We start from the raw sequence: 288,358 nt of genomic DNA, 5'->3' as shown, positions 1-288,358 counted from the left end.
CTTGGATGACATCACTTAAAGGACCGGTCATTCAGTCGTCGGCCGTCGGATGAAGAGGATGCTCCACATCGGATGTCTTGAAGATGGACCCGCTCCGCTCCGGAAGGATGAAGATAGAAGATGCCGCCTGGATGAAGACTTCTGCTGGTCTGGAGGTCCTCTTCTGGCCAGATAGGATGAAGACTTCGGACTCTCTGGAGGACCACTTGTGCCCGGCTGGGTGAAGACATCTCAAGGTAGGGTGATCTTCAAGGGGATAGTGTTTTTTTAAGGGGGGATTGGGTGGGTTTTAGAGTAGGATTGGGTATGTAGGTGGTGGGTTTTAATGTTGGGGGGGGTATTGTATTTTTTTTACAGGTGAAAGAGCTGATTACTTTGGGGCAATGCCCCGCAAAAGGCCCTTTTAAGGGCTATTTGTAATTTAGTATAGGGTAGGGAATTTAATTATATATTTTTTTTTTATTCTTTATTAGTGGGATTAGATTAGGTGTAATTAGTTTAAAATTCTTGTAATTCTTTTTTAATTTTCTGTAATTTGGTGTGTTTTTTTCTCGTAATTTAGTTTATTTAATATAATTGTAATTAATTGTAGGTAGTTTAGGTAATTAGTTTAATTATAGTGTAGTGTTAGGCGTTATTGTAACTTAGGTTAGGGTTTATTTTACAGGTAAATTTGTATTTATTTTAACTAGGAAGTTATTAAATAGTTAATAACTATTTAGTAACTATTGTACCTAGTTAAAATAAATACAAAGTTGCCTGTAAAAGAAATATAAATCCTAAGCTAGCTGCAATTAACTATTAGTTATATTGTAGCTAGTTTAGGGTTTATTTTATAGGTAAGTATTTAGTTTTAAATAGGAATTATTTATTTAATTGTAGTAAATGTATTTAGATGTATTTAAATTATATTTAAGTTAGGGGGGTGTTAGGGTTAGGGTTAGACTTAGGTTTAGGGGTTAATAAATGTATTATAGTGGCGGCGACGTTGGCGGCGGCAGATTAGGGGTTAATAAATTTAATATAGTTGCTGCGACGTTGGGGGGGGGCGGATTAGGGATTAATAACTATAATGTAGGTGTCGGCGATGTTGGGGGCAGTAGATTAGGGGTTCATAAGTATAATGTAGGTGGAGGCGGTGTCCGGAGCGGAAGATTAGGGGTTAATAATATAATGTAGGTGTCATCGATAGCGGGGTTGGCAGATTAATGGTTAATAAGTGTAAGATTAGGGGTGTTTAGACTCGGGGTTCATGTTAGGGTGTTAGGTGCAGACATAAAATAAATTTCCCCATAGGAAACAATGGTGCTGCGTTAGGAGCTGAACGCTGCTTTTTTGCAGGTGTTAGGTTTTTTTTCAGCCAGCTCAGCCCCATTGTTGCCTATGGGGAAATCGTGCACGAGCACGTTTTGCCAGCTTACTGCTACCGTAAGCAACGCTGGTATTACAGTGAGATGTGGAGCTAAATTTTGCTCAACGCTCACTTTTCTGAGGCTAACGCCGGCTTGAAGAAAACTCGTAATACCAGTGTTGGCTTAAGTGAGCGGTAAGAAAAAAAGGCTTGTTAGCACCGCACAGCCTTACCGACAAAAACTCGTAATCTAGCCGTTAATGTTTATTATTATTGTTCCTTAGTTTATTTGTGAACACATAGTGACACCTATAATAGATATGTTGAAGCTGCATGTTGGAGGTCATCATAACATTAGTTAGTCACTCCAGTTCTGGTCTGGGCAATCTCTATAATGATGCTCTATTTTACAGCAAACTCATCTATTACACTTTGGGTTATTACGGTTATTATATTACACATAATGTTTTGTACTTGCACGAGTGGAACAGTGATATTAGAACTGCCCAATAGGGATATTTTCATGGGTTTAGTTTTTCATGGGTTTACCGGAAGTTGTCATAATACATCACTTCCGGCTTCTCTTCACACTGGAACACACCATATGCGTTCCAGCAAAATGGCCCACAGTGAAACCTTAGTAGTTGATAAAGGCCAAACATATTACAAGGATAGTAGGGTGAATTCCCTTTAATATGTGATTTGAAGGGGAAGATGGGCACTTTTAACTCAGGTAAAACTGCGATAATAATCGAAAATTAATATTAGATGTGAGACATGTGTTAGGCACTTATTTAACATGACAGGTAACTGCATTGATATTATGTTTCAAATGACCTAATATTTCCCTTTTATGAACCCTTGACAAGTATTTTTTAGGTAATGTTAACATTGTTTAAACCGGAAGTGACACGGATGGGATTCACTTCCAGTTGAGATTGCACTGGAAAAAAAAGTCCTGAGTGTGCAATTATTTTGTGGCTATATATATATATATATATATATATATATATATATATATATATATCATATACCTGTAAAACCTTATAAATATTTTTTTATGAATATGTCTAATGCATATGCTATGCATTATTGTTTTTGTATACAATTATTATTAAGACAAAAACTGCTACTTTTGTATATTTTATAGGAATAAACATAAAGGGATCTTAATCAAATATGTAAGCTGCATAATAATGTGCCTTCATATCTGGGAGGAATTTTTAAATGAAAAATGCATTTTTATGTATAAAATTAGTGTTCCCAGAACAAAAAACCCATGCTAACCAATCACAAACTAATACACACATATAGGATTTGAGCCATGTGCAGTTAAAGAGATTGGGGTAGCCATGCCCTGTTCTCTTCCCTTAAGGTGGATTAGTACGGTTCCATTCTAGTTAATAAATAATATTAATTTATTAAACAGGTATTTAAAAAACTACCATATTTCCCATTCTAGTCCTCATCTAATAGATATATATAAATATATATTTAATGATAGTTTTGATTGTTTTAATTTGTCCACAACAGAATGTGAAGTGCATACAGAACAAATTACAAATATGACCCTACAATGTTGCACACAATGTTTACTTGGTTATTGTAGTCACATGTTCATACTGTATCTGTCCCTAAATGGATGCAGCACAGTAGCTATAATGAGATCCCTTTTAAAGGGTTTGTCAATCTTGTTAAAAATAAAACTTTTGATGTTATAAAATGTTTATATTGTATTTTACATTGTAGTGCTTACTCACTGATATACCCCACAAATACAAAACATTTTTATATCCCCCTAACATGTAATAAAAAATAACAATGAAAATATTTAAAAAATATTTTAATTATTTTAAAAAAACTTTAAAAAGTTTTTCTTTTTTATAAGCCTCATGGTCTTAAATATTTGGCATTGAAGCATAAATTTCCACTTCCCTATCTATCTTCTAATGTTTATAGAGTGTAGTAACTATTGTACATTAGCTTTGAGCTGCAGTAAATATATATATATTGGGTGTCTAGAGCTTAGCAACATTACAACAATAATATAGGATTGAGATGCTGTTGCTTATGGTATTGTAACTCTTGTGTAGAAAATATTAGCTAATATTAAGCTGATGCTGCTATCTTTAGTAATTTATTACCTCCCTATAACTCACAGCTTTTTGTGATGTGGTTGCTGGTATTAACATTTCCTGTTACATGTCCTGTTACATAATAGTGAAAAACAACAAGGAAAAGGGGAAAGATAGGACAAGAACGGGATTAGTTAGCACTCATTCCTATTTACCAAAGTAACTAAGCTGAATAAATCAGCTAACAACTCGTAAAATTTAAGTAATAATAAACTTTAATATTAAAATGTGACAACAGGTTTACTACCTTAGAAGGTCACATACACCACTACCCATTACCTCTAAAAACATAACAGTTCTAGACTAGAACTGCTTCTCACTATCCCCCTGTATTCCTGTCCGATAACTGGTCATGTCGGCTTCAGGTGCCAGGGATAGTAAAGTGAGCGGTCTGACTAGATGTAAGCACAAATGCGTTTCGGCCCCTGCTTAGGCCTTTTTCAATGTGTATTTAATAGTAAAGATAGACAAACCGATTACCAAAGGCTTGAGACTTATATGTTGTGTCTTGCCGAAATTGAACCAATCACAAGTTGCGATTCAATTATGCCCCAAAATTGACCAATCAGACAGCTTTTGTCCACCCACGTCAGAGGTATACTCGGGATGCGGTGGGTTGTGTCCGATACAGCGTATCAGATTGTTGGCCATTCGATGCAGGCAAAGAGAACACGCCTACATGCTCCTTGCTTTGTATTGAAGGCAAAATATGTGAGTAGTTATTGGTCCAACGAATAATTAATTCACTGTCAATGTCACTAGTGCTGTATACAACATACATCATGAGTCCTTCATACAATTGGTAAAGAAATTACATGCACCTTGAATTATATACCACTTGCTTAGTATATATTCAGTTAGTACTAAGTAACCGTCATATTCTCCTTACATAAAGTAGTGAATATTAAGACCAGTTACATAATTAAAAAATACCTGATTCATGCCAGTGAATTAAGTATTCGTTGGACCAATAACTACTCACATATTTTGCCTTCAATACAAAGCGAGCATACAGGCGTGTTCTCTTTGTCTGCATCGATTGGCCAACAATCTGATACGCTGTATCGGAAACAACCCACCGCATCCCGAGTATACCTCTGACATGGGTGGACAAAAGCTGCCTGATTGGTCAATTTTGGGGTGCAATTGAATCGCGACTTGTGATTAGTTCAATTTCAGCAAGACAAAACATATAAGTCTCAAGCCTTTGGTAATCGGTTTGTCTATCTTTACTATTAAATACACATTGAAAAAGGCCTAAGCAAGGGCCGAAACGCATTTGTGCTTACATCTAGTCAGACCTCTCACTTCACTATCCCTGGCACCTGAAGCCGACATGACCAGTTATCTGACTGGAATACAGGGGGATAGTGAGAAGCGGTTCTAGTCTAGAACTGTTATGTTTTTAGAGGTAATGGGTAGTGGTGTATGTGACCTTCTAAGGTAGTAAACCTGTTGTCACATTTTAATATTAAAGTTTATTATTACTTTATTATTACTTTACAAGTTGTTAGCAGATTTATTCAGCTTAGTTACTTTGGTAAATAGGAATGAGTGCTAACTAACCCCTTTCTTGTCCTATCTTTCCCCTTTTCCTTGTTGTTTTTCATAGTTATTTAAAGGGCAGCACCGAGATCATTGATCTTTATTTCCTATATATACTATTCACAGTGCCAATATATTTTCTTTGTAATACTGTTACATAATAGTGCCATTAGAGATCTATTCCTGCTGAATTAGTACTGGAAGAAGATGTTACCCATAGTGATGCATGTGCAGACACATTAACTGAATTGAAATATGCTAATATTGTTTACTGTTTAATCAAGTGAGTTAATTATGGATCAACACCTAACTCTAGAAGTCCTGCTCTTTTAAAACATATAATTACCCAATTATTTTAGCAAAAACAATGATTGTGTAATTAAACTTTCAGACATTGATGATCTGAAAAGGAATCTATCTATCTGTCTGCCTGTCTGCCTGTCTGTCTGTCTTTCTGCAATGTTTTATTCTGCAGTGTTGATGATCAATAAGTTCAAAAAACTAGGGTTTTTTTTAATTATTGAGTATAATTTTGTCTCCTTTAGGGCCCCATGTATTAAAAGACGGTGGACACCTTCTCAACTTGCCAATCTGTCTGCCCGCCTTCACTGCATATGGGCAGCAGGTCTGATGATCCACTGGCCCGTATGTATCATTACACACTCCGATGAGTGTGTAATGCCCGCCCCTTCATTCGCGTGAGTTAAGGGACTGTCAATCACCACTGCTTTTCACATTGCGTGAAATGGGCTCACATTTGCGAACCTGCCCCACAAGGGCTCCGGAGCAGCTTTTGCTGCTTCGTACATGGAGCCCTAATTGTTTTATTTTAGCTTTGTAAAACTACAATATACTGATTTTAATAAAGCATATTCTTTCTTAGGATAATTAACATCGGACGACAGTTACAAAACTTTCAAGCAAAGATATAAAGATACATTTTCGTTACGAAGTATAGATACTGATATTCTCAATTCTAGGTTATGCATTTGTGGCTATTTAATGAAAAAGGAAAGATACCTGCAATAGGAAAGGTCTTCATAATAATAGTTAACATCATCATCTTTATTGTACATAAAAAAGGCATCTACTATAAATTCTATGTTATCAATAAATAGATCTTAAACAACAAATATCTAAGGTAAGAGGGAAAACCCTACCTGGTGTTTTCTGATGAAAAAGTGTGTGGAATTAAGGCATGCAATGCTAATAGATATTAAAATGCATAAAGTCAAAATGTATGCTAAAAACTGCAATTATTAAACCACATTCAGCATTCTCAAATCAGTACGGCCATTCAATATAATCAATTGTATTAAAACATCAAGGTTCAAAAGCATATTGGCCTACTCAGATAATACATGGAATTGTATTACTGTCTCTAGGTCATTTATATTATTTTGAACACACAGACACTCTGCTACAACATTGAGGAAAGAAGGGGAAAAATAATAATTACAAGTTGAAAGTAAAAAAGTCTTTGCACGAGCGCTAACCCGTCATGCACAATAAGACAAATTCCGAATATCCCAACCACATTAACGTATTCCCCCATAGACTTCAATGGAGCCCAAAAAGTGGGGGGAAAAACTATTAGCTTTAGACTTGCACAAAGTCAATAGCATTTTCTTAAGTGTGAAAACCCAACATAAAATATTAATATTTCACATAAAAAATATATTCTATGTATTCATAGATACATATTTATATATATATATATATATATATATATATATATATATATATATATATATATATATATATATATATATATATTGTTATTTTGTATTGTCTGACAAAGGGGGTAACACCCCGAAACATTACGATAAAAGGTAACTTTGGAAATCCTGGTGAGTGCATCCCAATTCTTTACTATATACATATATCTGAGGGTGTTTAGATAAAATATATATCTATACCTATATATAGCTATATACAGAAATATATAGAAATATCTATTTATAAATACTTAGAACATATTCTTTTATGTTAAAGGGACAGTCTAGTATAAATTAAACTTTCATTATTCAGATAGGACTTGTAATTTTAATCAACTTTCCAGTTTACTTTTATCATCAAATTTGCTTTTTTCTCTTGGTATTTTTAGTTTAAACTAAACATAGGTAGGCTCATATGCTATTTTCTAAGCCTTTGAGGGCTGCCTCTTATCACATGCTTTTTAAATCTCTTTTCAACACAAAGAGACAAAAAGTACACATGGGCCATATATATAACACTGTGTTCAGGCACAGGGGGTTATTTAAGATTTAGCACAAAACAATGCTAAATTTAAGACAATAGATAATAAACAGTCACATTCATGTGATCAGGGGGCTGGAAGAATGTTCCTAGATACAAGGTAATCACAGAGGTAAAAAGTATATTAATATAACTGTTGGTTATGCAAAACTGGGGAATGGGTAATAAAGGGATTATCTATCTTTTAAAACAATAACAATTCTGAGGGGGAGGAGCTAACCGTCGACAGGAGCAGTCGCATGGGGAAAGAGCTCCAGGCTATTTAGTCCATAAAGGCTCTTTTTGCCTGCTATTTACCTAATGATTTCAACAAAAATGAATATAACAGTAAGGAGCAATATCTCAGTAAAGCTGGCTCTCAATAAAGATTGACTATACTGACAGTTTGACGGAACATGTTTGAGGCCTACGCGACCAGTTAGAGGCAAGCCACCTTTGCTCATGAGGCATCGACACATAATATAGTGTTCTGACTTTGCCAGAAATCTACCTGCGACTACAAGGATTGTTGGATGTGTTACATGAGGCCTTAAAGAGAGGATACCTGCTCATATCTCTGGATAACCAAGATTTAAGATCACATTGAGGAAATTACCATATATCTTTCTCCCTTACACTGCTATTGCCAACAACTGCAATGGAAACAATATCACAAGCGCTTCACGCAGCGCTTCACGCCCTTCTACTAAATTTCGAGGCAACTATCCTCCAAACCCTCAAATCTGAGTGTCAATCACAACTACCTGAGGGGGAATCTCTTCCGTACTCCAGCAAACTAGCTCCAGTGGAACCGACACGAATGATTAGACAGGGACGGATTGGTTGGAGCAACAAGTCAGCATGGTTGGATTGGGAAGAGGCCGGTTCCCAGAGACAACTCACCAACCATTTAGCCCAAACAACTGAAGAGGCGGAGGTCTTGGAGAATGACATAAAGGACGGTACAATAACTCGACAGAATAGGATGAGACCTGCAGAGATGGGCCCTAGCTGCGTGGCCACTCATCATCATTCGCTCGCACATATTGTCCTTAAAGTGGAGGATGTTAAGCTTTCCTCTGCAATAATAAGGTCGGTTGCCTTGGCCCTCTTACAAAATTTATATTCCCATGAGGCTAAAGGATTTTGCCTGGAAACTTTACTAACACCATATGAGGCCTCTGAGAATCAGGGATTTTGGAGTACTGGTGTGGGGTAAGATAACCTAAATGATTGCAAAGGAATTCCACACTTCTATCAGTGTTGCTACGTTCCTGTAACTTCCCTCTATGGTCAAAGGTTTCCTAATCTTTAGTACTATTCATGACGACGGAAATGTCTGAAGTTTTAGACTTTTTCATGAATACCGGACATTTACCCTATCTGCAGTTAACCTCTGAACACGAGTCAATTCCGATACCTAATTCAGTTGGTTCTGACATTAGCTCATTGAACTCTCATAATATCAAACTGGGGAAAAAAAAAAGTTATTTTACCTAGCATTATTTATATTGCATGTGTACTGGTTGCACTTATATATATATATATATATATATATATATATATATATATATATATATATATATATATATATATAGTTGTGTTTACTGTTTTCTAGTCATATGTTTAATAGAGTTTATAACCCTGAAGTGCAGTATACTTGACCAAGTTCCTGAGTTCACATATTTATTACCCTGTCACTAATTAGATCTCAGGGGTCTGTTATATTTGCATAGCCATCAGCCATGTAGTTAACTGTATATAGCAACACAGCATGTGATACTTTCATTAGAGGTGCATAAGCCCGTTAGATACGCTTATATAGAATTTACTGCTCACTTAACGTTCGGAATCTGATGATGTGGGATCTGTCTTAAGGGCTTTAAAAATGCTTATCTATCTAGCTGAATGCCCTTTTAAGGGCAATGCCCATACAAATGCCCCTTTAGAAGGCAAGGGTAGTTTAGGATTTTTTAATGTTAGTTTTTTTTGGGGGGGTTGGTGTGTGGGGGGTTTTACTGTTAGAGGAGGGACTTAGTATTTTTGAAGGTAAAAGAGATGTTTAATTTAGGGCAATGCCCTACAAAAGGCACTTTTAAGGGCTATAGGTAATTTAGTTTAGATTTTGGGGGGCTTTTTTTATTTTCGTAGGGATTAGGTTTAATTTTTTTTATCTTGGATAATTTGGCTAATTTTTTCTGTAATTTTAGCCTTTTTTATTTTTTGTAATTTTTTATTTAATTATTATAATTTAACATTAGGATTTTTTAAATTAATGTAATGGGGGTTTATTTAGGGGATGTTAGGTTAGGGGGCTAAGTAATTTAATTTGTTATTTGCATTGTGGGGGGGTTGGCGGTTTAGAAGTTAATAGCTTAATTAGGTTAATTGCATTGTGGGGGTTTGACAGTTTGGGTGTTAATAGATTCATTAGGGTAATAGCAATGTGGGTGTTTGGAGGTTTAGGGGTTAATAGATGTATTAGTTTAATTGCGATGTGGGTTAATGGCAGATTAGGGGTTAATAGTTTAATTAGGTTAATTGCATTGTGGGTGAATGGCAAATTAGGGGTTAATAGTTTAAATAGCTAGATTGCGTTGAGGGGGGATGGCGGTTTAGGGGTTAATAACTTTGATAGATACGTTTGCGTTATGGGGGTTGGCAGATTAGGGGTTAATACATTAGTTATTGTGGTGGGGGGTTGTGGTTGAGAGGTAGATATTGCGCATGCGTTAGGTGTTTGATTTTATTTTAACAGCGAGCAACGGGTAAAATATATGCGCCGTACTTGTATGCGGTGCTGTATTTGCGATCGAGTGTAGTGTAAGGTCGGGTTACCATAGTAACCTATTAATGTTTTAGAAATCTTGCATCGGGTGGAAATGTTAACACAACGCTAACTTACACCCAGATGAAAAGAGCAACTGCACGCAAAGCGGAAATTATTTCAATGGAAATCTGGTACTAAAATGGAGTCATAAATTTCTTTTAGCTGTTGGCTGATTTGGTAGCTTTCGGCTCCATTTTTAATGGCTCAACGGAAGCGAGCTATAAGGTGGTTAAAAAAGTAACCAAGAATAGTTTTGAATTGGATTTATATACCAGATCAACTGATAGAAATAATCTTTTACACTATAATAGTTTTCATCATGAGAGATTGTTAAAATCTTTACCAAGGAGCAAATTCCTAGAGAACAGTTTACTGCACATACAAATCATATTGATGCTGAATGCCTGGACTTTGTTTCTAAGTTTGGACATCAGAGTCATAAACTTAGAAAGATTTTTAATATGTACTGGTATATCCTTAGAGACTGTAATAGGGAATTACCATGTTTTACTAACTGTCCTGTGATGGTTTATAAAATAAACAAAAACTTTAGGGATTTATTAGTGAAAGCTAATATTGGCAGTAAGGTTAAATCTTAGATGCGGTACATAATTAGTAAACACTTACGCCTAGATTACAAGTTTTGTCAGTAAAAACTTGGGGTGCTAACAAGCCTTTTTTTTTCCAGCGCACACTTTAAACAACGCTGGTATTACAAGTTTTCTGAATGGCTGCGTCAGCCTCAGAAAAGTGAGCGTTAAGCAAATTTAGCGCCACTTCTACCTGTAATACCAGCGTTGCTTACGGTAGCAGTAAGCTGGCAAAACGTGCTCGTGCACGATTTCCCCATAGGAAACAATGGGGCTGAGCTGGCTTAAAAAAAACCTAACACCTACAAAAAAGCAGCGTTCAGCTCCTAACGCAGCCCCATTGTTTCCTATGGGAAAACGCTTTCTAAGTCTACACCTAACACCATAACATGAACCCCGAGTCTAAACACCCCTAACCTTACACTTATTAACCCCTAATCTGCCGCCCCCGACATTGCCGACACCTACATTATATTATTAACCCCTAATCTGCCGCTCCGTAAACCTCCGCAACCTACATTATACTTATGAACCCCTAATCTGCTGCCCCCAACATCGCCGACACCTACATTATAGTTATTAACCCCTAATCTGCCGCCCCCAATGTTGCCGCCCCCTAACTACAATTATTAACCCCTAATCTGCAGACTGGACATCGCCGCAACTTTAATAAATGTATTAAACCCTAAACCTAAGTCTAACCATAACCCTAACACCCCACTAACATAAATCTATTTTTAATAAATCTAAATAAAATTACTATAATTAAATAAATTATTCCTATTTAAAACTAAATACCTATAAAATAAACCCTTAGATAGCTACAATATAATTAATAGTTACATTGTAGCTATTTTAGGTTTAATCTAATTACACCTAATCTAATCTAATTCCCTATCCTAAACTAAATTACAAAGTAATCAGCTCTTTTACCAGCCCTTAAAAGGGCTTTTTGCGGGGCATTGCCTGTAAAAAAACCAAATGCAATACCCCCCCCAACATTACAACCCACCACCCACACACCCCTACTCTAAAACCCACCCGATCCCCCCTTAATAAAAACCTAACACTACCCCATTGAAGATCACCCTACCTTGAGCCGTCTTCAGCCAGCCGGGCACTGATGGGCAGAAGAGGACATCCAGACCGGCACAAGTCTTCATCCGATCGGGGCAGAAGAGGTCCTCCATCCAGCAGAAGTCTTCATACAAGCGGCATCCTCTATCTTCATCCATCCGGTGCGGAGCAGGTCCATCTTCAAGACATCCGACGCGGAGCATCCTCTTCTTTGCGAGGTCAATTCTATTGGCTGATCCAATCAGCCAATCGGATTGAACTTCAATCCGATTGGCTGATTAAATCAACCAATCAGATTTTTCCTACCTTAATTCCGATTGGCTGATAGAATCCTATCAGCCAATCGGAATTCGAGGGATGCTATCTTGGATGATGTCATTTAAAGGAACCTTCATTCGTCGTTAGTCGTCGGAAAGAAGAGGATGTTCCGCGTCGGATGTCTTGAAGATGGACCCGCTCCGTGCCGAATGGATGAAGATAGAAGATACTGCTTGGATGAAGACTTTTGCTGGATGGAGGACCTCTTCTGCCCCGATCGGATGAAGACTTGTGCCGGTCCGGATGTCCTCTTCTGCCCCATTGGTGCCCGGCTGGCTGAAGACGTCTCAAGGTAGGGTGATCTTCAATGGGGTAGTGTTAGGTTTTTTTAAGGGGGTGAGTTTTGGAGTAGGGGTGTGTGGGTGGTGGGTTGTAATGTTGGGGGTATGGTATTTGGTTTTTTATAGGTAAAAGAGCTGATTACTTTGGGGCAATGCCCCACAAAAAGCCCTTTTAAGGGCTGGTAATAGAGATTATTACTTTGTAATTTAGTTTAGGATAGGGAATTTTATTATTTTGGGGGGCTTTTTTATTTTATTAGGGGGCTTAGATTAGGTGTAATTAGATTAAACTTCTTGTAATATTTTTTTATTTTTTGTAATTTAGTGTTTGTTTTTTTTGTAATATAGTTTAGTTTATTTAATTGTATTTTATTTAAGATAATTGTAGTTAATTTATTTAATTAATTTATTGATAGTGTAGTGTTAGGTGTATTTGTAACTTAGGTTAGGATTTATTTTACAGGTAATTTTGTAATTATTTTAACTAGGTAGCTATTAAATAGTTATTAACTATTTAATAGCTATTGTACCTAGTTAAAGTAAATACAAAGTTGCCTGTAAAATAAATATAAATCCTAAAATAGCTACAATGTAACTATTAGTTATATTGTAGCTTTCTTAGGGTTTATTTTACAGGTAAGTATTTAGTTTTAAATAGGAATAATTTATTTAATTATAGTAATTTTATTTAGATTTATTAAAAATAAATTTGTTAGGGGGTGTTAGGGTTAGGGTTAGACTTAGGTTTAGGGGTTAATACATTTATTAAAGTTGCGGCGATGTCCGGTCGGCAGATTAGGGGTTAATCATTGTAGTTAGGGGGCGGCGACGTTGGGGGCGGCAGATTAGGGGTTAATAAATATAATGTAGGTGTCGGCGATGTTAGGGGCAGTAGATTAGGAGTTCATAGGTATAATGTAGGTGGCGGCGATGTCCCATCGGCAGATTAGGGGTTAAATAATTTTATTATAGTGTTTGCAATGTGGGGGGGCCTCGGTTTAGGGGTTAATAGTTAAGAGTGTTATGTTCCAGCATTAGCCCATAAAACTCTTAACTACTGACTTTAATACGCGGTAGGAGTCTTGCAGGTAAAGGCTGTACCGCTCACTTCTTCCAAGACTTGTAATACCAGCGTTAGGCAAATCCCATTAAAAAGATAGGATACGCAATTGACGTAAGGGGATTTGCGGTATGGAAAAGTTGCGGAAGAAAAGTGAGCGGTAGACCCTTTCCTGCCTGACTCGTAATACCAGCGGGCATTAAAAAGCAGCATTAGGACCCCTTAATGCTGCTTTTTAAAGCTAATGCAGAACTTGTAATCTAGCCGGTAGGTTGTTACCCTTGTTTGGAATGTTCTATGATCAAGGGTGATACGTTTTCACACCCCAGATCAGGTAAAATTTTCAGCATAAGTAATTTTTTTTTACCTGTTACACTAGTAATGTAGTCTACCTTTTTATATGCCCGTGTTCCAGAATTTACGATGGTGAGAGAACTAGAAAGGTACGCAATCGCATTAGGGAGCACAAATTTAACATAAGATGTGGTAATGGTAAAGCTCCAGTTTCCTCACATTTTCTGGAAGCAGGGCATTGAATAAGCCAATTATGGTAACAGGTGATAGATCAGGTTAGATCCCCTAGGAGAGGGGAAACAGGGAACTACTATCGAAAAGTAGGGAATTATATTGGATATGTATCTATTGATAAAAGGTGGCATTATATGTGAAATAAGAAATCCGTTTTTAACCACTAGGTGGTGATAGTAGGTCACTTAATTGCAGCCAGGTGTTGTTACACTGTAATTAGGCAGTTTGTGATGCTATATAAAGATTGAATGTGAACAGTTCTGTATTGCATGACTAAGGGTGCACTATCCGAAACATTGCAGTTTGTAACCTGGATATGTTTCCTTGAATACATTATTCATCAAGTAAATGCTGTGGACATATTGTTTTGTGAGTCTATAGGTGATCCCCCCAAGGTAATATTAGATCATGTAAAATGTTATTATATGCTGGGTGCATATCAAACAGAATACATCTCCTTAGGTGAACTGAAATGAGTAATTGCATATTTTACATCTTTCAGAGTACATGGATTGTTATGATTTCTAGGCTGAAAGGCAGTTTAGACCAGATGCCTGGCAAACAGGAAACTGTATGTGGAAGAATATTAACTCCCTTTTAAAACCTTAAGGGACATATTATGAGTAGAGCTCAAATGTTGCACACAAAAGCTAAATCAGGTTTTCGCGGTTGTTTGCTCGCAGGTTAAACTGCACTGGTATCCGCTAGAGTGCAATCGTGATTTAAGCTAGAATAATTTCCGCATCCTCAGAGCAACAAAAATAACAGAAATAACAATTTCATGAAACAAAAAAGTGTCACAAAACACACAAAAAATACACTACAAGTACATTTACACTCAAAATAACAACAACTAACAACAATTATTAAAAAAAATAATGTGCAAAACATTATAAGGGTTCAAAGATATGAGATCTTAGGTATTAGAAAAAAGGCAGGGTTTTAGCATCTGAATGTAGGGTTTTAGCATATATATATATATATATGTATATGTATGTATACAGAGTATTGTGCAAAAGTCTTAGGCCACCATTAGATTTGTTGTTTTAGCAACGTTTTAATGACCATCTATATTTATTTGTTGGTCTCTTTATTAAGATACAAACAGAAATACACAAAATATGTACTCAAAATATACCCCCCCCCCCCCACACACACACACAATTTTAAGAACAAAATGGCTTCTGCAGGCAAAAGGCAGTATTTAGTGTGACCTCTCTTGGCACTAAACACATCTTGAACTCTTTTGAGGAGACTGTCCTGAAGTTTTCTGAGGCTCCTTTAACATCTTCCCATAGTTCTTTAGATTTAGGTTTTCTTTTATTTCTTTCTCTGTCCAGGTGATACCATATTGTCTCAATAATATTCAGGTCTGGACTCTGTGGAGGCCAGTTCATGACTGTCAGTGTTTTATCAGCTGTTTTTCTCTCCAAATATGATTTCACTCAATTAGCAGTGTGCTTGGGATCATTATCAAGCTGAAAAATAAAACCATTCCTCATCAGGCGCTTTCCAGTAGTAATGGCATGATGAATTAAAACCTGTCTGTACTTTTCTGCATTGATCTCATCAATTTGGACAATATCACCAACACCACTGGCAGAAATGCAGCCCCAAACCAGGACAGACCCTCCATCTTGTTTAAAGGGACAGTATACACTGATTTTCATATAACTGCATTTAATAGACACTACTATAAAGAATAAGATGCACAGATACTGATATAAAAATCCAGTATAAAATGGTTTAAAAACTTACTTAGAAGCTTTCAGTTTAGCTCTGTTGAAAAGGCAGTTGGAAAGCCCACTGCAAGTGGGAAATAAGACCCCCCCCCCCCCTTCTTTTGCATATGCAAAGACCCTTTACACAAACAGGAGCAAGCTGGAGAAGGTAGCTGACGGTATTCAAATAAAACTTTGGGGCTTGGTTAGGAGTCTGAAAATCAGAGCAATGTTCATTAAAAATAAGCAAAATTATACATTTTTTTTAAAAAACAACCTTTATGGGCTTTATAAATAGATCATCTACAAAACATTTATGCAAAGAAAAAATGAGTGTATAATGGCCCTTTAACCCAATGTCGCAAGCACTGATTCTTCCTTGTCTCTCCAACTCTTCTTATCAAATATTGACTACAATTGGACTCAAAAATTTCAAACTTGGATTTGTCACTTCATAATAGTCTTTTCCATTGATCTTTAGTCAAATCTTTGTGAACTTTAGCTTATCTTAGCCTTTTTACCCTTTTACCCTTCCAAAAAAGTAGTTTCTTGGCTGCTACCCTTCCACAAAGACAATTTTTGGACTGTAGAAGGGTCAACTTGGCATCCCAATGAAGCTGCCAGATGCTGAGCCAGGTCATTGCTGGACTTTTTCCGGTCTCTCAAAGAAGAAACTCTAAGAAAATTCTCTTTAGGTTTTGAACGTTTTCTTGGCTTTCCAGTTTATCTTTGTCCTGGACCTCTCCTAATACTTCAAAATTCTTTATAATAGTTTGAATACATCTTGAGTATTCAGTTTGCTTGCTGATTTCACTTTGAGAGTGGCCTTGCTGATGCAAAACTATGATTATATGGGGGATCTTTATCAAATTCAGGAAGAAAAAATTGTAGTACCACACTCCGTAAAATAAAATTTCTTTATTGGAAAATCTTAAAATTCAATTACAAAATGATGTGACAGCCTGCCACTTGTTTGGAGAGAGAGCGCAGCACACGGGCTTACGCGTTTTGGCAGATTGCCGTAATCATAGCCTGGTGTGTGTCTGTCCTCCTTGGCATTAAGAACACCTTAAACAATTCTAATTGGATAAAAAATATATGCTAATCCCTCCTTCTAATGCTCAGCAATTGCTAAATACCTGCAGCTTAAAGTTAACTATCAGTACTCTGAAATTTCTTTTTGAGTACAATACTGATAGTGTTTGCCATATTGAAGGCATTGTAATACCAATTTGTACATGGTTCCTTCTTATTGGTTTTATAGAGTTGGAGACACTCAGTGTTTATATATACTCATGACTTGTATGTGCTTTATAAAACATGCTTCCTTCTTAAAGGTGTAGGAAAATTAGAGAAACACACGGCTAGATTTGGAGTTTTGTCGGTAACGACCCGAAAAACTAACGCCGGCTTTTTTATAAAAATAACTCTGGTATTGAGAGTCCACATAAAGGCTGCGTTAGGCTCAAAAAAAGGAGCGTAGAGCATTTTTAACGCAGCTTCAACTCTCAATACCAGAGTTGCTTACGCAAGCGGCCAGCATCAAAAACGTGCTTGTGCACGATTCCCCCATAGGAAACAATGGGGCTGTTTGAGCTGAAAAAAAAACCTAACACCTGCAAAAAAGCCGCGTTCAGCTCTTAACGCAGCCCCATTGTTTGCTATGTGGAAACACTTCCTACGTCTGCACCTAACACTCTAACATGTACCCCGAGTCTAAAAACCCCTAACCTTACACTTATTAACCCCTAATCTGCCACCCCCGCTATCGCTGACACCTGCATTTTATTTTTAACCCCTAATCTGCCGCTCCGTAAACCGCCGCTACTTACATTATCCCTATGTACCCCTAATCTGCTGCCCCTAACACCGCCGACCCCTATATTATATTTATTAACCCCTAATCTGCCCCCCTCAACGTCGCCTCCACCAGCCTACACTTATTAACCCCTAATCTGCCGAGCGGACCACACCGCTATTATAATAAAGTTATTAACCCCTAATCCGCCTCACTAACCCTATAATAAATAGTATTAACCCCTAATCTGCCCTCCCTAACATCGCCGACACCTAACTTCAATTATTAACCCCTAATCTGCCGACCGGAGCTCACCGCTATTCTAATAAATGGATTAACCCCTAAAGCTAAATCTAACCCTAACACTAACACCCCCCTAAATTAAATATAATTTTAATCTAACAAAATTAATTAACTCTTATTAAATAAATTATTCCTATTTAAAGAAAAATACTTACCTGTAAAATAAATCCTAATATAGCTACAATATAAATTATAATTATATTATAGCTATTTTAGGATTAATATTTATTTTACAGGTAACTTTGTATTTATTTTAACCAGGTACAATAGCTATTAAATAGTTAAGAACTATTTAATAGCTAAAATAGTTAAAATAATTACAAAATTACCTGTAAAATAAATACTAACCTAAGTTACAATTAAACCTAACACTACACTATCAAAAAATTAATTAAATAAACTACCTACAATTACCTACAATTAACCTAACACTACACTATCAATAAATTAATTAAATACAATTCCTACAAATAAATACAAATAAATAAACTAGCTAAAGTACAAAAAATAAAAAAGAACTAAGTTACAAAAAATAAAAAAATATTTACAAACATAAGAAAAATATTACAACTATTTTAAACTAATTACACCTACTCTAAGCCCACTAATAAAACAACAAAGCCCCCCAAAATAAAAAATGCCCTACCCTATTCTAAATTACTAAAGTTAAAAGCTCTTTTACCTTACCAGCCCTGAACAGGGCCCTTTGCGGGGCATGCCCCAAGAAGTTCAGCTCTTTTGCCTGTAAAAAAAAACATACAATACCCCCCCCAACATTACAACCCACCACCCACATACCCCTAATCTAACCCAAACCCCCCTTAAATAAACCTAACACTAAGCCCCTGAAGATATTCCTACCTTGTCTTCACCTCACCAGGTATCACCGATCCGTCCTGGCTCCAAAATCTTCATCCAACCCAAGCGGGGGTTGGTGATCCATCATCCAGTGGCTGAAGAGGTCCAGAAGAGGCTCCAAAGTCTTCATCCTATCCGGGAAGAAGAGGCGATCCGGACCGGCAACCATCTTGATCCAAGCGGCATCTTCTATCTTCATCTGATGACGACCGGCTCCATCCTGAAGACCTCCACCGCGGACCCATCTTCTTGCGGCGACGTTCAACTGAAGAATGACGGTTCCTTTAAGGGACGTCATCCAAGATGGCGTCCCTCGAATTCCGATTGGCTGATAGGATTCTATCAGCCAATCGGAATTAAGGTAGGAATATTCTGATTGGCTGATGGAATCAGCAAATCAGAATCAAGTTCAATCCGATTTGCTGATCCAATCAGCCAATCAGATTGAGCTTGCATTCTATTGGCTGATCGGAACATCTAAGAACTGGAAAAAATTATGGGTCAAAAGGTACCTGGTCACTTTCAGTACATAGTCCTGAAATTCTCTTGAAAAATCTAAGTGGTTTCTAAGAAAGAATTTTATGGCCCGTAGGCCTTCCTCATGAGGGATCGAGGAATATAGGGATACAGCATCCACTGTTGTCCACTGATAATCCTGATCCCATAATTGTGTTTCCATCATATTAAGAACATGCTTAGTATCCTTAATATATGAAGGAAGAGTTTTCACAAAAGGTTGCAGTATACTATCTAACCACTGGGAGAGGGGTTCTAAAAGGGACCCTATCCCACTTACTATGGGGCGACCTTTTATGTCATTAAGCGACTTATGGACTTTAGGTAAGTGATAGAACAAAGGTGTTCTAGGGTTGTCTACCAATAAAAACTCCATAGTTTTCAGATATATACACCCCTGTTCCATCCCTTCCTCCAATAGATGACATAATTCTCTTTTAAAGGTCTTAGTGGGGTCCCTTTGCAGAGTGATGTAATTTCTTTCATTGCCTAATTGCCTAAGTGCCTCTTTGACATAAACTTCCCTATCCAAAATTACCACTGTCCCTCCCTTGTCCGCATTTTTAATGACAAGTTCAGTGTCTTCCTGCAACTGTTTTAATGCTATTCTTTCTTCACCTTTCAAATTTTGTCTGGTGGGGACAGTACTATCTTTCAGGGCAATCAGATCTTTTTCCACTCTATTAAAAAATGTCTCTATGATGGTCCCTCTGTCATGTATGGGATAAAACACAGACTTAGGTTTAAAACACGTCCCTTTATTGATATGACCATGGTCAATGTGTGCATCAAACTGCAGACTCTGTAGTGTTACCTCATCACATGCTTCCTGGAAGCTCAATTTTATAGGTTCTGCTTCTTTTTTTTTTTTTTTTTTATTTATATTTTATTTTGATTTTCAATTCAAAGTAAGAAGTATACATACATTGGAGAGAAGTTTACACACAAATCTCAACATGCTTAACAATGACTGACCCATACCAGAGTGAGTAAGGTCCCTGAAGTGCAAATAAGTCCATGCTGTGGAGTTACCCCTTAGCCCAATGTCCATATTTTGATTCATCCAGAGCTAAGACTATAGAGTTCCATGGGATTGGAGATTCTTGGGGCAGCTATGCATAAAGGAACTCTGGTTGTTTCAAAAGTAGGGCACAAGGTGTCGTTACTCTTTATAATGGTATGTGCAAGTTCCACAAATTAAGATGTTCACTGGTAAAAGTCGATGAAAGGAAACTTATTTCAAGGGAAATAACTAACAAACATTAAAGAAAGATTGAGAAAAAGGTTAAAAGGGAAGGAAGAAGGAAGAAAGGAAAGGTACAAAAGAGTTGATGTTTTAAGTTTTCTGCGCCCGCCCCGGACCTGGGTAGTCCACTATCCTGATTTTAAGTTATACCATCTTGATAGCATCCGATCGACTTGATTTGATGTTATTAGATTATAATAGGACTAGGAGGATGGGCTTATTATTATGTTAATCTGGGATAAGAAGGTTTTCCTAGGATAGCCTGGCAATAAAAAAATTTGTGGAGTGTTACAAGAGAGCCAATTGTGGGGTTAAATCTATACCTTTGTGAGTGAAAAGGAATCCCAAAGAAAGTCCATATCATGATATAAGGAGAGTTGGTCTAGCTTAAGGTAATATAATCTTTCTAAGAGTAGATTCCTTTGGACTAGTATTTTCCATTCCTGTATGGAAGGTATCAATGCAGATTTCCATTTTCTAGGGATTAACTGGTTTGCTGCATTCAGCATTAATTGGTAGAGGTGTTTTTGAATTTTACAAGTAATAGCAGGGGGTTGGCATAATAGAACTAAATCCGGTTTGGGGTCTATGTTCGTGTTTAGTACCTTGTTGATGGCAACAAAAATTTTTGACCAAAAAGGTCTTATATGGTCGCATTCCCACCAGATGTGTGTGATATGCCCTTCTTGAGTGCACCCTCTCCAACATTGAGATGGGGAGTTCTTGTATATGGATTTTAACCTAGCTGGGGTCAGGTACCACCTCATCATTATTTTGATATTGGTCTCTTTGGCTTGAGATGAGTGAGCTGAGTGTGCTAGGGTGTCAAATCTACGTAACCAGAGTTTGGGCGGGGTGTTAGCCTTGAGTTCTAGGTCCCACCATTTTGTGTAAGAGGGGAGAAGTGGGAAGGTCTTGGAGAGAATTAATTTGTGCAGTTTGGAGATTGTACCGGGTGTATTTTCTCTTGATAGACATAATTGTTTGAAGGGGGTGAGAGACCGCGTCAGGTCTTTCATGAATTTGTGTGTGGCTACATAGTGTCTCACTTGATGGAGTCTAAACCAAGAAGTTAGAAATGGATGGTTCAAGGTGTCTAGTTGACTTTTAGTTTTAAAGCCGTGAGTGCTATTCGTCAGAAGATGCAAAGGGAGGGATCTAATAGGGTTTGGGAGGTGTGGAAAGGCTTGGTTTAAGCCTGGAAGGAATTCTGGATTGTTTAGAATTGTAGTGAGAGGGGAGTACCTAGAGGATATAATGTTTGGGGATTTGCAGATTTGTCTCCAGTCTGACTATGTTTCATTTGTTATTGACGAGGATGAAATGGTGTATTTATTGAAATACGCGGGGTTCCAACACATTTCATTTAACTTATTTGATATTGAAAGCGAATTTTCAATTTGGACCCATTTTTTGGGGTTTGGGTTTTCTAGTTTGTACCATTCAGCGATTCTCTGCAAGGAGGTTGCAAGTTTATAAGAACGAAGGTGAGGGACCCCCAAACCACCGTCTTTAGGGAGTTTATATAATGTGTTTTGGCTAATTCTAGGGGGCCTGCGCCTCCAAATATAATCATTAATGATTTTCTGCAAGATGTCTAGGTCTTTCTGAATACCCGGGATAGGGATTGTCTGAAGCACATATAAAACTTTTGGTAATAATGTCATTTTTGCGGCATTTATTCTGCCCAACCAAGATATATTTTTGGGAAGCCAAGCAGATGTAAGAGTCTTAAATTCTGTAATTAGGCTGCCATAGTTAAGCTTGCAGAGGTCTGCTAGGTTGGGAGTAATGCGAATACCCAAATATTTAAGATATTTTGTTTGATGTTTGAGGGGGCAAGTTAGTCTCAGTGCGTCCAGAGATTGACTAGTGAGGTTTAATGGCAGATATTCAGATTTTGTCACGTTGACCAGGAAATTAGAAACAGTCCCATAAAGATCTAATTCTGAGATCGTTGATCTGAGGGAGGAAAGAGGGTTCGTGAGGGTAAGGAGTATGTCATCTGCAAATATAGCTAACTTGTGGGTTTGCTCGCCAATGTCTATCCCGTGGATTTGAATGTTGTGTCTTATTTTAATAGCTAGGGGTTCTAGGGCTAAGATAAATAGGAGTGGGGATAGGGGGCATCCTTGCCTAGATCCGTTTCTGATTTCAAATGGATCGGAGAGCGTACCGTTAATTCTGATTTGAGCAGTCGGGTTGGTATATAAAGCGAATATTTTTTGAATGAAGGGGTCTGGGAAGTCAAATCGTCTCAGGGTTTCTTGGAGGAAAGTCCAGTCAAGTCTGTCAAAAGCCTGTTCGGCGTCAGTCGATAGGAAAACAGTCGGGGATTTGTTTTGTGAAATAAATTCTAGTAAATTAAGGACTTTAACTGTGTTGTCTTTGGCTTCTCTTTGAGGCACGAAGCCAACTTGATCTTGATGGATTATTGACGGTAGGAGTTTATTGAGTCGAGTGGCTAGGATTTTGGCGTATAATTTGAGGTCCACATTGAGCAAAGAAATAGGTCTATAATTAGCGGGGGAATCAGAGGGTCTGCCAGGCTTGGCAATAGCAGAGATGTTGGCCTGTAGCATGCTGTCAGGGAAGGGGTGTAGGATTGAAGTTGAGTTATATAATTCTGTTAAATGAGGGATTAAGAGGTTATCGAAAGTTTTATAGTAAAGACCTGTGAAGCCATCGGGGCCAGGGGCCTTATTTTGTTTTAGGTGGTGTATTGCATCTTTTATTTCCAATGGGGATATGGGTTGTTCCAGTAACTCTCCCTGCTCGGGGGTGATGCGGGGAATTGGGACATTATCAAGGTATTGATTGCATAATTGGCGGTGTCTTTGTGAGTCTCTGTTGGGGAATAGATTATAAAGTTTGTGGTAAAATGTTTTAAACTCAGATGCTATGGAGTTGGTATCTTCTATGTGTTTACCTTGAGCTATTTTTAAAGAGTGTATGTAAGTTTTCTGTTGTTGTTTTTTTTAGAGCTTTCGCGAGGAATTTCCCTGGTTTGTTACCTTCTCTATAAAAATTTTGTTGAAGGAAAAGGAGTTGTCTTTGTGATTTAATTTGAAGGATATCGTTTAGTTTGTCTCTTTTTGCACTGAGTTCTTCCAGAACCGCTTTATCTAGGGGATTGACTTTATGGGCGAAGTCTAAGTTAGCTATCTCCGTGGACAAGAGTTCTATCTCTACTTCGTTTTTTGATTTGCGCTTTAGCTTTAATGAATTCTCCTCTTATGGTGCATTTATGGGCTTCCCAAATGGTTGCAGCATTCACATCTGGTGTTGTGTTGTGCATAAAGTAGTCCTTTATGTAATTTGAAAAGAGTTTGGTTTGGGTTGGGTCTAGTAGGATAGAATCGTCCAGTCTCCATTGGAAGGCCCTAAGGGGGGTTGAAGGCCACCTAATATTACACGAAACTAGGGAGTGATCAGACCAAGAGGTATGTTTTATCAGTGATAGCCTGGAATGGGATAGAACTAGGTGATCAACAAAAATATAATCTAATCTAGAGTAATTACGTTTAGGATGTGAGAAAAAGGTGTAATCAAGTTTTTGGGGATTAAAATATCTCCACACATCGTGTAAACCTAAAGTTTTGAGTGTTCTCCATATCTTGGTAAGATTTGGAGTTTTGGTTCTAGTTTCCAGGTTCGAGCAGTCTACTGTGGGATCTAGAGGGAGATTGAAGTCTCCTGCCACAATAAGGGAGCCTTTCGCTTCTTTCATAATTAAGTCTGAAATTGAATTTATAAACTTATCTTGTCTGATGTTAGGGGCATATATATTTACAAGAGTTACCGGCTTGCCATATAGTAATCCTTTTAGGCAAACAAATCTGCCATCTTTGTCTGAAACACATCGTGTTTTGGTGAAAGGTAAGGATCTATGAATCAAAATACTGACTCCATTGATTTTCTTGTTAAGATTAGTGCTGTGATAGTGTTGCGTGTAATGTGAGGAGAAGTATTTGGGGATGTGTTTGGATTTAAAATGTGTTTCTTGGAGCATCAATATATGCCCACCTTTTTTCTGCAGATCATTAATGGCCATTCTCCTTTTATGGGGGCAGTTTAATCCGTTAACATTTTGGGTGAATATTACTAAATCCTGTGGTGTGTGGCTACCCATTGAAATGATGCGGGAGAGTCAGCTTCGTCTGGTTAGGTGGTAGGGGGCTTAAAATACAGACCGGGTTAAGCGCAACTTGTTTATGGTATGAGAGAGGGGAAGAATAGAAAACAGAGAGAGAAGAAAGTAGTAATAGCAGAATGAGGAGAAATAGCAAGTTAAATACATTCTTTACTAGAAATATGTAAAACATTTCTAACTTAAAGGAGATAATCTCCCAACTGAATGAGAACAATAAAACATTTGGAAGTTCTTAACAGTCAATTATTTGCTAACAACAATCATAGCAATGAATTGAGAATAAACAAGTAAACAATTTGTAACAGTACAAAAAGCAGTGGTACCTAAGTTAAACTGGGAAACACATTGTTAAGCCTAGGGATGTCTCCCCTAAGCCCATATTTAACTACTGTGACATGAAAAAACAAGAAGTAGATTTACCAAAGGGTACCAAAGTCAGCCTTTATCTCCTGCTGAAGGAGGTTGAGATGGTGAGAGTTTTTGTAGTCTCCTTTGGCGGGCTTGAACCCATTCTTTCCTCTGTGGAAGCTGTATGGGTTTTCTGGAGCTTTGGTCTTTATTATGAGGCGAGGCACTCCCATCTATTTGGGGAGGTTGTATGTCTAATTCTTTACAGATAGGCAGGATGCCATCTACAGAGGAGCACGTCAGGCGTCTGCCCTTCCATGGGATTATCAGGTGAAAGGGGAAGCCCCATCTATATGGGATATTTCTTTTCCTTAGAAGCAGTGTGAGTGGTTGGAGATCTCTACGTTTGGAGAGAGTTCTTTGGGATAAGTCGGCAAACACCTGTATCTCTACATTGTCATGTCTGATGCGTTGTTGGTCTCTTGCCAGTTTCATTAATTCTTCTTTGACTTGGTATTTTGTGATTCGGACAATGACGTCCCTTGGCGGTTGATCGCTTAGAGGTTTAGAGCGTAAAGCTCTATGAGCTCTATCTATATCATTTTTTGTTGGGACTTCTTCCCCCTTCAAGGTGCTGAAGAAGTTTTGTAGATATTGTTCTAGGTCTGATGTGGATACTGCTTCAGGGATACCCCTCAGTCTAATGTTGTGGCGCCTGCTGCGGTTTTCTGCATCATCTAGTTTGTCCTCCAGCTCCGATATGTTTACATCTTGCCGCTGAATGGTATTGTGTAGCTCCGAGATAGCTTCAGAGTGAGCGTCCTGTGTGTCCTCAAGAGATTCGACTCTGTGACCTATCTCTGAGATGTCTTTCTTGAGGTCAGATATTTCCTCTCTGATGCATTGTTTGACTTGGGTAATCAGGGAAGAAAAGTCCTTTTTTGAGGGAATTGAATTAAAAAGTGCTTTGGGTATAGTGATGTTTTCAGCGGGTTTTTCGCTTTCAGACTCTGAAGAACTTTGACCTGAGGTTTGATCAGGGGGGTCAGTTTCCTCAGCGATATTGGTTTTAGATTCTAAGGCCTTGAAAAATGTGTTTACAGCATGCGATGTAGTTTTCTGCTGTTTGTTGCCTTTATTAGGTTTACAGCCTTTCTTAGGCGACATTTTTTAATGTGGGTTATTGAAAGCTTGAGGCACCAGATTATGACAAGAAGGTGATAGTTAGGAGTTTTCTTAAGATTTGTAATGATTTGTAATGATTACAGTAAGATGGGAAAGTCCTCCTCTAGTAGTTTAGTTAGCAGGCCTGTGCTCTGGGCTGTTCCAAAAGATTAATAAGAGCTCCCCTAGGCCTATTTGCTTGTAGCCTCCCAGCTCAATACAAGTCAAAGAGTTAGCTTGCAAAGTATAACAAGGTGCATTAAAATTTCCCTGTGGCTTTCTCTTTAGGATGTGTGACAGGTGGGCGTGCAGGGGTTAATGCTCGTGCAGGTGATTTTACATTATGCCAGCAGCTTTATATTTATTAGAGCAGGTTTGCTAATAGTATATATCCCCTATAGTGACATTTCTCTTATGCATCTGAGTGCTGGGGAGAGAGTTTGTTACTGCAGCGTGTTTCAGTTCTGGCCCCTTCTGCACTTTATGTTGTGTGCGTAGCTGACTTTAATGCAAGCTGTGGCCTGCAACGGAACTCACCCCCGCCTCTGTGTACCGGACTTATCCGAACTATATCTCTGCCTCCCTTCAGACCGAGCCCGGTGGTGGAAAAACAACTGATGCGGGTAATCTGGCTGCTCCGTTGACTTACTACTTGTCACGGCAGTTGCGGGTAGCTAGTGAGGGGCCGTAGTTGCGCGCCTTGTGTCGGGTGCTATGACTGCTGCCGTAAACAGAATAGAGATATCCCCAGGGTGGTCACCTGAAGGACACTTCATAAGCCTATTGTGACTGCTAAAAGGAATGCAGGGCATGAGCCGTTAGCGCTCTCATTCAGATAGGGCTCAGGAGCTCTAACAAAAGGCAGCCATGTCCTAGGCTGGCTAGCTCTGCCCCCTTTATAGGTTCTGTTTCTATATCTGTACACCTATTTTCAGAGACATTAGTGTCCTCCCTTCCATCAAAGTGTTTTTTTAAAGTTATATTTCTCACCAGTTTGTTAACATCAATGATGGTCTGGAATACACTAAAGTCTGTGGTTGGGGAAAAGGACAGTCCATACTGCAAAACATTGAATTGTGCTTTCGTTAGATGTTTTTTAATGGAAATTTCAGATTTAGTGCAGATATATATGATCGTGTGATTTATAATCCATAACTAGCTAGCGTGAATATTCACTCCTAAATTGGAGTCCCACTTCTAGCGGGATTACACTTAGCTATTAGAGAACTTATGTCAAATATCCTGGTTATTAGACGTATCTGTAGTGCAGAGACTGATAGAGCCGCAGCGGCAACTTGTGAATATAACAGTTGTAGGGCTTGAATAATTGCAAACAGTAGCAAAAGGCAGAGTAAGTATCATTTCACTTACCCCCCATGTCTGTTGCGGCGTTCACGCCTCTGGCTCACACAACAGGTAAGTGCATCTGTTGTTGGCTGTCCTGTGCTCCGGAACTATTAGGGCTCCCCTGGACCTGTAACAAAACAGATTCAAATTCCAAACAGATTCACAGTTCCAGAGTAGAAAGGAGAGAGAGGAGAGATATAGGTATAATAAAACGTGTACTTTATTGGTAATTCATAAAACAGACCTGGCACAGCAAACAGAGAGATCCTTCTGCTGATGCCAGGTCTGTTTTATGAATTACCAATAAAGTACACATTTTATTATACCTATATCTCTCCTCTCTCTCCTTTCTACTCTGGAACTGTGAATCTGTTTGGAATGAGATGTTTTTTAGACAAATTAATCACGTTGCCTATTTGTACTTTGTTTGTGTCTTTTGCCCTCTCAGTTGGTATCTCTCCTGTGATGTGTTTGCATTGGGAACTGTTCTCACTGCTGTGTCCATTGAAAAAACCTGCTCAATTTCTATAGCTTCTAACCTCTCTGTTTCTCTATTCGTGGGTGTATATCTGGTTTCTCCTTGTTTGGGGGTAGATTTTTTTTCAGCTCCCTTGCTTTTGTTGTGTGTACAGTATTCACTCCTGTATTTTCTGTCGTGTTTTTTAAAATACCTATATGTACAACTTGTGTTTCATCATTATCAGATGATTTATCTTCTGAGGAATACCCTTTCTCACCCTCTGATGCGCTTTCTGAAAAGGAAACTACCTTTGGGCTACGCTTGCCTTTTTTACCTTTGTTTTTATTTTTTTCTGTTTATTTAGTTTCATGTCTGTTAAAAGTATGCTGTTTCCTATTCCAAATGTACACGGTTTTATTCTCGTAGTCAGATTTGTCTCTCAAATATTTTGTGTGTTTATTCTCCATGACTATTTTTTTGTTGTTAGCTACTGTGTTCCTCAGAATACTGTCAAATCTCAAAAAATCTATATCCTCCCTTCTCTTATTCATCTCAAGCTGAGTGTCATCTATCTGTTTTCTAATCTCAGTTAACTGTTTTTGTTTATATTCCACCAACATCAACATCAACCTTGATGAACACTCTGAGAGCACCTCATTCCAAGACTCAATAAACTCATGGTCATTAATGTCCACTTCAAAAGTGGGAAACTTAAATATTCTGAGACCTCTAGGTATCATTTTCAATCTCATATATCTGTCTAGTGTCCATAAGTCCCATTGAAGTCTGGTTTCCTTTAGCAACAATTTTTCCATAGTATCAAATAGACTGCTTAGAGTTAATATCCCCTTGTCATTTGAAAAGATCATGTCACAGCCAATAGTATTGGTGTTCCTAGCTGCTGCTGGCATTAACGCAAAAAACTGTTGCTGCTGGCTGCTGTCCATCTCTTATGCTTTAGTAAGACCTGCTCCCCATACACTTACTATAGCTGATCCCCAGTGCTTAGCCGTAAGCACTATAGTAAACTAATATAAAAAGTTCAATAGCGAATGGGATGAGCTAATGTTGGACTCCTCACGAATCAATATTCAATTAATTCCTTTGATTAGGCAATGTCCATTGGATGTAATCATACTTGTATAATAAAGACTTTAATTCGGCCAAATACTTTGCTTTGAGCTGAGTATGACAACCATAAATCTCCCTTTGTCACCTTTAAATCAAATAGTGTAACATAGTATATTGACAGTCAATGTGGATCGTCTGTTGGGACGTTCAAGCTAGAGTGGGATCAACTTGCGAAACTTGTATGGTCGCATTCATATACTTATTAGCTTGTGAACCGCTGCTGTATAATATCGAATATCAGTTCACTCACCCACTCTGCCGTGACTCCTCGTCTTCCTCTTGACTCTCGCTGTATGTCCGTTGCTGTGAAATGACGTCACCACTCTGGGCATGTGCGTCTACCGTCTTCCGTGATTGGCTGTTAAACCGGGTACTGCATCTTGGGTCTTTATCCACCTTCACTCTCTGGACTGAATTCGGATGCCTTGTCCTTTGGACTTCCGCTTGCGGTCTCGACTCCTACTTCTCCAGTCCTCCATAGGCTTGACACCTCAACACTAGCATCCGGTTAGGCCACTTAGGTTCCAGGTAACTTACACAAGACGTCTTTGGGAGATTTTGTTTGCTTAACATCCGATTGTGATGCAGGAGCAGGAAAGTAAGCGGAGTGTGGTATAACGGCTTATAGTAATTCAGGAAGAAAAAATTGTAGTACCACACTCCGTAAAATAAAATTTCTTTATTGGAAAATCTTAAAATTCAATTACAAAATGATGTGACAGCCTGCCACTTGTTTGGGGAGAGAGCGCAGCACACGGGCTTACGCATTTTGGCAGATTGCCGTAATCATAGACTGGTGTGTGTCTGTCCTCCTTGGCATTAAGAACACCTTAAACAATTCTAATTGGATTAAAAAATATACGCTAATCCCTCCTTCTAATGCTCAGCAATTGCTAAATACCTGCAGCTTAAAGTTAACTCTATCAGTACTCTGAAATGTCTTTTTGAGTACAATAATGATAGTGTTTGCCATATTGAAGGCATTGTAATACCAATTTGTACATGGTTCCTTCTTATTGGTTTTATAGAGTTAGAGACACTCAGTGTTTATATATACTCATGACTTGTATGTGCTTTATAAAACATGCCTCCTTCTTAAAGGTGTAGGAAAATTAAAGAAACATTGACCTAGATTTGGAGTTTGGCGTTAGCCGTGAAAACCAGCGTTAGAGGCTCCTAACGCTGGTTTTAGGCTACCGCCGGTATTTGGAGTCACTCAAAATAGGGTCTAACGCTCACTTTTCAGCCGCGACTTTTCCATACCGCAGATCCCCTTACGTAAATTGCGTATCCTATCTTTTCAATGGGATCTTTCTAACTCCGGTATTTCGAGTCGTTTCTGAAGTGAGCGTTAGACATCTAACGACAAAACTCCAGCTGCAGGAAAAAAGTCAGTAGTTAAGAGCTTTTTGGGCTAACGCCGGTTTATAAAGCTCTTAACTACTGTGCTCTAAAGTACACTAACACCCATAAACTACCTATGTACCCCTAAACCGAGGTCCCCCCCACATCGCCGACACTCAAATAATTTTTTTTAACCCCTAATCTGCCGACCGCCACCTATGTTATCCTTATGTACCCCTAATCTGCTCCCCCTAACACCGCCGACCCCTGTATTATATTTATTAACCCCTAATCTGCCCCCCTCAACGTCGCCTCCATCTGCCTACACTTATTAACCCCTAATCTGCCGACCGGACCTGAGCGCTACTATAATAAAGTTATTAACCCCTAATCCGCCTCACTAACCCTATAATAAATAGTATTAACCCCTAATCTGCCCTCCCTAACATCGCCGACACCTAACTTCAATTATTAACCCCTAATCTGCCGACCGGAGATCACCGCTATTCTAATAAATGTATTAACCCCTAAAGCTAAGTCTAACCCTAACACTAACACCCCCCTAAGTTAAATATAATTTTAATCTAACGAAATTAATTAACTCTTATTAAATAAATTATTCCTAATTAAAGCTAAATACTTACCTGTAAAATAAATCCTAATATAGCTACAATATAAATTATAATTATATTATAGCTATTTTAGGATTAATATTTATTTTACAGGTAACTTTGTATTTATTTTAACCAGGTACAATAGCTAAAATAGTTAAAACAATTACAAATTTACCTGTAAAATAAATCCTAACCTAAGTTACAATTAAACCGAACACTATACTATCGATAAATTAATTAAATAAACTAACTACAATTACCTACAATTAACCTAACACTACACTATCAATAAATTAATTAAATACAATTCCTACAAATAAATACAATTAAATAAACTTGCTAAAGTACAAAAAATAAAAAAGAACTAAGTTACAAAAAATAAAAAAATATTTACAAACATAAGAAAAATATTACAACAATTTTAAACTAATTACACCTACTCTAAGCCCCCTAATAAAATAACAAAGCCCCCCAAAATAACAAAATGCCCTACCCTATTCTAAATTACTACATTTCAAAGCTCTTTTACCTTACCAGCCCTGAACAGGGCCCTTTGCGGGGCATGCCCCAAGAAATTCCGCTCTTTTGCCTGTAAAAAAAAAACATACAATACCCCCCCAACATTACAACCCACCACCCACATACCCCTAATCTAACCCAAACCCCCCTTAAATAAACCTAACACTAAGCCCCTGAAGATCTTCCTACCTTGTCTTCACCCTACCAGGTTCACCGATCCGTCCTGAAGAGCTCCTCCGATGTCCTGATCCAAGCCCAAGCGGGGGGCTGAAGAGGTCCATGATCCGGCTGAAGTCTTCATCCAAGCGGGAGCTGAAGAGGTCCATGATCCGGATGAAGTCTTCTATCAACGGCATCTTCAATCTTCTTTCTTCTGAATCCATCTTGCAGACCTCCGACTCGGAACATCCTGCTGGCCCGACGGACTAACAACGAATGACGGTTCCTTTAAGGGACGTCATCCAAGATGGCGTCCTTCGAATTCCGATTGGCTGATAGGATTCTATCAGCCAATCGGAATTAAGGTAGGAATATTCTGATTGGCTGATGGAATCAGCCAATCAGAATCAAGTTCAATCTGATTGGCTGATCCAATTAGCCAATCAGATTGAGCTCGCATTCTATTGGCTGATCAGAAAGGGCCCTGTTCAGGGCTGGTAAGGTAAAAGAGCTTTGAAATGTAGTAATTTAGAATAGGGTAGGGCATTTTGTTATTTTGGGGGGCTTTGTTATTTTATTAGGGGGCTTAGAGTAGGTGTAATTAGTTTAAAATTGTTGTAATATTTTTCTTATGTTTGTAAATATTTTTTTATTTTTTGTAACTTAGTTCTTTTTTATTTTTTGTACTTTAGCAAGTTTATTTAATTGTATTTATTTGTAGGAATTGTATTTAATTAATTTATTGATAGTGTAGTGTTAGGTTAATTGTAGGTAATTGTAGTTAGTTTATTTAATTAATTTATTGATAGTATAGTGTTCGGTTTAATTGTAACTTAGGTTAGGATTTATTTTACAGGTAAATTTGTAATTATTTTAACTATTTAATAGCTATTGTACCTGGTTAAAATAATTACAAAGTTGCCTGTAAAATAAATATTAATCCGAAAAAAGCTACAATAAAATTATAATTTATATTGTAGCTATATTAGGATTTATTTTACAGGTAAGTATTTAGCTTTAATTAGGAATAATTTATTTAATAAGAGTTAATTAATTTCGTTAGATTAAAATTATATTTAATTTAGGGGGGTGTTAGTGTTAGGGTTAGACTTAGCTTTAGGGGTTAATACATTTATTAGAATAGCGGTGAGCTCCGGTCGGCAGATTAGGGGTTAATAATTGAAGTTAGGTGTCGGCGATGTTAGGGAGGGCAGATTAGGGGTTAATACTATTTATTATAGGGTTAGTGAGGCGGATTAGGGGTTAATAACTTTATTATAGTAGCGCTCAGGTCCGGTCGGCAGATTAGGGGTTAATAAGTGTAGGCAGGTGGAGGCGACGTTGAGGGGGGCAGATTAGGGGTTAATAAATATAATATAGGGGTCGGCGGTGTTAGGGGCAGCAGATTAGGGGTACATAAGGATAATGTAAGTAGCGGCGGTTTACGGAGCGGCAGATTAGGGGTTAAAAATAAAATGCAGGTGTCAGCGATAGCGGGGGCGGCAGAATAGGGGTTAATAAGTGTAAGATTAGGGGTGTTTAGACTCGGGGTACATGTTAGAGTGTTAGGTGCAGACGTAGGAAGTGTTTCCCCATAGCAAACAATGGGGCTGCGCTAAGAGCTGAAGGCGGCTTATTTGCGGGTGTTAGGTTTTTTTTCAGCTCAAACAGCCCCATTGTTTCCTATGGGAGAATCGTGCACGAGCACGTTTTTGAGGCTGGCCGCTTGCGTAAGCAACTCTGGTATCGAGAGTTGAAGCTGCGTTAAAAATGCTCTACGCTCCTTTTTTGGAGCCTAACGCAGCCTTTATGTGGACTCTCAATACCAGAGTTATTTTTATGGTGCGGCCAGAAAAAAGCCGGCGTTAGTTTTTCGGGTCGTTACTGACAAAACTCCAAATATAGCCGTTAGTGTTTATATTAGATATCACAAGTCCTTCATACATGTGATAGCATTAAATGGGGGCAAAAGATGTTATAAATATATATTCTTTTAACATGATGTTGTGCTTATGAGTAGATGTGTTAATGTTTGTCTATAAGGGGCCAACATTTTAAGTTCCCTATGCCTGCTGATGGCCCTGTTAGCTGATTAGATCAGTTACTATGATGGAAATTATGGAATTTTGCGGTTAACAAGAGAAACTAATTAAACTATTCTCATACATACAAACATTGTTACCCCTATGATACACACACACACCTGATAGGATATTTATCAAGGCTCAACTATGCTTCATTCACCTGCACCAATACGCTTGCCTAACATTGCAGCCGCGGACCTGAATATGATCTCCATATTTTTAAAAACAGCCGGCAAAAAGATGCGCACCAAATACGGGGCGATGAGCGGACTGGACCCCGCCGCAACCAAAATAAATGTATTAACCCCTAAACCTCTGGCCTCCCAAAACACTACCACTAACTAAACCTATTAACCCCTAAACCGTCAGCCCCCCACATCGCCATAAACTAAATTAAGCTATTAACCCCTAAACCTAACAAGCCGCTAACTTTAAATTAAAATTACAACATCCCTATCTTAAAATAAATTTAAACTTACATGTAGAATTAAAATAAACTATTTTTAAACTATTAATTAACCTACCCTAACTATTATACTACAATTAAATTAAACTACAATTAAATTAACTAAATTACATATTAAAAATCCCTAACCCTACTCAAATGATTTAAATCTACTATTAAACAGTATTAAAAATTACCAAAAAAAATAAACGCTAAGTTACAAAAAATAAAAAACACTAAATTATGAAAAACAAACCACATTATCAAAAATAAAAAAGAATTACAACAAATCTAGTAGCCCTATCAATTATAAAAATGCCCCCCCCCCCCAAAATAAAAAAAACCTAGCCTACAATAAATTACCAATGGCCCTTAAAAGGGCCTTTTGTGGGGCATTGTCCCAAAGAAAGCAGCTCTTTTACCTGTAAAAAAATACAAACACCCCCCAACAGTAAAACCCATCACCCAACCAACCCCCCAAAATAAAAAACCTATCTAAAATAACCTAAGCTCCCTATTGCCCTGAAAAGGGTATTGGTATGGGCATTGCCATTAAAAGGGCATTTAGCTATTTTACCTTCCCAGATCCTAATCTAAACATAAAACCCACCCAAAAAACCCTAAACCTAACACTAACCCCCGAAGATCCACTTACAGTTATTGAAGTCCCACTTGAAGGATCCATCCAGCCGGCAAGAAGTCTTCATGCAGATGGCATCTTCTATCTTCATCCATTAAGTGCGGTTGCCACCGTAAACTGGAACTTCAATACAAGTGATGTCATCCAAGATGGCATCCCTTGTATTCATATTGGCTCAAAGGTTAAAGGTTATAATCAGCCAATAGGATTAGAGCTGTTCCAATCAGCTAATAGGATTTGAGCAGCTCTCATCCTATTGGGTGTTCCAATCAGCCAATAGGATGAGAGCTCGTAATTTAGAGCTCGTAATTTAGTGTTTTTTATTTTTTGTAACTTAGCGTTTATTTTTTTTTTTTGGTAATTTACTAATTTTTAATAATGTTTAATAGTAGATTTAAATAATTTGAGTAGGGTTAGGGTTTTTTAATATGTAATTTAGTTAATTTAATTGTTAGTTTAATTTAATTGTAGTATAATAGTTAGGGTAGGTTAATTAATAGTTTAAAATAGTTTATTTTAATTCTACAGGTAAGTTTAAATTTATTTTAAGATAGGGATGTTGTAATTTTAATTTAAAGTTAGTGGCTTGTTATGTTTAGGGGTTAATAGCTTAATTTAGTTTAATGGCGATGTGGGAGGCTGGCAGTTTAGGGGTTAATAGGTTTAGTTAGTGGTAGTGATGTGAGAGGCCAGCGGTTTAGGGGTTAATACATTAATTTAGTGGTGGCAGTATCAGGGAGCGGTGGGATAGGGGTAATAACTTTATTTTGGTTGCGCCGGGGTCTGGGAGGATTTAATAACATTATGTAGGTGGCGGCGATGTCGGGGGCAGCAGATTAGGGGTGTTTAGACTTGGGGCTTATGTTAGGGTGTTAGGTGTAAACGTTACTTGTTTTCAACCATAGAAATCAATGGGATATCTGGCAGCATCGAACATAAGCTTTCGGTGCTTTTAGACACCCATTGATTCCTATGGCATCCGCGGCTTCTAGGGTGGCGGATTGAAAACCAGGTACGCTGGGCTGGAATAGCTGCAAGCGTACCTGTTAGAAATTTGATAAATGGGAAAAGGGGTCAAATAGAGCCGAATGTGTATTCGGAACATCTTTAATGACGTAAGCAGTAGGCTTTGATAACTAGGTCGGATCAAGCTCGCAACAATTACGCTGTGGAATTCCGGTGTATTTGCAGTTGACAGCTTGATAAATATCCCCCTATGTCTGTCAAATTCTGTGATCTTTGGCATTTTAAATGGAATGATGTGATTTAAAGTTGGTCTTATTAGCAAGCTTCCAATGAATTAAAATCATACCACATGTGTATGTAATGCTCAAGCACGTCTTGCACAAATAGTAATAGTCCTTTTTCACAGCAGTCATTTTGACATGAAATAGTAGGACAAAAACAGGTATTAGCAATGACAGTAATTAGGGTTTCATTCAATTTAGGTTTATAAGAGCCAGGTTCCTGCTATTGCTCAAGTGTAAGAGAAGGTCACAATAAATACTTGCCCCTTTAGCCTTTAGAAGCTTTTTTCCTGATTTTTTTTCTGTTTTTTAATACTACATACAAATATCCTGTATTTTCTCTTTGTATTCTAATAAAGAGACTGGGCAATATTTATATATGGTCATTATACCATTGCTAAAACAACAAATCAAATCTAAGACTTTTGCACAGTACTGTATATATGTGTCTGTGTGTGCGTGTATATATGTATTAATATATTTATATGTCTATATAGGTATTTACAGACATATATACAAATATAAACACATAAATACATATAGTAAATAAAAAAGGAAAAGTTTGTAGTTTATCTGCCTGTGTAAGTGAGGGAAATGTCAGCGTGCAAAAACTAACTCCACTATAGCATAACGGAAGTCCATATGTAAGAAACAGTCCTATTGCTTGTGTAGTATCTCTATACAAAGAGAGGGTAACTGAGGTAAATGCCTCTCTTGCCCTATTTACTCTATGGCAATCTTACCATCAGCATAGCATGGCAGTTGAAAATGCACAGGTACATATGCACTCCTCGCAGTGACTCACCATCACTTGTAGGCACCGTATGTATTTCCACAAGGATGTCTTATTGATAGAGACCGACTGAGGGAGAAGGAAAGGGGGTGAATATTTCACCAGACCAGGTCGGTTCCTGCCCCTACGATGTGTACTAACACTCACGGCTTCTCAGAGATCGCGTCCTCCTTCAGAAAAACACTTTACGGCGTGCTGTGGGAAATCAACGTCACAGGCTCCAAAACGAGGCTACGGCACTCAACCAATCACTGGCCCAGATTTGTAAGTGAACGGAACGGAGTCCCTGCAATCCGTATAAGGAATGAAGAAAAAGAAAATCCAATGCAGCAGTCCAGGTTTATTCGTGAAAAGTAAAAGTAAACTTTTATTGTAGATCATTTACAACGAAAACAGCAACAGGCTGTAAAAACAGGTAGACTAGGAACAAACAGTCTGACCGGTTTCCGTCGTTTAAACCATAATCATAGACATATAACACACACACATGTGTCAGCATTTAAATGAAATTAAAAGCAATCTCATTGATACATAGCAATGAATATCTTGTTTAACCCTTTGTTGGACATATGCGACTAACCGAATAATAGTTTCATATAATATACTGATATCTGGAACAGATATCCATCAGCTGACATACATACATATTATCTTATAATTTCTAGGGAGAAGTAGTAGCATTAAACACACTCTTGCATAAATACATGAGATAATACATGAGTTAATCATTTCTAGGGATAAGTAGTAGCCTTAAATACACATATGCATAAATACATGAGATAATACAAATACTATGTATAGCTAAATCTCTAATGTTGTTTTATTGCATTATACATTAGGGATTTAGCTATACATATTATTTGAGTATGGTTGCTGACCATGTCCATACCTTTATGACTACAGTGTACCCATCTTCTGATGGCTACTTCCTGCAGGATAATGAACCATGTCTCAAAGCTCAAATCATCTCAAACTGGTTTCTTGAACAGTCCCCAGATCTCAATCCAATAGAGCATCTTTGGGATGTGGTGGAATGGGATATTTGCATCATGGATGTGCAGCCGACAAATCTGCAGCAACTGTGTGATGCTATCATGTCAATATAGACCAAAATATCTGAGTAATGTTTCCAACACCTAGTTGAATCTATGCCACCAAGAATTATGGCAGTTATGAAGGCAAAAGTAGGCCCAACTCGGTACTAGCAAGGTGTACCTAATAAAGAGGCTGGTGAGTGTATGTATCTATACCTATACATAATAATGAATATATATAGGTATAAATATATATAGTTCCAAAATACCATCAGATATATGTAGAAATATGTGTTTATGAATAAATAGAACATATTCTGTTATGTGAAGAACACTGGAATGTGAAATATTGATATTTTTATGTCGGGTTAGCACTCATCAACACGTAATACCAGCGCAAACTGACACATGCAAAAAGTTTACTTCTAGCGCAATTAGCGCTCTAGTGAAAGAGCTAAACAGTGCTCCACTTGTAATCTAGCCCTAAATGTTTGCCACTGTCTGTGTATAAAACATGTATATATCTCAATGTATGGTATTCTTTCTATTACTTCTTGATGGTTTTTATTGTTTCATTAAATGTTTCTTTTTTCAACTCCAAAGTTTTTACCACATTCTACAAACACATGTCTTCCAAGATTTTAAAGTTTAGTGTTCCATTAATGCTTCCTATACCATCACTCATTTTTATTATTATTATTATTATTATTATTATTATTATCGGTTATTTGTAGAGCACCAACAGATTCCACAGCGCTATAAACAAATGCAGAGTACAACAAAACAATTATAGGGATTAAATGGGTAGAGGGCCCAGCCTAGAGAGGCATGTGTCTATTTACCATGCCTATTTTCCCCACTATTATCATTAAACACAAACAAAAAAACACTATCAAAAAGGGTGAAAATCAATTACTACATTTACAGTATAAAAATATATAAAATTATATAAAAATGGAATCTTAGCAGCAAATACTGTTTTCACAGCTTCCTAAATTTAAATGTAACAGATAATTTGCATGTTAGTTATAACAGTCTTGCAATTTTTGTCCTAATGTAATAGTTTTACCAGTTACCAGTTCATTACCAACGTTAATATGCTGCAGATGAATGTGCCTTAGCTTTATTAAGTGGTATTAATTTGATTCTTTCAACCTGTATAAAATGTTATATAGATGATCTTACATTGACAGTTTAAAAAAGCTGGCACAATCCATTAGAAGCTCAATGTCTTTATAATCACTAACATTTTAAACACAATAACTGAAGAAAATTAATAATGGATAAACTACCAAGGGAAAAAATCCATTTTGAAAACACTGAAATCAGTGTGTAAATGAATGTAAGTCCATAACATCTGGGCTTTTGTTTAATTAAATTAAATATGTGTAGCATTATAAATAAATCATTTTCACCAAGAGAGTCTAAAGTTGAATTTAGTTCTTAAAATATGTATTTTAAAAAAATCCACATGCTTTAATTTCATACTGAACAATTTACGCAGTAACACACATAAAAAAAAGCATTTTGTCTTCTTTCTTATTGGTTAATATGTGTTTTATAAGATTATACGATTCTATTGTTGTCCTTTTCCCTGACAGCAGATTTAACCTTCACAAAGTGAAAAGGACTGACATCAAATTAGAATGTAATACTGAAGCAAAAAACATAAATAGAATTTTTCACTCAGTTATATATTTTACCTTACAATGACCTAATTACATTGGAAATTATATATCTAGCCGATAGAGTGCTTCTGCCACCTAGTGTCTACCAATTACATTTGCTGTATTATAATTTAGAAACAGTTCACAAACATATACTGAAATGTATTCAACAGAATCTAAATATTTGTTTTTGCTATACATTATTCACCAAGACATTACTAATAGATACATTTTGTTTAGCAAATTATTAACCTATTAAGACATACCAAGATGAAAAAAGCATTTACAAAAACAAAACAAAAAAAAACAACAACATAAATTACATGTCATATACATTAAATATATTTTATACAGCAGCTTATTAACAAATTATAATAAATTAGGGCATAGTTTTATTTTTTTGTATTTAAAATATCATTCCCAAATAATATCAATATCAATATCATCACCAAATAACCTCTGTAAAAACAAATAATGTAACTATTGAGAACAAGGTCTCACACTTACAATTTATTAAACCATAAGGGGAGGTATGAGCACTGTAATAGCCCCCCCCCTCCATTAAAACAAATGGCCAGTGAGGAAGGTGAAGGTAATCGCTTTTTATCTGATCACTTTTTATCTGTGATCACCTGTATCAGAAGGACAAGTGACACCTCATTTGAATAAAAAAAAGCTTAGCTCATTTTAGTTGAGGGGGGTCACATGACCCTCTAGACAAATGAGATCTGGTCTTTAATGTTTAACAGAGACTTCCTGCCACTTTTATGTGATCATATATAACAAAAGAGAATAATCTTTTTCTAAAGATCGGTTGCTTGTCCTATTTGATGTGTGAGTTGTGCTGGAGGACGCCCCCTTCAGCACCTTAAGCATTAAGGAAGAACTTTTACTTTATAGTATGTTATATCATCAAACACTATGTAATAATGTTGAACATTTTGCCAGCAACCAGTACCTTATCTTTTATGACCTAGGTAATGAGCATGTGGGGGATAGGACACAGAAACATCCACCATATGAAGCAAATATAGTGGATAATGTGTTTAACAGTGTGTCTGATGCTAAATGTGTCCTTATACACTCAGTTGAAATTCATTGCTATGCAATGTGCATCCAAGTAGTTAAAGTTACTGAAAACCAGAATTTTATATATGTAAGCCATATAAAACAAAGAAGATGCTCTATAATCTGTTTTTGTCACACACATTTGAACCCTTTTCTGTCAAATACATTTAAATATGCAAAATAATTTTTTCTTCATTTTTAATGTTTTAATGCATTTTCAATAAAAAATCTTTAAATTCCAATGTTCTTCACATAGAAAAAAATGTTCTTTGTACATACAATTTTCTATCTGTGCGTGAATTTTGACGCAAAAAAAATCACAGACAGCTCATTGAAGGCTTAGTACATGAAACCCTTTATGTGGCCGAGTTAGTGTGTGTTATTATCAAAGAAAGGCTGGCCAATCATAAGTCTATAGAAAACTAGTACGCTAGTGACAGTGGGCGTCACCACAGTACTTGTAAGAGGCGTCTAGGAAATATATATATATATATATATACATATACTAGAAAATATGATTAATAAAACAATATGCTAATATATCTAAATATACAATAGAATATCAATAAACCAGGGTATAAGGGTATGCAGACTAATAGTCCAATGGATGATGTACAATGATGTAACAGTCCTGTTAATGCAGTTCCAGATGGTATCAAATGATGTGCATCCAAAGCAGCAGGCAGCTCCTCCAGGGTGTCGTGCCACGACACAGGTCAAGAGAATCTAAGAAAATCAAAATAGAGGGCTCCACATAGTGCAGATCATAAACAACTTCAAAACAAAAGCGAGAAGAGCTGAAGAATCCTACTCACAAGATGTAAAGCACTGATGTGCAATACCTGCAGTCCGGAACCACCCGTCGTCCGGTAGACCAATTGATGATGTCACAAAAGGGGATCCTCGTCTCACCAGGGAGAGTCCAGAGATACCACAGGGAGGAACCTGTACAGAAGTGGTCAGCCCAGCAGGTCCAGAGACCCTCCACTTGGAAGGGTAAAGAGTCTAAAGCTCCAATTGATGGAAAAAGTTTCAGGATCAATAAGTTTCAGGATCAAATAAATGATAAGTCGGCAGTAGATGGAGAGTTAAAAGGACTTAAAAAATGTATTATGAAGATAAAAACAACAGCAACGAGTTTCTCAGTGTAACACACTGTTTCATCAGGCTATACAAAACAAACTCTCAGCTGCCATATTAAAAACCATAAAGAACCAATCAGAATTCAGAAAAGTTGCACACCCCTAGAGGAACATACCAAAATACATATGGTGGGGGTGAAGGGTTAACAAAAATAAATGAATAATATGTTAATACAAAACATTAATATATAAACAATTAATAAGCACTGATCGAGTGTAATTTATATAAAGGATAAAAGTGATCAGACAACAGTCAAGTGCCATAAGAACAGATGATTGATCTTAAACAGATCATTTTAACAAAGGGGATAAGAAAACACTAAAAACAATCACAATATTGTGTGCGATAGAGCATAGTTGCTATGACAACGGGGATGTGGGGATCTGAGTTGACATGGAGTGATGTTAGTATTTAAAGTGATGTCCTTTATATAAATTACACTCGGCGTGACTGACCACGCCCCCCCCCATCTTACATCACATTAGGATATTTCTGCATTAAATATTTATGAGTTTAAACAACAGTTCAAATAACTCTTTAAACCTAATCGTTTTTATTTTTTTCCCTTAACCTGGTGCCAAAATGCCAATAGCCTAATAGTTACAATTAAATATATTTTAATGTAGTATGATTGATATGTTTTTAATATAAACGTTTTTTATATTTTCACTGAGTAATGGAATATACCATTACAAGTGAGTCACAAGTTTATTCAATCTGTTCTCCGATATTTAATTATATTTTTATATCTCATATTTTTACACACAAAATTAGTGATCTGTTGTCCTTGAAAAAAGATCAGTGCTTATTAATTGTTTATATATTAATGTTTTGTATTAACATATTATTCATTTATTTTTGTTAACCCTTCACCCCCGCCATATGTATCTTGCTATGTTCCGCTAGGGGTGTTCAACTTTTCTAAATTCTGATTGGTTCTTTATGGTTTTAAATATGGCAGCTGAGAGTTTGTTTTGTATAGCCTGATGAAACAGTGTGTTACACTGAGAAACGCGTTGCTGTTGTTTTTATCTTCATAATACATTTTTTAAGTCCTTTTAACTCTCCATCTGCTGCCGACTTATCATTTATTTGATCCTGAAACTTATTGATCCTGAAACTTTTTCCATCAATTGGAGCTTTAGACTCTTTACCCTTCCAAGTGGAGGGTCTCTGGACCTGTTGGGCCGACCACTGCTGTACAGGCTCCTCCCTGTGGTATCTCTGGACTCTCCCTGGTGAGACGAGGATCCCCTTTTGTGACATCATCAATTGGTCTACCGGACGACGGGTGGTTCCGGACTGCTGGTATTGCACATCAGTGCTTTACATCTTGTGAGTAGGATTCTTCAGCTCTTCTTGCTTTTGTTTTGAAGTTGTTTATGATCTGCACTATGTGGCGCTCTCTATTTTGATTTTATTAGATTCTCTTGACCTGTGTCATGGCACGACAGCCTGGAGGAGCGGCCTGCTGCTTTGGATGAACATCATTTGATACCATCTGGAACTGCATTAACAGGACTGTTAAATCATCGTACATCATCCATTGGACTATTAGTCTGTATACCCTTATACCCTGGTTTATTGATATTCTATTGTATATTTAGATATATTAGCATATTGTTTTATTAATCATATTTTCTAGTATTTTTTATTCGCTCCTAGGTGCCTCTTACAAGTACCATGGTGATGCCCACTGTCACTAGCGTACTAGTTTTCTATAGATTACTAATTTTGCCTATTCCATAAGAGAGCAGCCAGGATGTTGTCTATTAATGAGTGCAATAACAAAAGATTACTTTTAGTGTCTAATAGAACCCCTTTAGTTGACAATGATTCTATAAATGAGCACTCTACTGAAGTACCCATTCAGACTATGTTTTTTTAAATTGGAGGAGCAGCTTAAATGAGTGTAGACACTGGTGGGATCTGGATACTTTAAAGAAATATCTGAATATGAAACAAATACCCAGAGGTCTGCCCGTGTTTAAGACTTGCTCCTTCAAAGATAACTCTTCATTATTATCTGAGTGGGAAACAGCACTCAATGAATGCTCCTTTAAATTTATCAATATTTTAATATCTCATAGAGAGAAGCTAGTTAATGAGGCAAGTAAGGAAATCGAATTAATACAAAAACAGTTGCAAACTGTACAAAATAATGAAAAATATGAAGGCCTTAACCAATTGGTACTAGATAGGATTGACAAATATGAACAAGATATTATCAATCTTAAAAATAAGAAACTAGCTAGGGATATTGAGGACTACACACAAGGTGTGGTATATACATACATGAAAAAAACATCACAAGGGAACAATGCGACTAACCAAAGAGAAGAGATTGTAACAGACCAAACACCTAGGATTGTTCCACCACAAAATACACAAGAATGGATACTAGTAGACAAACCCCGTAACAGACATAGAAATAATTACTCTCGTAATTATCATAACAACTATTCAAATCGCCATTACAAATCAAGAGAATATTTTCAAAGGGATAATATAAATCATACCCCTAGGAATTATTCTAATCATCAAACTAGAAATGATAATCACCATAATAGGAACTACTCTAATAATGAACCTTACAGAGGGTCAACACATCATGTAGGTTCCAATAGAAATAAGGAATTTACTAGATATGAATCTAACAATAGATTTGAAACTTTGAGAGATATTTCTCCCGTTAGACCCGACACTCATTACAACTCCAGATTTGAACATTACCATGGTCCTAGGCATTCTTATAATTCCACATATCGACCTAATTCTAATACCCACACTAATTGTAATCATAAACAGAATGGTCATTATCATAACAATGTACATGATTTTCAATCACATACGAATAGACGCCAGAATCAGAATCACAATTCCTCCAATCACAACTATTATTCTAACCCACCCATTCACAGTTCCTCTTCAGACACACGACCCAGACCTAGAGTATAATAGAGTATCTGATTATAGTAGCACAGACCATATGTTTTTTAGCAGCATATTTCTTTAAGGTCAGCACATAAAGCAGGTATGCAGATAAAGTGCAGGCAGTAAAAAGGTATAAAAGGCTATGCGTGTCCCATAGACCTTAGAACCTTAAACAGTTCTTATACACAGGAGTTAGTCGACCTGCTCCTGAATACAACACTTCAGTGTTAAAAACACAAACCAACGATCGTTTCACCCCCATATCCAGTGTGTTTCACAGGGGTTCATCAGGGCTTGAATGAATCCTTACCGGATTTCCTCTTAAGATAAAGCTCACCTGACATTCCTCAGGTGTGCTTCCCCCACCTGGGGTAATTAATTAAATAAAGGTGTGTTCACATAAGAAAACATATTCCAGTTTAGAGATGCATATAATCAAAATACAAAAACCTTATGTGTAAAGTTGTGAAGATTCTAGTTATACACTAAAATCTTAGGGAAAGTAAAAGCCTAATTCCTCAGCTTTCTAACACTTATTGCCACAACAAAAAATGATGACACCTTACGAATATAGCACATGTCTTGTCTGAAAAGGGGAGAGTCCACTGACTATAAAAAACTAGCATACTCCAATTTATCATTAAGTCCTACTGGGTATCTAGTATTAAGTTTATAGATCCATTTTGTTTCTTTCTGCAATAGAACTTTGTCATTATTGCCACCTCTACCATTAGTTATCCCTTTGTCTATGATAGTAAATTTCAAAGATTCTACACTTCCATTATGGAACATGCCAAAGTGTCTTGCCACATTTGTGTCATTTTCATGAAGGATATCGTCCCGATGTTCCTGTACCCGGTCCTTTACTAACCTTTTGGTTTTTCCAACGTAAAAGACCGGGCACGAGCAGCGAAGAAGATAGATTACCCCTTCAGATTTGCAGTTGAAGAAGAATTTAATATCAAAAACCTTACCACAAGAAGTGAAGAACTGTTTGGTGCTATCCATGTGGGCACAGTACACACAGTGCCCACATGGATAGCTACCTTTTATTCCCTTGTCCCTTCTTAGCCAGTCTGCATTAGAGGGGCCTCTCACAAATTGACTCTGAACTAAGTGATCTCTCAAACTTAGTGCTTTTCTAGCTGTTAGAAGTGGTTTTTCACCAATCGAATCTCTAACCTTGTCATCCAAAGTAAGTATATGCCAGTTATTAGCTAGTGCTGATCTAATATTGGACCATTGGTTATTAAACTTAGTGATAAATCTAATTTGCGTCTCTTTGGGCTTTGATTTATTGTTATACAGCAGGTGGTCTCTAGGAGTCTTTCGTGCCTTCCACAAAGCTTTTTTAAGACATTTATTGGAATACCCTCTTTTGAGAAACCTTTCTTTCATTAGGGCAGCATGTGTATCAAATTTTGTTAGTGATGAACAGTTTCTCCTAAGCCGGAGGAACTGTCCATACGGAATACCCTTAATCAGATGGACAGGATGACCACTATCAGCATGTAAGATGCTGTTAGTGGCATTCTTTTTCCTGAAATTTTCTGTCACGATCTTCAAGCCTTCCTTCTTGATAGTAATATCAAGAAAGTTTAGTTCGGTCTTGTTTGTCTCTGATGTGAGGATGATGTTCCTGTCATTATGGTTAAGTTCATGAACAAAATCATGAAATTCTTCTACACTCCCATCCCATAGGACAAGAACATCATCCACATATCTAACCCACATTAACACCTTATTGTTAAAGGTGTCACTGTGTCGTTCAAAAATATCAGACTCCCAAGCCCCCAAATGGAGGCAGGCGTAGGTGGGAGCACACACTGCCCCCATAGCTGTTCCCCGTATCTGTTTATAGATCTGTCCGTCAAACGTAAATACATTATTCTGGAGGACAAATCTAAGTAAAGAAATAACAAACTCAGAATGTTCTGAGAACAGGGGACCCTTTGTTTCCAAAAATTTCCTTATTGCCTGGAGTCCAATATCATGAGGAATAGAGGAGTATAGCCCCTCTACATCTAGAGAAGCTAGCAGTGTATTATCATTTACTACCACTCCATCAAGTTTCCTCAAAAGATCCGCTGTGTCCTTAACATATGATGTTAAAGATAAAAGGAATGGACGTAGATATTTATCTACATATTCCCCAGCTTTCTCAGTGACACTGCCAATCCCTGACACGATAGGCCTTCCTGGGGGACACTTCAAGTTCTTGTGTAATTTCGGGAGAATATAGAAAACAGGCATTACAGGGAAATCAGAGACCAAGAACTTAAACTCTTTCTGATCTATGGTTCCCCTACATCTTGCTTCATTTAGAAGTTTAAAGAGGGAATTCTGTATCTGTGCCAGGGGGTTGTGATCCAACCTTACATATTGGTTCTTGTCGTTCAATTGGCGTTTTGCTTCATTTACATAAAGCTGTTCATCCAGAAGGACTAAGTTTCCGCCCTTATCGGCCGGTTTGATCACCAACCCCCTGGCCACAGACAGTTCCCTCAAAGCTTTCCTCTCTCTGGGTTTCAAATTGTCATCTGTCTTAAAAGGAATCATCGTGTCAATTTCCTTTTCCATTTTCTTCACAAAGAGATTGACAGATGGCACTAAGGAAAGAGAGGGCATATATGAGGATTTGGACCTAAAAATGGGTTTTTGGTAAATAGCAGGATTGTCCTGGGATTCATTAGTAGGACTCTCCTGATCATTATCATCTAAGAGAGATTCCAAATCTCTCAAAGCTAACTGATCATTAGCATCCAAAGTATTAAAGTTTCTATTTTTCATTACCACAGATAAAACAATTTTCCTGGCAAATAGATGTAAATCTTTCAGTACCTCAAATTTATCAATATTAGCTGTAGGGCAGAAAGAGAGACCCTTTTTAAGGAGATCAACATGTGCCAGATTCAGAGGGAAGGATGAGAGATTAACAATTTGTAACTCATCCATAGGTGGGCTTTCTAGTAAGCCCTGCATGCTCCCCTCCCTCTGTATCTCCCTCTGTTCTGAACATAATGATCCCCTCTCCCCCTGGTTTGTCTGGTCTGATATCTCTTCTCCTTTGAGGGGTTCCCAAATGGATCTTTTCCTTTTGCCTCTTCTAGTCCTTCTCTTCCTTCTCTTGAAGTTATACCCGGGGAGTTTTTTGAGGGCCCTGTCTCAGAGTCAGACGCATCTGTCCCTGAGTCATAGGTCCCCTTTTGGGACTTATATACATAGACCCTTCCATTTTTATAGTCCTCCTGATCCCTTCTAAGTTTTCTACATTTCCTCATTTTAATGTCCGATTTTAGTTTAATAATATTAGTACTTGTCTCAGCATTAAGTTTCTCAAAATTGAGATCACTTTCAAAGGTGTTAACTTTCAAAAGAGCCTTTTCAGCCTCATTTTTGACTTTTTCAAGTCGTCTAATATTTCTTTGTATCATCATTTCCATCAAATCAAGGGAGGTCGAGGATAATTTATCGTTCCAATCCTCTACAATCCTCCTAGCTTCTGAGAGAGACTTTTCTCAGCGGTTTATTTTATTTGTTCCATTATGTTATGTTTTGACACACTGCTTTAGACATGTTATAACTACTATTAGGATATGTGCATAATTGCTATATTTTAGGTCTATATACCAGAAGGACTAAGTTTCCGCCCTTATCGGCCGGTTTGATCACCAACCCCCTGGCCACAGACAGTTCCCTCAAAGCTTTCCTCTCTCTGGGTTTCAAATTGTCATCTGTCTTAAAAGGAATCATCGTGTCAATTTCCTTTTCCATTTTCTTCACAAAGAGATTGACAGATGGCACTAAGGAAAGAGAGGGCATATATGAGGATTTGGACCTAAAAATGGGTTTTTGGTAAATAGCAGGATTGTCCTGGGATTCATTAGTAGGACTCTCCTGATCATTATCATCTAAGAGAGATTCCAAATCTCTCAAAGCTAACTGATCATTAGCATCCAAAGTATTAAAGTTTCTATTTTTCATTACCACAGATAAAACAATTTTCCTGGCAAATAGATGTAAATCTTTCAGTACCTCAAATTTATCAATATTAGCTGTAGGGCAGAAAGAGAGACCCTTTTTAAGGAGATCAACATGTGCCAGATTCAGAGGGAAGGATGAGAGATTAACAATTTGTAACTCATCCATAGGTGGGCTTTCTAGTAACCCCTGCATGCTCCCCTCCCTCTGTATCTCCCTCTGTTCTGAACATAATGATCCCCTCTCCCCCTGGTTTGTCTGGTCTGATATCTCTTCTCCTTTGAGGGGTTCCCAAATGGATCTTTTCCTTTTGCCTCTTCTAGTCCTTCTCTTCCTTCTCTTGAAGTTATACCCGGGGAGTTTTTTGAGGGCCCTGTCTCAGAGTCAGACGCATCTGTCCCTGAGTCATAGGTCCCCTTTTGGGACTTATATACATAGACCCTTCCATTTTTATAGTCCTCCTGATCCCTTCTAAGTTTTCTACATTTCCTCATTTTAATGTCCGATTTTAGTTTAATAATATTAGTACTTGTCTCAGCATTAAGTTTCTCAAAATTGAGATCACTTTCAAAGGTGTTAACTTTCAAAAGAGCCTTTTCAGCCTCATTTTTGACTTTTTCAAGTCGTCTAATATTTCTTTGTATCATCATTTCCATCAAATCAAGGGAGGTCGAGGATAATTTATCGTTCCAATCCTCTACAATCCTCCTAGCTTCTGAGAGAGACTTTTCTCAGCGGTTTATTTTATTTGTTCCATTATGTTATGTTTTGACACACTGCTTTAGACATGTTATAACTACTATTAGGATATGTGCATAATTGCTATATTTTAGGTCTATATACAATCTAGAAACCTGATTAATGTGTGTCTTAGACATTATTAGACTTAGCAGCATACGTATGCTTTATAGATATCCTGCAGGCATTGTTACCTTAGATGTAAGGTGTTGTATATATATGGTGTTTACCTTATTTTTGTGTTGGTTTGAGTCAAATGCAGAGTTTTTCACGGAATGTGACAAGGGATTATAATTAATAAAAATTTTTTGGTATGAAATAAATTCTCTGTGTGCCTTTATTTCCCTTACTTTATCAGACCATTAATATATGGTCTGATACTATATCTCCCTGTATAAATTTAATTTCATATATATATATATATATATATATATATATATATATATATACTGTATATATTAAAATAAAAACTACATTTTCTTCTATATGAAGAACATTGAAATGTAAAGTATTCCTAATTCACTTTGGGTTTAGCACAGTTGGTCTAACGCGGTGTCAGTTTGGTGCAATGTTATTTTCTTTAACTGTACTCCCCATAGAATTTTGTGAGGTAACAAGCATGCTTTCTACGTTATTTTAAATTGAGTTTTGTGTGTGTTTACACCATTCACAAAATAATATTTTTTTCTACTTTAAATATAGCTTTCCTATTTCTTAAACCTTTACTGTGCCTATTTTAAAACAAGACGGCTAGATTTAGAGTTTTGTCTGTAACGACCCGCGTAGCTAACGCTGGCTTTTTTCTGGCCGCACCTTTTAAATAACTCTGGTATTGAGAGTCCACAGAATGGCTGCGTTAGGCTCCAAAAAAGGAGCGTAGAGCATTTTTAACGCAACTTCAACTCTCGATACCAGAGTTGCTTACGGAAGCGGCCAGCCTCAAAAACGTGCTCGTGCATGATTCCCCCATAGAAAACAATGGGGCTGTTTGAGCTGAAAAAAAACCTAACTCCTGAAAAAAAGCCGCGTTCAGCTCCTAACGCAGCCCCATGGTTTCCTATGGGGAAACACTTCCTACGTCTGCACCTAACACTCTAACATGTACCCCGAGTCTAAACACCCCCAACCTTACACTTATTAACCCCTATTCTGCCGCCCCCGCTATCGCTGACCCCTGCATATTATTATTAACCCCTAATCTGCCGCTCCGTAAACCGCAGCTACTTACATTATCCCTATGTACCCCTAATCTGCTGTCCCTAACACCGCCAACCCCTATATTATATTTATTAACCCCTAATCTGCCGCCCACAACGTCGCCTCCACCTGCCTACACTTATTAACCCCTAATCTGCCGAGCGGACCGCACCGCTATTATAATAAAGTTATTAACCCCTAATCCGCCTCACTAACCCTATAATAAATAGTATTAACCCCTAATCTGCCCTCCCTAACATCGCCGACACCTAACTTCAAACATTAACCCCTAATCTGCCGACTGGAGCTCACCGCTATTCTAATAAATGTATTAACCCCTAAAGCTAAGTCTAACCCTAACACTAACACCCCCTAACTTAAATATAATTTAAATCTAACAAAATTAATTAACTCGTATTAAATAAATTATTCCTATTTAACCCCTTAATGACCGGACCATTTTTCAATTTTCTTACCCTTAATGACAATGGCTATTTTTACATTTCTGCAGTGTTTGCGTTTAGCTGTAATTTTCCTCTTACTCGTTTACTGTACCCACACATATTATATACCGTTTTTCTCGCAATTAAATGGACTTTCTAAATATACCATTATTTTCATCATATCTTATAATTTACTAAAAAAAAATGATAAAATATGAGGAAAAAATGGAAAAAAACACACTTTTTCTAACTTTGACCCCCAAAATCTGTTACACATCTACAATCACCAAAAAACACTGATGCTAAATAGTTTATAAATTTTGTCCTGAGTTTAGAAATACCCAATGTTTGCACGTTCTTTGCTTTTTTTGCAATTTATGGGGCAATAAATACAAGTAGCACTTTACTATTTCCAAACCACTTTTTTTCAAAATTAGCGCTAGTTACTTTGGAACCCTGATATCTGTCAGGAATACCTGAATATCCCTTGACATGTATATATTTTGTTTTAGAAGACATCCCAAAGTATTGATCTAGGCCCATTTTGGTATATTTCATGCCACCATTTCACCGCCAAATGCGATAAAAAAAAAAAAAAAGTTCACTTTTTCACAAATTTTGTCACAAACTTTAGGTTTCCCACTGAAATTATTTATAAACAGCTTCTGCAATTATGGCACAAATGGTTGTAAATTCTTCTATGGGATCCCCTTTTTCAGAAATAACAGAATTATATGGCTTTGTGGTTGCGTTTTGGTAATTAGAAGGCCGCTAAATGCCGCTGCGCACCACACGTGTTTTATGTCCAGGAGTGAAGGGGTTAATTAGGGAGCTTGTAGGGAGCTTGTAGTGTTAATTTTAGCTTTAGTGTAGTGTAGTAGACAACCCCAAGTATTGATCTAGGCCCATTTTGGTATATTTTATGCCACCATTTCACCGCCAAATGCGAGCAAATAAAAAAAAAACTTTACATTTTTCACAATTTTAGGTTTCTCACTGAAATTATTTACAAACAGCTTGTGTTATTATGGCAGAAATTGTTGTAAAAGCTTCTCAGGGATCCCCTTTGTTCAGAAATAGCAGACTTATATGGCTTTGGCGTTGCTTTTTGGTAATTAGAAGGCCGCTAAATGCTGCTGCGCACCACACGTGAATTATGCCCAGCAGTGAAGGGGTTAAATTAGGTAGCTTGTAAGGAGCTTGCAGGGTTAATTTTAGAGATCAGCCTCCCACCTGACACATCCCACCCCCTGATCCCTCCCAAACAGCTCTCTTCCCTCCCCCACCCCACAATTGTTCCCGCCATCTTAAGTACTGGCAGAAAGTCTGCCAGTACTAAATAAAAGAGGTTTTTTTTTTTTTAAATAAAAATAATAAAATATTTTAGTTGTGATGAACCCCTTCCTTAGCACCAACCTCCCTGATCCCCCCTCCAGCTCTTTAACCCTCTCCCCTACCTAATTACCGCCATCTTGGGTACTGGCAGCTGTCTGCCAGTACCCAGTTTGGCCCCACAAACCAAAGTATTTTAATTTTATTTTTAACTTTTATTTTTATTTTTAATTATTTCTGTAGTGTAGCAGCCCCCCCACAATACCCCCACCCCCTCCCCCTCCCAGATCCTTTTATATGGAAAAAAAAAAATGTAACTTTTTTTCCCCCTTCCTAACTTCATTGGTGTCAGTGTGGCTAATGTGTGCACGTGCACGTGCGTCCACGTGCACACGCATCCACGTGCACGCATCGTGCACGCGCGCACACGCTCCCTCCTCCCACCCGGTCAAACGGCACCATCGGCACCATCGCTACCAGTGCAGAGAGGGCCGCAGAGTGGCTCTCTCTGCATCGGAAGCTTGTAAAGGGGTATTGCAGGATGCCTCCATATCGAGGCATCACTGCAATACCCTCAGAGCTGCTGGAAGTGGTTGTGATCACTTCCAGCACTCTGTTAGACAACTGACGTACCAGGTACGTCTATTGTCATTAACTGCTTGTTAATTCATGACGTACCTGGTACGTCAGTTGTCATTAAGGGGTTAAAGCTAAATACTTACCTGTAAAATAAATCCTAATATAGCTACAATATAAATTAGGGTGAAATGCACATTGGAGTAAGAGTGTATATTGACTTTACCTGTGTTGGTTGCTTTTATGCAGCTTGTATGCCACAAACCTTGTGAGGTTGTTTTACAGCTAATGCAACTTGAACCCAAACCCGATTTCACTACCAGCTCTAATTGTTTTGACTAGTAACACCACTGTCATCTAGAATTGGATACTACTAGAGAAATGCAGCCCTTGTAATATCAGAACACCAATGTAAGCAGTGCGGGTATACATCTGCGGTGTATATTGTAAAACTGTTTTAATAGACATAACTAAACATATTTTTAAAATCAAAAGATGTGATTGATAGCGCTGGATTTGGTTTACTATGGAAGGTAACAAACTTCTTTATTGGAACATCAGGATCCAAATCATCACAAACAGCATTTATTCAGGTCTATTCACCCTTAATCATGATTAAGGGTGAATAGACCCACAATGTTACTGTATGTGATGATTTGGATCCTGATGTTCAAATAAAGAAAAAGTTTGTTACCTTCCATAGTGCTGTGGGATCATTTGGACTTGTGCTTACTGTGTCAGGGTGAATGCAGCAAACCTATCCCCATCATGCACATGTGAGGAAGAGTTGGTAAGGAGCTGTATATACCTATTGTGGATGTATATGTGATGTCCTAAACAGCTAAATGGATCTTTATGAAAAGGTACTTCAGGACATCTACAAATGATGTGTGGTTTTATTTTTTTCATTTCTTATATTTGATTGTAAGTCACATGCTTAATGTCATGATTATCACTAACACTACTGGTGTTATTAATATTGTGTTTTTTCTAAGCCGTTTTCAACTGAAAAACATTCTTGGCTTTAGAGCAATGTGCAGGTTGCAGGAATGTCCTTTATTCTTTTTGCCTCTCCATAGTCCCCTATTAGGTAGCCACTGTATCCTTACTCACAGTGTACACTTTATACTCCTGTCACTTATATTTACCCATACATTTTATAATGTAGTATATAGACAGCCCTTCCTAACTTAATAACTCAGTCAACCCTGGTTTATCTGTCTCTTTTTGCCTCTTACCCTACTCTTTAATTGCTATAAATTCTCTATTCTACTGCCCCCTATTTATTGCCATTGAATAAATCCAGTATAATACTTATATTTACAAACCTGTGCCTCCACCAATTTCCTGTTCATTGTATTACAATTTAACCACCATGTATCGCCAGTCTAATCATCACATCCCAAAATCAGTGTAACTGGAATTCACCCAAATTACACTATATTTACCAAAAATAAAATGTGTATGACGAGCACTGAAGTGACAGTAAGAGGAGATAATATTGTTGTATAATCCTATTATCAAACCCATGTTAATCAAGCATTGGGAGAGATGGTGCTGTTATAATTTTGAATTGCACAAGAGATAGAGTGTTAACCGGTTAATCCAACCTGAGAGTCAGATGCCAAAATGCAATTCCAATAGAAAATAAAAAGTAACAAAATTAGTTATTTTAATGTTTAAAACTGATTTTCAAATGCTTATAACATTTGAATAGACGTAGGAGTGTAGATAAAGTCTGGCATTCCTTTGTCCTCTAGTATAATAAAAAATCTAAAAACCTGTAATGGATTTGTTCTGTATTTTAAACTTTAATCATTTTTATGAATAGTCAGAGAGAGAAGATTTGTTAAAAGGAAATAGTACATAAAAAATGCTGCACAAATGCAAACTGGAATTTAAATTAGGTGCTATGGGAGAGAATTTTTTTAACTTGCTTAATAATGACATTGATATATTGCTTTAAATTTGCTTTATTGTGATGTTTTATTTTAAATAGTTTTTTATTGAAGGTTTTGCATAATACAAACAGATTGAAAGATATGGCATATATATATATATATATATATATTACATTATATATCAATGATTGTCCAAACAACAACATCACAAGAAACATGTAATAAAACAATTGCCAAGTTATAAATGAAAACCTCCTTTTATGTCATTTATCTATCATAATGAAAGATGTGATGAGAGCAGGATGTGATGTCACTAGTATGTGGGCGGGGCTTAGGTCCGGTGTCTGTGTCGCAGTTAGTTTAGTACAATCAACCTGACTAGATGTGTATTGTTATGCTCTGTAATAAAATAGAGTTGTACCATCATTGCTGTGTCCTGCATATGTCCTGCATCTCATAACATGGTGTCAGAAGTTCTGGACTGCGCTTCTGTTCCTGATCGATTGCAATGTCCAAGTTTACCCCACCTGAGCCTTTTGACTTTTCTCAGCCTGCAGCTTGGCCCACATGGCGTCAGCGGTTTCAGCGCTTCAGGATTGCATCCAAACTGAACAAGGAGAGTGGTGAAGTACAAGTTAATTCTCTTTTATACTCCATGGGGAAAGATATAGAGCCAGTGTTCAATGCTTTTACTTTCCAAGAAGGGGAAGAAGTTAACTTTGATATAGTTATGGATAAACTCAGTGCCCACTTTGTGCCCAAAAGAAATGTGATTCATGAGAGAGCTTGTTTTCACAAACATAATCAGCGTGTGGGAGAATCTGTGGAGTCATTTGTGCGCAGCCTGTATGAATTAGCTGAATTCTGTGAGTTTGGTGTTGCTAAAGAAGAGCAAATCAGAGACAGAATAGTTATTGGAATTGCAGATGCTGAAGTCTCCCTGAAGCTGCAGTTAGAGCCTGATTTCACGTTAGACGGGGCTATTAGGATGGCCCGCCAGAGTGAACTGGTGAAAAAGCAAAGTGCTGATCTGAGGTCTGAGAGTATTGTGGATGAAGTGCAACAGTCTAGGAAAATTACTAGTGAAAGGCACAGTGTGAGTGGTAGATCTAAAGTACTGGAAAGGCCTAGAAGTGGATGGGCACAACATGGCCGATGCACACGGTGCTACCGGGCTCATGATCAGAGTGCTATATGCCCGGTCAGAGATAAAAGATGCAGAAAATGTAACAGAATAGGCCATTTTGAAGTGGTGTGTAAAACTAAATACATTAAGGAGATGCAGGTGGACAGTGACCAGGAGGGTCAGGAAGTGTCTTTTGTGGGGTCTGTTGTGGAACGGACAAGCAGAGGAAGATTGGAAAGTTAATTTTACTGTAATGGGAGCCAAAGTTGATTTTAAGATTGACACAGGAGCAGATATCACTGTAATGTCTTTTTCTGAATTTATGAAACTGCTTCGACAGCCCCAGCTGGCGAAGGTTACTACAAATGTCCATAGTCCTGGTGGCCGCATTGATTGTGTGGGGAAATTTCTTGCCAGCTGTGAGTACAAACAGAGGAAGTTCACCATGTGGGTGCATGTGATCCAAGGTCAGTGTGTTAACAGTTTATTGAGAAGAAAAGCAGCCTGTGACTTGGGCCTCATGGCCAGAGTGAATGAGATCTCTGAAGATATGTTTGGCGAGTTAGGCCTACTGAACTGCAAACCTGTCCGTATAGCACTTAAAAGTGACGCAGTCCCATACAGTATTTCTACTCCTCGTAGAATTCCGTTCCCGCTCATGCCTCAAGTGGAGAAAGAGCTCATGCGCATGAAGTCTATGGGGGTTATTGAAGAGGTTGTTGAAGCAACTGATTGGTGTGCCCCCATTGTTCCAGTTGCAAAGAAAAACGGAAAGGTGCGCATCTGTGTGGACCTGAAAAGGTTGAATGAGGCAGTGAAGAGGGAGAGATTTGTGCTGCCGACATTGGAAGATATAGTCCCGAAGTTGGCTGGGGCGAAGTTCTTTTCCACATTAGCTTTTGGCAGATCCCCCTGGATCCAAAGTGCCGCAAACTGACTACCTTTATCACACTGGTAGGTCGGTTCTGCTTCTGCAGACTCCCCTTTGGGATATCCTCCGCTCCTGAAATCTTTCAAAGGGAAATGAGTTCTCTCCTGAGTGGCCACGTGGGCACAGCGGTCGTCATGGACGACATTCTAGTGTATGGGTCTACAGTGGAGGAGCATGATCAGCGTTTGAGTTGTGTGCTGCAGGCTATCAAAGAGTCTGGGCTGAAGCTGAATAAACAAAAATGTCATTTTAGGAAAACTGAATTATGCTACTTTGGGCATATCATCAACGGGGATGGCATCAAGCCGGACCCCGAGAAAATTCGGGCTATTGAACAGATGAAAAGCCCTTCTGATGTACATGAGCTGAGACAGATATTGGGCCTTGTAAATTACGTGGGCAAGTTTCTCCCAGATTTATCTACAGTTTTACACCCTATCACAGAGTTGCTTAAGAAAGATGTTGCCTGGGTCTGGGGACCCTCACAGGAAAAAGCGTTCCTGCATGCCAAGTCACTGCTGGGGTCTGCCCCAGTGCTGGGGTTCTACGACCCTTCAAAAAAGACTGTGATTAGTGCTGATGCAAGCAGTTATGGGTTGGGGGCTGCACTCCTGCAGCTGAATGACAACAAACTACAGCCCATCGCCTACTGTTCCCGCACACTGACGGCTGCAGAGTCAAAATACGCTCAAATTTAGAAAGAGTGCCTGGCTGCAGTTTGGGCCTGTGAGCGCTTTCAGGGTTATCTAGTGGGTTTGGAGAAATTTAGTCTGGAAACTGACCACAAACCGCTAGTCCCTCTAATCAATTCTTATGACATTGACAAAACACCCTTGAGATGCCAGAGACTTTTAATAAGACTGCTCAGGTTCAATGTTCAGGCAGTGCATGTGCCGGGGAAACAACTGGTTGTGGCAGATACACTATCCAGGCTCCCGCTGGCTGCTGCTGAAGAATCCTCCACGGAATCGGATGTGAAAGTGTATGTTGATTCAGTTCTGGCCTCTAAGTCCATTTCTTCAAGGAAACTGGAAGAGATAAAGAAAGAGACATATTTGGACACAGATCTGCAAGAAGTTATAAGGTACATAAAAGATGGCTGGCCCGAGAGCCGGGCAGCCTGGATGTCTTTAAATGCTTACCAGCCAGAGAGGTCACAGCTCACGGAGCTGGAGGGGTTGGTGCTGTTCCAAGACCGCATTGTAATTTCTGTCAGCATGAGGAAGGAGATGCTAAACAGGATTCACGATGGCCACTTAGGCATTACAAAGTGCAGAGAAAGGGCAGCTACAGCTGTGTGGTGGCCTGGGATCAGCTCCGACATTGCAAATCACGTGTCTAAGTGTGCCTTTTGCCGGGAACGCCGGCCTACTCAGAGAAGGGAGCCCTTAATGTCTACTCCGCTGCCTGCGGGGCCGTGGCAGAAAATAGCTGCTGATTTGTGTGAACTGCACGGGAAAATGTTTCTTGTTGTGATCGACTACTATTCCAGATATTTGGAAATTGCACCCCTGAATGATATCACAAGTCAGGCCGTTATCATTCGCCTGAAGAGCTTGTTCGCCCACTGGGCCATTCCAATGGAGCTGGTGAGTGATAATGGTATGCAGTTCGCTTCTACAGAGTTCAGTGCTTTCAGCAGGGAATATGATTTTGTACATTCCACGTCAAGTCCACATTATCCGCAGGCCAACGGAATGGCTGAAAGGGCAGTTCAAACAACAAAATTCATTCTAAAGCAATCTGAGCCGTACCTAGCCCTCTTGTCATACAGGGCGACGCCCATTCAAGCCACCGGGTTTAGCCCGGCACAGCTGATGCTAGGAAGCCAGATTCGCACCACTTTACCCTCAGTGGGTGTCTTCAAGCCGCCTGGCCCTGTTCCTCGGGACGAAGTCCTTAGGAGGGATGAAGAGGCCAAAAAGGGTTATCGTTTCTTCTACGACAGGAGACATTCCGTCAGGCCTTTACAGGAACTGAAAGCGGGCCAAAGTGTCAGAATTAAACTGGATGATGAGAAGAAATGGAAGACGCCTGCTACGGTAGTGGGCCGCTCTCCAGAACCAAGGTCTTACACAGTCCTTACAGAGGGAGGGACGGTTACACGCCGTAACCGAAGACATCTTCAGCCTGTACCTGAGAGTCTGGAACCGGATACCTCAGTACCACCGCCAGTGGGATCCCCTGTTCTAAGAGAGGTGCCTTCCCCTCAGCAAGATTACAGCGGGGATATATCTTTGCCTCCAGCAGACTCTTGTTCACCATCTTCTGTATCAGAGGACAGTTCATGCAAAGTTACATCAAGCGGAAGAGTGGTGAAACTTCCGGCCCGATACAGGGACTGACTTTAGCTAGAACAGTGACCAAAAGTATGGGCAGAATAATCCCATGGTCACTGTGGACTAGGGTAGTCTACCCCGATGTCCAAGTCAGGATATAATTTATTTGTTCATGTTTTCTAATCTATCTGTTTTTATAATGTTCAAAAACAAAAATGTTGTTGTATACCCTGTTGGTGTACCTTGTTATTTATTATATGCAAATGTATGCTTTGCCTTTGAAAAAGGGGAAGATGTGATGAGAGCAGGATGTGATGTCACTAGTATGTGGGTGGGGCTTAGGTCCGGTGTCTGTGTCGCAGTTAGTTTAGTACAATCAACCTGACTAGATGTGTATTGTTATGCTCTGTAATAAAATAGAGTTGTACCATCATTGCTGTGTCCTGCATATATCCTGCATCTCATGACAAAAGTAGCTGTTATTCCAGGCTATCGTGTCGAAACACATTTTGAGGGAAAATTGTAGCTACTAGAGAGACTCATTTTATTATACGCTACTTAAGGACTGATATATCTAGTTAATCTGATTTTCTCTTTCCTTCACCCTCTTTTCAAGTATAGCTAGCAAGGAAAAGAAGGAAAGGGGCACGGGGTGGAAGGGTAGGAGGGGGAAGATAATGGGAGAGAGAAAAAAAAAAAGGGGGAAAAGTATTGCAGTCACTCCCAGATACTAATTCAAGCACAGTCTATCCATCTACTCCAGATGGCAAAATATAAGTCCAGTTTGTTCAAGAATCTAAATACGTACTCCTCCATGTTTTTAAGATAATCTACTATATCCCTTACTTTCTTTAGTGATGGAGGGGATGATTGTTTCCAATCTCTGGCTATAGCTAATTTTGTAGCAATGAATATGTACGAAATTAGGGCCCTATCAGGTTCAGAAAAAGTCAAATCGCCCTGATGCAGGAGACCCATGGCCGGATGTAAAGGAATAGGCAGTCCCAGGTTACGAAGCAACAGCGATACATTTCTCCAAAGGCCCGAGATTCTGGGGCATTCCCACCAAATGTGGATATGTGTACCAAGATTTCTACAATTCCTCCAGCAAAGAGGGGAGGCAGATCTATAGTACTTATTTAAAGTTACCGGGACAAGATGCCACCTGGAAACTATTTTGTAGTATAACTCCCATAATGTCGCACAGTGTAGATATTTTTTGGTTCTCATTATTTCTCTAAACCAGATGTCAGTCTCGATATCTACCCCAACCTCTCTTTCCCATGCTCTAAACTGGTAAAGCTTGACTGGTTCTGTCGGGGAGATCAACAAGCTATAATGGAATGACAGGGCTCCCTTGTATGGCTTGTTAGTTTTCCAACTCTGTTCCCACTTTGTAAGTTCCCTAACTTTTTGTCCAATCAGACCCCAAGACCTTAGGATACTTATTAGTCTGAGGTATTCGAAATGGAGTGAGTCAGGCAGAGAGAACTTCTGCCTGGCTTCCTCAAAAGAGATTGTCGTGTTATCCCTAAAGAGGGCTGTTATTGGGAGATCTGCAGTCTCTGCCCATGTTCTAATGTGAGTTTGGGAGAGAGAGATTAAAACACTTCGAATACTATACGCTGGCGAAGGATGGGGAGAAATTGTTGCAACATTCTTTTTAAGTCCCAGAGTTTTAAGGAATCCAAAAGTAGAGGGTGAATTATTTTCAATGTATGTCTCATATGTATTGGGATCCATGGTAAATCTGAGAGTAAAATACCTCTGGGTAAGAGTACCTGTTCTATTTCATACCATCTATGTGTGTTGGGTTGAAAACTCCAGCTTAAGATATGTGACAGCCTAGCCGCATCATGGTATGACAAGACACTGGGGGACGCTAAGCCTCCCCTATGAATCGGTTGTTGGATGATTGTAGATGCTATTCTGGGTCTTCTACCAGCCCAGATGTAGGAGTTGATAAGACTTTGGTACTGGTTCAGAAGAGGCATAGGGACAGTCAAAGGGATGCATCTGAATAAGTATGTCAGTTTTGGCAACAGGGACATTTTAATGGCCACTATCCGGCCTGTCCACGAGAATTCTCTGAACTCCCAGCTCTCCAACAGTTTCTTGAATTCTGGTAGGCGCTCTGAAATTTTTTTGGTAATAATTGTGTCTAAATGTGGGCTTAGATATATGCCCAAGTGTTTGATATAGGTGGAGGACCAGTTGAAGACATATTTTTTTTTCAAATAGGACAGTTCTGGGGTGGGAATATTAACATGTAAAGCCTCAGTTTTAGAATAATTTAATTTATAGAAACTGCAATTTGAGAACTTCTCGATAATCTTGAAAACAGACGGCATCGAAGTTGAGGGTGAAGTCAGTAGAAGAGTTATGTCGTCTGCAAAGAGAACTATTTTGTGACAAGACTCTTGAAACTGTATTCCGGATATATCCTTATCTATCCTTATAGCCTGGGCTAAAGGTTCAATAGTCAAAGCGAACAAAAGCGGGGACAAGGGGCATCCCTGTCTTGTACCGTTCAGAATGTTAAACGACTCTGATTTGAAGCCTGGGCCGCATACTATAGCATGGGGGTTAGAATAAAGAACCCGAGTGGCTCTTATAAAGTTAGGTGGAAGCCCAAAAATCCTAAGCACCTCCCAGAGATAGGCCCACCTGACCCTGTCGAACGCCTTTTCAGCATCCAGAGACAGGGCCAGGAAAGGGACCCCCCTGTATTTTGCTTCAAATAGAGTGGTGGTAAGTCTACGGGTGTTATCAGGGCCTTCTCTATTAGGGACAAAGCCAACTTGGTCTAGATTAACTATTTTGCTGATTACTCTTGAAAGCCTATTGGCAAGTATTTTAGAATAGATTTTAGTATTAATGTCAATTAAAGAGATAGGTCTATAACTTTGACATAGTTGAGGGTCCTTACCAGGTTTCAAAATTGTTATTATTTCCGCTGCAAGGAATTCCCGAAGACATGACCCCGTAGACATGAACGTATTGAATGTTCTAGTTAAAATAGGGTAAAGAAGGTCACCAAAAGTCTTGTAGAACTTTCCCGTAAAGCCATCTGGGCCCGGAGCTTTATCATTGTTCAATTGCCCAATTGCCTGCTTCACTTCCTCTATTGAAATAGCAGCATTCAATTTATCAGAAGATTCAGCATCTATGATCGGCAGGCCTAGGCTAACCAGGAAATCCCAAATTTCAGGTATAGAGAGAGCATTTGGAGCTGACTCTTCTTGTATATTGTATAAGCTGGAATAGTATGATTTAAATATCTCACCTATGTCTTTAGGAGCTATGGCTTATCTGTTTTTATACATAATCGAGGAGATAATTCTTTGAGCTTGTCTGCATCTGAGCTTAGCTGCTAGCAAGGAATTAGCTTTGTTGCTATGATAATACATTTTTTGTTTAAACTGACTAAGCGTCCTCTGGATTTTGTTTAGTTCTAGCGTAAGGAGTTTGGCTTTTATTGTTTCAAGTGTTTTAGCGCCTGCTAGAGTATGGTTTCTTTTCTGTTCATTCAATTGATGTCTATATAGGCAGGTTAGCTCTGCCAAAGTCCTACCTGATTCTTTTTTAAGAAGGGCAGCTTTTTTAATGAGGAAGCCTCTAATATACGCTTTTAAGGAGGCCCACACTACTTGGACTTCTGTCTGTCCATTGTCATTTATCTGGAGAAACTCTTTTAGCTCAGTTTCTATCTCTCTGGATATCGCAGGGCCCACAGTTAGCCAGTTAGCATATTTCCATTTACCCCTGGGGGCCATCGGAGGAGTTGAGAATGTAACTATGAGCGGATCGTGATCAGACCATGAAATCGAGAACAAGCTTGTTGTTAGTTTGGTTTATCAGTGAAATAAATGTTTCTTACTTTTAGAGGGTCTTGATATAAAGAACAAGATATGGAGCAAGGGGGGAATTAGGGGAATATCAGTGGATAAGCCCCGCTATTTAAATAATTTTTCTATATAACAATAATGATAACTTAAAGGGACACTCAATCAAAATTAAACTTTCATTATTCAGATTAAGCATGCAGTTTTAAACAACTTTCCAATTTACTTCCATTAACAAAATGTGCACAGTCTTTTTATATTTAAACTTTTTGAGTTGCCAGCTCCTACTGAGCATGTGCAAGAATAAGTGTGTATGTATTTGTGAATGGCTGATTGCTGTCACATGGTATGTGTATGCATTTGTGATTGACTGATGGCTGTCACATGGTACAGGGGGAGTGGAAAAATACATAAGTTCAGAATAAGTGCTATTGCATTGTCTTGTTAGCTTGCATTTGTTTATTATACAAATCTACAGTGTTGACTGGTCCTTTAAGTTATATGTTGAAAATAAGAAGAAACCAATGATATAATCAGTAGTGGTCCACAGCAGTAGGGGGGAGGAGGACCATAAAAATGTTAATTGACTTGGTCAATTAGTTATTATGGGCTAGGTTATGGAGTATAGTACTAAGCTAAATAGTAGTTAAGTGTAATGAATAAAGAATATCAAAAAGGGGCGGGTGGGGCCCCAATTCAGTGGGTATGAGAATTAAATTTAATAAATAATGGTTACATAAATCTCCTTTTGAGTAAATTGGCTTAAATTAAATTAGGCTTCGGGTAAGGACCCTATACATGTTAAGGTGAATATAAATCTACAGGTATGTGCATAAGCTCAAATATCAAAACATACTAGTTTATCTAAATTATAACCATCTATAGCTGCAATTTTGTTCCATACGGACTAATAAACAGATTATCAAAACTTCCTTTACTTATACATTATCAGAGCTTGATATGGGGAGTCTGTACGGCAGGTTATACCTACAAATTAATATTCTCACCCATATATGTAAACCATGGAGCTAAATATAAGAACTATATAAAGAAGTGTCACGTTGATCTAAAGGCACCTAAATTATCAGTCCACACGTTACATACCTACTCCTTATGGGAGTCTGTAAAAATAAATATACATAGCAAGTGAGATACCATCATATTAGCCAGTAGGGTATAGATTCAGAACTTAAATTGCAGCATATAAACATAGTACCAGTAATAATATAGGTGTCCACAGTACACATATTAATAAATATATTTACTGCAAAGAGGTGCTTGATCGGCCTAATGTAGAGGGTTATTTTCTTATCAACAATAGATGGGTCCTATACAGAATATCAATATTAAACATATCAACAGTGTTCAGTATTAGGGTTATTTATAAAAGAATATGGAAGATCGTTTTCTTGCTCACAATAGGTGATTTCTCTATAGAATATCAATACTAAAGACATAAGTAATGTTCAGGAGTAAGGATATGTATAGGAAGACCTTATAGTACCATCTTGTATTATGCATTGTAATAATGAATGCACCTTGTAATATGCTAAGCATAACTCTGGTCATAGCAGTGACAAATTTATAGTTATCTAAATGTACATAAGCTCTACCACAAATAACAAACACTCAGAGTGGAAACCTTAAATATAGGGGAAAATAAATGTTACTTAACTAGAACCAGAAAGTTATAGGTAAACAAACAATTTGGCAGGGAACTAGAGGTTCAACTAGAAATAGATATCAGAGCGATGTTGGCTTTAAATATCGAGCACATAATCGCCTAATAGCGATCAGAAAGGAGTAACAATGACTCTTAATTCCTCAAGGGTAGGAGAGCAAACTCAGGTGGAACCTGCTAACTGTCTCATGAGGGATCTTGGTTGGACAGAGTTCGTCTTTTAAAAGTTGGAGGTGAGCGCCTAGGTTTTGGGGCCCACTCCAGGGCTGAAGCTCTTAGTAGCATGGATTGAGCTTGAGAAGAGGGGCCTTGAATGGAGTCTTCCTGAGGCGCCGTCCAAGGGTTTGACTTGGAAGAGGAAGCTACAGAAGAGTTCTAAAGAAGATTCAGCTTGATCACAACATTTCCATTCCTTGTTTAATGTTGAATATGGTGTAGGAGTTGCCATTATATTGAAAAAACAACTTTACTGGGAAGCCCCATCTGTATTTTATTGAGTGTTTGTGTAAACACTGCGTAGCTGGAAAAAAACAGATCTTCTCTTAGCCAAAGTGTGTGACGAAAGATCTGGAAAAAACTGGATCTCCTTATAGGTCTCAGGCAGTTCTTTGTTGAGGAATGCCGCTTTCAAGATTTTCTCTTTAAAGTCATAATAGTGAAGTCTGACAATTACATCCCTCAGTTGAGACTGATTGTAGTTTCGAGCTCTCAGAGCTCTGTGGGCTCTATCAATTCTGAAGTCTGGGTCTTGAGAAGAGCCTAGGAGAGAGGCAAACAGAGCAATTAGATATTGAGGAATAACAACAACTAGTACTTTTAGTGATAACCAGCGTCACTAAAGTACTTATAAGATGCGCCTAGGATTAATATAACCAAAATGAGAATAATTATTGTAATGTGTGATGTAAAGATCGAATTGGTCAATATGGCAAAAAGCAACAACAGTATACTGTGAAAATATTATTATAGCAACAATATAATGGTGCTCCGAAATGGAGATAAATAATGTATATATATATACAAACTGTATAGTCCAGTGTATATGTTCTAGTGCAAAGTCCTGCAATGCGCAATTGGTGGTTCCAAAAGCTGACAGATGAACAACAGTGTTCCAAGAAAGAATAGGCCTCTCCTCCAGGGTGTTATGCCGCAACACAGATGACAGATCTAGGAAGGAATGGGTAGAGGGAGCCACATAGTGCAGATCATATAATATAGGTGAAGACAACAATAGGAACAAAAGAATCCTACTCACACTGTATAAAGCACAGATGTGCAATATTCACAGTCCGGAACCACACATCGTCCAGTAGACCTCAATAGTAAGGTGTCGCCAGATGGGGTTCCTCGTCTCGCCAGTGAGAGTCCAGGGATGCCCAAAAATGATGTAATGGGAGCAGATTAGTATCACATTGCTCACACTAAAGATCCAGGAGCTCCAAATAGGTAAAAAAATAGGTATTTGGCCTAGGCCACAGGAGCAATGATGCAGCAGATTGAGAGTTAAAAGGTAAGATAAAATTTATTTCACAATAAAATCAACAGCAACGCGTTTCTCAGTGTTACACACTGTTTCATCAGGCTATACAAACATACTCTCAACTGCCATATTTAAAAAGAAAAAGAACCAATCATTGATCAGAAAAAATTCACACCCTCATTGGGGCATACCAACATACATATAATGAAAGTGAACATAAACTTACAACAATTTTGTTATTTAGCATATATAAATATAAAATATAAAATCCTACAAAACCTATCATTATGCGCCACATGGGTACTCATTGTCCAAAGACAACAAAATATTGTTCATGTTTGAAACACTGATTAATTCTAATATGTGGTCATTATGACCCCTAATATAATCTGATAATGGTATGAGCTATTAGAAACAACAGCCCTTAGTTGAGGTTAATTTATATTAAATAATACTTTTTTATTTATTTTTATTGTTACAGATGATCTCTCCCTACTAGTTTAAAAATGTAAGGTAATAATAATTATTATAATAATATGAAGCTGACCGTTCAAACGTGTAAAAACAGATTCCTAATTGAAAGGGGTGATTGCGAGTGCCGGGTGTAGTAATGCACACGATTCTAAAATAAGTAGATATCCAATATAACAATAGATCTAAGGCACCCATCATTGACAAGTTAACAAGAAGTAAAAGTTCAGTGTTAAACAGCTATTATATTATTTAGTTCCGATAGACGCTTCTTGTTTCCATGGTAACCATCCTGTGTTGGTCTCATGCGAGTTAGATGATGTCAGGGGAAGGGTGTGATAGGATGCGCTATGTATACAAATAGCCAATCACTCAGAATAACACTCTATAATAGACATACTGATCATTAACATGACCCACTAACATAATGATAAACATGATTAGCTGTCTATGCAGGCCGCTTATTATTGATAAAGTATCATAATGTAAGTGGATCGTTAAATCGAACGTTCAAATTGAGAACTCAAGTGTTAGATGTATATCGTGTGAGCAAGGAGGCGTGAGTGTTAAACAGGGTGTGTGTGTGTGAATTGGCCAATCAGTGGGGCCTGTCTATTGAGAAATAAATAGACCAATCCAATAGGAAAGGGACGTGGTGGGAAGGGAGGGTTTAAAGTGCATCATTGGCAGGGGCGCGTGGGTGTTTACAGGGGAAATGTGAATATCGGCCAATCAGTGGGGCCTGTCTAATAGGATAATACAAGTTAGCCATTCAAATGTAAAGATGTGTGAAGGAAGAGGAGGGTAGAAGTGCATCAATGACAATAATGGACAAAATAATAAAGGATCTGAATGTGACGTGATGAATGGGAAATAAAATAGAATGCTCAGACCCGTGATACTTAAAGGACAGATATGGACAATATAATAATAATAATAAGGGATCTGTGTGTAACGTGATGAATCGGGAATGATAATACATGATAATAGGGTACTCAGGTACTCAAACCCATGGTGTCTATATATAAAAAAGCATAATAAATTGGAATGTTAATATCCATAATGTTGCAACATGCACATACAAAATCGGCATGTAATGTATATAGCCAAATAAGCTACCAGTCAATAACTAAGTAAGTCCCTTCCATAACGATCCCAAGATGACTAGTATAGTATAAAAAATAAATATATAAACGTGAAAAACAAAATGACCAATTTATTACAGTAAAGTGATGTAAGAATATATGTGGGAACCCACACCTTCTTATAGGAATATATGTCCAGATATAAAAAGTGTATCCAATAATAGGGGCTAACCATATTATACAAAAAAAGGCTAATACAATATAAGAAACATATATAGCAATAGGCAATTACTAATGTTAGATAAATAACAGTTGGTGAATATCAGGGCATATAAGCCACAATAATGATGTATCAGTGGTAACTAGATACGACATAGATAATATAAGGGAAACTGTCTGATACAGAGGACTAAAGCCAGTAAGATATGGGAAGATAGTATGGCTAAAAATGAATATAATATTATAACTATATGTATGTGCGTGTAAATATCATGAATATTTGTGCTCATATGTTAATAATAAGCCTGTTCACATTAGTTGAAGTAAGAAACCTAGCCATATATAAAAGGATGTGAATCAGAAAGCTGCTAGATCCATATTTAGACGATTCCCCACTCCCACCTGTATAATAGATTCAATAGGTTGAGACAGAGGGAAACTTATTGGATTTACAAATTGAAGACCCTATTTCCCTCTGGTCTCAACCTAAATATGGATCTAGCAGCTTTCTGATTCACATCCTTTTATATATGGCTAGGTTTCTTACTTCAACTAATGTGAACGGGCTTATTATTAACATATGAGCACAAATATTCATGATTAGACAGGCCCCACTGATTGGCCGATTCACCCCCCCCCCCTGTTTAACACTCACGCCTCCTTGCTCACACGGTATACATCTAGCACATGAGTTCTCAATTTGAACGTTCTATTTAACGATCCACTTACATTATGATACTTTATCAATAATAAGCGGCCTGCATAGACAGCTAATCATGTTTTTCATTATGTTAGTGGGTCATGTTAAAGTATGTCTATTATAGAGTGTTATTCTGAGTGATTGGCTATTTGTATACATAGCGCATCCTATCACACCCTTCCTCTGACATCATCTAACTCGCATGAGACCAACACAGGATGGTTACCATGGAAACAAGAAGCGTCTATCGGAACTAAATAATATAATAGCTGTTTAACACGGAACTTTTACTTCTTGTTAACTTGTCAATGATGGGTGCCTTAGATCTATTGTTATATTGGATATCTACTTATTTTAGAATCGTGTGCATTACTACACCCGGCACTCGCAATCACCCCTTTCAATTAGGAATCTGTTTTTACACGTTTGAACGGTCAGCTTCATATTATTATAATAATTATCATTACTTACATTTTTAAACTAGTAGGGAGAGATCATCTGCAACAATAAAAATAAATAAAAAAAGTATTATTTAATATAAATTAACCTCAACTAAGGGCTGTTGTTTCTAATAGCTCATACCATTATCAGATTATATTAGGGGTCATAATGACCACATATTAGAATTAATCAGTGTTTCAAACATGAACAATATTTTTTTGTCTTTGGAAAATGAGTACCCATGTGGCGCATAATAATAAGTTTTGTAGGATTTTATTTGTTGTAAGTTTATGTTCACTTTCATTATATGTATGTTGGTATGCCCCAATGAGGGTGTGAATTTTTTCTGATCAATGATTGGTTCTTTTTCTTTTTAAATATGGCAGTTGAGAGTATGTTTGTATAGCCTGATGAAACAGTGTGTAACACTGAGAAACGTGTTGCTGTTGATTTTATTGTGAAATAAATTTTATCTTACCTTTTAACTCTCCATCTGCTGCATAATTGCTCCTTTGGCCTAGGCCAAATACCTAATTTTTTACCTATTTGGAGCTCCTGGATCTTTAGTGTGAGCAATGTGATACTAATCTGCTCCCATTACATAATATTTGGGCATTCCTGGACTCTCCCTGGTGAGACGAGGAACCCCATCTGGCGACACCTTCCTATTGAGGTCTACCGGACGATTTGTGGTTCTGGACTGTGAATATTGCACATCTGTACTTTATACAGTGTGAGTAGGATTCTTTTGTGCCTATTGTTGTCTTCACCTATATTATATGATCTGCACTATGTGGCGCCCTCTACCCATTCCTTCCTAGATATTGAGGAAGGTCACTGGCTGCGACGCTCTCTGGTATACCTCTGATTTGAATATTATTGCGTCTGGATCTATCTTCCAGATCAGCCAGTTTCCTCTCTAAATCAGAGATCAGCTCAGCCAGCGTTTGAGTGTATGTCAGAAGGTTGGAATGATCAGTGGTGAGATCTTCATGCTTACGTTCCATAATGTCTGATCTCTCTCCTAAGGTTGCTATGTCTCGTTTGAGTTCCGCAACAGAGAATTTGAGTTCAAGCTTCATAGATGTATGATGAGTGTCCATTTTAGCTGATAATGAGTTGATAAGCTCTGTAAGAGAGGATGTTTCGGAACTTTCTGAGATTCTTACTCCAGAGGGATGTGTAGAAATTTTGTCTTCATGTTGGATGGGAGAATCTCTTGAGTCTTCATCTGACAGCTCTCTCTCAGAGATAAATTTACTATGGAAATGATCTGCTACAGTTCTTTTAGGAGCGTCAGCTTGTTTATTTTTTTTTTCCCCTTATTAGAGTGGGACATCGTGGTAGGGTTCTGAGAGCACCTCCTTGTAATATATTAGAATGAAATAGAGAGGCCCAGGAGTATCTCTTTAGTATGATTGAATTGGGACACCACACCGCCTCCTATTTCATTTTTTAGCACCTCATCATTATGTATGGATATAGTTGTGGAAATAAACACCCACAGATAACATAGGTTAGTAGGCTCTGTATCTATTTCGGTTTACATTAGGAGTTTTACCCAATGGGGCTGAATATACACAGTAAATACCAATCCAATATCACTCTAAACAAACCTCTGTAATGACAGTCTTATGCTGTCCTCTCCTGGGGATGTTGTCACTATATGATGATAGCGGAAAAGGGAGCAGGGGTATGACCCGCCATCGATATCCTGGCGGGAAAGGGGAGGAGAGGACACACCTGTGATCCAAAGAATAAGACTAAGTTATAGGTAGCAATATGACTCTGCCTAGATTACCTGTAGCTGTACTACACTAATATGGAACTATAATTTATACTATACAATATAATGTACTGCACAATATAGAGATGTAGTGGTCTAAATATTGACCAAAAGTAAAATCGGCCAAAGTAGCAATTAACACCAAAATTAAGTGGGGGAGCACCCAGAATATAGTAAGATCAATATATATTTAGCAAGTTAATATACTTAGAAACCTGTAGAAAAAAAAGCACAAGGTTAAGGTAAAATATTAAATCACACTCCACCTTGGGCTATGAACCCAAGGACAATAAAGCTGGCGCAGCAGCTGATATTAGTAGAAAGGAGACTTATATAATTATGTCTCTGGAGAGAGGTCTGTACAAAATCCCACAATAGTAAGGAGGTGATGTGAGAATCAAAGGGGTATGTTACAGTCAAATTACCCTAACTTGTGGTAGTAGGACCTAGCTCCCTAAACTTATGGGAACAAGCACATCATGTGGGTTCAAATATCAAAGGTAGATGATGTTAGGGCTGGCAATCCAACCAATTGATTAAGTTGAATCCCCTGCCAGGAAATATAATTGCAGGTTTTGTTGTAGTCCCCGTGAGGAGGGGAGAGGGTAGGGATGATCAGTCCAACAATGTGGGGGCTGCACCTCTGGGAGTTGAACTATATATGTGGGTATTCAGGTGACAGTTAGGAAATCCAGCAGTGGTGTTTCTTATTGTAGTTTGTCCCCACAAGTTCCAAACAGTTGGAGCAGGTTGCAATAAATAGGAGATAGTAAGGGAACAAAGTCTAGTTCCAATGGCAGGGTTAGAATTACCCCAGGTACTCAGTTATATGGGAAAATTTTATTGGCCCTGTGTGTTGCCCGGCAAAAGTCTTACATATTAAGTGTGTGCAGCCTACTCACCGGGGTCTAAGGGAGCAGTGAGAGGTGCCAAATATACTGATAGTTTCTTACCCGGTCTCTGTAGTAGGGCACACTGCGATGAGGAACTGAGCAGTTGGGTAGGCACAGCAGCAAAGAATCTTTCAGTCGACTGGTTGTTGCTCCTAATCCGGCGCAGAGGTGAAGAGGCCCTGAGGTCCAAGATGGCGGGTGTTTGCGCCTTTTCTGCAGACTGTGCAACAAGGAGGCCCGGCCAAGTTCTCTCTGAGTCTTTAGACCCCAGATGTTCCGGTTAGTTCTCCAACACTGTCCACTATTTGAGAAGTTGTGGGAGGTAAGTAGACCGCCTCTAATATTTACCACACCGGGATCGCTGAAACCTCTGAGTGCACCCAGGCAGGACGCCCGGTCAGATGTCGACCTCTCAGGTGCAACAGGTATTGGTAATTGAGTGCTCCGGAGTGGATCCCTGACCCTCCGGAGCGGTGCTGACTAGCGATCGCTGGTAACAAGCGAGGGCTTTCAATTGCTCTAACAGGCACTCCGGAGCGGAGCCCCAACCCTCCGGAGCAAAGGGACAGCTGCAGCCACAAGTTGTAGAAAAGCTTAGTGTCCGCTCGTGTCAGCCGATATCTTCTGAAGCAATGGTAGAAGTGAATGGGATATGTAGAGAGATCTAAACAGGCTTGGATAGTAGTTGAATGTCCCGGAGTGGATCCCCAACCCTCTGGGATAAAGCCAATGGCAGCCTGATCTCTCTTCAGCAGCAGCAGGTCCCGCTCACAGCACTGTAGTTAGTTAGCTCCATGTTAGCGATTAAGGTGAATAAGGTAGATGAAGCAGGTCACCCTGCAAATATATAGTGTCCACCTCCAAAGGCTAACAGTTTAAGTGGTCTTTGATCATGGAGATTTACACTTTATGGAGCTCTTTTTATCTTTTAGCTTCAGGAGCTCAGTACATACACGTCTAGACGGTTCAGTGGCTAGCTCCGCCCCCCCCTTATTGTGATTTTTTATACATTATACTACAAGCAATATAGACACCCACCTTTCCTGCAAGCAAACTCAGACAGATATTATACTACAAGCTATACAGACACCCACCTTTCCTGCAACAAGAAAAAACTCAGGCAGACATTATACTACAAGCAATACAGACAGCCACCTTTCCTGCAAGCAAACTCAGACAGACATACTACAAGTAATAAAGACACTCACCTGTCCTGCAAGCAAACTCAGACAGATATTATACTTCAAACTATACAGACACCCACCTTTCCTGCAAAGCAAACTTAGACAGACATACTGCAAGTAATAAAGACACTCACCTTTCCTGCAAGCAAACTCAGATAGACATTATACTACAAGCTATACAGACACCCACCTTTCCTGCAAACCTCACTGGTTCCTTTCTGCAGTCAAGACATTTGAGAACATGCTTTCCACATCTGTTTGTGCCATTTTACAAACTCTTTTTTTACTGTTTCATTATCACATTCACCTCCTCCCTCTTATATCTCCAGCTACTCCACTTAACACCCTACACAGCTTCACATATTTTTAATTTCTTCTCACAACAGCAAACTCAGACAGACATTATACTACAAGGAATACAGACACTCACCTTCCCTGCAACTCCCATCAACCCTACTGCTTATTCATTTAAAAAAACTCCCCTTTTAATTGAGATCAGGTGCAAGTATCACTTCACCTGACATGGTACACCATAACTAATCACATAACTGCTTTGTATTCTAGCCTTCCTCCAGCTATCACACACCCTCAAATAAAACAAAACAATTGTTATGGTAAAGTAGTTATCTCCCCTCTCCTGCTTTGTCATATTTTTTTTTTCTCCTTTAGATTATAAACTTGAGAGCCTCTCTAATTATAGCTCACTTTGTATAAAAAGTGCATCTACAACTAATTGTGCTCTAGTGCAGGGCACTCTTTTCCTTTTTGTCTACATCTGCCAATGTAAGTGTAGTAAAATGTTTATAAATAAAACATAATAATAATATGGCTGAAAAACAGAGCTTCATACATGAATGCTGTAATGATTCTGTTTGCGATAGACTTAATTAAGAGTTAATAAATATAGTCTTTATAATATTAAACTAAATAACTTGGGATTATGTTAAAATAACCAATTTCACTACATTCAGAAGGCCTGGGAAATAACAATAATAGTTCAGAGTAGCCCAGATTTAATTCAAAGCTAAGTTCAAAACAGCTACATACTGTATATATACAAGTATAATTAAACCATTGCACATGTTTGGAATTTTAAGGGCAGGGAAGTAAAAAGAGTGCAGACAAGGCCAGTTATCCAAAGTCCAGGAAGAGCACAATGGGTTCTAGACAAACAGAAGTCATTGTATCTGTCCAGAATCAAAGCCAAATAAATAGTTTTCCTCAGATAGCTGGAAAAAAGGTTGTATTTTATTTGAGGACCTCCTTGCACTGACAATGATATTTATACATTTTTCAGATATAACAAAAGATAGAGCACCTTGCTGCTAAAGTGACAATCATTTGTACAGAAGGCAATCTACTTTTTAATTTTATTATATCACATATAACAGTCATAAAACACAGTGTGACTAAAATACCTTAACCCCTTAAGGACACGGCCATTTTTCAATTTCTTTCCCTTAAGGACCAGGGCTATTTTTACATTTCTGCGGTGTTTGTGTTTAGCTGTAATTTTCCTCTTACTCGTTTACTGTACCCACACATATTATATACCATTTTTCTCGCCACTAAATGGACTTTCTAAAGATACCATTATTTTCATCATATCTTATAATTTACTATTAAAAATATTATAAAATATGAGGAAAAAATGGAAAAAAACACACTTTTTCTAACTTTGACCCCCAAAATCTGTTACACATCTACAACCACCAAAAAACAACCATGCTAAATAGTTTCTAAAATTTGTCCTGAGTTTAGAAATACCCAATGTTTACATCTTCTTTGCTTTTTTTGCAAGTTATAGGGCCATAAATACAAGTAGCACTTTGCTATTTCAAAACCACTTTTTTTCAAAATGAGCGCTAGTTACATTGGAACCCTGATATCTGTCGGGAATACCTAAATATCCCTTGACATGTATATATTTTTTTTAGAAGACATCCCAAAGTATTGATCTAGGCCCATTTTGGTATATTTCATGCCACCATTTCACCGCCAAATGCGATCAAATAAAAAAAATGTTAACTTTTTCACAAACTTTAGGTTTCTCACAGAAATTATTTACAAACAACTTGTGCAATTATGGCATAAATGGTTGTAAGTGCTTCTCTGGGATCCCCTTTGTTCAGAAATAGCAGACTTATATGGCTTTGGCGTTGCTTTTTGGTAATTAGAAGGCTGCTAAATGCCACTGCGCGCCACATGTGTTTTATGCCCAGCAGTGAAGGGGTTAATTAGGGAGCATGTAGGGAGCTTGTAGAGTTAATTTTAGCTTTAGTGTAGTGTAGTAGACAACCCAAAGTATTGATCTAGGCCCATTTTGGTAAATTTAATGCCACCATTTCACCGCCAAATGCGATCAAATTTAAAAAAAAACGTAATTTTTTTCGCAATTTTAGGTTTCTCACTGAAATTATTTACAAACAGCTTGTGCAATTATGGCACAAATGGTTGTAAATGCTTCTCTGGTATCCCCTTTGTTCAGAAATAGCAGACATATATGGCTTTGGCAATGCTTTTTGGTAATTAGAAGGCTGCTAAATGCCGCTGCACATCACACGTGTATTATGGCTAGCAGTGAAGGGGTTAATTAGGGATCTTGTAGGGAGCTTGCAGGGTTAATTTTAGCTTTAGTGTAGAGATCAGCCTCCCACCTGACACATCAGACCCACTGATCCCTCCCAAACAGCTCTCTTCCCTCCCCCACCCCACAATTGTCCCCGCCATCTTAAGTACTGGCAGAAAGTCTGCCAGTACTAAAATAAAAGGTATCTTTTTTTTTTCTTTTTTTTTTTGGAGCATATTTACATATGCTGCTGTGTAGGATCCCTCTTAGCCCCAAACCTCCCTGATCCCCCCCCCCAAACAGCTCTCTAACCCTCCCCCTCTACATTATTGGGAGCCATCTTGGGTACTGGCAGCTGTCTGCCAGTACCCAGTTTACAAAAAAAATGTACATTTTTTATTTTTTCCCCACTTTTCTGTAGTGTAGCTTTCCCCCCCCCCAGACTAAACCCCCACCCCCTCCCAGATCCCTTCGATTAACATATTTATCCCCCCTCTCTCCCTCTAAATAGAAACCACTGTTCCATAGTGTAATGGTTTCCACCCGCTCCCTCCCCGTGCACGCGCCCGCCCGCCTCCCCTGTGCACGCGCGCGCGTCCGTGCGCGCCCCCCAGCAATCCCGCCCACAATCCCGCCCACCGGTAAGCCATCGATCGCCGCCCACCCGCCTCCCACGTCTGCTCCCACCCACCAACGATCGCGGCATCAATGTCCGGTGCAGAGAGGGCCACAGAGTGGCTCTCTCTGCATCGGATGGGGAAAAATGTTATTGCAGTGATGCCTCGATATCGAGGCATCACTACAATAACCGGAAAGTGGCTGGAAACGATCAGGATCGCTTCCAGCCGCTTTCAACCCCAACGTCGTACAGGGTACGTCGCTGGTCTTTAAAGACCAGTTTCTGCAAGATGTACCCTGTACGACGCGTGTCGTTAAGGGGTTAAACTTACAAAGAGATTTGCTGTCATTTTTGTTTATAGTTTATGGATAATATGTGCAGTTCACATTATTTGCACAGAGAGTTTTGTTCTTAACAAATATAACCTGTGTCTTTTATAACAGAAAAGAGTTTTAAATTGTAGTAGACAAGTAAAGCTACATGTAAGAACTAAAAAGGCAATAGCAAATAAATGTCAGTAAAAAAAATCCACTGTGAATGTTCTTAGAAAGTACACAAACATCCACTTTATGGTCCTGATGATCGAAACATCCATGATGCGGTGATATATTTAAAAATGATCCATCACTAAGAGGCATTTTACTATATATCTCAGTGGATGGTGAAACAACATCGCCACCTATAATTTAAATGATCAATTTTACACATATTGCACATGTGCATTGCCTACTTTGTGCATTTGTAACACAACCAAATAAACTAAAAGCTTTAATACATTTGTTTATTCCTTTTTCTTTTAATATAAAAAGACCAACCCAATTAACCTGCTACACAGCCCTACACAATTAACCCCGAAAGCGACATAACCCCCACCACAATCTAACCTCTCTAGAGTAAACAAATAAAAAATAGCACACAATAAAAGCAATTGCACAACAGTAAAACACAACAAAGTAAATAAACCATTAACCAAAAGTACACAACAATAATTAAGCACAAAATAAACAAACAAAAAAACCACAACAATAAACAAGTAATAACATAAGCAACAATACACAACAATAAACAAGTACCAACACACCAAATACAAAACAATAAACAATTACCAACACAACAATACACAATAATAAACAAGTAACAACACAACTAACAATACACAATAAATAAACACAAAGTCAACAAAACATTAAACAAAACAGCAGTACACAACAGCAAGAAACAACAAATATGTTTACTCACCTTCCAACGTCTTCATCACATGTAATCTCCAACAATCCTGGCAATGAAAAAAAAAAATTTAGAAACAAAAAAAAAAACAAAAAAAAAAAACAAAGCCTCCTCTTCTTTTCTTTATCAGATGTAATCCACAATGATCCTGGTGATGAAAAAATAATAATCCTGGAAGCAAAAACAAAAACAAACCAAAGGCGTCTTTTCTTTTTTTTTTCAACAGATGTAATCCATACAGTGATGGCTTCTGCTCTGTGGCAACAGCTCCTCCATGGTGGCAACTTCCGTGGTCCTCCTTGGTGGTGGTAGATCCTTCATAGCTGTGCAGCACTGGTGGTCCTCCTTGGTGGGGGTGGCAGTGGATCCTATAGTGCAGTGGCTCATCCTCTTCTGCAGTGGCTCCTCATCTTCATTTATCCTCTCTTCATGCAGTGCATCAGCACACTCATTTTATTCTGTCAGTTTTCTACTTTTATAGGGGTGTACTGGCATTTCTATTGGCTGATTTTTTTAAAACTTTCAATTCAACCAAAAGAAGGATATCTATTTTTTTTTTTTTTTAAATCAGTAAATATAATATTTGTTTGACATGGAAGAAATGCAGGTGCTCACACATATAAGTGTTCAAACTCAGCTATAGGTGCTATGGTCTTTACTTTAACTCTTCCAAGGCAACAAAAGTGGACTCTATAACAAGGTTAGCTTATAGCATACATTTACACATAAAACAGGTTATATATACAGTATATGCAGATATACATAGAACGTTTTCCCCTATGTGAAGAACATTGGGATGTAAAATATGTACAGTACATACACAGTAAAACACATGATTAAATATTAAAATGTATTAAAAATTATTTTTCATGTTTTCAGGTATATACAGTATGTATCCATGTAGCCATATATACATTATAGCCCTTTTCATTCAAATACCTTGTCATACATTACATACCTTTTAACCCTTATATAACATTTTTATTAATATTTATATGAATATTATTTAGCAGATAGTGAATATATGAGTTTTTTGTTTTGTTTGCTTTTAACTTGTAATATACATGCAAGTTAGTGCAGTCTCAATATTGCTTATTAAAATTCACACTAACAATAGCGCCCCACTTGTGATCTATCCCATAATATGTGTTGGTTTGTCAATGAAAAAAATGGCCTATTGTAGGGCCTAAATGTGAGTAGCATCTACAGACTTCAAAACAGCTTAGTACAGGGGTGTAAAAGCTGCTCCGGAGCCCTTGCGGGGCAGGTTCGCATATGCAAGCCTGCTTCCCGCAATGTAAGAAGCAGCGGTCATTAGACCGCTGCTTCTTACACCCTACGCCACCTCTGAGATGGCGAGTGAAAATCACTGAGAGCTCGATGAGTGTGTAAAGATACATACGGGCAAGCAGATCAACGATCTGCTGCCCGTGTAGCAAAGGCGAGCGGACAGCTTCGCGAGTTGAGAAGCTGTCCGCCTGCCGCTTAGTGTATGGAGCCCATTGTGTATTTTTTGGAGGCAGTTGTCTTCAACACTTGCATATTTGAAGATGCTGCCAGTGGAGATGTCGTTTGTGATAATGCAGCTGTTACAGAAGAAGCACAAAGAGTGTTTCTAGTATGGGAATATTGGAAGGAAAAGCTACTTGCACTTTTATTGCTATTGCTATAGCTATGGCTGTGGTACTTTTTTTGTATGTATGTATTTAGGACACCTGGTGTGCAAGGATTTGTTTTGTCATGCTGATAGCATTTGGAAAAGCATATTTCTTTCAACAGTATTTGATAATTTCAGGGTTCAGAAGAAATTTCACTTTCAAAATCAACTGAAGCAAAAAGATGAAGATAGCACGCAAAATACACCGAGAGCCTTGTCCTTGCAGTTGCCTTAGATACAAAAATGCATATTTCTCTTATATTTGAAAATTGCATCCTCAGTATTTAATTAGTATTTGAATTGTATTCCTGAATTTGCTTGTTTTAAGGCTACACAAATTGCAATGATTTGAGACTTTACATGAAGTCTCATAAGTCATTCATAAAAGTGTTCATGTTATATAGTTTTTAGAAATAATATTGGAGGTTTAAATATATGAACACCATTCCATAAACATAATATTTATCATTGTAAAAGAACATACTCCACACTCATTTTTACCCCAAATTCTCCTTTGTTTTTTTTTCTTAGATTCTTGCACCTGGGCCCTGTGGTTTCTAGTTATGCCTCTGCTAACACTTAACTTCATGTCTCCAGTTGCACTAACTTTTTCAGCGCTATTATGTGTTACGCTGGTGCACAACACATAATTGACTGCTTGTAATATGAGTGATCATATCCATTGAAATGCTGTGGCACTGTTATAATTGTAAGCTATTTATACATGTTTTGCTCTGTTTTTTTTTTCCTTTTTCTCTTTTTTTAGTCATGTGGCTTTAAGAAATCAGTATTTGTGCAGCTGTGCCTATTTAACAGCTAGAAGCTAAGTGCACTCTCAATGGGCCAGATTACTAGTATCACGCTAACTGTTGCGCGTGAACAATATCGGCTTAATCATAGGTGTTTATTAATGTTTAATAATTTATATTCATTTTTAAAATATTTGCTATGTAATATTTCAATAATGCTCCTTAAGTTTTCATGTGCGCTAACCTAACTGCAATGCGCAAAATGCATATTTTACATTCCTATGTTCTTCACATAGAAAATAATGTACTTTTTATTCTTAAATATATATTTTAATATATATCTGATACCGTCCATTTAAAATGCATATCTATACCTATATAGCTATTGGAATAGATATACAGGTATAGGTATATACACACATATGTAGTAATATGTATTTAAGAATAAAAAGAACATTATCCGACGCACGCAAAAATTACTTCTAATAAAGTTATTAATGCTTGAGGGGTAGCGATAAATAAGGCTCCACTAAGAGAGGTTGTAATATCTCATCTCAGCTGAGAATTCATAGACTGGACTACCATCATTTAAACTACGTTTTTAATTCTCTGCCTACCTGAGATCTACTATGTGACTTTTCTAAGGACTTTTGTTTGAGGATAGTGAGTACTCTTGCTGCCAGAATTTGCTTTAGTTTCCCTGGCTTGTTTGCTGACATTTTTATAAGGCCTGTGTCTCTGTAATGTCTATCAGACTGAACTGCTGTTAAAGGACTTTATCTGTTTAAGTTAAATATTCCTGTTTAAACTCGTATCTCCTTTGATGGATTGTAAGTGAGGAAACGTTTCATTTTAGGATAAAACGGATAAAAAGGGCTCTGGAGAATCTTACGCTGCTTCGCACATGTGCCCTAAATGTCAGTTCTGATAAATGTTGAATTTTGTATAGAAAGTAAACATTATTTGGGCATTTTAATAGTAAAGTATATACTAAATAACAAAAGACAATTTAAAAAATATATATATTGTTGTTTTTTTATTTTCTGCTTTTTAACTTTAGCAATATTCAAAATCTGATGTTACTATGTTTAATTACTGATAAAGAAAAAATATGAGCTTTCTCTGGTTTCACTAGCCTGTTCATCTGCAAGACCTGTGCTTTTCAGGGGGAAAAAAAAAGTATTAAAATATTTAATTGGCTGCTATATTTACAGCCTGAGTCACAATGTGCTAATTTAACATTTTGCAAGAACAATTTCTGCTTGTTAAATAAAAACACAGGAATCTTATCAATAATGTAATCAAGTAAATATTTTAGAACTGTATAAAAAGCCACCTGGACTTATTATAATCTGTTATAGAAGTAGCATATATATATATATATATATATATATATATATATATATATATATATATATATATATATCTTTTAACACTGACTTTTTTTTCTAGACTTATATTACTTCAAATGTGACAATACAATATGAACACTAATAGTTTATCTTGATCTTGCTCAGTTTATATCATTCATATAATCAAATGCACATAATTAACTAACCAAGACAAAGATTGTAATAGATTTGTAAAAAAAAAATACTGTATTTGCAGCTTTTTGTTTGGTATATTGGGTATACAGCTTTGTTTAAAAATAAAACAAATAAATAAAAAAAAATGAATATGACCCCATTTAATTTGTATTTAATATCAGACAGATACAAATGTGTTGAAATATTGGACTATCCTTCTGCAACCCAAAAATTTTAAAAAAGACAAATTGTGCAGTTTAAGAACAATCAATGCACGCATTACACGCATCTATAAGAGCCATATTTGTATTTGTTTTTTTCTCCCATTTCTTTTATTCTTGTAGATAAATTATCATGCTTATTTATAAGGGTATCAATTTCATTGCATTTTTATAGGGAATCTATTTAATTAGATTTTCATATGCATTTTTGGTACACTCACATTATTGTACTACATGATTTTTTTTGTTTGTTTTTTATGCTGGTCTATAAAGAAGCCATCACATTGATTTTATCAATTTGCTTCACCAATACCTATGCTATAATAAATCATTATTCTATGGTATTGGTTATTAGCATTCACAGATTTTAACTATATCATATCAATTGTTGATTTAGCATGTGACTATTGTAACTTTTGAATATAGAACAATGGTTCAAACTACACATATATGTTTTAGTGATATATTTGTATAATATCTTTATCTGAGTTATTTAGTATTGTTTTTATAGCAAGTGTAATGTTATAACATAGAAACATAGAATTTGACGGTAGATAAGAACCAAAAAGGCCCATCAAGTCTACCCATATTACATGTTACTTTTTTCTTAGGATAGCATTATGCATGTCCCAGGCATTTTTTTTTTAAATGAATCCACCACCCTTTCTGTAAAAAAATGCTTTCTCACATTTCTCCTGAATATGCTACCCTCTAACTTTAGATTGTGACCCCTTGTTTTGGTAAAAAAAAAAAAAAAAATGTGGAAAATGCTTTAAGCTTCAATTTTATTAAGTCAATTAATATATTTGAACGTTTCTATCATGTCACCTCTTTACCTTCTATCCTCTAAACTATACATATTTAGATCATAGAGTCTGTGTATGTTTAATATTTTAGGCCATGCACAATTTTAGTAGCCCTCTTTTGGACTGATTCTAGTTTATTTATATCTATCTGAAGATATGGTCTCCAGAACTGTACACAGTATTCCAGATTTGGCCTAACTAATGATCTGTAAAGTGGCATAAGAACTATGCTATTTCTGATACTCATACCTCTCCCAATGCTATCAAGTATTCAACTGGTTTTACTGGCTGCACTAATGCATTGTGTACCAAATTTTAAATTATCTGAAATAATAATTCCAAAGTCCCTTTCTTCTTTAGTTACAGTCAGTATTGTACCATTGAGACTATAATTAGTCTTTGGGTTTTTTGGATCCTATATGCATAATTTTGCTCTTAGTAATATTACATTTCAGATCCCATTTATTTGACCAGTCCTCTAGTTTTTTAATATCACTGTTCATTTGATCAACCCCTCCTGGAACATCAACTCTGTTACAATTTTTTATATCATCAGCGAACAAGCAAATCTTCTCCTTAAGCCCACTTTCAATATCACTTATGAACATGTTAAACAAAACAAACCCTTGGAGAACACCGCTAGTAACTGGCGCCTCATTTGAAAGTACTCCATTAATTAAAACCCTATGTTTTCTATCTTTAAGCCAGCATTCTACCCACATAACAATCTTAGCATCTACTCCAAGGCAATACATTTTGTGAATAAGTTTGTTGTGTGGGACGATGTCAAATGCTTTGCTAAAGTCTAGATATATTTATTTAGGCCTGATTAAAACTGCCCAAGGGAGGCCGAGCATTGTTTTGCCTGCGTATTAATGTTTTTAATAAAAAGCTTATTGCCACTACACTTGCTGCTTTTCAGATATCACTGAGTACCTTCCTATTCCTGAAGAGGACAAAGTTTGCTGTTTTGATTGTCCTTATGCTTCTAGTCTGCTGGACAACTGAGAAGTTAAAGCTTGTGTTTATAGCACTAAAGAGTGCTGTTTACTTATGAATATCATTATGAACTGGACATCATCACATCTTATACCAGACTGTGCTAGGCAATTTTTGGAGCCTTGTTTTTTTGTTTTATGGAAGTCTGATCTCACAGTTGGCTGAAACCAATTATTATTACACTATGTCTCTTATAGACATAGTTTAATTATCTTTTTTGTGTGTGTGTGTGTGTGTGTGTGTGTTTTGGGCGCCCCTTCTTTTCTGTATCTGTACTAATCAAGCAATCACTTTATAGCATGCAGCTGGGTCAGGGATCTGAAATCTGTGGGATGCACCCTCTGTGGGAATATAGAAAACAATAATAAGAGGTATAGTATTTTTTAGAATTTTGCATTTAGCTATGGATAAATACAATTTTGACTGAATATATGCTGATTAGGAAAGTCATCAAGTACACAAACAACCAAATACATTATTGGACAAAATGGACAAAGAACAAATGATTCCTTGACCGAATCAATTCTTTATTTGTTCATATTCTTTAGCACACAAAAATGTGCAGGAAGGTTGGAAAGGAGCAATATTGTTTGGCTAATCAGCTCCTTTGTAATGATAACAGGAGGTCTGACCAGTCATGTGTCTATCGTCCCCTGTCTAATCCTGCCCTAGTATTACAAATAATTTATGTTAGGAACAGCTAATCAGGCACTAAATGTTGGATTTTTCCATTCAAAATGTTTCAAATAAGCTAATAAAATGATTTCTATGGGTTTTATTTTTTTTAAATCAGCCAATAGGAAAACTATTTTCTGTTGGCTGAAAGATTTAATTCTTATTGACTGATTTAAAAAAAAACAAATATAAGCCCAATACCTTTTTTCCCTATTGACTGATTTAAAAAACATAGAAATCCTTCTATTGGTTTATTAGAACAATATTGAAAAGTCAGCCAATAGAAATGCCAGCATACCCCTATAAAAGGGGGAACTGGCTAAAAAGGGTACTCCTAGACAGTGTGAAGATAAGTTAAAAGAGAAGAGGATCTGTGGGCACCACCCAGAAGGAGCCAACCTTAGGACTGGAGCACTGGAGGAGCCTCCACAGACAAGAGGCCCAGAGCAGCAGCTGTTAAGGACAGGAGCCAACACCTCAGCAGAGGAGAACCCGTTATCAGGATCAATTTTTTTGTTTTGTTTGGGTGGGCCCTCATTTTGTTTTCAACACAAGGATTGATTTGAATTACAAATGATAAAGAAAAGAGATAATAATAGCCATGTTTTTTTGTGTGTGGGGGGGGGTTAATGTTTATTTTTTAAATGCAAGGATCAATTTCAATTACAACTGATGTAGAACAGAAGAAGAGCTTTTTTTGTGGGGGCCTTCATTTATTGTTTTCAATGCAACAATTTATTTGGATTACAACTGATGAAGAAATCAGGTTGTGAGAATGAAGTATTTATTGTTTACTGCTACTGATTAATGCTTTTTTATTTAATGTTTTGTGGTGGTTTTTGTTTGTTTTTGATTTGTTTGTATTGATTTTGGTTGCTATTGTTTTGTTGTGTTTTTTGTTTGTTGTTTTATTTTTTTAGCAATTTTTCATTCTATTTGTACCTGTCTTCTTGTGTACTTTGATTTATCGGGAGTTTGCTGTGTTTAGTGTTATTATTTTTTATTTAGTGTTTTTTTATTGTTGTGTATTTAATTACTTTGTTGTGTTTTATTGTTTTGTTATTTTTGTGATTTTTCTCATATTTTTCTGCATTGGTGTTAGGTCAGTCAAGTCATTAAAAGTGCAGTGATGTTAGGGTGTGGTGGGTCTGATGGTGCATAAGGGATTAATAGTGTAGGACTGAATCAATAGAATGGGGAACCACAAGCATCTATCTCACAAATCAAGTCCTTGAATAGGTGGCAGTCTTAGCAGTCCTTTGTTCAGATGCCAGCCTGTTAGGTTGGGATGCAGTATGGAGGTCTTAGAGAGTGAAGGGAGTTTGATCTCCTCAGGAGCCATGATAACCAATAAATATTCTGGAGCTTCTTGCAACCTTCATGGCTCTCCAGCATTGGCCTGACCTCAGATACAAATCTTTTCCGAGATTTCAAACAGACATCTTCACAGCAGTGGCTCATGTCAATAATCAGGGAGGAAATCGTAGTTGGTTAGTATGCCCCGCATCATAAGTTGGGCATAGCACCATCATTACAGAATGTCTACTATCCATATTCTGGGTGTGAACAATTGAGGCAGACTTTTTCAGTCTCCAGTCTCTTTACCCAGGGGAATGGTCTCTAAATCAAGAAGTTTTCAACCAAATTGTGAGCTGTCTCATTTAAATAAAAAAACTGCCACACTATTGTGCCAGGTCTCAGGACCTTTGAGTGACTCTGATAGATGCCCTAGTGGTCCCTTGCTCCTTAAACCAGATATACATTTTTTTCTCTGTTTGTTTTGCTATCCTGAGTGATAGCCAGAATCAAGCAGAAATAAGCCTCAGCAATTCTGATTGCTTCTGCGTGGCCTTGCAGGATTTGGTTTGTGGATCTGGTGCAGATATCCTCTTGTCCACCTGGAAGGTTTCCTCTAAGAAACGATCTTCTCTCTGAAGGCCATTTCTTTTATCAAGATCTAAAACTCTGACTTTGACAGCATTTTCTGAAAAGGTTATTGATACCCTGATTCAGGCTAGGAAACCTATGAGACATATTTATCATAAGGTCTGGAAACAGTTTTTTTGCATGTTGTTCTCACAAAAGTTACTGATGGAATTCTTTTACAATTCCTAGAGTTCTTCATTTCCTGCAGGAAGGCCTAGATAAAGCTTTATCAGCTAGTTCACTGAACGGTCATATTTTTGCTTTCCGTATTGTTTCATAAGAAAATATTAAAATTCCTGACTTTCAGGCCTTTGTTCGGTCTCTGATCAGTTATTTATCCAGTTTAACCTCCTTAGAAACTTAATCTAGTTTTGAGAGTTCTTCAAACTTTCCATTTTGAGCCTATGCATGGTTAAAGCCTTCAGCTTTTATCCTGGAAGGTTCTTTTCTTTTGGCTATTTCTTTGGCTAGAAGGGTCTCTGAGCTCTCAAATTTGTCATGCAAACCTCCTTTTCTGATTTTTCATCAGGATAAGGCTGTTATTTGCACTAGTTATTCTTTTATTTTATAAATTGATATCTACAGATATTATCAATCAGGAATTAGAGTTTTATTCCTTTTGTCCAGCTCTTAAACATTCTAAGGAACATCTTCTCCACAACTTGGGTGTTATAAGAACTCAGATTTCAAACTTTATTCTCTTTTTGTTTATTTTTCAGGGCCTCAAAAATGTCAGAAAGCTATGGCAGTTACTTTATTAGCTTGGCTTATAGCCTTAATTCACAATGCTTATTTGGTTGTGAGGAAAACTTCCCCTGAGCACTTTACTGCTCATACCGCTAGAGCAGTTGTTAGTCTTGGGCCTTTTGTAATGAGACTTTTATTGATCTGATTTTTAAGCTGTAACATAAAACTCATAATTATAGTGCTAAAAAGTACACTAACACCCATAAACTACCTATTAACCCCTAAACCGAGGCCCTCCTGCATCGAAAACATTAAAATAAAATTATTAACCCCTTATCTGCTGCTCCGGACATCGCCACCACTATAATAAACATATTAACCCCTAAACTGCCGCACACATTAATAAAATTATGTAAGTGTCGGCGATGTTGGGGCAGCAGATTAGGGGTTAATAAATATAATGTAGGTGTCAGCGATATTGGAGGCAGCAGATTATGGGTTAATAAGTATAATGTAGGTGTCGGCGATGTCGGGGGCGGCAGATTAGGGGTTAATAAAAGTAAGATTAGGGGTGTTTAGACTCGGGGTTTATGTTAGGGTGTTAGGTGTAAACATAAATTTTGATTTCCCCATATGAATCAATGGGGCTGCGTTACGGAGCTTTATGCTGCTTTTTTGCAGGTGTTGATGCCTATGGGGAAATCGTGCACGAGCACGTAAAACCAGCTTACCGAGCTTTCAGCAGCGCTGGTATTGGAGTGCGGAATGGTGCTCAATTTTGCTCTACGATCACTTTTTGCCTGCTAACGCTGGGTTTTTATAAACCTTTAATACCAGCGCTGTAGGTTAGTGAGTGGTGACAATAACTTGCAAGTTAGTACTGCACCGCTCATAACGCAAAACTCGTAATCTAGCCGAATATTATTTAGGGCATGATCATCCAAAACATTTTATGAACCTATCTACATTCCTTCTCAGATACAACGTCATAGTAGGCGTGATTCCACACAGTTTTAGCACCTGTCATAAGTAATAACGATACTATTCACAACCAGCGTCTGATTGACACAACATAATCACTGTATAAGCCAATCCATATCCTTGTTTGGAAGTTCGACCTCCAAGTAGGCGTGTTTTCTCACAGATAAATAACAGAAATGTGCGGCCCGGGACACCCCCTCTGAGGAAGAGTAATATGAAACTCAACCGTGTCAGGGTTTTGTGCATGTGTGTTTTAACGAGCTCTCTGCTCGGATCTTGTCCAGCTTAACATCACATGTTTGTTTGTCCAAAAATGGGAATAATGATATTCATTTAGGTTAAAGGGACAGTCTAGGCCAAAATAAACTTTCATGATTCAGATAGAGCATGTAATTTTAAACAATTTTCCAATTTACTTTTATCATCAATTTTGCTTTGTTCTCTTGGTATTCTTAGTTGAAAGCTTAACCTAGGAGGTTCATATGCTAATTTCTTAGACCTTGAAGCCCACCTCTTTCAGATTGCATTTTAACAGTTTTTCACCACTAGAAGGTGTTAGTTCACGTATTTCATATAGATAACACTTTGCTTGTGCACGAGAAGTAATCTGGGAGCAGGCACTGATTGGCTACACTGCAAGTCTGTCAAAAGAACTGAAAAAAGGGGCAGTTTGCAGAGGCTTAGATACAAGATAATCACAAAGGTTAAAAGTATATTATTATAAATGTGTTAGTTATGCAAAACTGGGAAATGGGTAATAAAGGGATTATCTATCTTTTAAAACAATAAAAATTCTGGTGTAGACTGTCCCTTTAACATATAGTGACCTCATATTGCTCGGCAAAGATATCTATATAAGACATTAGTCAAACTTACCAATATATAATTTCACTTTGCTTTATGAGCTTTTTAGTCACTTGCGCATATTAAAATACTTTAACCCTAATGATGTACTAACCATTTAAACTGTTCCATAAGGAAAGCTACTCTGTGATAACAGTACAGACAATCAAACTACACGTATATCTTTGGTGGACCGGCATCAATGTGTTTTTAATAGATTTGAGCAACTTTTTTTCTAAGTAATCTACAGTTGTCTTTTAAAAGATATTGAAATAAATGTTAATTTTTAATCTTACTTTGTTTTAGTGCTGACAGCATTTTCTTTGTGTACCTATCTATAAATAGTTTAATTTGTATGATTATACATATTATGCTGCACAATACTTTTGGATGTTGACCCTCTAAATAAAATAATAAGAAAAAATAGACAAAAAAGTCCACCCAAAAGAGATAAAGAATAAAAATAGAATATTTTCTTTAGAACCTGTTTTGTATTATTAATTCTATACCTATATATATAAATATCTATATTTCTAAAATTAATAAAAAATATTTTTTTAAAAATTAAACATATTGCAAAATATATAGATATATTCCATGGATTACTTAGAATATTTTACAGTATATTTAATATTGTTTAATTTTTAAAAAATTTGTTTTAATATTTTATATGCAACATTTCTATAACATGCCTTAAGATTACTACATTTTCATGTGCATTGCATTCCTATGTCCTTCACATAGGAAATAATGTCCTTTTTTTAATTATATATATATATATATATATATATATATATATAATTACATGCAAAATACATATCTATACCTATGTCTATAGGAATATATACTGTATATACATAGGTACATACAGCTATATAAAGACATATGTATTTACAATAAAAAGGAAATTGCCCTGTAAGTGAAGAACAATAAAATGTGAAATATGTACAGTAAATATGCAGTAAAACACATCAATAAATCTATATACACACACACACACATATATACAGTATATATATATATATATATATATATATATATATATATATATATATATATATATATATATACTGTATATATAGTTATACACACATACATATTTAGACATGTGGATGTATGTATCTCTATGTTATAGACCTTTGCCTGCCTTTTTTTTCTAACACCTAAGACCTCATATCTTTGAGCCTTTATAAATGCATTTTTGGATGTTTTTTGTGCAACATATTTGTCTCTTGTAACAGTTAACCAGAGCTCTGATGTTGCGCTAATCTGATGTGCTTTAAATTAGATTTCCTTCTAACTCGTAATATGCAAAAAAAATTAGACCAGTGCAAAGAGATGTGAAATACCCATTATCGCTTACGCTACATTTAGTACTACAATCATCATCTAGCCCTATGTTATCTAATTATTTGCCTGTGCATGTCTTCTTAATAGTTTGATATTATCAGTGGCTATTGGTAATAAAAATGTCCTAGATTACGAGTTGTGTGTTAGGGTTAAAAAGCAGTGTTAAGAGGTCCTAACGCTGCTTTTTAACGCCTGCTGGTATTACGAGTCTTGCAGGTACAGATGTACCGCTCACTTTTTTGGCCAGATTCGGAAATACCGCAAATCCACTTACGTCAATTGTGTATCCTATATTTTCAATGGGACTTGCATAGCGCCAGTATTACGAGTCTGACCAAAAGTGAGCGGCAGACCCTCTCCTGTCAAGCCTGGTACCGCAAATTAAAGTCAGTAGTTAAGAGTTTTACACTACAACGCCGTAGCATAAAACTCTTAACTAAAGTGCTAAAAAGTACACTAACACCTATAAACTACCTAATAAATCCTAAACCGAGGCCCCCCCACATCGCAAACATTAAAATAAATATTTTAACCCCTAATCTGCCGAACCGGACATCACCGCCACTATAATAAACATATTAACCTCTAAACCGCCGCACTCCCGCATCACAAATATTAATATTAATATTATTAACACCTAATCTGCCGTCCCTAACATCGCTGCCACCTTCCTACATTTATTAACCCCTAATCTGCCGCCCCCAACGTCGCTGCCACTATATTAAATGTATTAACCCCTAAACCTAAATCTAATCCTAACCCTAACTTAAATATAATTACAATAAATCTAAATAAAATTACTATCATTAACTAAATTATTCCTATTTTAAACTAAATACTTACCTATAAAATAAACCCTAAACTAGCTACAATATAACTAATAGTTACATTGTATCTAGCTTAGGGTTTATTGTTATTTTACAGGCAACTTTGTATTAATTTTAACTAGGTAGAATAGTTATTAAATAGTTATTAACTATTTAATAACTACCTAGCTAAAATAAACAAATTTACCTGTAAAATAAAACCTTACCTAAGTTACAATTATACCTAAAACTACACTACAATTAAATGAATTACCTAAATGTAATACAATTAATTACAATTAAATAAAATTATCTAAAGTACGAAAAAAAACACACTAAATTACTGAAAATAATAAACAAATTACAAGATTTTTAAACTAATTACACCTACTCTAATCCCCCTAACAAAATAAAAAAGCCCCCAAAATAAAAAAAGCCCTACCCTACACTAAATTACAAATAGCCCTTAAAATGACCTTTTGTGGGGCATTGCCCCAAAGTAATCAGCTCTTTTACCTGTAAAAAAAAGTACAAATACCCCCCCAACATTAAAACCCACCACCCACACAATTAACCCTACTCTAAAACCCACCCAATCCCCCCTTAAAAAAAACTAACCCCTTGAAGATCACCTTACCAGGAGATGTCTTCACCCAACCGGGCAGAAGTGGTCCTCCAGACGGGCAGAAGTCTTCATCCAGACAGCATCTTCTATCTTCATCCATCCGGCGCGGAGCGAGTCCATCTTCAAGACATCTGACACGGAGCATCCTCTTCTTTCCACGGCTTATTGCTTAATGAAAGTTCCTTTAAATGACGTCATCCAAGATGGCGTCTCTTCAATTCCAATTGGCTGATAGAATTCTATCAGCCAATTGGAATTAAGGTAGAAAAAATCCTATTGACTGATGCAATCAGCCAATAGGATTGAACTGGTATTCTATTGGCTGATTGGAACAGTTAATAGAATGCCAGCTCAATCCTATTGGCTTATTGGATAAGCCAATAGGATTGAACTTCAATCCTATTGGCTGATTGCATCAGCCAATAGGATTTTTTCTACCCTAATTCCGATTGGCTGATAGAATTCTATCAGCCAATTGGAATTGAATGGACACCATCTTGGATGATGTCATTTAAAGGAACCTTCATTCAGCAAGAAGCCGTGGAAAGAAGAGGATGCTCCGCGTCGGATGTCTTGAAGATGGACCTGCTCCGCGCTGGATGGATGAAGATAGAAGATGCGGTCGAGATGAAGAATTCTGCCCATCTGGAGGATCATTTCTGTCTGGTTGGATGAATACTTCTGCCCGTCTGGAGGACCACTTCTGCCCGGTTGGGTGAAGACGTCTCCCGGTAAGGTGATCATCAAGGGGTTAGTGTTAGGTTTTTTAAGGGGGGATTGGGTGAGTTTTAGAGTAGGGTTGGTTGTGTGTAATATAGTGTAGGGTAGGGTTTTTTTTTATTTTGGGGGCTTTTTATTTTGTTAGGGGATTAGAGTAGGTTTAATTAGTTTAAAAATCTTGTAATTTGTTTATTATTTTCTGTAATTTAGTGATTTTTTTCGTACTTTAGATAATTTTATTTAATTGTAATTATTTGTATTTAATTTAGGTAATTAATTTAATTGTAGTGTAGTGTTAGGTGTTATTGTAACTTAGGTTAGGTTTTATTTTACAGGTATATTTGTATTTATTTTAGCTAGGTAATTATTAAATAGTTAATAACTATTTAATAACTATGCTACATAGTTAAAATAAATACAAAGAACAAGGGGATATGGGAACGCGCTGTAAAAAACAGCATATGAGAGGTAAAGAACTATATAAGGAATGTGGATTACACACGAGTATAATAAAAAAGTTTATAATTGTATTACAATAAGCGATGCCGGCATCTGATACAAAGTAAAATAGTACAATTAAAATAGGATAAGAATCAACATAAATTATAAAACATCAGTGTGTAGTGCTGTAGGTAACTGAAAAAAATAGTAATAATATGTTGCAAAATAACACAATGTTAAAATTGAAACAGAGTCAATGTTACCGTCCTTTCACAATCAGGCCAGTGATTAGAGTGTCTGATCCAGCTGTTTATATGAATGCAGGTATAATTTGGATGATTCCCTCTGCGTTGTTTATAAAACAACAAAAAGCTTGCAGAATCTTCTGGCTTGTATCCAATGAGTTAAATGAGTTAAATTGTATCCAATGAGTTAAATGAGTTAAATTTCAAAGACACATTCACAGCCGTATTTGCGGGATGTCCCATGCTGTGGGCCGGTTCCGGTCAGGAGGTGAAAGTGCAGGAGTAATGATAAGCAACGACAGACTTCAAAGTAGGTAAGTATTTAGTTTTAAATAGGAATTATTTAGTTAATTGTATTAATTTTCTTTAGATTTATTGTAATTATATTTAAGTTAGGGGGTGTTAGGGTTAGGGTTAGACTTAGGTTTAGGGATTAATAACTTTATTATAGTGGCGGCGACATTGGGGGCGGAAGATTAGGGATTAATAAATGTAGGTAGCTTGCAGCGACATAGGCAGATTAGGGGTTCATAAATAAAATCTAGGTGTCGGTGATGTTGGAGGTGGCAGATTAGGGGTTCATAAGTATAATGTAGGTGGCGGCGGTGTCCGGAGCGGCAGATTAGGGGTTAATAATATAATGCAGGTGTCAGCGATGTCGGGGGTGGCAGATTAGGGGTTAATAAGTTTAAGATTAGGTGTGTTAGACTCGGGGTTCATGTTAGATTGTTAGGTGTAGCCATAAATTTTATTTCCCCATAGGAATCAATGGGGCTGCGTTAAGAGCTTTACGCTGCTTTTTTGCAGGTGTTAGGATTTTTTTCAGCCGGCTCTCCTCCATTGATTCCTATGGGAAAATCGTGCACAAGCACGTTTTACCAGCTCACGGCTAACGTAAGCAGCGCTGGTATTGAGGTGAGATGTGGAGCAAAATTTTTCTCTACGCTCACTTTTTTTGCGGCTGACCCCGGGTTTGTAAAAACCCGTAATACCAGCGCTGTCTGCAAGTGAGCGGTGAGCATAAACTGCTCGTTAGCACCGCACAGCCTCTAACGCAAAACTCGTAATCTAGGCGATCATTAGTGTAATATCTTACTTTTTGTGCATGTTGCTGAGGATAACAAATTACTTTTTTTTTTGCCATTGTATACTTCATAATAAATTACTGTTGGCTCTAACTTTTTTGTCATTAAATATATTACAAATGATATGTTGTGTAAAACTCTTTTTTAGTGTCTGCTGTGAGTTTTGAAACACTTGCTTTTCTTTGATATGTAGAATGACATTAAATTCAGTACAATTGCAAATAGCTATTGATTTATTCATCCATTGAAAGATGTGCATTTGCTTGTTGAACTGTAGAATGAAAAACTGTGAAATAAATATGCAAAGTCATTTTATACGATCCTGATATGTTCACACAAGTTATTTTTGCTCATTGCACACATCAAATTGTATTTGTTTGAGAGTTTTTTGTTAGATTAGTTGCATTTAACAATATAATGTAAAGTACATATGGCATGATGTCTTGCATATTTTATTATAACAATATCTGAATTTAATGTTACATAAATGCTTACCTTATTTTTAAGACACTTATTGCTTGCATGAGGGCATATCTGCACATCAAAATTATTTATAAATATATATTTTTTTTCTTTATGATTAAAGCTTTAGAAATGCCCAGCATATACAAAAATCTGAGTGTTCATGCTGAATTTTCTTTTAAACCACTGAAAGAAAAGTATCAAATTATAAGTAGTTCATTGAATGTGTAATTTGAAAACACCTACAGCACTTTAGGGCTTTCAGAGGTTCATGAATCATTCATATTCATTCTGTAGGATTTATAGAAGAACATGTTGTACAGTTGGCTGAATTTAAATAAACTGTAAAACAATTTAAAAAGAACAAACACTTTAGGGATTCAATTAAATATTGGCTATTTAAAATATATATATATATATTGTAAATATCAATGATTTAATTTGGAATGCACTTGTAATTGAAATGCAAATTTATATAATGAGTAAAATAAAAATAAAAGTCATGGAAGAAAAAAACAATAATTAAATCAAAATAATTAATATAAAACTTATTTGAAAAAGTGCTGTTAGGTGGGATAATTTGCTGGGTGGTTAATAGGATTGTTTTTTTTTTTATGTATTATGGACGATTGGAGGGAAGGATAAAAAGAAAGATGGTTCACATGAAGGACAGGAAGTTGATAACACAAAGGGAGTTACAAAGCATGGCCTGAGGGTTAATAAGAGAATATAGCAATACCTGTGTTAGATAAGTATACAGAAAATGAGAGAGTGGACAGAATCTCAAGGCCAGATTTATATGTGACTTTTAAAAAATAGTCCATACAAAAAAACTTTGTAACAAATTTGTATCATAGCATACTGTTATATAGCTGTCATGGTATAACCACAAACACTCGCAGAAAAATAATCCTTGTACCTGTTGCAACCTGTGCTAAACAGAGATTGGTTCAGTATGCCATGGCCTTTGTAAGATCGGTATCTTGTCCATCTGTGTGCAGTTTATCCAATGTGCCAGTATCTCACACTGAAGGTCTTCTCCTCCTCAATCTCTCTGTCATCTTCTGTATCTCTGCCTGTGTTTCCACTAATCCAGTCCTCAGGCGTAGGGTCTAAAGCACAGCAACTTGCTGAAGGAAAAGGGAAAGTGAGCTCCATTAGCTTATTTGGTGAAAGTCAGGTACTCTAAGCTGATAATGATACAGGTGCAGTTTTTACCAAAGGATATATACTTTGTATCAAATCTCATCCTGTTGAACCCTTCCCCTTCCCTATAACACCTTGTAACTCACTTTAATCAGTGTTTGCACATTGCTGCACTATGTTTCTGTGTATCCTGGCATTCCGTCTTTGCTTCTTCCCTTGTTTCCTATTTGTCTTTGGATCCTTGACCTCTAGCTTGGCTATCTAGACTGCTTTATCGCCTTGCCCTTTCCTGCTGTGTTTTCTGTTTGGATTGATTACTGCCATTGACCACTGGCTTGGCTATTTGGACTGCTCTATTGCCTTGTCCTTACCTGCTGTGTTTGCTGATTGGACTGATTACCGGCATTGACCTCTGGCTTGGCTATCAAGACTGTTCTATCCCCTTGCACTTATCTGCTGTATTTGCTGAATGGACAGATTTCTGGTTTTATCCCAACATGCTCTGTCTTGCTACTTGCAAAAAAAACTCCACTACCTCTGTGCATTGTGTTCCATTATAACCAGAACAAGAAGTATGTTTACCCTTGACATGTGCACAAATTTAAAAAAAAAAAAAATATATATATATATATATATATATATATGCATACAGCAAGTATTGGCAGGTGCACTCTCACTAACACTTTAGTTCCAAATGCCAGGGTGCTAGAATATGGTGTAGAATATGGAAATCAGGAGACAGCACTCACTGGTCTTGACAATACTGGATTTATTCAGTGACGTTTCGGGGAATACACCCCTTCATCAGACCATATATATATATATATATATATATATATATATATACAGTGGGGCAAAAAAGTATTTAGTCAGCCACCGATTGCGCAAGTTCTCCTACTTAAGAAGATGAGAGAGGCCTGTAATTTTCATCATAGGTATACCTCAAGTATGAGAGACAAAATGTGGAAACAAATCCAGACAATCACATTTTCTGATTTGGAAAGAATTTATTTGCATATTATGGTGGAAAATAAGTATTTGGTCAATATCAAAAGTTAATCTCAATACTTTGTTATATATCCTTTGTTGGCAATGACAGAGGTCAAACGTTTTCTGTAAGTCTTCACAAGGTTGGCACACACTGTTGCTGGTATGTTGGCCCATTCCTGCATGCAGATCTCCTCTAGAGCAGTGATGTTTTGGGGCTGTTGCTGGGCAACATGTACTTTCAACTCCCTCCAAAGTTTTCTATGGGGTTGGGATCTGGAGACTGGCTAGGCCACTCCAGGACCTTGAAATGCTTCTTATGAAGTCACTCCTTTGTTGCCCGGGCGGTGTGTTTGGGATCATTGTCATGCTGAAAGACCCAGCCACGTTTCATCTTCAATGCCCTTGCTGATGGAATTAGGTTTGCACTCAAAATCTCATGATACATGGCCCCATTCATTCTTTCATGTACACAGATCAGTCGTCCTGTTCCCTTTGCAGAGAAACAGCCCCAAAGCATGATGTTGCCACCCCCATGCTTCACAGTAGGTATGGTGTTCTTTGGTTGCAACTCAGCATTCTCTCTCCTCCAAACACGACGAGTTGTGTTTCTACCAAACAGTTCTACATTGGTTTTATCTGACCATATGACATTCTCCCGATCCGCTTCTGGATCATCCAAATGCTCTCTAGCATACTTCAGACGGGTCTGGACATGTACTGGCTTAAGCAGGGGGACACATCTGGAACTGCAGGATCTGAGTCCCTGGTGGTGTAGTGTGTCACTGATGGTAGCCTTTGTTACGTTGGTCCCAGCTCTCTGCAGGTCATTCACTAGGTCCCCCCGTGTGGTTCTGAGATGTTTTCTCACCGTTCTTGTGATCATTTTGACCACACGGGGTGAGACCTTGCGTGGAGCCCCAGATCGAGGAGCCTCTTAAAGAAGAAGATACAGGTCTGTGAGAGCCAGAAATCTTGCTTGTTTGTAGGTGACCAAATACTTATTTTTCACCATAATATGCAAATAAATTCTTTCCAAATCAGACAATGTGATTGTCTGGATTTGTTTCCACATTTTGTCTCTCATAGTTGATGTATGGCTATGGCTGACTAAATACTTTTTTGCCCCACTGTATATATATATATATATATATATATATATATATATATATATATATATATATATATTGACAAATTGTTTATAACAAAAATCATCTTTATTTCATTCTATATTTGGCTATGGGATCATTTACTATTCCTTTGCTAAAAAAATAATCCTATTTCCTTTGGAGAACATATTCAATGCAGCAAAAGGATCTGAAAGATAGCAGGAAACTTAAAGTAATTATACACTTTTAGATAATCAAATGTCATATATATATATCTTTGACTTTAAAAAAAATATTGTGACCTTTTATTTTTAATCTATCCATTAAATCCATGCCTACAGTAATGTTTTTAATACAATGTTATGCGGGCCCACAGGGATGAACTCTTTATTTTAAGACAATTCCAATGAAGTGTGTGTATCAAATGACACTCTTGTTAAAGCCCTTAGGAAACTTAGGAGAGTGGGTGGGACTGTTCTCTGTCACAGCCTAGCCAAAAGAGGAAATGAAGGGGGGCAGAGGAACAGAAGATACCCAGTAGGATTATTAATCTTGTATTTTATATGTATATATACACTTTAAAAAATATATCCTGTTTTGGTTGTACACTAATATCTGTTCATTGCAACAGTCTTAAATTCTGAAATTTACCATCTCTTTAAAGTTAAAATAATAGCTAGTGCTACTGCTAGAAGCCAAAAGAAGTACAAGATAAATATATTTTAACGTATCTATTTACTTTCTTTAAAGTGCCAGTTAACTTTGAAAAATAAAATTTAATATTTTGATTTTTTTTTAACTAGTTATATCATGTAAGTTATAAAAAAAAAATAAAAAAAAATTATTACTTATATCATTTTTTATATAATTTTTTATAACTTACATTATTATGTATGAGCCGGCATCAGTCCTCCTCCCTAATCCACAAATTATTAGGGCATGTTTTCTGAACTATTGTGTCGCCCTCATGATGATGCCTCCATTACCTCCCACCTACGCTTGCACACTTACAAAGTTTAACTGCCTGTCCGTTTTATTTCGGTACCATAGCGCAACAGATTACCGGAGCATGCGCAACAGGTCCCTTCTGCAGCTCTTTGTAATCCTCTGGAGACTGATGAGCACACCCTTAGGGGCTGATTTATCAAGCTTCATATGGAGCTTGATGCCCCTTGTTTCTGGTGAGCCTTCCATTGCTCCATAACTTGTCCGACTGCTCTGAGGCTGCGGACAGAAACCAACCCGATTGAATACGATTGGTTGAATGACACCCCCTGCTAGCGGCCGCAAATCTTCAGGGGGTGGTATTGCACCAGCAGTTCACAAGAACTGCTGGTGCAATGATAAATGCTGACAGCGTATGTTGTCAGCATTTATCGATGTGCAGTGGACATGATACGCTACATTGTATCATGTCTGCTTGCACGTTAATAAATATACACCATAGCATCTAGTTATAGCAAGATTAATATTGCTATAATTGGATGGAATGTAAAGTAAAGAAAAAATAAGCAGCAAACCCTTGGGTGGTCTGTTGAAACTCCCCTGTAGTAAAGTTTTTATACCATTTTTATGGATATAATTTAAGTTTATACACGATTTAATAAAATTATTGTAAGTAATACATAGGTTATGTTTAAAATCGTAAAGTTTTTCTCTGGGTTTATTGTCCCTTTAATGTATCTATTTACTGGGCTTAGAAGTGTCAAGAACATAGGTATAGTTTACATACTTATTGTCTGACATAGAAATTAATCAACTGACCAGGACATTGCTAAACTGCTATTGAATGGTGTAAAACTGTAAAAAAAAAAAAAAAAAAAACTTTTCTTGTCTACAGAATAGTCTTTACAACATTTAGAGCAATGATTTTAACAGAATGAGTCAATTAATCAAGGGCTAGATTACAAGAGGCACAAACAATTTCGCAAGGGTTTTAGCTGTGGCTAAATGTTTGGCGAAAATACATATGGAGCTTCTCCATAACTTGTCCGCCTGCTCTGAGGCCGCAGACAGAAATCAACCCGATTGAATATGATTGAGTTGATTGACACCCCCTTCTAGCGGTCAATTGGCCACGAATCTGCAGGGGGTGGCAATGATAAATGCCGACAGCAGTACGCTACTTCATATCATGTCCGCTCACACATTGATAAATATGCCCCTAAGTGTCACAAATACTTCAAAAATATATTACAAAGTACACTTATAGTTTTAATAACACTTTCTTATTTTAAAAAAAAATATTGCTTGAAAAGTTATAAGGGCTCAAAGATCTCGGGTGTTAGAAAAAAAAAGCTGCCAAAGTTCTTTAACATTAAGATACATGCATATCTATGTCTATATATGTGTACATATGTGTTTGTATTTACAGACATATACACATATAAACACATAAGTATATATGTATACATATATATAAATATATATATAAGTGCCTTTTGCCATTAAGTAGATGAAAACATGTAAAAACATGCAAAATTCATATATATTTAAATGTTTAACTATGTATTTACTGTAAATATTTCACATTCCTATGTTCTGTAAATAGCAGAATATGTTTTAACTATTTATAAAAAGATATTCCAATATATATGTGTGTATATATCTATACCTACATATAATCATCTATATATATATAGGTATAGATAGTATAGAGTGGGGTGTTTTCCACTTACTTTTTTTTTTTCTCCTTTATCTTCTATGGGGGAGTACGTGAACGTGCATGCAATATTCTAAGTTTGGATGTTTGCACTAGTCGAGTTGCAGGTAGAACAAAAAAGTTTACTTTTATCTTGTAATGCCAGCGCAACCCGACTAGCACAACAATCTTAATTCTAGCTGACTTTTTGCTATAGTACCGCTCCACTTGTTATCTGGCCCTAAATGTATTGCAATTCCTCATCACAAGATCTACTTCTTAGCATCTTAATTGATTCCCTTCCCCATATCAATACTCCCCCTCCCCAACTTCTAAAACACAACGCTTCCCTGATAATTACCTTTTAAAAATAAAAAGCATTAAGAAAATGATCAACTGGCTCTGTGATAGTATAAATTGCATGTAAACAAAGATGCCGCACAGAGTTTGATTTGTTAGATAATACAAATCAATTGTAGTTTCTCTAATGCAAGCCAACAGTTGTTAATAGATGCCAACAAAACCCAACAAAAGAAAGAGCAAACAGTTGCAGTAGTATTGTATCCTTATACTCAGACATGTGGGAGACTTATAACAGCTCTCATGCAAAGTAATAATGTTATCGCTGTTACTCATGGGCTGCCACAATTCTTGAGGTGAGGACGGAGCTATTGTTCATTTTAGACATTGATAGATGGCAACCCCTAATGATAGCTATAGGGTTTGTTCTATGCGGCAGATCCCTCACTCTAACTAGAAAAATTCTCAAAATCATTGCAGCTTTTAAAATTCCCTAAATGACATAGACTTATATTTTTCTTCATTCTCTTGGTATCTTTTGTTGGTAACTTTTGTTGAAAACAGTTCAGGAGTGTGCACGTGTCTGGAACTCTATATGGTAGTAGTTTTGCAAGAATGTTATCCATTTGCACTAGATAAGAGAACTATTGTCTGCCATATAGTGCTCCAGATACCTACCTAGGTATTTTTTCAAAGAATACAAAAGGAATAAAGTAAATTTGATAATAGAAGTAAATTTGAAACTTTTTGAACCCCTTAATGTCCAGTGATGTTCCCTGTATGTCGCTAGTCTTTCAATGGGGCTTGTTTTTTTATTTCAGGAGGCCTGCAGGAGGGAGGGAGGTCATAATGGCATGGTCTTGTCACTGGCAGTGAGACCCATGCTATTATGGTCTGAAAACCCCTTAACGACCAGCGATGTACAGGATATGTTGTGGTCGTTAAGGGGTAACAACTGTCTGAATCATAAAATACATTTTTGGGTTTCATAGCCCTTTGAAGCCACATCTCTTCCATTTGATGTGCAAGTACTAATTTTTGTGTTTATAGTGCATTTTATGAGTTGAAAGTAAAAGCTTTCGCTCAATCAAATTGCGAATTATGCTCGTCGGATTAGCACAAATTGAGAGTTTGTGTAAAGGGGAGGGGAGGAAACAAAGTTACATTAAACGCAACATAAATACACTTAAAAGTACAGTTACACTCATTTTAAACACTGCTAAACTTATATTATTATTATTATTTTTTAACGTTATAAGGGTTTAAAGATAGATGGTATACGGTTTTTGAAAAATAAGGGCTGCAAAGGACTTTAACATGTACTGCATATACATACATAGACATGTTTCAATATGTGTATGCATTAGTGCTGTGCAGCCAAGACATTTTCATTACAGAATTTTCAGTGCTGCACTATTTGTTTTAAACTTATAAAATACACGCCTAGATTTAGAGTTTTGCGTTAGCCGTCCAAACCAGCGTTAAGGGGTCCTAACGCTGGTTTTGGCCGCCCGCTGGTATTTAGAGTCAGTCAGGAAAGGGTCTAACGCTCACTTTTCAGCCGCGACTTTTCCATACCGCAGATCCCCTTACGCCAATTGCGTATCCTATCTTTTCAATGGGATCTTCCTAATGCCGGTATTTAGAGTCTTGGCTGAAGTGAGCGTTAGAACTCTAACGACAAAACTCCAGCCGCAGAAAAAAGTCAGGAGTTAAGAGCTTTATGGGCTAACGCCGGTTTATGAAGCTCTTAACTACTGTGCTCTAAAGAACACTAACACCCATAAACTACCTATGTACCCCTAAACCGAGGTCCCCCCACATCGCCGCCACTATAATTAAATTTTTTAACCCCTAATCTGCCGACCGCACACCGCTGCAACCTACATTATCCCTATGTACCCCTAATCTGCTGCCCCTAACATCGCTGACCCCTATATTATATTTATTAACTCCTAATCTGCCCCCCCCAATGTCACCGCTACCTTACCTACACTTATTAACCCCTAATCTGCCGACCGGACCTCGCCGCTACTATAATAAATGTATTAACCCCTAAACCGCCACACTCCCGCCTCAAAAACCCTATAATAAATAGTATTAACCCCTAATCTGCCCTCCCTAACATCGCCGCCACCTAACTTCAAGTATTAACCCTTAATCTGCCGACCGGACCTCACCGCTACTCTAATAAATGTATTAACCCCTAAAGCTAAGTCTAACCCCCCCCCTAGGTTAAATATAATTTAAATCTAACAAAATAAATTATTTCTTATTAAATAAATTAATCCTATTAAAAGCTATATACTTACCTGTAAAATAAACCATAATATAGCTACAATATAACAAATAATTACATTGTAGTTATTTTAGAATTTATATTTATTTTACAGGCAACTTTGTATTTATTTTAACCAGGTACAATAGCTATTAAATAGTTAATAACTATTTATTAGCTACCTAGTTAAAATAATTACAAAATTACCTGTAAAATAAATTCTAACCTAAGTTACAATTAAACCTAACACTACACTATCAATAAATTAATTAAATAATTTATCTACAATTATCTACAATTAAATCAACTAAACTAAATACCAAAAAAACAAACACTAAATTACAAAAAATAAAAAAAAGATTACAAGAATTTTAAACTAATTACACCTACTCTAAGCCCCCTAAAAAAATAACAAAGTCCCCCAAAATAAAAATATGCCCTACCCTATTCTAAAATAAAAAGTTAACAGCTCTTTTACCTTACCAGCCCTTAAAAGATCCTTTTGCGGGGCATGCCCCAAAGTAAACAGCTCTTTTGCATTTTAAAAAAACATACAATACCCCCCCAACATTACAACCCACCACCCACATACCCCTAATCTAACCCAAACCCCCCTTAAAAAACCTAACACTAAGCCCCTGAAGATCTCCCTACCTTATCTTCACCACGCCGGGTATCACCGATCCGTCCAGAAGAGGGTCTGAAGTCTTCATCCTATCCGGCAAGTAGAGGTCCAGAAGAGGGTCCGAAGTCTTCATCCTATCTGGCAAAAAGAGGACATCCGGACCTGTAGACATGTTCATCCAGGCGACGTCTTCTTGGATGCCGTTACTTAAAGGAACCTTCATTCGTCGGGAGTCACGGGAAGAAGAGGATGGATCCGCGTTGGCTGCTTCAAGATGGTCCCGCTCCGCGCCGGATGGATGAAGATAGAAGACGATGCCTGGATGAACATGTCTACCTTAGGGGCTTTGTTATTTTTTTAGGGGGCTTAGAATAGGTGTAATTAGTTTAAAATTCTTGTAATCTTTTTTTTTGTAATTTAGTGTTTTTTTTTTTTTGTAATTTAGTTTAGTTGATTTAATTGTAGATAATTATAGTTAATTTATTTAATTAATTTATTGATAGTGTAGTGTTAGGTTTAATTGTAACTTAGGTTAGGATTTATTTTACAGGTAATTTTGTAATTATTTTAACTTGGTAGCTATTAAATAGTTATTAACTATTTAATAGCTATTGTACCTGGTTAAAATAAATACAAAGTTGCCTGTAAAATAAATATAAATCCTAAAATAGCTACAATATAATTATTCGTTATATTGTAGCTATATTAGGGTTTATTTTACAGGTAAGTATATAGCTTTAAATAGGATTAATTTATTTAATAAAAAATAATTTATTTCGTTAGATTTAAATTATATTTAACCTGGGGGGGGGGTTAGGGTTAGACTTAGCTTTAGAGGTTAATACATTTATTAGAGTAGCGGTGAGGTCCGGTCAGCAGATTAGGGGTTAATACTTGAAGTTAGGTGGCGGCGATGTTAGGGAGGGCAGATTAGGGGTTAATACTATATATTATAGGGTTTGCGAGGCGGGAGTTCGGTGGTTTAGGGGTTATTACATTTATTATAGTAGCGGCGATGTCCAGTCGGCAGATTAGGGGTTAATAAGTGTAGGTAGGTAGCGGCGACGTTGGGGGGGGGCAGATTAGGGGTTAATAAATATAATATAGGGGTCGGCGATGTTAGGGGCAGCAGATTAGGGGTACATAGCAATAATGTAGGTTGCGGCGGTGTACGGAGCGGCAGATTAGGGGTTAATAATAAAATGCAGGGGTCAGCGATAGCGGGGCAGCAGATTAGGGGTTAATAAGTGTAAGGTTAGGGGTGTTTAGACTCGGGGTAAATGTTAGGGTGTTAGGTGCAGACTTAGAAAGTGTTTCCCCATAGGAAACATTGGGGCTGCGTTAGGAGCTGAACGCTGCTTTTTTTGCAGGTCAAACTGCCCCATTATTTCCTATGGGGGAATCATGCATGAGCACATTTTTGAAGCTGGCAGCGTCCGTAAGCAACGCTGGTATTGAGAGGTGAAATGGCGGTAAATTATGCTCTACGCTCCCTTTTTGGAGCCTAGCGCAGCCCCTCAGAGAACTCTAAATGCCAGCGTTGTTTAAAAGGTGCGGGTGAAAAAAAACACGTGTAGCTAACGCACCCCTTTGGCCGCAAAACTCTAAATCTAGCCGAATGTTCTTTAATTGTTAAGATATTTCTTTTTGAGTATGTTGTTTATAAGAACCATATGTTCGTTTGAGAACTATGCTGTTGGATCTTGCTTCAACAAACTATAGGTAGTTTTGTCCTCTAGTATCCTTAGTGCTTCTATAAGATAGTCCTTTCGATCTTGGATTACGATAGCACCACCTTTATCTGCTTCTCTGATTTAAATCTTCTAGGACTTGCTTTTCTCTTCTGTTAAGATTTGTGTTCCTTAGTTTGAAAGAATGGCACATCTTATCCAAGTCTCTTAGTACAGAGTCTTCAAACATGGTTATATGTTTGCCTTTTGAATGGGCTGGGTAGAAGCCTGACTTCGATTTGAAAGAACTGTGTTTATAGTGGTTCCATGCTTAAATTATCCTTTTCAAGATCCTGAAGAACAACCAGAATTTCCTCATCTCCTTGTGTTAGACCTACTTCTATTTTATCTTTTATCATCATAAGGAAATTTGCTAGTTTCTGCTGCTTGTTGCGACAAATCCTTGTGATTTCTTGGATTCTTAGCAAAGTGTCTTTGTAAAGTAATTTTTCGAATAAATTTATTTGTATCAACAACTAAGGTGAATGGTTTAGGACCTTTGTTTGTATAGAAAAAAAAAACTTTTTTTCAAAACTTTTTCCTCAATAGCTTCTAATGGTCTTTTTGATAGATTTGTATTTTCCCTTGATTATTTTCATTTTGTTTATCTTCTATAGGTGCCAAATTGCTTTCTTTCTTTCTTTGTATGGATTTTCCTCCTCTGCATCCTCTTTTTCGTAGTCCCACCTTCACTTTTGATGTCTTGAGGGCAGTTGTGTGAGGAATCTCGGTGGGGATTCTTTTCTCTGTCTTTCTTCTAAAAAATATTTCTCAGAGTTATACTTATTAGTATATGGGGGACCGTTTTGATTATCTTTTTGTCTCCATTTAGGAGTGATATTAGTAGAATTACTTCTTGGTGTTTGTTTATTGTAATCTTCTCTGATTTGTTGAATTCTGGAGTTTTTATTCTGTTGTTAAGTACCTTGGTTTTTATATAACCCATAGTGATATTGCCTATTCTGCACTTTATTATTATTAGTATTGTTATATGTGTAATTATTTTTATTTTTGTTTTTATTGTAATTATACATTCTAAATGTCTTGTGTAGACCACCTGTATGTTTCTTTTGTTTTGTTATCTATATATGCATGTATATGTATATATATATATATATATATATATATAGATAGATAGATAGATAGATAGATAGATAGATAGATAGATAGATAGATAGATAGATATGTATATATAAGTAGAACTTTTCTGTAGTATATCAGTGAGATCCCGCCTATTATGGTCAGTCCAGCGCCAAAATACCAGGCAATTCCTCTCTGAACAAAGAACACTGCAATATATATATATATGTGTGTGTGTGTGTGTGTGAGTATAAAACAAACGCTCACTGCCAGCAGTAGCTCAGCCCTACACAATAATCATAGGTTTCCACATAGCTCTCATTAGTTTCTGTTATGACATAGTCCCTTAGTATATAGCAGTTTCAGTATCACCCCCTCCCTCAAACTGCTATATACTAAGGGACTATGTGCCAACAGAAACTAATGTGATCTATTTGGAATCCTATGATTATTGTGTAAGGCTGAGCTGACTATCAAAGAGCTTCAAAATAAGGGTTTCAAGTAAAAACAAGAATTAGAATGAAATATAACACACAAAACCTCCCCTATAATGTGTGCATACAGTCACCTCTGAAGAATCTTACCCCAGAATCAGATTTTCTATCTGTGTCTGTCTTTGCTGCCACTGAGAACCACTGCAAGTTCCAGACAGCCAGTGTCTTCTGGTGCTGCTCCTTCCCGCGCTTTCTGCTTGGTCCTGCACACAACAGCACCTGCTGGCTGTCTCCTCCCTCTTCCTCTCCAGTCTCCGTTCATGTTCCTTGTGCTGTGTAGGAACATGAACTGGCTGGAACTGGAGAGGAGGAGTTGTGCTGTGTAGGAACATGGCCTGGCTGGAACTGGAGAGGAGGAGCAAATAGCGCCAGCATGCATGGGAACACGAGGAGTGCTGCCGCTGCGCATATTACTCAGTCACTTTGTCACAGTCATTCTCAAAATAAAAAAACACTGGCCCAGAATAAAACAATTAAAAAAAATATATACATCAGTTCACATTCAGCATTATGCAAATACTGGGGCTGGCGGGGGGCAAGCCATAATCTAAGGGGGGCAAATCCCCCCCTTGTCCCCGGTAGCAATGCCACTGGTAGAGGAGAAGATAGTGATTTTATGTATTATACATTATATCATAATGAGTTATTCCCCTAAAAGTTAACTTAAACCATGTTTGGTTTTCACAAAACCTGTGAGTACTGCCCCATAGGAGTATTTTTGACATTTTTAGCACCCAGTGGGCTTTTTGTAATTTCCCTAGTCCTTCAAACTTGCAGGTTTGTATTTTATGTAAATATCCTTTGGTGAAGAAGGATTTAATCTTTCAAAATATGCTAGGATTTTTTTTATTTGACAGACTATTAAATAAAAGTGAGCAATATAATAAAATATTTTTGGTGTTTGTATTTGAGATGGAAAATTATTGAACTCAGATTTTTTTACTTACTTTATTTTACCTTTTACCATAACAAACTGATTCAGCTATCATATACACAGTATATGGACCTTAACCCATATATCTATATCATCAATCAACTTTCAAGAGTAATTTGATATATTTATACCTCACCTCATAATTGAATGCTTACTTCTGTGAGTTTATGTCCATTTTAAGGCTATTGTGTTAACATTGCTCAAGCACAATCAATAGTACTTCCATTTTTTTGCTCTCATACTAAAATACTAAAAGCCCAGTTAATATTTACTATTAGATATGTGCATACAGGCTGATTTGTCGAATTGTCCAATACATGAACATCCGAATACATTATTGGATGAAACACACAATGAATTAATGTTTGCTTAACTAAATTAATTTGTTAATTTGTTCATGCGTTTGGCACCAGAAAAGGGGCAAGAACGGGGAAGGAGTAATATTATATGGTTTAACATCTCCTTTGTTTGCAATTATTTACATGTGGTCTGATTATTCTTGTGTGCATCGCCCCCTGTCGAATCCTGCCATAATATTACTAATGACTGATGTTAGGAACAGACAGGCACTTAATGTTATATTTTAGTCATACAGGCTTGACAAATGAAGCCTTAACCTATCATAGGGAGGTGGGAGACTAGAGGAGGCTCAGACATTTTAATCATTTTGATTAGAGTTATTGGAACACAAAGTTGTATGACTTCTGTGCCTCTGTGAGCTAGTCATTGACTCAAACTCAATCAAAGAGTTGTATGCTCTTTTAAAATTGAAAGATAAGATTTAATTGTTTGAATATATAGTTTCATATTTGTGTTAATATTCATCTAAAAGGAATAACCACATTGAATAATTTCATCCCAACCGAACATCTGAATTTTTTTTAAAATAAATATCTTTCAGATGAAAAAATTGTTTTACCCGTGCACATGCAATTTTGGATAGCATGGGTGAGCTAAATCCCTCATATATTAGACTTCTTTAAGGGTGCACAGTAAAGTTTGTGTTGGGTAGTGCTCAAGTGCAAGTTAGAGAAGGGGCTAGGCCCCAGGTCGCCCTATGCCAATGGTTTGCAAATAGTGTAATTCCTAATATTGTTCTGTGCTATACTATTAAAAAATAATGGTTTACTTAAGGTCTTAAAAGGTTCTAATTCTACAGTTGTAATACATGTACAGTGACCACACTAATAATATTCCCTGTGCTATCAATTCAAAGTATATGGCATGCTAAAAACCATTCAGCTGAGCTAAAATTGTTTATTTTTTATTATTGAAGCATACACTGGTAATACCAATTTGGGTGCTATTATTTGTGCAAGGTTGTGCAAAACAATAAAGTATCCTGCACTATTAATTGTGTTCCACTTGTAATCTAGCCCTGAAAAGCCAAGCATCTCCCTCTTTCATATTGTGTATATGGTAAGTGAATATATGGGATACTGAGAATGCTTATGTAGATGGCTATTAACAAACTACTATAATCCAACAAGGCAGCACAAAGTGAGTATCATAAGAAGGAGACAGAATCTACAAAAGCTCTGAATTTACCTCATCTATTTGCCCCAAAAGGGCAAACATTTCACTACGCCTATACTTCATTATCTTGGGTTTTTGTTGGGTTGTGTGCTCTTCTCTATATGTTTCTTAATAAGCCTAGAAAATCCTTAAAAATACACAAGTAAAATACTTATCTGTTGATCTGAAGATTTTGTATTTTTTTTCTATTCATTAACTGTAATATATTTTATGCAAGTAAAACAAAATCTACTCAGAATATATGCTCTAAACCTCTATGAATCTTAAATACTTGATCAGTTACTATACAGCACTTGATGGGATGAAGACCCTTGAAATAATGATATGTATCCATTTCATTAGCTGCAGTGATTCATAATATATACTGAAATATCATGAATTATTTATCAGGGAAAAGATGATTGAAGCAAATGATATTCTTGATAAAAAAAGTGATAAAATGGTTCTAGTTAAAATGTGGTTATAGAGAAAGCTTCCGGGAAAATATAAGTGAGATCTATTCAAAGATTCCAGAAAATGATTTCCTACCCCATTTTTTTTTCTAATTAAATAGTCTTTTGTGTTCTGCAACAGTAGAATAACATTGATATATTATTTAGATATAACTAGCTTTCACACTATAAATAAAATATCTAAAAAAATAATAATAGTACTGGATAAAAATAGAAAATCATTAAGAATTGTAAGTTCTTTAACAAATATATTTTAAAACTAGAATGTTTGTTCATGATTGCATGGTATTGTTCCAAAATCTATCTATCTATCTATCTATCTATCTATCTATCTATCTATCTATCTGTATAAAAATGCATGCACATGGACATTCAAGCTTCACTGGTTTCTGGAGTATGGTAGTATTCTTGCTCAATGTATGTTATATTAATATGTGAGAGCATAAACAAAAACCCATAATGCAATACTGTATTTAAAGGTGCAATATTAAAAACACTTAGGTATAACAAAGGTCCTCCTCACATTTTGCATGAGGTTTTAATAGTACATTGTATAAAATATGACAGACACTTCTAAAATTTACTTTTTTTAAATCCTACATGTCTCGCCAGATGTGAAATACGCCCATGCAATGATCCTAGGAACATACAGTATTGGACTATGGGTTTCTATAACCTTTACTTGCAGGTAAAACCAGGGTCATATTCAATGATAGGTCATTGAAGTCCATGGGGTAGATTTAACATGCAGAAGATGCTGCTTTCTACGCCCAGCGTTTCAGGCTCACCTGAAACGGAAGTTAAGAAGCATAAGACCGCTGCTCCTTAACTTCTCCACCACCTTTGTAGGTGGCAGACTGCAATCATCTTGATTCAATACGATCGGAATGATTGACACCCCCTGTTAGCGGCCGATTGGCCGCTGGTGAGCAGGGGGCGGCATTGCACAAGATTTTCACTAGAAATACTTGTGCAATGTTAAATTGCTTTCGGCATTTAGCGATGTTGAGCGGACATGATTCGCTACAGTGAATCATGTTCGCCTGGCACTTGGAAAATTGACCCTAATATCTTGATTAAAAAAAGTTGTACTGATTGGCATTGTGCTTCTTAGAGGCACAAGTTAGAAGCATGCCACAGAGGGCTTGTCACAATTCTTTGGTCATCATAATTATTTAGAAAAATTGCACAATGTTGATACTCGGTTTCCAGTTACTCTAATTGGGGTGTTGAGGAATAGAGATGTCTCGAATAGTTCACTGGCGAATAGTTCCCGGCGAACATAGCTTGTTCGCGTTCGCCGCGGCGGGCGAACGTATGCGATGTTCGGTCCGCCCCCTATTCATCATCATTGAGTAAAACTTTGACCCTGTACCTCACAGTCAGCAGACACAATCCAGCCAGTCAGCAGCAGATCCTCCCTCCCAGACCCTCCCACCTCCTGGACAGCATCCATTTTAGATTCATTCGGAAGCTGCATTCTTAGTGAGAGGAGGGAAAGTGTAGCTGCTGCTGATTTAATAGGGAAATCGATAGCTAGGCTAGTGTATTCAGTGTCCACTACAGTCCTGAAGGACTCATCTGATCTCTGCTGTAAGGACAGCACCCCAAAAAGCCCTTTTTAGGGCTAGAACATCAGTCTGCTTTTTTTTCCTGTGTGATCTAATCGCAGTTGCCTGCCTGCCAGCGTGTGTGTCAGGCTCACAGCGTATACTGTGCCCACTTGCCCAGTGCCACCACTCATATCTGGTGTAACAGTAGTGTACATTTAAAAAAAAACAACACTTTTTTGACTGTGAAATAATAGCAGTCAGTTTCCTTCACACGTGTGCGATTCAGGGCCTGCCAGGGCACAGTGTCACACCAGTGCAACTCATATCTGGCGTAACAGTAGTGTACATTAAAAAAAAACTAGAAATTTGACTATGAAATAATAGCAATCAGTTTCCTTCACACGTGTGCTTTTCAGGGCCTGCCAGGGCACAGTGTCACACAAGTGCAACTCATATCTGGTGTAACAGCAGTGTACATTAAAAAAAAAAAAACTAGAAATTTGACTGTGAAATAATAGCAGTCAGTTTCCTTCACACATGTGGGTTTCAGGGCCTGCCAGGGCACAGTGTCACACCAGTGCAACTCATATCTGGTGTAACAGTAGTGTACATTAACCCCTTAATGACAACTGACGTACCAGGTACATCATGCATTAACAAGCACTTAATGACAATAGACGTACCTGGTACGTCAGTTGTCTAACAGAGTGCTGGAAGCGATTGCAATTGCTTCCAGCAGCTCTGAGGGTATTGCAGTGATGCCTCGATATGGAGGCATCCTGCAATACCCCTTTACAAGCCTCCGATGCAGAGAGAGCCACTCTGTGGCCCTCTCTTCACCGGAGCGTCGTTGGTGGGTGGGAGCAAGGCAGTTAGGCGGGTGGGCAGCCTGCCAAGGGCCTGTGATGTGGAGGGGGCGGGATCGGAGGCGGCAGTGTCCGGGGGCATGCACGGGAGCGGCGGGCGGGTGCGTGCACAGGGCGGGAGCGGGTGCTAACTGCTACACTACAGAAAAATTTTAATACAAAATTGGGAGAAAAGGGGGGGATTTAAATTTAAAAAACAATCGAAGGGTTCTGGGAGGGAGGGGGGAGCTATACTACAGAAAAGCTAAACTACAGCAAAAAAATAATAAAAGCATGTTTTTTTTACTAAACTGGGTACTGGCAGACAGCTGCCAGTACCCAAGATGGTGCCCATTAAGCTAGAGGGGGAGGGTTAGAGAACTGTTTGATGGGGGATCCGTGAGGTTGGGGGCTAAGGGGGGATTATATACAGCAGCATATGTAAATATGCTATAAAAAACAAATATACCTTTTATTTTAGTACTGGCAGACTTTCTGCCAGTACTTAAGATGGCAGGAACAATTGTGGGGTGGGGGGGGGAAGAGAGCTGTTTGGGAGGGATCAGGGAGTCTGATATTTCAGGTGGGAGGCTGAAGATTGAAGACACCGCTTGGATGAAGACTTCAATCGGATGGAAGACCTCTTCAGCGCCGCCTGGATGTTGACTTCAATTGGATGGAAGACTTCTTCAGCACCCCTTGGATGATAACTTCTGCCGCTCCGGATCTCCTCTTCGGTTCCATCGGTGGTCGGCTGGCGGAAGACGGCTCAAGGTAGGATGATCTTCAGGGGGGTAGTGTTAGGTTTATTTAAGGAGGGTTTGGGTTAGATTAGGGGTATGTGGGTGGTGGGTTTTAATGTTGGGGGGTTGTATTTTTTTTTACAGGCAAAAGAGCTGAGTTATTTGGGGCATGCCCCACAAAAGGCCCTTTTAAGGGCTGCTAAGGTAATAGAGCTGGTAACTTTTTAATGTAGAATAGGGTAAGGATTTTTTTTTATTTTGGGGGGCTTTGTTATTTTATTAGGGGGCTTAGATTAGATGTAAGTAGCTTAAAATTGTTGTAATATTTTTTAAATGTTTGTAACTTATTTTTTTATTTTTTGTAACTTAGCTTTTTTATTTTTTGTACTTTAGTTAGTTTATTTAATTGAATTTAATTGTAGTTATTTGTAGCTAATTTATTTAACTAATTTAATAATAGTTTAGTGTTAGGTTTAATTGTAACTTAGGTTAGGATTTATTTTACAGGTAATTTTGTATTTCTTTTAGCTAGGTAGTTATTAAATAGTTAATAACTATTTAATAACTATTTTAACTAGCTAAAATAAATACAAAGTTACCTGTAAAATAAATATAAATCCTACAATAGCTACAATGTAATTATTAATTACATTGTAGCTATCTTAGGGTTTATTTTACAGGTAAGTATTTAGTTTTAAATAGGAATAATTTATTAAAGTATAGTGCAGTGTTAGGTGTAATTGTAACTTAGGTTAGTTTTTATTTTACAGGTAAATTTCTCTTTATTTTAACTAGGTAGATATTAAATAGTTAATAACTATTTAATAGCTATTGTACCTAGTTAAAATAAATTGAAAGTTGCCTGTAAAATAAAAATAAATCCTAAGATAGCTACAATATAATTATTATTTATATTGTAGCTATATTAGGGTTTATTTTAAAGGTAAGCATTTAGTTTTAAATAGGATTAATTTAGTTAATAAGATAAATATTATTTAGATTTCTTTAATTAATATTTAAGTTAGTGGGGTGTTAGGGTTAGTGTTAGACTTAGTTTTAGGGGTTAATAATTTTATTATAGTGGCGGCGGTGTAGGGGGGGCAGGATAGGGGTTAATAAATTTATTATAGGTGGCGACGGTGTAGGGAGGCAGATTAGGGGTTAATAAGTTTAATATAGGTTGCGGCAGGGTCCGGGAGCGGTGGTTTAGGGGTTAAAATATTTATTTAGTTGCAACGGGGTCCGGGATCAGCAGGATAGGGGTTAATAACTTCATTATAGGTGGCGGCGGTATAGGGGGGGCAGGATAGGGGTTACTAGGTATAATGTAGGTGACGGTGGGCTCCGGGAGCGGCGGTTCAGGGGTTAATACATTTATTATAGTTGCGGCGGGGTCTAGGAGTGGCAGTTTAGGGGTTAATAACTTTATTTAGTTGTGGGGGGCTCCAGGGGCGCCGGTATAGGGGGTAGAACAGTGTAGTTAGTGTGGGTGCTTAGTGACAGGTTGTCAATAAAGCTGTCAAAAAGCCGAAGAGCAGCGAGATCGGATGAGTGATAACTATCACAGTCCGCTGCTTATCACCCCGTACTTGGTGCGCGGCTTTTTGACAGCTTTTTTGATAATTTTGGCGAACGTATTCAGGTACGCGGCGGTGATGGTAGGTGAGCTTAGGCGGGCGTATTGGGCCAGCAAAGGCAGGTAAAGTAGACGCGTTGATAACTAGAGGCCATTTACTTCATTCGTTTCTTCCACGAGACAGCCATCAGTTCAAATATTTTAGATATTTTAACATCTATGTTTCAACAATGTAAAAGATTGACACAATCTATAAACTCAGGTTTTAAACTTGTGTTCTCATTCACCAACATGGCGCATCCAATGATTCCAATATCGCAGAACAACGTGATCCAATCAAATTATGTGATGTTTTACGCAACATGGCAGATCCGATATCGTGGAACAACGTGATCCAATCAAATTACGGAATTTACATCTTTGCATGTGATGTCTTACACAACATGGTGCATACGATATCGCGGAACAACGTGATCCAATCAAAATCCATAATTGACACCTTTGCATGTGATGTCTTACGCAACATGGTGTATCCGATATCACAGAACAACGTGATCCAATCAAATCACGGAATTTACACCTTTGCATGTCAATAACAATTGTATTTCTATTTCAAAAACTAGCAAGTGCTATATTGTTAAATAATAAGCATGTTTGTTCTATGTAATGCACATCTTCCCATAATGTAACGCTAGATAACATAATAATATGATATGTGAAATATAATCCATTGTAGTTATTAAATATATATTTAATTATTAATGCTACTATATACATCACGAAAATTGTTTATACATTATATGTTACCTATAGCTATATATCGCTTGATAATTACATTTAATAAAAGATCATAGAAAGAGATTAATCATATAAAATGTGTGCATTGCACACAGTGATTTTTTTATTTTCTACTACTTCAATAAAATTTCCTGCAACTTGGAATAAATATGCTGTCAACATTCAGATTATAGTCTGTTTTAAATATATTATATGTGTATGGTGAGTAAAACAAAATTAGATATTAAAAAGTACCTTATGAAAGCAATAAATAAATAACTGTTGTCAGCATCACTTAAGAATTATCAACATAAAATCACTTTTATTAGAAATGACATTAATAAATAAATAATAAATATAACATTTTAATTAAAAGATTGTTTTTATTATGATAAATATGATTTATGAAGGTCATAAAACATATTTAAATTATATAATAGGAAAAATAAGTCTGAATGATAACCCAGCCCCTTTGGAGCCATCTGACAAGGTGACATAGTGCATCACGGTCCCTTCAGGAATAAGAAAAGGGCAAACAAAGGCCAACACAGCCCCTTTGGAGCCATCTGACAAGGTGACAAAGTGCATCACAGTCCTTTCAGGGATTTGACAAGGGCAAACATAAGCCAAGATAGCCCCTTTGGAGCCATCTGACAAAGTGACATAGTGCATCACAGTCCTTTCAGGGAGTTGACAAGGGCAAAAAAAAGACAACATAGCCACTTTGGAGCTATCTGACAAGGTGACATAGTGCATCACCGTCCTTTCAGGGAGTTGATAAGGGCAACCAAAGGCCAACATACCCCCTTTGGAGCCATCTGACAAGGTGACATAGTGCATCACAGTCCTTTCAGGGAGTTGACAAGGGCAAAAAAAGGACAACATAGCCACTTTGGAGCTATCTGACAAGGTGACATAGTGCATCACAGCCCTTTCAGGGAGTTGACAAGGGCAAACAAAGGCCAACATAGCCCCTTTGGAGCCATCTGACAAGGTGACATATTGAAACAAAATTGTAGGACCAGCACACCTTAAGACATAAATGTCCAGCAGGTTTCAAGGTGGTTGCAGACACAATCAGAGCAAAAAACCCTTTCTCCAAATATTCAAGTATCCAAAAAAATGTTGCACTCTCAGGTCTGGACAAGGGAAATAACCTTTATTAGGTAGACAGCAGGTGCATCACAGTCCTTTCAAGGAGTTGACAAGGGCAAACAAAGGCCAACATAGTCCCTTTGGAGCCATATGACAAGGTGACAGTGTATAACAGTCCTTTCAGGGAGTTGACAAGGGCAAACAAAGGCCAACACAGCCCCTTTTGAGACATCTGACAAGGGCAAAAAAAGTGCAACAGGCACAAACATAAAAAAACAATAACAATTTCAGAAAATAGCCAAGAGGCATCAAATTAACACCAATAAATGTGACAGAGGAGTTACTCATGCTTCCTTGGGGCATCTCCGGACTCTCCGCTTTCTGGGGCATGCTTCTCACGTTCCTCGGCCTGCAGCTTGCCTCCATATGGATCATGCATTTAAGCATAAGGCGATTAAGCCACAGCTGCAGAACCATGGAATCCTGCATCATTCCCAGCCGCTGATGGCAACTCAGCATGGTTCCCTCCAATCTAGCTAGAGCCTCTAGCGTAACCATGCTGATTCAGAATCAATATAAATGACAGAATCAAAATATAGCAAAGGGACATTGTACTAATTTAAATACAAATCATGATTAGAATAAAATATACTATATAGAAGAAGAATTACACATTAAATATGTTTTTCATAGATAAACCCTTAAGATATAAAATAAAATAAAAACCCTATCGACAAATCATTATTTCTTTGGTTTATGACACACAGGGAAAAGGGCTGTGATTAAATAAAACATAAACATGCATATTTAGATAATTGATATCCAACATCTAGGCAATATCATTTTTATAAAAGAAAATGTGGATGATACTTTAAAAGAATGTAAATATGAAACAATTACATTCATATCAGACATAAACATTTTATAAATAAAGTTTTTGATTCAAAATAAATTTAGGTAAAATTAGATCAGTATAATGTCCCTTTAAGAATGTATGGTCTAATGATAATTTGTATTGATATTTACATCTGTGACTGGGAAAGAGAACAGGATACCCAGGCCGAGGAAGGTGAGGATCAGGGTAAATGGGTTGGCGGGAAGGAAGGAAGGGACAAGGTGGGGCATGCACAGGTGGGGAATGTGGGGCCTAGGCAGGTGAGAAAGGTATGACCTGCTCAGTTGGGTCATACACAGGTGGGGAATGTGGGGCCTAGGCAGATGGGGAAGGTGTGGCCTGCTCAGTTGGGGCATACACAGGTGGGGAATGTGGGGCCTAGGCAGTTGGTGCCTGTGCAGGTGGGGCAGGAGCAGGATGGGAAAGACGAGGAGAGCAGCAAGGGGGGCAGGGGGGAGGTTTGGAAGGGGCAGGACAGGAATGATGGGAAGAGCACCGAGGGGGGGGGGGAGGGGGAGGTTTGGAAGGTGTGGTATGGTCCATCTGAAATATATTATACAAATGTTTCAATACAAATATTATATAAAAATATATTATTTACATTTAAAATTTTAATTAATCATCATTTAAAATATGTAATTATTTATTTTTCTCACAAATTAGATAAAGTCACAATAATAAATATGTTTAAAGGTCTTAATTGAAGTGAAGCAAGTCTAATTTTGAATCTTTTAAAATTGATCCTTGATACTCTAATGTTTGCTCACTGGTACTTATTCTTTAACGTTTGATCCATACATTAAAGGCATATGTTACAAAGTCCCATTATGTGTTCATATTTATGATTTTACAATATTACATTTCTCTTTTTGATAATATACAGGGAGTGCAGAATTATTAGGCAAATGAGTATTTTGACCACATCATCCTCTTTATGCATGTTGTCTTACTCCAAGCTGTATAGGCTCGAAAGCCTACTACCAATTAAGCATATTAGGTGATGTGCATCTCTGTAATGAGAAGGGGTGTGGTCTAATGACATTAACACCCTATATCAGGTGTGCATAATTATTAGGCAACTTCATTTCCTTTGGCAAAATGGGTCAAAAGAAGGACTTGACAGGCTCAGAAAAGTCAAAAATAGTGAGATATCTTGCAGAGGGATGCAGCACTCTTAAAATTGCAAAGCTTCTGAAGCGTGATCATCGAACAATCAAGCGTTTCATTCAAAATAGTCAACAGGGTCGCAAGAAGCGTGTGGAAAAACCAAGGCACAAAATAACTGCCCATGAACTGAGAAAAGTCAAGCGTGCAGCTGCCAAGATGCCACTTGCCACCAGTTTGGCCATATTTCAGAGCTGCAACATCACTGGAGTGCCCAAAAGCACAAGGTGTGCAATACTCAGAGACATGGCCAAGGTAAGAAAGGCTGAAAGACAACCACCACTGAACAAGACACACAAGCTGAAACGTCAAGACTGGGCCAAGAAATATCTCAAGACTGATTTTTCTAAGGTTTTATGGACTGATGAAATGAGAGTGAGTCTTGATGGGCCAGATGGATGGGCCCGTGGCTGGATTGGTAAAGGGCAGAGAGCTCCAGTCCGACTCAGACGCCAGCAAAGTGGAGGTGGAGTACTGGTTTGGGCTGGTATCATCAAAGATGAGCTTGTGGGGATGGAGTCAAGCTCAACTCCCAGTCCTACTGCCAGTTTCTGAAAGACACCTTCTTCAAGCAGTGGTACAGGAAGAAGTCTGCATCCTTCAAGAAAAACATGATTTTCATGCAGGACAATGCTCCATCACACGCGTCCAAGTACTCCACAGAGTGGCTGGCAAGAAAGGGTATAAAAGAAGAAAATATAATGACATGGCCTCCTTGTTCACCTGATCTGAACCCCATTGAGAACCTGTGGTCCATCATCAAATGTGAGATTTACAAGGAGGGAAAACAGTACACCTCTCTGAATAGTGTCTGGGAGGCTGTGGTTGCTGCTGCACACAATGTTGATGGTGAACAGATCAAAACACTGACAGAATCCATGGATGGCAGGCTTTTGAGTGTCCTTGCAAAGAAAGGTGGCTATATTGGTCACTGATTTGTTTTTGTTTTGTTTTTGAATGTCAGAAATATATATTTGTGAATGTTGAGATGTTATATTGGTTTCACTGGTAAAAATAAATAATTGTAATGGGTATATATTTGTTTTTTGTTAAGTTGCCTAATAATTATGCGAAGTAATAGTCACCTGCACACACAGATATCCCCCTAAAATAGCTATAACTAAAAACAAACTAAAAACTACTTCCAAAACTATTCAGCTTTGATATTAATGAGTTTTTGGGTTCATTGAGAACATGGTTGTTGTTCAATAATAAAATTAATCCTCAAAAATACAACTTGCCTAATAATTCTGCACTACCTGTATAATTTTTAATTTACAGGCAAGTTTGTATTTTTTTTTAACTAAGTAGAATAGTTATTAAATAGTTATTAACTATTTAATAACTACCTAGCTAAAATAAATACAAAAGTACCTGTAAAATAAGACCTAACCTAAGTTAAACTAACACCTAACAATACACTACAATTAAATAAATGACCTAAAGTAAATACAATTAAATAAATTAAATACAATTAGCTAAAGTACAAAAAAACTAAACACTAAATTACAGAAAATAATAAACAAATTACAGATCTTTAAACTAATTACACCTAATATAATAGCCAGATCAAAATAAAAAAGCCCCCCCCCCCAAAAAAAAAAACCTAGCCTAAACTAAACTATCAATAGCCCTTAAAAGGGCCTTTTGCGGGTCATTGCCCCAAAGTAATCAGCTCTTTTACCTGTAAAAAAAAATACAAACAACCCCTCAACTGTAAAACCCACCACCCACACAACCAACCCCCCAAATAAAATACTAACTAAAAAAAACGAAGCTCCCCATAGCCCTGAAAAGGGCATTTGGATGGGCATTGCCCTTAAAAGGGCATTTAGCTCTATTGCAGCCCAAATCCCTAACCTAAAAAATAAAGCCACCCAATACATCCTTAAAAAACCTAACACTAACCCTCTGAAGATCGACTTACAATTCTGAAGACCGGACATCCATCCTCAAGGAAGCGGTAGAACTCTTCATCCAACCGTGCCGAAGTCCTCAACGAAGCCGGGAGAAGTCTTCATCCAAGCGGGGGGAAGTGGTCCTCCAGATGGGCAGAAGTATTCATTCAGACGGCATCTTCTAACTTCATCCATCTGACGCGGAGCGGGTCCATCTTAAAGACATCCGACATGTAGCATCCTGTTAATCTGGAGTCTTCTTACTGAATGACGGTTCCTTTAAATGACGTCATCCAGGATGGCGTCTCTTAGATTCCGATTGGCTGATAGAATTCTATCAGCCAATCGGAATTAAGGTAGGAAAAATCTGATTGGCTGATTCAATCAGCCAATCAGATTGAAGTTCAATCTGATTGGTTGATCCAATCAGCCAATCGGATTGAGCTTGCATTCTATTGGCTGATTTTAACAGCCAATAGAATGCAATGTCAATCCGATTGGCTGATTGGATCAGCCAATCGGATTGAACTTCAATCTGATTGGCTGATTGAATCAGCCAATCACATTTTTCCTACCTTAATTCCGATTGGCTGATAGAATCCTATCAGCCAATTGGAATTCGAGGGACGCCATTTGTCGGGTAGTCGTCGTGCAGGAAGGATGCTCCGTATCGGATGTCTTCAAGATGGAGCCGCTCCTCACCGGAAGGATGAAGATAGAAGATGCCACTTGGATGAAGACTTCTGCTGGATGGACGACCTCTTCTGCCCTGATCTGATGAAGACTTCTGCCCGGCTGGAGGACCACTTGTGCCCGGATCGGATGAAGACTTCGGCCCGGCTGGGTGAAGACGACTCAAGGTAGGGTGATCTTCAATGGGGTAGTGTTAGGTTTTTTAAAGGTGGGATCGGGTGGGTTTTAGAGTAGGGGTGTGTGGGTGGTGGGTTGTAATGTTGTGGGGGAGATTGTTCTTTTTTTTTACAGGTAAAAGAGCTGATTAATGTAATTTATTTATTGATAGTGTAGTGGTAGGTGTATTTGTAACTTAGGTTAGGATTTATTTTACAGGTAATTTTGTAATTATTTTAACTAGGTAACTATTAAATAGTTAACTATTTAATAGCTATTGTACCTAGTTAAAATAAATACAAAGTTGCCTGTAAAATAAAAATAAAGCCTAAGATAGCTACAATGTAACTATTAGTTATATTGTAGCTATCTAACGCCTAGATTTAGAGTTCTGCGGCCAAAGGGGTGCGTAGCTAACGCTGGCTTTTTTCTGGCCGCACCTTTTAAATACCGCTGGTATTGAAAGTTCACAGAATGGCTGCGTTAGGCTCCAAAAAAGGAGCGTAGAGCATATTTAACGCAACTTCAACTCTCGATACCAGCGGTGCTTACGGACGCAGCCAGCTTCAAAAACGTGCTCATGCACGATTCCCCCATAGAAAACAATGGGGCTGTTTGAGCTGAAAAAAAACCTAACACCTGCAAAAAAGCCGAGTTCAGCTCCTAACGCAGCCCCATTGTTGTCTATGGGGAAACACTTCCTACGTCTGCACCTAACACTCTAACATGTACCCCGAGTCTAAACACCCCTAACCTTACATTTATTAACCCCTATTCTGCCACCCCCGCTATCACTGACCCCTGCATATTTTTTTTAACCCCTAATCTGCCGCTCCGTAAACCGCCGCTACTTACATTATCCCTATGTACCCCTAATCTGCTGCCCCTAACACCGCCGACCCCTATATTATATTAATTAACCCCTAATCTGCCCCCCACAATGTCGCCTCCACCTGCCTACACTTATTAACCCCTAATCTTCCGAGCGGACCGCACCGCTATTATAATAAAGTTATTAACCCCTAATCTGCCTCACTCCCGCCTCAATAACCCTATAATAAATAGTATTAACCTCTAATCTGCCCTCCCTAACATCGCCGACACCTAACTTCAAGTATTAACCCCTAATCTGCCGACTGGAGCTCACCGCTATTCTAATAAATGTATTAACCCCTAAAACTAAGTCTAACCCTAACACTAACACCCCCCTAAATTAAATATAATTTAAATCTAACAAAATAAATTAACTCTTATTACATTTATTCCTATTTAAAGCTAAATACTTACCTGTAAAATAAATCCTAATATAGCTACAATATAAATTATATTTATATTATAGCTATTTTAGGATTTATATTTATTTTACAGGTAATTTTGTATTTATTTTAACCAGGTACAATAGCTATTAAATAGTTAAGAACTATTTAATAGCTAAAATAGTTAAAATAATTACAAAATTACCTGTAAAATAAATCCTAACCTAAGTTACAATTAAACCTAACACTACACTATCAATAAATTAATTAAATACAATATCTACAAATAACTACAATTAAATAAACTAACTAAAGTACAAAAAATAAAAAAGAAACATTAGAAAAAAATTACAACAATTTTAAACTAATTACAACTACTCTAAGCCCCCTAATAAAATAACAAAGCCCCCCAAAATAAAAAAATGCCCTACCCTATTCTAAATTACAAAAGTTCAAAGCTCTTTTACCTTACCAGCCCTGAACAGGGCCCTTTGTGGGGCATGCCCCAAAGAATTCAGCTCTTTTGCCTGTAAAAAAAAACATACAATACCCCCCCCAACATTACAACCCACCACCCACATACCCCTAATCTAACCCAACCCCCCCTTAAATAAACCTAACACTAAGCCCCTGAAGATCTTCCTACCTTGTCTTCACCTCGCCGGGTATCACACCGATCCGTCCTGGCTCCAAAATCTTCATCCAAGCCCAAGCGGGGGCTAGACATCCATCATCCGGCGGCTGAAGAGGTCCAGAAGAGGCTCCAAAGTCTTCATCCTATCCGGGAAGAAGAGTCGATCTGGACCGGCAACCATCTTGATCCAAGCGGCATCTTCTATCTTCATCCGATGAGGACCGGCTCCATCTTGAAGACCTCCGACGCGGACCCATCTTCTTCTTCCGACGACTTTCCGACGAATGACGGTTCCTTTAAGGGACGTCATCCAAGATTCGATTCGAATTCCGATTGGCTGATAGGATTCTATCAGCCAATCGGAATTAAGGTAGGAAAATTCTGATTGGCTGATGGAATCAGCCAATCAGATTCAAGTTCAATCCGATTGGCTGATCCGATCAGCCAATCAGATTGAGCTCGCATTCTATTGGCTAATCGGAACAGCCAATAGAGCTGAATTCTTTGGGGCATGCCCCGCAAAGGGCCCTGTTCAGGGCTGGTAAGGTAAAAGAGCTTTGAACTTTTGTAATTTAGAATAGGGTAGGGCATTTTTTTATTTTGGGGGGCTTTGTTATTTTATTAGGGGGCTTAGAGTAGGTGTAATTAGTTTAAAATTATTGTAATTTTTTTCTAAAGTTTGTAAATATTTTTTTATTTTTTGTAACTTAGTTATTTTTTATTTTTTGTACTTTGTACTAGTTAGTTTATTTAATTGTATTTATTTGTAGGAATTGTATTTAATTTATTTATTGCTAGTGTAGTGTTAGGTTTAATTGTAGATAATTGTAGGTAGTTTATTTAATTAATTTATTGATAGTGTAGTGTTAGGTTTAATTGTAACTTAGGTTAGGATTTATTTTACAGGTAATTTTGTAATTATTTTAACTATTTTAGCTATTAAATAGTTCTTAACTATTTAATAGCTATTGTACCTGGTTAAAATAAATACAAAGTTACCTGTAAAATAAATATAAATCCTAAAATAGCTATAATATAATTATAATTTATGTTGTAGCTATATTAGGGTTTATTTTACAGGTAAGTATTTAGATTTAAATAGGAATAATTTATTTAATAAGAGTTAATTTATTTTGTTAGAATAAAATTATATTTAATTTAGGGGGGGTGTTAGGGTTAGGGTTAAAATTAGCTTTAGGGGTTAAAAAATTTATTAGGCAGATTAGGGGTTAATACTTGAAGTTAGGTGTCGGCGATGTTAGGGAGGGCAGATTAGGGGTTAATAATATTTATTATAGGGTTATTGAGGCGGGAGTGAGGCGGATTAGGGGTTATTAACTTTATTATAGTAGGGGTGCAGTCCGCTCGGCAGATTAGGGGTTAATAAGTGTACGCAGGTGGAGGCGACGTTGAGGGGGGCAGATTAGGGGTTAATAAATATAATATAGGGGTCGGCGGTGTTAGGGGCAGCAGATTAGGGGTACATAGCTATAATGTAGCTGGCGGCGTGCGGATGGCAGATTAGGGGTTAATAAGTGTAGGTAGCTGGCGGCGACGTTGTGGGGGGCAGATTAGGGGTTAATAAATATAATATAGGGGTCAGCAGTGTTAGGGGCAGCAGATTAGGGGTACATAGGGATAACGTAGGTGGCGGCAGTGTACGGAGCGGAAGATTAGGGGTTAAAACATTTTTATAGAGTGGCGGCGATGTGGGGGGGCCTCGGTTTAGGGGTACATAGGTAGTTTATGGGTGTTAGTGTACTTTAGAGCACAGTAGTTAAGAGCTTTATAAACCAGCGTTAGCCCAGAAAGCTCTTAACTACTGACTTTTTTCTGCGGCTGGAGTTTTGTCGTTAGAATTCTAATGCTCACTTCAGACACGACTCTAAATACCGGAGTTAGAAAGATCCCATTGAAAAGATAGGATACGCAATTGACGTAAGGGGATCTGAGGTATGGAAAAGTTGCGGCTGGAAAGTGAGCGTTAGACCTTTTCCTGACTGACTCCAAATACCGGCGGTAGCCTAAAACCAGCGTTAGGAGCCTCTAACGCTGGTTTTGACGGCTACCACCAAACTCTAAATGTAGGCCTTAGGGTTTTTTTTATAGGTAAGTATTTAGTTTTAAATAGGAATAATTTAGTTACTATTAGTTATATTATTTAGATTTATTTAAATAATAATTAAGTTAGGGGGGGTGTTAGAGTTAGACTTAGGTTTAGGGGTTAATAAATTTAATATAGTGCCGGCAACGTTGGGGGTGGGAGATTCGGGGTTAATAAATTTAATGTAGGTGGCGGCGAGGTCCGGGAGTGGCGGTTTAGGGGTTAATACATATAATGTAGGTGGCTGTGGGCTCCGGGAGCGGCGATTTAAGGGTTAATACACTTTATTAGGTATTGTGGTGGGGGATTGTGGTTGACAGGTAGATAGACATTGCGCATGCGCTAGGAGTTAGGTTTTTTTTATGGAAGGCATTTTAGGGAGTTACAGGGCTCCAATACTCAGCGCAAGGCTTGCTACGGCTGCTGTTTATGACAAGGTGAAAATGGAGTAAGATTTCTCAATTTTTGCCACGTAAGTCATTGCGCTTGATATTGGATACCAAATTTGCAAGTCTTTTATATGTTAGTCTATAGGTAAAAAAACTAAGTCCGACGGGTAAAATATACATGCCACATTTATATGTGGGGCTGTATATAGGATACCAAAAATGTGCAAAAACCGGCGTCACCGGCATTTGCGGGCAACGCCGCATATGTAATGGGACCCCAGATATCTTTAGTTTATCACTTTCTGTACACACATGCTTCTTAATATTAACTGTATAAACCAAAGCCTGATACTTTGATAATTGAAAATTAACATTGTATTGCTTTTTTCTGCCTTTTACTGGGAGTGTATTTTTTCTATTAGCTATGTTTACACAGGTTTTTTATTTTTTTTTATATTCTTTATTTTATATCCAGCAAATTGAACAATCTACAAATTACACAGAGTGTATCACATAGAGTTACAACAGCAATCAGAACAAAAGCAAACAGAGAGAGAAAACAAAAAGACAATATAAGAAAGCAAATAAAGTACTACATCTGCTTTCTAGCTGTCGCGTTCTTATGCTGGAATTTAATGTTTTTTCAAATAAAAATAGGTAAGAAAAGAAAGAAAAAGAAAAGGAGAAAAAAAAGAAAAAAAATCAGATGTCTCGTTGTCATATTATTCTTTTATGTCATACGTCAAATTATGGTGGAGTATAGGACTTAGATTTAGCTTTCAAACTTTATTTTCCTTTTCCCCTCCCTCTCCCCCTCCCCTTACCCTCTAAGTCTTCTTAAGTTCTCTTTCAAGCACTTAAAAAATTACAGGCAGGGCATCAATGAGCCCTTAGTCCAGCATGGAGGTAAAATTATTTCTAGCTTCTTTATCAGTGTAGATCTTTCTGGCTACTTTAAGAAGCTAAAATTATATCAAGAGTATGAAGAAGAAGGAAAGAAGAGAAAGAAAAAAGAGAAAAAAAGCATATGTTGCAAAGTCCCCATTATGTGTTCATATTTATGATTTTACAATATTGCATTTCTCTTTTTGATAATATATATCAGTATACATGTATGCATTTGATATTGAAAAGCCATAGAGGTCCATCTCTTATGTTATGTACTTGTCATTGGATCACATGTAGAGTGCATTATTAAATGTGAACACTTTAGACTTTAGACACATGCCTGTGGATTGACTTATGAGAGTCCACTAATTGGATAATATTGAAGTGTTTTATATGAGCAAATATAAATGGCCACTCCACATAGGCTTTAAAAAAAGCTAATCAATTATGACAAAATATATTAAGATGATTGCCTTGGTAATGTTAAATTTAATTGTTTTAACCTTGATGGTTCAATCAATGACTATTCTAAACATTTACACAGTAGACAGTAACTTTCCTATTAACTATTAAGAATAGAATGCTTACTGAAATTACATTTTCATAGTATGTTTTAAGAATATATATTTTACATTAGGATTAAATGTATGCCATCCCAATATTATTAGACACATTCAGACTTTAACATTTTAGGTTAGATAAATATGAATGTTTGTCTTAGTGAAATGAACAGTCTATACATAAATCATGTTAAAATCAAAGCTTAGATGAATATGCAAATATACTCATGCACCCTTTACAGATCATGCATCATGAAATTAAGTCAAGGAATTTCAGCATGATTATGTTTTATGTATACTCAGAAATAGCTGAGAAGCTCAGAACACTGATGACATAACTAACTGGTCTGCATTTATTCACTCAGATGAATAGCAATGACAGTCTGTACAATTATAAGATGATTATTGTGGGATTGGATGTAATATGCATGTGACATCATGATGTCATTCATGTAAATTTATACCTAACTAAAAAACAAATTATTAATTTCTATGTTCCTGCTGCATGATATAGAAAGGGGGCAGTAGTGTATTTGAAACTTAATGTGATAATATTTTTTGACGTACCATCAGACACCAATGGAACCACATTCTCCTCCATCACACATATAACATTCATATCTGTAAAACATAATATGTTGTGTATACATTAAAATCTAATATTTCAAACATGTATTACTGGTGATCAAGTAAACACATCAATGTTGTATTAAAGAGATACTGAACAATATTAATGGTTTTCATTATTTAGATGGAGCATGCAATTTTAAGTAAATATATAATTTTCTTGGTTTAATATTTAAATGTACTGATCTGTATTTTAGAAAAATCAGGAACAAAAGCATAGTACACGGAACATTTAATGCTTATCATTTGTGCATCGCTTGATGATTGTTGTTTAAATTTATACAAAAATCATCATGTGCTATCCATGCTCTGAAGCACATAAGTGTAGACTAAGAAACTTTGAGAATTTAATATTAAACTACTAAAATAAATATAAATAATTAGAGGAGTACAATATAAGGTTTATTCAAATGGAATGCTCTATCATAATCATGATCATAAAATATTTGTGTAATATAGCTTTAATGATGTATGAATGAGTAAATGGACTTACCATCATCATGCTCATGTGGGCTGGAATGCTGCCAGATCCCTCAGGGATTGTCAAAATAACTTCAACTATTAATGATATAAATATAAATTATGTAACACAATTTGTACATATGCTTTAAAAATACATATTTAGTGATGTCGCCAACATAAAAATTTGGGTTCGCGAATGGCGAACTTCCACAACTGTTCGCGAACGGGCGAACCAGGCGAACCGCCATAGACTTCAATAGGCAGGCGAACTTTAAAACCCACAGGGACTCTTTCTGGCCACAATAGGGATGGAAAAGTTGTTTCAAGGGGACACCTGGACTGTGGCATGCCGGAGGGGGATCCATGGCAAAACTCCCATGGAAAATTACATAGTTGATGCAAAGTCTGGTTTTTAAGCCATAAAGGGCATAAATCACCTAACATTCCTAAATTGTTTGGAATAATGTGCTTTAAAACATCAGGTATGATGTTGTATCGATCAGGTAGTGTAAGGGTTATGCCCGCTTCACAGTGACAAACTCCCCGTTTAAAGGGACAGTCTACACCAGAATTTTTATTGTTTTAAAAGATAGGTAATCCCTTTATTACCCATTTCCCAGTTTTGCATAACTAACACATTTATAATAATATACTTTTAACCTCTGTGATTATCTTGTATCTAAGCCTATGCAAACTGTCCATTTTTTCAGTTCTTTTGACAGACTTGCAGTCTAGACAATCAGTGCCTGCTCCCAGATAACTTCTCGTACACAAGCACAGTGTTATCTATATGAAATACGTGAACTAACAGCCTCTAGTGGTGAAAAACTGTTAAAATGCAATCTGAAAGAGGTGGGCTTCAAGGTCTAAGAAATTAGCATATGAACCTCCTAGGTTAAGCTTTCAACTAAGAATACCAAGAGAACAAAGCAAAATTGGTGATAAAAGTAAATTGGAAAATTGTTTAAAATAATATGCTCTATCTGAATCATGAAAGTTTATTTTGGCCTAGACTGTCCGTTTAACGCACCGCAAACAACCGCAAACAGTCCATTTGCACAACCGCAAACTCCCCATTTGCACAAGGTTGGATACCAAGCTAGCCATGTTCCGTTCCTTGTCCTCACTGATGTCATTGAAGGTTTCTTCCTCCACCCAGCCATGTACAACACCAAGGGTCCCCGAAAGGTGAAAACAAGCCCCCTGGGAGGCCTGCAGTGTTTGGTCTTCCACCTCCTCAAAGCCACCTTCCTCCTCTGACTCCTCTTCTTCAGACTCCTCTCTCTGCGTTCCCTCTCTCTGCATTATTATAAGGTGTGTTAAGTAGTACTATTCTTATTAGTTTATCAGTGGATGTGTATATGGCATCGATTTTAGGAACCAGTAGATGGAAAAAGATGCTTGGTCGGTCCTCCTACTTCAAATTTGGAGCACTGCACGTGCAATCTAATGTGCCACCAGATAGGAGGGGTGTGTTAAGTTGTTCTATTATTATCAGTTTAATCCCTGTTACGTCCATGTGTGTAATGCGGCCTGACTGAGACATATCCCTGTCATCTACATCCTCTGGCAATAATGGTTGCGCATCACTATCACTCATTTCTTACAACTGAAGTGTAAATAACTAGTCTGACAGATCAAGTGAAGCGGCTGTGGTGCTAGTGTTGGTGGTGGCGGAAGGCGGGCGAGTGGTAACTTGAGGGGTGCCCGAAGCTAAGCTGGAGGAGGATGGTGCGTCAAGGTTCCGAGCAGAAGCTGTAGAAGATTGGATGTCCTGTGTTAGCCAGTCAACTATGTCCTCAGAACTGTTCGAGTTCGGGGTACGTGGCCTCTGAACACTGGGCATTATTCTAGGGCCAAAGGGAATCGCAGCACCACAAACATGATGGCCCCTGTGGGGTGGCCTGCCTCTTCCTGTCATTTTTTTTTCGATTAGTGGTACTATGCGTGTAAGCTACTGTGACAACAAATAAGAGTGGCACTGTGCACCTCTCAGAAGTTGGCAGAGTAGACGCTGTAGACCTGACACACATGTTTGCAAACAACTAACTGCTAATCAATCTATTACAGTCAAAATTGTATTTTTTTTTTAAATGTACACTACTGTTACACCAGATATGAGTTGCACTGGGGTGACACTGTGCCCTGGCAGGCACTGAAATGCACACGTGTGAAGGAAACTGACTGCTATTATTTAACACAGTCAAAAAAGTGTTGTTGTTTTTAAATCTACACTACTGTTACACCAGATATGAGTTGCACTGGGGTGACACTGTGCCCTGGCAGGCACTGAAACGCACACGTGTGAAGGAAACTGACTGCTATTATTTAACACAGTCAAAAAAGTGTTTTTTTTTTTAAATCTACACTACTGTTACACCAGATATGAGTTGCACTGGGGTGACACTGTGCCCTGGCAGGCAGGCACTGAAATGCACACGTGTGAAGGAAACTGACTGCTATTGTTTAACACAGTCAAAAAAGTGTTTGTTTTTTTCTAAATGTACCCTACTGTTACACCAGAAATGAGTTGCACTGGGGTGACACTGTGCCCTGGCAGGCAGGCACTGAAACGCACACGTGTGAAGGAAACTGACTGCTATTATTTAACACAGTCAAAAAAGTGTTTTTTTTTTTTTTTAAATCTACACTACTGTTACACCAGATATGAGTTGCACTGGGGTGACACTGTGCCCTGGCAGGCAGGCACTGAAACGCACACGTGTGAAGGAAACTGACTGCTATTATTTAACACAGTCAAAAAAGTGTAGTTTTTTTTAAATCTACACTACTTTTATACCAGATATGAGTTGCACTGGGGTGACAATGTGCCCTGGCAGGCAGGCACTGAAACGCATACGTGTGAAGGAAACTGACTGCTATTATTTAACACAGTCAAAAAAGTGTTGTTTTTTCTTAAATGCACACTACTGTTACACCATATATGAGTTGCACTGGGGTGACACTGTGCCCTGGCAGGCAGGCACTGAAACACACACGTGTGAAGAAAACTGACTGCTATTATTTAACACAGTCAAAAAAGTGTTGTTTTTTTTAAATCTACACTACTGTTACACCAGTTATGAGTTGCACTGGAGTGACACTGTGCCATGGCAAGCAGGCACTGAAACGCACACGTGTGAAGGAAACTGACTGCTATTATTTAATACAGTCAAAAAAGTGTTGTTTATTTTTAAATCTACACTACTGTTACACCAGATATGAGTTGCACTGGAGTGACACTGTGCCATGGCAGGCAGGCACTGAAACACACACGTGTGAAGAAAACTGACTGCTATTATTTAACACAGTCAAAAAAGTGTTGTTTTTTCTTAAATGTACACTACTGTTACACCAGATATGAGTTGCACTGGGGTGACACTGTGCCCTGGCAGGCAGGCACTGAAACACACACGTGTGAAGAAAACTGACTGCTATTATTTAACACAGTCAAAAAAGTGTTGTTTTTTTAAATCTACACTACTGTTACACCAGTTATGAGTTGCACTGGAGTGACACTGTGCCATGGCAGGCAGGCACTGAAACGCACACGTGTGAAGGAAACTGACTGCTATTATTTAACACAGTCAAAAAAGTGTTGTTTTTTTTTAAATCTACACTACTGTTACACCAGATATGAGTGGTGGCACTGGGCAAGTGGGCACAGTATACGCTGTGAGCCTGACACACACGCTGGCAGGCAGGCAACTGCAATTAGATAACACAGGGAAAAAAAAAAAGCAGTCCTAAAAAGGACTTTTTGGGGTGCTGTCCTTGCAGGGGAGATCAGATGAGTCCTTCAGGACTGTAGTGGACACTGAATACACTAGCCTAGCTATCGATTTCCCTATTCAATCAGCAGCAGCTACACTATCCCTCCTCTAACTAAGAATACAGCTTTTGAATGAATCTAAAATGGATGCTGTCCAGGAGGTAGGAGGGTCTGGGAGGGAGGGTCTGCTGCTGATTGGATGGAATGTGCCTGCTGACTGTGAGGTACAGGGTCAAAGTATTACTCAATGATGAAGAATAGGGGGCGGATCGAACATCGCATTTGTTCACCCGCCGCGGCTATTCGCCGGCAAACTATTCGCGACATCACTATACATATTTTGCATGAATTAAAACTTTTTGTAAAAAGTCAAAATAATATATCGAAATGTGAAGTATAATGAGACATACCAGACTGGGACAAACCCAAGCACCAACATCCATACCTGTAAAATATTAAATCAAGATTGGATATCATTAGTAAAAATCATAACTTTGACATGAACAATCAGACATATTTTCTTTTTTTTTGACAAGGTAAAACATATTCTTAAATATGCATGTGAGTTCATTGTTTTGTAAAATATATGTATAAATAAGCAGATATGATTTCCTACGGCTAGATCACGAGTTTTGTTGGTAAGGCTGTGCAGTGCTAACAAGCCTTTTTTTTCTTACCGCTCCCTTTAAACAACGCTGGTATTACGAGTTTTCATCAAGTCGACGTTAGCCTCAGAAAAGTGAGCGTTGAGCAAAATTTAGCTCCACATCTCACCTCGATACCAGTGTTGCTTACGGTAGCGGTAAGCTGTCAAAACGTGCTCGTGCACGATTTCCCCATAGGAAAAAATGGGGCTGAGCTGGCTGAAAAAACCTAACACCTGCAAAAAAGCAGCGTTCAGCTCCTAAAGCAGCCCCATTGTTTCCCATGGGGAAAGAAAAAATATGTCTGCACCTAACACCCTAACATGAACTCCGAGTCTAAACACCCCTAATCTTACACTTATTAACCCCTAATCTGCCACCCCCAACATCATCGCCACCCGCATTATACTATTAACCCCTAATCTGCCGCTCCGGACACCACCCCCACCTAGATTATACTTATATACCCCTAATCTGCTTCCCCCAACATCGCTGATACCTACATTATACTTATTAACCCCTAATCTGCCCCCCCAATGTCGCTGCAACTATATTAAATTAATTAACCCCTAATCTGCCGTCGCCAACGTCGCCGCCACTATAATAAAGTTATTAACCCCTAAACCTAGATAAAATAAGTACAAAATTACCTGTAAAATAAATCATAACCTAAGTTACAATTACACCTAACACTACTCTATAAATAAATAAATTAACTAAATTAAATTAAACTAATTACAATTAAATGAAATAAACTAAATTACGAAAAAAAAACTACTAAATTACAGAAAATAAAAAAAGAATTACAAGAATTTTAAACTAATTACATCTAATCTAATCCCCCTAATAAAATAAAAAAGCCCCCCAAAATAATAAAATTCCCTACCCTATACTAAATTACAAATAGCCCTTAAAAGAGCCTTTTGCGGGGCATTGCCCCAAAGTAATCAGCTCTTTTACGTGGAAACAAATATATAATACCCCCCCAACATTACAACCCACCACCCACATACCCCTACTCTAAAACCCACCCAATCCCCCCTTAAAAAACCTAACACTAACCCCCTGAAGATCACCCTACCTTGAGCCATCTTCACCCAGCTGGGCACAAGTGGTCCTCCATACGGCAGAAGTCTTCATCTGATCAGGCAAGAAGAGGTCCTCCAGACAGCAGAAGGCTTCATCCAGGCTGCATCTTCTATCTTCATCCTTCCGGCGCGGAGCGGGTCCATCTTTCATCCAGCCAACGCGGAGCATCCTCTTCAATCGAAGTCCTAACGAAGAATGAAGGTTCCTTTAAATGACGTCATCCAAGATGGCATCCCTCGAATTCCGATTGGCTGATAGGATTCCATCAGCCAATCGGAATTAAGGTAGGAAAAATCAGATTGGCTGATGCTATCGGTTTTTTATTATACTGTTGCAAATTGTTTAGTAACATTTATTACTATAGAATTACACACTTGTTACATTTATTTCTATGAAGCCTTCTGCCATCTGGAGGACCTCTTCTGCCCCGATCGGATGAAGACTTCTGCCATATGGAGGACCACTTGTGCCCGGCTGGGTGAAGACGGCTCAAGGTAGGGTGATCTTCAGGGGGTTAGTGTTAGGTTTTTTTAAGGGGGGATTGGGTGGGTTTTAGAGTAGGGGTATGTGGGTGATGGGTTGTAATGTTGGGGGTGGTATTGTATTTTTTTTTTACAGGTAAAAGAGCTGATTACTTTGGGGCAATGCCCCACAAAAGGCCCTTTTAAGGGTTATTTGTAATTTAATATTGGGTAGGGAATTTTATTATTTTAGGGTTTTTTTTAATTTTATTAGGGGAATTTAGATTAGGTGTAATTAGTTTAAAATTCTTGTAATTCTTTTTTTATTTTCTGTAATTTAGTGTTTTTTTTCAGTAATTTAGTTTATTTCATTTAATTGTAATTAGTTTAATTTAATTTAGTTAATTTATTTATTTATAGAGTAGTGTTAGGTGTAATTGTAACTTAGGTTATGGTTTTTTTTACAGGTAATTTTGCACTTATTTTATCTAGGTAGTTATTAAATAGTTAATAACTATTAAATAACTATTGTACCTAGTTAAAATAAATGCAAAGTTTCCTGTAAAATAAAAATAAATCATAAGCTAGCTACAATGTAACTATTAGTTATATCGTAGCTATCATACGGCTAGATTTAGAGTTTGGCGGTAGCCGTCAAAACCAGCGTTAGAGGCTCCTAATGCTGGTTTTGGGCTACCGCTGGTATTTGGAGTCAGTCAGGAAAGGGTCTAACGCTCACTTTTCAGCCGTGACTTTTCCATTCTGCAGATCCCCCTACGCCATTTGCGTATCCTATCTTTTCAATGGGATCTTTCTAACGCCGGTATTTAGAGTCGTGGCTGAAGTGAGCGTTAGAAATCTAACAACAAAACTCCAGCCGCAGAAAAAAAAACAGGAGTTAAGAGCTTTTTGGGATAACGCCGGTTCCTAAAGCTCTTAATAACTGTGCTCTAAAGTACACTAACACCCATAAACTACCTATGTACCCCTAAACCGAGGTCCCCCCACATCGCCGCCACTCGATTAATTTTTTTTAACCCCTAATCTGCCGACCGCACACCGCCGCCAGCTATGTTATACTTATATACCCCTAATCTGCTGCCCCTAACACCGCCGACCCCTATATTATATTTATTAACCCCTAATCTGCCCCCCTCGACGTTGCCGACACCTACACTTATTAACCCCTAATCTGCCGACCGGACCGCGCCGCTACTATAATAAAGTTATTAACCCCTAATCTGCCTCACTCCCGGCTCAATAACCCTATAATAAATAGTATTAACCCCTAATCTGCCCTCCCTAACCTCACCGACACCTAACTTCAAGTATTAACCCCTAATCTGCCGACCGGATCTTGCCGCTACTATAATAAATGTATTAACCCCTAAAGCTAAGTCTAACCCTAACACTAACACCCCCCTAAGTTAAATATAATTTAAATCTAACAAAATAAATTAACTCTAATTAAATTATTCCTATTTAAAGCGAGCTCAATCTGATTGGCTGATTGGATTGAACTTGAATCTGATTGGCTGATTCCATCAGCCAATCAGAATTTTCCTACCTTAATTTCGATTGGCTGATAGAATCCTATCAGCCAATCGGAATTCGAGGGACGCCATCTTGGATGACGTCCCTTAAAGGAACCGTCATTCGTCGGGAAGTCGTCGGTGAAGATGGATGCTCCGCGTCGGAGGGATGAACTACATGGATCCGGAAGAAAGAAGATTGAAGATGCCGCTTAATAGAAGACTTCAGTCGGATCATGGACCTCTTCAGCTCCCGCTTGGATGAAGACTTCAGCCGGATCATGGACATCTTCAGCCCCCCGCTTGGGCTTGGATCAAGACATCGGAGGCTCTTCTGGATCGATCAGTGAACCCGGCGTGGTGAAGACAGGGTAGGGAGATCTTCAGGGGCTTAGTGTTAGGTTTATTTAAGGGGGGTTTGGGTTAGATTAGGGGTATGTGGGTGGTGGGTTGTAATGTTGGGGGGGTATTGTATGGTTTTTTTTTACAGGCAAAAGAGCTGAATTCTTTGGGGTATGCCCCGCAAAGGGCCCTTTTCAGGGCTGGTAAGGTAAAAGAGCTTTTCTATTTTGATTTTAGAATAGGGTAGGGCATTTTTTTTATTTTGGGGGTCTTTGTTATTTTATTAGGGGGCTTAGAGTAGGTGTAATTAGTTTAAAATTGTTGTAATATTTTTCTAATGTTTGTAAACATTTTTTTATTTTTTTGTAACTTAGTTCTTTTTTATTTTTTGTACTTTAGTTAGTTTATTTAATTGTATTTATTTGTAGGTATTGTATTTAATTAATTTATTGATAGTATAGTGTTAGGTTTAATTGTAACTTAGGTTAGGATTTATTTTACAGGTAATTTTGTAATTATTTTAACTAGAAAACTATTAAATAGTTATTAACTATTTAATAGCTATTGTACCTAGTTAAAATAAATACAAAGTTGCCTTTAAAATAAATATTAATTCTAAAATAGCTATAATATAATTATAATTTATATTGTAGCTATATTAGGATTTATTTTACAGGTAAGTATTTAGCTTTATATAGGAATAATTTATTTAATAAGAGTTAATTTATTTCATTAGATTTTAAATTATATTTAACTTAGGGGGGTGTTAGTGTTAGGGTTAGACTTAGCTTTAGGGGTTAATACATTTATTATAGTAGCGTCAAGATCCGGTCGGCAGATTAGGGGTTAATAAGTGTAGGTAGGTGTCGTCGACGTTGGGGGCGGCAGATTAGGGGTTATTAAATATAATATAGGGGTCAGCGGTGTTAAGGGCAGCAGATTAGGGGTACATAGGGATAACGTAGGTTGCGGCGGTGTACGGAGCAGCAGATTAGGGGTTAATAATAATATGCAGGGGTCAGCGATAGCGGGGGTGGCAGATTAGGGGTTAATAAATATAATATAGGAGTCGGCGGTGTTAGGGGCAGCAGATTAGGGGTACATAGGTATAACGTAGGTTGCTGCGGTGTACGGAACGGCAGATTAGGGGTTAATAATAATATGCAGGGGTCAGCAATAGTGGGGTCGGCAGATTAGGGGTTAATAAGTGTAAGGTTAGGGGTGTTTAGACTCGGGGTACATGTTAGGGTTTTAGGTGCAGACTTAGGAAGTGTTTCCCCATAGGAAACAATGGGGCTGCGTTAGGAGCTGAACGCTGCTTTTTTGCAGGTGTTAGTTTTTTTTTCAGCTCAAACAGCCCCATTGTTTCCTATGGGGGAATCGTGCACGAGCACGTTTTTGAAGCTGGCCGCGTCCGTAAGCACCGCTGGTATTGAGAGTTGAAGTGGCGGTAAATATGCTCTACGCTCCCTTTTTTGAGCCTAACGCAGCCCTTCTGTGAACTCTAAATACCAGCGGTATTTAAAAGGTGCGGGGGAAAAAAAGCATGCGTAGCTAACGCACCCCTTTGGCCGCAGAACTCTAAATCTATTTAGTTTTAAATAGGAATAATTTATTTAATTGTAGTAAATTTATTTAGTTTAATTTAAATTATATTTAAGTTAGGGGGGGTTAGACTTAGGGTTAGACTTAGGTTTAGGGGTTAAGACATTTATTATAGTAGCGGGTGATGTTGGGGTCGGCAGATTAGTGGTTAATAAATGTAGATAGGTGTCAGCGATGTTAGGGACGGCAGATTAAGGGTTAATAAAATTTAACTAGTGTTTGCGAGGCGGGAGTGCGGCAGTTTAGGGGTTAATACATTTATTAAATTGGCGCGATGTCCGGTCGGCAGATTGGGGGTTAATTTTTTTATTATAGGTGCGATTGGGGGGGGGGGGGCTCAGTTTAGGGGTTCATAGGTAGTTTATGGGTGTTAGTGTACTTTGTAGCACTTTAGTTAAGAGTTTTATGTTACGGCATAGCCCATAAAACTCTTAACTACTGACTTTTAAATGCAGTAGAAGTCTTGTCAGGAGAGGCAGTACCGCTCACTTCTTCCAAGACTTGTAATATCGGCATTAGGAAAATCCCATTAAAAAGATAGGATACGCAATTGACGTAAGGGGATTTGCGGTAGCCAAAAGTCACGGAAGAAAAGAGAGCGGTACACCTGTACATGTCCGACTTGTAATACCAGCGGGCGTTAAAAATCAGCGTTTGGACTATCAACGCTGTTTTTTAAGGCTAACGCAGAACTCGTAATCTAGGTGCTAGTTTGTATTTTCCATTAAGTGATAACTTAATCAAAACTATTATGAAAATGGTATATATGTTTATGAATGATTGATATTTACAATTGCATTCAATGTTTTACATCTCTGTTTGATCCATTTATTAAGGCACTAGCAAACTAGAAGGTTGAATCAATGACCCCATGGGGTATATTTATTAATGTGCGAGCGGACATGATACGATGTAGCGTATTATGTCCGCCGCACATCGATAAATGCCAACAGCATACACTGTCGGCATTTATCATTGCACCAGCAGTTCTTGTGAACTGCTGGTGCAATGCTGCCCCCTGCAGATTTGCGGCCAATTGGCCACTAGCAGGGAGTGTCAATCAACCCTCTTGTATTGATTGGATTGATTTCTGTCTGCGGCCTCAGAGCAGGCGGACAAGTTATGGAGCAGCGGTCTTTAAAATGTATGAGATTTGCTTTTTTTATTTGTGTATATGAATTAGCTGATTTTGTGTTTTCAGCTTTTAGATATAATCTGATCTCATTACTTTATCACATTGTGTACATATACATGCTTCTTTATCTTATATCAGTCTGTAAACCAATCACCAATACTACTCTTCTATACACCACTGGGAGTGTCATTTATTATGATGGCTGTGTTTACACAGCTTAGCCTTAGGGCCAAAGATTTTCTGAATAGGTGGAGATACCACAGGATAAATCAATTATTTAAAATGCAAAAATAAATATGTGTAAAACAATTTAATTCACTCCAGCAGGTAAAGTGGATAATTTTGAACAAATTGAATTTGAGAAAAATATGAGTTGACTGTCCCTTCAAATGACTACACTAGAGTGAACACTCTCATCAATATGGCATACAAAAACTTGCTCTGCCTAAATGTGAAAATAAAGCAAGCTATAATGATTTCTTTAAGGATCATTTAATCTACCTATGTTATCTTGCAACTAACGATAACATAATAACTAAGCTATAAGTGATTAAGGGCCTCTCTGAGAGAGTATTGCCTACAATTGGATCACTAATAAGTACACTCCAATGCTTTCTAAGTATTTTCTTAATATCTTTGCTTCCCTGGCTGAAAGTGACAAACTGCTCCAGACCTTACCCCTTCCTTGCTAACCCGTGTCTCTAATTGTCTTTCTCACATCTCTTCATGGATGTCTTCTCACTACCTTAAGCTAAATCTCTCCAAAACTGAGCTTCTTGTTTTCTCCCCTTCTTCTAAAATCTCCACCCCCCCATCTCTTTATAACTGTTGACAACTCCATCATTACCCCTACCCCGCATGCCCAAAGTCTTCACACTTGACTCAGATCTTTCTTTCACTCCTCACATTCAGGCCTTGGCTAAATCCTGCTGCTTCAACCTTAAAAACATCTCTAAAATTACACTTTTTCCTTACACAAGACACAATTAAGATTTTAATCCATTCTCTCATCCTTTCCCGCCTTGACTACTGCAACTCATCCTCTCAGGTCTCCCTAGCTGCCGTTTATCTTCTTTACAATCCATAATGAATGCCTCTGCCAGGCTCATCTTCCTTACACGTTGCTCTTCATCTGCTGCACCTCTTTGCCAATCCCTTCACTGGCTTCCTCTTGACTCCAGGATTAAACACAAAATTCTGACTCTGATATACAAAGCCCACAACTGCACTGCTCCCCTCTATATCTCAGACCTTGTCTCTAGATACTCTCCCTCCTGTCCCCTTCACTCTGCTCACAACCTCCAACTCCCCTCCTCTCTTGTTACCTCCTCACATTCCAGTTTACAGGACTTCTCCAGATTGGCTCCCATCTTGTGGAACTCTCTGCCTCACTCCACAAGACTCTCCCCTAGTTTTGAAAGCTTCAAGCACTCCCTAAAGACTCTTCTGTTCAGGGATGCATACAACCTACACTAACCTTTCTTGATACCAGCTCCTCTCCTCCATTGCTATCCACCATGAGCCCCATTAGAATGTAAGCCTAAGAGCCCAACTGCTTGCACATCACCTTCATACGAGCTGACTGCAACAGTGCGACTCTAGGCAGGGCCCTCTACCCATTTCATCCCAATAATTGCTACATTAAATACTGCCTATGTTTATAGTGCTGCGTAATCTGTTGCTGCTCTACAAATAACTGATAATAATAATAATAATAATAATAATAATAATAATATATACATATACATATTTAGACATGTATATGTATGTACCTCAATGTTAAAGCCCTTTGCATGCCTGAGACCTCATAACTTTGAGCCCTTAATTATTTTTTTTTAATGAAATAAAAAGTTATATTAGGTGGTGTTATTATGAGTGACATGTACATTTAAATGTAATTTGAATGTGTTTTGTGCAACTTTTAAGTTGAGTGTAACAGTTAACCAGAGTTCTGAAGTTGCAAAATACTACTGCACATTAAATTAAATTGTGCCCGGGCAAATGTGTTTACTTTCAACTTGAAATATGAGCACAACCCTTCAGATACGTGCAAACACCTGTGATAAACCCCTTTTCTGTTGCAGGCAACAGTTAGCTTGCCACACATACTTTAGCCCTAAATAGGTTTCAGCAATTTCTTTTTAACACCTCCCATTCACACATGGCGCTAGTATACTGCAGAAATGATTTTGAAACAAAAAACCATATATAGTTCTATCCTTAGTGCGCTTACTTCAAGGCACTTCAATACTAGGGTAAACAGTGCACCCAGTGGCCCCAATCTTCTGCAGTAACTGCCTCCCTGGCTTTAGCGTGCACACAGATTACTGCTCCGGACCCACAGGTAAAAATAACATGGTCTTTAGTGAGCCTAGGGGCCTAATGCATACATAAAGACATAGTGAAATGTTCTAAAATGTTTTGCCTTGTGCCATAGGCTTATTCATAGACTTAAAAAACTTCACAAAACAGCACACATTCACAAAATAACACACATTAATAAAATAGCACACAATATAGTAAATCAACAATACATTTTACAATGTATCACAAATACAAAAATCAATGTCATGAAAACATAAACCATGTATTATTCATAACAAAAATGGAGGTCTCATGTGTACACAGAATGTATTAATTGCCATTAGCTATAATAGGGTAGGTAAATGTATTCCTGACAATGATCCAAGAGGAAATGTTACCATAAGTTATCCAAATGGAGACCTCCCATCAACAACATCAATTAAACCAATGATGGCTATACAAACATACACTATATTAAGCTTTATGAAATTTATTCCAAATACTGAACCTTATAAATGTAAAATATAAACAAATAAACCATATATGTAGTAGTACACCCAATATATGGTTTTATGTTATATTTTCATATAATAATAGTTTAGGCACCTTTGTGACCGAGCAAGTTTTAAATATTATATGAAAACATGTATAACATAGTACTTTTGATAACACTTCTCTTCCAATCACTTTAAATAATAAAGGAGCAAAACTTGTAGCTAACAACATACCAGTAATTTTTAGCTTATCTATTTGTAATGTTAGCTAAAGCAAAATCATTTTTTTAATTATGTTAATTTGTTGTTCCCACTCCATTGTATTATTTACAAATCTTAGTAACAAAAGTTGTATGATATAAAAAAAAATTCCATCTAGATATAAATGTATCTATGCCAATTTTGCGGTGCTATAAAAATAAATGATAATAATAATTCCAGTCCAGATTTGTTTATAATATCCATAGACCATAGAGGCTTACAAGATGATATTATCAATTTGTCTATCTGAAATTAACATAATCTATATTCCAGGGTTACAATTAAAGTAAACTTTAATCCCAATAATTAATCAGGTATTCCAGAAAAAAACATAATTTATGTAAGAACTTACCTGATAAATTCATTTCTTTCATATTAGCAAGAGTCCATGAGCTAGTGACGTATGAGATATACATTCCTACCAGGAGGGGCAAAGTTTCCCAAACCTCAAAATGCCTATAAATACACCCCTCACCACACCCACAAATCAGTTTAACGAATAGCCAAGAAGTGGGGTGATAAGAAAAAAAGTGTGAAAGCATAAAAAATAAGGAATTGGAATAATTGTGCTTTATACAAAAAAATCATAACCACCACAAAAAAGGGTGGGCCTCATGGACTCTTGCTAATATGAAAGAAATGAATTTATCAGGTAAGTTCTTACATAAATTATGTTTTCTTTCATGTAATTAGCAAGAGTCCATGCGCTAGTGACGTATGGGATAATGAATACCCAAGATGTGGATCTTCCACGCAAGAGTCACTAGAAAGGGAGGGATAAAATAAAGACAGCCAATTCCGCTGAAAAATAATCCACACCCAAAACAAAGTTTAAATCTTATAATGAAAAAGACTGAAAATATAAGCAGAAGAATCAAACTGAAACAGCTGTCTGAAGTACTTTTCTACCAAAGACTGCTTCCGAGGAAGAAAACACATCAAAATGGTAGAATTTAGTAAAAGTATGCAAAGAAGACCAAGTTGCTGCTTTGCAAATCTGATCAACCGAAGCTTCATTCCTAAATGCCCAGAAAGTAGAGACTGACCTAGTTGAATGAGCTGTAATCCTTTGAGGCGGAGTTCTACCCGACTCAACATAAGCATGATGAATCAAAGACTTTAACCACGATGCCAAAGAAATGGCAGAAGCCTTCTGACCTTTCCTAGAACCAGAAAAGATAACAAATAGACTAGAAGTCTTTCGGAAATCTTTAGTAGCTTCAACATAATATTTCAAAGCTCTAACTACATCCAAAGAATGCAACGATCTTTCCTTAGAGTTCTTAGGATAAGGACACAATGAAGGAACTACAATTTCTCTACTAATGTTGTTAGAATTCACAACCTTAGGTAAAAATTGAAATGAAGTTCGCAAAACCGCCTTATCCTGATGAAAAATCAGAAAAGGAGACTCACAAGAAAGAGCAGAAACTCTTCTAGCAGAAGAGATGGCCAAAAGAAACAAAACTTTCCGAGAAAGTAATTTAATACCAGCGAATGCATAGGTTCAAACGGAGGAGCTTGAAGAGCCCCTAGAACCAAATTCAAACTCCAAGGAGGAGAAATTGACTTAATAACAGGTTTTATACAAACCAAAGCTTGCACAAAACAATGAATATCAGGAATAAGCAATCTTTCTGTGAAAAAGAACAGAAAGAGCAGAGATTTGTCCTTTCAAGGAACTTGCAGACAAACCTTTATCCAAACCATCCTGAAGAAACTGTAAAATTCTAGGAATTCTAAAAGAATGCCAAGAAAAATGATGAGAAGAACACCAAAAAATGCAAGTCTTCCAGACTCGATAATATATCATCCTAGATACAGATTTACGAGCCTGTAACATAGTATTAATTACGGAGTCAGAGAAACCTCTATGACTGAGAATCAAGCGTTCAATCTTCATACCTTCAAATTTAAGGATTTGAGATCCTGATGGGAAAAAAGGACCTTGCGATAGAAGGTCTGGTCTTAACGGAAGAGTCCACGGTTGGCAAGTAGCAATCCAGACAAGATCTGCATACCAAAACCTGTGAGACCATGCTGGAGCCACCAGCAGAATAAACGAACGCTCCTTTATAATCTTGGAAATCACTCTTAGAAGAAGAACTAGAGGCGGAAAGATATAAGCAGGATGATACTTCCAAGGAAGTGACAATGCATCCACTGCTTCCGCCTGAGGATCCCTGGATCTGGACAGATACCTGGGAAGCTTCTTTTTTAGATGAGAAGCCATCAGATCTATTTCTGGTAGTCCCCATATTTGAACAATCTGAAGAAATAACTCTTGGTGAAGAGACCATTCGCCCAGATGTAGCGTTTGGCGACTGAAATAATCCGCTTCCCAATTGTCTATACCTGAGATATGAACCGCAGAAATTAGACAGGAGCTGGATTCCGCCCATACAAGTATTCAAGATACTTCTTTCATAGCCAGAGGACTGTGAGTCCCTCCTTGATGATTGACATATTCCACGGTTGTGACATTGTCCATCTGGAAACAAATGAACGACTCTCTCTTTAGAAGAGGCCACGACTGAAGAGCTCTGAAAATTGAATGGAGTTCCAAAATGTTGACTGGTAATCTCGCCTCCTGAGATTCCCAAACCCCTTGTGCTGTCAGAAACCCCCATACAGCTCCCCAACCTGTCAGACTTGCATCTGTTGAGATCACAGTCCAGGTTGGAAGAACAAAAGAAGCCCCCTGAACTAAACGATGGTGGTCTTTCCACCACATCAGAGAGTGTCGAACAATCGGTTTTAAAGATATTAAATGAGATATCTTTGTATAATCCCTGCACCACTGGTTCAGCATACAGAGCTGAAGAGGTCGCATGTGAAAACGAGCAAAGGGGATTGCGTCCAATGCAGCAGTCATAAGACCTAGAATTTCCATGCATAAGGCTACCCAAGGGAATGATTGAGACTGAAGGTTTCGACAAGCTGAAACCAATTTCAGACGTCTCTTGTCTGTCAGAGACAGAGTCATGGACACTGAATCTATCTGGTAACCCAAAAAGGTTACCCTTATCTGAGGAATCAACAAACTTTTTGGTAAATTGATCCTTCAACCATGTTCTTGAAGAAACAACACTCATAAAAGACTGGAAAGGTTCTTTATAGAACCAAATAAATTTCAAAGAAATCTTAACCTGCCCCTTACCAGCCAAGCTGGAATACGGCACGTACATCGCAATATTAGGGAGCTGATTTCGAACTAAAAAATATCCAATTATAAACATGTTTCTTGGGAAAGAACTCAGGAATTTGTTCCTTAATAAGAACAACCAAACTAGTATAAGCTTAAAGTTTTAGTCTTAGAACTCAATCTTGAAGCCCAGAGTAACAGTTAAGAATTGAATCCAATTATAAAACAAATAATTGATTATCTTAGAACAAAAGAAATATGGATTTTTTAAAAATCACAAAATTCTTCTAGTTAAAATAGCTAAAGACATAGATTAACCCTCATTTGCGAAAATATTCAATAAAATGAAGACACAAATGAAATTATTAGCATGATAGTCCAGTTTAAAGGACCAGTTATTACAGTGGACTTGCATAATCAATAAATGCAAAACAACAAGACAAATGCAACAGCACCTAGTCTAGTAAATGTTGTCCCTTAACAATGCTAAAATAAATCATAATCTGATACTTGATCTTAAAGTAAACAGAACAAAAATGAAGCAATTGTAATATCCAAATAAATCACAGGACCAAGAAAAGTACCTGAAACTAAATAATTTTCCATAAATAAGATACAACTATCTAAAGGAAAATAAATACTATTTTGCTATAGAAACAATAGCATAATTAGTAGGAGTAGAGATAGCCCCAATAAATTGGAGAACCCTCCAAATTGAATTTAACTGCTGGCAAAGAATATAGTTTAAAACCTTTGAAGAAGGAATAAAAGAAAATTCTCAGCCTATTCCATTCCCTAGTATGGGGAATTGGAAAGAAAAACCTCTGAAAACACAGAAGAATAAATAGGCAGAAATAGTGTCAGCTAGTCTTAAAGAACTAGTTACCTTAATATCCAAAATAATCAACACCTTTTCAACAAAGAACAAATGTACTTTAATAATAAAAAAATAATAAAAAAAGTAGATTTGTTAGTGTCAATATCTGATGAAGAAAATTCTGAAAGAGAAAAAACATCATCAGAGAAGGATAAATCAGTATGTTGTTGGTCATTTGAAACTTCAATAATTAAAAAAAGAAGTGAAAAAGACCTAAAAATTTTATTAGAAGGCACGAAGTCAGACAAAGCCTTTAAAATAGAATCAGAAAAATATTTCTTATAAATCTTCTAAATATTTCTTGTACATAAGATGTAAGAATGGCAATATATAAAGCATAAATACTATTGGATTCTGCATGTAAAAGTATATCATAATAACTTATTACAAACCATAGCTAAAGATAAACATTTATAACATTTAAAATAAATGAACTTAGCTTTGGTAGAACTGAAATTCAGTTAAGCGTTTTTCCATAAGTGGCTTCTGATTCAGGGTCAATCTGAGACATCTTGCAATATGTAATAGAAAAAACAACATATAAAGCAAAATTGATCAAATACCTTAAATGACAGTTTCAGGAATGGGAAAAAATGCCAATGAACAAGCTTCTAGCAACCAGAAGCAATAAACAATGAGACTTAAATATTGTGGAGACAACAATGACGCTCAAATTTTTTAGCGCCAAAAAATGACGCCACATCCGGTAACGCCGACATTTTTTGGCGCAAAAAACGTCAAAAAAATGACGCAACTTCCGGCGACACGTATGACGCCGGAAATGACAAGAACATTTTTGCGCCAAGAAAGTCCGCGCCAAGAATGACGCAATAAAATGAAGCATTTTCAGCCCCCGCGAGCCTAACAGCCCACAGGAAAAAAGTCAAATTTTAAGGTAAGAAAAAATTGATTTATTCATATGCATTATCCCAAATATGAAACTGACTGTCTGAAATAAAGAACGTTGAACATCCTGAATCAAGGCAAATAAATGTTTAAACACATATATTTAGAACTTTATATAAAAGTGCCCAACCATAGCTTAGAGTGTCACAGAAAATAAGACTTACTTACCCCAGGACACTCATCTACATGTAGTAGAAAGCCAAACCAGTACTGAAACGAGAATCAGTAGAGGTAATGGTATATATAAGAGTATATCGTCGATCTGAAAAGGGAGGTAAGAGATGAATCTCTACGACCGATAACAGAGAACCTATGAAATAGACCCCGTAGAAGGAGATCATTGAATTCAAATAGGCAATACTCTCTTCACATCCCTCTGACATTCACTGTACACTGAGAGGAAAACCGGACTCCAGCCTGCTGTGAAGCGCATATCAACGTAGAATTTAGCACAAACTTACTTCACCACCTCCATGGGAGGCAAAGTTTGTAAAACTGATTTGTGGGTGTGGTGAGGGGTGTATTTATAGGCATTTTGAGGTTTGGGAAACTTTGCCCCTCCTGGTAGGAATGTATATCCCATACGTCACTAGCTCATGGACTCTTGCTAATTACATGAAAGAAATGAACAATCTGTAGTTGATTTCGATGCCAGACCACAATAAAGTCATCTATGAATTTCAAAAAAACAAAGAACCAACAAATGCAAAACAATATTTTGCAGGAGAAATTATGCCTATAAGATGTGAATGGCATTAGAAAATGTAAGTTCCATTGCTATTCCAAATATTGTAGGTAACAAAAATGATGATACTAAAAAATAAAGATTTTAATAACTGTCGGCTAGATTTGGAGTTTTGTCGGTAACGACCCGAAAAATTAACGCCGGCTTTTTTCTGGCCTCAAAAAAAAAAAATCAAGTTCAATCCGATTGGCTGATCCAATCAGCCAATCAGATTGAGCTTGCATTCTATTGGCTGTTCCGATCAGCCAATAGAATGCAAGCTCAATCTGATTGGCTGATTGGATCAGCCAATCGGATTGAACTTGATTCTGATTGGCTGATTCTATCAGCCAATCAGAATATTCCTACCTTAATTCCGATTGGCTAATAGAATCCTATCAGCCAATCGGAATTCGAGGGATGCCATCTTGGATGACGTACCTTAAAGGAACCGTCATTCTTCAGTTGGACGTCGCCGGAAGAAGATGGGTCCGCGGTGGAGGTCTTCAGGATGGAGCCGGTCGTCATCGGATGAAGATAGGAGATGCCGCTTGGATCAAGATGGTTGCCGGTCCGGATCGCCTCTTCTTCCCGGATAGGATGAAGACTTTAGAGCCTCTTCTGGACCTCTTCAGCCACCGGATGATGGATCGCCAACCCCCGCTTGGGTTGGATGAAGATTTTGGGGCCAGGACGGATCGGTGATACCTGGTGAGGTGAAGACAAGGTAGGATGATCTTCAGGGGCTTAGTGTTAGGTTTATTTAAGGGGGGTTTGGGTTAGATTAGGGGTATGTGGGTGGTGGGTTGTAATGTTGGGGGGGGGTATTGTATGTTTTTTTTTACAGGCAAAAGAGCTGAACTTCTTGGGGCATGCCCCGCAAAGGGCCCTGTTCAGGGCTGGTAAGGTAAAAGAGCTTTTAACTTTAGTAATTTAGAATAGGGTAGGGCATTTTTTATTTTGGGGGGCTTTGTTGTTTTATTAGGGGGCTTAGAGTAGGTGTAATTAGTTTAAAATTGTTGTAATATTTTTCTTATGTTTGTAGATATTTTTTTATTTTTTGTAACTTAGTTCTTTTTTATTTTTTGTACTTTAGTTAGTTTATTTCATTGTAGTTATTTGTAGATATTGTATTTAATTAATGTATTGATAGTGTAGTGTTAGGTTTAATTGTAGGTAATTGTAGGTAGTTTATTTAATTAATTTAATGATAGTATAGTGTTAGGTTTAATTGTAACTTAGGTTAGGATTTATTTTACAGGTAATTTTGTAATTATTTTAACTAGGTAACTATTAAATAGTTCTTAACTATTTAATAGCTATTGTACCTGGTTAAAATAATTACAAAGTTGCCTGTAAAATAAATATTAATCCTAAAATAGCTACAATGTAATTATAATTTATATTGTAGCTATATTAGGGTTTATTTTAAATGGTAAGTATTTAGCTTTAAATAGGATTAATTTATTTAATAAGAGTTAATTAATTTCGTTAGATTAAAATTATATTTAATTTAGGGGGGTGTTAGTGTTAGGGTTAGACTTAGCTTTAGGGGTTAATCCATTTATTAGAATAGCGGTGAGCTCCGGTCGGCAGATTAGGGGTTAATAATTGAAGTTAGGTGTCGGCGATGTTAGGGAGGGCAGATTAGGGGTTAATACTATTTATTATAGGGTTAGTGAGGCGGATTAGGGGTTAATAACTTTATTATAGTAGCGCTCAGGTCCGCTCGGCAGATTAGGGGTTAATAAGTGTAGGCAGGTGGAGGCGACGTTGTGGGGGGCAGATTAGGGGTTAATAAATATAATATTGGGGTCGGCGGTGTTAGGGGCAGCAGATTAGGGGCACATAAGGATAACGTAGGTGGCGGCGCTTTGCGGTCGGCAGATTAGGGGTTAATAAGTGTAGGCAGATGGTGGCGATGTTGAGGGGGGCAGATTAGGGGTTAATAAATATAATACAGGGGTCGGCGGTGTTAGGGGGAGCAGATTAGGGGTACATAAGGATAACGTAGGTGACGGTCGGCAGATTAGGGGTTAAAAAAATTTATTCGAGTGTCAGCGATGTGGGGGGACCTCGGTTTAGGGGTACATAGGTAGTTTATGGGTGTTAGTGTACTTTAGAGTACAGTAGTTAAGAGCTTTAGAAACTGGCGTTAGCCCAGAAAGCTCTTAACTACTGACTTTTTTCCTGCGGCTGGAGTTTTGTCGTTAGATGTCTAACGCTCACTTCAGAAACGACTCTAAATACCGGAGTTAGAAAAATCCCATTGAAAAGATAGGATACGCAATTGACGTAAGGGGATCTGCGGTATGGAAAAGTCGCGGCTGAAAAGTGAGCGTTAGACCCTATTTTGAGTGACTCCAAATACCGGCGGTAGCCTAAAACCAGCGTTAGGAGCCTCTAACGCTGGTTTTCACGGCTAACGCCAAACTCCAAATCTAGGTCTGTGTAAAGACATGGTTCTAGAAAAATTGGCAAAGCTTGTCAACCCAAATCATATATTGTAATTAGATTTCAGTAGAGTATGTTATAAAATGTGCTATCTTACTTAAACATTTGGTAGGTTATTCAAGTTCATTTGTTTAATTTAAACAGAAAATAAATTATTGACTGTAAAAGGCTCATCACTTTGTCAAGTATATGAAATATGCAGCAATTCATAATTAGACAGCTTGTAACCATATTTATGCAAATACATTTCTGTTATCCATATAAAGTTAAATAATTATGTCAATAAAAATAAATGCAAGACATATGGTTTTCCATGACTGAAAATAATCCTTATAAAAGTCTTTTTTTGATAATGCTTCAAGACACATTAGCTTGTTACAGAGGCATTGATTTAATTGTAAAAAAAACATCCATCTTTTTACTGACTAAAAAGCTAACGGCCCGATTACGAATTTTGCGTTAGGAGCTATGTGGTGCTAATGAGTAGTTTTTTCTCACCGCTCACTTACCTACAGGGCTGTTATTACAGGTCTTTACAAACCCGGCGTTAAAAGGCAAGAAGTGAGCATAGAGCAAAATTGTGCTCCATACCACACTTCAATACCAGCGCTGCTTAATTCAGCGGTAAGCTGGTCATACGTGCTCGTGCACGATTTCCCCATAGACATCAATGGGGAGAGCCGGCTGAGAAAAAGTCTTACACCTGCAAAAAAGCAGTGTAAAACTCAGTAACGCAGCCCTATTGATTACTATAGGGAAACGAAAGTTATGTTTACACCTAACAACTGAACATGAACCCCGAGTCTAAACACCCCTACTTGTACACTTATTAACCCCTAATCTGCCGCTCCGGACATCGCCGCCACCTACATTATACATATTAACCCCTAATCTGCTGCCCACAACATCGCCGACACCTACATTATATTTATTAACCCCTAACCTGCTGCCCCAAATGTCGCCACAACCTACCTACACTTATTAACCCCTAATCTGCCGCCCCCAACATCGCCGCCGCTATATTAAATGTGTTAACCCCTAAACCTAAGTCTAACCCTAAACCTAACACCCCCTAATTGAAATATAATTTAAATAAATCTAAACAAAATTTCTATCATTAACTAAATTATTCCTATTTAAAACTAAATGCTTACCTGTAAAATAAACCCTAAGCTAGCTACAATATAACTAATAGATACATTGTAGCCATCTTAGGGTTTATTTTTATTTTACAGGCAAGTTTGTATTTATTTTAACTAGGTAGAATAGTTATTAAATAGTTATTACTATTTAATAACTGCCTAGCTAAAATAAATACAAATTTACCTGTAAAATAAAACCTAACCTAAGTAACACTAACACCTAACACTACACTACAATTAAATAAATGAACTAAATTAAATACTATTAAATAAATTAAATTAGCTAAATCACAAAAAAAAACAAAAAAACACTAAATTACAGAAAATAAAAAACAAATTACAGATCTTTAAACTAATTACACCTAATCTAATAGCCCTATCAAAATAAAAAAGCCCCCCCGAAATAAAAAAATACCCTAGCCTAAGCTAAACTACCAATAGCCCTTAAAAGGGCTTTTTGCGGGGCATTGCCCCAAAGGAATCAGCTCTTTTACCTGTAAAAAAAAAATACAAGCAAACCCCCCAACAGTAAAACCCACCACCCACATAACCAACCCCCCAAATAAAATACTAGCTAAAAAAAACCTAAGCTACCCATTGCACTGAAAAGGGCATTTGGATGGGCATTGCCCTTAAAAGGGCATTTAGCTCTTTTGCAGGCCCAAAGCCCTAACCTAACTAATAAACCCACCCGAAACAACCTTAAAAAAATCCTAACACTAACCTCCGAAGATTCACTTACCGGGAGAAGTCTTCATCCAAGCGGCAAGATGTCCTCAATGAAGCCGGCAGAAGTGGTCCTCCAGACGGGCAGAAGTGGTCCTCCAGACAGGCAGAAGTCTTCATCCAGATGGCATCTTCTATCTTCATCCTTCCGGTGCGGAGCGGGTCCATCTTCAAGACATCTGATGCGGAGCATCCTCTTCAAACGACGGCTTCTTCGTAATGAATATCTCTTTAAGTGATGTCATCCAAGATGGCATCCCTTAGATTCTGATTGGCTGATAGAATTCTATCAGCTAATCGGAGTTAAGGTAGAAAAAATCCTATTGGCTGATGCAATCAGCCAATAGGATTGAGCTGGCATTCTATTGGCTGTTCCAATCAGTTTAGTTTTTAGATTGGAACAGCCAATAGAATGCCAGCTCAATCCTATTGGCTGATTGCATCAGCCAATAGGATTTTTTCTACCTTAATTCCGATTGGCTGATAGAATTCTATCAGCCAATCAGAATCTAAGGGATGCCATCTTCGATGACGTCACTTAAAGAGATATTCATTACGAAGAAGCCGTCGTTTGAAGAGGATGCTCCGCGCCGGAAGGATGAAGATAGAAGATGCCATCTGGGTGAAGACTTCTGCCCATCTGGAGGACCACTTCTGCCAGCTTCGTTGAGGACATCTTGCTGCTTGGATGAAGACTTCTCCCGGTATGTGATTCTTCGTGGGTTAGTGTTAGGATTTTTATAAGGGTGTATTGGGTGAGTTTATTTTTTAGGTTAGGGCTTTGGGCAGCAATAGAGCTAAATGCCCTTTTAAGGGCAATGCCCATCCAAATGCCCTTTTCAGGGCAATGGGGAGCTTAGATTTTTTTAGTTAGTATTTTATTTGGGGGGTTGGTTGTGTGAGTGGTGGGTTTTACTGTTGGGGGGGTTGTTTGTATTTTTTATTTACAGGTAAAAGAGCTGATTACTTTGGGGCAATGCCTCTTAAAAGGCCCATTTAAGGACTATTGATAGATAAGTTTAGGCTAGGTTTTTTTTTTATTTTGGGGGGGCTTTTTTTATTTTGATAGGGCTATTAGATTAGGTGTAATTAGTTTAAAGATCTGTAATTTGTTTTTATTTTCTGTAATTTTGTGGGGATTTTTTGTGATTTAGCTAATTTAATTTAATTTAATTAAATGTATTTAATTTAGTTAATTTATTTAATTGTATTTAATTTAGTTAATTTATATAATTGTAGTGTAGTGTTAGTGTAACTTAGGTTAGGTTTTATTTTACAGGTCAATTTGTATTTATTTTAGCTAGGTCGTTATTAAATAGTTAATAACTATTTAATAACTATTCTACCTAGTTAAAATAAATACAAACTTGCCTGTAAAATAAAAACAAACCCTAAGCTAGCTACAATGTAACTATTAGTTATATTGTAGCTAGCTTAGGGTTTATTTTATAGGTAAGTATGTAGTTTTAAATAGGAATAATTTAGTTAATTATAGTAATTTTCTTTAGATTTATTTAAATTATATTTAAGTTAGGGGGTGTTAGGGTTAGACTTAGATTTAGGGGTTAATACATTTAATATAGTGGCGGCGACTTTGGGGACGGCAGATTAGGAGTTAATAAGTATAATGTAGGTGGTGGCGATGTTAGGGGCGGCAGATTAGGGGTTAATGATATTTAACTAGTTTTTGCGAGGCGGGAGTGTGGCGGTTTAGGGGTTAATATGTTTATTATAGTGGCAGCGATGTCCGGAGCGGCAAATAGGTGTTAACATTTTTACTATAGTGTTTGCGATTCGGGAGGGCCTCGGTTTAGGGGTTAATAGGTAGTTTATGGGTGTTAGTGTACTTTTTAGCACTTTAGTTATGAGTTTTATGCTACAGCGTTGTAGTGTAAAACTCATAACTACTGACTTTAGAATGCGTTAGGAATATTGGAGGTAGAGGGTGTACCGCTCACTTTTTGGCCTCCCAGGACAGACTCGTAATACCAGCGCTATGGAAGTCCCATAGAAAAAAGGGTTTATGAAGTTTACATAAGTCGTTTTGTGGTAAGGCCAAAGAAGTGTGCGGTACACCTATACCTGCAAGCCTCATAATAGCAGCGGTAGTGAAGAAGCAGCGTTAGGACCTGTTAACGCTGCTTTTTCATCTTAACGCAAAACTCGTAATCTAGCCATAAGGTTTTTAATATACAGGGAGTGCAGAATTATTAGGCAAATGAGTATTTTGACCACATCATCCTCTTTATTCATGTTGTCTTACTCCAAGCTGTATAGGCTCGAAAGCCTACTACCAATTAAGCATATCAGGTGATGTGCATCTCTGTAATGAGAAGGGGTGTGGTCTAATGACATCAACACCCTATATCAGGTGTGCATAATTATTAGGCAACTTCCTTTCCTTTGGCAAAATGGGTCAAAAGAAGGACTTGACAGGCTCAGAAAAGTCAAAAATAGTGAGATATCTTGCAGAGGGATGCAGCACTCTTAAAATTGCAAAGCTTCTGAAGCGTGATCATCGAACAATCAAGCGTTTCATTCAAAATAGTCAACAGGGTAGCAAGAAGCGTGTGGAAAAACCAAGGCGCAAAATAACTGCCCATGAACTGAGAAAAGTCAAGCGTGCAGCTGCCAAGATGCCACTTGCCACCAGTTTGGCCATATTTCAGAGCTGCAACATCACTGGAGTGCCCAAAAGCACAAGGTGTGCAATACACAGAGACATGGCCAAGGTAAGAAAGGCTGAAAGACAACCACCACTGAGCAAGACACACAAGCTGAAACGTCAAGACTGGGCCAAGAAATATCTCAAGACTGATTTTTCTAAGGTTTTATGGACTGATGAAATGAGAGTGAGTCTTGATGGGCCAGATGGATGGGCCCGTGGCTGGATTGGTAAAGGGCAGAGAGCTCCAGTCCGACTCAGACGCCAGCAAGGTGGAGGTGGAGTACTGGTTTGGGCTGGTATCATCAAAGATGAGCTTGTGGGGCCTTTCGGGTTGAGGATGGAGTCAAGCTCAACTCCCAGTCCTACTGCTAGTTTTTGGAAGACACCTTCATCAAGCAGTGGTACAGGAAGAAGTCTGCATCCTTCAAGAAAAACATGATTTTCATGCAGGACAATGCTCCATCACACGCGTCCAAGTACTCCACAGCGTGGCTGGCAAGAAAGGGTATAAAAAAAGAAAATCTAATGACATGGCCTCCTTGTTCACCTGATCTGAACCCCATTGAGAACCTGTGGTCCATCATCAAATGTGAGATTTACAAGGAGGGAAAACAGTACACCTCTCTGAACAGTGTCTGGGAGGCTGTGGTTGCTGCTGCACGCAATGTTGATGGTGAACAGATCAAAACACTGACAGAATCCATGGATGGCAGGCTTTTGAGTGTCCTTGCAAAGAAAGGTGACTATATTGGTCACTGATTTGTTTTTGTTTTGTTTTTGAATGTCAGAAATGTATATTTGTGAATGTTGAGATGTTATATTGGTTTCACTGGTAAAAATAAATAATTGAAATGGGTATATATTTGTTTTTTGTTAAGTTGCCTAATAATTATGCACAGTAATAGTCACCTGCACACACAGATATCCCCCTAAAATAGCTAAAACTAAAAACAAACTAAAAACTACTTCCAAAAATATTCAGCTTTGATATTAATGAGTTTTTTGGGTTCATTGAGAACATGGTTGTTGTTCAATAATAAAATTAATCCTCAAAAATACAACTTGCCTAATAATTCTGCACTCCCTGTACATAGTTATATTTTAACAAGAGGAAGTGGTGACAGAATGTTGTTTTCAAGTAAAACTTTCAATTGCTTGAACAAAGTATATAATAATGAATTCAATATATTGAACATCTGGACTAATGAGTCTACTGTTGATGTTTGCAGAAATATTTGTTTATCTTCCATTAGTGCTGCATTATAACTTTTAGTCTAACATTTACTATACGGTAGAATTTTAAGCTTTTTAGAGGAAAGAAATATATATTGCTCTTCTGCAGAAATAAGTATTGAAGCACAAGGGAAAGTAAATAATATGGCTCTGTTTCCCTCTGGTCTCAACCTGAATATGGATCTAGCAGCTTTTTGACTCACATCCATGGGATATCATATCCCTTTATACATGGCTAGGTGTACCAATCTATTTATTGTGAACGTGCCCATTATTAACAAATGAGCATCAATATTTAAGATATTTATACACACATACATATATATATATAATATTATTTTAATTTTTAGCCATATACTTACATTTATTTTTTGTTCCACTTTCTTGATACGCATACTCATTATGTATCCATTGTTCAATAATATCTTTGTTATAGTTTTTGAATACTTATATATGTTATTATACTGTTGTATTATGGATCTAGAGGTCCATTTGGTATATCTGTGTATATATATATATATTATCTCATACTACACTGGTTTTGGTCCTTTGTACCAGATAGAGTTTTCCTTATATTATCTTTAGTGTATCTATTTACCACTGATACATCACCACTGTGGTTTAAATGTCCTGATATTCACCAACTGTCATTTATCTGACATTCACAATTGTCTTTCGTTATATATGTCACTTATTTTGTATTGGCCTATCTTGTTGTATATTATGGTTAGTCCCTTTCATTGGACATACTTTATATATAGACACTTGCTCCTTGAGGAATTCCCCTATCAGGTCACCCACATATTTCCAGACATCACCCCACTGTAGCAAATTGTTTTTCTGGTACCTCGATTTTGGCTATTTGTTTTCCCATTTTTATATTACATTAGTCATCCAGGGATCGTCATAGAAAGCACACATTGAGCTTTTTACTTGTAGTTTTTTGTATTGGCCATTTATATTACATGCCGATTCTGTATGTGCACGTAGAAACATTATGGATATAAGCATCACGATTTCATTTTGCATTATATATTACTGGTCGGAGTTTCCTATCATCACGTATTTTATTTCCTATTTTCACGTCATATACATACACTTATTTTCCCGTTCCTGTCATTGATGCACCATAACCCTTCCCCTCCCCTCCCTCCACGTCTCTTTCCATTTTTTGGTCACCAATTTATCTCCTAATAGATAGGCCTCACTGATTGGCCGATTTTCACACTCCCCTTGTCCAACACTCACGCCCCTTTGTTTACACGATACACACAAAATATATTATCTCTCAATCGGAATAACCGAATTAGCGATCTACACATGTCATGATACTTTATCAATAACAATCGGCCAGCACAGATAGTTGATCATTATAGTTACTATATCAGTCACATTTAGTTAGTAGGTCCTAGTGATTGGCTACTTTTACACATAGCGTATCTAGCCCCACCCCTTTACTGACATCACCTAACTTAATTTTTATGAGATCTACACAGGATCGTTACCATGGAAACAGGAAGCGTCTATCTGAATTAGATAATATAATTGTTGTCTAACACAGAATTTTTATTTTTAGTTAACCTGCCAATGATGGGCTCTTTAAATTCCACTGTTATACTGGATATTTATTCATTTTAGAACTGTTATTATACTGTGCATTACTACATCCGGCACTCTCATTCACCCCTTTCTATCATGAATCAGCTTTCCGTATTTATATGTTTGGATTGGTCAGCTTCATATTATCATAACTATTATTACCTTACATTTTTAAACTAGTAGGGATAGACCATTCATAACAATTAAAAACAGTATTATTTAATATAAATTAACTTCAGCTAAATAATAGCTTATACCATTATTAGTTCGTATCAGGGGTCCTGATGACCACACATTAGAATAAACCAGCGTTTTAAATCATCTAAACATGAACAATATTTTGTTGTCTTTGGAAAATGAGTACCTATATGGTGTATAACAATAGGCTTTGTAAGATTTTATATTTATTTATGTAAACCAAAAAATTGTTTTTAAAGTGTGTGCTCACCTTCACTATATGTATATTGGTATGCCCCACTGAGGGTCTGAATTTTTTCTGATCAATGATTGGTTTCTTTTTATTTTAAATATCGCAGCTGAGAGTATGTTTGTATAGCCTGATGAAACAGTGTGTTACACTGAGAAACGCGTTGCTGTTGTTTTTATTGTTAAATACATTTTTACCTTATTTTTAACTCTCCATCTGCTACTCCATTGCTTTTTTGGCCTAGGCCAAATACTCTATTTGACACCCTATTTGGAGCTCCTGGACTTATAGTGTGATCAATGTGACACCGATCTGCTCCACTACACCATTTTTGGGCATCCCTGGACTCTCCCTGGTGAGACGAGGACCCCTTTTGGCAACATCTTCCTATTGAGGTCTACCGGACGACGTGTGGTTCCAGATTGCGAATATTGCACTTCTGTGCTTTATACTATGTGAGTAGGATTCTTGTGTTCCTATTGCTGCCTTTACCTATATTATATGACCTGCACTATGTGGCGCCCTCTACCCATTCCTTCCTAAATACTTATTTGTACATATTGTGTGTAGCAACAGTTAAGCCTTTTCCTTTTTCAAAGTGGAATGACAATGCCCGAAAGATGTGTTGGAATAAAATTCCTCCTAACTAAAGAAAAGTATTTAATAACGTTGTACTTTTTTTAATAATTGTATAATTTCTGAAAAATAAATAGTTTGGATAATATATTTGGATAACATTAAAGAGTATCATGATCTTTATGAAGCATGGAAATCACAAGAGTGCAATCCATGGTTTCTAGCGAGCAGTCAGTAATTTCTAGAGATAGGGGCCTATCTATCAAGTTATCCATAAACACAAGTTATGGAGCAGCGGTCACAAAAACCACTGCTCCATAACCCTGTCCACCTGCTCTGATGAGGCGGACAGGAATCGCCGGAATTCAACCCGATCGAGTACGATTGGGTTGATTAACACCTCCCTGCTGGCGGCTTATTGGCCGTGAGTCAGCAGGGGGCAGCGTTGCACCAGGAGGAGGGGAGGGGAGAAAAGGGAGCGAAAGGAAAGAAGGGAGGGAGAGAGAAGAGAAAAGTGGGGAGGGAGAGGAGAAAAGTGGGAGGGAAAGAAAGGAGTGAAAGAAGGGAGCAAGGGAGGGAGTTGAGGGAGGGGAGGGAGTTGAGGGAGGGAGTGAGTTGAGGAAGAAAGGGAGGGAGAAAGGGAAAGAAGAGAGAAAAGAGGAAGGGAAATAAGAATACACTTTGAAACAATCACTGCCCTTTACATGTAACAACGTACAGTAATTATCATCATTCAAGTAATGAAACTTTTTAAGTGTCCGTTTACTATTTACTCCATGGGTTCATGAATGCAGAGAAAGCTTTGCTCACTGTACTTTGTGCTGGCTTTTAGAGAGAGGATAGGGCAGATGTGCTGCCCCTCACAAATCTGCTGCCCTAGGCACCAGCCTTGTTGGCCTAGGCCATAATACGCCCCTGGTACAGGGGCTCAATCATTTTAGAACATGATTCCAATGTTTTCTCATATGCATTTTTTTTAAATAACTAAATATATTGAGATTTCAATGACTTACAAAATAGGTCATTAATGCTACTTCTGCTACAGTAAACTGTTATGCTCAATATGACAATCTGATACCTGTTTTGTCAGTTAAGATGTCAACAGAGGTGAAAATAAAAACAACATATATGCTTAAGGCCAGGCTATGATTTACAAGAATCTATAACTTATATGGATACATTTTAAGTAAATACATTTATTATCTTTGAATATAACAGCAACATATATGCTATATACTGAAAAGCCAATTATTTTACCACTTCTGTCAGACCCAGTCTAAACCTGTACTTTGAAGTTTCATGTGAAGATTTTGAAGGCACACTTACCCAGGTGTATATAAAGTTTAATCACATCATCTGTGGTTTATTATATTAGCTGCTGATTCATCAGCCTTAATTGTATTAAACTCCATCCTCCACAATTTTATAAGCACCAGTATCCCTGACCCCAAGAGAGTCACATGTTTCTCCTTAAGGGTTCTTCTCACATAATCTAGATGCAGCTGTGCATTCATTAGACACTGTTAATGTCAATTGCAGTTTTTCTTGAATTATAACAGGAACAATAATTCTGTTGTGGTAGTTTTCTTTTGCCATTTTTGGAATATTTTACAAATGATTTGACTACTTATTTGACTATTTACTTTCTTTGCAGTCCAGACTGATATTTATCTTCCAACTTTGAATGCCAGAATAGGCAGCGGCTAGAAAAAGTCAATTGTCATGTTTCATGGTTATGGTTATTTTCCATCAGAAAAAAAAATAAAGTAACTCATTTATGGGTTTCTCCAGAATACAAATCAATGTAATAAATTATAACCCTTTTGAAAGTAAAAATGTGTTTGGTGAAACTCTGTAAAAAGTTTAAGAGAAAGGAAACCTGAACATTTTTTTTCATGACTCAAATAGAACATACAATTTCAAACAACCTACTTCTTTTATCAAAGTTGCTTTATTCTTCTTGTTATCCTTTGCTGAAGGAACAGCATTGCACTGTTAGTTAGTTAGTAAGTTTAGTTAGCCAATTACAAGAGACAAATGTGTGCAATCACCAATCAGCAGCTAGCTCCAACTGGTGTAGGATATGTGTGTATTATTTTTCAACAAGTGATACAAAGAGAACAAAGCACATTTGAAAATAGAAGTGAATTTCAAAGTGTCTTAAAATGACACACTCTATCTGAATCCAAGTTTAATTTCAATATCCTATCCCTTTAACTGTAAACTTTATGCAGGTTTTTTATTTCTCTTGGCTATATCCCTAAATCACCTCAGTGACAACCACAGAGACATAGTTTACACTAATTATTCTTACAGAAAACTCGTCCCATGGTGGCATTCATGTGTTGACTCTTCATATTTATAGCTACTTTCAGCACCTTAATTTTAAGATCTTTTTTATTAGTATTTTGTTTTTATGAGACAATAAACTTATGGGATAGAAAGGTCAAAATTAAAATGTGTCTGCTCAGAGAGCTGGTGGCAGTGTGTATTGCTTCTGTGGAGAACTAATTTGTGTCAGACAAGCCACCACTGTTTCTTTGAGAAGGTGTGGCATTTGAATACTGGTGTACAGGCCCTCACAGGATATATGCATATTCTGCAGAAAAACAGTAATAACTTTTACTAGAATAATATTTTCTATTAGAAGTATAATCCAAAAATGCTTTTATTTCAAAATGAAATGCATTCATGGTTCAATTTTGACATTTCTATCCCTTTAATTTTATATAGTATGCAAACAGATTATTATGCTGATATAAAGCACTATAAACCTTTTGAGTCAAAATTCCCTCATTCTGATTTACAGAAATATAAACCAAAACAAATTGTTTTTGAAGACCAAGTGGCCAATTTACCATCTGTCGGACGGACATGATACGCTGCAGCGATCATGTCTGCCCGACATCGCTGAATACCGACAGCATACACTGTCGACATTTATCATTGCACATTGCACTGCTTGTGCAATGCCGGCCCTGCATATTCACTGCTAATTGGCTGCTAGCAGGGGTGTCAATAAACCCAATAGTATCTGATCGGGTTGATTGCTGTTTGCTGCTCAGAGCAGGTGGATGAGTTAAAGGTACATAATACCCATATGCTAAATCACTTGAAACTGATGCAGTATAACTGTAAAAAGCTGACAGGAAAATATCACCTGAGAATCTCTATGTAAAAAAAGAAGATATTTTACCTCACAATCTCCTCAGCTCAGCAGAGTAAGTTCTGTGTAAAAAGTTATACTTCAGCTGCTGTCCAGCTGCAGGTTAAAAAAAAATAAAAATAATGAAGAAATAAACAGCAGCCAATCAGCATCAGCAGTGCTGAGGTCATGAACTCTTTTACTGTGATCTTGTGAGATTTCACTTAACTCTCATGAGATTTCATAGTAAACTTCCTTAGACTGAATAGGGAAATAAGATGAGTGTGCATGTAAGCTCACTCCCTTAGCTGTCCCAGGACAGACATACTGATTTGCTGCTTAGAAGTCCTTTAAAATGGATGGATGTATGTGGCTACTGAGGAATTTTTGAGGTAAAATATCTTTCTTTTTTACAGAGATGTTCAGGCGATATTTTCTAGTCAGCTTTTAACAGCTATGCTGCATAACTTTCAAGTGTTTCAACATTTGGGTATCATGGCCCTTTAAGGAGCAATGATCTTAAGACCGCTGCTTCTTAACTCCTGTTTCCGGAAAGCCTGAAGGCTTGCGCAGAAACAAGGGGAACAGGGGCCATTCGGCTCTTGTTAAATCTGCCCCAAGTTCTTACTTATTCATCTGGGATATTTACTAAACTAGAGTTCTGGCCAGTACCTAAACTCATCTTTTTGTATGAGATATGACATTTATACCAAACAATTAGCAGTAAATATTTATATAAAGCAATGCCCCTTTAGCTATGTAATGTGAAGACAGTTTTAAACCTGCAAAATAAAACTACAAAATTATTATAAATACCTCTAATCACATATAAACTAAACTAATAAAGTATGAATTTGAGGTTTTAAGGTCTGTAAACTGTTCATGTATATGCTCACAAACAATTTTACCTTGAAGAGACAATAGAAAAATATTTTTGACATTATAATTATTATTATAATTATTATTATTATTTTATAATTATTTTGCTTCACTAACACCTCATGCTCTGCTTAAAAAAGGCAGTTAAATGGTAGGAAGATGCTGTCTGTTATATTAACCTCTTAAGGACATACGATGGAATTTTTCCGTCATAAAACAATTGAGCAAACTGAAAGCTGTGTCCTTAAAGGGTTAAAGGAGAAGGATAAAAATAAATCATATTCCATGTAATCCTACAAAGGGTCAGGAGGATATATGCATTAATACTTATGTTACGAGCAAATGATGGGTGTTATCTATATGCATATACTGTATATTATATTTTATATAGACATATCTAAGAATAATGCTGAATTGCTGATTACAGTGCCAGAATTAAAACAAAAATCCATTTAGAAAAAATAGACGTTGAAGATGGAATAATAAACCAAGAATACATAACAGAAATTAAATGAAAGATTTATGCCATCTTATATTTTCATTACAAAAAAAGACAAATGGATAAAAATAAATTTTAACAAAAACTTAGAAAAACAAACACCTAGATTTAGAGTTCTGCATTAGCCGTCAAAAGCAGCGTTAAGGATCAGCCAGGAAAGGGTCTAACGCTCACTTTCAAGCCGCAACTTTTCCATACAGCAGATCCCCTTACGCCAATTGCGTATCCTATCTTTTCAATGGGATCTTCCTAACGCTGGTATTGGGAGTCTTGGCTGAAGTGAGTGGTACACCCTCTACCGACAAGACTCCTAACGCCAAAAAAAGTCAGTAGTTAAGAGCTTTATGGGCTAACGCCGATTTTTCCTACCTTAATTCTGATTGTCTGATAGAATCCTATCAGCCAATCGGAATTCAAGGGACGCCATCTTGGATGACGTCACTTAAAGGAACCTTCATTCGTCGAGTAGTCGTCGGTCAAGAAGGATGTTCCGTGCTGGAGGTCTTGAAGATGGAGCCGCTCCTCGTCGGATGGATGAAGATAGAAGATGCCGCTTGGAGGAAGATGTCTGCCGGTCCGGATGTCCTCTTCTGCCCGGATAGGATGAAGACTTCTGCTGGTCTGGATGTCCTCTTCTGCCCCATCGGATGAAGACTTCGGCCCGGCTGGGTGAACATGACTCAAGGTAGGGAGATCTTCAGGGGGGTAGTGTTAGGTTTATTTAAGGGGGGTTTGGGTTAGAGTAGGGGTATGTGGGTGGTGGGTTATAATGTTGGGGGGGTTGTATGTTTTTTTTACAGGCAAAAGAGTTGATCAGTTTGGGGCATGCCCCGCAAAAAGCCCTTTTAAGGGCTGGTAAAAGAGCTGGTTACTTTTTAATTTAGAATAGGGTAGGGACCTTTATTATTTTGGGGGCTTTTTTATTTTATTAGGGGGCTTAAGAGTAGGTGTAATTAGCCTAATATTCTTGTAATCTTTTTTTATTTTTTGTAATGTAGTGTTTTTTGTTTTTTTGTAATTTAGTTTAGTTTATTTAATTTTATGTAATTGTAGGTAATTTATTTAATTAATTTAATGATAGTGTAGTGTTAGGTTTAATTGTAAATTTGGTTAGGATTTATTTTACAGGTAATTATTTTAACTAGGTAGCTATTAAATAGTAAATAACTATTTAATAGCTATTGTACCTAGTTAAAATAAATACAAAGTTGCCTGTAAAATAAATATAAATCCTAAAATAGCTACAATATAATTATTCGTTATATTGAAGCTAGTTTAGGGTTATTTTACAGGTAAGTTTTTAGTTTTAAATAGGAATACTTTAGTTAATAAGATTTAATTTATTTCGTTAGATTAAAATTATATTTAACTTAGGGGGGTGTTAGGGTTAGGGTTAGACTTAGCTTTAGGGGTTAATACATTTATTATAGAAGCGGCAAGGTCCGGTCGGCAGATTAGGGGTTAATACTTGAAGTTAGGTGGTGTCGATGTTAGTGAGGGCAGATTAGGGGTTAATACTATTTATTAAAGAGTTTGCGAGGTGGGAGTGCGGCGGTTTAGGGGTTAATACATTTATTATAGTGGCGGCGAGGTCCGGACGGCAGATTAGGGGTTAATAATTGTAGTTAGGTAGCGGCGACGTTGGGGGGGCAGATTAGGGGTTAATAAATATTATGTAGGTGTCGGCGTTATTGGGGGCAGCAGATTAGGGGTTCATAGGGATAATGTAGGTTGCGGCAGTGTACGGAGTGGCAGATTAGGGGGCAATAATAATATGCAGGGGTCAGCAATAGCGGGGGCGGCAGATTAGGGGTTAATAAGTTAAGTGTAAGGTTAGGGGTGTTTAGACTTGGGGTTCATGTTAGGGTGTTAGGTGCAGACTTAGAAAGTGTTTCCCCATAGGAAACAATGGGGCTGCGTTGGGAGCTTAATGCTGCTTTTTTGCAGGTGTTTTTTCAGCCCAAACTGCCCCATTGTTTCCTATGGGGATATCGTGCACGAGCACGTTTTGCCAGCTTACCGCTACCATAAGCAACGCTGGTATTTTTTGAGGGTTGAAGTGGCGGTACATTAGGCTCAATGCACCCTTTTTGGAGCCTAACGCAGCCCCGCAGGCAACTCTAAATACCAGCGTTGTCTTAAGGGTGGTTGGGGAAAAAAGCTGCGTTAGCTACGCGGGTCTTTACCGACAAAACTCTAAATCTAGCCGTTAGTAATTTGTAGTGATCTAACAGCAATTCAAACACTGTTCATGTTAATGCCTTGTGAACATCTCTGATTATATATGTGTCACAAGAAACACCCCCTGCAGTCACACTGAATCATATTCCCACAACTAGAGTGTTTAAACTGTGAATGAAGTAACACTCTTGTGAGTCGCTTTCTGTGCTCCTGGTATAAATGTACACTCTCAGTGTTTGCTGCCATATGAATTAACCTCAATTTTAGGTAGGCGCCACCTGTTTTATTTTCACTATGATAAGTTTATTATGAAACCTTCATCAAACCAGTTGTGTGTAGTTTGGAAATGATATTAAGGTTAATTAGTGTATACATATTCTATTAATTTATATCTTTATATCTATCTATATCTTTTGTTTCACCTTTGAAAAAATCCTCAACAAATGTTGGTTTAACATCAGGATCCTAACTATATAGTGTGATATCAGAGTTGATATCAGAGATGACCAAAAAAAAGTAAAACAAATGGAAAATTCACAAGTTTAAAGATACAAATTGATACATTGTTGGAGTTTTGTAAAATTAATGAAGATCGTAAAAGGAAGAAATTTTCCTCAATGGTCACCTGTACATATAGGACTCTCCTGAGATACAAGACTTCAGAGGCCCCAGAAAAGACACCAATGACGGCGCCCACAAAGATGACCGATGCAAGCACCAAGTAGCAATACCTCCAGGGATACTGAGGATATTTTACCTACAGTCTCCACAATCCCAGTATTCTTTTATCTCACAGAAACATAAGAGGAAAACCCTGAGAATAAAATGGTAAAGTATATTTGTTATTCACATATCTAGCATTGAATTGTCTAAAATACAACGTGACTTACTAAACAAAGGATTACATTTTTGCCCAACAAACAAACGGCTAGATTTAGAGTTTTGCGGCCAAAGGGGTGCGTAAGCTACACGTGTTTTCCCCCCCCCACACCTTTTAAATAACGCTGGTATTGAGAGTTCTCTGAAGGGCTGCGTTAGACTCCAAAAAGGAGCATACAGGCATATTTACCACCACTTCAACTCTCAATACCAGCGTTGCTTACGGTAGGGGCTAGCTGGAAAAACGTGCTTGTGCACGATATCCCCATAGGAAACAATGGGGCAGTTTGGGCTGAAAAAAACCCTAACACCTGCAAAAAAGCAGCGTTCAGCTCCTAACGCAGCCCCATTGTTTCTTATGGGGAAACAGTTTCTAAGTCTGCACCTAACACCCTAACATGTACCCCAAGTCTAAACACCCCTAGCCTTACACTTATTAACCCCTAATCTGCCGCCCCCGCTGTTTGACCAGAGACCACGGACTTTTGGGAACAAGTGTATGGTCAAAGACCCTTGGACACGATAATATTTGAAAAGAGACTCTGGGACATTGCATATACGGTTTTGACTGTGACTGTTTGACCAGAGACCACGGACTTTTGGGAACAAGTGTACGGCTGGATGGAGAACGGCAGCCTGTATATGTGGTGACTGAAGGGGAAACCCATTGCACCAGAGGGGGTTCGTGGCGAGTAAGTCCTTGGGCCTTTTGATTTTGTGCCGTATACATACCTCATCTGTTTGAGGTTGAAAAGTGTGAGTGTGTTTTTTGTAATTTTCACATTAAAGTCTAAGGCCTAGATTTGGAGTTTGGTGGTAGCCGTGAAAACCAGCGTTAGAGGCTCCTAACGCTGGTTTTAGGCTAACTCCGGTATTTGGAGTCACTCAAAAAAGGGTCTAACGCTCACTTTTCAGCAGCGACTTTTCCATATCGCAGATCCCCTTACGTAAATTGCGTATCCTATCTTTTCAATGGGATTTTTCTAACTCCGGTATTTAGAGTCGTGGCTGAAGTGAGCGTTAGAAATCTAACGACAAAACTCCAGCCGCAGGAAAAAAGTCAGTAGTTAAGAGGTTTCTGGGCTAACGCCGGTTCATAAAGCTCTTAACTACTGTACTCTAAAGTACACTAACACCCATAAACTACCTATGTACCCCTAAACCGAGGTCCCCCCACATCGCCGCCACTCGATTACATTTTTTTAACCCCTAATCTGCCGACCGCCACCTACGTTATACTTATGTACCCCTAATCTGCTGCCCCTAACACCGCCGACCCCTGTATTATATTTATTAACCCCTAATCTGCGCCCCACAACATCGCCGCCAGCTACCTACAATAATTAACCCCTAATCTGCCGACCTCAAAGCGCCGCCACCTACATTATAGCTATGTACCCCTAATCTGCTGCCCCTAACAACGCCGACCCCTATATTATATTTATTAACCCCTAATCTGCACCCCTCAACGTCGCCTCCACCTGCCTACACTTATTAACCCCTAATCTGCTGAGCGGACCGCACCGCTACTATAATAAAGTTATTAACCCCTAATCCGCCTCACTAACCCTATAATAAATAGTATTAACCCCTAATCTGCCCTCCCTAACATCGCCGACACCTAACTTCAATTATTAACCCCTAATCTGCCGACTGGAACTCACCGCTATTCTAATAAATGTATTAACCCCTAAAGCTAAGTCTAACCCTAACACTAACACCCCCCTAAATTAAATATAATCTTAATCTAACGAAATTAATTAACTCTTATTAAATAAATTATTCCTATTTAAAGCTAAATACTTACCTGTAAAATAAATCCTAATATAGCTACAATATAAATTATAATTACATTGTAGCTATTTTAGGATTAATATTTATTTTACAGGCAACTTTGTAATTATTTTAACCATGTACAATAGCTATTAAATAGTTAAGAACTATTTAATAGCTACCTAGTTAAAATAATTACAAAATTACCTGTAAAATAAATCCTAACCTAAGTTACAATTAAACCTAACACTATACTATCATTAAATTAATTAAATAAAATACCTATAATTACCTACAATTAAACCTAACACTACACTATCAATACATTAATTAAATACAATATCTACAAATAACTACAATGAAATAAACTAACTAAAGTACAAAAAATAAAAAAGAACTAAGTTACAAAAAATAAAAAAATATTTACAAACATAAGAAAAATATTACAACAATTTTAAACTAATTACACCTACTCTAAGCCCCCTAATAAAATAACAAAGACCCCCAAAATAAAAAATGCCCTACCCTATTCTAAATTAATAAAGTTCAAAGCTCTTTTACCTTACCAGCCCTGAACAGGGCCCTTTGCGGGGCATGCCCCAAGAAGTTCAGCTCTTTTGCCTGTAAAAAAAAAACATACAATACCCCCCCCAACATTACAACCCACCACCCACATACCCCTAATCTAACCCAAACCCCCCTTAAATAAACCTAACACTAAGACCCTGAAGATCATCCTACCTTGTCTTCACCTCACCAGGTATCACCGATCCGTCCTGGCTCCAAAATCTTCATCCAACCCAAGCGGGGGCTGGCGATCCATCATCCGGTGGCTGAAGAGGTCCAGAAGAGGCTCCAAAGTCTTCATCCTATCCGGGAAGAAGAGGCGATCCGGACCGGCAACCATCTTGATCCAAGCGGCATCTTCTATCTTCATCCGATGACGACCGGCTCCATCCTGAAGACCTCCACCGCGGACCCATCTTCATCCGGCGACGTCCAACTGAAGAATGACGGTTCCTTTAAGGGACGTCATCCAAGATGGCGTCCCTCGAATTCCGATTGGCTGATAGGATTCTATCAGCCAATCGGAATTAAGGTAGGAATATTCTGATTGGCTGATGGAATCAGCCAATCAGAATCAAGTTCAATCCGATTGGCTGATCCAATCAGCCAATCAGATTGAGCTCGCATTCTATTGGCTGTTCCGATCAGCCAATAGAATGCAAGCTCAATCTGATTGGCTGATTGGATCAGCCAATCGGATTGAACTTGATTCTGATTGGCTGATTCCATCAGCCAATCAGAATATTCCTACCTTAATTCCGATTGGCTGATAGAATTCTATCAGCCAATCGGAATTCGAGGGACGCCATCTTGGATGACGTCCCTTATAGGAACCGTCATTCTTCAGTTGGACGTCGCCGGAAGAAGATGGGTCCGCGGTGAAGGTCTTCAGGATGGAGCCGGTCGTCATCGGATGAAGATAGAAGATGCCGCTTGGATCAAGATGGTTGCCGGTCCGGATCGCCTCTTCTTCCCGGATAGGATGAAGACTTTGGAGCCTCTTCTGGACCTCTTCAGCCACTGGATGATGGATCGCCAGCCCCCGCTTGGGTTGGATGAAGATTTTGGAGCCAGGACGGATCGGTGATACCTGGTGAGGTGAAGACAAGGTAGGATGATCTTCAGGGTCTTAGTGTTAGGTTTATTTAAGGGGGGTTTGGGTTAGATTAGGGGTATGTGGGTGGTGGGTTGTAATGTTGGGGGGGTATTGTATGTTTTTTTTTTACAGGCAAAAGAGCTGAACTTCTTGGGGCATGCCCCGCAAAGGGCCCTGTTCAGGGCTGGTAAGGTAAAAGAGCTTTGAACTTTATTAATTTAGAATAGGGTAGGGCATTTTTTATTTTGGGGGTCTTTGTTATTTTATTAGGGGGCTTAGAGTAGGTGTAATTAGTTTAAAATTGTTGTAATATTTTTCTTATGTTTGTAGATATTTTTTTATTTTTTGTAACTTAGTTCTTTTTTATTTTTTGTACTTTAGTTAGTTTATTTCATTGTAGTTATTTGTAGATATTGTATTTAATTAATGTATTGATAGTGTAGTGTTAGGTTTAATTGTAGGTAATTGTAGGTATTTTATTTAATTAATTTAATGATAGTATAGTGTTAGGTTTAATTGTAACTTAGGTTAGGATTTATTTTACAGGTAATGTTGTAATTATTTTAATTAGGTAACTATTAAATAGTTCTTAACTATTTAATAGCTATTGTACCTGGTTAAAATAAATACAAAATTACCTGTAAAATAAATATTAATCCTAAAATAGCTACAATGTAATTATAATTTATTTTGTAGCTATATTAGGATTTATTTTACAGGTAAGTATTTAGCGTTAAATAGGAATAATTTATTTAATAAGAGTTAATTAATTTTGTTAGATTAAAATTATATTTAATTTAGGGGGGTGTTAGTGTTAGGGTTAGACTTAGCTTTAGGGGTTAATACATTTATTAGAATAGCGGTGAGCTCCGGTCGGCAGATTAGGGGTTAATAAGTGTAGGCGGTGGAGGCGATGTTGTGGGGAGCAGATTAGGGGTTAATAAATATAATATAGGGGTCGGCGGTGTTAGGGGCAGCAGATTAGGGGTACATAGGGATAATGTAAGTAGCGGCGGTTTACGGAGCGGCAGATTAGGGGTTAAAAAAATATGCAGGGGTCAGCGATAGCGGGGGCGGCAGAATAGGGGTTAATAAGTGTAAGGTTAGGGGTGTTTAGACTCGGGGTACATGTTAGAGTGTTAGGTGCAGACGTAGGAAGTGTTTACGCATAGCAAACAATGGGGCTGCGTTAGGAGCTGAACGCAGCTTTTTTGCAGGTGTTAGGTTTTTTTTCAGCTCAAACAGCCCCATTGTTTCCTATGGGGGAATCGTGCACGAGCACGTTTTTGAGGCTGGCCGCGTCCGTAAGCAACTCTGGTATCGAGAGTTGAAGTTGCATTAAAAATGCTCTACGCTCCTTTTTTGGAGCCTAACGCAGCCTTTATGTGGACTCTCAATACCAGAGTTATTTTTATGGTGCGGCCAGAAAAAAGCCGGCGTTAGCTACGCGGGGTCCTTACCGACAAAACTCCAAATCTAGGTCTAAGTTTTATTATACTGCACTCAGATCAGTCCCTTGCGCTCCTGTCCTCTTTTCTTTTGTTATCTTCTGCCGCCCCCGCTATCGCTGACCCCTGCATTTTGTTAGTAACCCCTAATCTGCCGTTCCGGACACCGCCGCAGCCTACATTATACCTATGTACCCCTAATCTGCTGCCCCTAACATCGCTGACCCCTATATTATAATTATTAACCCCTAATCTGCCCACCCCCAACGTTGCCGCTACTTTACCTACACTTATTAACCCCTAATCTTCCGACCTGACCTCGCCACCACTATAATAAATGTATTAACCCATAAACCGCCGCACTCCCGCCTCGCAAACCCTATAATAAATAGTATTAACCCCTAATCTGTCCTCCCTAACATCGGCGACACCTAACTTCAAGTATTAACCCCTAATCTGCTGACCAGACCTAGCCACTACTCTAATAAATGTATTAACCCCTAAAGCTAAGTGTAACCATAACCCTAACACCCCCCAAAGTTAAATATAATTTTTATCTAACAAAATAAATTAAATATTATTAACTAAAGTCTTCCTATTTAAAACTAAATACTTACCTGTAAAATAAACCCTAATATAGCTACAATATAACGAATAATTATATTGTACCTATTTTAGGATTTATATTCATTTTACAGGCAACTTTGTATTTATTTTAACTAGGTACAATAGCTATTAAATAGTTATTTACTATTTAATAGCTACCTAGTTAAAATAATTACAAAATTACCTGTAAAATAAATCCTAACCTAAGTTACAATTAAACCTAACTCTACACTATAAATAAATAAATTAAATCAATTAACTACAAGTACCTACAATTAAATAAACTAAACTAAATTACAAAAAAACAAACACTAAATTATAAAAAATAAAACAAGATTACAAGAATTTTAAGCTAATTACACCTACTCTAAGCCCCCTAATAAAATAACAAAGCCCCCCAAAATAAAAAAATTCCCTACCCTAATCTAAATTAAAATAGTTAACAGCTCTATTACCTTACCAGCCCTTAAAAGGGCTTTTTGCGGGACATGCCCCAAAGAAAACAGCTCTTTTGCCTGTAAAAAAACACAATACCACCCCCCAACATTACAACCCACCACCCACATAGCCCTACTCTAACCCAACCCCCCATTAAATAAACCTAACACTACCCCCCTGAAGATCACCCTACCTTGAGTTGTCTTCACTCAGTCGAGCAGCGATGGACCAAAAGAAGTGAGCGTTAGAAATCTAACGACAAAACTCCAGCCGCAGGAAAAAAGTCAGTAGTTAAGAGGTTTCTGGGCTAACGCCGGTTCATAAAGCTCTTAACTACTGTACTCTAAAGTACACTAACACCCATAAACTACCTATGTACCCCTAAACCGAGGTCCCCCCACATCGCCGCCACTCGATTACATTTTTTTAACCCCTAATCTGCCGACCGCCACCTACGTTATACTTATGTACCCCTAATCTGCTGCCCCTAACACCGCCGACCCCTGTATTATATTTATTAACCCCTAATCTGCCCCCCACAACATCGCCGCCAGCTACCTACAATAATTAACCCCTAATCTGCCGACCTCAAAGCGCCGCCACCTACATTATAGCTATGTACCCCTAATCTGCTGCCCCTAACAACGCCGACCCCTATATTATATTTATTAACCCCTAATCTGCACCCCTCAACGTCGCCTCCACCTGCCTACACTTATTAACCCCTAATCTGCTGAGCGGACCGCACCGCTACTATAATAAAGTTATTAACCCCTAATCCGCCTCACTAACCCTATAATAAATAGTATTAACCCCTAATCTGCCCTCCCTAACATCGCCGACACCTAACTTCAATTATTAACCCCTAATCTGCCGACTGGAACTCACCGCTATTCTAATAAATGTATTAACCCCTAAAGCTAAGTCTAACCCTAACACTAACACCCCCCTAAATTAAATATAATCTTAATCTAACGAAATTAATTAACTCTTATTAAATAAATTATTCCTATTTAAAGCTAAATACTTACCTGTAAAATAAATCCTAATATAGCTACAATATAAATTATAATTACATTGTAGCTATTTTAGGATTAATATTTATTTTACAGGCAACTTTGTAATTATTTTAACCATGTACAATAGCTATTAAATAGTTAAGAACTATTTAATAGCTACCTAGTTAAAATAATTACAAAATTACCTGTAAAATAAATCCTAACCTAAGTTACAATTAAACCTAACACTATACTATCATTAAATTAATTAAATAAAATACCTATAATTACCTACAATTAAACCTAACACTACACTATCAATACATTAATTAAATACAATATCTACAAATAACTACAATGAAATAAACTAACTAAAGTACAAAAAATAAAAAAGAACTAAGTTACAAAAAATAAAAAAATATTTACAAACATAAGAAAAATATTACAACAATTTTAAACTAATTACACCTACTCTAAGCCCCCTAATAAAATAACAAAGACCCCCAAAATAAAAAATGCCCTACCCTATTCTAAATTAATAAAGTTCAAAGCTCTTTTACCTTACCAGCCCTGAACAGGGCCCTTTGCGGGGCATGCCCCAAGAAGTTCAGCTCTTTTGCCTGTAAAAAAAAAACATACAATACCCCCCCCAACATTACAACCCACCACCCACATACCCCTAATCTAACCCAAACCCCCCTTAAATAAACCTAACACTAAGACCCTGAAGATCATCCTACCTTGTCTTCACCTCACCAGGTATCACCGATCCGTCCTGGCTCCAAAATCTTCATCCAACCCAAGCGGGGGCTGGCGATCCATCATCCGGTGGCTGAAGAGGTCCAGAAGAGGCTCCAAAGTCTTCATCCTATCCGGGAAGAAGAGGCGATCCGGACCGGCAACCATCTTGATCCAAGCGGCATCTTCTATCTTCATCCGATGACGACCGGCTCCATCCTGAAGACCTCCACCGCGGACCCATCTTCATCCGGCGACGTCCAACTGAAGAATGACGGTTCCTTTAAGGGACGTCATCCAAGATGGCGTCCCTCGAATTCCGATTGGCTGATAGGATTCTATCAGCCAATCGGAATTAAGGTAGGAATATTCTGATTGGCTGATGGAATCAGCCAATCAGAATCAAGTTCAATCCGATTGGCTGATCCAATCAGCCAATCAGATTGAGCTTGCATTCTATTGGCTGTTCCGATCAGCCAATAGAATGCAAGCTCAATCTGATTGGCTGATTGGATCAGCCAATCGGATTGAACTTGATTCTGATTGGCTGATTCCATCAGCCAATCAGAATATTCCTACCTTAATTCCGATTGGCTGATAGAATTCTATCAGCCAATCGGAATTCGAGGGACGCCATCTTGGATGACGTCCCTTATAGGAACCGTCATTCTTCAGTTGGACGTCGCCGGAAGAAGATGGGTCCGCGGTGAAGGTCTTCAGGATGGAGCCGGTCGTCATCGGATGAAGATAGAAGATGCCGCTTGGATCAAGATGGTTGCCGGTCCGGATCGCCTCTTCTTCCCGGATAGGATGAAGACTTTGGAGCCTCTTCTGGACCTCTTCAGCCACTGGATGATGGATCGCCAGCCCCCGCTTGGGTTGGATGAAGATTTTGGAGCCAGGACGGATCGGTGATACCTGGTGAGGTGAAGACAAGGTAGGATGATCTTCAGGGTCTTAGTGTTAGGTTTATTTAAGGGGGGTTTGGGTTAGATTAGGGGTATGTGGGTGGTGGGTTGTAATGTTGGGGGGGGTATTGTATGTTTTTTTTTTTACAGGCAAAAGAGCTGAACTTCTTGGGGCATGCCCCGCAAAGGGCCCTGTTCAGGGCTGGTAAGGTAAAAGAGCTTTGAACTTTATTAATTTAGAATAGGGTAGGGCATTTTTTATTTTGGGGGTCTTTGTTATTTTATTAGGGGGCTTAGAGTAGGTGTAATTAGTTTAAAATTGTTGTAATATTTTTCTTATGTTTGTAGATATTTTTTTATTTTTTGTAACTTAGTTCTTTTTTATTTTTTGTACTTTAGTTAGTTTATTTCATTGTAGTTATTTGTAGATATTGTATTTAATTAATGTATTGATAGTGTAGTGTTAGGTTTAATTGTAGGTAATTGTAGGTATTTTATTTAATTAATTTAATGATAGTATAGTGTTAGGTTTAATTGTAACTTAGGTTAGGATTTATTTTACAGGTAATGTTGTAATTATTTTAATTAGGTAACTATTAAATAGTTCTTAACTATTTAATAGCTATTGTACCTGGTTAAAATAAATACAAAATTACCTGTAAAATAAATATTAATCCTAAAATAGCTACAATGTAATTATAATTTATTTTGTAGCTATATTAGGATTTATTTTACAGGTAAGTATTTAGCGTTAAATAGGAATAATTTATTTAATAAGAGTTAATTAATTTTGTTAGATTAAAATTATATTTAATTTAGGGGGGTGTTAGTGTTAGGGTTAGACTTAGCTTTAGGGGTTAATACATTTATTAGAATAGCGGTGAGCTCCGGTCGGCAGATTAGGGGTTAATAAGTGTAGGCGGTGGAGGCGATGTTGTGGGGAGCAGATTAGGGGTTAATAAATATAATATAGGGGTCGGCGGTGTTAGGGGCAGCAGATTAGGGGTACATAGGGATAATGTAAGTAGCGGCGGTTTACGGAGCGGCAGATTAGGGGTTAAAAAAATATGCAGGGGTCAGCGATAGCGGGGGCGGCAGAATAGGGGTTAATAAGTGTAAGGTTAGGGGTGTTTAGACTCGGGGTACATGTTAGAGTGTTAGGTGCAGACGTAGGAAGTGTTTACGCATAGCAAACAATGGGGCTGCGTTAGGAGCTGAACGCAGCTTTTTTGCAGGTGTTAGGTTTTTTTTCAGCTCAAACAGCCCCATTGTTTCCTATGGGGGAATCGTGCACGAGCACGTTTTTGAGGCTGGCCGCGTCCGTAAGCAACTCTGGTATCGAGAGTTGAAGTTGCATTAAAAATGCTCTACGCTCCTTTTTTGGAGCCTAACGCAGCCTTTATGTGGACTCTCAATACCAGAGTTATTTTTATGGTGCGGCCAGAAAAAAGCCGGCGTTAGCTACGCGGGTCCTTACCGACAAAACTCCAAATCTAGGTCTAAGTTTTATTATACTGCACTCAGATCAGTCCCTTGCGCTCCTGTCCTCTTTTCTTTTGTTATCTTCTGCCGCCCCCGCTATCGCTGACCCCTGCATTTTGTTAGTAACCCCTAATCTGCCGTTCCGGACACCGCCGCAGCCTACATTATACCTATGTACCCCTAATCTGCTGCCCCTAACATCGCTGACCCCTATATTATAATTATTAACCCCTAATCTGCCCACCCCCAACGTTGCCGCTACTTTACCTACACTTATTAACCCCTAATCTTCCGACCTGACCTCGCCACCACTATAATAAATGTATTAACCCATAAACCGCCGCACTCCCGCCTCGCAAACCCTATAATAAATAGTATTAACCCCTAATCTGTCCTCCCTAACATCGGCGACACCTAACTTCAAGTATTAACCCCTAATCTGCTGACCAGACCTAGCCACTACTCTAATAAATGTATTAACCCCTAAAGCTAAGTGTAACCATAACCCTAACACCCCCCAAAGTTAAATATAATTTTTATCTAACAAAATAAATTAAATATTATTAACTAAAGTCTTCCTATTTAAAACTAAATACTTACCTGTAAAATAAACCCTAATATAGCTACAATATAACGAATAATTATATTGTACCTATTTTAGGATTTATATTCATTTTACAGGCAACTTTGTATTTATTTTAACTAGGTACAATAGCTATTAAATAGTTATTTACTATTTAATAGCTACCTAGTTAAAATAATTACAAAATTACCTGTAAAATAAATCCTAACCTAAGTTACAATTAAACCTAACTCTACACTATAAATAAATAAATTAAATCAATTAACTACAAGTACCTACAATTAAATAAACTAAACTAAATTACAAAAAACAAACACTAAATTATAAAAAATAAAACAAGATTACAAGAATTTTAAGCTAATTACACCTACTCTAAGCCCCCTAATAAAATAACAAAGCCCCCCAAAATAAAAAAATTCCCTACCCTAATCTAAATTAAAATAGTTAACAGCTCTATTACCTTACCAGCCCTTAAAAGGGCTTTTTGCGGGACATGCCCCAAAGAAAACAGCTCTTTTGCCTGTAAAAAAACACAATACCACCCCCCAACATTACAACCCACCACCCACATAGCCCTACTCTAACCCAACCCCCCATTAAATAAACCTAACACTACCCCCCTGAAGATCACCCTACCTTGAGTTGTCTTCACTCAGTCGAGCAGCGATGGACCAAAAGAAGACATCCAGAGCAGCAGAAGTCTTCATCCTATCTGCGCAGAAGAGGACATCCGGACCGGCAAACATCTTCATCCAAGCGGCATCTTCTATCTTCATCCATCCGACGAGGAGCGGCTCCAACTTCAAGACCTCCGACGCGGTACATCCTCTTCTCCCGACGACTAGACGACGAATGAAGGTTCCTTTAAGTGACGTCATCCAAGATGGCGTCCCTCGAATTCCGATTGGCTGATAGGATTCTATCAGCCAATCGGAATTAAGGTAGGAAAAATCTGATTGGCTGATTGAATCAGCCAATCAGATTGAGCTTGCATTCTATTGGCTGATCGGAACAGCCAATAGAATGTGAGCTCAATCTGATTGTCTGATTGGATCAGCCAATCGGATTGAACTTGAATCTGATTGGCTGATTCAATCAGCCAATCAGATTTTTCCTACCTTAATTCCTATTGGCTGATAGAATCCTATCAGTCAATCGGAATTCGAGGGATGCCATCTTGGATGACGTCACTTAAAGGAACCTTCATTCGTCGTCTAGTAATCGGGAAAAGAGGATGTTCCGCGCCGGAAGTCTTGAAGATGGAGACGCTCCTCGTCGGATGGATGAAGATAGAAGATGCCGCTTGGATGAAGATGTTTGCTGGTCCGGATGTCCTCTTCTGCCCAGATGGGATGAAGACTTCTGCCGCTCCGGATGTCTTCTTTTGGTCCATCGCTGCTCGGCTGAGTGAAGACGACTCAAGGTAGGGAGATCTTCAGGGGGGTAGTGTTAGGTAGGGGTATGTGGGTGGTGGGTTGTAATGTTGGGGGGTGGTATTGTGTTTTTTTTACAGGCAAAAGAGCTGATTTCTTTGGGGCATGCCCCGCAAAAAGCCCTTTTAAGGGCTGGTAAGGTAATAGAGCTGTTAACTATTTTAATTTAGATTAGGGTAGGGAATTTTTTTATTTTGGGGGTCTTTGTTATTTTATTAGAGGGCTTAGAGTAGGTGTAATTAGCTTAAAATTCTTGTAATCTTTTTTTATTTTTTGTAATTTAGTGGGGGTTTTTTTGTAATTTAGTTTAGTTTATTTAATTGTAGGTACTTGTAGTTAATTGATATAATTTATTTATTGAAAGTGTAGTGTTAGGTTTAATTGTAACTTAGGTTAGGATTTATTTTACAGGTAATTTTGTAATTATTTTAACTAGGTAGCTATTAAATAGTAAATAACTATTTAATAGCTATTGTACCTAGTTAAAATAAATACAAAGTTGCCTGTAAAATAAATATAAATCCTAAAAAAGCTACAATATAATTATTCGTTATATTGTAGCTATATTATGGTTTATTTTACAGGTAAGTATTTAGTTTAAAAAAGGAAGACTTTAGTTAATAATATTTAATTTATTTCGTTAGATAAAAATCATATTTAACTTAGGGGGGTGTTAGGGTTAGGGTTAGATTTAGCTTTAGGGGTTAATACATTTATTAGAGTAGCGGCGAGGTCCGGTCGACAGATTAGGGGTTAATACTTGAAGTTAGGTGTCGCCGATGTTAGGGAGGGCAGATTAGGGGTTAATACTATTTATTATAGGGTTTGCGAGGCGGAAGTTCAGCGGTTTAGGGGTTAATACATTATAGTGGCGGCAAGGTCAGGTCGGAAGATTAGGGGTTAATAAGTGTAGGTAAGGTAGCAGCGACATGGGGGGGGCAGATTAGGGGTTAATAAATATTATGTAGGGGTCGGCGATGTTAGGGGCAGCAGATTAGGGGTACATAGGGATAATGTAGATGGCCGTGGTGTGCGGTTGGCAGATTAGGGGTTAAAAAATTTATTAGAGTGACAGCGATGTTGGGGGTACATTGGTAGTTTATGGGTGTTATTGTACTTTAGAGCACAGTAGTTAAGAGCTTTATAAACCGGCTTTAGCCCAGAAAGCTCTTAACTCCTGACTTTTTTCTGTGGCTGGAGTCTTGTCGGTAGAGGGTCTAATGCTCACTTCAGCCAAGACTCTAAATACCGGCGTTAGGAAGATCCCATTGAAAAGATAGGATACGCAATTTTCGTAAGGGGATCTGCGGTATGGAAAAGTCGCGGCTGGAAAGTGAGCGTTAGAACCTTTCCTGACTGACTCTAAATACCAGCGGGCGGTAAAAAGCAGCGTTAGGACCCCTTAACGCTGCTTTTGATGGCTAACGCAGAACTCTAAATCTAGGTGAAAGAGTTTAGACTTGGACATTTATTTGTATAGATTCTTTAGACAACTAAGTTTAAAAGTATAATTCTCAAGAAATTATAAAAAAGGAAAGTATTAATATTTCAGATGAGAGAATTGTGTTTTTAAAATTCAAAGGTTTTATACATTCCACTAATTTTAATCCAGTAGAGACTTATATTTTACTAGTCCTAAAGCCCGTTCACATGGGCCATTTTTTGCAGTACAGCGTCCCACCCCTTGCTCTCTCCCTCTACTCTCTTTTGTGCTCTCTCCCCCTCTCTTTTGCACTCTCTCCCCCTCTCTTTTGCGCTCTCTCCCGCTCCACCTCTCTTTTGCTCTCTCTCTCTCTCCCTCCTCTCTTTTTACTCTCCCTCTCCCCTCTCTCTTTTGCTCTCTCTCCCCCACTCTTTTGTGCTCTCTCCCCCTTTCTTTTGACTCTCTCCCCCTCTCTTTTGCGCTCTCTCGCTCCACCTCTCTTTTGCTCTCTCTCTCCCCCCTCTCTTTTTGCTCTCTTTCAACCCCCTATCTCTTTGCTCTCTCTCCCCCCTCTCTTTTGCTCTCTCTCCCCCTCTCTTTTGCGCTCTCTCTCGCTCCACCTCTCTTTTGCTCTCTCTCTCCCCCTCTCTTTTGCTCCCTCTCTCCCCTTCTCTTTTGCTTTCTCTCCTCCCTCTCTTTTACTCCCTCTCTCCCCCTCTATTTTGCTTTCTCTACCCCTCTCTTTTGCTCTCTCTCCCCCTCTCTTTTACGCTCTCTCCCCTTCTCTTTTGCACTCTCCCCCTCTCTTTTGCGCTCTCCCCCCTCTCGTTTGCGCTCTCCCCCTCTCTTTTGTGTTCTCTCCCCCTCTCTTTTGTGCTCTCTCCCCCTCTCTTTGCGCTCTCTCTCCCCCCTCTCTTTTGCTCCCTCTCTCCCTCTCTCTTTTGCTTTCTCTCCTCCCTCTCTTTTACTCCCTCTCTACCCCTCTATTTTCCTTTCTCTCCCCCTCTTTTTTGCACTCTCTCCCCCCTCTCTTTTACGCTCTCTCCCCCTCTATTTTGTGCTCTCTCCCCCTCTCTTTTGTGCTCTCTCCCGCTCCACCTCTCTTTTGCTCTATCTCTCGCCCTCTCTTTTTGCTCTCTCTCTCCTCCCTCTCTTTTGCTCTCTCTCCCCCACTCTTTTGTGCTCTCTCCCCCTCTCTTTTGCACTCTCTCCCCCTTTCTTTTGCGCTCTCTCACATTACACCTCTCTTTTGTGCTCTCTCTCCCCCTCTCTTTTGCTCTCTCTCCCCCTCTCTTTTGTGCCTTCTCCCCCTCTCTTTTTTGCGTTTTTTCCCCCTCTCTTTTGCGCTCTTTCTTGCTCCACCTCTCTTTTGCTCTCTCTCGCCCCCCTCTGTTTTACTCCCACTCTCCCTCTCTCTTTTGCTTTCTCTCCCCCTCTCTTTTGCTCTCTATCCCCCCTCTCTTTTGCTCTCTATCCCCCTCTCTTTTGCTCTCTCTCCCCCTCTCTTTTGCACTCTCTCTCCCCCTCTCTTTTACACTTTCTCTCTCCCCCCTCTCTTTTGTGTTCTCTCTCTATTTTGCGCTCACTCTCCCCCCTCTTTTGCGCTCTCTCTCTCCCTCTCTTTTGTGCTCTCTCTCCCCCTCTCTTTTGCGCTCTCTCTCCCCCTCTCTTTTGCTCTTTCTCTCTCCCCCTCTCTTTTGCACTCTCTCCCCCCTCTCTTTTGTGCTCTCTCTCTCCCCCTCTCTTTTGATCTCTCTCCTTTTTTTGCTATCTCTTGCTCTCCATCCCTCTCTTTTGCTCTTTATCTCCATCCCTCTCTTTTGCTCTCTCTCTCCCCCCTCTCTTTTGCTCTGTCTCTCTCCCCTCTCTTTTGCTCTGTCTCTCTCCCCTCTCTTTTGCTCTTTCTCTCCATCCCTCTCTTTTGCTCTTTCTCTCCATCCCTCTCTTTTGCTCTGTCTCTCTCCCCTCTCTTTTGCTCTCTCTCCATCCCTCTTCTTTGCTCTCTCTCTCTCCCCTCTCTTTTTCTCCCTCTCCCCCATCTTTTGCTCTCTCTCCCCCCCTCTCTTCTGCACTGTCCCCTCTCTTTTGCTCTTCCCCCTCTCTTTAGCTCTTTCCTATCTCTTTTTGTCTCTCCCCCTCTTTTTCTATTTCTCTCTCTTCTCTTTCACGCTGACCGCGCCGCTGCCATGCCCACGTTCCCGCCGGCCACGCCCAGTTTTGCTGCAAACAGTATGGATTGTCAGGTAAGGCCAGGTGTGTTTGTCCTCGTGCTGTCTCTACTGCGCATGACAGCTTCGGACAAACACACTTGGTCTTTTATATAATAGTATAACTAAGGATGTTGATGAAATGAAAAATAAGATACACTTACATGAAGGAATGTCCTTCAATTATAATTTGTCATTTAAAAAAATAAATGCTATTAAGGAAATTACCAAAGGCACTGAATTAATAATAAAGTCTGAGGAAAAAATGTGGATCAATTATAATAATGGCTAAAATGATTATGTGAATTAAATATATGGGCAATTATCTGACCAAAATGAGATTCAAGGTATCCTTATTGAAACAGTTAATAAAGCATATTCCTAATAGCTAAAACAATTATTAATGTTATTTTATTAATTTTTTTTTATGAAGCTCTAACATATTCTGCAGCGCTTTACATGGGTAAAATTTATTTAAATAAAACAATGGTATCGAACTTGGGTACAATTCATTTAAACAAAACAATGATATCAAACTTGTAAGAGACAAGACAACATTTTGCAAACACATACAGGAGGAATTGAGGGCCCTATTCCTGTGGGAACTTACAATCTAAATTAAATTAATATTTATTTAAAAAGGAGCGTATTACTCTTGTACTTTATACTTTGCCTAAAGTTCATAAGAACTTAAGACACCCTCCAGGGCATCCAATTATGGCAAGAGTATTTTTTTTTTTTTTTTTAATATAACAACCTTTCTAGATAAAGTTTTGAAACCATAGTTGTAAAATTACCCTCTTTCTTAGAAGAAACTTCTCAACTCACAAATAAAATGCAGGATATTGATGTTAACACACAACAATATAATTCTAGTTACTCTGGATGTAAATAATTTATACACATCTATTCCACCACAAGGTAGTTTAGATGCTACAAGACAAGTATATACAATGGCATCTATTTATCAAGCCGTCAACCGCAAATACGCTGGAATTCCGCAGCGTATTTGTGGCGAGCCTGATTCCCTTTAGTTATCAAACCCTACAGACTGGCAAAGTAGAATTTTGTGACGGAACATACGATCCGCCGGACTCAGTCCGACACAGATCGATGCTTACGTCATTACAGATGTGTTGAATACAAATTCGGAACAATCTGACTACTTTTGCTAGTTATCAATTTTCTACCAGGTACGTTCACCACTATTCCGGCCCAGCCTACCTGTTTTTCAATCCGCCGCCATGGAGGCGGCGGATGCCATAGGAATCAATGGGAGTCTAAAAGCAGCAAAAGCTCATGTTCGCTGCTGCCCGATATCCCTTTGATTCCTATAGAAACGTTTACACCTAACACCCTAACATGTACCCCGAGTCTAAACACCCCTAATCTGCCCCCCTACACTGCCGCCACCTACATTATACTTATTAACCCCTAATCTGGTGCCCCAACACCGCCGCCACCTACATTATACTTATTAACCCCTAATCTGCCGTCGCTACACTGCCGCCACCTAAATAAAGTTATTAACCCCTATCCCGCTGCTCCCAGACCCCGCCGCAACTAAATAAACTTATTAACCCCTAAACCGCCTACATTATACTTATTAACCCCAATCTGCTGCCCCTACACCGCCGCCACCTACATTATACTTATTAACCCCTAATCTACCGCCCCCTACACCACCGCCACCTACATTATATTTATTAACCCCTAATCTGCCCCCTACACCACCACCACCTACCTACATTTATTAACCCCTAATCTGCCGCCCCAACAAGGGACTGTTTTTTACAGGTAAAGTTAGTATGTTTTCGAGTAAATTAGAGGATGTTAGGTTAGAGGGTTTAGATGTTACTAGGCTGCTTTGTGATGGGGATCTTAGCAGTTAATCACTTAATAGTGTAGTGGTTACTTTGCAATGTGGGAGTTGAGGTAGTTTAGTGTTTTAGTGCAGTTGGTTAATTTGTGATGTGGGGGTTGCTGCGGTTTGGGAATTAATAGAGTAGTGGATTTCTTTGTGATGTGGGGGGTGTCATTTAGATGTAAATAGAATAGTTTAGTGCAACTGTTTCCTCAGAACATACTGTTTATGCAACCTTTGAGGTTGCATACATTTTTTTAGAGTTAAATGCTATTGAGTTTGAGCGATCACATTTACTTTCAACTTGAAATACGAGTAGACATTTCCACTCAACACCTACCATAGAACATATGGGGAACATAAATTACAGCAAATTTGTGGAAATTAATTTTCTGTATTTTAAACACTGCACCACTTGTAATATGGATTTGAGTGTAAAGAACACCACAATCTAGTTATCATGTTTATAATCCGTGCACTAACGATAACGCTTCACTTGTAATCTGGCCCTAAAAGTATAATTCATTAAAAGTATAATCTTCTTTAAGATGAATAGGTAGATATACAAATAAATGGGTGGGTGACCATATTAATGCACACTCATTCTTATTTGTGTATCAGCTGAAAATGTAACAACTGTCTCTTCTGTAATGTGTTTTTGTGATAAGAAACATAAAAGACCATTATAAATTAGCACACTTATTATTGGTATAATGAATTTGGTGCACAGATTAAACTATTTCAGAATATTGAAATATATAAAATAAAACTGATATGTCACATAAAGATGTAGTACTTATGCATATAGTGATATTTGGATATTCACTAAAGACTGATATTTTAATATGTATTCTGAGTATTGCATCAATTAAACATTATATTCACTCAAAGTCTTTTGTATAATGCACTGTCTCTTTGAATTGTAACTAAAGTATTTTGCACAACTGAAAAATGTGGGATAACATGGTATAAATGTAATTAATCAGATTTAATTAACATCCTTATTTTACTATCTATCGTGAAAGCAATATATATATATACAGGGAGTGCAGAATTATTAGGCAAATGAGTATTTTGACCACATCATCCTCTTTATGCATGTTATCTTACTCCAAGCTGTATAGGCTCGAAAGCCTACTACCAATTAAGCATACTAGGTGATGTGCATCTCTGTAATGAGAAGGGGTGTGGTCTAATGACATCAACACCCTATATCAGGTGTGCATAATTATTAGGCAACTTCCTTTCCTTTGGCAAAATGGGTCAAAAGAAGGACTTGACAGGCTCAGAAAAGTAAAAAACAGTGAGATATCTTGCAGAGGGATGCAGCACTCTTAAAATTGCAAAGCTTCTGAAGCGTGATCATTGAACAATCAAGCGTTTCATTCAAAATAGTCAACAGGGTCGCAAGAAGCGTGTGGAAAAACCAAGGCGCAAAATAACTGCCCATGAACTGAGAAAAGTCAAGCGTGCAGCTGCCAAGATGCCACTTGCCACCAGTTTGGCCATATTTCAGAGCTGCAACATCACTGGAGTGCCCAAAAGCACAAGGTGTGCAATACTCAGAGACATGGCCAAGGTAAGAAAGGCTGAAAGACGACGACCACTGAACAAGACACACAAGCTGAAACGTCAAGACTGGGCCAAGAAATATCTCAAGACTGATTTTTCTAAGGTTTTATGGACTGATGAAATGAGAGTGAGTCTTGATGGGCCAGATGGATGGGCCCGTGGCTGCATTGGTAAAGGGCAGAGAGCTCCAGTCCGACTCAGACGCCAGCAAGGTGGAGGTGGAGTACTGGTTTGGGCTGGTATCATCAAAGATGAGCTTGTGGGGCCTTTTCGGGTTGAGGATGGAGTCAAGCTCAACTCCCAGTCCTACTGCCAGTTTCTGGAAGACACCTTCTTCAAGCAGTGGTACAGGAAGAAGTCTGCATCCTTCAAGAAAAACATGATTTTCATGCAGGACAATGCTCCATCACACGCGTCCAAGTACTCCACAGCGTGGCTGGCAAGAAAGGGTATAAAAGAAGAAAATCTAATGACATGGCCTCCTTGTTCACCTGATCTGAACCCCATTGAGAACCTGTGGTCCATCATCAAATGTGAGATTTACAAGGAGGGAAAACTGTACACCTCTCTGAACAGTGTCTGGGAGGCTGTGGTTGCTGCTGCACGCAATGTTGATGGTGAACAGATCAAAACACTGACAGAATCCATGGATGGCAGGCTTTTGAGTGTCCTTGCAAAGAAAGGTGGCTATATTGGTCACTGATTTCTTTTTGTTTTGTTTTTGAATGTCAGAAATGTATATTTGTGAATGTTGAGATGTTATATTGGTTTCACTGGTAAAAGTAAATAATTGAAATGGGTATATATTTGTTTTTTGTTAAGTTGCCTAATAATTATGCACAGTAATAGTCACCTGCACACACAGATATCTCCCTAAAATAGCTATAACTAAAAACAAACTAAAAACTACTTCCAAAAATATTCAGCTTTGATATTAATGAGTTTTTTGGGTTCATTGAGAAAATGGTTGTTGTTCAATAATAAAATTAATCCTCAAAAATACAACTTGCCTAATAATGCTGCACTACCTGTATATATATATATATATATATATATATATATATATATATATATATATGTGTGTGTATCCAAAACACCAGATCTCGCCCACAGAGGAAAAATGCCTGGGTGCAACTTTGCAAAGAATATGTAGCCAGAAAAAATGCACTCTCAGGACTTTCACGAACAAGTTACTTTTATTTCTGTAACGTTTTCGGAGGTCTTGCCTCCTTCATCAGCATAGTTAAAATACAATCAAACCAACCTTTAAATAGTGACATACTCACTCCAAACCACTCCAAACAATTACATTCACTGGCGCCAAACTATCGGTGTTGGACCGCATATTGCGTTCCATTAGTGCTACGTGCCGGAAGCTGTGCGCCCCAGCACTTCCGGTTGTCAAGTTTTAGCCCGTAATTACTCGGCTTCAAAACAATAAATCCACAATCAAACAAAATTATGTGATGTATTATATATTAATAGTGTCATTAAGCTAAATAATATTGTGCAAAGCAAGTGTACATATATAGTGAATGATAAACGTGACGGCCGCCCATCGTCATGGCAACCTAAAAAACAATACAATATATCTCTTAAATCAGGGAAAAAAATGTAACAATCTTCAAAAAACGTATCACAGAGTGTGTTAATACAGGTATTGTATCCTGCTAAATCACATATGCTAGAAGATAAATAAATCTAAAGATATGCTTGTGAATGTAGCAAGGTGATGTGCTGCAATGTACCAGTCTCACTGTGTTATGTTGTATAGCGAACACCAGGCTAGCCTACATCTTGTTTTCATGTTTTCAATATCATATTGAATTGCTTAACTATGATGTAATGCCCTCGATGTGTACATAACTTTTGTATTCAAAATCATATGTAGGAGATTTCCCTGTTGTCATGGACTAATCAAATGCATGTTATTTGCACAACTGGGCAAATGAAAAGGAAATATCTCAACATGGTACCCCTCTTGTTTATATTTTGTTGTATTTCTTTTGGGGAATATACATCATTATAAACCCTTTACTATAAAGGGGCTATACATTACAAGCATACTCTACTTTCGTACTGAGACTAGCAGCACTCCCATTCTGTCCCCACTCTGATACCAATCACTCAAAATGTATTTGAACATATTGCTAAGAAGATTGAAAAGAACATATAAAAACAATTGTTATAACGGTCCTTCTATTCACTGCAGTAGAACCCCAGAAGGGGGTGATATAGCTCCAAAAGTCCAAGATTCGCATATACAATTTACAAGGAGCGCCAAGTTATTTTCTTCAGAATCTCTGCGGCATGGCTTGTTCTTTGTTTGATTCTATGTGTTCTTCCGTATCTGTGGTCACATTATTTTCACATGGATTGAAATGGCCTGTAGATCAAATGACTTATATTCACTGTGAACTCATGGGTATTCAACGATCCAATCGTTATTCTTGTTATAATATTCTTTACTGGTCCTCGTCTGATCCTCATCTGGTAGTGTCTTCCCTTTCTTGGCATACCTTAGGACCTGATCTCCAACTTAGGTAATGAGTAATGAATTATAAGCTGTGTGTGTTGAAAGACTGGTAACTCCAAGGGACCCCTACCTGACTTCCACACAGGTATTAGAAATACCAAAGACTCCTATACCTGGTGCTGTGTGCCAACATGGTTAGGAGGTCCCCTATGTCAAGGCACTCAAACCATATAGCCCACAGAGTCATGGTAGTCTAGGTACCGTACCCTGAGATTGTGTCACACCTTACAGCCACATTACATCAAAGCCTTAAAGTCAGGGGTGGTGTTAAGCCCACCTGGGTATATGGTACCCAGTCGGTACATCCACTGGGCCTCCCTTTGTAGGAGTATTTTACCTCTATCCCCTCCCCTATCCATTGGGGGTACATGATCGATGAGTGTGTATCTTATTGATGCCACTGAATGTTTGTGTTCTGCACAGTGCCTCGCTACTGGTTGGTCCGAATCCCCGGACTTGAGGGCTAACCTTATGGCATGGCGATGATTGGCCATCCTTTCCCTCAGGGTGCCTGTCGTCTTACCAACATAGCAACGTGAACATGGGCACACCAATAAGTAAACAACAAACGTGGTCGTACAGGTGATCGAATGACGTATACCAATTGAGTTCACAGTGAATATAAGTCATTTGATCTACAGGCCATTTCAATCCATGTGAAAATAATGTGACCACAGATACGGAAGAACACATAGAATCAAACAAAGAATAAGCCATGCCGCAGAGATTCTGAAGAAAAAAACTTGGCGCTCCTTGTAAATTTTATATGCGAATCTTGGTCTTTTGGAGCTATATCACCCCCTTCTGGGGTTCTACTGCAGTGAATAGAAGGACCGTTATAACAATTGTTTTTATATGTTCTTTTCAATCTTCTTAGCAATATGTTCAAATACATTTTGAGTGATTGGTATCAGAGTGGGGACAGAATGGGAGTGCTGCTAGTCTCAGTACGAAAGTAGAGTATGCTTGTAATGTATGGCCCCTTTATAGTAAAGGGGTTATAATGATGTATATTCCCCAAAAGAAATACAACAAAATATAAACAAGAGGGGTACCATGTTGAGATAATTCCTTTTCATTTGCCCAGTTGTGCAAATAACATGCATTTGATTAGTCCATGACAACAGGGAAATCTCCTACATATGATTTTGAATACAAAAGTTATGTACACATCGAGGGCATTACATCATAGTTAAGCAATTCAATATGATATTGAAAACATGAAAACAAGATGTAGGCTAGCCTGGTGTTCGCTATACAACATAACACAGTGAGACTGGTACATTGCAGCACATCACCTTGCTACATTCACAAGCATATCTTTAGATTTATTTATCTTCTAGCATATGTGATTTAGCAGGATACAATACCTGTATTAACACACTCTGTGATACGTTTTTTGAAGATTGTTACATTTTTTTCCCTGATTTAAGACAGGGATATATTGTATTGTTTTTTAGGTTGCCATGACGATGGGCGGCCGTCACGTTTATCATTCACTATATATGTACACTTGCTTTGCACAATATTATTTAGCTTAATGACACTTTTAATATATAATACATCACATAATTTTGTTTGATTGTGGATTTATTGTTTTGAAGCCGAGTAATTACGGGCTAAAACTTGACAACCGGAAGTGCTGGGGCGCACAGCTTCCGGCACGTAGCACTATTGGAACGCAATATGCGGTCCAACACCGATAGTTTGGCGCCAGTGAATGTAATTGTTTGGAGTGGTTTTGAGTGAGTATGTCACTATTTAAAGGTTGGTTTGATTGTATTTTAACTATGCTGATGAAGGAGGCAAGACCTCCGAAAACATTACAGAAATAAAAGTAACTTGTATATATAGATAGATAAATAGATAGATAGATAGATAGATAGATAGATAGATAGATAGATAGATGGATAGCTAGCTAGATAGATAGATAGATAGATAGATACAGTGTATACAGAATCCCACAAAAGTGAGTACACCCCTCACATTTTTGTAAATATTTTAATATATCTTTTCATGTGACAACACTGATGGCTAGATTTAGAGTTGGGCGGTAGCAGTGAAAACCAGCGTTAGAGGCTCCTTATGCTGGTTTTTACCGCCCTCTGGTATTTGGAGTCAGTCAGGAAAGGGTCTAACGCTCACTTTCCAGCCGCGAATTTTCCATACCGCAGATCCCCCTACGCCATTTGCGTATCCTATCTTTTCAATGGGATCTTTCTAACGCCGGTATTTAGAGTCGTGGCTGAAGTGAGCGTTAGAAATTTCTAACGACAAAACTCCAGCCGCAGAAAAAAACCAGGAGTTAAGAGCTTTATGGGCTAACGTCGGTTTATAAAGCTCTTAACTACTGTGCTCTAAAGTACACTAACACCCATAAACTACCTATGTACCCCTAAACCGAGGTCCCCCCACATCGCCGCCACTCTATTAAATTTTTTAACCCCTAATCTGCCGCTCCGTACACCGCCGCCAGGTAAATTATCCCTATGTACCCCTAATCTGCTGCCCCTAATACCGCCGACACCTATATTATATTTATTAACCCCTAATCTGCCCCCCCCCAAAGTTGCTGCCACCTACCTACACTTATTAACCCCTAATCTGCCGAGCGGACCGCACCGCTACTATAATAAAGTTATTAACCCCTAATCCACCTCACTCCCCCCTCAATAACCCTATAATAAATAGTATTAACCCCTAATCTGCCCTCCCTAACATCGCCGACACCTAATATCAAGCATTAACCCCTAATCTGCCGACCGGAGCTCACCGCTATTCTAAAAAAATTTTTAACCCCTAAAGCTAATTCTAACCCTAACCCTAACACCCCCCTAACTTAAATATAATTTAAATGTAACAAAATAAATTAACTATTATTAAATAAATTAATCCTATTTAAAGCTAAATACTTACCTGTAAAATAAACCCTAATATAGCTACAATATAAATTATAATTATATTGCTGCTATTTTAGGATTAATATTTATTTTACAGGCAACTTTGTAATTATTTTAACCAGGTACAATATTTAACCAGGTACAATAGCTATTAAATAGTTAATAACTATTTAATAGTTACCTAATTAAAATAATTACAAAATTACCTGTAAAATAAATCCTAACCTAAGTTACAATTAAACCTAACACTACACTATCAATAAATAAATTAAATAAAATACCTACAATTACCTAAATTAAACATAACACTACACTATCAATAAATTAATTAAATACAATACCTACAAATAAATACATTTAAATAAACTAACTAAAGTACAAAAAATAAAAAAGAACTAAGTTACAAAAAATAAAAAAATATTTACAAACATTAGAAAAATATTACAACAATTACAAAACTAATTACACCTACTCTAAGCCCCCTAATAAAATAACAAAGCCCCCCAAAATAAAAAAAATGCCCTACCCTATTCTAAATTAAAAAAGTTAAAAGCTCTTTTACCTTACCAGCCCTTAAAAGAGCCCTTTGTGGGGCATGCGCCAAAGAATTCAGCTCTTTTGCCTGTAAAAGAAAAATACAACCCCCCCAACATTAAAACCCACCACCCACATACCCCTAATCTAACCCAAACCCCCCTTAAATAAACCTAACACTACCCCCCTGAAGATCATCCTACCTTGTCTTCACCACACCGGGTATCACACCGATCCGTCCTGGCTCAGAAGTCTTCATCCAAGCCCAAGCAGGGGCTGGCGATCCATAATCCGGCTGAAGTCTTCTTTCAAGCGTCGGCTGAAGAGGCTCCAAAGTCTTCATCCTATCCGGGAAGAAGAGGAGATCCGGACCGGCAACCATCTTGATCCAAGCGGCATCTTCTATCTTCATCTGATAATGAACGGCTGCATCCTGAAGACCTCCAGCGCGGATCTAACCTCTTCTTCCGACGTCCAAATGAAGAATGAAGGTTCCTTTAAGGGACGTCATCCAAGATAGCGTCCCACGAATTCCGATTGGCTGATAGGATTCTATCAGCCAATCGCAATTAAGGTAGGAAAATTCTGATTGACTGATGGAATCAGCCAATCAGATTCAAGTTCAATCCGATTGGCTGATTGGATCAGCCAATCAGATTGAGCTTGCATTCTATTGGCTGATCGGAACAGCCAATAGAATGCGAGCTCAATCTGATTGGCTGATCCAATCAGCCAATCGGATTGAACTTGAATCTGATTGGCTGATTCTATCATCCAATCAGAATTTTCCTACCTTAATTCCGATTGGCTGATAGAATCCTATCAGCCAATCGGAATTTGAGGGACGCCATCTTGGATGACGTCCCTTAAAGGAACCTTCATTCTTCAGTTGGACGTCGGAAGAAGAGGATAGATCCACGCTGGAGGTCTTCAGAATGGAGCCGTTCGTCATCGGATGAAGATAGATGATGCCGCTTGGATCAAGATGGTTGCCGGTCCGGATCTCATCTTCTTCCCGGATAGGATGAAGACTTTGGAGCCTCTTCTGGACCTCTTCAGCCAACGCTTGATAGAAGACTTCAGCCGGATTATGGATCGCCAGCCCCTGCTTGGGCTTGGATGAAGACTTCGGAGCCAGGACGGATCGGTGTGATACCCGGTGTGGTGAAGACAAGGTAGGATGATCTTCAGGGGGGTAGTGTTAGGTTTATTTAAGGGGGGTTTGGGTTAGATTAGGGGTATGTGGGTAGTGGGTTTTAATGTTGGGGGGGTTGTATTTTTCTTTTACAGGCAAAAGAGCTGAATTCTTTGGGGCATGCCCCACAAAGGGCCCTTTTAAGTGCTGGTAAGGTAAAAGAGCTTTGAACTTTTTTAATTTAGAATAGGGTAGGGCATTTTTTTATTTTGGGGGGCTTTGTTATTTTATTAATGGGCTTAGAGTAGGTGTAATTAGTTTAAAATTGTTGTAATATTGTTCTAATGTTTGTAAAAAAAATATATTTTTTGTAACTTAGTTCTTTTTTATTTTTTGTACTTTAGTTAGTTTATTTAAATGTATTCATTTGTAGGCATTGTATTTAATTAATTTATTGATAGTGTAGTGTTAGGTTTAATTGTAGGTAATTGTAGGTATTTTATTTAATTTATTTATTGATAGTGTAGTGTTAGGTTTAATTGTAACTTAGGTTAGGATTTATTTTACAGGTAATTTTGTAATTATTTTAACTAGGTAACTATTAAATAGTTATTAACTATTTAATAGCTATTGTACCTGGTTAAAATAATTACAAAGTTACCTGTAAAATAAATATTAATCCTAAAATAGCTACAATATAATTATAATTTATATTGTAGCTATATTAGGGTTTATTTTACAGGTAAGTATTTAGCTTTAAATAGGATTAATTTATTTAATAAGAGTTAATTTATTTTGTTAGATTTAAATTATATTTAACTTAGGGGGGTGTTAGTGTTAGGGTTAGAATTAGCTTTAGGGGTTAATACATTTATTATAGTAGCGGTGCGATCCGGTCGGCAGATTAGGGGTTAATGTTTAAAGTTAGGTGTCGGCGATGTTAGGGAGGGAAGATTAGGGGTTAATACTATTTATTATAGGGTTATTGAGGCGGGAGTGAGGCGGATTAGGGGTTAATACATTTATTATAGTAGCGGTGCAGTTCGGTCAGCAGATTAGGGGTTAATTATTGTAGGTAGGTGGAGGCGACGTTGTGAGGGGCAGATTAGGGATTAATAAATATAATATAGGGGTCGGCGGTGTTAGGGGCAGCAGATTAGGGGTACATAGGTATAATGTAGGTAGCGGCGGTGTACGGAGCGGCAGATTAGGGGTTAAAAAAAATATGCAGGTGTCAGCGATAGCGGGGTCGGCAGATTAGGGGTTAATAAGTGTAAGGTTAGGGGTGTTTAGACTTGGGGTACATTTTAGAGTGTTAGGTGCAGACTTAGGAAATGTTTCCCCATAGAAATCAATGTAGCTGCGTTAGGAGCTGAACGCTGCTTTTTTGCAGGTGTTAGGTTTTTTTTCAGCTCAAACAGCCCCATTGTTTTCTATGGGGGAATCGTGCACGAGCACGTTTTTGAAGCTGGCCGCGTCCGTAAGCACCGCTGGTATTGAGAGTTGCAGTGGCGTTAAATATGCTCTACGCTTCCTTTTTTGGAGCCTAATGCAGCCATTCTGTGAACTCTAAATACCAGCGGTATTTAAAAGGTGCGGGGAAAAAAAAGCACGCGTAGCTAACGCACCCCTTTGGCCGCAGAACTCTAAATCTAGCCGTGAGTGTACAGCCTGTATAACAGTGTAAATTTGCTGTCCCCTCAAAATAACCCAACTTACAGCTTACTTAATGTCTAAACCGTTGGCACCCAAAGTGAGTACACCCCTAAGTGTCAATATTTTGTGTGGCCACCATTATTTTTTTATAATAAGCAAAACATATTTATAATGATGGAAAATAAATGAATTAACTCAAAACCTACTCAAACCATTTGGCATTTTAAATTATATAACTATCTATTCTAAAGAAACTGTCATTGAGTTTATACAAAAATTGTTTATTTAGAAACTGCCATTATGCTTTAAGGCTGTTTGACAATTGAACACAATAAAAAGATTCAAGTATGGGGGGCGGAGCCTATGCTTGGAGCGGCAGGACGTGTTTTGGAGAAGCTCCTGCCTAAGATATATAAACTTTGCTTTCTATTTTCAACTTAGAAGAACTATTCTACTAAAGATTGTTTTTCTTAGGAAAGCTAAGACTGTCTACCTAATATCTCTGAAGAACAGGAGCGATCGACTAACACCCTGACCTATGTTATCCAAGTGAGCTGCGCACACTGCTTGTGAATAGCGTGGCTAGGGCTGCCGCATATATTTCGCCTTCAGGCCCCTGGGTCTAAAAGTACAAAGATACGATTACTTCTACAATCCTTGGTCCCGAACCTTAGGACTATTAGAACTACCCTGCAAAGTTGTTTCTGATATTTCAATCTGCCCAGCCGGCTGTGCTGGAGCTCTGTACTGTGACTAGAGCCAACATGGATGAACAGTCCAGCCGTACGATTACGGAACTACTATGTGCTTGTTTGTCTCGATTTGAGGAAGAGCTAACTGATACTATACGCTGCAGTGGATATGGGATTTCTAATGAGGGCAAAATGGATCCACCTCACAATAGCTACCTGAGATCCGATCCAGATCCTTTACACCAAAGAGTACTAATGCTGGAGGATATCAGCCTAGAAGTGGTGGCAAGGAAAATAAATGATGCACAGTCCTTTGATATAGCCCTACCAACGCAGAATGAGACGACGATGGAATCTTTTCAATACCCGCGATCTTTGTCTACATGTCACTGGAGCCGACCGGACTTACTGTGGCCTCTAGTTCTTCCCTCTCCTATAGCTGGAGTGACACTGGAACCCACTACAATGCGGCTGATCATGACTTATACCGTTGCAGCAAGAGGATATAGCGTGGCTGTCAGGTTTAGTGCTGAGCGTGCATGGATTTGCCAGACTCTCGCCCATCTTTCCAAAGCAGACATTACATCTGTCGCTGAGTCCTCACTCGCATATGCTGCACGGAGGGCCCCTGAAGTGGATTCTATCAGCCCTTATAGTTCACCAAAAGCTGGCATAGGCTGAAAGGCAGTGGACTGGTGAGAGTATGTACATATTGTGACTAGGGTTATATGGGCTAACAGCTTATGGACACAATCCTATCACTGACATAGTTTACTTTTTGTTTGTTTCCTTTAGACTTTTGCTATTAACATTTTGATGGCATGGTTTATACTGTTCACTTTCAGAGACCACTTCTTGGTTTGATCTTAATCGCCTAATGTTTGTGTATAAGTTACTAAATTTTACTTTAGCTACTGCGTATACATGCCCACTATTTAGTTTGGATGCGATTGAGATTCAGAATAAGTGCATCTCCTAATATATTCCTACTCTGGGCCAGCATCTTGACTAGGACACTCTATTAGCTATGATTCCGTTTACACTTAGTATGCAGGCTCCTATCTAATCTAATATATGTTTACGGAGTAGTTCTCTTATGATGCATTAATATACCTTATCTCATATGAGTCTTAGAGCCTCTCTTATCATGTGCTAATTTGATTTTTGGGGCGACTATATCATTCAGCTTCAAACCTAATCTGGTACAGATTGATGTGGTGGCCCTTGGAGTCAAGATGTACTGTCCCATCTTACAGTTATATTTTTAAGCCCCTTGTTCTTCCTGTGTAGGTCATATTTTTATATTATGGACTAGGGAGCTGTTCATTTTACTTTTGGCCCTGAGATATAGGGTCCATGTCTCAGTGTCCTAATGAATCCTATGCTAACAGATACCTTAACTGTCATATTAATAATTATTCTCCCAATTTAAAATATAGGCATGAAGTTCAGGCTATGCTTAAGCTGTAAGTTATCTTCCAGTAGCCCTAAATATTTAACGCAACTCAACATGTGCTAGTTGTCATTAGATTGTATAACCCTTACTATACCAAATTGCTGTTTCATATTGCATCTAACTAAATGAGTACACTGAATGGTAGATCTTAAGTATTAGATATTTGAGGGTAGCTGCTGTATCTTGAGATGTATAACCTATGTGTGCCCAAATTCCTCTGTAATGACCTATAATAACTGTAATTCTAGTATTATCTAGCCATGACTCAAATAGGTTTTTTCCCCGCGGACCATTCTCAATGAGGATTCCAATAGATCTGTCGTCGTCCCCCTCCTGTTTATATGGCTTACCGGTTAAGCTTAGGGGCACAGACCCCGTATGAAACCCCTATACCTGTTTAAAAATGTGTATAAATAGTATGTTTTTGATATACCCCCCCCTACCCTTTAAATTGAGGTGTTGTCTCTATAGAAGTTATTACTATATTACTTTAGTAACTAGATTATACAAGTGTGTGATTTGTTTTTTGTTATTTTATTATCTGGATGTTTACTGATGATGCTACATGAGCAAGTGATATGCCTTTAAGTGAAATCAATGTCTTGAAGCAACTTTCATGTATATTTTTTCAAATGACACGGCATGTTTGTATATCATATTTTCAACCTCAATAAACATATATAAAATTTAAAAAAAAAAAAAAAAAAAAAAAAGATTCAAGTATACAATAAGCTTTTAAAGGAAATCTTGATTTGACAGATGAACAGATGAAATGCAAAGTCAAAATTCCATAGGTTACTTTACCATTAATTTTATTTTTATTTTCAAATAGTTTTTATTAATTTTTTTTTTAACAATATATAACAATAAATGGGGACTCGCAGGACCCCTGCAAATTTCAGTGCAAAACATGTAGAAGAGTATCAAGGAAAAATTATAACTCGGGCATTCGAGTTTCAAAGATAGAGTCAGTACATTTCCAAACAGCTGTCAAAGAAGGATAAGAGGGTGGGGGGGGGGGGTGGGGGAAGGGTTCATCTGTAAGGATGGGAGAGGGGGGGGGGGAATACTGCTGGGGATCGCCTAGGGCGCGTGGAACGAGGGTTCTTAAACTCTAACCTGGGGGAGCCATGTGGTATCGTGTGTGTCTGTCCAGTCTGCCCAAACCAAGTCAAAAAGGTCACTTTTGTCCAGACTGTAGAATATGTTCTTTTCCATGGCGTGTAAGTAAGCCATTGTTTTGAGAATATCGGGCCAACAGGGGGGGGATATTTTTTTCCAGTGCCTGGCAATATTGGTTTTAACTGATGACAGGAGATAAACGCAGAGAATCTGCTGGTGTTTAGGAAGGGCCTGCAGGTTTAGGTGCAAGAGTGCTGTGGCAGGGATTTTTGGTAGCTGGATCCCTAGAGCAGACAGAGTACGGAAGCAGATATTCCACAGGGGAATCAACTTAGGGCATTCCCACCATATGTGAAGCATATTTCCGTGAGAGCCACATTCTCTCCAGCATTGCGGAGAAGATGTCGAAAACATCTTAGATAGCCGAGCGGGGACCAAATACCATTGGGAGATAACTTTATAGTAGGTTTCGAACATTGTCACACAATGTAATGATTTTTTGGTTAAGGTGAGGGACCTCTGCCAGGCATCTGCCGGGATTCGAGAGTGAAGGATAGTGTCCCACTTACGTAAGTGTGGGGCCAGGTCTGGGGGCACAGTACCGTCCAGCAGACTATAATGTCTTGAAAGAGGTTTGTGGAGTCTACGTCCTCTTTTCCAAACAGTCTCCCATGGGGTAAGCTGACGTGGAGCAGAGGGAAAGAAACCCCAACTAGAGAGGAAACTTTTAATCCTAGTAAGCTCGAAAACGAGGTAGGGTGGGATGTCTTCGCCTGGCCTGTCTTTAGACAACGAAAGATATCCATCCTCGTTAGTCTCTGACCAAAAGTCTGAAACAAGTTTTACACCCAGCCTAGCCCACGTATTGGGGTGTGTTTCTGCTAGACCTGTAAAGAGGCCTGGGATGGAGGTAATCGGGGAGGGGTGCGGTGCGATTAATTTACGGTGCCGGAGCTTATCCCATATTGCCAGGCATTCCAAAACTACATAGTTATGTAACTGTAGGGTTCTGCGGCTATGGACCGGAGTCCAGATGAGGTCTTTTAGGTATATATCGAACGGTAAAGAGGCTTGCTCAATGTCTCTCCACCTGTCTTGTGAGTGAAGCACTCCCCACTGGGAAATGTGCGTAAGCATAGCACCCTCGTAGTATTTTATTATGGATGGGGAGGCCAGACCCCCAAGCTGGACAGGGAACTGCAGGGCTATTCTAGGAGTTTTGTTTTGCCAAATAAATTTTGTGCACTCACTTTGAAACTGCAGCAAAAGGTGAGTGGGAATTCTGATTGGGAGGCATCTGAAAATATAGGTGAGCCGAGGGAGGAACGACATCTTAAGGGACGCTATGCGGCCCATCCAAGAGATGTTCTTATGATCCCAAACATGTTTTAGCGCTCTCAAGTCCGCCAAAAGGGGTAAATAGTTATCCTTAACCATCTGTTTCAAATCATTAGAGATATGAACTCCAAGGTGAGTAATCCCTTTGTTAGACCATTTAAAGTCAAACTGTCTTTGGAGGGCTGTGACATATTCTTGGGGGAAACCCCACAATACTTTACCATTAATTTTAATGAAACATTTTTGAGTCTGCAAATATTAATTAATTAATTATTTGTGCCAAGACTGTCATGTAAAAAAATAAGAACCATGCCAAAATCTTGTATTGTATGCACTTCTTTATTTTTTCAGTTATCAAAAAAATGTTAACTTAACTGCCAGCTCTAAAAAAACAAATATTAAATGAAAAAGAAATTAAGTTGCATCCTATATTAGCAGCAACAATGGTGTGGACTGGTGGCCTAATACACTGTCTGCATTTAACACTGCTCAAGCATTGCTTGTACAATGCTACCCTCTGCTCACAGCAAGCCAATCAGCCACTAGCATGGGCTGTCAATTTTCCCAATCAGATCAGATGGGGTTGATTTGAATCTGCCCTGAAACTGCTTTCAGAGCTTGATAAATGGGGCCCAAAGTGATAATATCTAGCACCAAGTTTATCTCAGAAGCTCTATTTTAGCAGCCTAATAAAACTTAAAGGGACAGTCTAGTAAAAATTAAACTTTCATGATTCAGATAGGCCATGCAATTTTAAACAACTTTCCAATTGACTTTTATCATTACATTTGCTTCCCTTGTGGTATTATTGAAAAGCTAAACCTAGGTAGGGTCAAACTGATTTCTAAACAGTTGAAAACTGCCTCTTAGTTCAGGGCATTTTGAAAGTTTTTCACAGTTAGACAGTACTAGTTCATGTATGTCATATAGATAACATTGTGCTCACTCCTGTGGATATATTTAGGAGTCTGCACACATTGGATAAACTGCATGTCTGTCAAAAGCACTGAGATAAGGGGGCAGTCTGCAGAGGCTTAGATACAAGGTAATCACAGAGGTAAAACATATATTGTTAAAAATGTGGAATGGGTAATAAAGGGATTATCTATCTTTTTAAATAATAACAATTCTGGTGTAGACTGTCCCTTTATTTCAATGCTAGTCCTAAAGCCCGTTCACACGCCATTTGCTCTCTCTCCCCCCTCTCTTTTTCTCTCTCTTCCCTCTATTTTGCTCTTTCCCCTCTATTTTGCTCCCCCTACCGTCTCTTCTGCACTTTCCCCTCTCTTCTTCTCTTCCCCCCTCTTTAGCTCTTTCCTATCTCTTTTTGTCTCTCCCCCTCTCTTTCTATTTCTCTCCCCTCTCTCACGCTGACTGTGCCCGACCACGCCCCGTCACACCCGACCACGCCCAATCCTTGTTCATGCCCCGCCCAGTCACGCCCACTTTCGCTGCAAACAGCATGTCAGGTAAGGCCAGGTGTGTTTGTCCTTGTGCTGTCTCTACTGCGCATGACAGCTTCGGACAAACACACTTGGCCTTTTATATTATAGGATTATTTATTAATACCACTGATCTGAAAATCCAAACAGCAAATAACTCTAAAAACAGCCCAGCTTCAATTAAACTAATTATGACTGGCTCCACCTCAGACAAGACTCCTCAGCAAATAAAATGGATACCACAAACTGTTTATTGCCGTTAATAGCATTACTATAACCATGCAAGCACACCCAGAGCGTTCCATACAGTTTAAAACATAACCTTTATTAAAAGCATATAAATGGTGTAGAGACATGCTAACACTAAAATAAGTTGGCCACCTGATCTATGTTGTGCTCTGAAACATTGATGCATTCTTAAAGACAGTCCCTAGTGAGTGAGTGCCATCACTAAATTGTTTAATCACCATCTCCTGGTACACGCTGCTAATAATGTTAAAAATGTTAATAAGGAAACAGATTGTCTTAAAATGGAAACAACTGTTAACTCTATCTGCTTTATGGCAATTTACCTCTATAGTAAACAAAATCTAAATCTACTCTAAACAGTCACAAATCAGGTATAGCTACCTCTGATTTTAAGAAAATACACAGGACAGTTTCTCAGTCCATCTACACCTCAGCGTCTCATAGCGCGTGCTATCAAATGATATCCCAACACAGCTTGTCCAAGCTAGATCGATTCCACTCTGTATAATATAATTAAAAATCCACTTACAGTTGTAATGGTGGGCTATCGCCAGAACATTCAGATATCTTTTCAAATCAATAGCGTGCGTTGGCTACTTGTAAACTCCATGTCCTTCCGGATGGCTGTGTATCCCTACAGCCTGTACGCTGTAATACGGTACCTCCCCTTTCTTTAACACCGCTCCAGGTACCCAATGGAAGACCTCAATGAACGATAAATTAGTTACAACAAATTGCCAGACTGGCTCAGACTGGTAAGTGTAAAAGGGGTTCTTTATTCAAAAAATTAAAAATGCTCCAAAAGACCATAAACAAGTAAGCTGCTACTGCTATGTTAAAAAGTTGAGGCTACAACCTCAGCCCGAGTGACGTCACTGACGCAACTCAACATGTGCTAGTTGTCATTAGATTGTATAACCCTTACTATACCAAATTGCTGTTTCATATTGCATCTAACTAAATGAGTACACTGAATGGTAGATCTTAAGTATTAGATATTTGAGGGTAGCTGCTGTATCTTGAGATGTATAACCTATGTGTGCCCAAATTCCTCTGTAATGACCTATAATAACTGTAATTCTAGTATTATCTAGCCATGACTCAAATAGATTTTTTCCCCGCGGACCATTCTCAATGAGGATTCCAATAGATCTGTCGTCGTCCCCCTCCTGTTTATATGGCTTACCGGTTAAGCTTAGGGGCACAGACCCCGTATGAAACCCCTATACCTGTTTAAAAATGTGTATAAATAGTATGTTTTTGATATACCCCCCCCCTACCCTTTAAATTGAGGTGTTGTCTCTATAGAAGTTATTACTATATTACTTTAGTAACTAGATTATACAAGTGTGTGATTTGTTTTTTGTTATTTTATTATCTGGATGTTTACTGATGATGCTACATGAGCAAGTGATATGCCTTTAAGTGAAATCAATGTCTTGAAGCAACTTTCATGTATATTTTTTCAAATGACACGGCATGTTTGTATATCATATTTTCAACCTCAATAAACATATATAAAATTTAAAAAAAAAAAAAAAAAAAAAAAGATTCAAGTATACAATAAGCTTTTAAAGGAAATCTTGATTTGACAGATGAACAGATGAAATGCAAAGTCAAAATTCCATAGGTTACTTTACCATTAATTTTATTTTTATTTTCAAATAGTTTTTATTAATTTTTTTTTTAACAATATATAACAATAAATGGGGACTCGCAGGACCCCTGCAAATTTCAGTGCAAAACATGTAGAAGAGTATCAAGGAAAAATTATAACTCGGGCATTCGAGTTTCAAAGATAGAGTCAGTACATTTCCAAACAGCTGTCAAAGAAGGATAAGAGGGTGGGGGGGGGGGGGGAAGGGTTCATCTGTAAGGATGGGAGAGGGGGGGGGGGGAATACTGCTGGGGATCGCCTAGGGCGCGTGGAACGAGGGTTCTTAAACTCTAACCTGGGGGAGCCATGTGGTATCGTGTGTGTCTGTCCAGTCTGCCCAAACCAAGTCAAAAAGGTCACTTTTGTCCAGACTGTAGAATATGTTCTTTTCCATGGCGTGTAAGTAAGCCATTGTTTTGAGAATATCGGGCCAACAGGGGGGGGATATTTTTTTCCAGTGCCTGGCAATATTGGTTTTAACTGATGACAGGAGATAAACGCAGAGAATCTGCTGGTGTTTAGGAAGGGCCTGCAGGTTTAGGTGCAAGAGTGCTGTGGCAGGGATTTTTGGTAGCTGGATCCCTAGAGCAGACAGAGTACGGAAGCAGATATTCCACAGGGGAATCAACTTAGGGCATTCCCACCATATGTGAAGCATATTTCCGTGAGAGCCACATTCTCTCCAGCATTGCGGAGAAGATGTCGAAAACATCTTAGATAGCCGAGCGGGGACCAAATACCATTGGGAGATAACTTTATAGTAGGTTTCGAACATTGTCACACAATGTAATGATTTTTTGGTTAAGGTGAGGGACCTCTGCCAGGCATCTGCCGGGATTCGAGAGTGAAGGATAGTGTCCCACTTACGTAAGTGTGGGGCCAGGTCTGGGGGCACAGTACCGTCCAGCAGACTATAATGTCTTGAAAGAGGTTTGTGGAGTCTACGTCCTCTTTTCCAAACAGTCTCCCATGGGGTAAGCTGACGTGGAGCAGAGGGAAAGAAACCCCAACTAGAGAGGAAACTTTTAATCCTAGTAAGCTCGAAAACGAGGTAGGGTGGGATGTCTTCGCCTGGCCTGTCTTTAGACAACGAAAGATATCCATCCTCGTTAGTCTCTGACCAAAAGTCTGAAACAAGTTTTACACCCAGCCTAGCCCACGTATTGGGGTGTGTTTCTGCTAGACCTGTAAAGAGGCCTGGGATGGAGGTAATCGGGGAGGGGTGCGGTGCGATTAATTTACGGTGCCGGAGCTTATCCCATATTGCCAGGCATTCCAAAACTACATAGTTATGTAACTGTAGGGTTCTGCGGCTATGGACCGGAGTCCAGATGAGGTCTTTTAGGTATATATCGAACGGTAAAGAGGCTTGCTCAATGTCTCTCCACCTGTCTTGTGAGTGAAGCACTCCCCACTGGGAAATGTGCGTAAGCATAGCACCCTCGTAGTATTTTATTATGGATGGGGAGGCCAGACCCCCAAGCTGGACAGGGAACTGCAGGGCTATTCTAGGAGTTTTGTTTTGCCAAATAAATTTTGTGCACTCACTTTGAAACTGCAGCAAAAGGTGAGTGGGAATTCTGATTGGGAGGCATCTGAAAATATAGGTGAGCCGAGGGAGGAACGACATCTTAAGGGACGCTATGCGGCCCATCCAAGAGATGTTCTTATGATCCCAAACATGTTTTAGCGCTCTCAAGTCCGCCAAAAGGGGTAAATAGTTATCCTTAACCATCTGTTTCAAATCATTAGAGATATGAACTCCAAGGTGAGTAATCCCTTTGTTAGACCATTTAAAGTCAAACTGTCTTTGGAGGGCTGTGACATATTCTTGGGGGAAACCCCACAATACTTTACCATTAATTTTAATGAAACATTTTTGAGTCTGCAAATATTAATTAATTAATTATTTGTGCCAAGACTGTCATGTAAAAAAATAAGAACCATGCCAAAATCTTGTATTGTATGCACTTCTTTATTTTTTCAGTTATCAAAAAAATGTTAACTTAACTGCCAGCTCTAAAAAAACAAATATTAAATGAAAAAGAAATTAAGTTGCATCCTATATTAGCAGCAACAATGGTGTGGACTGGTGGCCTAATACACTGTCTGCATTTAACACTGCTCAAGCATTGCTTGTACAATGCTACCCTCTGCTCACAGCAAGCCAATCAGCCACTAGCATGGGCTGTCAATTTTCCCAATCAGATCAGATGGGGTTGATTTGAATCTGCCCTGAAACTGCTTTCAGAGCTTGATAAATGGGGCCCAAAGTGATAATATCTAGCACCAAGTTTATCTCAGAAGCTCTATTTTAGCAGCCTAATAAAACTTAAAGGGACAGTCTAGTAAAAATTAAACTTTCATGATTCAGATAGGCCATGCAATTTTAAACAACTTTCCAATTGACTTTTATCATTACATTTGCTTCCCTTGTGGTATTATTGAAAAGCTAAACCTAGGTAGGGTCAAACTGATTTCTAAACAGTTGAAAACTGCCTCTTAGTTCAGGGCATTTTGAAAGTTTTTCACAGTTAGACAGTACTAGTTCATGTATGTCATATAGATAACATTGTGCTCACTCCTGTGGATATATTTAGGAGTCTGCACACATTGGATAAACTGCATGTCTGTCAAAAGCACTGAGATAAGGGGGCAGTCTGCAGAGGCTTAGATACAAGGTAATCACAGAGGTAAAACATATATTGTTAAAAATGTGGAATGGGTAATAAAGGGATTATCTATCTTTTTAAATAATAACAATTCTGGTGTAGACTGTCCCTTTATTTCAATGCTAGTCCTAAAGCCCGTTCACACGCCATTTGCTCTCTCTCCCCCCTCTCTTTTTCTCTCTCTTCCCTCTATTTTGCTCTTTCCCCTCTATTTTGCTCCCCCTACCGTCTCTTCTGCACTTTCCCCTCTCTTCTTCTCTTCCCCCCTCTTTAGCTCTTTCCTATCTCTTTTTGTCTCTCCCCCTCTCTTTCTATTTCTCTCCCCTCTCTCACGCTGACTGTGCCCGACCACGCCCCGTCACACCCGACCACGCCCAATCCTTGTTCATGCCCCGCCCAGTCACGCCCACTTTCGCTGCAAACAGCATGTCAGGTAAGGCCAGGTGTGTTTGTCCTTGTGCTGTCTCTACTGCGCATGACAGCTTCGGACAAACACACTTGGCCTTTTATATTATAGGATTATTTATTAATACCACTGATCTGAAAATCCAAACAGCAAATAACTCTAAAAACAGCCCAGCTTCAATTAAACTAATTATGACTGGCTCCACCTCAGACAAGACTCCTCAGCAAATAAAATGGATACCACAAACTGTTTATTGCCGTTAATAGCATTACTATAACCATGCAAGCACACCCAGAGCGTTCCATACAGTTTAAAACATAACCTTTATTAAAAGCATATAAATGGTGTAGAGACATGCTAACACTAAAATAAGTTGGCCACCTGATCTATGTTGTGCTCTGAAACATTGATGCATTCTTAAAGACAGTCCCTAGTGAGTGAGTGCCATCACTAAATTGTTTAATCACCATCTCCTGGTACACGCTGCTAATAATGTTAAAAATGTTAATAAGGAAACAGATTGTCTTAAAATGGAAACAACTGTTAACTCTATCTGCTTTATGGCAATTTACCTCTATAGTAAACAAAATCTAAATCTACTCTAAACAGTCACAAATCAGGTATAGCTACCTCTGATTTTAAGAAAATACACAGGACAGTTTCTCAGTCCATCTACACCTCAGCGTCTCATAGCGCGTGCTATCAAATGATATCCCAACACAGCTTGTCCAAGCTAGATCGATTCCACTCTGTATAATATAATTAAAAATCCACTTACAGTTGTAATGGTGGGCTATCGCCAGAACATTCAGATATCTTTTCAAATCAATAGCGTGCGTTGGCTACTTGTAAACTCCATGTCCTTCCGGATGGCTGTGTATCCCTACAGCCTGTACGCTGTAATACGGTACCTCCCCTTTCTTTAACACCGCTCCAGGTACCCAATGGAAGACCTCAATGAACGATAAATTAGTTACAACAAATTGCCAGACTGGCTCAGACTGGTAAGTGTAAAAGGGGTTCTTTATTCAAAAAATTAAAAATGCTCCAAAAGACCATAAACAAGTAAGCTGCTACTGCTATGTTAAAAAGTTGAGGCTACAACCTCAGCCCGAGTGACGTCACTGACGCAACTCAACATGTGCTAGTTGTCATTAGATTGTATAACCCTTACTATACCAAATTGCTGTTTCATATTGCATCTAACTAAATGAGTACACTGAATGGTAGATCTTAAGTATTAGATATTTGAGGGTAGCTGCTGTATCTTGAGATGTATAACCTATGTGTGCCCAAATTCCTCTGTAATGACCTATAATAACTGTAATTCTAGTATTATCTAGCCATGACTCAAATAGATTTTTTCCCCGCGGACCATTCTCAATGAGGATTCCAATAGATCTGTCGTCGTCCCCCTCCTGTTTATATGGCTTACCGGTTAAGCTTAGGGGCACAGACCCCGTATGAAACCCCTATACCTGTTTAAAAATGTGTATAAATAGTATGTTTTTGATATACCCCCCCCTACCCTTTAAATTGAGGTGTTGTCTCTATAGAAGTTATTACTATATTACTTTAGTAACTAGATTATACAAGTGTGTGATTTGTTTTTTGTTATTTTATTATCTGGATGTTTACTGATGATGCTACATGAGCAAGTGATATGCCTTTAAGTGAAATCAATGTCTTGAAGCAACTTTCATGTATATTTTTTCAAATGACACGGCATGTTTGTATATCATATTTTCAACCTCAATAAACATATATAAAATTTAAAAAAAAAAAAAAAAAAAAAAGATTCAAGTATACAATAAGCTTTTAAAGGAAATCTTGATTTGACAGATGAACAGATGAAATGCAAAGTCAAAATTCCATAGGTTACTTTACCATTAATTTTATTTTTATTTTCAAATAGTTTTTATTAATTTTTTTTTTAACAATATATAACAATAAATGGGGACTCGCAGGACCCCTGCAAATTTCAGTGCAAAACATGTAGAAGAGTATCAAGGAAAAATTATAACTCGGGCATTCGAGTTTCAAAGATAGAGTCAGTACATTTCCAAACAGCTGTCAAAGAAGGATAAGAGGGTGGGGGGGGGGGGGGGAAGGGTTCATCTGTAAGGATGGGAGAGGGGGGGGGGGGGGGAATACTGCTGGGGATCGCCTAGGGCGCGTGGAACGAGGGTTCTTAAACTCTAACCTGGGGGAGCCATGTGGTATCGTGTGTGTCTGTCCAGTCTGCCCAAACCAAGTCAAAAAGGTCACTTTTGTCCAGACTGTAGAATATGTTCTTTTCCATGGCGTGTAAGTAAGCCATTGTTTTGAGAATATCGGGCCAACAGGGGGGGGATATTTTTTTCCAGTGCCTGGCAATATTGGTTTTAACTGATGACAGGAGATAAACGCAGAGAATCTGCTGGTGTTTAGGAAGGGCCTGCAGGTTTAGGTGCAAGAGTGCTGTGGCAGGGATTTTTGGTAGCTGGATCCCTAGAGCAGACAGAGTACGGAAGCAGATATTCCACAGGGGAATCAACTTAGGGCATTCCCACCATATGTGAAGCATATTTCCGTGAGAGCCACATTCTCTCCAGCATTGCGGAGAAGATGTCGAAAACATCTTAGATAGCCGAGCGGGGACCAAATACCATTGGGAGATAACTTTATAGTAGGTTTCGAACATTGTCACACAATGTAATGATTTTTTGGTTAAGGTGAGGGACCTCTGCCAGGCATCTGCCGGGATTCGAGAGTGAAGGATAGTGTCCCACTTACGTAAGTGTGGGGCCAGGTCTGGGGGCACAGTACCGTCCAGCAGACTATAATGTCTTGAAAGAGGTTTGTGGAGTCTACGTCCTCTTTTCCAAACAGTCTCCCATGGGGTAAGCTGACGTGGAGCAGAGGGAAAGAAACCCCAACTAGAGAGGAAACTTTTAATCCTAGTAAGCTCGAAAACGAGGTAGGGTGGGATGTCTTCGCCTGGCCTGTCTTTAGACAACGAAAGATATCCATCCTCGTTAGTCTCTGACCAAAAGTCTGAAACAAGTTTTACACCCAGCCTAGCCCACGTATTGGGGTGTGTTTCTGCTAGACCTGTAAAGAGGCCTGGGATGGAGGTAATCGGGGAGGGGTGCGGTGCGATTAATTTACGGTGCCGGAGCTTATCCCATATTGCCAGGCATTCCAAAACTACATAGTTATGTAACTGTAGGGTTCTGCGGCTATGGACCGGAGTCCAGATGAGGTCTTTTAGGTATATATCGAACGGTAAAGAGGCTTGCTCAATGTCTCTCCACCTGTCTTGTGAGTGAAGCACTCCCCACTGGGAAATGTGCGTAAGCATAGCACCCTCGTAGTATTTTATTATGGATGGGGAGGCCAGACCCCCAAGCTGGACAGGGAACTGCAGGGCTATTCTAGGAGTTTTGTTTTGCCAAATAAATTTTGTGCACTCACTTTGAAACTGCAGCAAAAGGTGAGTGGGAATTCTGATTGGGAGGCATCTGAAAATATAGGTGAGCCGAGGGAGGAACGACATCTTAAGGGACGCTATGCGGCCCATCCAAGAGATGTTCTTATGATCCCAAACATGTTTTAGCGCTCTCAAGTCCGCCAAAAGGGGTAAATAGTTATCCTTAACCATCTGTTTCAAATCATTAGAGATATGAACTCCAAGGTGAGTAATCCCTTTGTTAGACCATTTAAAGTCAAACTGTCTTTGGAGGGCTGTGACATATTCTTGGGGGAAACCCCACAATACTTTACCATTAATTTTAATGAAACATTTTTGAGTCTGCAAATATTAATTAATTAATTATTTGTGCCAAGACTGTCATGTAAAAAAATAAGAACCATGCCAAAATCTTGTATTGTATGCACTTCTTTATTTTTTCAGTTATCAAAAAAATGTTAACTTAACTGCCAGCTCTAAAAAAACAAATATTAAATGAAAAAGAAATTAAGTTGCATCCTATATTAGCAGCAACAATGGTGTGGACTGGTGGCCTAATACACTGTCTGCATTTAACACTGCTCAAGCATTGCTTGTACAATGCTACCCTCTGCTCACAGCAAGCCAATCAGCCACTAGCATGGGCTGTCAATTTTCCCAATCAGATCAGATGGGGTTGATTTGAATCTGCCCTGAAACTGCTTTCAGAGCTTGATAAATGGGGCCCAAAGTGATAATATCTAGCACCAAGTTTATCTCAGAAGCTCTATTTTAGCAGCCTAATAAAACTTAAAGGGACAGTCTAGTAAAAATTAAACTTTCATGATTCAGATAGGCCATGCAATTTTAAACAACTTTCCAATTGACTTTTATCATTACATTTGCTTCCCTTGTGGTATTATTGAAAAGCTAAACCTAGGTAGGGTCAAACTGATTTCTAAACAGTTGAAAACTGCCTCTTAGTTCAGGGCATTTTGAAAGTTTTTCACAGTTAGACAGTACTAGTTCATGTATGTCATATAGATAACATTGTGCTCACTCCTGTGGATATATTTAGGAGTCTGCACACATTGGATAAACTGCATGTCTGTCAAAAGCACTGAGATAAGGGGGCAGTCTGCAGAGGCTTAGATACAAGGTAATCACAGAGGTAAAACATATATTGTTAAAAATGTGGAATGGGTAATAAAGGGATTATCTATCTTTTTAAATAATAACAATTCTGGTGTAGACTGTCCCTTTATTTCAATGCTAGTCCTAAAGCCCGTTCACACGCCATTTGCTCTCTCTCCCCCCTCTCTTTTTCTCTCTCTTCCCTCTATTTTGCTCTTTCCCCTCTATTTTGCTCCCCCTACCGTCTCTTCTGCACTTTCCCCTCTCTTCTTCTCTTCCCCCCTCTTTAGCTCTTTCCTATCTCTTTTTGTCTCTCCCCCTCTCTTTCTATTTCTCTCCCCTCTCTCACGCTGACTGTGCCCGACCACGCCCCGTCACACCCGACCACGCCCAATCCTTGTTCATGCCCCGCCCAGTCACGCCCACTTTCGCTGCAAACAGCATGTCAGGTAAGGCCAGGTGTGTTTGTCCTTGTGCTGTCTCTACTGCGCATGACAGCTTCGGACAAACACACTTGGCCTTTTATATTATAGGATTATTTATTAATACCACTGATCTGAAAATCCAAACAGCAAATAACTCTAAAAACAGCCCAGCTTCAATTAAACTAATTATGACTGGCTCCACCTCAGACAAGACTCCTCAGCAAATAAAATGGATACCACAAACTGTTTATTGCCGTTAATAGCATTACTATAACCATGCAAGCACACCCAGAGCGTTCCATACAGTTTAAAACATAACCTTTATTAAAAGCATATAAATGGTGTAGAGACATGCTAACACTAAAATAAGTTGGCCACCTGATCTATGTTGTGCTCTGAAACATTGATGCATTCTTAAAGACAGTCCCTAGTGAGTGAGTGCCATCACTAAATTGTTTAATCACCATCTCCTGGTACACGCTGCTAATAATGTTAAAAATGTTAATAAGGAAACAGATTGTCTTAAAATGGAAACAACTGTTAACTCTATCTGCTTTATGGCAATTTACCTCTATAGTAAACAAAATCTAAATCTACTCTAAACAGTCACAAATCAGGTATAGCTACCTCTGATTTTAAGAAAATACACAGGACAGTTTCTCAGTCCATCTACACCTCAGCGTCTCATAGCGCGTGCTATCAAATGATATCCCAACACAGCTTGTCCAAGCTAGATCGATTCCACTCTGTATAATATAATTAAAAATCCACTTACAGTTGTAATGGTGGGCTATCGCCAGAACATTCAGATATCTTTTCAAATCAATAGCGTGCGTTGGCTACTTGTAAACTCCATGTCCTTCCGGATGGCTGTGTATCCCTACAGCCTGTACGCTGTAATACGGTACCTCCCCTTTCTTTAACACCGCTCCAGGTACCCAATGGAAGACCTCAATGAACGATAAATTAGTTACAACAAATTGCCAGACTGGCTCAGACTGGTAAGTGTAAAAGGGGTTCTTTATTCAAAAAATTAAAAATGCTCCAAAAGACCATAAACAAGTAAGCTGCTACTGCTATGTTAAAAAGTTGAGGCTACAACCTCAGCCCGAGTGACGTCACTGACGTGTTTTGTGTTTTCTCCATAATCATAGTTAACACCACTGTGCCTCCATCATCCTTTTAAAGGTGAGTAACAGGTGTTCACAGAGAAATACTGTATAAAATACAATATTAAGGTAGCGCCACAAAAAAGAAATCATAAAAAGTATAAATATGCATTAACAAACACCGGGGCTTCCGGTGGGAGGAGCACGCTGAAGCAACACGCGCTCTGTCAGCTCTGTGAGAAGGAGCTGATTTTTCTTTCAACACCCCGCCAACGCAAACTCCTATTGCCGGGGGTGAGAGCCCTGCTTGGGGAGGACGTACCATCCACAGACGGAAGCCGCTATAGCTAACACAGGCCGGGTGGTACTGGCCGCGAGACACACGCAGTAGATCATACACCGAAGAACAATCGGAAGAGCGTCGGAAGCCTCGATTCAGACAGGTGGTCACTGCTATAAGCAGTTGCGATAGAAGCTGGATTTAGCAACAGAGGCAAAGAAGTCTAGCCGCCCCCCCTTCACCCGGAGACAGACGGGAGGTGTCTCGCTTGGACCCGAGGTCGAGAAGGAGCAGCGGCCGAGATGGCCATATGTTGGTGAACGCAAGTATTAAAAAGACGCTAAGAATATAAAGTAGCAGCATGTGTGTATAGATCACTGTGTGTGTCTGTGGGAGGACAGTGAATTTTTGTCTATATCTGAATGACTCCAAAAACTTTTTATTTCAATACCGGCTAAGTGGAAAAAGGGACACTTACACATCAAAACAAAGTAAAAATCTGTGCCAAGCCCTAAACTCTAATCTGCCACCCCGAAGGGAGGGGAGCAGGGAAGGAGGAAGGGGGAAAGACGTTTTTATTTAAACCCCACTGATAGACGGAACCAAAGGTTTAAATAAATAGAAGCCTATAAGCAGGTCATACTTGCACTATGTAAGGGTATAAGTTGCTGTATCTAACATACACATAAGGGCAAAAGGCAATAAAGAAAGTGATCTTTCAATCTCCCCTCATCTTCTGTGAAATACTGACTATACACGTTTGCTCCGCATAAAGAAGGAGACACAGGGGAGAGGGACATACAATAAAAGCATAGCAGAAGAGTAGGGGGATTCGGCCCCCTTGTTCTTGTTTGTCCTGTGTGTCTTTCCTCTCCTGTTATCTGCACTAGTTGAATTTAATTCATCAAATCAACAAAAGTGGTGACATTCTATAAGCAGCGGGACAATCTCAGAACAGGACAAATATATTAGCAAGGATGATTTTGTGCAGTATACGCTGAATTTCAAGTCAGTTGATACTATCAAAAGAAGGAAGAAAGACTCCACTTATAATATTCTTTTTTCCACAGATCCTGGGAAATTACCTGCTGTTATAAGCAGAAAAGCATGAACTCTTGTCAAGTCTAATAAATTGTCAGACTTTTATATGCAGGGAATCTACCGTATACCCCAGCATGCTATAGAGGTTACAAACGCTAGATTAGCAGTAATTTGTAGGAAGCAAGCGCTATATACAGGAAAGAATATTGTTGTGATTAATTCTGTGCTAAGTAGTGGTGACTTATACTGGTTATGTGTTTATACTGTTTTTTAAGAGAACGGGGAGGAGGAGAGGGGAAAAAAGGGAAAGGAAAGGGAAAGCTAGAACAGGGGGCTTAATAATACCTCGTTAAGATTGGTCAGTTAAGGGAAAGGAGGTAAAGAAAGAAAAAGAAAAACGCTAACTAGCTAATTGGTATCATAGGGGTATATAATTTAAGAACCTCCCTCCTTTTCTGGAAAGTATTGCTAAAATTGTTGAACAAACAAGTATGCAAATGTGAGATTGCTATCTTTTTCTTTGCGCAGAAAAACGTTTAATATATATATAGAAGGTGAACTTAAGTTACTGTGTCAAGAAGGGTATTCATTAGTTAAAAACTTAAAGGTAAACTACCATAAACTATTAAGGATTGTAGTGAAAGATTACGAGGTGGGAATTTAAACTAGAGACCTGGTAAAGGGTAATAATAATATATCCGGAAGGATGTTTGAATTCAAAACCCTCCTCCATATCTAAAGTCACTGAAAGGACTGCTTGGCATCAGACATAAGTTGCTTTCTTTGTATTTTGAAGGTATTAAATTAAGAGTAAGATAAACACAGGAAAAACGTGCAAGCTAAGAAAGTTTATTATTACTTAAAACTCAAGAGGGAGGGTGAAAAGAGGAAAAGGGGAAAACTCCTATATATATAGATTGCTGGGGACTACAGTTAAGTCATAAGAGAAAGTATTTAACCCAGATAAGCATCAGGCAAAAGGTTGTGCCATCGTGTTTCCACCGATAGTTGGTCTAATGATTGTATAACAGAGTAAATAAGACAGTATAAGGCAAGGTTTAATTTAAGTTGTAAGGCAATATTATAGGGTCACTAGGACTATAAAACGGGCCTGGGGGCCCTGATCTGAGGATCAATTCTATTATTTTCTACGTATAGGGGTATATACCGAGCTGAGTCAGAGGTTACACAGTAAGGGGCCACGTCACATTATTTGGCATACATAGCCAGAGACACAAATAATTAACTCACTTTCATCTATTGTCTACACGATTTCTTTTTTTTAATTTTTTGCTTGTGGACATTGTCCAACACAAATTGGAAAACACTTTTTAGGGAAACCCTTATCTTTAATGAACAATTCTATTTAGAACAACACTAGTGGTGACACATTGACACATACTGCATACGAGCAGCCTGATTTTTCACTCCCTTTTTTTTTTTTTTTTTTTTTTTCCCCCCCCTCTTTCTTCTTCTCTCTCTTCCTGTTAATCACGAGCACATTCAGTCACATATATGGACAAGTATATACCCAATCTCAAGACGAGGTCCCCAGCCATGCCAACTAAGAAAGATAAGAAAGCTAAGGCTATGCTGGAGACAGGATTAGAAGGTACAATGGAGATTTCCATTAACAATGCAGAAAAACAATTATCGAATAACCAGCTAGCTGATTTAATATTGCCCCAATTTGACTCCATTAAGAAGGAGATCGCGGTTTTGTCCGCAGAAATTAGGTCCTTTTCTAATAGATTATCTGAGGCAGAGGAAAGGGTTTCTGATCTCGAGGATAGACTTAACACTCAGGACATAAACTGGTTGAATTATGAAGAGAAGATTAGGTTAATGCAACTTAAAATGGAGGATCTGGAGGATAGATCCCGTAGAAGCAATATTCGTATAGTTGGTCTACCTGAAAGTAAAGAGTTTGAGGATCTAATGTTATTTGGATCAGTCACCTTGCCATCTTTATTAGGGGTAAATATGACCTCAGGAAAAATGAGAGTTGAGAGGGCACACAGAGTGGGGAGCATTAAGAAGTATGCAGATGGGTCCATACGCCCAAGAGTGGTCCTGATAAAATATCTTGATTTTCAAGATAAAGTAACGATATTAAGACAGTATAGGAAAGACAAGACATTTAAGATAGATACCAAACAAGTGCTCATCTTTCAAGATTTCTCTGTGGAAACGTCTTCCAAAAGGAAGCTAATGGCACCTTTCTGTACAAATCTGATAAAAGCAGGAATTAAGGCAACAATGAGATATCCGGCTAAAATTATAATCATAAACACGGAAGGCGACAATATCTCTCTAAACTCGGCTGAAGAAGCCGGAAGATATTGCACAGAGAAAGGTATAGAGGTGCCTAAGGACACACGTTAGTGAGTGAGACTCCGTAACTAGTACAGATTTTTTATTAGGGATGTAAAATGGTCAGATATAGGTGTGTTCTTTTATTTCCTTTTTTTTTTTTTTTTCTTTTTTTCTTTTTCTTCCCCCTCCCTCCCTCTGTCCCTTTTCCCTCTTTTTCTATTTCCATGGCGATCATAGGCTCGTTCCTCAGAGGAAGATAGTATGAGAGGACAAGGAAAAGAAGCTTTTAGTAAAAAATTATTTCCAAATAATAAATGTTAAATCTCGTTTCATGGAATGTTGGTGGGATAACCTCACCCATCAAAAGAAAAAATGTTTTTAAACTACTTAGAAAGCACCATCCGGATATTATCTTCTTACAAGAGCTGCACTTAAAAGATTCAGAGTTAGTAAAATTAAAGTTTAATTGGATCTCGGAAATCCGGGCGACTCCCTGCAATAGTAGGAAATGCGGTGTGGCTATATTAATCAATAAGAAACTAGAATACAAAATCCATAAACAGGAATTAGATCCGGTAGGCAGGTTTATCATTTTACAAATTGAAATTGAACATAAGATATGGACATTTTGTAATATTTATGGCCCAAACGGATTAGATAAAGAGTTCTGGGGAAAACTGACGAATAAATTAATACCCTATCTAGGGCAAAATATAATCCTAGCTGGAGATTTGAATGCAACGATGCAGCCTTATCTAGATAGATTTCGTTTTAAAGGCAATAAACAACATATGAGGGTTGCAAGAGTACTTAGAGAATTTGCAAAAAAACTTAAACTAAAAGACATATGGCGCCTACAACATCCAGACGAATGTAGTTTCTCATGTGAATCAAAAGGACACAAAAAATTTTCGCGCATAGACATGTTTTTGGTGGAGGAAAATATTCTCTCAAGCGATTTAGAGTCGAAAGTAGCTGAAATATTAATCTCCGATCACGCAATAATTACTTTAAAAGTGGATGGGAAGATAAATAAGAGAGTTAATAATATAAACGCATTTTTTTTCCCCAAATATATGATATTTGACGAGGAATTTCATAAATGGCTGGCACGAAAATGGAAAGATTATTATGAATTAAATCATGCGCATATGTCCAAAATAGAAACATTTTGGGAAGCAGGGAAGGCAGTTTTAAGGGGGGAAATTAAATCATATATGATAATAAGAAAACGCAAATGGAAGGCCAGAGATATACAATTAGCAAATTGTCTTAAAAATTGTTATGGTAAATATATTAGCAATCCTAATCCAGATACATGGAAAAAGTACTTGCAAGCAAAAAATGAGAGAGAGCTATATATGAGAGAGTCTTGGGCACGAGAAGACATGAAGACGAGGGCATATTGCCAGGGGTATCAGGGGATCTCCGCTCAGCATTTAGCCAAAATTGTTAAATTCAGGAAAAAAAGGAACATGATTCCCATGATTAAGGAAGGCACTGAAACTTTCACACAATCCTCTGAAATAAGGGAGGCCTTCTTAAGGTTCTATCAAAAATTATACTCCAAAGAGGGAATTATCGAGGAGGAGAAAGTTAAATTCTGGCAAAAGATTAATATCCCGAGAATATCAGGAGAAGCCCTTCAATTAATCAATAAAGAAATCACGGAAGAGGAAATTAAGTATACGATAGAAAGAACTAAGGCCAATAAGGCGCCTGGGCCTGATGGCCTCCCGGCGGAATTCTATAAAATGATAAGTGAGGAATTGACGGGAACATTGGCCAGACTATACAACAGTTATTATATGCAAGGCAAACTGGAATCCCCATATTTTACAGATTCAATAATTTCTCTAATCCATAAAAAAGGCAGGAAGGTGGAGGATATGGGGTCGTATCGCCCCATATCTCTCCTGAACCAGGATTATAAAAATTTTTCATCAATTTTAGCCGACAGATTAAAAAAAGCAGTAGGGGATCTGATACATACAGATCAGACAGGTTTCATCCCTGGAAGGAATCCAGTACGTAACATGCGACGAGTCTTAGTCCTGTTAGACTATTATCATAATAAGAATCAAGATGCTAGTAAAGAAGGTACAAAGGACCTAGCCCTTTTAACAATTGACGCCGAGAAGGCATTCGACACAGTCGCGTGGGATCACTTATTCACGGCTTTAGATAAATTTGGTATAGAGGGGAATCTAGCTAATGTAATTAAGAAGATATATAGTAATCCTAGATCTCAACTCGTAGTAAATGGGGAACTATCAAATCACATCACATTACAAAGGGGGACGAGACAAGGCTGCCCGCTTTCACCATTGCTATTCGATATCGCGCTTGAACCTTTGGCAGTACTATTAAGACAGGAGATGCTGGGGATTCCGCTGGGAGGCCAGAGGGTAACCATCTCTCTCTATGCAGACGACATTATTCTGTTTTTACAGGATACCAACGTAAGCATTCCCAAATGTTTAGAACTTATTAAAAGCTTCAGCCAATTCTCGGGATATAAAATCAATTCCGAGAAATCGGAGTTATTATGGATTGTTAAAACAAAGAGCAGCTACACTCAACATAGATTCAGAGAAGTGACCCATATTAATTATCTAGGCATTAAACTGAGTAAAAATCCCACGGATTGGTACCATTTAAATTATAGTGAATACTTTAATAATCTCCAGGAGAAACTGGAAAGTTGGAATATACATTACCTATCCCTCTCTGCAAAAATCATGTTGATAAAAGTAATAGTCTTCCCCCAATTATTGTTCCTGATGCAGAACTTACCATTACTCATCTCCAAACGGGATGTGGGCAAATATAAAAAGGCATGCACCAGGTTTATATGGGGAAAGAAGAAACCTAGATTAGCCTTAGAGAAACTTACACAGAGTATAAAATATGGTGGCCTTTCGTTACCCAATATTACACATTACAACATTGTAACACTTATTAAATTTGGTATAGATTGGATTTTAGAGACAAATCATGTTACATATTATACAATAGAGTCTGCATTAACAGCCCCATTTGATCTTAAGGCGATTTTGCACTACCCTTATTGCAGACTACCAAGTAATATAAGCAACTTGCCTACATTCGCCAACATTGTACTGGCATGGCAAAAATATTGTGCCCTTAGAGGCCAAGACTTCCAACTATCAAAATATTTGCCAATTATAGGAACCCTAGATTTTACAGCAGGGATATATAATGCAGTATTCAGATCTTGGCGGCAAAAAGGGATAATATATTTTTCGCAGATAATGCAACGGGATGGAGAGATAATACAAACATACGAGGAATTAGCAAGGAACTTCCAGTTACCGTCAAATAATTTTTTTGCATATCTGCAAGCCAGAAGTTTTCTCTCAGAAAGGTTACAGAAGCATAGAATGGTCTGGGATCCAGGTATTGAGTCAGGACTCAAACTATACAAGGCAGGGAAACGTGCATTATCTTACTGGTATCAGGCGTTACAGGCCGTATCGGGAGAAAAACATTTGAATAAAATGAAGGAGACTCTCTCTAGACATTTTGGAATAATTCAAAAGGAGGAAATTACAAAGAGTTTCGAGCGGGCCAGGGAAGCAACCATGTTGGTGACATGGAGAGAAGCGCAGTTTAAACTGATGAATAACTACTATCTCACACCTTATAGGATAGGGAAATGGGGGCAGGGAGGGCAAAACGCGACATGTTTAAAATGCAGGCAAGTGATGGCAGATCTGAAACACTGCATCTGGGAGTGCCCGAAAATTAGACAATTTTGGGGGAAAGTACAATACTGGTTAAGCAGATTTTTGCAGGAGAAGATTGAGATTTCTCAGTATAAGGTATTTTTCCTAGGGAAAAAATTTAGACAAAGAGGTGATAGACAGCTTGTGAATATGGCCATTTTGGCCGCACGTAATTTAATATGTCAGAAGTGGAGATCCCCTGATTCCCCTAGGCTAACAGAATTTATTAATAACTTGAAATTACAGATGACAGTAGAAAGACAAGGTTTAACGCGAATGCCTGAAAAACAGTTTAGAATGTTCTTTGATAAATGGAAGAATATAATCTTGTCATGGTCCTCTGAAATTCAAATCCAGTTCATTGCCCCTTTAAGGAGCTCACCCTATCTAACTGTAATGGTTGTGGAGGGGACACTCCCGCAACATTGGTTGTGAAAAATAAACCTCTGGGGAATGAGGCAGCAGTTCGCCATGACTGGTCTCTCCTTTCCCACCCCTTTTTTTTTTTTTTTTTTTTTTTTTTTTTTTCTTCCCCTTTTTCTTTTTCTTTTCTTTTTTTTGCTATTGGGCTATTAGCAGGGTTACCATGCATCGGTGAATATACGGTGCTTTCTTTTTGAGAAGGTCTGATACAAAAGATAAAGACTTTATTAAGAATAATTAATATTTTGGATAAAATAAGCTGGAATAATAGGTTACTTGTTCTCCTTTTTATGTACAGTTAAAATAAGACACCAATTAGTTACGAAGGTATTTGCTATAAGTATTTGCGAAAATTTATCTGGAAATTGTATAGGCTATGATTGTCTGTTTCTTTTGTTTTTGTACTTCGCAACATTATTGTTTACAATATGGCAAAGCATTTGTATGCCGGATTTTCAATAAAATGATTATAATAAAAAAAAAAAAAAAAAAAAAAGTATAAATATGCAATATGAACACAATAAAACAAATAGGCTAATACTAGAAGACAGTGTCACCTATATGTTAAAATGACGATAACAATGAAATATTTTCAATGAACCACATAGGTAAAGTCCCCTTATAAAGGAAAAAGTTTTTTCAGTATTGAAAAAGAGAAATATATTGTTAACTTCCCTTTTAGAGAGTTCCTGTATATATATGTGTTCGCCGTGCAGCTCCCTTCCAGTCACTGGTGTGATCTCCGTGGGATAAAGGTTTGTATGATGAAATCTGTAGAAACAGAAAGGGGATGGAGCGCAGCCAAGGTGAAACACACTGATCTAAGTGCAGATTTAAAACAGTTATTCCACTTTATTCATACAATAAAAACATAAAGATGTACACTTACAAACTTCACCCTCAAACATATGAGGCATGTAATGGCACTTTGTTTTGAAATCCAAATCTTGGCAAAAAAACGATTCCAAACTGTATATGCTGAGTGATCCAAAAAACTGCTTGTGCCTGCTGAGATTGACACACTGGCCCACTATGAGTGTTAGACTGTCCAGGGTATATGTATCCCTTTATAGCGTGCTAATCACACTAGTAGCGTAGTCTCTAAAGTCACAGTAAGTGTTATTATCAAAAAATGGGCCGTGAGTAACTCAAGGACACAGTGATCCAGCAATAGAAGGAGGTAAATACCGTGGCAGCGGGAATCCTGAAATGAAAGCCGGCTCTAAGATCCACCGCTGCACACAGCTAACCAGTTCCTCCGTCAATGAGATGGGCGCCCATCTCATTGACGGAGGAACTGGTTAGCTGTGTGCAGCGGTGGATCTTAGAGCCGGCTTTCATTTCAGGATTCCCGCTGCCACGGTATTTACCTCCTCCTATTGCTGGATCACTGTGTCCTTGAGTTGCTCACGGCCCATTTTTTGATAATAACACTTACTGTGACTTTGGAGACTACGCTACTAGTGCGATTAGCACGCTATAAATGGATACATATACCCTGGACAGTATAACACTCATAGTGGGCCAGTGTGTCAATCTCAGCAGGCACAAGCAGTTTTTTGGATCACTCAGCATATACAGTTTGGAATCGTTTTTTGCCAAGATTTGGATTTCAAAACAAAGTGCCATTACATACCTCATATGTTTGAGGGTGAAGTTTGTAAGTGTACATCTTGATGTTTTTATTGTATGAATAAAGTGGAATAACTGTTTTAAATCTGCACTTAGATCAGTGTGTTTCCCCTTGGCTGCGCTCCATCCCCTTTCTGTTTCTACAGATTTCATCATGAGTAACAGGTGTTAGCCTCATTTGGATAAATACATACAATCAAAAAAATTGTTGTCACTTGAATATTCAGAAAGAGGGTACAAACATACTGTAAGATTACAGAAATAATACTTTCATCATCAAATCCATTACCTTGTATTACTTAATGTATCAGAAAAATATATATACAGATATGGGCATATGTATGCAAACAGCCCAAATATCATTTACATAAAATACACTATTACATATCTTTATCAGCACATATTTGTTTCATATAAATTTATGTACAGATATTATTATATTAATAAATATGTAGCTACAACAGCCCTTATTAGAACTATTAGTCTGGCTTATAGTATAGTTGCATATACGTGTACACATATGTACTACCCCTACAGGACATATTAAGCAAGTTCATAGTATTACATATAACATATTAGAAAGTTTAACACATATTTACATTGTTTTAAACCAATTATTTTGCACAGTGTCAAAATTACACCACACTACACTCTATATACACACTTCCACCATTAGAAGTCCTAATAACAAACTCATCTCATGTTATATATTCAGCGGGTGAGAGCTCTAAGCTAACACTATAGAATGATTTGAGATATATTAATTTCAATGCATATTGGTTTTTCTATAGTACCGTAACAAAGATATTAACAGATCTTAGTTAATGATATTATTACTGGTATTTTTATATGTGCATAGAAATAGACTATATAAAAAAACTAGATAAGTCTAGATTGAACACTTATTCCCAAAGATTTATAAGATCAAAGGTGGAATTAAAACCTTTTGGAAGGCGCTTCTGTAATAAAAAAAAATCCAAAAAGCCTCTCTGCGGTACAAGATCTTTGTCCCATCTCCAACTGTTTTTGGGGGAAACACTCTTTCTATGGCTTGCCACTTAAAGGAGTTCACACTTTTGCCATGTTCTTTAATGAAATGGGTAGCTAATGCTGAGCATTCCTTCCCATTATCAATATTATTAAGATGTTCTATGATCCTGGACCTCACCTCTCTAGTGGTGAGGCCCACGTATTGCATCTTACAGCACGTGCAGGAGACCAGGTACACCACATAGCTCATAGAGCAAGTAATACACTTTTAAGTGGTGTATTCCTTACCCGTGGTATAAGAAGCAAATTTATCTGTGACCTGAATAAAGCCACAGGCTTTACACCTGTTATTGCCACATCTGAAGGTTCCATTAGATAGAGCTTACTGAACCCACAGTAGTTTGTGGGAGTTGTGTAGGGGAAAGAATATACCCTAACATTACTCATTGCCTGTATGAAAACCTGCAGCCCTGTTTGACATGTTTTTTTAAGTTTATTGTCTGCCAAAAGAATTGGAAGATGTTTCCTGACAATTCCACACACCTTAGAGTATTGATTGCTATAACTCGTCACAAATATGGTTTTCTTCCCATTTTTGTTGATCACTTTTTTTTTATCCATTAACAATGTTTTTCTTGTGCAAGAATCTGCTTGTATTCTAGACTTTTTTATCACTCTGTTTGAATAACCTCTCTCTCTTAGTTGCTGAGTGAGTAATTCACACTCACTTTTATATATCTCAATGTTACTGAAATTTCTCTTTACCCTTAAGAATTGCCCCTTCGCAATCGCAAAGGGGACATGTGACGGATGATTGCTAGTTGCATGTAACAGTGTATGTTTACAAATTGGCTTTCTACGTAAATAGTTGACTCTCAATTTTATTATTATCTACTCCAATGAGGGATACATCCAAATAATTTATCTTCCTTTGGTCAAATTCCATAGTGAATCTAAAACCCACAGTATTATTATTCAGATAATCCACAAAAAGTATAGCCTCCTCTCTACTACCTGTCAATATAAAAATCAAGTCATCAATAAATCTTTTGTAGATTTTAATACATGACCTATATGGATTTTTATCTCCAAAGATGTGCATGGCCTCCCACCAACCTAAAAATAGGTTGGCATACCATGGGGCAAATTTTGCCCCCATTGCCGTGCCACATCTCAGGAGATAAAAAACTCCCCTCAAGGGAGAAGAAGTTATGTTCAAGGAGGTAACGTATGACCAATAGCACATATTCTCTTCGGTCACTTGAAAGACCAGTAGTCATACTTAGAAAACTGTCTATAGCAGTGATACCATACTCATGGGGAATGGTAGAATACAGTGATACTACGTCCACCATGAGCCACCCATAGTGAGGTTTCCATTGGATGTCTTAAATCACCCTTAAAAGATGCTTGTTATCTCTCATATAACTTTCTAGGTGGCTTGCCAGTGGCTGAATCACCGAATCCACACACTCCAAAAGTGGTTCCAATAAAGAGCCAATCCCTGACACTATCGGTCTACCCTTTATGTTATCAAGGGATTTATGTATTTTAGGTAAATGGTGAAAGAGGGGGATTGTAGGATATTTAACTGTCACATAATCTGCTGTTTTTAAATCCATATATCCTTTTTCCAACCCCTCATCCACCATTGACCTCACCTGATGCTGATATACCTTAGTAGGATCGCTTGACAGCTTAAAGTATGTACTGCTATCTTCCAATTGATTTAGGGCTTCTTCAACATAGTCTGGTCTCTTAAGTACTACTGTGTGTACTTCTTCCTTTGTCTGATTTTTTATATACCAAATCAGTTCTATCTTTGAGGGTAGTAGTGACAGATTTAAGTTTTCTACCATTAGCTTGTCTTTGTAATACCAATTTTTTTAATTTAGCTCCAATACTGTGCCCCTACTTTGAATAGGGTAAAAAAGATGACTTTGATGTAAAAGTATGAGTTATTTTATTACCACATTATACATCTTGAGTCAAACCATTCATATCCTGTTTTTTTCCTTCTAGTTCCAAAATATCATTCATATCCCTCAGGCAACATACATCATTACAATCCAAATTGGATTCATCCTGAACAGGGACCACAGTGAAACTATTCCTGTTAGTGTTGTCTAAGGGCAGCGACAACTAGCTCTAGCTCCTAGACCAATCAGATTGTTTAAGGGCAGAGAAATGTCTTCTGGGATACTATTAGGAGAAATATTGTCACCATAATGCCGTTTTAAACTCCTTATAAACCTTTTCAGGTCTATAAGCATATCAAACAGTTTAAAATGATTTCCTGGTACAAAACCCAGACCCAAATTCAGAATTATATATTCCTCTAGAGTTAGCTCTTCCCCTGAAATATTAATTACATTCCCTACTAGATGAACCTTCCCTAGTGGTGTAGTAATATATTCAGAGGTAATGTCTACTTTTGGGTTCTTAATTGATATCTGTTTTTCTCTAAAGGTTCTTTCTGTTCTTTTCTTTGACCCCCCCCCCCCCCTTAGTTTCTTTCTCTGTCTAAGTGAAAAACCTGCTGCATAGAGCTGGCTTCTTCTTCAGTTACTCTCTCCTTGTTTAAATTTCCTTTACTCTTAACCATTTATTTGCTGGCTGGATTTTGATAGCCTTTCCTACCATTTCCCCTATAATAAGTTTTTGAAGTATCTGTCTCCTGACATATTTTCTTTTAATTCTCTCTATTACCACTTATGGTTGTAAATTATGCATGACTCTTTACTTGTCCTCTGCCTCTACCTCTACCTCCTCTCAGTCTCAAAATAGAGCCCCTAAATGGCTACTCTCTTGGAGATGGTAGAAAGCTTTCACTGCCTGAATTATCAGGATTTTTTCATGATTAGATTCAAAGTCATCATCTTCAGTATCCGAGAATGTCACTCTTTTATTTTTTATGTGGGAACTGCTATCATCTCTCCCATCATTTTCTCTTGATTGATGTTCCTGATCTTCTTCTCCCTCTGCCTCTGTTTCTTCTTCCTCTGGATCTATTATCTCTTCCATAGTGGAATGCTCGTTCTTTCTTATTTCACAAAAAGACTTGGCCTCTCTTATAGTCCTCTGAGTCTCTGATGTATTTACTGTGTTTGACTTTAAGAATCTCATATTTTGCATCTTCCACAGTGGTTTTCAATATCACATCCATTTCTATGTATGTAGAATCTTCAGTATATGCATCCAAGTTAGAGTTCTACAATCTTATCCCGTGTCACTGCCAGTTCTTTGGTCTTATATTTAATTATCAATAACAGGAGTCTGATTGAACAGTCTTGTAACACATTGTTCCATTAATTTACGAAGTCTTGATCACTGACTTCAAAAGTGGGATATTTATTAAGCCTCAAATCTCGTTGGATCATTTTTAGGCTATGATACCTTTCAAGAGTCCATTTATCTAGTTTGAGTCGTGTCGCTTAAAGATGCAAAACTTCCATTTCATAGAATAAATCTAGAGCTGAGTTTGTTCTACTGGTTGAGAAGATATTTACAAATTCCAAACTATTTAGCCCTTTATCAAAGGTTTTATCAAGAGATTAAAACTTTATTTCAGTAGCTTGTTCCATGTTAGCAACACAAGGTGGCAGCACAAAAAAGAAGGTATTATATTACTGCAACTTGAAATGTTATCATTTGCTGTCTAATTCATTTATATAACCTTGTTTCTCAAAAGAGAAACAGTGACAACAATAGCACTGGGATCATTATAACAAATGCTTCCAGCTTAAACTTTATACAGTATAATTACTAATATAATTATCCCAAATAGCTTTTGCTTACTTGTAGGTTGGGGGAAAAAAAAAAACTTTATTGCCTCACAACCAAAAAGGAAAAGCACACAGTGGTCTTTTGTAGAAACATAAACTTATATTATTGATATGATTTATTTTAACTCTGTATTGATTTGAGAAGATATCTGAATGTTCTGGTGACAGCCCACCACTACAACTGTAAGTGCATTTTCAATTATATTATACAGAGTGGAATTGATCTAGCTTGGACAAGCTGTGTTGGGACATGATTTGATAGCACACTCTATGAGACGCTAATGTGTAGATGGACTGAGAAGCTGTCCTGTGTATTTCATTTGCGTAAATCAGGGGTAGCTATACCTGCTTTGTGACTGTTTTATTTATACCACTTGCCTTGATGAGTGGAATTAGCTCCCCATTATAAATTTATCAATTAAAAGCATATCAATAATATATAATATATGTTTTTTTTTTTTAATTTTTTATTTATTTACCAAAAGCAAAAATAAATGCCTTACAAATCGGCTTACCTTTCACCTCGCAGGGTATACCAAAACATAAATTTAGCCCAACATTTTGGGCTCACATTTCACCTCGCAGGGTGCTAACATTGATTTTACAGTAGTAGGGTACTAATTCATATAGAATAGGTCTTCACTTATAAGTCAGCCTCCTGTATTCAGATGTATTTTTGCCTATCTACTTAGACTCTACCTCCGCAATCATTCAGGTGGCCCTCTAATACTCTGCAACTACAAAGGAAACCCTTCTTGTAGAAAATTTAATATTACAGGAATAGCTGAATTGTCTATCATCTTCCTCAATTCGTATGTCTTACTTTTGGTCTTTTTTTCTTTATAATATACTCTAACTACAAACAATACGGATACATATATATAAATAAAAAAAAATAAAAAAAATAAAAATATAAATAAAGCCAACTCCTCTCCCCCGCTTCCCTCCTCCCGAATTATTCATGGTTCTCTTTATACATAATCATGTTGCCAGATGTTGATATTTATTTAACAAAGTTAACTGTTGAAATGTCTGCGAATCCTGAAGTGGAGAGATTATTTGTCTTTGTATATCACATGAATGGGATAATAAAAACTTCTCCCATTTTTTCATCATTGAGTTTATTTTACTCTCCAGGAAGATTAAGTGATCTTTAAAATCTAGTGTCATTTGAAGTAACATTTCCTTTGCGAATGTAGCTATACTAGGTGCGTTCTTTGCTTTCCAATTTCTAAGAATTAGTTGTCTTGCTACCAAGATAGCTGTGTTAATTAGTTGTTTATTGCAGATTTCTGTCTGTTGTGCAAGAAATATTACTAATTCTGGGCTTAACTTTATTTTAATCAGTATAAATTTGTTTAGCCAATATTCTACCTTACACCAAAAATTATATATTTTAGGACAAGAAAAAAAAGCATGTATCAAATCGGTGTCTAGGGCACTACATCTTGTACATTTAATAGGTTGCCCGTTCTTCCACCTCGACATCGAACGAGGAGTAAGATATGCTCTGTTTAGTAATTTAATGTGGGATTCTCTGAATGAGATCTCTCGGGAGAAGTCTGTGATCAAGACTAAGCTTTTCCTAAAACGATCTAAATTAATCTCCCTGACATCCTCACACCACTTCGCATGGAGTATTCTAATTTTTGCTTTAGCCTGTAAAGACATAATAGTTATATACATATAAGAAATGGAATGATTCCCTGCACCATAAATTCTAATAAATGTGTCTATGTCTTTCACATTATTTAGGCTTTCCGCTGTTAGAGTATTACTATCAATAAAATGTCGTACCTGTAAATACGCATAGAATTGCCTTTTTTCCAACTTAAATTCTTTGGCCAGAATTTCAAAAGGTTTAACAGTCATTGTTTGGTAATCAATTAGCTGGGTGATCCATACTAGCCCTTTCCTAGTCCAATCACTGAATACACTTGATTCCATCCCGCTTATAAAGTCGGGATTCCCCCTAATAGATAAATACTGTGATATTTTAAAGTTTACTTGCAGCATTTGGCATATTTTTTTCCATGCCACAGTAATGTTTTGAATTGTGTACTTATACTTAGCTTTTTCCATTGGTCTTGAAACCGGGTAATGTAATACAGCTTTCAAGGAAAGGGGGGCTATCGCCTTTTCCTCATTTTGGTAATTAGTTACATATTCTGCCCCTGATATCCAATCTAGCGCTATTTTTGCCAAACAGACCAAGTTATAAACTTTTAGATTAGGGAGGGCGAATCCGGCATCAGTTGTCAGATGAGCCAGATTTTTAAGTCCTATCCGTGGTTTCCCCTTACCCCAAAAAAACTGTGAACATTCAGAATTGAATTTTTGAATATCTTTAGCTCGAATAAACACTGGTATATTTTGCATGAGGAATAGAATTTTTGGGAAAAGCATCATTTTAATAAGTAATACTTTTGCTGATAAAGAGAGTGGGAGCTTAGCCCAGGTTTTTAAGGAATCACTACATTTCAGCCAGATAGGTGCATAATTTAAGCTGTACCAGTCGTCTAAATTCTTTGATAGAATAATCCCTAGGTATTTAACCTTTCCTTCTGCAAGTTTAAACGGGTTATCAAGCAAACTGTTTCTTTTTTTGATAATCCACATAATCTCGGATTTCTTTAAGTTGATTTTGTATCCTGAGAATTTACTGAATTCCTCAATTATTCTAGTTATCAGTGGTATATTTACTCTGGAATTACAGATATAGAAGAGGATGTCGTCCGCATATAGAGACAAAACATATCTTTTATCACCTGATAAGACACCTTCTAATCTGTTCCTACATCTAATTGCCAGGGGTTCTAAAGAAATATTAAAAAGTAATGGTGACAATGGACACCCTTGTCTTGTTCCTTTCTGGAGTGTAACCCCTGGAGAACTCAGGCCATTAACTAATATATAAGAGATAGGGTCCTGATAGATTAATTTGCTGAAGTTTGAAAAATTTCCCATTATCCCAAAACTGTTCAATGCTGAGAATAGGTGATCCCAGGTAATACTATCAAAGGCCTTATGGGCATCGACTGTCAGTAGGGCAAAGTCTGAGTCTTGTTTTTCCTTTTTACTCTTCCCAGTTAATGCCTGCTCTATTAAAAACATGGCAGTTCTAATATTTTTCTGTGAGGTCCTGCCTGGCATAAATCCAGTTTGGTCTGTGTGTATAATATCCCCTATGATACTTTTAAGTCTGTTTGCCAGAATACTAGCCATAAGTTTATAGTCGGAATTCAATAGGGAAATTGGACGATAAGAGTCCATACATTCTACGTCCTTGTCCTTTTTATGTATTAATGTTACATTCGCCGCTGAGAAATACCTAGAGGGTTTAACGTTTTCCACAAAATAACTATTGAATAATCTCCCCAAAATGCAAACGACATCCTCCTCCAATATTTTATAAAATTCTACTGGAATTAGATCTGGGCCTGGAGCTTTGCCATTGGCAGCTTTCTTTATTGCCAAGGCAATTTCCTCCTCCGTTATCTCTTTATTCAGTACTTCAAGCTGATCTGCACTAATCCTTGGAGTAATAATCTTTTTCCAAAAATTCTTTTTTGCTTCAAGGTCAATTTTATCAGGCGCATATATTGTTTGAAAGTAATTATGAAACTGTGATAAAATTTCTTTCGGAGAGATATATCTCTGGTCTTTAACCTTAATGGCTCCAATAAAATTATTTCTTTTCTTGCTTTTAACTAGGTTGGCCATAGATTTAGCTAATTTAGGTGAGAATCTCTTAAATCTTAAGTAGTTATTAAAATCAGATTTTGATACCTGTTGATTTATAAAGGTTTCTCTCTCTAGCTTCACATTCTGATAATTAGTCCAGTTAAGCTTACTGGGGTTTTCTAGATATTTCGCGTACTTGTTTTTTAACTGGTTAGCTAGTTGAATCTCCCTCTTGCCTATAGCTTTCTTTCTTGCTATCATATAGGACTTGATCTGTCCTCTAAAAAAGGCTTTTAAGGTCTCCCAGAAAGTTTCTATCTTCGATAGATAATTTTTATTAAAATAGAAAAACTCTCTCCATTTAGCTTGCATCCAATTCCTAAATTTAATATTAGATACTAAGAAAATGGGAAAGAAAAACCCCAACTTTTTACTCTGTTCAGTCTTATACTGGCTTAATACTAAAGAAATAATAGCGTGATCCGAGATCACGATATTAGCAATATCTGTCCTAATCTCAGCGCCTAAAAGCGATTCACTAATCAAAAACATGTCAATTCTTGAAAATTTTTTGTGTGATTTTGATATATAATATATGTTAATGTTTCTACAAAAGTCCACTGTGTGCTTTTCCTTTTTGGTTGTGAGGCAATAAAGTTTTTTTTTTTTTCCCCAACCTACAAGTAAGCAAAAGCTATTTGGGATAATTAGTAATTATATAAAGTTTAAACTGGAAGCATTTATTATAATGATCCGACTGCTATTGTTGTCACTGTTTCTCTTTTGAAACAAGGTTATATAAATGAATTAGACAGCAAATGACATTAGGCACCTTCTTTTGTGTGCTGCCACCTTGTGTTGCTAACATGGAACAAACTACTGAAATAAAGTTTTATTCTTTTGATAAAGCCTTTGATAAAGGGCTAAATAGTTTGGAATTTTAAAATATCTTCTCAAACAGTAGAACAAACTCAGCTCTAAAAGATTTGCTCTATGAAATGGAAGTTTTTCAACTTAAAGAGAAACGACTCCAACTAGATTAATGGACTCTTGAAACATATCATAGCCTAAAAATGATCCCACAAGGTTTGTGGCTTAATAAATACCCCACTTTTGAAGTCATTGATCAAGACTTCATGAATTAATGGAACGATGTGTTACAAGACTGTTCAATCAGACTCCTGTTTTTGATAATTAAATATAAGACCAAAAAAACTGGCAGTGACACAGGATAAGATTGTAGAACTCCAAGTAAACTTGGATGCATATACTGAAGATTATTTATACATAGAAATGGATGTGTTATAGAAAACCACTGTGGAAGTTGCAAAATTTGAGATTCTTTAAGTCAAACACAGTAAATACATCAGAGATTTAGAGGACTATAAGAGAGGCCAAGTCTTTGTGTGGAATAAGAAAGAATGAGCATTCCAGTATGGAAGATATAATAAGAAGAAACAGAGGCAAAGGGAGAAGAAGATCGGGAACACAGAATGATAATATACATCAATCAAGAGGAAATGATGGGAGAGATGATAGCAGTTCCCACATAAAAAAATAAAAGAGTGACTTTCTCGGATACTGAAGCAGAGTCCTGTGATGATGACTTTGGAATCTAATCATGACTCAGTGGAAAATCCTGATAATTCAGGCATTGAAAACTTTCTACCAGCTCCAAGAGAGAAGCCATAAAGGGGCTCTATTTTGAGACAGAGAGGAGGTAGAGGTAGAGGCAGAGGACAAGTAAAGAGTCATGCAGAATTTACAACCATAATTGGTAATAGAGAGAATTACAAGGAAAGACGTCAGGAGACAGATCCTTCAAAAAAATATTATAGGGGAAATGGTAGGAAAGGCTGTCAAAATCCAGCCAGCAAATATATGGTTAATAGTATAGGAAATATAAACAAGGAGAGAGTAACTGAAGAAGAAGCCAGCTCTATGCAGCAGGTTTTTCACTTAGACAGAGAAAGAAACTAAGGGGGGTCAAAGAAAAGAACAGAGAGAACCTATAGAGAAAAACAGATATCAATTAAGAACCCAAAAGTAGACCTTACCTCTGAATATATTACTACACCACTAGGTAAGAAGGTTCATCTAGTAGGGAATGTAATTAATGTTTAAGGGAAAGAGCTAACTCTCGAGAAATATAGAATTCTGAATTTAGGTCTGGGTTTTGTACCAGGAAATGATTTTAAACTGTTTGATATGCTTATAGACCTGAATAGATTTATAAGGAGTTTAGCTCTAAAACGTCATTATGGTGACAATATTTCTCCTGATAGTATCCCAAAAGACACTTCTCTGCCCTCAGACAACACTGACAGGAATAATTTCACTGTAGTCCCTATTCGGGATGAATCCAATTTTGATTTTAATGATTTAAGTTGCTGAGGGATATGAATGATCTTTGGGAACTAGAAGGAGAAAACCTGGATATGAATGGTTTCATTTGATGTATCATGTGGTAATAAAATAACTCATACTTTTACTCATACTTTTACATCAAAGTAATCTTTTTACCCTATTCAAAGTAGGGGACAGTATTGGAGCTTTATCATAAAACTGTTGAGAGAAAACTTACTTAGAACTGATTTGCTATATAAAAAATCAGACAAAGGAAGAAGCACAGTAGTGCTTAAGAGACCAGACTATGTTGCAGAAGCCCTAAATAAATTGGAAGATAGCAGTACATACTTTAAGCTGTCAAGAGATCCTACTAAGATATATCAGCATCAGGTGAGGTCAATGGTGGATGAGGGTGTGGGAAAAGGATATATGGATTTAAAAACAGCAGATTATGTGACAGTGAAATATCCTAAAATCCCCTTCTTTCACCATTTACCTAAAATACATAAATCCCTTGATAACATAAAGGGTAGACCGATAGTGTCAGGGATTGGCTCTTTATTGGAACCTCTTTCGGAGTGGGTGGATTCTGTGATTCAACCACTGGTGAGCCACCTAGCAAGTTATTTGAGAGATACCAAGCATCTTTTAAGGGTGATTGAAGACATCCAATGGAAATATCACTATGGATGGCTCATGGTGGACATAGTATCAAAGTATTCCACCATTCCCCATGAGTATGGTATCACTGCTATAGACAGTTTTCTAAGTATGACTACTGGTCTTTCAAGTGACCAAAGAGAATATGTGCTATTGGTCATACATTACCTCCTTGAACATAACTTCTTCTCCTTTGAGGGGAGTTTTTATCTCCAGAGATGTGGCACGGAGATGGGGGCAAAAATTGCCCCTTCGTATGCCAACCTATTTTTAGGTTGGTGGGAGGCCATGCACATCTTTGGAGATAAAAATCCATATAGGTTATGTATTAAAATCTACAAAAGATTTATTGATGATTTGATTTTTATATGAACTTGGGATTGAAGATGATGGCACCACTGATAATATAATAGGATAGGGTCTATAACTGTTCAAATAAGATCAAATGGCCTCCGATTACAACTTGCATTTAGTGGTATAGGTGCTTAGTATCAAAAACACTCAATTACAAAAATTGTTAGTTAAAGGAACTAAACAAAAAAGATACTGTATAAGCACTCAAATAAGACCCTTAAATAACTTGGAATAGGAAAAAGTCACACACGTTAAAAATTAAATCTTTATTAGAACATTTAAAATCAGGGTATATTAAAACTAAAATACTGGCACTATTCCAGTAACTCTCTGCTGAGTTTCTTAGAACCGTCCTCTGATATAGTCTATCTGGAGCGCTACAGAGAAGACTCAGTCCACATGTATACAATTTAGACTCCTGCAGTACAGCACTAACTGCATCCTGATGGCTGAGTAAATGTGTGGCTCCCAGGCATATCACGCTCTCTGTATAGTCCTCTTGCTCACCATCCAAATAAACTTATCATGTTCCTGAGGATCGGCCGCCTCCTCTGGGCCCAAGACAGTAGTATAGCCAGACAAGGACGTCTCTTCAGCAATTTCTCTCCTGAGAGCCGTAGATAGATAGCTGTAACGCAGCAGCTGTTCCCGTGTAGCTCTCTCCCCACCCACTTCTGCACTTTCTGTGCGCGGGTTCATTAGCCGAGAGTCAATTAACCACAAGGTTGTTCACCCCTACTATTATTGGACCTTGTTGTCGCTACTTCAATCACACAGTCCTTGGGCAGACTATCAGTACATATAGCTCCAGAGTGTATGGAGCTAAACAATATATCCAGCTGGTCACAAACTTTGCACTCAAAGTCGTCCAGTAGTGTTTGGACTGCACTATAGAGTTCCTCCATGTCAAGTAGTTGCACGAGTGTCAATATATCAGTACCGTTATGTAACAGTAAAAGTGAGCACCAAGAGTTGGTATCTGCGTACCTTGTAACCCAGAATCCTGGAGGGGGTGTATGCGGCAGCCTTCGCCACACAGGTCTCTATCCACGAAGCAAAGATGGCCTAGCGAACAGTATTCATGTATGGCGCACTTGGATAACATAGGTCAGGGTGTCAATCCTCCGCTTCTGTTAAGTTGGCCGAACACATAAGTAGTTGCAGGGTCCCAATATTGAAAACATAGTAGTTAAAATCTCTTAACTTTATAGTTGAATAGGGCCCATATAATAAACATTAGACAGGAGCTTCATGAAGACACGTCCGGCCGATCCAAGCATAGGCTCCGCCCCCCCCTCGATATCTTTTTTAACATATACTTGCTGGCACAAAAATAGGGGTTATTTGAACTATATGGTCATTTTTAATATTCTAGCACTTAGCTTATAGCGTATACTATACTGTAAACAAGCATCCAGAGTACAAATTTAGGTTACTCGGAGCACTCAGCAAATATGACACGCTAACGTTAGCTATTATAGTGCAATTGTTAACGGTATGATAGGTACCGAATCGGACCTAATGTTATACAATTGGGTATTATATATAGACACAATATGTTCAATGCTCATATGAGATACTTTAGTGTATAGAACATTTTGGTAACTGTTGATAATTTGATTTAATATCATATAACAGAACTGATTGATTACCATTTAAACCTCTATACTTTAAGCCGGTTGCTTGGGGCGGAATGCGCTCCTATATAATTTAATGCTAATATATTAATGTTATTGCGTGTAAACATATAGCCCCACTATCTTCAGCATGACCACTTAGGGAGCAAGCGCACAGACACAAACAAACCTAAATGCTATAAATAGCAACATGATATATTTATTCTGAGCAATTTTATATGAACTTAGTGCCCTCTTGATCATGAAACTACAATTAAAGTGACATACACTGATATACAAGTCAGCTCACATGGTATATTTGTTGATTTTGTGATGCCAAAATAAACTCAGTACATATCTGAGGTGTGAATCCAAGTCTATGATTATAAGATAAGTTACAGTCATAATAATTCACTGGGAATACTGCAATTATGTTAACTTTCAGGGGAACTATTATATATTTAGGCAAATAGCCTTATATAATGTATGTGTGAAATAATACTCAGCCACTAGATATTTTGTAATCACATACTACATAATCTCAATTATACTTTTCATCTCGAAAGTGTTATAATCTCCATAAGGAAGGCTGTGGATGGCAGTTGATTTCTGCTATTATTATATCAACTCACACAAGTAATAAACTTACATTTGAGTATTAGTGACTCAATCTTTGGTAATTTTGAACACAGTGAATAGTAAACATTATACTTGATATTATCTGACCAAGGGGCGGTTTATTATATTCGCCAATGGTCTTATAGCTTTACAACTCAGTGACGTTGAACTGTTATAGTACTTGAGTATTATACACTGCCCCTGATGCTAGTGCAATCATTTTTTATTAGTATAATTGATAATACTGATTATCTGTCCTTATAAACTATATATTGTCTCTAATTTGAGGCTCAAAGAACATATCACTACCTGTATAACAGGTTTATCCAGGACCATACAATTGTTCTCCCCTTGATAACCAGTTTTTTAACTGGAATAGTGCCAGCATTTTAGTTTAAAAATATACCCTGATTTTAAATGTTCTAATAAAGATTTATTTTTAACGTGTGTGACTTTTTCCTATTCCAAGTTATTTAAGGGTCTTATTTGAGTGCTTATACAGTATCTTGTTTGTTTAGTTCCTTTAACTAACACTTTTTGTAATTGATTTTTATATGGACAGGTAGTAGAGAGGAGGCTATACTTTTTTGTGGATTATCTGAATAATAATAATACTGTGGGTTTGAGGGATTCACTTTGGAATTTGACAAAAGGAAGATACATTATTTGGATGTATCCCTCATTGGAGTACATAATAATAATAAAATTGAGAGTCAACTATATAGAAAGCCAATTTCTAAAAATGCACTATTACATGCAACTAGCAATCATCCGTCACATGTCCCCTTTGCGATTGCTAAGGGGCAATTCTTAAGGGTAAAGAGAAATTGCAGTAACATTGAAATATATTAATATGAGTGTGAATTACATAAGAGAGAGAGAGGTTATTCGAACAGAGTGATAAAAAAAAGTCTAGAATACAAGCAGATTCTTGCACAAGAAAAACCTTGTTAATGGATAAACAAAAGTAATCGACAAAAATGGGAACAAAACCACATTTGTGACGAGTTATAGCAATCAATACTCTAAGGTGTGTGGAATTGTCAAGAAACATCTTTCAATTCTTTTGGTAGACAATAAACTTTAAAAGCATATTAAACAGGGCTGCAGGTTTTCATACAGGCGAGGAGTATTGTTATGGAATATTTTTTCCCCTACACAACTCCCACAAACTACTGTGGGTTCAGTAAGCTCTTGGCTAACACAAAATGGAACCTTTAGATGTGGCAATAACAGGTGTAAAGCCTGTGGCTTTATTCAGGTCACAAATAAATTTGCCTCTTATACCACGGGTAAGAAATACACCACTTCACAGTGAATTAATTGCTCTATGAGCTATGTGGTGTACCTGGTATCCTGCACGTGCTGTAAGATGCAATACGTGGGCCTCACCACTAGAGATGTGAGGTCCAGGATCAGAGAGCATCTTAATAATATTGATAAAAATGGTAAGGAATGCTCAGCATTAGCTACCAATTTAATTAAAGAACATGGCAATAGTGTGAACTCCTTTAAGTTGGCAAGCCATAGAAAGAGTGTTTCCCCTAAAAAGAGTTGGTGATAGGACAAAGATCTTGTACCGCAGAGAGGCTTTTTGGATTTTTTCATTACAGACACGCCTTCCAAATGGTTTTAATTCCACCTTTGATATTATAAATCATTGGGAATAAGTGTTCAATCGAGACTTACTGTGGAAAACAATTGGTTTAAAACAATGTAAATATATGTTAAACTTTCTAATGTGTTATATTTAATACAATGAACTTGCTTAATATGTCCTGTAGGGGTAGTACATATGTGTACACATATATGTACCTATACTATAAGCCAGACTAATAGTTCTAATAAGGGCTGTTGTAGCTACATATTTATTAATATAGGAATATCTGTACATAAATTTATATGAAACAAATATGTGCTGATAAAGATATATAATAGTGTATTTTATGTAAATGATATTTGGGCTGTTTGTATATATTTGCCCATATCTATATATATATATATGTTTCTGATACATTAAGTACCACAAGGTAAGGATTATTTCTGTAATCTTACAGTATGTTTGTACCTTCTTTCTGAATATTTAAGTGACAACAACTTTTTGATTGTATGTATTTATCCGAATGAGGCTAACACCTTGTACTCACCTTTAAAAACTTTAAAAGGAAGAGGGAGGCACAGTGGTGTTAACTATGATTACGGGGAAAACTCAAAATGTGTCAGTGACATCACTCAGGCCAAGGTCGTAGCCTCAGCTTTTTAACATAGCAGTAGCAGCTTACTTGTTTGTGGTCTTTTGGAGCATTTTTATTTTTTTAATAAACAACCCCTTTTACACTTACCAGTCTGAGCCGGTCTGGGAATTTGTTGTATCTAAATGTACTCTATCAACCAGACATTTTAAAACTCTTAAGTTTTTCCAGTTTTTATGCAAATCTGCACAGTTTAAGTCCATTGAATAACCTGAAATGTAACAAAGATAAAATGTAAACTGCCAGAGGTTAAATAAACAGGTTTAGGTTATCAAAAACTGAAAAATATTATAAACTTTAGAGTTATAAACAAAGACCATTTTCAGGAAACAAGTAATGGGTTAATAACTTAAAGTTTCTCTGAAACAATAATAACCATTCCAATTATACTATAGTATATTTAAAGAAATTACAGAGTCCTACACCATCTAAGGGCTCATGGAAAAAAAAAATGACAGGAAGAGGTCTGACAGATGAAAAGCCACAACGCAATAAGAAGATTCCGAGATTTAACAACCTGCACAGGGTTGACAAAAAAAACTTCAAAAACTGCTTAACACTGGTAAGTAAGTCTCACTTTAAATTGTGAAGAGAAGTCTTTGAGCTGAAGGTTTTACAGTTTGAGTTGCAGTAAGTAAGTAATTGCTAAGATAGCAAAATAAGAAAAAGAGGCTTGTCTGTGCCAAGAAGCACTGCCAGTGGGCTACTAAAGACTGGATGAAGGTCTTATGGACCAATAAATTTAAATTTTCAGTTCACCATGCAGGGATTTGTATGGTGTGGAGTATGTGGAAGGGTGGGTCCTCATTGTGTGACTCCAGTGATCAAACACAGTGGACAAAGCATTATGGTCTCTGACTCTTTTGTTAGGTCCAGAGTTGGTGGGTTGCACAGATTGAGTGGCACCCTGAACTAAAATAGACTACAACAGCATTTTGCAGCATTTTGCAGTGCCTACCTCCATGCTATTTGAGAACCACTTTAGAAAAAAAAAAAAAAAGATGCTTGGCTTCAAATCATGAAATAGCCACCACAGTCTCCAAACTAAGACTCAATCAAGCTGGTTTGGGATGAATGGTGAAAGTAAAACAACCTGCAATTGCCAAACAATAGTGCAAACTTCTACAACCATATTGGGAAGAACGTTCCAAAAAACATATGATTTGCATTGTAGAAAGAATGCCACAAGTGTGTTAGGCTGTTTTATATATAAATGGTGGCTCTTTTGATGAGTCAAAAGTTTATATTGGTTTCTTTTTTAACTCCAGTTGTTTATGTGTTATATTCTTTAATGTCAAATTACACTGAGATGTTAAACTGTGTGAATCTCAATAAAAACTGAAAAATGGAGATGTTCTTGTACTTTTGAGTAGTAGCATATATAATATTACTCAGAGAGTAATATATTATTTCTGATAATAGGTTGTACATTTATAAATAATTCCCCAATAAAACATGTTTTGAAAGACAAATATGCTAAACACTTATTTAAGACTTATCTCCTCTTATATCTTCCATATGTATTGTAGGAGAAAATAATTATCACTTAGAAAAAACAGAGTAGTATTTTATGATTTTCTATATACAAAACAAAAAAGTGACCTGTAACCTAAACTATAACTCTAATGTTTATTACAATAATATAATTTAGATTTTTGTTTTACGCTTTGCAATAATAGAAACCATTTATTAAACATTAGCTCATAAATGCATATAAATGCAATATTTTTGAGGGAGTTTATATTATACTCCTTAAAGTAGGATTAACAGTATCATGCAGTTATATTTTCATGCAGTTAATATCTATACATACACACACATTATAACTAATATCTCCTCTTAACTTTAAGTAGGGACTTTAAAACAATTTAGACAACTCTTCGTTTTTATGGAAAATACAAACTGAAGACAAGTCATTTGAATTTTTTACATATTTAGTCTCACACGTTATAATATATTGAGGATTTAACATTTTATGATTGAATAGTTATGTTTAACCGAATTTGTGTGATAATGTATATTTTTTTACTGTTTACATTCGATATATACTAATTGGGCATATTGAGTATTCTGATACTATTTCTCTAAATGAAAGGCTCACAATAGTATGTCTGTCTTTAATTCAACTGATGTTAAAGGTCTGTCCCTTTAAAATTAGTACCTGGAGCCTACACACCTGATGGCAAGGGTGTGTTTAAATAGGCTTGTCTGTGAGGAGCAAAATATGTCCATGAATAAGGCTAGTACTATTTGCTGAAAAGCGTAGGACAATTCCTTATTTTGTTCCAGGTTGCTGGGACTATTTTTGTATTTTACTTTTTTTACTTGCACAGTTTTGCTGGATTTCTTTCGCTATTCATTGTTGTCTAACAACCAACTTAAACCTCGGCATATCCAGGACCAGAGGCGCACAGTACCCGGCTTACTGACCAGCAGATGACGTCATCGCAGAACGCTTCAGCGTGTAAACAGGATTTCACAGAGATGGAAGCTCTCACGGCAGTTCAGACTGACCTTACCGCTTGGATTTTCAGCAGCAGTCAAAGGTGCATTGTACCGGCCCGGGGGCCCACAAAGTGGTGAACGATCCGGAGGCTGAATGGGCTGCTCAGATAATGCAAAGAATAATAAGCGCTGGTGAGTTTTGACGATACCGTCTTACCTTTCTCTAAGGATTGATGCTGCTGGGTTTACACCGTATTAGTCTTGAGCTGTCTAAAGGGGGATTGTTTGTACTTTATCCACTTGCTTTGACCGGCTAATTTTTCCCCTGACGGTCCGACTGGTATATATCCCTACTGTTTTACACGTACTGTGTCCAGAGCTCCCAGATTATATTTTATAATACACTTGACTACTGAGAGCTAGCTAAATATGGATAACATGGAAAACCATGAACTTTATTCTTTGAGACCTTTGTCACATATTGAAATGGACAGGCTTACTATTGAAGATACCTTCGTTAACCAGAAAGAGACTTTATCTATGAGTGACATATTTTTACATATGGAACGTACCCTCATTAAGGAATACAAAACATGGTGGGACAAGCGTGCCCTAGAGAAATATCTTATGATGGGTTTAATTCCCAGGGGACTACGTCTTAATAAATACCCCACGTTCCAGATAGATGACTCTTCCTTTATTATTAAATGGAATGCCATTTTAACGGACTGTTCAAGGAGACTGATGGAATTGATTATATCCTACAAAGAAACTGTCTTGCATAAAACTAGAGATGAACTGTCTGAATTACAAATACAACTTAATGATTATATGTTGCACCCTAAGTATGGGGATATGGACGCTCTGCTGAAAGAATCTATAGATAAGTTTAAAGTAGAGCTGGATAACTTTAAACTTAAAAAAATCATTAGAGATAGCGATGACCATGCACATGACAGGGTCTACACTTGGCATACACGCAATAACACTGTTACTAACAACAGATCTAGATCTAGAACTAGGGCCAGGACAACTTCACCTGTAGAAAAACATGTAACGTTCCTAGAACAGCCCGCTGAAGAGAGCGTTTTACATCAGGGCAACATTGAAACATTTAAAGGCACACTATCAACGCAAAGTGAACAAGTTGTAAAACCTAAAAATACAGGCAGTATCAGAGTAGACCCTATAGTCACAAGGTACATTAGCAACAGTAACAAAAATACATCTAAAGAAATTGATGTTGCCACATCAGATGATTTAAGGAGGCAGGACTTTTTGAGGGATAGTGGTACTTCCAACCTTACCCTACAATATCAAACAAATGCCAATTGTAACACTGATCAGCAGGTTTTTCAGATAGACCCCAATACCAGGGAGAGAGGAGGATGTGTAGGAAGAGGAGCAAGAGGCAGAGGGGCAAGAAGGCAAAGGAGAGGAGGAAGAAACAAATATGCACTCTGAATGTAATTAATATCTCAAGTTATTTTCTTACGAAGGAAGAGAAAGAGGTTTTAAGTTTTGGTTTAGGTTATGTACCGACTAATAAATTCAATTTGTTTAACACTATTGTAGACGTAAATAAGATGGTTCGTGACCTCACACTAAGGAAATTTTTCTGGAAAAAAGATGAAACAGATAATGCTAGAGATATAGATCTCATCCATTCTACTAATTTTCTCCCTAAGATATATGACATAGTTGATTTCACAGAGGCGTGTGATCTATTAAAGGCACATGACCTGGCTAAGGAATCAGTGGTAGATGAAATTCCACTTAAATGCACACATGGAGGATACACACCAAAGTCTATATTTTATCCAACTAGGGATAGGGGCCCGTTCTTAGAAGCTTTTCATCATAGAATTGAAGAAGACCTTATCATACTCTCTAACGACACTAAACACCCCTATCCAAATTTAAATGACAAACAATTTAAAGCCCTCAATAATTTAAAATCTAGAGAAGATATTGTAATCAAGAGAGCGGACAAGGGTGGATGTGTGGTGGTGCAGGACAGGCAGTCATACATAGAGGAGGCTTACAGACAGCTAAATGACACTGATGTCTATGAAATTCTTAGACATAATCCCACAGAGAAGTACAGACAACAGCTTGAATCACTGTTGGATGATGGATTAGAGATGGGGATACTAGACCAAGGTACTGCAGACTATCTTTATGTTTCAAACCCAGTCACTCCTATATTCCATCACCTCCCCAAGGTACATAAATCCTTGGAGGGGGTGAAAGGAAGGCCAATCATGGCAGGTATAGGATCATTATTTGAAAATATATCGACATGGGTTGAATCCCTATTACAACCAGTTGTATATGGTCTTCCATCTTATCTTAAAGACACCAAGCATCTTCTAAGATGTCTGAATGAGATATGCTGGACTGAAACAGCAGAATGGCTAACAATAGATGTAGTGAGTTTATATTCTGCCATTCCTCACAAAAAAGGTCTAGAAGCAATCTCATATTGTGATGACCTGTTTCATATAGGAATAAATGCAGTGTATTTTATAAGGGTTTGTTGCTCTTATAATGAAAATAGCAGATTATATGGCTTAAACAACCTGCTATATCATAAGTGAGACGGTTACTGTAAAGAAACTTCTTATCTTGCCAAAAGGAGATATTGTCTGATAAATAGCAATGCAATAATAGAGCAGGTAGAAACCAAGTTGTTTGATAAATTTAGTTCAGTGAGAATAAACTATGGAATAACTTGTTTAGGAGAGCTATGCCTTTAGATAGAATTCCTTAGCAGAGTAGATAGATAAACACAATCCTGATAATTTATACTTGTCTCAGTTGTCTTCACGCACTCACACACTCATTCATAAAATATATACAAAGGACAGTCATAACAATGAGATTTTAAGTCTTTCCGGTGATACAAAACAGACCAGCTTACATCTGAGGCATTACGGATGAACGGACTACCCCAACGGACTACCCCAGCTGTAGTGGATAATACCTGATCTTGCAGAGCCGTTTACCTCTGTGACCGGTCCGGTCTTCGGCGGTAGTGTGAGTGCGGCTTCCGGAACGCTGGAATGTAGATCCGGCAGATCCTTGATACGGTTCTCAGGTTAAGGTAACCCGATAGTGATGAGATGAGATGAGCTTCCTAATAACGAAGCAGGTAAAACAGCAACTCGCAGAGGCACAAGCAGAACTTATTACATGTGCTGAGTTGAGATATATATATTTAGATGTTTAGAGAGATATCGCTGAGTAGCAAAAGGTGCGGTCTGAATAACTCCAAGGAGTAGAAACAATTTTCAGGAAGGGAATGATAGTGCTGATCAGATTAAAATAGGGTGGAGGTAAGGTAGGCGGGGATATACCTTAAAGGTATATCACACATATATGTTGGACAGGTTCAGTAACTATGATAGCAATCTTAAAACTTTTTTTGATCCAAACTCTAGACTTTTTGTTATCTCATAACTTTTTTCAATTTGAGGGAACTTTTTATCTCCAAAGACGTGGCACTGCTATGGGGCAAAGTTTGCCCCGGCCTACGCCAACCTGTATATGGGTTGGTGGGAGGCGTGCCACGTCTTTGGAGATTCAAATCCCTTCAGGGATTACATTACAATGTACAAAAGGTACATTGATGACCTCCTGTTCATTTGGACAGGAGGTCCATCTAAGCTACTGGAATTTGTCCAATACCTTAACTCTAATGATGCAATCTACAATTTACGTACGAGAATAGCAAGGAGTCTATTCCTTACCTAGACCTCTTACTGATAGGACAAACTGACACCCAACAGATTAAGACTACTATATACCGAAAAACAATTGTGGCAAATGCTATATTACACGGCCGCAGCAATCACCCAAAACATATGGGTTTTGGCATTGCCAAAGGACAATTCATAAGGTTGAAATGGAATTGTACCGATAACAAAGTCTTTACCACAGAGAGCATAAAAATGAGAAAGGATTTACTAGAGAGAGGCTATCATATAAAAACAATTGATCGAGCTCTCCTAGAAGTTAAAAGATTAGATAGATAAACCCTCCTCCTTGACCATAAAGTCTCATCTAATAAGCAGAGCTTTGATAGCTCCAGACCTACATTTGAAACCACATATAGTGCACAATTTAATGCAATATGTGCTATTGTAAAAAAGCATCTTCCTATTTTGACTGCTGAAGACAGCCTTAAAGACCTTGTGCAGAAGGGATGTAATTTTGTTTGCCATAGAGGTTACACAATAGGTAATGCAGTTTCCCCAAGTTTATTAAGAAATACACAAACAAGAAGTAATAGCTGGTTAAATGTAAAAGGGCACTATAGCAATTGCATTGCTTGTGGTTTCACTAGAGTTACTAAGAACTTTCAATCATACACCACACAGAAGATCTATGAGTTGGACACGTATACCAACTGTCGCTCTGTTTTCGTAATCTATCTAATAGTGTGCGTGGAGTGTAAAAAACAATATATTGGGTGTACCTCTAGGGAGTGTAGGAATAGGATCAGAGAGCACCTTAAAAATATAGAGCATGGTATTGAATGCTCTGATCTTGCTAGACATTTTATACATGTCCACAATAAAATGGTGAACAGTCTAAAATGGCAAATCATAGATCATATCAAACCACCTATAAGTTGCGGAGATAGAGTATCTAAACTTTCACACAAAGAGGCTTTCTGGATTTTCAAAATGAAAACCAGGATTCCTGATGGTTTTAACATAGTAGGAGATGTCATTAACTTCTGGAGACATCAATAAATAGGAATTATATATATTACCTAATATTTTCTACTATGTGGTACCATGTGGATATTTTTATTCAAGTGGATATATGCTATATATTGAGATGGATACACAAGAGTAGTACTCAGTTAAAGCTTTCGGTATATTTTACTGTTATATGTTATCTGGCTTTGAGTTACCTTGACTCACTTTAATTCACTTAATATATATGCCACTACAAGAATAAGTAAAAAATAGGGCTTAGAATTATGGAATATATACATATCCATTATACTGTGTACCATCTCTTTATATTGTATTACCCTATTGATAAGCTCATAAATGCATATAAATGCAAGATTTTTGAGGGAGTTTATATTATACTCCTTAAAGTAGGATTAACAGTATCATGCAGTTATATTTTCATGCAGTTAATATCTATACATACACACACATTATAACTAATATCTCCTCTTAACTTTAAGTAGTGACTTTATAACAATTTTGACAACTCTTCGATAAGAATTTTTTATTATAAGTATTTTTATGGAAAATACAAACTGAAGACAAGTCATTTGAATTTTTTACATATTTAGTCTCACACGTTATAATATATTGAGGATTTAACATTTTATGATTGAATAGTTATGTTTAACCGAATTTGTGTGATAATGTATATTTTTTTACTGTTTACATTCGATATATACTAATTGGGCATATTGAGTATCCTGATACTATTTCTCTAAATGAAAGGCTCACAATAGTATGTCTGTCTTTAATTCAACTGATGTTAAAGGTCTGTCCCTTTAAAATTAGTACCTGGAGCCTACACACCTGATGACAAGGGTGTGTTTAAATAGGCTTGTCTGTGAGGAGCAAAATATGTCCATGAATAAGGCTAATACTATTTGCTGAAATGCGTAGGACAATTCCTTATTTTGTTCCAAGTTGCTGGGACTATTTTTGTATTTTACTTTTTTTACTTTGCACAGTTTTTCCAATAAATTTAAAATTTGATCTCACGCCTGGGAGGTTTGCTGGATTTCTTTCGCTATTCATTGTTGTCTAACAACCAGCTTAAACCTCGGCGTATCCAGGACAAGAGGCGCACAGTACCCGGCTTACTGACCGGCAGATGACGTCATCGCAGAACGCCTGAGCGTGTAAACAGGATTTCACAGAAACGGAAGCTCTCACGGCAGTTCAGACTGACCTTACCGCTTGGATTTGCAGCAGCAATCAAAGGTGCTTCGTACCGGCCCGGGGACCCACGAAGTGGTGAACGATCCGGAGGCTGAATGGGCTGCTCAGATAATGCAAAGAATAATAAGCGCTGGTGAGTTTTGATGATACCGTCTTACCTTTCTCTAAGGATTGATGCTGCTGGGTTTACACCATATTAGTCTTGAGCTGTCTAAAGGGGGATTGTTTGTACTTTATTTATTAAACATGTAATATCCTTAAAGGGACAGTATACACCAATTTTCATATAACTGCATGTAAAAGACACCGCTATAAATAATATTATGCACAGATACTGATATAAAAATCCAGTATTAAACAGTTTAAAAACTTACTTAGAAGCTTCCAGTTTAGCTCTGTTTAAAAGGTTACTGGAACACCCACTGCAAGTGGGAAATAGCAGACACTCCCCCCTCCCCCTTCCTTTGTATATGAAATGAACCTTTACACAAACAGAAGCAATCTGGAGTAGGTATACGTCGGTATTCTCCTAAAACTTTGGAGTTTGGTTCGGAGTCTGAAAATCAGAGCAATGTTATTTAAAAATAAGCATAATTATCCATTTAAAAAAAAATAAAAAAAAATTGTATGGGCTATATAAATGGATCATCTACAGAACATTTATGCAAAGAAAAATCGAGTGTATAATGTCCCTTTTATTTCTTTCTTTCTAATTACCACATTATTGCCATGTTATTTCTCAGAATCTACTTATTGATCAATAATTGAATAAATTAACTATTTCTTCAGAGTGATAAATAGCTGTTGTGAAGATAAAATATCAAAAGCTTCATATACCAAATTTATTTAAGATCCTATAAATATTTTAACATCCTATATCTTATTTATTACAAGTGGTTCTCTAGAACAGTGTTTGTGAATTCTGGTCATTAGGACCCCTAACAGGCAAGATTTTCATGATATCTGAACTAGAACACAGGTGAAATAATCAGCTGATCAGTAACCATGATATTTAATCTGTGCTCAACCATCAGCTGATTGTTTCACCTGTGTTCTAGTTCAGATATTATGAACATCTGGCCTGTTGGGGGACCTAAAATTGAAATTGAAAAACCCTGCTCTAGTACCTAAATAGAGAATTCAATATACTTCTTTATTAAAAAGGATCCTCTTCATATCACTCTTTCTTTTTTCTTGGCCACAAATTCTAATTCTTCCACTCCATTCTCATTTTGACTAATATGTTCGGCAAATTGTGATTTAGGAATTTACTCACTAGGGGCGCGATCCGATATACGGTGTAGTTTGCGGCGCAAGCGAGGGAACCCGCGTCGCCCGCAGTTTCAGCTCGCAACTCGAGCTATCCAATATACGGCGCCGTAAGATGCTAACGTGCCGTAAGTCGGATAAACCAGCGATGTCCAGAAATCTGCGTAAGTACAAATTTCTGGCGTCGCCATTGACTTACGGCACGTTAGAAACTGCCGGCGCCTACAAAACCTGACTAAAGTATGAAATCACCCGCACTGTCTAACACGCCTCCCAAACATAGCCCGACACGTCTAACCCTCTATCCGCTATCCCCCCTCACTATCCTAACAATAGAAAAAGGTATTAACCCCTAAACCGCCGCTCCCGGACCTCACCACCACCTAATAAAGTTATTAACCCCTAAACCGCCACTCCCGGACCCCGCCGCCAGCTATATTAAATCTATAACCCCCTAAAGTGAGCCCCTAACACCGCCACCATGTACCTTACCTACCCCCTAAAGTGAGCCCCTACCCCGCCGCCATCTACCTTACCTACCCCCTAATGTGAGCCCCTTACACCGCCGCCATCTACCTTACCTACCCCCTAAAGTGAGCCCCTACCCCGCTGCCATCTATTTTAAAATTATTAACCCCTAATTTAATCCCCCTACCCCGCCGCCAGCTATATTAAATTATTTAACCCCTAAAATACTAAACTATCCCTACCACTAAACCTAAGTCTAACCCTACAAATAGCCCTGAAAAGGGCTTTTTGCGTGGCATTACCCCAAAGTAAACTGCTCTTTTGCCAGCCCTTAAAAGGGCTTTTGGCTGGGCTTTGTCAAAAAGTAATCAGCTCTTTTGCCTACAATCTAAATACCCCTACCGCTGCCACCTATAATAAATGTATTAACCCCTAATCTAATCCCCCTACACCGCCGCCGGTTAATATAGTTAATATAATTATTATATTATATATATTAACTATATTAACCCTAATTATATTAGGGTTAATATAGTTAATATTGTTATTATATTATATATATATATTAAGTATAATAACCCTATCTAACTCTAACATCCCTAACTAAACTCTTATTAAAATAAATCTAATATTAATATTATTAATGAAAATATTCCTATTTAAATCTAAATACTTACCTATAAAATAAACCCTAAGATAGCTACAATGTAATTAATAATTACATTGTAGCTATTTTAGGGTTTATATTTATTTTACAGGTAACTTGGTATTTATTTTAACTATTATTATTTTAATAGCTACCTAGTTAAAATAATTACCAATTTACCTGTAAAATAAATCCTAACCTAAGTTACAAATACACCTACACTATCAATAAATTAAATAAACTACAAATATCTAAACTAAAATACAATTAAATAAACTAAACTAAATTACAAAAACAAACAAACACTAAATTACAAAAAATAAAAAAAAGATTACAAGATTTTTAAGCTAATTACACCTATTCTAAGCCCCCTAATAAAATAATAAAGCCCACCCAAAATAAAAAAAAATCCCTACCCTATTTTAAATTAAAACAGTTCAAAGCTCTTTTACCTTACCAGCCCTTAAAAGGGACTTTTGCGGGGCATGCTCCAAAGAAAACGGCTCATTTGCCTGAAAAAAACCCACAATACCACCCCCCAACATTACAACCCACCACCCACATACCCCTAATCTAACCCAAACCCCCCTTAAATAAACCTAACACTACCCCCCTGAAGATCACCAAACCGGGTCGAACTCCTCATCTGATCCGGGCGATGTCTTTATCCAAGCGGCAGCAAAGTCTTCTTCCATCCGGCGGCATCTTCCATCAAGCAGCATCTTCAATCTTCTTTCTTCGCTCCTCTGAAGCGGAGCATGCATCCCGGCCGACACCTTTAAATGACGTCATCCAAGATGGCGTCCGTCGAATTCCGATTGGCTGATAGGATTCTATCAGCCAATCAGAATTAAGGAAGAAAAATCTGATAGGCTGATTGAATCAGCCAATCAGATTCAAGTTCAATCCGATTGGCTGAACCAATCAGCCAATCAGATTGAGCTTGCATTCTATTGGCTGTTCCGATCAGCCAATAGAATGCGAGCTCAATCTGATTGGATGATTCAATCAGCCAATCAGATTTTTCCTACCTTAATTCCGATTGGCTGATAGAATCCTATCAGCCAATCGGAATTCGACAGACGCCATCTTGGATGACGTCATTTAAAGGTACCTCATTCGTCGTTCAGTCATCAGCCGGGATGGATGCTCCGCGTCGGAGGAGCGAAGAAAGAAGATTGAAGATGCCGCTTGATGGAAGATGCTGCCGGATGGAAGAAGACTTTGTTGCCGCTTGGATAAAGACATCGCCGGGATGAAGACTTCTTCTTTGCCGCTTGGATAAAGACATCGCCGGGATGAAGACTCCTTCTTTGCCGCTTGGATAAAGACATCGCCATGATTGGATGAGGAGTTCGGCCCGGTTGGGTGAAGACAAGGTAGGGAGATCTTCAGGGGGGTAGTGTTAGTTTTTTTTAAGGGGGGTTTGGGTGGGTTTAGAATAGGGGTATGTGGGTGGTGGGTTGTAATGTTGGGGGGGTGTTGTGTTCTTTTTTTTTACAGGCAAAAGAGCTGTTAACTTGGGGTAAATACCCCGCAAAAAGTCCTTTTAAGGGCTGGTACAGAGCTGGGTATTTTATAATTTAGAATAGGGTAGGGAATTTTTTATTTTGGGGGGCTTTATTATTTTATTAGGGGGCTTAGAATAGGTGTAATTAGCTTAAAATTGCTGTAATCTTTTTTTTTGTAATTTAGTGTTTGTTTTTGTAATTTAGTTTAGTTTATTTAATTGTATTTTTAGATAGATATTTGTAGTTTATTTAATTTATTGATAGTGTAGGTGAATTTGTAACTTAGGTTAGGATTTATTTTACAGGTTATTGGGTAATTATTTTAACTAGGTAGCTATTAAATAGTTAATAACTATTTAATAGCTATTATACCTAGTTAAAATAATTAACAATTTACCTGTAAAATAAATATAAACCCTAACATAGCTACAATGTAATTATTAATTATATTGTAGCTATCTTAGGGTTTATTTTATAGGTAAGTATTTAGATTTAAATAGGAATATTTTAGTTTATAATATGAATTAGATTTATTTAATAAGAATTTAGTTAGGGGTGTTAGGTTTAGATAGAGTTATTATAGTTAATATAAATACTATAGTAACTATATCAACTATATTAACCCTAATATATTTAGGGTTAATATAGTTAATATATATATAATGTAATAACTATATTAACTATAAGATACTTAGGGTTAATATAGATAATATAGCTGGCGGCGGGGTAGGTAGATTAAATTAGGGGTTAATAATTTTAATATAGATGGCGGCGGTGTAAGGGGCTTACATTTGGGGTTAATACTATTAATATAGGTGGCGGCGGTGTAGGGAGGGCAGGTTATAGGGCAAAAGAGCTGTTTACTTTGGGGCAAAGCCCCACAAAAGGCCCTTTTAACGGCTGGTAATAGAGATAATTATTTTAGGGGGATTAGATTAGGGGTTAATTATATAAATATAGCTGTCGGCGGTATAGGGGGATTAGATTAGGGGTTAATAATTTTTATATAGGTGGCGGCGGTGTAAGGGGTTCACATTAGGGGATAGATCAGGTAGATGGTGGCGGTTTTAGGGGTTCACATTAGGGGATAGATCAGTTAGATGGTGGTGGTTTTAGGGGCTCACAGTAGGGGGTTAGTTTATGTAGATGGCAGCGGGGTCCTGGAGCGGTGGCTTAGGGTTTAAATACTTTATTAGGGATTGCGGCGAGGGATCGCGGTTGACAGGTAGATAGACATTGTGCATGCGTTAGGTGTTAGGTTTTATTTTGCAGGTAATTTAGGTAGTTACGGGGCTCCAATAGTCAGCGTAAGGCTTCTTACAGCTGCTTTTTGTGGCGAGGTGAAAATGGAGTAAGATTTCTCCATTTTCGCCACATAAGTCCTTACGCTGTATATTGGATACCAAACTGCGCTGGTTTGGTATACCTGCCTATGGCCAAAAAAACTACGGGCGACGGCAGAAATATACGGGCGTGACTTCTAGGTTACGCCGTATATAGGATACCAAACCAGCGCAAAATTCAGCGTCACCGGCATTTGCGGGCGACGCTGCATATCGGATCGGGTCCTAGATTATAAGTGCTCTCTGACACATTATTTCAGATTCCTAATTGTACACCCAGCATATACTTTATAATATGTTTTACACTTAATAAGGTATACTACATGGGATGTGCTATTATCAGTTCAATATCTAGTACAGTATAATTGTCTTGTCCTTGTGAGTTAGATTAAAAGGTATTTGTAACCTTAACGTAACTACAACATTAACATGGTCTCAATCCACATCCTTTCTTAACCCACATAGGGCCAATGCCAGTAATGAGCTAAATAACTTTTTTACTTGTGAACTAATTGTGTTCAAAGTAAAAAATTACTGTGGTCAGGTTTATGAGCACATTACAAATTGAAAGTTTAAAAAAATGTTGTGCACTAACTTCAGGACATCATACTGCACATGTTTTAAGTTTTTTAAATATGTATTTTTATATATATGATTTTTTTTTGTAAAATGTATAACTATACCCATATATCTATATGTATAGATAAATAGAGAGACCGATAGGCAGATATTGTATATACAGATATATTCCAAATGAGTTTAACAATTAAATAAATGTTGACGTTTCGGCCCCATTGTGGGCCTTCTTCAAGACAAAAATGATATAGGCAATGCAATTAGCATCACTCACAGCGGCATACAAGCCGGTCTCCCAGACGACAGGTTGATATCAATCTGGGGTCGAAATGTTGACATTTATTTCATTGTTAATCTCATTTGGAAATTAAATTGCACTGTCTTGTTTTACAAAAGTCCTGTGAGTGCCCTCCTTCAATGAAAAGTTTCTACATATTCCTATGAGAACAGCACCCACGGAGTGATTACACCTGAGTAGATTGAGTGCTGGGCTACCAGCTAATTGTTATATATATATATGTAGATACACACACACATAATATATATATATATATATATATATATATATATATATATCAAAGGAAAAAAGTTAAATAAACTGCACAAAAGGGTGTAAAACTGTAAGCAAGATTCAGCGTGATATGTATCTCCTTCCTGTGATATGTGATAGTTCACTTGGTAATGCAGTATATCAGCAATGATGCAAACAAACAAACAGAGGCGGCCTCTATCCCCTGTGTTACTGACACTAGCGGTGCTTAGTGGGACCTCCTAGAGCAATCTGTGCCCAATTACAGCGATATGCTGTGCCCACTCACCGCTCTCCTAGTGCCTCCAGCTTCTGGAACAACCACCGTGATCTCCGAAATCCTTTGGCTCTCTGTTTGTTCGAATACGGCGTTCCGCCGTGGTGCCGGGAGGAGTGTCCTCTCACGTGACCTTGTCACGGCCAATCGACTTGATTGCTGTCGTAACCAGGCAACAGCATAGGTGAATCCAGCGTGTCAACAGGTGGTGCTAAATCTGTGAGCTTCTCCTCGCACTAGGAAATCCTGGTGCAAATTTAGACAACGGTAAAAAACTTGATCCCAGGCGAGGTATTTAAAAGCACAAAAAGTCTTTATTAGATTCCACTTGTGGTAAAAGCATAAGGAGGTACCAAAACACATAAAAAGAATATTCACACAAAAGCATAGGCTAACATGTTTCGGCCTGATGCCGTAGTCGTAGCTGGAGTAATGCAAGCGTGTGAAGCATTTAAAGGGACATCTGTTCAATGATAGGTCAAATAGAGACCAATCATGAACCTTCATTTTAAGTGTGTGAATACAGACATTTAACCCGTTAGTTACCAAAAAGATACATAGAAAACTTTGCACATCATTTTTTCATAAATACAAAAATGCATACTTAAATTATAGACATTTTAGCCTGAAGGACAATTACATGAGTAATGTACATAAACTTTTAAACTTAAGATCTATATAATACTTAGTAATTATGTATCAAGTTAATAAATAAATGAATCAAGTCAAAGGGAGCAATTCAAAAGAAGCAATACTATTGCTGATACATGTATATATGGTCAAACTGGCACAATTAAGAGTCTATACAACATGATAAAATGAACAAATTCTGCATATGGAATGGAATATCATAAGCATGGAAATAATAATAATAAATAAATTGAAAAGGCTCAATTCCGTATAGAGCTAAAAATAAAACTTTTCCTTTATTAAAATGTCCGATGCTTATGTTGATAACCACCCTCAATCTCTGTATGCAGCACAGTGTTCATACACACTGTTAAACCGATTTTCACAGTTAAATAAGTAGGGGTGAACCGATATATAAATGAAATGTCAATCAATACAAAACAAAACAACTCTCTTATTATGGTTGGTATCAATAAACAGTAATAATGAAAAAAAAAAATATATATATATACAGGTGGCCCTCGTTTTACAACGGTTCAATTTACACCGTTTCAGAATAACAACCTTTTTTTCCAGTCATGTGACTGCTATTGAGAAGCAGTGCATTTATTAAAATAGCCAGTAGGTGGAGCTGTCCGCTTGTGTTTCAGCGCAGCCAAACAAGCTGAAATTAATCAGTTTAACCAGACCTGAGCTATCAAGCAGATTTCAAAGGTACAAGATCTTCCTGTCTATAAATCAGTCCAGATTGGAAGGCATAGAAAGAACTGTTTGCAGAAAAATGCAAGTGAAGTCTGTGTTGTGTGATTATTTTATTAGGTTTATAATGCTGTTTAGCATTTAAAGTCTTCATTTCAAAGCTTTAAAAATAATGTATTAGATGTTACTTATGACAATTTTGAGAGGGGCCTGGAACCTAACTCTCTCACTTCCCTTTGACTTACATTATAAACTGGGTTTCAATTTACAAAGGTTTCGATTTACAACCATTCCTTCTGGAACCTAACCCCGGCGTAAACTGAGGGCTACCTGTATATATATATATATGTATATATATATATATATATATATATATATATATATATATATATATATAGTGTATATATACAAACATATTGCATATTGGAGCCCTTTCTAGTTGCACGTTAATGGTAGTGCAGCCCAACGATATTGGTTATAATGCCTGCACTATCATTAGGGTGCTGCTTGTAATCTGCACCATTTTAGGCAATATCTTATATTTACCTCTGATAATGAGCGTATGACGACCTGTTCTCGTCATGAAGGTGGATTACAGAGACAATGTTGTTGTTGGTAAAAACCGAATGAATTTAATCTATTACAGGTAGAAAACAACTAATCTAAACTGCTTGGGATTGGATCTTTAAAGGAATAGTCTAGTCAAAATTAAACTTTCAAGATTCAGATAAAGCATGCGATTTTAGGCAACTTTCTAATTTACTCCTATTATCACATTTTCTTTGTTCTCTTGTTATCTTTGTTTGAATGTAAGCTTAGGAGCCTGCCCATTTAGACACCAATCAGAAAGTGCTATCCAGGTGATAAACCAAAAATGGGCCGGCTCCTATGCTTACATTTTTGCTTTTTCAAATAAAGATACCAAGTGAATGAAGAAAAATTTATAATAGGAGTAAATTAGAAAGTTCCTTAAAATTATCTGCTCTATATGAATTAATGAAAGTTTAATTTTGACTAGACTATTCCTTTAAATCTTTAAAATTGGAAAGTTTGGAGAATTAAATTTACATTTTATAATACAGCTTACAAATGTAACCTAAATATAGTTTTAAATCAGTTTAAATACTTAAATTTAGTACCCTCAAAGAGATAGTACAGCACTGTAATAAAAAAGGTCATAGTTGATGTAAATAAACATAAACTATGTGTACCATGTATTAAAGGTCCAGCGGACAAGTATCTCTACTTTATAAGTTGTCTGCTCACTTTTGCAACATATGGGCAGCGAATGGACGAACAGGATCCACTGCTCGTATGTATTATTACATGCTCAAGTGAGCGTGTAATGCCCGCCCCTTCTCTCACACAACCAATCACATGAGAAGGTACTGTCAATCACTGAGAGCAAGTGAGCAAGCTCTCTGTGATTTCCCCTCGCCACCTCAAAGGTGGTGTAGAGTGTAAGAAGCAGTGGTCTAATGAAGCAGACTTGGGAAGCAAACTCGCATATGCGAACCTTCCTCGAAAGGGCTCCAGAGCAGCTTTCCCTGACCAAAACCAATAGACACAGACAGAGAAGACTGTGACTTACAGGCAGGGAAAATAGTAATTTTTGATAAAAAAAATATTAAGTTAAAAGTTTAATTTCATAATAAGGGCTAGATTACAAGTGGATCGATAATTATCGCTCACTCTTGTGTGCTAACTGTACTCAACTTCAGTTTTTTGCATGCATCGTATACCGCGCATTCTACAAGTTGAAAGTAAAAAAAATTTGCTTGCACACAGAAAGCCAAACTAATCTCCCAGAGACTTTAATGGGGTAGGAAAAGTGGGAAAAAACCCTACTTGAGTGCAATCACGATCACATTTTCTCAAGTATGCTAACAGACATGAAATATTAATATTTCATATTCCACTTGTAATATGGATTTGGGTGTAAAAACACTGCAATCTTACGATCCCGTTTATGCTCCTCGCCCTAACGATAGCGCACCACATATGGCCTTTTATGAATAACTGTAATTGGCACATAATGTAAAGAATGAATATTTGAGTTAATAGAGATGCTAACGTGTATAAAGGGGATATACCTTTTTCATGATTCAAATAGTTCATACGGTTTTAACCACTTTCCAATTTACTTCTATTATCTAATTTGTTTAAATTCTCTTTGTATCTCTCAACAAAGGTTACCAAGGAAATAAAGCAAAATAGACAATAGATGTAAATTGGAAAGTTGTTTAAAACTGTATGATCTATCTGAATCATGAAAGAAAAATTTGGGGTTTGCAAGTCCCTTTAATGTTAAGCTAATTTTCTTTTTTTTTTTTTTTCAATAAGTGATACAGGGATATGGGTACATTTGTAATTTTGTATATCATAACTGATTTAAGTATATTTTAAAATGGTGCTACAAATGTGAGTCTGTGTGCATTTGTATGTAAATATATGTGCTTTTGTGTATTTGAGTGTTTGTGTTCACCATCACTGGTTTAAACACACTTCCTGTGACATCACTTCCTGTGACATAATTGAACATGAAATTACTGCACACTATGAAATATTTGTCAAGATTGGCAGTTCTGATACTGTAAATCATGAAAGCAATAAGTGACAAGGTTTACTCCATTGCACTTATGTAGCTGCAAAACAGAGAACGAGATTTGTCCTTGCAAAATTTCTATTATTGTAAAATTGCAATATTTCTCTTTTCTAACTATGGGCCAGATTAGAGCTCAATTAAGTAATACCAGCACACGAAAATGTGTGCAATGTGAATGCGACCTCGTATTCTCATTGCACAGAAGCATTGCACTCACTAGAGTTTGCTTCTATAGGCTCCAATGGGAGCTTTGTTTTCATATGCTCCAATGGGAGCTTTGTCTCATGTGAGACACGACATGAGAACTATCAAAGCGAAGGGGAAAGTCATGCAGCGATGGGCAGCAAATTGTAAATATATATGTATATGAATATATACATATAAATGTATGTGATAATATGTGACTAACTTTAAGATTCTGCAGAGGTGGCATCTTACATAACATTTTAAGAAATTTCCTACTCACTCAGCTTTGTGTTGGCTGCAGTATGGAGGTGTTGGTACAGATTTCCAAATTTGGTGTTTATTCCATAAAATAGTTATAATTCAAGTATTTTCTCTGTGTGGTTCAGTGGGTATAAATATTCAGTTTTTCCCTTAAAAGGGGCTTTTCAATATCATGGGTGTCAGCCTACCACAAAGTCAGGCATTATTAGCTATTCAAATATTTTCAGCAACTAAATAATGCATATCTATAGATTGTAAAAATCTGGATACCCTTTTCCTGAAACAAGTCATAACATTAGTTGATCATTTGACTCAAATGGAAAATAGGGTCTATCAATTGTTAGATAAACATGGACTACTGTGACATTTATTAAAGCTGGCTCCAGTAGGATATATAAAATTCTTATAAATATACCTGTTTTTTACTGAGCAACAGTATTTAGGTGAGCATCTCCTTATCCCCCCACCCCACTCATTTTTATTATCTATACCTTTTTCAACTCTTTTCTTCATGCTTCTCTCTCTTTTCTCCTTCTACTCTGTGGTTCCTGATTAGCAACGGTTTACCTAAGAAGACCTGAAAGTTTGCGTAAAGAGTTTGGCCAGAGAAAAAAGTTGCACTTAACTACACTATTAACCCCTAAACCACTGCATAGCCCACTGCGAAGTACCCCTCTACACTATTAACCTCTAAACCACCACATACCCACATCACAAAGTACCGCTACAGTATTAACCTCTAAACCACCACATAGCCCACTGCAAAGTGCCACTCTACACTATTAACCTCTAAACCACAACACACCCACATCACAAAGTACCGCTACAGTATTAACCACTAAACCACCACATAGCCCACTGAAAAGTACCACTGTACACTATTAACCTCTAAACCACCACATCTCAAAGTACCCACTACACTATTAACCCCTTAACCACCACATAGCCCACTGCAAAGTACCACTCTACACTATTAACCTCTAAACCACCACACCCCCACATTTCAAAGTACCTGCTACACTATTAACCCCTAAACCACCACATAGCCCACTGCAAAGTATCACTCTACACTATTAACCTCTAAACCACCACACACCCACATCTCAAAGTACCCACTACACTATTAACCCCTTAACTATCACATAGCCCACTGCAAAGTACCACTCTACACTATTAACCTCTAAACCACCACACTCCCACATCTCAAAGTACCCGCTAAACTATTAACCCTTTAACCACTACACTCTCCCATCACAAAGTACCAGGTAAATTATTAATTCCTAAACCACATCCCATCTCAAAGTACCTGCTACACTTTTAACCCTTTAACTGCCACAACCCCATCGCAAAGTACCCACTAACCTCTAAATCCCCTAACCAGCTAACCACACCCCAACCTAACTTTATTTAAAATAAAAAATATACCGTAACAAAAAAAATTACCAAAAATAAAAAAACACAGTTATGCCTATTGTAAAACTAAAGCCCCACCCAAACTAAAAACCCTATACTGACACTAAAATAAAGTGTAATAGCCCGTAGAAGAGTTTTTTGTAGGGCTTGAGTTAGCTCATGAGCAGGAGTAATAAATGGCTCTCCACTTGTAATATAGCTTTAAATAATAATATTGTAATTGCCTTTTAAAATATTAATCATACCTATATATTAAACAAAGAACATTCCTTTGGTGTTTTTTAGATCTGCAGAATTTCTTATATCCAGTCCCTGTTTTATATGTTGTTTACCTTTATTACTGTTAACTTTTACCCCCAAACACTGTCTGGTTAAGAGGACAGTAAACACATTGAGATTTTCATATAAAATGTATAGTTTTGTGTAGAAAAGCAACTTTGTAATATAGTTTCATAATTTATTATTTTTATGTAATTAGCTCTGAACATTGAAGATTTTTTAATTCTCAGAACTTGAAACGCACCCTGCTGACTTCTCAAGGCCACAAAACATTATAAGCTTGACTGACCTTGTTGTCTGCGGCCTGAAGCCCACATTGGTTCCTTCAAATAAGGCAAATGGTTGGTGGAGTCAGGCTATTGAAATATAATTGCAGTAAAAAAGACTGAAAATTTGTTTTAAAAACATTAAGACTGATATGTTATTCTATGGCATCACACCAGAAATATCCTGTAATGACAAGCTGTTTACTGTCCCTTTGATGTGTTTGAGTTAGGGTAAAAGTATTGGGATGTGTTTAGCAGTATTGGTAGCTTAGTGAAAGGGACAGAAAATAGTATAGCAGTAGTGCTTATAGTACTTATATTTTTTTTAATGCATTTACCTATTTATGGCTAGATTATGTTAACTTTGCTAGATGGAAGTTTTTTCCGATCAAATAAAAAAAATTGTTCACTTTTTCACAAATTTTGTCAAAAACCTTAGGTTTCTCACTGAAATTATTTACAAACAGCTTGTGCAATTATGGCACAAATGGTTGTAAATGCTTCTCTGTGATCCTCTTTGTTCAGAAAAAGCAGACTTATATGGCTTTAGTGTTGCTTTTTGGTAATTAGAAGGCCGCTAAATGCCGCTGCGCCCCACACTTGTATTATGCCCAGCAGTGAAGGGGTTAATTAGGTAGCTTGTGGGGTTAATTTTAGCTTTAGTGTAGTGTAGTAGAGTACCCCAAGTATTGATCTAGGCCCATCTTGGTATATTTCATGCCCCCATTTCACCGCCAAATGCAATCAAATAAAAAAAAAGTTACATTTTTCGCAATTTTAGGTTTCTCAATGTAATTATTTACAAACAGCTTGTGCAATTATGGCACAAATGGTTGTAAATGCTTCTCTGTGATCCTCTTTGTTCAGAAAAAGCAGACTTATATGGCTTTGGTGTTGCTTTTTGGTAATTCAAAGGCCGCTAAATGCCGCTGCGCACCACAAGTGTATTATGCCCAGCAGTGAAGGGGTTAATTAGGTAGCTTGTAGGGTTAATTTTAGCTTTAGTGTAGTGTAGTAGACAACCCAAAGTATTGATCTAGGCCTATTTTGGTATATTTCATGCCACCATTTCACCGCCAATAGTGTTCAAATAAAAAAAAAAAATGTACAAATTTTTTTCACAAACTTTAGGTTTCTCACTGAAATTATTTACAAACAGCTTGTGCAATTATGGCACAAATGGTTGTAAATGCTTCTCTGGGATGCCCTTTGTTCAGAAATAGCAGACATATATGGCTTTGGCATTGCTTTTTGGCAATTAGAAGGCCGCTAAATGTCGCTGCGCACCACACTTGTATTATGCCCAGCAGTGAAGGGGTTAATTAGGTAGCTTGTAGGGAGCTGGCAGGGTTAGTTTTAGCTTTAGTGTATAGATCAGCCTCCTACCTGACACATCCCACCCCCTGATCCCTCCCAAACAGCTCTCTTCCCTCCCCAACCCCACAATTGTCCCCACCATCTTAAGTACTGGCAGAAAGTCTGTCAGTACTAAAATAAAAGTTTTTTTTTTTTATTATTATTTATTTAGCTCTGATGGACCCCCCTTAGCCCCCAACCTCCCTGATCCCCCCAAACAGCTCTCTAACCCTCCCCCCACTACCTATTTGCCGCCATCTTGGGTACTGGCAGCTGTCTGCCAGTACCCAGTTTGCTCTCCAAAAAAACTTTTTTATTTTTTTATTTTAATAATAGATTCCCCCCCCCCCCCGATCCTTTGATATTATTATTTTTTTTTCCCTCCCTCTCATGCTGCATTTCCTTGATCATTGGTGGCAATGGTTGCTGCATGCACGCGCAGCCCCCCCCCCCCCCCTCTGCACGCTCCCGGCGTGCACGTTGCACTTACAGGAACCAGATGCCGGGTAGCAATGGGCCGCCCACCTGCTTCCCTGCTAAGCTCCCACCCACCAACATTCGGCACCATTGCTACCGGTGCAGAGGGGGCCACAGAGTGGCTCTTTCTGCATCGGATGCTTGAAAAAGGTTATTGCAGGATGCCTCAATATCGAGGCATAACTGCAATACCCTGAGTGCTCAACTAGTACTAAATTAGACCAAGGACATGCCAGGTACGTCCTTGGTCGTTAAGGGGTTAAAGGGACATGAAACCCCAAAAAAATGCTTTCAAGATTTAGGTAGAACATACAATTTTAAACAACTTTCCAGTTTACTTCTACTATCAAATGTACCTCATTATCTTGGTAGCATTTGTTGAAGGAGCAGCAATGCACTAATGGTTTCTAAATGAACTTATGGGTGAGCCAATGACAATCGGTATACATACACGAAAAATGTGAGCAATCCATGTATCAAAAAATGAGCAGCAGGATTGGTATATATATGCAGCTACCAATCAGCAGCTAGAACCTAGGTAATTTGTTCCTGAGCTTACCTAGATAAATCTTTCAGCAAAAGATAGCAAGAGAATGAAGAAAGCAAATTCATTAATAGAAGTAAATTTAAAAGTTGTTTAAAATTGTTTTAATTTTTTTTTGGGGGGGGTTCTTGTCCCTTTAAAGCAATTTGCAGCCCTTCACTGTAAAACATCTATCTTTGAGCCCTTAGAAATGTTTTAACATTTTTTTTTAGATAATTATCAGTCAGTGTTTATATGAGTGTAACTGTACTTTTACATGTATTTATGTTTGTGTTTTATGCAACTTTTTCCATCCCCTACCCTTTACGTGAGCTCTGAAGCTTGAGTGAATGCATTGCTATGGCTTTTGTGCATCAGTTACAGCACCACTCATAATCTAGCCCTTCATAATTAAATAAATAATTTTGCAATACGCATTATAAATGTATCATTCCAATTAGATACTTTTCTACTAAAATTTTAAAATAACATTTTCCTAATAAAAAAGTTACTCAGGGGCGGAGCTAACATCAGAAGAGACAAGACATACTATCCATGGGCTCCTGTAAAATCAACATTGATTAAGCCTAATAGAGTGTATAATTTATCATTTCTAACTCAGTTCTGGTTCCACACTTATGTGAGGGGGTAAGTGACCCTTTAACAGCCTTATTTCACAAAACCTTAAACTAAACCTTAAACCTATTACGGCAACGGCTGGGAAGTACACCGCTTGGTATAGCCACGAGGTAGAATTGACTACTAGCTGACTAGATATGGCAGACTTTTATGAACAGCTGCAAGCATTGCTTGACAAATTTGAGGAGAGGTTGGATTTCTGCTTTTGTGACCTGCTATCAATGGTTAGAGATCAGAGGGAGGAAGAAATCAACCCAATACCCAAGATGACGACTTCTCTAGCTCTTGCTAAGAATGAAGAGACCTCCCAGTTTACCGCAAGAGAATCGATCTTACTGCTAGAGATACCACAGGCTCCCACAGAGTCCTCTCCACATGTTACCTCGCTGAGCACAGCATTAGCTTTCGCAGTGGAGAGGTGCTTCATCTGGAAAGAGGCGCATATAACAGACGACATCCTACCACTTGCAAGCAGTCTACATCCTCGCACCATGAGTGGGATCACTAACTCTGAAATGGCCTCGACTGTCACCGAATCTGTTACCGTCGCTAGCAACACTGCAGATCTGAAGGGGACAGATGGTGATCTGCAGATACCGCCTATCACAGCCAAGCCCACACAGGGTCTCTTTTATACAGACCTGCAGTCACTTGCGAAGCCAAGTTCTACGACCCCAAACAACCATCCAACCAGCCCAGGACAACTAACGGGAGATTTTCAATCCATAACCATTTCCCTGGCTAGTTCCCAGACTGATCGGAGCTTTATTATTGCCTGCCTTATCAACGGGCCCCAGTTTTCACTTGCGCACCCCTTACTCACCTTGGAACGAGCAAGACCTCTTCAATGCACTCTCCCTCCCTCTGGAAAATCAGGAGCTAAGATCACAACCTGCACTGGGGTTCCTCGGCAGTAGGGGTCTGAAGAAAGGTGTAGGTTGAAGCTATGGTGTTATTCACTGTGGTAACTCTGATGCAGTTAACATTGATAGTTTGTTCGTTCAACCTGGTCTCCCTTTATTTCTTTGTTTTACCCTTCTTACCTTCCAGCTCGCTCCATATACCTACAGTAATTATCTCTAATAGCCCTCACTCATTGCGAACCTAGCTATTTTTACTATGAAAGTGCAACTTCTGTGAGGGTGATGTAGACTGTTATGGGATCGCTAATTTATGTTTATCCAGCCCTATGCATCCCCTCTGGTATTGTCGGTGCAGAGCCCTCAAGAACTGTTCTCAAAAGACAATGTTTACTTAAAAATGTATACCCCAGAACTGTTTAGCTTCACTCCTAATATTATTCACTGCTGAATTATGCAAGTGTGCTATTTATTTTTTAGCTGTTATCAGATGCTTTTGCTATATTGTTTTTTGCTCTTTATACCCTACTTTATCTTTATGTTACATATAATGAATCACAGTATGGGAAGGGGACAGACACTTTGACATTTTCACATCTTTCTTATTTTTTTTTTATTTTTTTTTTATTTTTTTTATTTTTTTTTATTTTATTTTTTTAATTTAACATATTTTATTGAGATTCAAAATAGCATACAATAATAAGGTGTTACAGAAAATAAAACCACAAATAACATTACAGGAGATTCACAATTCACATCGATGCTCTATACATAGATAAAATGAATACAAATATGCAATAACCTCTGTATATGCGTGTGAGCTTTAGTCATAGCACAACAATTATTTCAATAGGAATCTCAAACAATGAACCACATGAATTTAACATTTAACGCTAGGGACCAAAGTTACAATCTTTAAGCTCTAGATTATATTGAAACAACAGGTATGCCTCGATTGGTCGTGTATATTAGGGATAGGGGTGAAGATGGAGAGAGGGGTAGAGGTTTCAGCTTATAAGGAGGGGGGGAGGGAGAGAAAGATAGGGAGGGGGGGGGGAAGAAGAAGAAAAAGAAAAAAAAAAAAAAAAAAGGGGAGGGAGGGATAATTATGTGAAGCAGATTTTGCTTTCGAACAGTTTCTGCCCATTCTACTGGGCACCGACATTTTTGTGCATTTGGATTTATTGAATTTTAATCCAGTCTTCCCAGATCGCCCAGTAGTCCTCCACTCTCTCCAGAGCGTTATATGCGAATTTCTCCATTTTAGCGAGATATTGTACTACCTCACAAACGGTTGTGATAGTGGGTGGGTCTGTTTTTTTCCATGCTCTGGCTATGCATAATTTCGTAGCCGCCAGAATATAGATTATCAGCTGTTTATTGCATTTAGGTAGTCGTTTGTCAAATATATGAAAGAGGGCCTGAGTAGGAGTCAACCGAATTTCCACGTTCATGGAGCGCAAGAGAGTCTCGACATCTTTCCATAAATCGAGGATCTTTGGGCAGGACCACCAAACATGGGAGTCTGATCCTTCCCCGCCGCAGAGCCTCCAGCACCTCGATGAGGTAGCCGGAAACATTTTAGATAGCCTGGTAGGCACTCTGTACCACCGTAAAATGAGTTTCATGTATCCCTCAAAAATGGTTGTACAGTGGATCGTTTTTTTTCGGTAAATTAATAGCGGTGCTCAGTTCCGCGTCTGATATTTTTAGGGACAGTTCTCTGCACCACTTTTTGATTTGACTGGGAAGACTCGCCGAGTGATCTCGCAAAATAGCCCGATAGTGTTACGTGAGGGGCTTGTATGTACCCAGCTCATTTAGCCATCTTTCCTCCCATTGGGAGTGTGGCCTAAGTCCATGAGTCCCAAATTTCCAGGAATGTAAGAAGCTGAGTATTCTAGAACATTCAAAGTGAAACCAGAGAGGTGGTCCTGTCAAGGAGTCAAGGACCTGAGGGACTGTTAGCAATCTCTGATTGGAGAATAGTTGTTCCACCGTGTCGAGATCATGTTGCATCCAAAACTCAACATGAACATTCGGACGACCCCACAACAAGCCTCGTAGTTGATGAATTGGTGAGGGGTGTGGAGCAATTTGTGAGTGGTGTCTGAGTGTGTGCCAAATTTTGATATTTTGTTGAACCACCGGGTTGGTAATTATGTTGACCAATTGTTTGTGGCTAGGGACCCACAAAAGACTGGGAAGATCTAGACCCTCTGGTAGGTGGAGCTCTTCCAATCTGAACCATCTCGGCCTTTCGGCAGTAGGTCCCCAGGCCGTGATGTGAGATAGTCTCGTAGCCTCGTAGTATAGGAATATGCTGGGAAAAGCAACTCCTCCCCTTGTATACTCTCTCTGCATAATTTTATGGCTGATCCTTGGAGGCCTACTAGCCCAAACATATTTACTAAAGATCTGGTGAATCTGCTGCAAAATGCCATGGGGGATATTCAAAGGAATGCATCTAAAAAGGTACAGTGCCTTTGGGAGCAAGGACATCTTGACCGTGGCCACACGCCCCAGCCAAGATACTTCCTTGAAGTCCCACTTGTTTGTCAAATTCTTTAAGTCTTTGATCAGCGCGTCGAAATTCAGCGATAGGGTTTTATCTATATCTGCACTTAGATAAACACCTAGATGTTTGATAGCATCTGAGGACCAATGAAAATCATGGCTATCTCTCAATCTTAAAAGTTGTTCGTCAGGGATATTAATCCCATAGGCTTCCGTTTTGGTCTTATTCACCTTATAGTAACTTAAAGCACTAAAACTGTCTAATGTTGCAAAAACCGCCGGAACCGACAACATGGGGTTCGTAAGAAGAAGAGTCACATCATCGGCGTATAGCAGGATTTTCTCCTGGGTAGAGCCCATTGGTACTCCTTCAATAGATGGTGTAGAGCGGACTAGTTCAGCCAGCGGTTCCATGACCAGGGCAAATAGCAGGGGCGACAGTGGGCACCCCTGTCGGGTGCCATTGGAGATGGCAAATTTAGGGGAGCAGAAGCCTGTCCCCCTCACCCTTGCGCTAGGTTTAGAATATAGGGCTCTAATCATATTGATGGTCTGCAGCGGGAAACCAAAAGCCCCCAGAACTCTCCACATATAGTCCCATCTGACCCTGTCGAACGCCTTTTCGGCATCAAGGGACAGGGCCAGAAGGGAAGTTCCCGAACGTTTCGCCTCCGTAAAGACTGTAACCAGATGCCTGGTATTGTCAGGGCCCTGGCGTCCCTTCACAAATCCCACCTGATCGGTTGCTATCAGGGAAGGAAGCAAAGATGCTAATCTATCCGCTATGAGTTTGGAATACAGTTTTATGTCTACATTTATCAGCGAGATAGGGCGGAAGTTGCAACAAAATGAAGGGTCCTTACCCGGTTTAGGGATTGCGACAATAGTCGCTTCTAGGAACTCCTCGAGTATCTCTTCCCCTTTACAAATTTCATTGTATACCTGACATAGTATGGGCTGTAGCAAAGTGCGCGTCTTTTTGTAAAATTGCCCCGGGAACCCATCTGGGCCCGGTGCTTTTCCATTTTTCAATTGCTTGATCCCCAATCCTATTTCCAGCTCAGTGAAGGGTCCAGTTAAAGTGTCTTTGTCCTCGTCGGACAACATGGGTAAATTTAGTTTCTTTAAAAATAGGGTTATGTCAGAAGGTGTGGCTTTAATAGGTACCTCAGATGTCTCGATGTTATAAAGCCGTTCATAGAAGTCTGCAAAAGCCTTTCCGATGTCATCAGGTGCATATAGCATCTGTCCATTATGATTAATATAGGGTATTCTTGAGATAGCTGTCCTCTGTTTTAGCTTGTTCGCCAACAGAGTCCCCGCCTTATTACTTTTCGAGTACATGACCATCTTGAACTTGGCGAGTGCACGTTTGACTCTTTCCAGTTCTAGATGTTTAATTTGTGCTTTCAAGCCAAGTATGTCAGCAGACAAATCAGCAGCAGGGGATGATTTATTTAGTTTTTCTTTGGTACGCAAGTCACAGGTCAACTTTCCCAAGGGGGCACCCCAGTTCTTTTTAATGTTTGCGGTTTTGGCTATGCAGAACCCTCTGACAAATGCTTTTAGAGCCGCCCATCTGATTTGGTGAGAAGTGTCTTGAGGGCCATTCGCCTCCAAAAATTCCTCAATCTTTTCGAGTAGCTCAGGAACAAAGGACCTGTCTTCCCACAAGAACTTGGGGAGTTTCCAAGAGGGCCTGCATGAAGCGGACCCATCTACATTCACTGACATCACCACAGCATCATGGTCCGACCAGGGGCAACTGCATATGGTGGAGCTCAAGACTTTATTCAGTGTCCAGGAATCGACAAAGAAGAAGTCCAATCGCGAGTATGACCGGGTGAAAAGTAAGTGTAATCTCTAGTGTCCGGATGGCAAGCTCTCCATACGTCATAGAGTGAAGACTGATATATAAGATTTTGAAATTTGGGGGCTGTAGACTGGGAGTATTTGTCTATGGCTTTTCCATTTGAGAGCTGTTTGTCAAGTTGGGGATCCCAGATCAGGTTAAAGTCCCCTCCCAGGACTAATGTGCCCTGTCTCAGACCCTCTATGAAAGAAAGCATCTTACGTAGGAATCTAATCTGACCCTGATTAGGGGCATATACATTCACGAGGGTAAATAAATGTGAATTCAGTCTACAAACCAGTAGCAGAAATCTCCCCTCCGGGTCTGTTTCAACATGTATTTGTTGAAACGCTACCGTTTTGCTAATGCATATCGAGACTCCTCTGCTTTTTTCTTGAAAAGTCGAATTAAGGACCACTGGGTAATGTCGAAAGTTAATGTTCGGGGTTTTATCAGATGCCCAGTGTGTCTCTTGAAGAAAGGACACGTCGCATTTGAGCTTAGTTAAAAAGGATTGTAGGAGGCTTCTTTTAGAGGGCGAGTTTAGGCCCTTCGTATTTAGGGAAATAAATTTAAGGTCAGAGACCATTGTAGAGAGGGAAGAGGGGAGAAAAAAAAAAAAAAGGGGGGGGGAAGGGTTAGGAGTATAAGAGGGTGTATAGAAAGGAAGGTTTAAGACAGAGGGAAAGAGTTAATGATCTAGTGCAAAGGACTAAAGAGGCAACACTAAAATAAGTATGACCCCGGTATCCACCTCTTCTGCCAAAGAGGTGCGGGTTAATATTTCATGTGTTTAAATTTGTAGTTTCGAGTGAATCTATGTTCTCTTGCTTACTTCTAGTAAGCTTCAGTTTTACCTTTAAGGGGGGGGGGGTGGAGAGTGACGTTACAATATCTATAAAAATTAGTGTCCAAAATAGGGGTAAGGTAAGGCAAGGCAAGGCCGGGGCAGGCCTGAATTCAGGGGGAGTTAATGTCCCGATCAGGGGTATATGTATATGGCTCCTGCATGTATTCAGTCTAACAATTAGGAAGGGAAATAAGTTCCCTTACTCTGGTAAAACACTAGCTGATTGAATAAGGCATGCGGATTCTAGAGGGTATGTATAGAGCAGCCAACTCTAATGTGTAATGGGACAACCTTGGAGGGGGACATTTTAAGTTTTAGAAGGATATACATTAACTGAAGATGTCGATTATTGGTTCATAACTAATAAAATATATCAGATAGTAACATTACAGGTATAGCCTGTTAACTAAGTTATCTTAAACAAACTTTTAGCTGAATATACAATGACTTTATTTCCGTTGAGAGTTGTGTGTGGCCAGAGGGCAGGTCAGACAACCGTCCACTTGAGGATGTGCCAAGATAGGGTGGCAGGACAAGTATCCATCTCTATCCCGGCCACACACAAACCAAGGGTCACATAATAACAAGAAATAACTTATCGAAACATTTCACACAACCCAATGAGGTAGAAGAATATAACATTAAACTGAACAGGTATATATTGCATTATTGGGTAAACCAGTAACTCACCTATGTGGTAATCTGTCAAATGTTAATACTGTAGTTAAATCAAACAAATATTAGTGCAAATAACCATATATATTTCTTACTGATGGTACACTTTAAAAGAACAGCACAGTATCATATATAGCAAGGTTGAAAATCTGCTCATGTAAGTAGGTTTAACCTGAGTAGCATTAGCAGTAACACCATTTTGAAATGCACATGGCCGGAAGACAGGGCCGGCTCGTGACCACTTAGAAATAAATTAGGTCATATTACCATAATATACCGCTACCACTATTACAGCCATGTGCAATCAAAGGGCCTCGTGAGAGTAGCAAACAACCTACTAGGGTTATAGATCAAGTCTAGATGGGTAGCAAAACATAGCGTAAATCTAGGCAAGTGAAAATGAACTTACTAAATTAACCAATGATTTATACCATTCAAGATTTAGCATAAGTCCACATTCCAAGTATTCTGGAATATCACAAGAGCGATAGTTATATGTTGTGAAACAAATATTACACTCAGCAAAACTAACTTTGGGTCCCCTAGATTAATAAGTAAAAGAACAGATTAGGGAGGAACAATCTGCATTTCTAGGTCCCAACATACAATACAGATACTTTTAGCAGCCTAAGGGCATGGGGATGAGACAGGGCAGGCCGGTCTCCACATAAAAATGACCAGATGTAGTGTAATCCAGAACTCGACCCTTTCCGTCTCATTCACACGCAGTTCAGTATACCACAACTCATTCAGAACTATCTCAACTACACAGTAAACATGTTAGTTTAAACATTTAACATTGTTTTAATCAGGTTAACCAAATTGTTGTGAGTCCCCAAGCTGTCCATGTATGTTCCTGAGCATGGTGTGTAACCACACATATCGGTGAAATTGGGGTTGAATAAGCAAAAAAGTCTTCATATTAGAAGGATATGTAGAGTTCTAAGCCATATTAGAGTTTGTGAGGGCTATAGGTCTGTGCAATCGCTCACCAGAATAAGCAGGTAAGTGCTGTAGACATGTGTGGTAAAATATAGAGGAGGGTAAGGACCCCCACATGTAAAACTACAGTTCTCCAGAGTGTACAAGATATGAACAAAGGATACCCCTGGAACAAAAAGAAAAGAAAAAAAAAAATCTCCCCCATTGTAACATAACAATATACATAAGTCATATAAGACATCTATACTTATCAGTCTTCATCATCAGAGGGATTCTCTGCTCCTGTCTGTAACGGCTGGTGTGAAACTGAATTCCTTCTTTTAGGGGTAGAGGGTCTCTGTGTAAGCGGTCTCCATTCAAAGGCAGTGGGTCTTAAAAGTGAGGAAGATGCTGTACTCCGCTCCACATTCAATATAGCTGAGGATCTGTCCTCCCTGTCATGTTTGCTTTGCGTGGACCATCCTTTAAGAAGTTGAATTCCTTTATCAGGTGTGTCAGCAGTAAGGAGGAGGCCATCCTTTTGAATCAGCAGCTTAGTCGGGTAGCCCCATCTATATTTTATTCCCAACTGTCTCAGCGATCTGGTGACCTCTCTGAAGGTACCTCTTTTTTGTACTGTGAATTGAGACAGGTCTGGAAATATTTGAATAGATTCAAATCGCTTAGGTAGTGCTGGTCTTTGGAACATGGCCCTAAGAATCTGTTCTTTATATGTAAAGTAGTGGAATCTGGCGATTACGTCCCTAGGTTTATCTGCTGAAACATTCCTCCCTCTAGGCAAGCGATGAACCCTATCAACCAGAGTTTCATTAGGGAAGGTCGGGGTGTGTAGGACTTCACAAAACTCATGTAGGAACTTGCCTAGCTCAGCAGGAGAGACATCTTCTGGGATGCCTCTAAATCTCAAATTGTTCCTTCATGAGCGGTCTTCCATATCAGCCATTTTGGTTTCAATTGAGTCTATCATGTCAACCAAAACTTGGGAATGGTGCGATAAGTTTTCTTGTTCCACAGTTAAGTCCTCTTGTTTTCTTTCTAGCACATCAATCCTTTCACTGATAGCCCCAATATCTTTCCTGAGGTCCGCTGCAGAGCCCTTAATAGCTGTTGTGAGGGTCTCTTGGAGGGAGTTTATTCTCTGAGTTAAGGTGGATACTATGTTGGCGGCCACAGAGCCAGGGAGATCATTTACTTCTCTAGTAGGTTCTGCCATGACAGGACTGTTGACCTTATGCTTTGGTGAAATATGCAGATCAGTTGTAGATTTCCCAGCGACAGGTGTAGTTTTAAAGTGATCTGCCACTGATTTCTTATATTCAGAAAGATTAGTCGCTCTCCTTCTAGAGCCCAGTGGCATGTTAGAAATAAGGTAGACCCAGATAGGAGACAATGACAGGAATTTGTCAGATTGAGCAGGGGTTTCTTAATAGAATGACTTCAAGTTATGTCTTCATATATTATTCTGTAAACATTATAGGCAAGCCCCGGCCTCACAAGGCCTGGACATTAAGGCATGGTTATACGGTATCCAGTTAACTTTGGGAGTCCAATCCGCATAATAAAGTCTTTCTGAGCAAGTCAAGGGATTTAATGCCAAATATACTATCAGAGTGGCAAAGTGTTAAGTATTAAATAAGGTCTGACCTTCCGGTAAATCCCCTGAGTATTGTGGCAGGGCCTGAGTGAATTATTTTGCGGACTCTAGGGTATACTGTATTCTCTCCAAATCTTCAAACAAGGCAAAGTATGTCCTTACAGGAGGGGATTCTCGTCTAGTGCAGCAGGTGACTCCAAATTATTGATAGCGGTATGCGTACTATATGGCAGACAGACAAGTGGTAATATACATCTAGCCTAGCTTTAGATCGGTGTGGTATAGGCTAAGTCTCTCTGTTCTTCAGTAACCAGCCAAAAAGCCCTTCTATGATTTTTTAGGGATTTGGGAGATAGGTGCAATGTGCAGTGTGTTTTCTTACCTCCCGTATAAGCGTCTCGCTGCTGGTTTCGCTTCTCACCGTACCTCGAGGGCCTAGAGTACCTCCCAGATGAAGGCCTCAAAATGGCGAGGGTTTCGCGCCAATCATCTGGCAGCCCCGTGTGGACCGCAAGGTCTCTTTAACGATCTGTCTGGGTCCCCGTAGAGACCAAGTTGAAGGGATCCCTGCACAGCGGTAAGGTGTCTAGATTTTTCGGCCCGTTTCTGTCAGCCGCTTCAGGTTACTGGTTGCTAGCCGTGACACGCTGCTGCACCGGAGCGGAGCCCCGACCCTCCGGGCAGCAGTGTCGTAGTGTAAGGGACAGATGTGATCAAAATCAGAGGTCCGTAGATGTTTAGGTTGTCCGGCTGCTGGCGATATACGTAGTCACCTTTAGAAAGTTTAGTCTCCGGTTCCCGGGATATTCTCAGCCGCGTCTTGTCAGCAATATAAGTTTTAATTGCCCCCAAATAACTAGGGCATACAGTTTAATGTAGGACAGGATGCCCACAGCGGTTCAGAGAAAAGAAAAGTTGCATAAAATATGGTTTTGAGGTTTGTATATAGCTAAATTAGCAGGAGCTCTTTTAATGTACGTCTATTCTCTTCACAGGCTAGCCCCGCCCCCTATTTTTTATTTTTTTTAAGTACCCAGTATTAGGTGAATAGGCAGCGACATGAGAATGCAATAACCTAACAGATAGGGGTACTCATTTGAAGCGTGAATGAGATACAGGGCAATATACACCTTTTTTCTGTTTTTTATTCCATAACATGAGTACATGTAACTGAATCCTAATATATGCTGTTCACATATTTGACTAGCTATTACTAGCAGAATATCTACCACTTTATAGAGGGTCACTCTAATCTCCTGAGCATTTGTACCTCAGAATCTTGTTTGAGGAGAGTTAATTCTAGGGTCCTTCACAAAGCTACTACATATATTGCAGTTTCAATGACTCCTTATGAAGCTCTCCACCCTTATCTCTTAAAGTACCCTATATCCACTATTATAGTATAGGAAACTGATGATCCTCCTCTTATATATGTTCAGAGGCCAGTAAGCCTTTACATTCTAGATATAATTGCACATTAGCTGTTTATTACTGTCATACTAGAGTACCACTACTCTCGAGTCGCAAGTTAGGAAGGGAGATAAGCTGTTATTACCCATCCCTAGGTAACTCTCTGCAACACTTTTAATGAGAAACACATGCATAGGACATGACTCTTTGAAACCAATTAGCTTATATAAGTCCCTGATTATACTTGCACTGCACTATAGCTCACATAATAGTACTGTTGCTCTCATGTTGCTTTTGATAAAAAGGGTTGATTTTTCAATTATACCAAATGTACCCACCTGATTAGAGAGGACATAACCCTTAAAACGAATTTGCATTTATGGGTCTACAAGTTATTAGCTCCACTTGCTGGATACATTCTATTCTGCTTGTGATTGATGTTATACATTATTTACTGTGAGGCATAGAAGAACAACCCCCCCCAACGTTGCCGCCATTATACTAAATTTATTAACCCTTAAACCAAACCCTAAGTCTAACCCTAACCCTACACCCACTAACTTTATTGTAATTAAAATGAATCTAAATAAAACCTACTATTAATAAATAAATAATTCCTATTTAAAACTAAATACTTACCTGTAAAATAAACCCTAAGCTAACTACAATATAACTAATAGTTACATTGTATCTAGCTAAGGTTTTATTTTATTTCACAGGCAAGTTTGTATTTATTTTAACCAGGTAGAATAGTTACTAAATAGTTATTAACTATTTACTAACTACCTAGCTAAAATAAATACACATTTACCTGTAAAATAAAACCTTACACTACTACACTATAATTAAATCAATTACATAAATTAAATACAAATAACTAAATTACAAAACCCAACCAATAAATTACACAAAATAAAAAAAGAAATTATCAGATATTTAAACTAATTACACCTAATCTAATAGCCCTATCAAAATAAAAAAGCCCCCCCAAATTAAAAAAAACCCTAGCCTAAACTAAACTACCAATAGCCCTTAAAAGGGCCTTTTGCGGGGTATTGACCCAAAGAAATCAGCTCTTTTACCTTAAAAAAAAATACCAACAGTAAAACCCACCACCCACACAACCAACCCACAAATAAAATCCTAACTAAAAACCTAAGCTCCCCATTGCCCTGAAAACGGCATTTGGATGGGCATTGCCCTTAAAAGGGCATTTAGCTCTTTTTCCGCTCAAACCCTAATCTAAACATAAAACCCACCGAATAAACCCTTAAAAAAGCCTAACACTAACTCACGAAGATCCACTTACAGTTTTTGTAGACCTGACATCAATCCTCAATGAAGCCGGCAGAAGTCCTCAACGAAGTGGCAGAAGTCTTCATCCAACCAGGCAGAAGTCTTCATCCAACCGGGCAGAAGTCTTCATCCAGACGGCATCTTTTATCTTCATCCATCCGGCGCGGAGCGAGTCCATCTTCAAGGCAATTAGCCAATAGGATTGTTTCACCTTTAATTCCGATTGGCTGATAGAATTCTATCAGCCAATCAGAATTCAAGGGATGCCATCTTGGATGACGTCATTTAAAGGAGAGTTCATTGTTCAAGAAGACGTCGATTGAAGAGGATGCTCCTCACCAAATGCCTTGAAGATGGACCCGCTCCGCACCGGATGGATGAAGATAGAAGATGCCGTCTGGATGAAGATTTCTGCCTGGTTCGATGAAGACTTCTGCCGCTTTGTTGAGGACTTCTGCTGACTTCGTTGAGGATGGATGTCGGGTCTTCAAAAACTGTAAGTGGATCTTCAAGGGTTAGTGTTAGGCTTTTTTAAGGTTTATTGGGTGGGTTTTATTTTTGAGCGGAAAAAGAGCTAAATGCCCTTTTAAGGGCAATGCCCATCTAAATGCCGTTTTCAGGGCAATGGGGAGCTTAGGTTTTTTAGTTAGGATTTTATTTGTGGGTTGGTTGTGTGGGTGGTGGGTTTTACTGTTGGGGGGGTTGTTTGTATTTTTTAATGCAAAAGAGCTGATTTATTTGGGGCAATGCCCTGCAAAAGGCCCTTTTAAGGGCTATTGGTAGTTTAGTTTAGGCTAGGATTTTTTTATTTTGGGGGAGCTTTTTTATTTTGATAGGGCTATTAGATTAGGTGTAATTAGTTTAAATATATGATAATTTCTTTTTTTTATTTTGTGTAATTTAGTGGGGGGTTTTTTGTAATTTAGTTAATTGTATTTAATTTAGGTAATCGATTTAATTGTAGTGTAAGGTTAGGTGTTAGTGTAAGACAGGTTAGGTTTTATTTTACAGGTAAATTTGTATTTATTTTAGCTAGGTAGTTAGTAAATAGTTAATAACTATTTAGTAACTATTCTACCTAGTTAAAATAAATACAAACTTGCCTGTGAAATAAAAATAAAACCTAAGCTAGATAAAATGTAACTATTAGTTATATTGTAGCTATTTTAGGCTTTATTTTACAGGTAAGTATTTAGATTTAAATAGGTATTATTTAGTTATTAATAGTATGTTTTATTTAGATTTATTTTAATTACATTATAGTTAGTGGGTGTTAGGATTCGACTTAGGGTTAGGTTTGGGGGTTAATAAATTTAGTATAGTGGCGGCGACTTTGGGGGTAGCAGATTAGGGGTTAATAAATGTAGGTAGGTGGCGGCTATGTTAGGGGTGGCATATTAGGGGTTAATAATATTTAACTAGTGTTTGAGATGCAGGAGTACGGCGGTTTAAGGGTTAATATGTTTATTATAGAGGCGGCGATGTCTGGAGCCGCAGATTAGGGGTTAATAAGTATAATGTAGGTGTCGGGGGTGGCAGATTGGGGTTAATAAGTATAAAATTAGGGGTGTTTAGACTCGGGGTTTATGTTATGGTGTTAGGTGTAAACATACATTTTTTTTCCCCATAGGAATCAATGGGACTGCATTACAGAGCTTTATGCTCCTTTATTGCAGGTGTTTTTTTTCAGCCGGCTCTCCCCATTGATATCTATGGAGAAATTGTGCATGAGCACGAAAAACCAGCTTAACGCAGCTCACCGCAGCGCTGGTATAAGAGTGTGGTATGGAGCTCAATTTTGCTCTACGCTCACTTCTTGCCTGCTAACGCCGGGTTTTTGTAAACCTGTAATACCAGCGCTGTAGGTAAGTGAGCGGTGACAATAACTTGCAAGTTAGTACCGAGCAGCTCTTACCGCAAAACTCGTAATCTAGCCGTCAGTTAATAGAAGACATTTTAATTTAAACTATCAAAAAACTATTTAATTTTATAATTGCTGTTTCATTTTCTGTCTTTTTTGTTGATAACTAAGCAAAAAGGACTTGCATTCATGCATTGCTATAGAAACAATTCTTAGAACCAGGAGCAGTGTAGAGATGATTTTGAATGAAGGATTGAAGAAACCACTAGATGACAGTAGCTAGCCAAATGATCTTCAAATTTGTAGGTAGACAATTACATGATAATGGAAAAAAAGGAAAACTTCATAAAACATCAGCTTTATTCTATGTCATGTTTTAAAGCATATTAAGTTAAACTGATTGGTATTAAATAATTCCAGTAGTATATAATATATTGAAATCTCCAGAAGTACAAGAGGATAAAATAATTTCACAATTCCTTACATTTAAATTAGTACTGCAGCTGTGGTATTTACTGTGTGACATTTACATTCATATAAAACTAGGTATTAAAATAACATTGAAAAGCAATATGACACAGGCTTTTCTAAGAATCTATATGGAGGTGTTTTTGCAGGAGTTTCTGACACCTTTATGGAAGAAAAATGTACAACGCCAATTGGAAAGTAAAGCAGAGAATCCAATTGATTCAATTTTCATGATGGCTGATTGAGGTGTTTCAAGGCAGTTTTTTTCACTTAAAGGGAAATGAAACATTGAGATTGTAATATAAAATTTTCAATTTGTATAGTAAAAATGTATTTAGAGGGGCACTCATTATATCTCCTCCAGGTGCATTAGGCACAGACTGGAACTTTGCTGTCGCCCAGCTGACTGATATACAGGTAAAACTGCAACCTCGGGAACAGCATGAAAAAGCAGTCACAATGCCCCAATGATTAACATGTGAGTGATAAAAATTAAAAGGTTTAATTAAAAACAAAAGCAACACATTTCTCATACTCTTAAGGGCTGTTTCATCAGGCTAATACAAAATAAAATAACACACGTGTAGTTTTATACCCTGACAATGTTTCTCCTTGAACAATATTAATCCATCCTATTGGACAATGTTATTTGAGAAATAAGGTTTTTCTATTACCTTCTTTTGGTAAAAGAGCACCTAGAGATTCTCAGGCTTTGGTCAGTTGAGGGAATTAATATTTTGCGGATTTACAGTAGTTTATGTTTCTGTTTTTATTTTATTATGTCTGGACAATTATCAGGGAAAATTCACTATTTTGATATTGCATATTAATCACGTGCTATATTATGTAGGCATAAAATTGAAGTGTATTTACTTATATATTCAGGTACACATGCACATATATATTATTAATCACTATTAATATGTAACTATTAACTAGTGTTGCTTGTCAGTATATAATTGCTTATGGTAAAGTTTTTGTACTTTAACAAAAGATTTCATATTTAGTTACTATGATATTCAAGGTCTCCAACATAGCTGCATGATTCTTATCATTATATTTAGTGATGTCGCAAACGAACGGCGAACGCAAAGTTCTGCAAAATTTTGCGAACGGGCGAACCGCCATAGACTTCAATAGGCAGGCGAATTTTAAAACCCACAGGGACTCTTTCTGGCCACAATAGTGATAGAAAAGTTGTTTCAAGGGTACTAACACCTGGACTGTGGCATGCCGGAGGGGGATCCATGGCAAAACTTCCATGGAAAATTACATAGTTGATACAGAGTCTGGTTTTAATCCATAAAGGGCATAAATCACCTAACTTTCCTAAATTGCTTGGAATAACGTGCTTTAAAACATCAGATGTTGTATCGATCAGGTAGTGTAAGGGTTACGCCCGCTTCACAGTGTGCAGTGTAGGTGATATACCTGCCCTGTGACCATGCTTTGCAAACCAGGTATCAGGGGTCAGATGGACCCTTGCCCCAAAACTGTATGCCAGACATGCCATTAAAGCATACTTATATAGCTTTGGTGTTGCTTTTTGGTAATTAGAAGGCTACTAAATGCCACTGCGCACCAAACATGTTTTATGCCCAACACTGAAGGGGTTAATTAGGGAGCATGTAGGCAGCTTGTAGAGTTGATTTTAGCTTAAGTGTAGTGTAGTAGACAACCCAAAGTATTGATCTAGGCCCATTTTGGTATATTTCATGCCACCATTTCACCGCCAAATGCGATCAAATAAAAAAATTGTTCACTTTTTCACAAACTTTTCTCACAGAAATTATTAACAAACAACTTATGCAATTATGGCATAAATGGTTGTAAATGCTTCTCTGGGATCCCCTTTGTTCAGAAATAGCAGACTTATATGGCTTTGGCGTTGCTTTTTGGTAATTAGAAGGCTGCTAAATGCCACTGCGCACCACACATGTTTTATGCCCAGAGGTGAAGGGGTTAATTAGGGAGCATGTAGGCAGCTTGTAGAGTTAATTTTAGCTTAAGTGTAGTGTAGTAGACAACCCAAAGTATTGATCTAGGCCCATTTTGGTATATTTCATGCCACCATTTCACCGGCAAATGCGATCAAATTTAAAAAAAAAATTAAATTTTTTCGCAATTTTAGGTTTCTCACTGAAATTATTTACAAACAGCTTGTGCAATTATGGTACAAATGGTTGTAAATGCTTTTCTGGGATTCCCTTTGTTCAGAAATAGCAGACAATATATGACTTTGGCATTGCTTTCTGGTAATTAGAAGGCCGCAAATTGCTGCTGCGCATCACACGTGTATTATGGCTAGCAGTGAAGGGGTTAATTAGGTAGTTTGTAGGGAGCTTGCAGGGTTAATTTTAGCTTTAGTGTAGAGAACAGCCTCCCACCTGACACATCAGACCCCCTGATCCCTCCCAAACAGCTCCCTTCGCTCCCCCACCCCACAATTGTCCCCGCCATCTTAAGTACTGGCAGAAAGTCTGCCAGTACTAAAATAAAAGGTTTTTTAAAAAAATAATATTTTTGTTAGCATATTTACATATGCTGTGGTGTAGCATCCCCCCTTAGCCACCAACCTCCCTGATCCCCACCCAAAAACAGCTCTCTAACCCTCCCCATCTGCCTTATTGGCGGCCATCTTGGGTACTGGTAGCTGGCTGCTATTATTTCACAGTCAAAAAGTGTTGTTTTTTTTTTTAATGTACACTACTGTTACACCAGATATGAGTGGTGGCACTGGGCAAGTGGGCACAGTATACGCTGTGAGCCTGACACACACGCTGGCAGGCAGGCAACTGCAATTAGATTACACAGGAAAAAAAAAAAGCAGACTGATGTTCTAGCCCTAAAAAGGGCTTTTTGGGGTGCTGTCCTTACAGCAGAGATCAGATGAGTCCTTCAGGATTGTAGTGGACACTGAATACACTAGCCTAGCTATTGATTTCCCTATTAAATCAGCAACAGCTACACTGTCCCTTCTCTCACTAAGAAGGCAGCTTCCAAATGAATCTAAAATGGATGCTGTCCAGGAGGTGGGAGGGTCTGGGAGGGAGGGTCTGCTGCTGATTGGCTGTAATGTGTCTTCTGAAAAGTTTACTCAATGATAAAGAATAGGGGCGGATCTAACATTGCATCTGTTCGCCCGCCGTGGGAACTATTCACCGGCGAACTATTCACGACATCACTAATTATATTATTGGTATTATTGGTATAAATATCCACAAATATTTCCATGTTATTTATACCTGGTTCCAGTTAGCCTATAAACATTACTGGGGGTCAAATAGAGATAATGACTTGTTTTTCATATAGATAGAGGGATAGGAATAGATGAATAGAAGGATAGGTATATTGCTTTCCTTAAACATTTTGGACAGTGTACACAGGCTTTAACACTATTATATAAATAATGTTTGCTGTATAAAACACTTGAACAATAACGATAAAAGGATATGGTAACAAATGAAGAAAGAATGCTCAATGTTAAGTAAAATAAGGTCCCACTGCTGCTCCTTAATATACCGCCGGTTGAAAAAGGATGGTACTGGAAAAATACAAAAACAATTAAAGAGAGAGAAAGCAGGATCTAAGAGTAGTATCACATAAAAACAATGTATTAATATATGAATAAAAATACACTGACACTTTATGACCTCAAACACAATAACCAAGATTACAAGTTGTGCGTAAATAACGCTAAAAATTCAGCTGTACCGCACTTTCAATAGTGCTGCCATTACAAATTACAGAAAAACCTTCTTTTGTTGTGCAATATGGTGTGTTAAGCTCCATACCGCACAAAAGCCAAGCCCTGGCATCAATGGAGAGAAAACTAACACCTGCAATCCAGGAATGGCGATCACTATAACGCAATCCCCATTGATGTCTATGGAGACAAGAAAGTTATTTCGAAAACCTAACACCCTAGCATAAACCCTTAGTCTAAATACCCCTAATCTGCCACCCCCTGACATCACAGACACTAAATAAAGTTATTATCTTCTAATCTGCCACCCCCAACATCGCCAACACTAATTAAAATAAACCTATTAACCCCTAAACTGCCGGCCCCCATATCTCAAGACACTAAATTAAACTATTAAACCCTAAACCTAACACCCCTAACTTTAAATTAAAGATACAATATAACTACCTTTAAATGAAAAAAACTGACCTGTGAAATTAAAAAAACAACTAAGCTTAAAATATAAATAAACCTAATATAGCTATTTTAAAAAACTAAAATAAACGAAAAATAAAAAACTTAAGTTACAAAATTAAAAAATCCTAACCTATGGGCATTTCCCTTAAAAGGGCAATCAGCTCTTTTGCTGCCCATTAAAAAATATAAAAAGCTCTAATCTAACCCCCCCAAAAAAAAAAAAACTAACACTAACCCCAAAAAATGTACTCACAGTTCCTAAAGTCCAGTCATCCATCTTCATCCAGGCAGCCAATAGGATTTCAGTAGCTCTCATCCTATTGGCTGATTTGAAAATGTCAGCCAATAGAAATGCAAGGTACCCCATATTTAAACAGGTACCTTGCATTCATGCTTTAGTGTATGGCAGTGATCATATGAAGAGGATCCTCCATGCTTGATGTCCTCACCACCGGCAAAGATGCTCCGCACCTCCAGGGCACCGCGCCACCGGGATGAATATAGAAGATGCCCCCGTGATGGATCAAGATGTCACCTCCTTGATGAAGACTTCTCGCCGCCTGGATGAAGATGGATGGACTTCAGGAACTGTGAGTACATTTTTTGGGCTTAGTGTTAGTGTTGTTTTGGGGGTATTTTTTTTTTTTAGATTAGGGCTTTTTATATGTTTTATTGGGCAGGAAAAGAGCTGATTTCCCTTTGAAGTACAATGCACATACAATTGTCACTTTAGGGGCAATGGGTAGCTTAGATTTTTTTTTAGACTTAGGTTTTTTATTTTAGAGGGTTGGTTGGGTGGGGGTTTTTACTGTTGGGGGGACTTTATATTTTTTGTAGATAAAAGAGCTGTTTATCTTAGGGCAATGCCCTACAAAAGGCCCTTTTAAGGGCTATTGATAGTTTATTGTTAGGTAAGGGGGTGTTTTTATTTTGGGGAGCTTTTTATTTTTATAGGGCTATTAGATTAGGTGTAATTTTTATTATTTTGGATAATTTTGTTTATTATTTTTTGTAATCTTAGATTTTTTATTTTTTAGAATGTTAGTGTTTATTATTTTTTGTATTGTTATTTTTTTATTTATATTCATAGTTTTAGGATTTTATAATATTGTAATGTTAGGTTTTTTTATTTTTAATCATAGCGTTAGGATTTTATAATTTTGTAATGTTAGTTTTTTATATTTTTCGTTTCTTTCATTTATTTAAAATAGTTTAATTTATAGTTTAAACTTATTTCACAGGTAAGTTTTTATTTATTTAAATATAGTTATATTAAGTTTCATTTATACTTAGGGGGGGTGTTAGGTTTAGGGGTTAATAGTTTAATTTAGTGTGTTGCAATGTGGGCAACCAGCGGTTTAGGGGTAATAAGTTTAGTTTATTAGTTTGATGTGGGGGAACGGCGGTTTAGGGGTTAAGAGTTTTATTATATTGTTGGCGATGTGGGGGACCGGCGGTTTAGGGGTTACTAGATTTATTTAGTGTTGGCGATGTGGGTGGGCTGCGGTTTAGGTGTTAATAAGTTTAATATAGTATTTGCTATGTGGGAGGGTGGTGGTTTAGGGGTTAATAGGTAGTTTATGGCTGTTAGTGTACTTTGTGACATTTTTTAGTTATATGTTTTGTGAAACATTTTTGTTTTGCAAAATCCATAACTACTGGTCTCAGATAGTGGATTGGACCACGGCGTTATAAGCTATAACACTAGTATTATAGCCTGCCCGAACAACTTGTAATATGGCACTATGGAAAATCCCACACTCAAACATCATTTTTTGTGTGCAAAATTGATTTTTGCGTTACAGGCCAAAACGCTGTAGCTATACCACATCGACTTGTAATACGTGTTAGTTTATCTGAGTTTGCTTACCTTGGTTTTTATTCAGAGCATACCTTCATTACCAGAAAAATAAACATTGATTTAAACATCAGATAAGAACAAGAAGTGTTCTGTTTGTAAAAAGAATGACCTAAAGACATAAATAAAATTTCTACTATTTATATATATATTTGAATATATATACAGTATACATTATATGAATATATAATGTAAAAAGAAGCACCATATAGAGCACTCACTTAAAGAGTGTAAATATAAAGTAGGCAAAGTTACAAAAATGATACAGTAAATATTTACTTTTATTAATATCAAGGTAAAAAATTGCGGAAACATCCAAAAGACATAACACAACACATAAAAAAATAAAAAATAAATATTGAACCTGTGTAGAGCTATAATTCCCAAAAAAGTGAACAACCATAAGTCTTATCATATATCAGAACTTAGTGTGGCCAGGGGAAATCTTACCTCAATAACAATTAACGGATATAGCCACTGAGCATAGAAATACTTATATATTAAATGGGGACACGATCCCCAAACATATTTACATTTATATTACTCTCAGTAGCCTTTAAATCACCATAGTAGTTAATTAGATTTGTAAATCTATATGCTGCAAAAGTATCTCAGATCAACAATATGTGGAAAATGTTTCACACATATACAAGTACAGCTCACACCAGGTTACATTCGCCTGATGCTCATTTCGCCACTGCTTTTTTAAAGGCCTTTATGATATATGATAAGACTTATGGTTGTTCATTTTTTTGTGAATTATAGCTCTACACAGGTTTAATATCTTTCTTTTATTCTTTTATATGTGTTTGTCTTGTGGATATGTTTCTGTAAATAATGTATTTTTAATCTTGATATTAATAAAAGTTACTTTTTACTGTATTATTTTTTGTAACTTTGGGCGCCATGTACTAAGCTTCGAAGTGACCGTCCGTCTGTATTTCCGCGTCAAAATTCACTCACGATCTGCTTCTCGTATGTATCAATCTGCGATCTGCTCGAAAAACCACTATTTTTCATCAGCGATCGTAATTTTACTCAACTCATCGTTCCGAAGCCTTTTTCCACTTACTACATGTTCGATCGCACGTAAATTCGCTGTAATCGGAAATTATGAATGTTACAACTAATCCGCCCGCTCCAACTTTCACTGTAACTTCGCGTGATTTCCTTTGCGACCATTTAGGTAGCGAATACAATAGAAAACTATAGGGGTTATCAACCTGACGCCAGGTAGAAGTACTTAAGTGAAAGGACTAGACTACTATTGTAGCATTATTGGTTTTTGGATCACTGAATGAAGATGGAGACACTTTTACACATGTTTCTTTTCCGATTAATTCAATTACGAGGAAGAAGGGCTATACAGGCACCGGTTAACAACTTGCAGAGAAGGAGAGGTAGAAGAATTAGAGTCCCTAGAGTTTTCCTTCCACGTATGGGTTTGGAAAGCATTTCTGATCGAGAGATTATCCAGAGATTCCGTTTGGATAGAGAAGCTATTATGCAACTTTACAATGAAATAGCAGAATACCTTGAACCAATGACAGCGCGTTCACAAGCCATACCCAGACTATTAAAACTGTTGGCAGCCTTACACTTTTTTGCCACCGGTTCATTCCAAGCTGTGTCTAGCGTTATAATTGGCATCAGCCAGTCACATTCTTATACATGTCAGCAGCCAGACGTTGCCGCTTGTCTGGCGATTATGACACCTAGATCGTCACGTGGGTAAAGAACTAAACCAATCAGGTCGCAGACTGCTTCTTAACTTTGCTCTTTCGCGCCGAACAAAGCTTCAAAGTTATCAATAATCCGATTGTCTTCGACACACAATAGACGCGAAATTTTACGGCTTGGTTTTTAGTACATTCATGTAACGAAGTGCCATCCGCATGGTGCGAATGCCGGCGGGTTATTTCGATACGGTCTGTGCGAAAAAATTGACGCCTTAGTACATGGCGCCCTTTGCCTACTAGTTATATTTACACTCTTTAAGCGAGTGCTCTGTATGGTTCTTCTTTTTACTTTATATATTCACTAATTAATTGCCACTTTAGCACCCTCCACATACTCCTGTGTGGATTAGTATTTGAAACACTGTTTCACACACATCATTTTGTAACATATATTTTTGGTGAAATGCTTGGGATTATTTCAGTCTGCCAATTAAAAGGTGGCGTAGAAGTTAAGGAGCAGCGGTCTTAACTTCCATTTCAGGTGGACCTGAAACAATAGGGCATCAATGCAGCATCTGCAGCTTAATAAATCAACCCCCAGAAGTCAATGTAAAACTCACAGCTCTGGAAACTCACAGACAGCTTCCAGCAACTAAGGCAACCTCTGACCAGCCTGGGTCCAAATTACAAAACAAAATATTCAACACAAAACACAGAAAGTCTGTCCCTCTCTTGCAAGCATACAGCAAGATTAAAAGCAAAAATAGAAGAATTAATAACAGAAAACATGACTGGGCTTAAACCATTTGGTGAAATGCCCTATGGACTTTGCACCCAGGCCAGGGGGTTAACTGAGTTACTGGGAGCTGTGCAGCTTTCTTTGAGTTTACAGGGCTGTGAGTTTTGTAGTGACAACAGATGTATACCCAGTCCAGTTTGAGAGTACAGTGATATAAGATGCGAACCCAGTCCAAAAGATTGAAAGTAAATTTGTCTGAATTTTAATTTCCTGTGTAATACTACTGTATTGTTCCATTTCCACATTGCTCTCTATTATTTCTATTCTCCCTAGCCTGATAAAAAAGCAAATGTGCAGAGCCCTCTATTAGAAACATCTCACAATGTAATAGCACTAACACTGCACAGTATATTCTATACACCATAGAAGGCATCTGTTTTGTGTCTTACTTTAGCAGAAATAAAATGTAGGAACAGATTACTTAGATATCTCTTGTTGAAGAAATAGCATTGCACATGGGTAAACCAATCACACAAAGAATTTATGTGCAGACACCAATCAGCAGCTACTGAGTCTAAATAAAGATATGCTTTTAAACAAAGGATATCAAGAGAATTAAGCAAATGGATAATATAAGTAAATCGGAAAGTTGCTCTTTCTAAATCATGAACAAATGCGTTTTATGTCCATTTATAGGGAAAGTAAAAACTACTTTCCAATTTACTTTTATCATCAAATGTGCTTTGTTCTCTTGGTAGTCTTTGTTAAAAGCAAAATCTAGGTAGGCTCATATAATCATTTCTAAGCCCATGAAGGCCATCTCTTACCTGAATGCATTTCACAGCTAGAGGGCATTAGTTTATGTCTGCCATTTAGATTGCATTGTGCTCAGGCCAGTGGACTTACTTATAAGAGGGCACTGATTGGCTAAAATGTAAGTCTGTCTAAAAAGAACTAAAATAAAGGTGCCGTTTGCACAGGCTTAGATACAAGGTAATCACAGAGGTAATAAGTGTATTAATATAACAGTGTTGTTTATGTGAAACTGGGGAATGGGTAATAAAGGGATTATCTATCTTTTTAAACAATACAAATTCTGGAGTAGACTGTCTGTTGAAATTTCTGGTATTTTATTTTATTTTTTAATGAAAAACTACTTTGCTTTATAGACTTTAATTTATCTTTTAATATATGTAAGGTTTCCATCATGTAATTTGTCTCTTACCATCTCTGATGATGCACATGTTAAACTCATATTTAACTTATATGTTGACAGATATGGAATAGCAATCACCTTCAGTTCAACTATGAATATTGAAAATTTTATTATAAGGTTATGAAATATTCAATAATGATTTGAAATTATACTTAACACATAAAATTATACCAATAAGACAAAAACATGAAATAAAAAATAAAGAATATTTAAGAAATTGAGGTAGTTAATACACAGGAAAGTTGTAATGCTGCATAAATGAACTGTGAAAAAAGAGAATAATATGGAGTCTAAAAATGAGACCATAGAATTCAAATAACACAGGCGCTATACAGCTTAAAATAGGAGAAAATAGATAAATAAAATTATATTATATGCATATAACGCCAGATTGTGTGTGCAAATGAAAATATTGAGTGCAAACCAAACAACCCAAGAAGTGCTAACAACAGCAAAGATATATAAAATTGATTGTTTAATATAAAATAATAAAGAGTAAAACAAGTGTATAAAGAAATATAAATATACAATTTTTTCTTTTACTCTTTTATACACTTGTTTTATTCTTTTATTATTTTATATTAAACAATCAATTTTATATATCTTTGCTGTTGTTAGCACTTCTTGGGTTGTTTGGTTTGCACTCAATATTTTCATTTGCACACACAATCTGGCGTTATATGCATATAATATAATTTTATTTATCTATTTTTTCCTATTTTAAGCTGTATAGCGCCTGTGTTATTTGAATTCTATGGTCTCTTTTTAGACTCCATATTATTCTCTTTTTTCACATATTTGTTAGAGGTTGAGAGTTTCCTCTTTTTTTGCACAGGCATAATAGGGTTTCTTTGCGCAGTTAACCCTTTTCCTTTTTTCCTGCATAAATGAACTACAATATTTATTATAGAAAATAAAAAAGAAATCAAAATTGTGAGAAAAAAAGAAACGTAATTTTTAATGTCAATAAAATGTACAAGAGTGAACCAATAAATATGTTTTTTATATCAGAAAATATTAGAAAAATACACATAATATTTAAACTATTCTTCATTATTCTGTAATATTTAATTGTAATATGCTATTGAAAATGTTACAGAATACAGTTGTATACCTTTTTTAATAAAAATACAATAACAAAGATGAAAGAACAAATATGCATATAAATGAATACAATTCAATTTCCTGTGCAGTGTAAATCATACAATCTTATCTCATCATATGTCGGGTTTTTTTAAAGCAAATGTTGTTGAGGATTATTTCAGAATACATAAGCTTCTGTACAAACATATTCTCAAGAACTGAAAACTGTACTTTCCAATTTGTATGAAGTCTCATTTAGATAGAATATATGCATTTTTTCTTGATCAATGCTAATATTTGAATTTATTCCACAACATTGTTAAGATGTATTACATTAAAATCTTACAAATAACCATTTAGCCATATGATGAATAATGTTACAGGCACATTGTACTTAAACGTCTTCCAGCAACTATATGAAGGAACATAAACAAAAAATTGTAACAAATTACAAAATACTCAAAACCATTAAATGTCTACAGGTCACCACCTAAATTAAAAACCAGCTCTCTCCCCGGTATTAAAGGAATACTAAAGAAAAAAAATTAGAAATCAAATTATTAAGGACTATCATTTTCTAATGTGTTTTAACCAAGAGAATTAATTTGAATCCATTTTTTCCATTGACACAAATGCCTGAAAAGGAATAATGAATGAAGGACTAGAAAAAAAGGAAAGTGTAGGAAAAATAACACTAGCGTGAAAAACAAACGATCCATTAATAAGATATACACAGAGAAAAAAATACAAGAGCAGGCTTTAAAAATAAAATGATTTAAAAAGCTGTAGGAAAATATAAAAAGATAAAAGTGCACAAAATGTAAATTAAAGGGCAGTTATGATTTATTTTTATGCATAAAAAAAAACAGTCTTTGAAACTGTTAGACCATTTCTTTATTTCTGATTAAATAATGTACTGTGATGAACTAAACTTCTTTTAGACTAATGCTTACAAAAGCTCATATCTATCAATACAATTGTTGATGTTCTCAGTATCAGCCAATAAACAATCTATACAAAGGCACCACTTCTCAAACATTCGTTATCTAAACGTGATAGTAAATCATATTAATGAAGGCAAAAAAAAAGCAGATAAAGCAGTTGAAGACTCATGCTTATTGGCAAGTGTTCAGAATCACTGATGGATGGCTACCACTCATTGATGATTGGCTCAGGCTCATTGGCAAATTATTTAGGTTCATTGATAAGTGTCTCAGATTTATAAGGGGACTACTTAGGCTCATCATTTTTTTAAAAAAAGTTCAATTATATCGATCTATATACTTATTTAATGTGAATCTTCTTGCTCGCTTCCTCCGCCCGCCATGTTGGACCGCGTTTATAACCTTGATTGAAACTGTAGTCAACTAATAATCAGTCATACCCCGTGGCATCCAGCCCCTTTTCGTATACGTCACTATTTATTTATGCGCATGCGTCTTTCTGTATACGCTTGTGTAAATAAACTGCTCTTTGATTTAGAAGCGCTCGCGATTGCACAATAATTGAATAACGCATCCGCAAATAAGGCAGTGGATGTTAAATGCATCCGCTCTATACGTTATGAGGAATAAATAGAGGAAGTAATGGATGGGAGGAGCTACAAGCGAAAACAGAGATAAGTTTTAAAATAAAATATATAGTGATATTTTGCAAATTTGGTAAAAAAAATAATGCATTTTGACTAATACACTGACTATGAATAAATATATGTTCTTAAAAACTGCAAAATTTACATTCACTTTAAATTCCTATCTCCTTCCTAGATAGGGAAAGCAGCGTACTGGACAAACAATGGTTAAAGAGGGCACTCTAAAGCAAAGAGAATATTTCACCACTATGACTCCTCCTCCAGTTATACTGTGTCTTAATATCAAAACCAACTTAATATATAGAAAGACTTCCAATTCGATAGATAATGATTTTTGAAAATGTATCAAATAATATTTCAAATTAATAATTAGAAATGGTTAAAAAATTGTATTACAGTACTTTTAAGAAATTCATCAATAATTCTCAGAAATTAAGGTATTACAGTACTTTTAAGAAATTCATCAATAATTCTCAGAAATTCTCCTAAATAAAATTAATTTGCTCTAGTCAAAGTTTAGGGGATATTCGTAAGTAAGAAACTATCAAATAGTATTGCACATTTCCCAACATATAATCCATTTAAAAAATACTCCAAAAAAATAAATTCCAACTTATATATACAATATTCCTAAAACCTAAATACAAATTAATAACATAGGGACGTCTCCCCAACCTAATAGTAAAATTTGGAACCTAAATATAAACCACCAAATGTTCCTTTTGCTTTTGTTTAACAGTTCATCATAGAAAAACCACCAAACCTTGAATATTTCCTAACCTGCAGGCTGTTTTCAATTGTATATATGGCTTAAAGTTTGTAGACATAATGTATCAAAAGACAACACAGCATTGTATGTCTTAACACTCACTTCAGTCTCAATATTAGTACCTCTGTCCATTTTAATGGACCTGTAGATATTACCTTCACAATCCTTAGCAAACGACTTGCACAAGTACAGACCATGATGGTCCGTTTATGGTGATTATCCTTAGGACGGTCTACCTTGCCTCTACACTTAGTACTTATTGTACACAGGGTTTTGACCCTGTCCCTCGGTTTCCTCCTAAGTTAGTGGG

Source organism: Bombina bombina, chromosome 4 (genome assembly GCF_027579735.1).
Source record: "Bombina bombina isolate aBomBom1 chromosome 4, aBomBom1.pri, whole genome shotgun sequence".
NCBI lineage: Eukaryota > Metazoa > Chordata > Amphibia > Anura > Bombinatoridae > Bombina > Bombina bombina.
This window is presented reverse-complemented; position numbering follows the sequence as displayed.